The sequence below is a fragment of the Copidosoma floridanum genome, unplaced genomic scaffold (genome assembly GCF_036245765.1).
Source record: "Copidosoma floridanum isolate Cflo_tuat_1 unplaced genomic scaffold, Cflo_Japanese_pri ptg000006l, whole genome shotgun sequence".
In the NCBI taxonomy this organism is placed as follows: Eukaryota; Metazoa; Arthropoda; class Insecta; order Hymenoptera; family Encyrtidae; genus Copidosoma; species Copidosoma floridanum.
The window spans coordinates 20105463-20340296 of NW_028321883.1; the positions used below are offsets into that span (position 1 = coordinate 20105463).

Sequence of the window (234834 nt, forward strand, 5' to 3'; positions counted from 1 at the left end):
TTCCATTATGCTTCGCTTTTAACAACATGAAGAGGATTGGAAAAAAAAGGACACATGGAGTCTGGAAAGTATGCCCAAAGCGCCCTTGGTCGAGGGATCCAATAATAACGAGGGTAATGCCATGATATGTTATTTTATATATATAGATTTATTGATGATTCATCGAGTATCTGTTCGAGTAAAGTCGATTATGTACAAAATAATGCTGAAATATAACTATATATTTATAATATGTATAATTTAATGCATTTAGATGTCCTATAGATGTACATGTAATATGTGACGTAACTTGCGCGCACTCCTCTCCATCATCACCATTATTTCCCTCTTGCATAAAAAAAAAAAAAAAAAAAGATATCACACACAATACTTCCTTAATCTTTCATCCTTGAAGAACTCGGTCGCGCCCTCTCATATTTTTATCGGCGCGTCATCTCTCGCGCGCGGTGATGTACACAGTAAGTACAGGCGGAGTGCGATAACGCCACAACAGCGGCACTTCTGCCTTATCTTGTCTGGGCTGTGCGAAGGTGGTTCTCGTACCAAAAGAAGGGAACGAGTAGGTATATTAATTCGAGAATCGCGCGCAAAGGAGGATGCGCCGATAAAGCCCAGAGGCGCGCTATCCATCACACACACACACACACACACACACGCTTTGATCGTCGACGTATATATTTATATGTACACAATTTTAGATTCTTTTTTTTTTGCTTGCTTGCCTATTCTTACGCTTCGTTATCGCGAGTGTGAGGTGTGCATATCTCCTCCTATACAGCCGCACGAAAACGCTGATAACGTTCGCTGGATGACTAAGGGTACACTATGGATGATTCTCGAGACTGATGCCCTGTTTTATCGAAGTCCTGGACATATTATTATGTGCCAGTTGCGATGTATGAAAACAAAAATTGTTTGGCGTAACAAAATAAACAAAGCTTTTTTTTCTGGATATCGTTCAAAACTACTCTTTTCAACTCGTGAATTTATTATTATAAAAACTTCCGAATCGATAAACCAGAGCGACGGTATAGTCTCCAAGCGTTTTCATGATGCAAACAAACTTATCTCCGATGCCTTTTGTCTTATTCCTTTATACACGATACTCGGGCTCGTGGACAATAAATAACTTGAGGGACGATCTCGGCGCGGGCATAATCATAATCAACGGCGAGGATATTATACACATAGATCGTACACATTACAATAGAGGAATGTATTTACAGAGTCGTACTCGTCGCAGTGTAGGTATAGTGGTAGGAGGAGAAAAAATGATAATGGCACGCTATACATTTGCCGCGTCCCGACAGTCCAGGCGTTGTTACATATACACGTATCCCTCGATCTTTCGCATTTCGTTCTAATCCATCGAATCAGCTCCGGACCTAATTTTTCTTCTCTCTTTTCTTCCGCACGAGCGGCATACGTATATAAATTACAATTTTCGGAGATCCGTACATTGGATTCGGTGGCCTTAATTTAACAAAGTACAATTTTGTTTATAAATAATTCAGGCGCAATTACCATCGCTCTCTTAAGTACAATCGAAACGCTGTTTATTTATTTCTTTTCTCTCTCCCTCTCATTCATTCAGTATATTTTATTTATTTATATATATTTATTTATTTGTTAGAAAAAAATACACGTATTTACAATTGTCGTAACTGTACATCGTTACTTTTATTCAATTTATTATTATTTTTTATTTTTTATTTTTTTTTTTTACTTCGAAACGTCAAGTGCGATTATAGACGAGTGTTAAATACAAGTTTGGTGTGGGTGGTACGTAAACAGGTGTATAGATATAATAATGCACGATTCCATTGCTGAGACTTATCGGATGGGACTTTTCGTACTTTTTATTTGTTTAGAGGAAAAAAAAAAAGAAAAATTGTTTTCACATTAATGGCAGTGTTCGTCGTTTGACAAATAGTACACTCGAATCATTGTGCGCGAAAACAACACGATACAACAAATGTAGAGAAAAAAAAAAAGAAAAAAAGTTTATTTACGGTCGTCACGTAAAACCAGACTATTTCCACGCGCAACGAAACAACCCCCTGGCATCTCCGACGGACCAAGCCACTCGATCTATCCATCCAAAGAGGGAAACACACATATACGTATGTGAGGGGGGAGGAGGGAAGAAGACTCGTACGAAGACACAGCGCTCGGAATGACGAATTAAGTCACGAGGAGAGGAAAAAGAATCCACGAGCTAGGCGTGTTCGTGTCGCGTATGTATCGGCATTCTCGAGATAGCTGCGCGAAGAAAGATGCCGGAGGGGAAAAGGACGAACGGCGGTGCCACATATAATGTACACAGAAGGGGCACGTTGTATTGCTTTCTCAATAGGGTTCCTCAAAGTCATTCATCGCCTACTTCAAGGTACACACGAGTGTGTGCATGTACGTGTACACGCTACAAGAAATCGATGTGTACGCAGGGACCTTAATGGCGTTTGATCCTGGAGCAACGATTTCCGGGGCGTGGCAGATGAGACGAAAATCGGCTGGGAAATCGATTTTTCCACCCCACCCCTCGGGCTATGAGACCCATCAATCGGCCCGCTCGCTCTGCTTGTCTCTCGTCTCTAACACTTACTGCTTTTTTTTTTTTTTTTTTTACGTTACCCATACCGTTTCCCCTCAACTTTCGCCGAGGCCGATTTTTTACGTATTCTCCAAAGTGGGGATTATTGTCGTGCGCGCTGCATGCACTTGATGGATTTCCAGCGAGGCAAAAGCAAGAAAGGAGAGGGCAGTCGGAAATTCGCGATTGCTCGGCTCCGATTGCTTTGTTTCGCCCCCGCCCTTTTTCGCTCGGTTTCTCCAAATCCCCTCGCTCGGAGGCGATTTCGCATACACGGCCGTCAAAGGGCCCGAAGTGATTGTGCGTTCGGATTAGCTTCATCAGCGCATCGGGGGCTTCTACTATAGCTCAAGTGCCGTCTTATGTGCGAGTATTTGATTTTACGAGCCACGGCAGCGGAAAGTGGGTTGTTCGAGTGGAAAAAGTTACCGATCGAAAAGTATATTTATTTTGTGCGAATTTGACGGAGCGGGCAACTTGTTTCATTGGATCCGCGCATGAAAATTGTACGTACGCAAATCGGAGTCCCGTGAAAAATTTTAAGGGGGGAAAAAAAGAACTGTTCCAGCTCACGAATCTTCTTTTCGAATGCGAAATCGCGCTTATCCCATCCTCCGCGACTGTGCCTATACACATGCTTACCGACACCCGTGGAAACTCTCGAGCGGGGGGGGGGGGGAGAAAGACGATTCCGCACGCGCGCGCGAGAAAAACTCGGCGGACTATAGCTCGCGTGAAACATTTATTAGCACGATTCTCCCGTGTACGCGGAAATCGATCCCATATATACCTCGGCAAAGGGGCAGAGGAATCACTCGATTCAAATGAGCCGCCAGCCAGCCAGCTGGAAGTTGCAGGAAACTTTTTTTTTTCTTCCCCGCTCGCTCGCTTGCTACTTCGGCACACGTACGCCTTCTGTAGCCTGCACACTTCTATCTTGTACGACGTAACGACGATCGGGCCGAACGTGCCGGGTATGCGAGAACGGCTGCTTGTGTACTCACACCAGCTCCCACGCTCTTGGCCAAGTTTTTTATTTCTTTCCTTCTTTTTTTTTCTTTTTTTTTTTTTTTTTTTTTCACTCCGCTGCTCCTTTCGCACTTTGGGAGAGGAAGAGTTCGGTCGAGAGACTTTGGATTTGGATAATCGGCTCGGCCGATCGAGGGTATCGCCGTACGCGAGATCGGGTGGTTTCTTTTTTCTTTTTTTTTTCCCAGTGGCTGCGAGAAATCGCGCGCGCTTCGAGAGTCTCCTTAATTGAGTGCATTCGACTGCTCCGGGGACCTTCTTTCTTTCCTTCCCCCCTGGCAGGTTCGAAACGAGATCGGCATTAATTGAAAATCGATCGCCCTCTTAATGAATTTCATTTACGTCTCGGGCGCGCGTGTGACGTACCCCCTTTTTGTCCTCGGTTGATACACTTTTCCTTTTTTTTTTTTTCCTTTCGATCCCAGCAGCAGCGCTATCTCATTGACGTCCGGCGAAATTAAATCGTACTTCAACTAGCTGCAACGGCTGATGAGAATCGTGTCAACGCTAACGATTTTCACCGATCCAACAGTACAACCTATCTATCCCATCCCGCTCTGTAACTACTGATATTTTACTACTTTACTAGTACTATACTACTACTCTTTGGAATTTTCAGTACAAACTGTACAAGCTCGTGCGCTCGATTGACTCGCCGAGCATTTGGCAGTGTGTGCGCGCGCCCTCTCGGTTCGTTGGGCTCATTGAAAAAGGAGCTAGTGTACTGGCAGTGGTGGCAAAAGGGAGCCAACGCTGCGGGTCAAGTGCGCGGACTCGAGCGCTGATTTTTCGCTTCCCGGCTTTTGTTGCCCCGTAACAACAGATTTCCGAGCATATACATACGTACGTATGGATTGGTGTGGGAACTCTACCTAGTGGGGCCGGTGACTATGGAGAGTTTGTAAGGGGAAAACGAGATGGAAAATCAGAGTTATTTAAAAAAAAAAAAAAAAAACACGTACGAAGCGCTCAGTAACCGAATCAAGTTCAATGGAGTAAATGAAAAAAAAAAATCAATCATCTATGATCACTTGAAAGACAAAACAAAAACTACTACAATTTTGGAGGGACGAAAATGTATCAAAACCTATACGAAGCCCACAAAGCCGTACGGTACGCTAACAATCTTCTGCGATACGCGTGTATACACGGGGTGCACAAAGAGGTGGATGGCGAGTGCCCGATCCTTAAACACGGGAGAGCCCGGAGGCGCCTGTACGTGTGTATATTATATACACGTACAGGGGAGTGCAAAATCTTCCTCTGGTGGACCAAAGGCGATGCTTTCCTCCCCCTGAGAACAAAGACCGAGCTCGTTACGCCTGGGATGAATTTTCGATCCGAGGCTGGGCTCGCGCGTGTGTGTGTGTGCGAACTAGCTTACAAACTCCCTTTGATGGACGGACGGACGGGCGGCGGCTCGCGACGATCGACGGCTCCCCCGTAAATTGCTCGGAACCGCTCTTGGGGACTACTCGGATTCTAGGACGCGCGCGTGAGTGTGCGGGGGAATTGCCTTGATTCGCTCCTCTTTGTGATGAATATCAAGTTTCTCAGGGCACGTTGCTTGAGTGGACCGGTTTTTCTTCAAACAATTCTTTTTTTCGGAAACATCTCTTTATTTTCGCGATTAGGTAACCAAAGTACCTCATCGCCTATACGTCGACCCGTACGTGGTTAATCTACCTGTTTACGTGTGACTCGAAACAATATACTTAAGAAAGTTGTATTTTCATCAACCAAAACAAATAATACAGTGCTTTTCTTGCAAAATCATCAAAAAAATTACGTTTTTCCTTGAGGAATCTAAAACAGATCATATAGTGGGTCTGAAATGTATCCGCGAACCGCCCGAAAGATTCCCTGCAAAGGTAAAAGACACTATTTCTCATTCACCCGCGCGTAAATTCGAAAACACAAGCGAAACGCGATAAATTTCCAACCAAAGGCTAACCATCAGCGACCAATATCCAGCGTCTCGGCTCCAGACCGCATACAACGTTCCTACCAACAAATGCATACACACTGGCCTCGCTCCTTTTTAAACTCCCTTATCGCGATAGCGCATGTATACGCGAACGCGATCAACGAGCGAGCACTGTCCGTATATTAAAAGAAAAAGGGTCGCGAAAGAAAAGTGACGTAACGACTTGGCACTCGTGCGAGCCGTGAAATACTGGAGGTACGGTACACGCGACCCCCTCGACTGCACTTGTGGGATACATTAAAGCTCTTTTTCGCCTGTCGTGTACCATTCGGCACGCGTGTTTCTCTTCTCCCTCCCTCGCCCCTCGATGTAGGATGAGTATCCATTTTTCCTCCCTTTTTCTTGGCCACTTTGAAAAGCGATTTTTCCGCTTTCGTAGCTCTATCGAGAAACAACGGCATTATTTCTTTTTTCACTTCGTCATCCATACCGAGGACTCGAGGTGGTGTTGTTCTAGCTCCAGAGTGTATATATACGCTGGGGATGGAAACGAGATTTTCGAGCCTCGCAGAATAGGGAGATGATGAAAGCGTAATGAGGTTAAGCGAAGCGCGAGAGCTGCTACTGCTGCTAATGGTAAAGATGGCGTTTAATTTATTAGATTCGCCTTCTGTGTGTATATATATAACTTTATTTTTTTTTTTCTCCTTTCCCTACGGCAATGAGGGGAAAAGAGAACCGAGACGAGAAGGACGACGTGAAAAATGTACGGGAGATTGCTTTTTTGTTTCGCTGATAAAGGACGACTAGACGACGGCGACAAGCTTCGTTTCTTTTCGTCGTCGCTGGCTCGTCTTCCTTTTTTTTCTTTCCTTATTCATTCCCGGCAGTTTAATATTGCAAAAGGCGCATAACGAGAGAGTAGGACTCGTGTATATATACTTTGGCGAGGAAACTAATTCTTTTCTTTTTTTTTTTTTTTTTTTTTTTTCTTACTCCCGGCAGTTTTGATTCTCCACCCACTGGTCTAATATACTCGGAGGGTTAGCGGAGAGCCCCAAGGGACGCTCGCATAAAAATTCATCGAAACGACGAGCAAGCGGTTCGTCGTCCTTTTTGCCACGACCCAAGGACCGATGGCTCTCTCCTCGCGCGTGTGGGAAAGTTGGGCGCGCCAGGATGCCGATATTGCCCTTGAGCGAGACGTAATGAAAGTCGAACTGAATTTAATAATGAAAATTTCGGGCTGCGCGCGCGCGAGTGCGTCCGGATTATTGAAAAAATTGATCTTCCATCGGAAATTCAAAGCGATCGCTCCGGTTTCGCAGATGACGATCGAGATTACAAACACTTTGAGCGAAAAAACAAATGGCCACGCTTGCAAATTTTGTACGTACGTATATATACACACGCGCGGGTTCGTCAAGTTAATTAATCCGCGATCGAAGCCCGCGGTAGTCTATCTCCGCTCTTTCTCCCGTAGATGCAGTGATACCCTTTTCACAGTCTTTCTTTTTGGTCCTCTTTGGGGGACCAATTAAGGGACCTTTTGCTCGAGCGTGGGTCCGATCAGGGCCGCAGATTGTGGGGCCTTCGTTAACGGAAACGGAAAAGGGAATCAGGGGCGAGCATTTTTTTTGCATTTCTCCCTTTCTTTTTCTATTGGTAACCTTTTTTTTTGTTGTTGTTGTTGTCATCGTTTAACTCTGTGGAAAAATAATTCAAACGCTCTCACCGCACTCGTTGATGATGTACAGAAACCCTGTAAACCCGATTAAAATCATCTTAATACACGCGAGGCGCACGCGAGCCAATAAGAAAAAGCAAACTCGTTTTCCGCTCCCCGGCTTCTCTCTTTAATTCTGCGTGGCGGTGCTGTATGTATTTTTTCGACCCTCTGCTGAGATATATACGCAGACAACACATACACACACACGCGCGCGCGGGCTGTCTCCCTTAATGAGAGACGCACGTCAACGAACGAGACGCACGCACGTATACACATACGTGCAGATAGACGATGAGAAGGACTGAAATTTATAGTTGGGAGGAAAAAAGGGCGGAGAGAATTATACACTCGTCTGTACGGCGTAGCGTTGCCGCATACTCGCCATGTATACATAGGTACGCTGGGAAGAAAAAGAAGCCCGTAATAAGTAGTACGTGTGTGTGGATGGTTTTTTTTTTTTTTTCCATTTCTCCCCTCGTTTCGAATATATGTACCTGCTTCCTAGCGTCCGTTTTAATTAAGGTCGTACGCCACGCCCTCAGCGTATGCACGGTCACAGTCCTCGTTTAATTTAATGATAATGGGATCCATCGAGGCTTCAACGTATAGACCGTTTTCTAGAAATCGAACTTGGTACTGCTCTGCACCGTACAGCCTATCATATTTTACACGAGTTTTATCCTAGCAACGTACCGGTCGTCTATTACCTCATTCATAGATTACATGAGATTGCTTATATATTTTTTTTTCTTTTTTTTTTTCGTATTTTTTGTTTGTTCTGTTTGCGTTCGCTCGACAAGACTCGTAGTAGATGCGCAAGAATCGCTTATCGATTCTTTGTACTGAACGACGTACACGAATAATTATTTACCTATACACTCGCTCGCTCGATCATTCGCACTGTACTATTATGTAATTAATCCCTCTTGGCAATCCGAGGCTCGACTCGCACGCAGATTCTTGTCCTGGCGACTAGTCAAATTTTCATATACATATAGATACAATTGTGATTTTGTAATAAATCTATTCACGTCTTTCGCACAATCAAGTTAGCAACGAAGGCAACCAAGTGAATCGTTTTCGCGAGGACAAAAACAAATGAACCGTACAAACGAAAACGATTCAATTGATTCGTCGGCGCTCATACACATACACATATACACACTACCGGACAATCATCGGAGCTCGGATTGCCAATGATAATATTTAAATTAAACGTAAGAAAGAAGCATCTCAAGTGACACAACACTGGTCGGTTCAATAAATACGCCGCACAACTGTATAAGCTTAATCATACGACACGTATAATTTTTTTTTTTTTTTTCTTTTTTTTTTTTTTCCCACAACGATATACGATATAATAAATATTTAAATCCCGGTATCGCCGACACACGCTCACCGATAATCGCCATAATCCACACACACACACACATACACGCACATCTTTCTGAATTGCTTTTCGTTTCACATCACGGGCACGGAATCAAAAGTAACCGACTGCAACCGTCGGCGTGTCTCTGTGTCTGTCGCCCACAACCGCGACAACTCACAGCTCCATAGTCTTTCGAACATATTATACTTGTGCTACGGCGAAGAAAAAAAGGTCCATGCAAAGCGCACCCTCTCTCATCTTCTTCATCGTGTTCACCCGCTAGTGGCGAATGGGATGATTTACGCGTGGTAGCCGGCCATGTCGCGCCGAGCCAGACTGCCCCGGTGCACAACCTCGAGCTCCTCCTGGCGTTGCTGGTGCGACGAGGCCGAGAGCTGTTCCATGCGCCTGCCGGACTCCCGGTGCTTGTCGCGCCGCTGCTCCCTGGCCGACGACGACAGCGTGCCAGCGCTGCCGGGCTCCCGGTGCTGTTGCTCTTTGGACTGCTGTTGTTGTTGGCGATTGTGGTGGCAGACGCTGCCGTTGTTCATGGGCAGGGTCGGGTACTGGGCAGGATACCTGGGGGGCGGTGGGGGCGGGGGCGAGGGCGAGCTCTTCGGGCTGCGGGCCGTCGAGACCGCGCGGCCCCCGTTGCGCCGTAGCGAGGTGAAGTTCAGGTCGCTGTAGGTGTGCTGGACCGCCGAGCCGTTGGCCAGGTCACCGTTGGTGCAGTTCGGGCTCGTGCAGAGCCGCAGGCTCGCCGAGCCACCGGGCAGCGCTCCCAGGGGACTGCGGCGCAGCTTGTGCGCCGTCTCCCCGTCTATGTAGGTGAAGCCCTCGGCGGGCGTCGTGCCACCATGGGGCAGGAACCAGACGCCTCCTCCCCCGCCGTGGTGGACACCACTACTGTTTGGGCTCGCCGCCCGGAGCTCTAGCTACAGCTCCGTCACCGGTATTGGCTTCACACCGGAGGTGATGTGGTGCTGCTGCTGCTGCTGCTGCTGCTGGTGCAAGTGGAGCGACGAGTGCGGGTTGTTCAGGTGGTTGTTCAGGTGGCTGTTGTTGTTGTGCTGCTGGTGGTGATGGTGGTGATGGTGGTGCCCGGCAGCCGCTGCCGCGTGAGCCGCCCTAACCACGTACTCGTCCTCGGAGAAGGTCTTCTGGTACTCGTGCTCCTTCCGCGATATCGTGCGGTTCTTCCACTCGTAGTCCTTGAAGGCGTCCCGCACCCGGCGCTTGCACCGATAATACAGCACAAAGACGGCGCCCACGAAGAAGGCCACACCAGCGGCGCACAGCGTCGCCAGGAGGGCTTGCTTCCTGGGATCGGAGAACGCGCAGCCCAGCTCGTCCGGGCGCATGCCCCGCAACGGCTTGCCTTGCAGCTCCTTCGGCTCGGCGCAAATGACGGGGCTCGAGTTGCGGGGCGCCAACACGTCCGCCAGCCACATGACGCCGCAGTCGCAGAACACGGGGTTCTCGCTGAGGTCGAGCCGCCTGAGCTCGTTCCAAGCGACCAGCGACTCGCTGAAGCTGGCAAAGTCGTTGTCGCGCAGCATGAGGTGGCGTAGGTTCGGCAGACCCGCCAGGGCCCCGTCCTCCAGGACCGAGAGCCGCTTGTTGTTGCTCAGGACGAGGGTCTCGAGGTTCCCGTTGTCCGAGAAGGCGCCCCGCTTGATCGTCCCGAGGAGGGTGGCGCCCGATATCTCGAGCTTCTTAAGGTTGGCCAGGCCCCGGAACGCCCCCGACCTCACGGACGTGAAAAAGTTCTGGCCGAGGGTGAGCTCCTCGAGCCGGGTGAGGGCCGACAGCTGCCGGGTGGGCACCTCGCGCAGCTTGTTGGCGTTGAGCTTGAGGCTCTTGAGGGCGCCGAGGCCGCGGAAGGCGTCGTCGCTGACGTTGTCCAGGCCAGCGGCCGTTATGTCGAGGACGGCAAGTCGCTCGAGGCCCTTGAACGCGTCGTCGGGCAGGGAGGAGAAGGCGTTCAGGCCAACGTGGAGCTCGGCGAGGGCGTTGAGGGGCGCCAGGGCCGCGGAGGGTATGCTCTGCAGTTGGTTGTCGTCGAGGTAGAGGACGCGCAGGGAGCCGAGCTTTTGGAAGGCGCCGGGCTCTACGTTGGATATCCGGTTGCGGCCGAGGTCGAGTTCCTCGAGCTTCTCGAGCGAGGCGAACAGCCCGTTGGTGAGGGTCTCGAGGTAGTTGCTGCGCAAGTTGAGGACCGTGAGGGACTGGAGGCCAAAGAAGGTCTTGTCTGTGACGGCCGAGATTTTGTTTTGCTTGAGGTGCAGCTCGACCAGCTGCTTCTGGGCGTCAAAGCTGCGGTCGGGTATGGTCACGAGGTGGTTGAACGAGAGGTCGACGTTGCGCAAGTCGCCGTAGAACTGGAAGGCCGCGTCGACAATTTTGATTTGGTTCTCGCGCAGGACGATGCGCTGGATGCTCGGGTTCAGGGCGATGGGGATCACGTCGAGTTTCGCGTTGATGCACGACACCACGAGGGTCTCGTCGTCGCAGTCACACCCGTTCGGGCAGAAGGCCGCCTCGCTTCCCGCCAGCACGCCCGCCGCTAGGATCAGCACGAGCAGGAGCGTCGTCAACGGCATCCTACGGTGCATCTGCAACAAAACCAAGGAAAAATACATTAATTTTCTTTTTCTTTTTTTTTTTTTTATATCTAATAGAGAGCAATAATTAGCTCCGAGAGCTTTCGGGTGGCAATATCTTGCCCCCCTCCCTATAAGGGGCACCTTTATTAATTCACAGCGTAATGCATTCGCTAAGTGAGCCGTTAAAAAAGACGTACCCCCTGCACTGCTGGCTCTTCTACTGTTGCAAAGTAATAATAAAAGAAAGATTGCCCCTGTATACATGTACAGATATAATTTGCGTAACAGTATTTCTCGCAAGGCAAGTCGGGCAAAATAAAAGCAAAAGCACTCAGGAAGAAGAAGAAGCAGTGCATAGTGGAGGAGGAAAAAAGAAGCGAGGGGGGGGGCAAGGGGTGGCAGTAGCTTTCAAGCGCCTTAATGGGGACATCAAAGATCCTGCTCTCCTCCGAGAGCAGCTTCGAGTCGATCTTTCCCTCCTGGGCTGCGCGTTAGCTTCTTCTTTTTTTTTTTTTATGGCCATTAGGCGCACGTATGCGCATTGCAGGGGGGGGGGGGCACAGTGTGTGCGCAGGGGTTGAATTAAAGTACCATACGCAGACTCTTGGTTAAGGAAAAAAAACAGGTTCGCGCTCTTTCGGCGTTTGATTCCAGCCCGCGGAAGGGACCGGGAAAGCCTCCCTCGACTACCTTTTTTTTTTTTTTTTTTTTTTCGCTTTCCATTCCTAGCGCCGACGGATTATCCGCTTCTTCCTTTCCTTTTGTGCATGTATGTACGTGTACGTGCGCTACGGGTGATTATGCAGTAGAGGCGCGCGAGCGTCAGCGTGTATACGCATATTACCGCTTTGGAGAGACGGAAAAGGGGGAGCGAGAGCGCCGCGTCATTAGAGCCCCGGATTATGTGTGTCGCCGAACTTCGTCTGCCTGACGCCCTGACCTCGTTCCCCATTATAATGCTCGCTCTCCTCCCCCCCCCCTCGCAAACATATATACAACACAATCTCCGCATACCGAGTGACACGCTTGTGCTGTGGGTATACAACGGTCGGTCGATCCTATACCGCGGAGTTGATGCACGACAGCTGAGCAAGGAGAAAAGGTGGCGTATTGTTTTCCGGAGTGTAACACGTATAGGTATATCGGTGACGATTGAATTTCGCGCTGCGCTTTTAATCGCGACGACGCGGCGCGGGTAATACACCTGTACGCTTGTTTTTTAATCGAAAAAGCTCCCCCTCCCGCGACACGTCAGCTGCATGTAAATTATCGTTTTCACGCCTCCAACCGCGTAATAAACTTTTTTCCCTCTGTACCCACGCGTGTATGTCGTTTCGTGCACTGTACGTGCCTCGATAGCTGATGGGGATTTGCGTTTTTCCTTCTCTTCGAGCGAGCACGTGAATGAGTTGTATTTATTGTTCATTGCGAACTTTTCCATACACGCGTTTCGGTAAAAAAACAAAAAAAAAAAACAAAAAAAAATGCGATTCAATCAAGGATCTGCTCGATCAGCTTTTATTTCTCGATGTATATCTATTGTGGGTTTTGAATGGTCGTCCCTTTGAACAACTCGCGTGCGCGTTCGGCCGTAGAAATACGTGGAGATTTTTTAATTGAATGTTTTTATCGATGCGATCGCCTCTCCATTTGTATGTATGTATAACACGTGTATGAGTAATGAAAAAAAAGACGATTGGTATACTAACGAGCATTCCATCAAACTGGTGATGAAGCGTTCACTCGATACTCTCGAAAATTTTAATGAAATTTCCAATAGCCAGCTCATCAATTTAATGCACCGGAATCGAATATTTCCCACTTTGATCGCGAACCAATCAGTGATCCAATAAGATTTTGACAGAAGAGCCACACGATGCAACACATTGACACTTTTTGTTCCCTTCGATAGAAAAAAAAAAAAAAAGAAAAAAACTCTCGCATGTATAAAAGGTATATACGTGTCACGTTTCCAACCATCATTCATCACCTGCAACACGCGACCTTGAAAGCTCCACCAAAGTTCACCTCGTAAAATTGACAGGTTATAATCAAAGTGTGTATGGTAGAACCACACAAGAACCCACTCCCTCGCTACAGAGGCATCAATCATGCATCATATAACATAGGGTTGGTGAACCTTCCCTCGCTCGAGCGTTGTATATTTTATAAGGAGCTCCTTGGGCGTAAGGAGGCTCAACTCTGCTGTCTTTGACGAAATTTAAGAGGTACTATGAAACTTGTCGCTTTGAAAAATTGGATCATAGGTGTGAACACTGTGAACCCATGCTACGTACCATCGATGGGGTGTTGATGTCGAGTGTCGGCTTTTCCCGATATACGGCAACATATGTATATACGGTTACACGAACGTATCTGCAGAGCTTTCGCGGACACAGAGGGTGGAGGAGAGTTTCAGAAGCTCACGGGTGGGCGTATGTATCGACATCGTCATATACATATATTGTATATACGTGGACCGATCGCGCGCGAGTTCCTCTCGATCGGTCGTCGAAACTTGACTGCCTTTTCGACGATTCCCTCCCTGGCAGTTTATCAGGCTTATCGAAGTGGTGTCAGTTGTGCCGGTTGAAACTGCCCGCTCCTGCGTACATACGTATCTTTGATAGTACACGCGCGTGGATGAGAGAAAGCGGAGAGAGCCCAGTGTTGTTTAGATGGGTGGTACAAAGATAATGCATACATATATACATACGCTCCGCTCGTCCGCGCTGAGCTTGGGACAACTCCTGTGTTATATCGGGCTCCGTTGCTTCGCAAATTGTTTTTGATCGCCGAAATTTCGTAGTTTCCGTTTCGCCGGAGTTTATCTCCCCAGCCCTGCCTGTTGCAGCTATTTGTTTACTCCTTTCTATAAATAAAGGATGCAAGAGCGACATAGCCTATCACGAGTACAATCTTTTTTTTTTAAGATAAAGTAGTTGTTTCAAATTAATTGGAAAGTCTACAATTTTTTTGTACAATGAAGTTTTTTTTTTTTTAATTAAAAATGCAATGGATTGTTTGAGCTAAAGAGTTTTTTTTTTTTCTCATCACTACTTACGTGAAAGATAGAGCTTAAGGAAATTTGTTTCCAGCAAAAACAATGCAACGACAATTTGAATAAAATAAAAAAAATTAAATATTATTTTTTCTCGGATGATTTACAGTAAAGTTTGATATCCAAGATGTATTGTGAATGGTGATGTATAAAAAACCCCTTTCCGACGAAAAAATGCACTTTATTCGGAAAGAAATGAAAAAATCCCGCCCAATTTCATCCAAGCGTTAGTTTGAACAAACAATTTAGCCGAACTCTCCCTCGAAATAATTCAAATTGCGAAACGATGAAACGGCACGCGCGTGTTTTCCTCCAAATACACGGAGATTTCTCAATTTCCTCCAACTCGCGTGATCCACAGTTCTCGTTTATCTTTCGGCTCATCAATAAAAGCGGCCGACGACAACAAGGCGAACCAAGGAGAAAGCCGTCAATTTGTCTGGAAACTTACCGCCTATCTCTTTCTCTCTCTCTGTACTCTCGGCACTAACACACACTCCGACTCGGTTGTCTTTTCGCCAAACGAGTGGATACACGTACAATCGAAAGGCCAGGGAAAAAAAAAAAAAAAAAAAAAAAAAAAAAGAGACAGATAGCAAAAGAGGACACATCGCGCGATGAGTGGTGTATAGAGGCACGAAGAAAAACGATGCCAGCTGTAATACAAGAGTGATACGGTATATTCGTAAGGAAAAGTCAAAGGACCGGGAGAGGGTGAAGGATGAGGCTCACGCACGCGAGAAAAGGGACGGAGCTTCGTCTCGAGGCCTCGTTTTTGCCTCGTATCGTCCAATTCCTCCCCCCCTCCCTTCGGCGATGTCTGTTTTTCTCAGCAACGACGAGGCAGCGGTGTGCCCTGAGAGGACGAGGGCGTCGGATTCGACAAAAGAAGAGCAGTCGGAAAAAAAGAGGGATTACCCTCCCTCACTCTCTTAATTTTTTTTTTCCTCTTTCTTTCATTCCGCTCTCTTTTTCTCCTCGAGTATGTGCGACAGGAGAGCCAAAGGCCGGCGGGGAGGGGCTTTTGCACCAGGGGACAGAGAGAAAGAAACGAAGAGGAGGTGGCAGGGGGTGGGTGATCGATGGTACTGGCTAATCCCCGCCTGAAAAAGCGACTCGCCGCCGTCGGTCTCCTATCAGCGGTTGGGTCGGAAAGGTCAGAAATTGGAATTTTCGTGGTATATACATATACACTATATAGATCGTAACGAGAGGAAGGTCCGAGTCGTCTTGGACGAAAATTAAATCTCGGCCTCAGACTGGTTCTTTGCGCTTCCACCCCAAAAGGGTAGGGCTCTATCCAAGCGAAGGAAGCTCAGGATATTGTCGAGAGGATATGGTATATACATATGTGCGCTCGGAGAGCAAAAGGATTGACATGATTTTGCGTTGGATTATCGGGGACCGAGCTGCTGGAGTCTTATGAAATTCGAAAGATCCCATATACTGAACGAGTAAGGAGATCTCGACGGGGTATTGAAGCTCTACGACGGCGAATTTCGAGATATTGCGCACGTAGGTTCGCGTTTCAGATGTGATTCGCTTTTCCCTTCTTGATTTCTCTCCCCCTATTTTTTCATTAAAAAATTCGCGTTTGAATGCTCAACACATAAAAGAATTAAATATACGTAATAAGGCGATTGATCAGCCATCGTCGAGTGAACAAAGAGGGGGTTGGAAGGGGAGAAGAAAACCAGGTACTCGAAACTTGCGCCGCAGCGATAAATTCGCCTTCGTTTTCTCCCTCCCTTTGCCCCTCGAGAGCTCGATGTCTTGAAAACTTATCAAACACAAACCGTGCCAAGTGGCTCTCCCTCTCTCTTGAAAAAATATCCATCTCAATGACACTCGAGGTATAAAAATCTTCGAAAATCCTAATTTCTCATCCCCCCCCGACGTAATACATGGATTACCGCCTCTCGAGCGCGGTGGTATGTCTACATCGAACCGATGTATCTCGGTCAGGAAATTCTTGCGTATATAGGTAAAAGAGAGGAAGAGAGTTCACTTTACCCGGTCAAACTACCTATATACGTTGGTATACCAGGTACACTCGAGCGTGCGTATACATGTATGCGTGAAAAAGGATCCGTCCACGTGTAAACGAGCTCCAAAGCCGTGCCGAGTCCATAACGTATATATATACCTCAACAGGTATATGTACGCGTATGTACAAAAGCCTCGTCGGCTTTGCAAGAAAAGAGAGGCACTCGGATGCGGCAGTACACAGCAAGCGAGGAATGGACGGGGCAGGGTGATGCAGCTGGCGTGTATATGCGTTAAAAGGCCAGAATTCCTGGCTACCCTGGCTCTGCTCTTCATTGGCTATCTGCAGAAAATCCCGTGCGAAACTGGCCGTAGGCCAAAGGCATTACTCGACGCGCACGGATAGTAGCGTACAGCCTCGATCGTTCGAGGAAATAGCTCGGCCGAGAGATTCGGAGCTTGTGTGTCCTCTCCCCCATCTGTAGTTTCCTTTTTTTTTTTTTTTTTTTTTTTTTTCACGGATTTTTTCGGCCGAAAGCAAAATTTCGAGGTCGGAGCGATCAGGCTTGACCGATCGATTTGTACGGCTCTGGTAAAACTCTCTCTCTCTCTCTCTTTGCTTCTTTTTTTTCCACGGGATATCGGGCACTTGCGTGTTTTACGGCGATCGAAAAAGCTATTACTACGGATTTTCCGAACTTTTCCTCCCGAACGAGGGGAAAAAAAAAAGAAAGGCCCCCGCAGATGGTATGGTAATATAAATTAGTAGCGCGTCATAGTGGAGATGAGAGGGAGTCCGGGAGGAAGAGAATTCCATTTGCGGTGGGAATAAAATTACAAGCGACAAAGAAAATGCACATTATTACGAGGAAAAGAAAGGAGGGGGGGGGATAAAAAAAGTAGAGAGAAGAAACGAGGAAAATGAAGTTGAAGCCGAGCCGAGAGTGAGATGGAGAGAAAAGAAGCACGAGGATGAAAGTGGAAGGAGAGCGAAGATCGCGGATTCCACAAAAGGGAGAGGAGATAATGGGAAGACCGAGGAAGTAGGCGGGGGAGGAGGAATTCTCGGTGGTAGTGGCTAGAGAGGGCAAATGAATATTTAATTTCTGCATATCTCGGCTCCTCTAGTCGGCCGAAGGGATTCTTCCCCGAGAATGGCTCTTTTTGCCCCCCGCTACTTGCAGGAGGAAAAAAGAAATGCAAGAGAAAAAGGCTCTCTGCGCCTAATTCTCTCTCTCTCTCTCTCCACCCTCTGTAATACCCTGCCGCGAATAAGTTGAGTGATAATAATGCAAAACAATCCGACTCGCCACTTTTCTCCCTGTATATATATACATGGCCGATTTCATACTATATGCATAAAGTACAAGCCGAACGAAATGGCTCTTAAAAAATTCGATTCGACACTGATTGCACGCGGCTCTTTTTTTTATTATTATTACTGTAGGCTGCGCAGACGTTGGTGTGTACGATATATGTATAGCGGGGGAGGATCGTAAAATAATCCGATACCGAAGCCGTACTATTGGTTGTAACGATTATGCGGCTGGTCTTTTTCAAGGAATGTGCACTTTCCGATACGCGTTTGTGCATGTTTATTGTGGGTATACGATTGGAAGGTACCGAGATAAAAAAAAAAAAAGACAAGTTTGCGAAATGCATAATGTAATCGATACATTAGCAAATTTTTACGAACCCTATGGCTCTCATCAGAAGGAAGGATCGATGTTACAAGGTTCATTAAAATGTTGCAGGACGGCGAAACTCGTTCTATCGTTAATTTTACTTTTTGCCATCTCCTTACTTTTGCGAGCATCAAAAGTTTTAATTAACATTACTTCTCGATTTGATTATACATCCATTTGTACGTACAGCTGTTTCTCACGAGTACAGGTATACTCTATGTGTTTTTACAAGAGCGCAAAAAGCGTGAGGCATACCCTTTTTTTTCCAGCACCGAGTCTTGTGGAACTTTGATTATTTTTTAAATTAGTTTTTCTCATTAAACTTTTAAGAATAACATTTCAGGCCAACGTTTGATTGAGCACAAAATTAAGTATCAATCGTTGCTTGAAAAAATTTTTCTTTTCGATTCTACAAGAGTAGCCAAGTAGAGAGATTTTAATTTCCACAAGTTCTGTATCTAGTACAAATTGTTATAAAGTATCGAATGTGATGCTGTAAAGTGGTCTTTTACACAATTTGAAACAGTTTTTGTAGTTTTAAGTGTTGGGATAACTTACGGAATGTATTTTAATGAGATTTAAAATTTTCTCCCGACATGTAACTGTGACGTACTTGTGTAACATTTTGATTCCCAGAGTTGTAGTGAAAAAACAGGTAGGTAATTATTAGTTCCTTAGATCTCAGTACTTGGTAGAATAGCTGTGAATAACTTTCCTCTCCTATTACAAATAATAAAGTTGTAGTATAAAGTTCTAGTACACCGAATCGGAGGAAAATTACTCGAGATAGTTTGAACACTTGGTTAAGTACACGCAGAGTTGATTACTAACACGATGTTGTAAAGACTACACTCATGTTACAGATCCAATTCATAATCATATTGAAGAATACATATAATCTATTTCTTCTAGTGAAAATATGAGGTACTTTTGTGAAGCAGCAAAATCTATAATAGACATAGAAATGAAAAAAAAGGTTACCTCCCCATCCAGCCAACTTTCATTACACAATAATCAGCGAACACGTGATTTCGTGACGTAAATGGTTAATCCGCGGTCTCTATAAGTAGCCCCATGCACGTGCACACACATCCCCCGGTTTTGGCCGTCTCCGCCGTATCCCCGTCACTCTCCGTCTCCGTACACTTTTCTTGCCAGTCTCCCGCGCGATTAAATACAAAATGCAAAGGTCCCAAAGTCTCAGCAGGCATTCATGATTCACAACTCCCTGTGTACGTAAACGTATACGTATGTATACCCCAGCGACGCGTACCTATGAATATGACATGCACCAAGATAAAGAGAAGGAGAGAGATTACGATGAATTATTGCCGATACATTGTTAAATGTACAATGAGGACCTCTGTAATTTAACATCGTTTTAACGTTTTTGAACAAATTAACTGTATTTTGAAAGATAGGTGTGCAATATAATGATAGGCTTTTAGTAGCAAAATACTTTTCTCGAACGAGCTCAAGTGAACAGAGTAGAATGAAGCTTCGCTTGCAAGAATTTCTTTTTTTTTTTTTTCATCACATTTATATTAAACGCTTAGCGTGCAGTATCCCCGAATATGATTAGGAAAAAAGTAATGCACGCGCACGTATGTATATTACAGCAAGCAAGCCGGTGAGAAATCTCCATTGGCCGCGACAGAGTCCACGGGTCTCGTAAAAGTCGCTCGCCCGCGGAATCAAAATGTCTCGAATTTCCCTCGAGTAATAGGCAGCGACGGCCGCGCCCCGCACTTGGCATAAAAACCCCCGGTGCTGCAACTCCTCCCCCTTTTTTCCTCGACGAGGACGATCGACGAGAGCGAGACGTCTTTTTCTTTTTCTCCCTCCCTCCCGGCTCTCGGTGAAATTGGAATCTTAAATCGCCCACCGCCAACCCTCGAGACGCAGCTGCAATCTCCGCGATTTTCGCTCCTCCTCCACATACACACACACACTCGATCTCCCATTTTTCCCACGAGCGTATTTACGCGCGCGTTACGAGGGCACACGCGTGTATGCGCTTTGAAAGCGCGCGATAAAAAATTGTTTCCCACTCCTTTCCTCCCTCTGGTTTTCGAGAGCGCGTTTCACGATGATTGACTCGACTGCGAGACGTGGGCTTGTGGGCGCGCGGCTTTTGTTGTCTGTTTTCGAGGAGAGAGATTGGGAAAAAGTTTTCTGAAAAGAAAAGCCTCGCGATCGAAACGTGACCCAAAAATCCACATACCCCTTGTTCCACCTGGAAAAAAAGGAAAAAAAAGAGCATATTATCACGGATGACGCGCAATCGGTTAACGCTTCCATGTAACCCAGCAGGCAGTGGTCTTGCGTGAAAAAAAAAAAAAAAAAAAAAGAGAGAATGGCCAGACCTTCCGCGCGAGCAAGCTGTGCAGGCGGGGGTAGGGATCGTTTTTTCACCCTCAGCTGGCCATCGGCACGCGACGACGACACCTTTTTCTCACGCGCAGAACAATAGCGAACACGGAAGACGAAGGGCGCGTGTGCCGATCGGATGACGCAAGGTGGCACGCGTGAGTCCCCTCGCGCCTCTCGAGCAAAAAGGAGGACGGGTGCACCGGCTGAGGGATACGCTCTCTCCCTGTGTTACGCCACGCGTCCGTGCACGGGAGTGGGAACCCGAGCCCAGGGAAGCCTACCGATCGAGCTCCCTCTTTACGCAAAATGGATCCTCCCCCTGTTCAAGTGTTCGAGTCCACCTCGGTGCATGCACTGGACCGCTTGGACTTTGAGGGGGGAAATGGTCGTACGGAGGTACACATGCAGGAACGAGGGAATTTTTTTTTTCTTCCCTTGGTTGACGCTTTTTCGTTCCGTTTACGGGCGAGCGAGCATTTGGACCGATTTTCGGGGACGCAAAGTTTACGATGGAAAAACGAGGACATCCCGGGAAATTGATTCTTCTATACGTAGCACGGCTCCCTTTTTTTATTTTTTTTTATTTTCAAAGTTGGACACGGTTTATGATCCGTAGTAAGATTGCCGGGCCGAGCGGCTATTGAACTTTTCTGCGCACACACGAGCGCGAGCGCTTCCGATCGGTAAAGGTCCAATAAAGTTTATCGAAAGTTCCGCGCCGATAAGTATATACACACACGCACACCCCGCGTCCGGATATTTTTCCCCGGGAGCTCTTTGTTTCATCCCGGGCTTTTGTAATTTAATCTCTCGCGCGCTCCTTGAAATAATAATAAAGTTTGCCGCGTTAAAGCTGAGCCCACACAAGCGCGGATGGGCTCGCTAGAGAGTAATTTATTTGAAATCACGTACATTCGTTTCGAGGAGAAGAAGAAGAAGAAGAAGAGGAGGATGAGGAAGAAAGAGGGAAGGCTGTGACGCTAAGACCACTCACTCTCCTCTTTGCCCATAAAACGCAAATCCCTCTTCACTTATCACAAACAAAAGCTCCTCGACTCGAAAAGCCCCTCTAACTCTCTAGTCGGCACGCTTTGGCCGGATGATGGAGGCACAGCGGGTATATGTATATATAATGTGTGTGTATATATCTACACACGCGCGCGAGCGAGCAATCGATAAAATTGCACAAAATTACCCCTCCCCTCCTCCTTTTCCACGGCACATACTCTTGGTCTCTCGGAGTAAGTAATAAGTTTAAAGGAGGAAAAGCATCTCGAGAAGCTTTGGGTATACGTACACGTGGGCCGGGGTGGCTCGGGTCAAGACGAAATTTCAAATTTCTCGGGCAAACTAGGACGCGACTCCTTTCCTCGTGTGTGCAGTTGAGCTCCGTGTGTCTGGCGTGTTGACCAATTGCAAACGGATCATACATTATACACCGGGAAATGCAAGTCGGGGATATTGCGGGCCTCTTTTTTCCCTCGAGCTGCAGAACACGAGTATTCTATACGGTAGCTCGGGATGGTAGAAAAAAGCTTATGAAAATCGATTTTCGACTTAGGTATGATGTATATAAATATCCAGGGGGGACGCATCGCAGTCGAGAGATGAGACAATAACGAGCTTACGCGCCCTCCACGATGCATATCACGCGCGGGATCCTTTGAAACTCACGGGGAAGTTTCGGCTCGGGGGAGTTGCGACATGTATTGCGTTAATATCGGGAGTTTTGAGAAGAAAATAATGGAATCAGGAGTAACGAAACGAGAAAGCGCTGTTTTCGCCGTGTACGGCGAGAAAAGTTGGTCGTTTGAAAAATTTATTACACGGAGGATGGGGGCAACAGTGGATGTTACGCGAGAGAGTTTTCAAGGAAGGAGGAGATGGGTGGGGGGGGGTAAGAAAAAGTTTTCATCTCTGCTCTACAAGTGGAATCTTTGCTCCCGATGTTTTTAAGCCTCTTAGGAGCGGCAATATTGAGCTATTACACGATCGAAAGTAAATGCTAGGGGCATTTCTGAAGGACATAACTATACCTATACGTACTTTTGTTTGTAAACCCCCGAGTGTGTACCTAAAGGTACAAACGATTCCTTCGAGGTTTTGTTGTAAGACTCACAGATCCGTAAATGCGCAATCATTTGTATGAAAAAAGTTCCACTTCTCTCAATTTACTATTCGTTCAAAGGGTGAGTGCAACGTTGTCCAAAGCGCATCGACATCCCCGACTTTGAATAGAACGTGCACCATACTCTCGTTACCCTGCAGGTAAATCCACCCTCCTCCTCTTGCTCCTTCTATATATAGGTATAGGTGCTTCTTCAGTCGTTGATAGCCTCTCGTTTCTCCTTCGTGCTCGGGCGCGCTAATGGAAAACAGGGATCTGTCTTGGCGTAGTGACCACAGGAAGAAGAGGCGGCGAAGGAGGAGGAGAAGGAGGGAAATCCTCTGGGGGGAGCACGAAAGAGGATTACTCCGTTGCTCCCGGATTTTTCGTGACCCATTTGCGAAACAAATTACCCACGAGTCAAAGCTCGCCTCCTTGTTGGTGGTATGTACATGCATCTGTATGTATACACGTGAGGGGGTTTTGTATACAGTTTTAAAGCACATGTGGGGCGAAAGAAGCCGAGAGGCGATCGCAATACCTATACTGGTACATTATGCATACGAGCGAACGGGGTGTATTACCTCGCCACTCCTGTTGGCCATTTGTGTGTCACCCTTTACTTTTATGCCGCCCGATGCTCTTTTATATCCTGTGGCTGACACTTTCGTTACCTCCCCCTCTTTTTATCCGCACTATCTGGATTACAATGAGTACACACACCAGCAAATGGAATTGCTCGTGGGTATGTATCGCTCCACTGTTGCACACTACGAATAATTCATAAGGAAGTATCTGCAGATGGAGCGGGATGGGCGGGAGCAGAAGCACTAGTGCTTGCGGTAATTATTATTTATCTGTAACAAACATTACCCAAAGTCTTATCGTATACAACAACGCAATTCTACCCAACCACAATGGCAGCAATGTAATTGAAATATGTATACGTGTGCTACTATTACCTCTATACCTCTAAGGATTTGCACGAATTAGCAATCGTCAACAAACTGGACAAACAATGGTATAGCAGATGCAAAGGAAAAAAAAAGAATTTAACACGATTATGCTTATCCAGCCATCATAGGCCAAAAGAGCCAAATTAAGCCAGAGCCAAAACCACTCAGCGGCAGCAGTGCACGTTGGTAAAGCACAGGCGTAGGATGCCTTATTAATCCGCTAATTCGAGACAGAGAGCAGCCATCGGTACAGGCAGCCGTCACTTTGACCAGCCCTGCAGAACCAAGCGACAAAGCTTTGACACGTATTACAAGTCCCCTAGGCCCCCCGTGTTCCCCATACGTATACATACATACTAATCCAATTCAACGCGAGCATCTGTCCATTTTTCCCGCCCCTGAATATGTATATATACATACCCAGGCACAAGGGGGTGCTCTCGTACGTATTGGTGTACACACCCTTAATCGTGCCGCGTGGTCGTATAGTCATCAGCATCCAGACATCCGCGGTGTCAGCGACGACCGACCCTCGGTTTATACAATAACGTCAACGGCATGAGCCTCGCCACCAGTGGCGGCGCATCTCTGCATTATTAAGTGCGCGCCGAGGAGTGGTTTCCATCCCGCGCCTCTGTGCGTCAGACAACGTTTCTCCATATATTTCTCGTGTGTGTGTGCGTATGATGCGCGTACGGTTATGTGTACCGCGTGTGTTTTAGCCACCGACCAAGAGCAGAGAGGACGTAAGTTCGTTAGAGCCCACCACCGTGCTGAGTTGGTTGTACGGATGCATTAGACGTAATGTACGGCGGTATATCCTTTGAGCGGCTTTTTTGATTAGCGGTGAATGACGATGTCGAAATTATTGTCAAAGTGCCCGCGTATACGGAGACAATTTAACTCAAAGGTGATGTTCTAAAGTTCGAAGCGTCTGCTCTGCACACGTTGAACCACAGTATGGATGAAGCCGGCCCCGTTGTGCGTTTACAAGATGAAATACTTCTCTCCCGCGAGCAACAAAGGAGACGGGGGTTGCCAAACATTTTTCAAAAGAGCACAAAAATGCGGTCCTGCTTTTTATTATACACCGCGGGAAGGGGGGGGGGATGCAATAATTCAAGGGGGTGCTTTTTGCGACTCAGCCGAGCGATATTAAATATTGAAACGAAAACAACGCAACGTGCACATGTGCGGAAATTGAGTCGGGTAAAAGCTTTTTGCGCTCGCGATTTTTGTCCCCGTCTATTTTCTCGAGTTTATTTATTCACCGCTCCCCCCCCCTTTTTTTCCCTCCCTCTCGGAAAATATGAATGCGCGTATGCGTATACAAACGAGCGAAAAACAGACGAATATGATCCTGGAGAATCGCGTGTATCGTCCTTTACCTGTAGATAATAATAACACAGAGCCAAGCGGTGCTCGGCTGATTATTAATGAGCACAGGGAAGTGCGTGCGATACGTGCTTCCGTCTACAAGCTCTACGTGTCGGCCCATCCTCTATGAGGGGCTCCGTACGCGGGTGTACGCACAAGGGGGTAAAAATGGGCCGCACGCGTTGTGGATTAAATAATGAGATCGGGGATGACGAAGGATCGTGAGTTGCTTTCGCAATAAAGCTCACGCCAAACGATAAGGGTAATCGTTATCTCTGGTTCCTTTGATCGAATGTTGCAGGATTATTCGCGTTATGTGGGTCAGCCGATCTTGTACCTTATACCCGTATGTCTTTTTATTTCTATACTTTAACAAGCCGTCATCATGAGCTACTCTGGGGGGCAAGTAAATGAGGCGATTCATTAGTATTGAAAATCCAGCGTGGACTGTACTACCACATGTGTTACTTAACGTGCATGTGTGTGTGAACTCGGAGAGTCGGAAGTATCGATCGACGGGAAAGCTTCCCGATTCCCTCTTGACTGACAAAGTGTGTGCGTGCGTACGAGCTCAAAGGCGAGCTTTTCGAGAAGTGGGACTTTTCGCTCTCGACTGGCGACGGTGGTGCTGGTGGAGTTGTGCCCGAGTTTCCTCATCCAAGTGTGTGTGTATGCACATATTGTGTACGATATCTGGTGAAGTTTGGCGATGGGCACTAGAGAATTTGAATTTTTCTTCTAAACACGCGGTGTACAAGACTATTCTGTATATATTTTGACTATATTGAAGAGGGAGAGGGAATTGTGACTCTTTGTTTACGACGACAAAGGGTCTGTTTTTTTGTTTTTTTTATCGCTAGACAGGAGTCGGATGTGGAAGGAAATTGCTGCGGAAAGACTTGGTTACGTTTAAAGAGGTGATGCTGATAAAATCAAGCTGATTGAGCTTCGTCGGCGGAAAGAAGTAACGATGATAAACTACGCCCACTTGAGAAAGATCTAGAGAAATAATTTAATACACGCACAATTAATTGGACGGATGCACGAGTTTGTATTTTTTTTTGGTTGCCCTAATGACACTTGCAATTTAATTTCAAGGGATATTCAAAATCCACAACATTCGTATTTCTTCTTTTTTGTAGTTTCAAGAGTTTTCTAAGACTTCTACAATAATGGCTCTGCAATTACTTACTTGGCTTCAAGCATAAAGTCAATACCTATTGATTTTTACTGTTTATCGTGGTTAATGACGAGAAGAAGAACCACCGGGAAATTGGCCACATCCGCGAGTAAAAGGAGGGCGACGAGTAGGGAGTATATAATATATATGGAGAGCTCCGAATTCGCATAATTGTCGAAAACACGATTACTCCATTATTCACGGTGCATCGGTGGACCGCAGCTGATGGCGGCGGGTAATCAAGGAACGATTTTCTCGCAGTTCTCGCCCCCGGAAGCACACACGCAGTGTTTCGCTCAAAAGAGGAGAGTATACACTTATGTAGTTTAGCTGTACATTTAAAGGTTGCCTGGTCTCATCGCTATACTGTTGCATCGCACTTTAAAGAGCCCACGCACGCTTGGCTGCTCGAAAGTTGGGTGTGTCGGATATACGACGAGCTATATAAGTTTCGGGGGTTGCAAAATTAGACAACAACAGCCAACGAGCTGCTCTGCTACGAGCGAGTGCAAAAATACCCATACACCCGCACGTGAAAATGCGAAAACCGCCGGAGAGTAATAATCAAGACTCGCTCGCGTATGTATATATATATACAATGATAATACCATACGCGTATGAACTACCTTTTCTGGCTCTGTCGTGTTTGCTCCTTCAATTTTCACGCGTATACAAAACATCAAAATTAGTCCAGCAGCAGCTGTATACCCATACGCGTATTATTGTTATTGTCTTTACAAATGAATCTACATGTTGCTGCTGCTTAGTGTACACCTATAGATTTTAATGGAACTCCAAAACACACGTGGGCGAGCGAGTAGTCCACGTTATGCATATGTACGTGTTTGTGGGAGGACACGGAGCTCCGTGAGCTAGTGTGCAATGCAGCGCGCAAGAGCCGTCGGTCTTATGGGAAATTACACTATGAGCTTGCGGGGAGATTACGCAAGCCCGCAAGCTCCCTCTCTCGTCCAAGAGAGGGAGAGAGGCAGGTCCCTCCCCATCTTGGGGCTCCTCTTAACGTCGCCGCGATTGCGCCCGGGGGTGCTACGGCCGGCTCTGTATAAGACACTCATCGGTGTATTTCACTGCACGCGAAGCCTCGTCTCACCGGCCACATACTATGTGTATACAGGTATATAGATACGTAGGAGGGGAGAGCCATGTAACAACAGTGGCAGCGTTAAATCGCAGCGGGCCGCGGTATAGCCGCTTGGAAAGGAGAGCAAAGGGAGGCTGCAGGGAGCAAAAAGGTCAAGCGGGAGTCGGAGCTAAAGGCTAAGCCCTTTAAACCCGCTTATTTGGGATCTCCGGGGGAAGGGGGATGGCGGAAAGGTAACTGAGCGCGCATCGGGGCTACTCTGTTGTTACGTGTACGTGTGGCGCACACGCGCGAACGCGAATTTCACACAAACACGTGCCGGGGGAGAGGAAGGAGGTGTGGCCGAGGGTATCTAAAGTTCGCGAATTTACCGAGGCTGACGGAAACGAGCTGGATCGTAGAACAACCCCCGAATTCCCTCCCTTGGCCTCTGTATAGCTTCACTCTCGGATTCTCCTTCACACACACACATACACACACGCCCACGGAGTAAGGAACAGAGCGAGGGAACTGCTCCGCCCTAGCGACCAAAATCTCGCTTGGGATTGAGGATATCGGACTTGAGAATTCCTCCCTCGACTAACCCTGGCTCCGCGTGTGTACATATATATATATATATATACACGTACATACAACCCTATACAGCCACGAGAAAGAGAGAGAACCCCGGCACCTCGTTACTATATACCATCTGCAAAAGAAACAGAAGAAAAAGTAGAAGAAGAGGCAGCTCTCCCCGGATTCACTCGGACGTGGACGTATATCGATGCACACACATCTCCAACCCCCCTCCGCCCTCTCTCGCGTAAAGATACCTCTTTACTTACCGCGATCCCTTTACTTTTTTTTCCCCCAGTCCTGTCTTTATTTTTCTTCCCCTCGTGCTGATACTTCTTCGAGACGACGCTATCTTATTCTCGTGTGTAGAGGGGTGGTATGGAGATGCACGTGAAACAGGAAGGGCAATGGATGTGCGTGCGTGGACAGGTTCGATGGGGCGGAGAAACACGGCGGTACGTGAATTTTTTCACGGGTTCTTGATCTTTGTCGATTTTTGGGGGAAAAACCCGAGCTGTTCGTGATTCCCTTCGAGCGGAAAAGTATGTGTTTTTCAAGGTGAAAGTTTGCGTGTTACATTAGTGAGGAGGAAAAGAAAAATTTTAACATTTCAATGACGAATTATCATCTCGGGATACGTACACCCAAGTTGGTGGGTCTCGTACGATTAACTGTCGTGGGATCCAGAAGCTATAATTTTTGAGCTAAACGCCTCTGATTAGATCGGGAACACACCGAGTATATCTATTTTCGTTCACTTCCATGATTGATTGATCGATCGATCGATGTGAACTGAAAAGCCGATTTTTCATCCACGCGACGAATCAGGTGTACATACCGCTGTCCGGCAAAAGAAGCCTATCCGTTGTTGAATGATGGATGACCCGGTTGGACCGGCACTATAAACGCAGTCGGGACTCCGATGTACCCAATACGATTAACAATAATCACAGTTAATTCGGGTTAATACCCACTGATTCCTACATCGACGATTTTACTCCGGCGCGATATTATTGGGCACGCGTGTTTTGTTACACTGTTAATGATCCATGACGCAATAAAAGAAACGTTCATGAATACCCACCGAGACGGAGGAAAAACTGCAAAAGCAAGGTGGCTTCTGAATTATTCACCCTCGATTAACTTGACGCGCGAGCCAAGAGTGTAATCCCTGAGGAAAAAGAAAGAACTGTATATAGTTTTTCAAAATAAAAACCGTTGACGCGTCCCCCGAATGAAAGCATACATGTATGTAAATTAAAAAGAAGATACCATAAGGGGGGAAACGGACACCTGTCCCCGCAAAAGGCCTTTCATGTGGAAAAATTCCTCGCGCGCCATCTACGAACTGCCGGAAGATTAAAGCTCACCTTCCCAAAAACCCTTGTTGTAAGGAAAAAAAAAAAAAAAAAAAGGTTCCGATAGTCAACGGAACAAATGCAGCTCGGAGCAAAGTGAGAAAGAAATCGGAAGAGTATTTTGTCTGTACGAAAAAACGAACGGAAAGAAAAGGGAAACAGAGCGCGCATCCGATCGCTTTTTTTCTTTATTTCGCGTTTCATTTCAAAAACGCATCCTTCGCTCCCCGTGTTCTCTTTGGGGTGGAACACGGGCTCTCTCCCCCGGTTCCCCCGAGGGGACGAAACTGTACGCTAACATGTCTGGAACGAGCGCGATGCTGCACGAAAGAGAGAAAGAGATAAAGGGGGGGGAGGGGCGTGGGAGGAGTCGGGGCGAAATTGGAGCTCGATATTTATTCAGCGTATCGTTTCGCGAGTTGTGGAAAGAGGAGCAAGGGAGAGTGCACTGCTGCCTGGTAGTAACATTGTGCCGATAAAAAGACGCGTGCAGTGCACGAAACGAGGGACCATCTGTCGGCACCACCGCTACTATACTGATTGCTCCTCGGCGGTCAAAGACCACATATTTTTTTCGAGCTCCACTCTCTCTCTCTCTGACTACACTACATTGTAGTCTATACAGCGAAGCGTATACTTATGTCGTTACAACGCGAATGAAATTATGGTACTAATGAGCTAACGCTCGTCTATACGGGGTCGCATGGGTATTTCGGGGGGGGACACTCGCTTGCTGTGCGTAACGCCGTAACCGACAGCGTCGACTCTGTTGCTATGCATTTACAATTTCAGGCGGGGAGTAACGAACCGCGACAAGTATTCGGGGTATAAGGGAGCGAGCGTCGATGGTTGTTTGTCGTAGGAAGGCACTTTGGAGAGTTGAACGAACCCCAGGGTGCGAGGATGGGTTTTCGAAAAAGTTTTTACTCGCTGGGGAGGAAAGTTTGACGGGTGGGATCGGGATTTTTGATCGTTCCCTTTGACAGTTATCCGAAAAAAAAAAAGTTTTCTACTCCAATTCTGGGCTCCTCATGACCAAGACTTTGCCATTGCTCTCGACAGTACTTACGCACTTTCCAACGGACAACGATCGCGCTCTCGTCAACGTACCTGCAACAGAAAAGAAAAGGAAAAAATTACGGTTAATCCAAGACGCATCGAAAATCATAATGTATTATTATAACTCTCGACCGAGGTCAACAACTCCACCGACGGAGTGTGAAATTTTTTATCACCAGCGTCGTCTCCCTCCCCATCCGCCCCGAGCCGCAATTCCCAAACTAATCCAACTTTGTCTAAACTTCGCAGCCACCCCATAGGGCTCATTAAATTCTTATATAGCTTCGCAAGGAGGGGGGAGGGCGCAAGTAAATTTCGGCTCTTTCGCCCATTAACGACGCATTCCGATACTCGATGCTCGCGCGGGGAACAAAAGTGAGCTTGCGATCCAAGCCCCCCTTAAACTCAGCTGGTGCTTTCTCTCTCACGTGCGTATACCTATACGGGGGCACGCGCGGCAACCACTGATTTATGCGCGCTCGAGAGAAAGAAAGCCCCGGCTTAATTTGCCAAAGTGATTTGTAATGGATTTATATATGTTGTACACGCCCCGGTGTACTCCCGTGGCTCTTTTGTGGTGGCTCCATTCTTTACATAGGCAGCCCAGAGGGGGTCGTAATTAAGACAACCCGCGTGTACACGACAGGGCACCCTTTTTACGATCGGGCCACGGGAACGAGCGTATACGAATAACTTTTCGGCATTGTATCGATTCACCCCAAAACACCCGTTGTCGTATTACGATGTACAGGAAACAATTTTCAATCAGCATAAGTGAACCGCTACGGGTGTCGTAAGCAACGATCATAACGACGGCAGTATCGTTGTATGGCGCGCGTCGGCGTCACGTTACTAATCCGCGAGCTCCACACCTCGTACGTACAATGCGTATATACACGTACGCCGGAGGAGGCAATCGAGAGGATTACACGTGTGTCATCCACTCTCTCTCTTTGCGTCGGGCTGTAACGTTAACGGGCTCGTGTGGTGGCTGTGCTCGTATACGGCGCTGTCTCCTGAAACGAGGAGGAGGAAGTTTCTTCGTCCACGCAATGCACTCGGGCGCAGCGGAGCTCGTAAACTCGGCCATCAGAGCTATACCATACAGGAAGGAACATTCAGGTATATTTAATTTCACCATCGACGACGCCATACAACCCTCGGGCGTCCTCGTAAACACGAATTCTTACGTCGAAGTACAGGCTCACAAGTGCGTTTACACACATAGCACGCAATTTAGTAAATAGCGCGCACGAGGTTTGAGTACTTATCCATATATATTTTTTTTTTTTTTTTATATTATAGTGTTTGGACCCCGTAAGAGGTATTAACACTTACTTTATTGAAAATATAATTTTTTCATTTTTTGTTACAAATTTAGAAGTACATTACAGAGTAATTGTGATTTAATTGATATGGTGATTATACTACGAGATCGCATTTCTTAAAAAAATTACAAATACTTAAACACGCTGGAATATTTGGAGACGCAATTAAACTTTCGACATTGAAAGGTGGATACATATTTATTTTTTGAAGATCATTATATAGGTTTCCTCGTTGTACATTATATAGATCGCAATTCCATAAAACGTGATTGAGGCTCTCTTCCTCATATCCGCATTTACATTTTGGATCAATTATTAAGTTTTTTCGATAGAGAGATTCCGCTAAGCTGTGGTGATTTGAGCGCATTCTGTTTATCGTGACTATGACCGAGCGTGTCAGACTCTTGTTGTGAAACCATGGGATTTTTTTATCATTATTGTATAGTAAGAAATAAATTTTGCCTTTGTGAGCGCTATCAATTTTCGTCTGTAAAAAAGAGTTATTATAAGAATCAGATTTAAATTTTTCGAATAGATCAGGAAATAAGATTTGGGGCTCAGAGGGAGCAGTCGATAAAGTAGCAGTTTTTGCAATAGAGTCGACATATTCATTTCCCTGTAATCCCATGTGGGATGGAATCCAAGTTAATTTTATATGGTTGTTGGGGTTATTATGTATGTATTGTAAATATTTACTTTTAATATCGAGAATAAATTTATTTATTGAGATGTTTGTTTTGATAGAGTTCAAGCTTTTTATAGCACTGAGAGAGTTACTAAAAATTATATAATTATTGTTTTTATGAACCAGTATGTAGTCTAGGGCTTGATTTATTGCAGCGCACTCTGCTGAAAAGATGGAAGACATTTTGTTTAGACATTGAGCGTTTTGAAATTTTGTAAGTGGGCAGTAGCAAGCAGAGCCGACACTAGGAGCGTCTTTTACTTTGCTGCCATCGGTGAAGAGAGCTATACTGTTGTTTGCGTTAATATAATTTAGTAGTGTTTCGTCGGGGGATGATGATGATTTTAATATCGTGCCAAAGTCAGTATCTATTGGAAGAGTTGAGAAAACTGTAGTGAAGTCATAGCAGTAGGTGTTGAAGTTATGATTAGAGTAAAGTGCCATGTTAGAGCTTAGAAGAGAATTAATGCATTCGAAAGATAGCCTATTTATTTTAGAATTGTTTTTATGAATATTGTAAAATTGTGAAATTATAGTGGAAGATTCAGAGTTAAAATTGCTGAAGGTTTTGGCAAGAAAACAAAGACATAAGAATTTGGTTCGCTCTTCAATTGATACTGACTTGGACTCAGCGAGAAGTATATTTGTTGGAGTGCTATTCCGAAATCCTAAGGCGTATCTGATTGCAGCATATTGTTATCCATATATATGTAAGGGATGAGAGAAATGTAATGCACTAGCCGGCATGGCAGTGTATGGAGCGTTATAATAACACAATAGGCGTAACGGGGGACGAAAGCCTCCTCAGCTGCTGCACGTGGACCATATATGTACGTGTATGGCACCATGGATCTTTCGAGAAGCAGGAGCGCGAGCGTTTTAATGATGCGCGAACGAATTATGAAGTGGCAGCCAGCCAGCTGGCCGATATAGGTATGGAGTCGAGCTGCTATGTGCACAGACAGTGTCGGCGCGTAGAGAGATGAACGGATGACCCCGAGCGGTGATGGAAGACTCGTTGGTGCTCAGCGAGATGGATAACGACCCGCGCAGCTGGAGAATAACCGAAAGGAATGGAAGACGGTACGCGGCTCTATACCATACGTGTTTCGCTTACCAGAGCTATGACGTGATTATTTATTTCACGTGTGTGGCTGGTATAGGTGCGAGGAGGTGTACACTACACGTATAGGCATAATTTTTTTTTTTCTTTTTTTCACCCTCTAACGAGGATGCGAGGGGATGAAAGAGATGAAAGAGAAAGATACGAGGGAGGGGGGTGGTTCGTGGGGAGCCTGGGGGTAGGTCTACGGAAATAAAGTACACAGCGAACGGCGAAATGAGCGAACAAACGAGACGGAGGGAGGCAGCTTTCTCTCTAGCCCCATATCCCAGCTTGAAATCAGTTAGCTCGTTACACGGGAGTGCAAAAGGATATAGATGGACTGTAGCTTCTCTCTCTCTCTTTCACTACACATTTTTATCGTACACGAACGAAATACTTATCCCGAAGAGGAGGGTTCTTGGCAGTCCAACCAAGAATCACCCACCGGCAATCCCCTCCCATTGTGTCCGAGATTCCAGCAAAGTCCGCGAGCCTTGCACTCTTTTGTTTAGCCGTTTTCTTGGCTCCGAAATCGAAGCGACTCTGCATCCACCCCCTCTGTCTGCATCAACGTGCACTCTAACCAGAATCAATATTTACTCTTTCAACCTCTTCCATTAATCTCCCTCCCCCCCCCTGCCTTTTCATGAGTTGCATTTTGCCGGGTTGTTTCGTTGTTCGTACACGCGATCGAACGTCGGGCTTATCTATGCGCTGCGCGTGTGTGGGGTGTGCGCGCCCGAGGGAGCCGAGGATTCTCGTTCGGTAGCGGAAATGACTATTTTCGCCTGGTTAAGTTCTCCCCGTGCACGGGTACCTCCCTACCTCCATCCATCTCCCTTTTTCGTGTGTGTATGACTTGCAATTATTGCCCAACAGTTTGCGCTGTGGAATTGAAAGATGATTGAAACTCAAATTTCATGCTCGTCCGGAGCCATGTGTATATATATACACGCGTACCTGTGCGCAATATATATATATACAGTACTCGGCGTGACGTCTCCGAATTATAATGGTCCTTTGCTACGTGAAGTGCGCGTCGGCCTTTGCCTCGGAGTGGCTTGACATTTTTCCTCCTCGACGACGTCTGCGTTGAATTTCCACAGACGTGCGCGTACTTTGGATTATTGCCTCGAGACTCTTTCTAATATTTCATCCCGCCCTGCCTCTTCTCGCTACCGCGTCGCTGTTCTCAAAAGTGCAATAATGCCACATCCACGCGAACGGGGTATCAAGAACCATAAATCATATTCTCTGCTTCCGTCTTCGCTCAACCCTGCCCCTGGGCCCCGTCGGACCTCGACGGCTCCATTAACATGAATTAAAAAATTTCCGCGATCCCGCGCGGGAGATTAAGACTTTCTCTTCGCGTGACAAATACGGGATTTCTCTTGGCGATTAATCATCCCGCGGGTACCTGCAGTATATACATCACGAGCACGCGGGAGATCAGTTTGGTTTTTCACGTGAGACGTCGCATCCAAGTGATCGAGGATTACCGACTAACGCGCCCTCGAGGCTTACACCATGCATGTATGGTGCACAATCACTTTTAATCGATCGAAACCTCCTCCCTTGGCGCGGTCGTTGCAATTAAGTTGTTAAAAAGACGTTTGCCAACAAAATGTATCAACATTAGCACTCCATTTGCGCTGTTTGCCCCGTGATTCAAGCCAACGTGATCCGAAGTGTCCATCATCATCAGCGCGATCAAACACACGAGCGGGTGGAAAAGCAATGTTCAACTCAAACAACAGCCATCACGACAAGTACCTACACACGCAAGCCCATCTAATGTGGAAATAAACGAGAATAAATATAGGCAGAGAGAGAGAGAGAGAGAGAGCGTATCTCTGTCCATCAGTGCCAACATGACGGCGCATTCCAGCAAATCAATCACCCCTTATCCCCCCACCCTCACACGACTTTTATCCCCCTACGACATCTGTTTACCCAAGCGGAGCCCCATATACCACACTCCTCTTCGCCAACCCTAAACGCGCATAGGGTAGGTGTGTCCCCGCATCTACCTATACATGCAGCTGTATAGCCGGGATTCTGAAATCGTCGATCGAGGCAGCGCTATAACTCCACGTCCGCGATTACGTCTAGCGTTGCTCTCGCGTGTCAAAGCGACCACGGGGGCGCGCGTGCGAACCCGACCGCCAGTCACCGCACGGTACACGTATACCTTATCTTCTGGCAGCCCTTCCGTATGACCGATGACGATGCCGAGGACGCGATAGTAATGCGACAGGACCCGTTGTAATTAGCTGCCGTGCCTATACCTCCACGTGTATATATATATATACTATACCTCGTACGCGTGCACGCGAGCCTCTCGTGGATCATTTGTAAGCGACTGGGCGATACACTGGTAGATATATATTATCGGGTGTACCCGCATACGTTGGGGTGTATGAGGCACGTATAGGTCAGTCGGACGAAATTTCAGCGATCGCTCCCCCAACCTGCACGTGGTGCGTGCATATACATCGGAGACACAGTCTGCAGCTCTTGCTCGCTCCGTTAGTATTCGTGTGAACTTTGGTCGCACAACGGCGAAGAGGTGGGAGAATATCTCTATTTCCCTGATATACCCGGCTGGCCAATTCTTCATTCGCCACACGAGGGTGGAATATATATATGTATTTGTTTCCCTCCGACTCTTTGATCGGTTGGTACGTGATGGGCTAGCTGTGATTGTTTCGAATTAATCATCCTTGCCCGGCGAAGTACACTACAGATTCATTTGTTGACCTTGAATTCCGCTACGGTATCCATGGTACCATCATTTTTAAGAACACAAATGAATATCCAAACTGTATGTTTCTTCGTCCATGGTTTGTCACCTTTCATAAGTATATTTTCATTTACGTTAGACGTTGTAGTACCACATACAAGACAGTGATCCAAATTTATGGTTAAAGATTGAAAAATTACGTGGTGATCTGTTATGTCCACCACACATTATGTAAAACCATTTCTTGATTCTTTGACGATAATTGCGTTTAATATCAAGGAATTGGAGGATTATATATAGGTTTTAAAACTTCTACTTTCTTTCAAATTAAATTAAATGCTTTCCAAAGAGTCTATAATATACATCATCACGAACTATCCGATTCAGTGAGTAGCTCATTTGTCCGACCACATCATCCTTCGACATCGATCGTCGAACCGAAGATCAATCGCTCGTCGCAATAAACGCGTGTTTACCAAAAGCAAACTTCACCATAGAGCGCCGGTATATGTATACTTGGATTACTCGGCCGATGGGCACACATGCGCGCCCTCCGCACAACAATACAAAACAATATTCCCCGGTGCTCGACGCAATGCTCCATTTATCAGTATCGACAGTTCTGGCAAACGCATCCGGCCGTAAGTGAGCTGCGCTGGCTGTATACACGCACTCACACGTATATATGTATCTCTGCTTCCCATTGAGACAACTACGACGACGACAACAGAACAGGGACGGAGGAGGACGATTGTGGCTCTCGAGGTCCTCTAATAACGCTCGAGTAATTGATCCTCGAGCTCGGAAAGAGCCATACACGTACATTCATCCGCTTCTGCTTTATACGGCATCGGCCCTCCTTCCACACACCTATACATGCGGAGATACGCGCGGTATAATAGCGTCAGGATCCCACATATATAGAGCAAGGAGCGAGGCATTTCCTGGGGTCCGGAAGCACCCGGACCCTCCTGCTGCTGTCCTCGTCTCGCACACGCCCAATATCTGGCCCTGCAGGCTTGCCACCCGTCGTACCCGCAGTTCTGCTGAAGCCTATTGTTGATGCGCCGGCCCGGGACAATGGGAGGTGCCGCTGAAATTGCCATCACCCCCCCGCCCCCGAGGTACACGCGGCTGCGTCTTCCCTTCCCATATTCGAAAACAGTCCATTCTTACCTTGAGATCACGCGTATCTGACTATGTGTTTATTACACAAAAAAAAAGCGTTTCATGCCTCCCGCGTACAATAGCTACACGAAGTAATGAGCCGTTCACATGTGGAAGATTGTAGTGCTCTTCGCGGCTAAATGAAGGTAGGACGGAAAGTTGAAGGATTAAGACAATTTGTCTACACTTAAACAGAAAAGGATGGGTGGGAAGGGGGGGGGGAGAGGAGAAAAAAATTAGAGCACACGGGAGTGCGGCAAGCCTCTGATGTTAATTACAGATAATGTACCTTGCATGACTAATCGTACTGATCGCAAGGAGGGGCTAGCGCGGGTTTGATTAATATTTAAAACGCACGGGTGTATAAATATTATACTGTGTAATGAACGGAGGGTATATTAGTGTAACGCAGCTTAGTTTCATTATCTCGTGTGTACATCCGATTGCGGAATAAATACGAAAGCGTATATGTACGTGCCGATCGTGGTTAGCCGAAACAAATTTCCCCTCCGTGATATAATACATACTCGCCCGCGTGTATGTAGGTATGCTTGTACATTGTACGCCTAATCTATTATTTTCCCGTGCCGGGTGTACTAATCGTTCTCCATCGACGCGCGTGCTCGCGCATACGTATACACGCCCCATGTACATCGGTAATCGAGCTCCTGTATACGGAGCATCGGAGAAAACTCTAAATTTTCGAAAGCCCGTGCGATTTATATCAACGAGATTTATCTCACACTACGTGGCTGCCGAGCCCAATATTTTCCGCATTCCGAGCGACTTAATAATTCAATAATACTCGTGCCTCGCGTTTCAAGGGTTTATTTACCGCAGTTGTGGTAATAGAGTAGTAATCGTAGTGGTTTAGGCCTACATATTACGCGCGGCAGGGACTTTTGTGAAATATCGTTGTTTTTCCCCCCCTCGAGTATACATATATGTATATACATGATGTAAGGCAGGGACGAAATCGCAACTTATACGAGATACTTAAAAAGTACCCACGTGTCAAAGATACGCAATTGTAAATCCCCTCAGTGCGGCGCACGAATTTACGATCTCTCCATGTATACCAAACGGAATGGACGCCTTGCGCAATGAGTGTTCCCTCGTAAGCCGCGTACTCGCGCTCGCTCGCAGGAACGTGGATCAGATTTTTCCGTGAAACTTTTAAAAAAAAAAGGCCCGGACGTGGAAGAAACTCGGCATTTTTCCATTCGACACTCGAAACGTGTGTTATTACTACACGCGGATGTTTTTGCACAGCCTCTCCTGAAAGAAGGAAAATTCGTCAGGTGGGGGGATGGGTATAAACGATTGTTGTTGTTGTTGTTGTTGTAGCCGTGCCGTTATCCGCGCAATGGCAGAAAGTCGTTTCCCCTATCTGTTTTCGTGGCTGTGCGCAGGCAAAGTTTTCCCATTGTGAGCCGCGTGGTGCCCGAGGCCCGTGTGTCTCCGGCATGAGACACGACAAAAAGTAAAATCAAGCAGGAAGAAGAAGAAGAAGGAGGAGGAGGAGAAATACTGGCCATTAATCAAAGCGCCGTGCATGCGTTTTTTCGCGCGGCGGTGGCGGTGACTTCAGACACGTGTTTCTCTTCTTCTCTCACGAACGAGACAAACTTACGCTCGGCTGCACCTGTGTTCTGCCCATACCTATACACACACACACACATACCAATATACCAGATGTAATGGCTGGGCCGGAATAGTTCCTTATGCCTAGCAAAAGCAACATCAGCAGGTGCTTCTCACGACCTTGCAGTCTGGTGCTACTGCCGGGATGACGGAACGTATCCGGGAAGACGGTGCCACTGCGCACGTAGCTGCGTTTAGTTTGAATGTCGCGTTAAAGCCCTCGTTTCCATTGTTGGCGAGAGAGCGAGAGGGAGTTGAATTACGCGCGACAAGCGCTCGTGATTATACCGGGGCTTCGTTAGATTCAATGAGACGAGTTGCACTGCGAGCTTTCCTCTCGAGATGACGATGATGATGGCGATAAAAATCGTCGTGGGGATGCGCTTGCTGTTGTTAACTGATGATGGTGTCGAGGCTGCATTGTGCGTCCTTATATATACAACGAGCCGACTACCATGTCGTGCGACCAATTGAGGAGTACAATCTTTTTCTTTTTTTTTTCATACTTGGTGTTTGCTTTGCTTTCCCTTAATGAGGGCCAAGTGGCAGATAAAATGTACGAGGGTTAATTAATTTTTGTTAAAAAATGCGACAGGAGATTGAATTGTCGCCTCCGGTGACTCATTAGGGGTGTATAAAACCCGTGTATCCGATCGGGAACTTGAGAGTCGACGCGCTGTATTAATCACGCCGTATCTCGATCATCTATCACTGTCGCCGGGCCAAGGTTCCTCGCGCGCCAAAAAAAATCACCACGAGCGCATAATCAGAGCCATCAAAGAAAAAAAAAAAAAAAAAAAAGCTCCATCACCTTGCACCGGAATCTCATCTCGTCGAGAGAAGCTCATATCGCGCATCGAACCAGTTGCCTCCCGAAAACCAGGGCCGTCAGAAGCACTCAACATCATCGCGGAATCTCTCGCCTGTCGCGCGCCTATACGGGTACACCCGACGCCTCGGAACTTTCTCGCTCGGCGCTCGACTTATTCGCGCCTGCACGAACCGCTGACGAATATTCGCCGGGACGTGCGTGCTTGCCTAATACAAAGAGGCTGTATTATGCGGTGACTCCAGCCACGGCGTATATATAATGCGCTCCGCCACCAATGGACGATGACATTGTCGCGTCGAATTTTTGCGGGGAGTATAACGTGGAGGGGGGGGGGAAATATTTTTGTACTTCTCGTGCTCCGATGAGATTTTAGAGGTGTTTTTTTTTTCCTTTGCGGTTTCGTGCGACGCGAACGGACGAAAAGCAGGAGGCAATATTTCAAAAGATTTCGGAAGACAAAAAAAAAAAAAAAGATTCAGGTATGCTCTTGAGTACACGAGAAAAAGCATAAGAAGCCTCGACTGCAGACGGAGCAAGAAATTCCAAATCATCGTGGGAGAGCTTGTCTGCGGGTAGGCTTCCGAGGTCGGCTGATGTTACCTACACGAGGCATGGAACACAGGGGGGTAGGGCATGCGTTGAAAATTTAGCGAGTGCAGACTCCAGAGATAAAAAGAAAAAAATCGGGAAAGCCCAAGAAGCTCCGGATGTCGATATAAGTTTCTCATCTCTTCCATAGGCGCGGCGCGAGGCATTCGAAATGTAATCTCGGGGGTTTTCGGTGGAGTACGGGAGAGAAAACACGCACGCGGAGGTGAAATTTACCGAGAGCCGGTGCCTATGCTTCTTACCCTTCACCTCATATCGCATCCAGGGCTTCTTCTTTTCGTCTTGGGGAAAAAATACCTCTGCAGCTATACCCCCTTTTTTTCTAATCAACATCCGTGTCTCTCGTACTTGTTCTCATTTTTATTTCTTCTTCTTCTATTTGAAAACTCTTCCCTATTCTATAGTTTGGATGCACTTTTATCCTTGTCGAAAGCAAAGGAAAGTGTTCTTCTACAGCCGTATCAAAGTCACGTTTCCCGCGTCATTCGAGAAGAACTGAAATTCGCTTTTGATGCCTTGGGAATGTGCGAGAGCGCAGATACGCGCGACAGTAGAGGAACGAGGGGTTGTGTAGAGTTTAATGTGACATTTGAGCGGAGCCTAGAATTAAACGCCACGTTTTACGAGATGGCTGCTGCCTATGCTTTGAGGTACATAAAAATTTTTCGCTATACATAGCTCGCAGTGCTCGCTAGGAAATTTAAATTTGATCATTTTTGAGATGTTTAAAATTGAAAATAGTTAGCCGATCCTGCAAGCTCTAATGAAAATTTATCACTCAGAGGGTGTGATCCCCGTGTAATCTAATTAAAAGGGGGGCCGGCAGCGTTACAAGTGTTCATTAATTACACGAGCGGCGTCACGCGAAATGTGCACTCCCTGCGCTAAAATCCGATATCTTCCGTGCCCCGCGTGTATAGTGTATACTGGCATCTCAATCTCGCTCGGACAAAAGGGGGCAGGGGCACGCGACGACAGCAACTTGAATTTCGCCCCCCGCGTTTCTCCGCGTGTAGGTGTATACGTGACCTCTTGGCTGCTTACGGCTGGCTGTTACGCGACATCCCCTTTTCGATCGCGTTTGGTCTCTTGGCGATTTTTACGACCAAGCACGTCGAGTACATCTGCAGCCGTCGACACACGCACACGGTTGTTTCCGAAAAGCTCGTATACGTCCACCTTTGCTGTGTACTTTACCTACACTGCCATAAAAGGTATATTACCAGTCGAGTTGTAAGGAAGTTTGTTGGGGACGTAATAATATACCCGCGTGTGATCGACTCGAGGATTTTTTTAGAGGATTGGTGCACGTAAAGTGCGTGCCATTAAAATTGATAATAACACGCAGTTATAGCTGCAGAGTGAGTTCCTGTGGTTCAGTACGTACATATACCAGCGATCAAGACTGCACTTGAATGTATGAAAAGAGTCGTAAAGCTTTTCCAGCTCTGTTTGGATAGTTAAGTTATTAATTTTACTCATGGAGAAACAAATAAAATTTTCCCGTATGGTGTTACAATATGTTTATATGGTTAAATAAAATGAAATGGGTGTCGCAAGTGGCTCGGGCCTTAAGACTCTCTGGACTGAGAAACCCGAAAGTTGGTCCCTGTGAGAAAAAAAAGTGCATGAAAAACCAAGGAGTGAAAGAAAGGGATCAGCCACACCGTCGAACCAGAGTGGCACTCGCGCCCAAGTTGCAGAAGAAAAAAAGAGAACAAGCAAAAAAAAGGGGGGGGGGGCGACAAATCGAGTGGCGCGACGCGGCCCATTTTAATCAATCAATCAAAGGAACAGCTGAGGCCATGCACTCGCTCGAATATTCCCAGCTGGTCGCGCACTCGCGGATTTACTGCGGCTCGCCGGTGAAATTATTGCCGAACCGGCCATAAGTAGAGGAAGGGGGGAACGAGAGACTTGCCGCGGCGCACGATCATAAAAATCCGAGCCATAAATCTGGCTGCTCGTACACACAAACATACATACATATATATACGTAAGGGCCTCGCCTTTAGTTTTTCCCTCATAACCTTCGTCCTTCCTGTTTCTCTCTTCCTTTTCTTCCACTAGACTTATATATATACCAGGAGCTTACATTATAGTCTTGGCGTGTTTCCGGCCCCACGCACACCAGGGGAGGGGGCGAGTCGCTAATTTCGGATCGCACGTGCGATATGTACCAACTAGATATCCTCCCCCCCCTCGCCCCATGGTTGATCCAAGTTTTTGCGAGGCTTGAATTTCAAGAGGGACCTCTTTTCGTCAGAGTGTACCCTGGGAGTTTTTTTTCCGTCAAAATAAAAGCTCCTAATCAATACAGGGCGAGCGAAACGAGTAGGACGCATGGGGTAAACCTCCCTCCCTGCCTCCCCCCCCTCGCCTCATCATTCGGAGCGGCTCATAATTCAGAACGCAATTAAGCTCTCCAAATATACGGCCCCACCAAAAGTTGCACCGCATCCTCTCCATTTGAATAATCCGAATCTCTCTCTCTCTCCCTCTTCGAACATCATATCATCCTAGAGCCTCATCCGTACTCTTTTGCGCGAGTTTCAAACGCACTCAAGGATTCATGCGCAATCTATATGGCCTATCGGATACGTACGACTGTAATATAGAAAGCTGCGGGTTTTAATTACTTCCTCTCCCCCCCCCTCGCGTTTCAATTCCCACCCCCTACCTCCTCGTGTGTAATATATACATGTCGGCTTTGAGACGTATAAGTGCCTGGATGTCGCACATACACATAGAGTACTTGTACGATACTGTAAAATCGAGGAAAAAAAGGGTCTCGCGCGTCGATGCGCGACAAACAAGCCACTCGTCTGTGGCTTTTTGAAACTGCTTGCTTATCTCGAGTCGACCATCTATGCTGATTTTCCTTAACTCCCTCCCGCCACGTGCTCCATTACCAACTCGCGCTGTTCTACTTTTTTTTTTTCTCCACCGTCGCAAAAAGGTGGAGGGTGGAAGGAAAAAATAAATCACTCGCGTAAGCGCCGCGTCTCGAGATTTTTGTCACGTAAATGCGACTCGCGACCACGATAATAAAAGCCCAACTTTGACGCGCCCGGGGCTCGCGTGTTAAAAGTTTTTCCAGAAGCCGTATACAATAACCATGTACATATAATCCGCGCTTCGATGCGTATCGGGGGGTAATTACGCAAAGTACGAACAGATAAGAGGTCGTGCTATTACACGCGCACAGGGGAGAAATGGAGAGCCATGTGGCTTTACGACGGTGATTTTCCATACGATCGTCTTCTCCATTGCGAGCTCGACTTGACGAGATCGGCTCTGTTGATACGCAAGTATCGTCGGGAAGAAAAAAGGTCGATCGATTTCATTATGGAAGGAGTCGAACGAGCAACGAGGGGAGACAAAAAGTATCTCTGAAAGCAAAGAGGGAAGAAACTTGCGAGCCAACGCGAAAGAGAAGACGGGAGAGCTTGAACTCTGGCGCGTTTCAATTATTGTGCCGGGAGTAAGTAAAAGGCTCGTTCAAAATGCGCGGAAAGGCGAGTGGAAAGGTAATCGAAACGATCCTCTGTGTAATACCTCGTCGAGGAAACACCACTTCCTATTTTCCCTGTCCGTGCAGCGCTGTGTACGTATATGTATGTACATATAAGCAAAGAGGAAGGGAGTCCGCGGTCGGGTGGCGGAAATTGGCCCTGTAGAGCTGAAAATTATGAGGAGAGGAAAGGACCACCAGCAGCCGGTGTTACCATAATCAGGCTGCTCGCGCGTCTACTGCACTCGCGTGCCGAGTTGCCGGCTCTCTCTGTGTTATTATTGTATATTGTATACGCAAAGTTTTAGCTGCAACTGCGTGAACGCTGTGGGTGCAGTGTGAGCATATATATTGCGTGCAACAGCAGCAGTTTAGAGTTTCGGACGCGTGTGTGTGCGCGCCAAAGGAAGGAAGTAGCTTTGGCGTTGTCGAAAAGTTGCTCCACGTATACATACACCCAATATGCGGTAGGGTATTGTTTGCCTCCCGCGTGCGAATCTTCGAGCTTGGCGTTTGTTGATTTTTATTTTCATCCCCGCTTCGGAGAGAAATGCGCTTTGAATTTACTTTGGGTCGCGTATACGCATCAGCGGGAAGCAGAACGGATGCACGCGTGCGTGTTCCGCTACGGACTTTGTTTCTACATTGTATGTATAGTTACTACTTGTTTGAGAAGCGGCCGTACAAGGCTGGTGTATATCAAACGGTAGTTTACAATGCGTTTGCGAAAGTCACGCCGACGTAAGTATCAGATGCCACGTGGGGAGTTTTCTCGTTTTCTCGAAAGTGAAACCCTAACGAGCTTGCAAGCTCCGGGCGTGAAACTGTAGGGGGGCAAAAAAAAAGAAACTCGAGAGTCTCACGCGGGGTGTAACTGTATTCCAATTACAGTTTAACCGCGAGTTCAAGGGGAAACGCGCAATAATCGAGGGCCCCGTCAAAGGGACGCGCAACGAGCTTTCGCGCAAACGAGTCGGCCTTCGCGGAACAAAGAAAGGCGAGTGTTGGAATAGCTGCACTTTTGCGCGGTACTCCCGGTGTATACATAACGAAGAAGCACCCCCTGGTTGGGAAACAGTTGTCTTCGCTCGCAATAAACGAGTTGGTTAAAAAAGTTTCGAGAGCTTTTTCGGTGCTGCTTACGCGCGTCCAACCTCTTTTTCCCGACTTTAATTTTCAGCGGCGCGCCTCTGCGAAAACAACGCCCGCGCGTATATAAGTAATAATATCCAAATAGAGACTTTCAACTTTTATACGCACGCGGTGGACTTTTCCACTTTTCGAGGAGGCAGAGCTTGCGAAGGAAAAGCTCAGCTGCACTGCCCGAGTTTCGCCAGGGAGGGGAGTAAACATAAATATTTACGCCAAAGTATCGGGGCACGGCAAGGAGATACTAGTTTTTTTTTTTCGCGCAGCTGTTGCGAGCGTTAATTAACGCTGATGCTCTCGATAACTTTCGGCTGCGATTCTGGAAATTGTTTGCACGCGCGTGCGCGCATATAAATAATACGCTCGGAAAATACAGTATTTTCACTGTACGGGTGTGTGCGCTTGGGAAATATCGCGCGAGTGGTTGGACGTATTTTCTCAGCAAATGAAGGAGAAACGCCTCGCGCTATCAACCATCCATATACCACTGTTTGACGTTCAAGTATTGATATTGAGTTGTATTTTTTTTTCAAAGCTTGGTTAATTGGCTTGGTTGGGGGTGCAAGCGCTTTCGTTTGAACATTTTCATGCAAAATAAAAACTAATGCCATAAACGGAGCACACGGAGGTCTGTGACTCGAGGATCTCCTCGCACACCGCATTCACCAGTCGTAAAAAAAGCACGGCAATGAAAAAAACACGCCCTGGAGAGAGAAAACTAGCCACGAGCCACATAAAACCGCGCTGCTCGGGTGAGAGGGCGTACAAACAGGGCTATAAATCAGAGTCGCGTGTGGCCACGTGAGCGCGTGAAAAGACCGGAAGCCGGGCAAGATTTTGAGTAACCCCGTGCGCGACAACAAGCCAGTCGTGACGCCAGAAGGAGAAGAAGGGACGTATAGAGAAAACGACGATTTCCTCTAGCGTAACGAATGGCTGCCGGTCGAACTCGCGGCTCTCGGGAAAAATTCACGCGTCTACTCTCCCTGTATTACGTTTCCCGCATTTTGCATGTGTATATACATGTACTTCCCCCTTCCCGCGCTTCGAAATATTTATGGGTACATATCCCTGGCTCTTTTCTTTCAACTGCTGGACGTATATTTCTTACCACTTGTGTGCACCGAATGAATAGTTTCCCTGACCCTTTTTTCCTCCACCCGCGTGTTATGAACTGCTCTCCCGGCTGCTGGTAAACAGACGATCATTGTAATGCGCTTGAAAACTACATGGGCACTGTACCCCCCCTCGTTCCGGATGATTTAGCGGTGTATTTTTGATCTGAATTCGCGAGGGTGACGAACTTTTGTTGGGTTGCATTGCAAAATCCGTCGCTGGATCGTCAATTGAGGATTTTTGATTTCGCGAGAATGACCGCCGACCGCGACGTATAGGACACAATATTGGCTCATTGCGCTCGATTGCCAATCGGCATTTTCCCGCATCACCGAGCACCCGGAAATTTCCATCCGTCCGTCCGTCCGTCCAGCTATACATCACCCACCGATTCTTCTTTTCTCGTCCCATTGTCGCGACTACTTTTTCTTCTTGCCCCGTTTTTTTTTTTTTTTTTGTTTTACAGTAAATCATCGATTCTCCGTACACGCGATGCAAATCGGAGATGAATCCCTCCCCCTCGGGGGGTCCACCCGCTTTTTCCACGTCGTACGGAGGTGAGGCCTTTTATCGGCGCCCCCTTGTTTTTACGTCTTTCCACCAGCCGATAATTCCACCCAGGCGTGATTCCAGTTCCGTAATTACGTTCCGCAGCCAGGGAGGGGGCTCCGTTATTTCCGCCTCTCGAAAATCGAATAATGAAGCGCTCGCGCGATTATTGTCCGGTCGGGGCTCGAGGGGGGAAAAGCTGATTTGCCAGAGGGACCCTCGTTTTTGTTCTTGTTTCTGGACGGCGAGCCTCCTCCGATGGAGGTTTGATTAACTTATTTTTTTTACGCGTCCCTGCACTTATAGTCGGTCAATAAGGTGTGGCTTAGCGTGTGCGTTTTGTGAATAGTTGTATTAATTTTTGGTTTCCACTCACGAGTACAGTTTCGGCGAAACCCACCGGGGAACAAGTTGAAACTCACCTGAAACAGAAATAAAATGTGCAAATTAGTCGCGTAGCGTCGCGTTGCACTTAAAATTATATCCCACCCTAAATTAACATCAAGCTAGCTTGGGGGTTATTCTCGAAATGCATTTCAACACTCGGGAATTTGCAAACTTGAGGATAAAAATTTCGTATTCGTTCCCTGTGAAAATTACAGGCGACATTAGCCGGGAAAAAGTCACAGACGCAACTAGAGACAGAAAAAAAAAAAGGAAACGGACTTATATATATATATACACACGAGCGAAGGTAAGAAAAGACGCGGGAGCGGAAGAATTGCCAGAGCGATTGTCCCCCCCGACCGGCTCAATCAACTTACAGAGCGTCTCTCGCTCTCCCCCTATTTTCGCACTGTTCTGTAATTGCCGGGGTAATTACGTAATTGGGTGTACAGGGTACAAGAGACACTATATGTATAACCTTATACACATACTTATATACGGGCGCTGAAAGCTCTCACTCGGCTTTTTCTCACACATCCGTACTCGCGTACAACCGAGCCCTCGAGGACTCTGCTCCGTCCCTCTTTCTTTCAGAGCAGACCCCTCGCTGATCGTAAGACGTCGTCACGCGAGTGTACATAAAGTCGTAATAACCGTGTGCTTTGGTTTCACGCTTGTTTGGTCGCACGAGCGACGCTTGTATTAGCGTCGTCTGATTACCGACTTTACCGCTCGCGCTATTGTGCCGTTGCACGCGCTGGATCCTCACTGCGTGCACGTGAGACCGATTTCTCGGAACACTATGGCGTACGCGTCTTTGGTCCCGCCCCATCACCTGCCTCCGTCACTCCGGCTTCCCTTATTTGTTTTCTCTCCCAAAACGCCGTTATTGTGCTTGTAAAAAAAAAAAGAGGGCCAGTGCTTATCGAGTTGTAACGCGACGACCGGCAGGAGGGCCGTGGCATTGTGCGCTGAGGTTTATTTAAAGAGCTCTCTTTCCTTTTTTTTTCTCCTCTTCCTCAATAATGCAGTCGTCAATTTTTCCCGCTGTTGTTTTCGCTCCTTTGTTTTTCGGTTGTTTAAGAATCGTTTCTCGAGTCGCTGGTTTTGTTCGAGCCTCTGCGATTGTGTGCTTGTAATTACGCGCACGACGAGCTATTCAGCACCAAGCTTTTTACAAATATGTAGGGGACATCGAACAAAAGTCCTGTTCCGTCGACGTCAAAGGTGCATGTTTTTTGTGCCCCAACAGTTTCCGATACGCCACTGCAGTCGATGAAACGACTCTGTCACAGCCCAGACTTCTAGCTCCTCTGCCTGTTGTAAAATGGATAACAATAAAAGGACGACACATCTCCATTACGAGGATACCCTGCACGCGAGTCTTTAGATCAAAAAGGGTAAAAGAGAGAGGCGCAGTGGCTCCATGGGGTATATCCACGGCTGCTGTTGTGTTGTGTCTATAGTGTGCCGTAGGGAGGAAGGGAGGTTTGCTACAGTTGTTGTTGTTGATTTTTTTCTCTTCGTCTCTTTTTAAATCAATTCCTCCGGAACGAGCTCGTGACCCGCGTTTGGTACATCGAGTGGAGTGTGCATATGCATGGAATATCGCGACGGGAAAATTGTGCGGCCAGCGAGCCGAAGAAGGATTGGGAATGTCGACAACGTGTGTTTGCGGGGGACGAACATCGGCGTGGAAGAGTTATTTTTCGATAATTGATTTTTCTTTTTTTTTTCGATTTTCTATATGGGCGATAAATGCTACTGTGCACCGGATGATGGACCCGAAAGGGAGGATAGTTCAACAGTAGGACTGGAAAATTGGTTTTGCAGAGCAATAATTTGCTTTCAAATATATTCTTGGCGCATACGACCTCTTTGTTTGGCCGATACAAAAATACCTCGAAACGCGATAATTAAATTTTAACGAAACGTCTAAATACTCGGTATATGAAAATTGAATCAGACACCGCAGCGGAGCACACGACAATTGCGCTCCGACGAGTAATTATCATCATTAACGCGACGTTTCATCAGTGCACCGAGTGCGCAGGTGCACGTATCTGTAATCACACGTGCATACATGTATGTGCACATAGAGACACGTAAAGGAGCATTCAGCAATGCGCTTGATTGTTACAGTTCGAGCAATTAAACGCGTCACGTACACCACAAATTTTGCAGGCCTCCCCCCCCTTCCAACTCTTACTATCGACATCGGGTGCCAAGGTATACACAAGAGCCTGTACTCGCGTGGCTCTCATGAAAGTAGAAAAAAGGGGGAGGGAAAGAAAGGAAAAGAAAAAAATGAGGAAGAAGCAAAGAAAAGCTGCCGCTGGCTTTTTGCCCGGTTTATTATCACGCCGGCAGAAGCAGCAGCCGAGGCATGGCATTAAGGACTTCATTAGCTTTTGATGAAAGGGCTCCCTCTCTATCCTGGTGGTTATTTCGCGTCGTTGTCGACGGAGTTTTGAAGTGGGCTCGTTTTTTTTTTTTCGCGCCTCGGTCGATGCAAATACCGGAGGTCTTATTATGTACACGTATCCCGCCGGCGCGTTTTTTCTCTCGCGCGTATATATATACACACGCGGAAGCTCACTCGCTCGTTAGGGAACGGAAACTCCGGCGAGTTTCGCTGTCGACCTTCCTTTTCTTCATCTTGGTTCACGTTTCTTTTTTTTTTTCGGGGGTGAGAGGGTTGATTTTTCGAGATGCGACGGTAATGGCCTTTCGAACTATATTTTTATGTGCTTCTTATCTGCAAGCTCGAGTGTAGGGCAGAAACTTTTTTCCTCCCATCACTTGAGTGGGTCCTTTATTATTACTCCGTCAATATGGAAAAATTGGGTTTGCTTTTTACGAGCACAAAGGAATTCAACGCAACCCGTTGCAGCGGTGACGCTAAAAAAATTTTCATCACGTACATTCTTGCGGAGAACAAAAGTTTATGCATCATTCATGGGGACCTTTGCGGCTCGTTGAAAACTAGCTGGAGAACAAAAGGCAACAATGGCCTCTCTCCCGTGCATGTCTTGAAAAACTCGGGCGAGTCGAAATTTTCGCCCCTGTACAGCGTGCGCGGCCAGGTCTCTTAATTAGCATCCCTCTCTCTGGTACGAATATCGCACTGCGGTTGCGACGCGTAACTAGCGCGAGTTAATAAATTACCGCTTGTCCGTTTGAAATTTTGATAAACGATCAAAGTTCGGGTCGTCGCGGTGACAGAAATACGGCGGAAAGTTCGTAAATATACTGCGCCAGCCGAGCTCGGGTGAGGGTCGCCGCTTGTGGAGACGGATCGGAAAAAGAGCGGGGAACGGTCGCCCACTCCTGAAAATACGGTAATTTACGCCATAACTATGTGTGGATTATTACTCGCACGACAAAAAAAAACGAGGATGCTTTGCCCAAAAACCATCTCTTGAATCGAAGACAGTGAGCCCACATGGGTCTAGTTCTCTTTATTATTGATTTTCGATCGTTTACTTTTTTATTCGAAAATTATTAAGCTATTTAATCAACAAATGAGGAAAAAAGAGTAAAAATTGCCTTCAACGTCAGAATAAAAAAATAAGTAACAGCCGACTCGTGGGCGTATCTGTGTCTGTGAAAGTATGGCACCAATCGTCAGTCAGCACGTAGCCCTGAAACCAAAGTACCTACTTCCCATCGAGACAAAAAAATCTATTTATACATCCAACGAGAGCCTCGAACGCTTGGCGCAAAAAGTCACGGAATAACAGCCAAGGAGCGCCGTCCGCTAAAAAGGCTCTCTGTTCCCGGTGTTATTCCAACGTGGACGGTACAGGCGCCTCATCATCTCGCGTCACGGTGCAGCAGAGCGTTCGCCTCTTTTTCCCCGCCGTTGTACTCCACTCGCCGCGACATTTATTTTATTTACTCACGAGCCTGCCAGGGAGGAGGAGAAAAAAAATTCTCAGCGCGACAAAAGCTCGAGCTTTTCCACCCTCGTCATTGTCGCGTCAACGAAAACACAACGACGACAGGCATGATGGAAAAAAAAACGAGAGAGCGAAAGGGAACCCGTGAAAACGGTGGCGCTTCCACGAGCCAAAACACACGCTACGCGCACACTCGTTTCGTTTGTTCTCGTGCTGTTTTTTTTTTTTTTTTTTTTTTCATTTTTTTTTAATGCCCCCCAGAGACAGAGAGCAGAGAGGAGAAGCGGGTAAATAAATGAATAAATGGAAAAAAGCACGCGCGAAATAAATTTTAAAAGCCCGTGATGAGTGAAAAGAACAATAGGTACCTGTACGGAAAGGGGGGCGGGGGAGGTTGGGGGTGAGCGAAACTGTGTGTGTGTGTCTTTTGTGTCGTCGCTCTTTCGCGTTTAATAACGCGACCACACAGCACCGCGGCAACGAGTTGAATTATTATGCATGAAAATTTATCGAACACGCGATGCCGTCCTCTATGGTACAATACATTGCGCAGATTCAAAACAGAGAGAATATATTATGTACGCGCGCGTGTGTGTGTGTGTTTGGCCGTGGTGGTCATGCTCGAATAACAGGAATAATGGCAATGATAATAGTCGCGGTGATCGTTCTCTTATTAATATGATAATATATTGTGAATGACATTGTTGTTATTATTATTATAATTTATATTGAACAACATTTACGCGTTGTATTCGAAGGTATAATACACATTGGACGATAAAGATGATATGTTTTTCATACATACCCATTCCTATACTATTCACCAGAGCGATGGGTTTAAATTTAAAAATTTTCGAAATTTCAATCGACCATCAGAGTGAAAAGTTAGCCAAACAAACTCAGCACGTCCGAGCGCTTAGAGTATTACTGAAAAAAAAAGTTTTCGCTCCCCTTGACTTTGGAAACCTCTATAGCGAGTTTTTAATAAAAATACGTATTTGCGTGAGCCAACTCACTTTGTTGGAAAATTAAAAAAAAAAAATGAAGCGTATGAGCCTCGCTTGCGAATAAGTTACTTTGACGCTAAAAGGGCTGGTAACCAGTTTTCCTCTGCGTTGGCCGAATGCACGTTTCATTTTGATTGTAACAATAATCATGCGGTAATTATGACTTGCCTGAAAATCGCAGGTAAAAATTTCCACACTCGAAATTAGTAGCTCACACCTACATGCGAACTCGATGGACCAACTGTGCTAATTACTCGCAGGTAATGTGTGTATCTTTTAAATTTACAATTTGCAGCCATGTCATACCTTGCGCGAATGAAAATTATTTCTCCAATTAGAGCACGAGAAAACATTTGATTAAGTCATATTTCAAAATTTCATTACACACCACACCTAATTATTTATACTACTGCTTTTCCGCGTTATATACACGTGGAAACAAATGACATTTCGTTCGAGTAGATACATTACCACGGCGTATATAGCAATGAAATTTAATAACCCACACAGATGATAATTTTACGCCAGCAAGAGTAAGTGGTAAAATAAAACCAAACGGCAGAAGGTGCTTGAAAAAAATTGTTGAAAAATCTGGGGTACAAACTTTTAATTAATATACCAGCAAAAACTGACAGAGAAGCGCGAGAGAGGTGGTTAATTACTGGTCTACCAATTGTTCCTCCGACCAACCCCGTATCGCTTTTACGTGACACTCTCTCCCTCTCTCTCTCTCTCTCTTTCCTTCGCATCGAAATAACAAACAGGTTATATGTCTATACATATTTTGCATTGGTGTACCAGACGCGGCCACTCCCCTTTGCGCTGCTCTTTATTTTTTTCCCCCTCCCACGACGTCTGACTGCGTCCGCGCATAAATTTAATAGCTCTACCGGAAAAGCCGGCAGAAAGGAGACGCTAAAGCGCGGAGCAGTAGAGCCGAATTCCCTGCTCTGTTTTTCATCTCCCGAGAATTTCCCCGAGGAAAGGATGCCGGGGAGGACGAGGCTGAGGCGCGAAATTTGAGGGCCGCTGACACTTTTGCCGCTACTTGCCGGAGTCGGTGCACGTAACTTTGCACGCGAGGGTGTACGACGGAGGCAAAAGGGGTGTGAGACGTATGTATACACATATTTCTCTCTTTCTCTTTCACTTTGGTTGGTGACACCCGTCTACTTTGGTGGTTATAAAATGCAGAAGAGGGAGAGGGGTCGCCGACGGGGTGGTAGTGTTTTCAGAAAGGCTCAGACGAATTTGGATCAAGCAGGGGCTTACACGGGAGCTCGTCGGTAATTTTTCCCTCGTCCTCCGTTCTGTTATTCCACAACTTTTTTTTTTGTTTCCCCTTTGAGTTTTTGAGGCTTGTGCAAATTTAACGAGACACCTTGAAACACGCAAGCATGAAATTTCGCTCCCACGTACCTATCTCGTGTCACGTAAATCTAAACAATTAAGAGTATATATGTATACGTCAAAAGCGATTTACCAACAGTTGGCAGTAGAAATTAACAAACGAAATATCAAATCCCAGCGCGTTAAAGAGCAAGGAACGAAATCCTCATTAAACTCGAAATTACCGGCGATTCCGAGGGCAAAACTGAATATCCGACGACAATCTTCCCAAGACAATGGGACCTCCCAAATTCGGTGTGAAACGAAAGCAGGGCCGAATGCGCGCGTTGCAGCCAGTAAATTTTGCACAGTGCAAAGGTATATACATATACGTATACACGGCGTAAGCAGAGCATCAGAGAGAGGTATCTCGGGAAGCCTCTTATCTCCCTGGGAGCAGCAGCGGCATATTTAGAGACGCCCGAGTGCGCCTGATAAAACGCCCGCAGCCAGCGTCATCTTCTCGTGGAGGCCCCTTCCTTGCACCCTCCCTGGCTCTGCTGTACGGTATATTGTACGTGTGTATAGGGGAGGATCTCTACAGCGTTAAAGCGCAAGCTGGCGTGAAGCGCGAAGCTGGTGCAAACTCTTTGTGTCGATGCCGGCCCGCTGCTGCAGGCCAGCTTCTGTACTTTCTTCTTCTTCTTGCGACTTTTGATTTCACGTCCGATATCTTCCAGGCTGCTTCTGCTCGTCTCGTCCTTTTCTCTCGTTTTTATTTTGTTATTCAACCTCCTTCCTACCCCCCAAGCACCCCTTGGCCCGCTTGTCTCGACTGTATAACATCTCGTTACGCGAGAGCTTTTTGCCTCGCTAATTTCTTTCTGCTTTTTTTTTTTTTTTTTTTTTCTATCCGAGCAAAAGAAGAATTACGAGCGGGCGAGCTGCCATGTTCTAGATTAATTATTTCTTGAAAAGATTATAAATAGCTCGAGTATAGAGAGTGGATGAGCGGACGGTTTTGCACGGGTTGGAGGAAAGAAATCATGTGAAAGGTTCGAGAAGGTTGTGTATGACTGTTAGGCTGCAAGTCACACAAAGCGCTATAGAGCTTGCGTGATAGAATTTTGACACTATAAATATTTTGGCTCAAATATTTTAACTCGATTCGAACACAGAGGAATTTCGTAAAATCCATAATAGGAATTGAATATTTAACTAATATCCACTTAAAAAATTTGTACTTTTTGTTTATTCAACCTTTTTTTATGGTATGCTGATTGATCAATGCTTACTATAATATTTTTACACGCAAGATTTTGCACACACACTCTCACGTATAACATATTCTCGTGCGAAATACTTTTCAAGTTAAAATAACATTTTTTTTTCTTTCAGTTCGTTTGTGCTTGATAACAAGTGTTAGGATTTAAAAGTGCTTCCTACAACCCCAGCCGGAGTATCATGTACGTTCCATCGATTAGTTTCGATTGCCCGGAAGCTTCGGGAGGCTCGACGTATCGATGAAAAAAATAAAACACTGGAAAAAACAAGAAGGAGGCAAAAAACCACGCAAGCAACGTATATAGGGAGCATACGACTCTGCACCTTTGCGATGAGCTGACGCAGGGCGACAATGGCCCGATGTATTCGCCATTTACGGCTTCCCGAGCGACGCGCCTTTTACGAGGGCGAGCAAGCGATAAGAAGGAACAGACGCTCTATCCCCCTAATAATAAAATACACCAGTAACATTCTGGAAAAATCGTGGCCCAGCAATCGTCGATTTTACTACAGCCTAATTTCCAGGTCTGGTGTGTGCGGCTGTAAAAGCTGATGGTAGACACCGTTGGCACGATTTGCGGCTGACGTTTCCGATCGCGGGCTTTTGATAACTGGTGCTCTTTTGTTCTCTGTTTTAATGGATTCGCGCAATTGGGATTTTTTAAAAATGTCCTCCTCACCCCTACAAAGATTGTCGGAGCCTATTTTTGAGCAAAGTGAAAATTTGTCTGAAAAGGCACTCAAACGAGAGTATTTTAATTAATCCCAGCGTTACAGCGGCCCGCAGGACAGTAGCCCAAGCCGTAGTTTGCGCGCGCGAGAGAAAAGGAAAAACCAAATCAACTTAAATTTCCCCGGCGCTTCAGCTCCTCCGAGCTGTCCTTTTCTATTCCCGTTACCCATAGACCCTTTTTCTTCCTTCTCCTCTCAGATCGGACTAGATTATGGGAGGAAGAACACGTCTCGGCTCCTCTTTTATGTACCGCGTGAAAGTCGTGAGCCTTTCGTATTCTTCTTCTTCTTCTCTCTCTACGAACGTAGCCCTGATTCTTATCGACGCGCATTTGAATAATTGCCGTCGCGAGGGGATCAAAGTGTGTGTATAGACTCTTTCCTAAGTACATATATATGTTGTGTGATCACGAGAAATGTATTGAAGGAACGGCGGATTAGAGTTTCCCGTGAAAAGAAGTGAAAGGACAATAAAAAAAGGGCAAGTTGAAGGAAATATAAAAATATATATCCTTCGGATTTTTCCCGTGTGAAATAAAAGCGTCAAATATTTCCGATGGAGCTCGACAGCAGTTGCAGACAGACCAAACTACCGGTGCAAAACGCGAGAAAATTCTACGATGGCAGCTGTCGGTAGGATAATTCTCACGTCGGGCGGACAGGCGGGAGTGTGGAGGAAAAAAAAAAAAAAAATAAAATAAAAAACAAGGGAAATTAGAGAAACGCCAACATCAATCCTTTGACGCGTTAGTTGCGCAAACTCACTTGACCCGCTTTCTGAGACCTCTTGCATCATCAGAAGCGCCGCGCGTTGCAGCAGAGTTTGCGTTGGCCGATGGTGCTAAGTTTTAGCGGAAGAAAGAAGAGCAAAGAGTCCAGGAAAGAGACTACACACTCGTGTTTGCTGAGACGACAAGCGGCGCCTCGGGCGGACCCAGCCAAACGATGTGTGCTGTACCTATATCATGGTGTATATAACACACCTATACTTCCAAGTCAGCCGGCTTTGAGCTTAATTAGGTTCTTTGGGTTTGAGTGTTTCCAGCGAACAACGCTCGCTTGCTCGGACACTTTTACACTGGTGTACCTACGATGTTAAAAGCTTGGGACGTCGTGGCGAGATCGAGATAAGCGTGTATACAGATACTTTCGGGGCGTGGTCCGAGAACTACCAGGATATCGCATACATACGAGCTCGTAATTATGCACGTACATTGAGAGCCATGAAAATGATGAAATATCACTTACGTGCCGAATAAAATAACACACGAGGGCACACTGAGAAATTTTTTACAATTTTCTCGCGTGAGTATCGAGTCGGTAGGAACGACCGGCTTTGTAGAACCTGTTCCGAGATGAAAGTCGGAAAAATTTATGTTGACTCGTATACGCTGGAAATAAAATGAAAACTCGACAATTCTATTATCAGTAAATGATTCATTTAATAAAAATTGAGCCGCCGATGTAAATACATCACCTATACTCACTAACTAAAGCAAAACAACCACAGAGAGCTCCTGGATGGCCCGCATCACGCGCATAGATACCCTTGATTTAATCACGAGAAGGAAAAATCTTCATTCGCTGAAGTAGAAGTAGAAAAAAAAAAAAAAAATGAAATCTTCCAAGTGAGCTCTCGCAGCAGCGAAAAGGCATCGAATCTCATGGAAACAGTAATGCACCGAAGAGAGGCGGGAGTTGGACTGCAGCGGAGTTAAGCAGGATTTGCTGGGAAAAAGACGGGGAAAGGGTATATGGCACCGAGCGAAATAGGAAATTGATCCAAAGCAGACCTTCCCTTCCTTTTTTTTTTTTTTTTTTTTTTGCACGACCGCAGCGCAAAGCCTATACGCGCTTTCATCCCTGTCCCGTACTCTTCTTTCATCGCACGCGACTCCGTACCTACATATATACACATATATATAGCCAGCGGCAGCGATAAATCCCCGGGATTTTTCATCGGATTTCCTCCTCAGTTTCTCCATCTCTCGTTTTCCGAGCCACGACGCTCGCTGCGTACGCACGCTGCATCGGATGAAAGCAGCCAGAGCCCCGGCGTTAAAGAGGATCCCGTGCACCCGCCTCTTTGCTCCCCTTATACATATATACTTCTTCGTAGGTATCACACACACACACACAGCCCGGCAAGTTCGCGGATTAACGAGCCGTATATAAATCAAGGGAGGGCACCCGTCTGTTGTGTACACCGGACCTAGCACCCCCGCGTCCGATGCTCATACCCATACATGTATACGCGTTGTACAGCGTATACGTGCAGGTGCTGGAAACTTGGAGCCGCGGGTACAATACACCGCGTTCCTTCCTTGATACCGGATTATCGCCGTGTTTATAGCCAGGCGTAGCTGTGCGGAGGAGCTTCTGCACGCCGCGGGCGAGAAAAGGCGAAATTCCCCGGACGGCGACGACAATGCCGTGCTCGGGAAAGGGGAGAGGAGCTTGCAAGCGCGGGTGTTATCGACAACGCGACGCCCCGAGCTGTTCGCTTCCTCCTGCATTCTCCTCTCTCTCTCTCTCTCTATACACATCTTCGCTGTTGGTCTTTTGGATTTGTAACAATGCACCCACGGACGAGCATTGTTTTCTCCTTACGTGTTGCACTGCGCCGTGTAACAGGAGGGAGGGGTGGAGTTTTTTGCACGCGGTGAGCCAATGCTTGCTTTTCAGTGATTTTTTTTTTCTCTTTCGTGGCTCTTCCGAGATTCTGCGAGTGTACTTGTGGAAGAGGTCGAGCGGGGGCAGAAATGTTTTTCACTTCGACCTACTTTTCCCAGTTGCGGGTGTTTCTCCTTTTAATTCAGGTGCTCTGCGTTTGACGTTTCTGTCGCGGCCAGTGGTGTATGCAGTATACAGCGCCAGGAGTCGTGCTTGTTTTTCGACCTGCTTTTCCGGAAAGCGTAATGAAACTCGATAGGTAAAAGCTCTTTCGTTTAATTTCAAGGGTATCGGAAGGAAACGGCGAAAAGCAAGGGGGTGCGGGGCGAGGAAAGGGGAACTTATAATCAATATGCACTGTAATTGGAGCTGCTAAAAGCCCAGAGGAGGGTGTGTTTGGCTGCTGATGGGTTTTGAAAAGGGCGCAAAGTTTAAATTACTTTCAACGCGTCCACCCTCTTCCCTGTACCTGCAAGAGTTCGAGAGAGCTGAGTGAGTGTGTGTGTATATAGAGGCGAGGCCTCAGTGTGGGTTGTTGCAAAAACGTCAAAGTTGCTTAACGCAATTATGAAGGGGTAATTTGTTAAGATTATCGCCCGACGTCCGTTTTGCGGTGTAATTTATGTGCATTGACGTTTTCGAGTGAGTTATGAACTCGTAGTAACGATGGTTATGGGGGAGACGATAATTGTCGGGGTGAAATATCACTTTGAGCATACGTTGAGCGCAATCAATTACATCGATGATCGTAGGTTCTCTATTTCCTTAAAAATAGTACGTATAAACAACAAAACAGGGGACTTTAAGATCGGATGCATGTTTTTATTACGAGTCATAAAAATTCTCGGTCCCTCGTAAAATTTTCACCCTCGTGTTTGGAATCACGCTGTCCGTGGGAATAAAATACTACTTGCTCGCGTGAATTTCGTAATAATGGTCCGTTCGTACGGGGCTTACCGTTGAAGCCTCTTTGTCCCCCGGCGATAACTTTCATGCCGATATCTCGGAAATTTTACGGGACCCTCAGCTCTTGTTTGCTTTACGATGATAAAAATGTTATCTTCCCTTTCAGCGTTGTCTATTACATCGGTTTTAACACCCTATACTGGTTATACCCTCCGTTTTTTTTTTGCAAAGTGCTGCAGTAGCATTTTTACAAAATCGTAACTTCCGCGTTACTTGAAAGGAGAAGCGACTCGCAACTACAGGAGCACATACGGGTGTGCATTTTCGGTTTCATTCAAAACATGGGGAATGGTAAAAAAATTTCTAACACTATGGCTTTACATAACAAAAAAGCAACGTACCTTTAACTGCGTGTGTTCCGTGCGCGAACTCATGTTGCCGTCGTCAAAGCAGCGATCATCCACCTGTAACAGGAGAAATATTTAAAAAATTAAATCCCGAAGCACTTTGTTTGACGGGTGTCGATTTTCCGAGAGATTATTGCGTATATCATCGGATACGCGATCGCTCGTTATAATATACGATACGGTTAATCAAACGCGTCGGCTTCGATTTCCCTCGCCCGTGAGCGGCTATTAAATTCTCGCCGTGTGTATCCCCAGTAGTTTAATCAAATGAGATGGCTCTACACGCTGTGTGTGACGATGCTTTTTTTTGTTCATACAATGATACAACAGATTTTTCCTGAAAATTCCAAAAAAAAGAGAGTTAGGGTCTTGCTAGCCGTACACGGAAAAGTGTATTAACGAAAATTTCTGAAAGAGGAGCGAGAGAGGCAGTAATCGCTTAATAAAAGTCACTTTAGCGCGAAACAATTCCGCAGCGGGGAAATTAATTCCTCCGGAGGTGAAGCGGGAGGGAAGAGCACGACAGGAATTACCATAGAGACGATGACGGGGAGTGGAGGAGAGGCATAAAAAAAAAAAAAAAAAAAAAAAAGCGGAGGAGGTGTACACCCGAGCGATAGAAGTAGTACGGCGCAGACATGGGTATATGTATAAAGCTCGCGGAGGAGGAGGAGGTGTTCCCAACTCGGCTGGCGCGTGCATTAGCACGGTAAATCATGTTAATGTCGGTGCGTTTATTATTTAATTTCGAGAATCAAAGGGGGAGAGCAAAAAGCCCTCACTTTTCCACTCTCCTTCGTCTTAATCTTTTCCAAATTGTTCGAGATCGCTTTTCGAAGGGGTCGACTGTTTCCCCGAACTTCCCGCCTGGTGATTGTATTACGTGCTCTTTGATGCTTTTGAATTCGCAATTTCATTGAATTTTCTCGGCTTGATCGATGTACGGTAGTTTCAATACATTTCGTCGATTTTCTCTTTAGTCAAGGATCAAAGTGCTCAATTCATCCCAACGTTTTATCAAAATTTATTCACGTATTTTACACATAAATAATATTGCTGAGCGTATTTACTTCCAACAAATATGATGAAACAATAAATTTTACACTTTTACCTCAAGATTTTTTTTTTATAGTGGGAAAAGAGGGAGTATGTGAGATTGTGACAAATAATCGATAGCTGAACTCAAGGGAAGAATTTGGTGAAACCCACAAGTGATCGTAGATTTCTCTTACGATGGAATAGTCTAAAAATTCAGGAAAATGTCATCAGCGAACTGAGGACCACCACGTAAGGACCAACGTAATGTAGGAAAGTGTAGACACTACGTTTAATAATATTATAACGTATTATACTAATAGACTGGGCTCGCAAAATTGCAGATTTAGTGGGTGGAGACAATAAGCGCACTCCTAGTGACATCAGACATATGTTATGAAACTTTTTTTTTTTTTTTCGAATAATATAACGTTGCCCGTCGAGTCGAACAGCCGCATTATGTTCAGGCTAAGCCAATGCGGGCGCGAAGACCAAACGAAACCGTCCTCTTAATCCACAGAGTATCATCCGGTCGTACATAACGACCATCGAAAACGCAGAGGTCCCCCTCCCCTCCCCCGCATGTCGGTAATGGTCCCTTTTCGGTCAATACTCCTCGACAGCTCTATAAATATAAATACCAATTACTTCACCACTGCTGCTGCTGACCGTCTCTCCAAATATAGCCGTGGTTGGACGAAAGCTCTCTCTCGCTCATTGAAACGTATTAGCCAGCCGACGTCTCTCTAAGCTCGTTGAAAACGAAAAATACAAAACGACTCTCGTGCACGCTGATACAAAAAATAAAAAGGGGGGGGGGCAAAAAAGGCCCTCGTGACCAGCAGTCGTATATCTCCGTTACTTTCCTTCGCTGACTCATTCTCCTTTCCTGTACGCGACGTCGACGAGAGAGAAAAAAAAAAAAAAGAGTACGAAAGGATCTACGTCCCACGTGCGCGTACACACACACGCGCGAGGCGAACCAATTTTTCTCAATTTCCCAGTCATGGCTGTCTTTTTCCTCTACCCACAGTCCACTTCAGTCGTCCTCCATAAATAGAGAGGCCGGCAGACAGGCGGGCATTACGCTCTCGCGCGGAAACCGTAAATTATTTCCCCGAGGCTTAATGAGGGCCCCATTGGGACCGAGGGCTGTATAGTATGGTGTACTTATATACGACGGGGCGCACGCATAGGTGCAGAGAGCCACAGCTGCTGTTTCCCGTAACAACAGCGACCCCCTCCAGCACTCGTCGATCGACAGCAAAACACGCACCCGTGGATTTTCGGGCGGCCCGCGGAAACAATTAAACGTCCGATAACTCAGCCTTTACGCACATGTGTCTATATATATGTATATGCTCTAAGCGCTATCTCGTTTGCGGGTAATTTATTTGCCGGACGCCGTGTGCAGGGGAGGCGGAAAAAACTGCGGCGATCGAGTAATTGCGCTTGTACGCGATTCGTTCGAGGGGGGGGTGTAAAAAAGCGCTAAAATCTCGGGAGGATTCGCACCGGCGTTGTCGCCCGTGGTTTTTTTTTTTTCTATTTTTTACACAAATAAAAGCGTGAGTTCGCGTGCATGGGTATGTTGGTTTTGAAACTCCAACCGACTGTGAGCAAAAGTTCTTTTTTTTTTATTCGATACTTTTTTGCTCGTTATTGAATCGACGGCAATGATCGAAGACTGGATTATTCACTGGGGACGCTATTCCCAATCTCACCGATGCAACCACGGCTACGTTCAATTGAAATTTTTTTTAATACAATATATACACTTGAAAATTGAAAAAGCGAAAACGGAAGGGGATTTTCAATTTATTTTACAATCCGCAGTCTCGCGAAGCCATTGATTCCAACGAGGTACGGTAGAAAACGAAGGAAAAAAGGACAAATTTTACGATTCGATCTAACGATAATTTTCCCCTTTATCTTCAACACCAACGACTCGGTCCGTCCATCTTTATGGCCCCTCTTTTCTTTTCCTGATATTTTGAACGAAGAAAGTAAAAAATCCACACGCGCGCGCCAAAGACCCTCCTCCCTTCTGGAGAGACAAGTTCAATACGCGCATCATTATTGTCGATAAACTGCCGAAGGTAACGCGATAACGCTCCGTTCATACTAATAAGCTCTGATCGCGTTTTACCAGCTAGAAGCCGATGAATTTATAACCGAATGAGCCCATCAAACATTAAAGCCACATCACGAGAGCGATCCAAGAAGGAGGAGAAAACCCTTGAACTTCGATTACTATATACGGACGCTCATATCTGCCCGATATGTAGGTATTTTCGTACTTTGAGTGGCGGGGAGCTCCCGTGAACTTGACCATTCACCTGTAATCCGAGACTCTTGGCACACTTGGCACTTTAACTCAGTGCATGGATATAAAAAAAATTGGAGAAACCAGAGTAGTAGACAATCCTATAGTGAGTCGGGAAGTGGAGAAGCCGCGAAGTAGCGGTTTAATTCACCGCGAGTGTAAATATTTACCCACGCCACTGCTGCCCCGCGCTACGTGCGTATATGTATACACCAAAGGCTATACTCATCTCCCTTTACCAAAACCCGCTGCAGCTGTTCTCGGCAAATATTAATAGAGGCGCGTGCGATGACGGGCCCGCGCGCGGATACAGGAAAACCCATGCACAGAGAGGAGGAGCACTGAATCCCTCCCGGAGCCGCGCGGAAGCAATCGAGGGTCTTTATACGCAAGCGCGGATCGTAATTAAGCCATTCCGGTGCCGCGGCTTCGAATACCTTCAAACTCTGAGCGTCGGTATCTGTGAAACGCGGGGGTGCACGCCCTTCCATACATTATTATATGCCACGGGGCTGCTCTTTGATGTGCTGAATTTGATTAGAAAAATTTGTTGGGTTTTTTTTTCCATTACAATTCTACACTTACACAAGGTAGTATTGAATTTACATTTCCATTGATCTCCCCCCTACAAACAAATTCTCAAAAACGAGCCTTCAAACGCTGACTTGTAAATGAAATGTCGGTCCTACCCTCTTTTTTTCTTGAAAAAAAAAAAAAAAAAAAAAAATACGGTGAAACATAAGAGAAGGTCCTCAAAAAAACAGAAAGAACCCCTCGAGCCGATCGTCAACTCACAGCTGTAACGAAATCAAAAAGACTTTTATGAATAAAAATACACTCTTCAACCGAACACACGTTCACGGAGAGCAACTCCTGCCAAAATGGAAAATGGAAAAAAAATTTCACAACTCCCCGTACACAAGTACAGCTTCCATCGTAAGCTGAAATAAATAAACCGATGGGGGAGAAAAAAAAAAAAAAAAAAAGAAAATACGCGCATTATACCAAATTCCATTATCCGCAGCGATAAAGCGAGCGAACGAAAAAAGACAGCCCCCCCGAAAAAAATGACGTCCAGCATTAAAAGCATCCGGAGAGCGATAACGCGAGAGACCGCGTCGCGAACTCCCGTCCCACCTCCCTCTTCGGCTCGCAATTCGGAGGCGATAACCCGAGCTCTAAATCGAATTGTCGGCAGTGGCAGCGAAGGGGAGGAAGAAGAAGTTGCCCAAGTCCCAAGAGATAGACGAGACGATAGTCGGAGCGAGAAAGAAAGGGCGGGGCGGGACGGGCAATTACTTTTGGCAAAGGATGCGGGCCCCGGGGAAGATAAAGAGAGCCTCGGGGGCTGCGAGGGATAGAGAGAGAAGCGCGTCCATCCTTTCTCTTTAAGGTTTTCGAAAACGAAAAATTTACATCCGTGAAAGAAGTAACGCGTATACTTTGAACCCTACATATCGACGCTCTAACGAGGTGTACTTACGACTACTATTAAAAAAAATTCGACCAATTGAGGGTTAATTTCCGGGGTAACTGACTTAACCAACTGACAGCAACTGCTCGAATTTCTCTCGGGGAAACTAGAGACTCCGCTGGAGTGGATAAACTATTATCGTCCCGGGTCCTTTCCGTTTACCGTGTATATGTGCGAGTCCTCCGTAGCTATTACAACTGCTTGCACCTTCCCGGGTCGTCACAATTAAGTTCAACAACTCTACCCTCCATGCAAATTGCCACCCCAAACTTCAGGGGAGGGTGAGCACCTCGTGCTTTTTATTACACCCTGAGCTAAACTAAAAAGGTAAAAAAAAACCTGAATCTCGATCCGGTAAATCACTGGGCTACATTAATACGAATGGCCGACAGCTGCGGCAGTAAGCAAGTGCAGGCTGTTCGCACTTTAGCTGGCTGCTGCAGCGGCGGGTGCAGAGGAGTGATTTTTCTCCTCGCGAGAGGCCGATAAATAAAAAAGTCGGGTGTGTAAGGTCGGAGAGGCATTGTGTTGATGTATAATATTGCCGCGGACCCCCGGCACAGCGGGAGAGGGACCTCGAGAGGGACAAAAGCAGAGGACTGCACGCGTTGGATTATTTTTTGCTCTCATCGTACGGCCATTATCATTCAAATTTTATTTCAACAAGGTGACCTTTTCTTTCTTTTTTTTTTTAAATATATATATACCTTTTATGAAATTACAAAGTGTATGGGTACGAAAATACGGTCGTTGCGCCCCAAAGTTCCGGGAAAGGCGCGATGTATCATTTTAAAAGCGCGATGCTTCACCAAGTGTGCGTTGCAAAATTTCTCACGCCAAAGGACTCTCCCAAACGTGCGAGTAAATTTCAAAAGGTAATGCATTTATAAACAGTAGCGTAGCCGCGCGTGTAATATAAAGTTGAGTAACGCGCCAAAATAAACCGGGGGGGGGGGGGGGGAAATCGATGCCACCCTTGCCAGTGTAGTTTATTCAGCGAACCATCCCCATTGTTTCTCATTCGTCACACCCTCGGTGTGAAAAAAAAATACCGTTCCTAACGGACCATCCCCGTTGCACCACGAATCACGATAACTTCGGCAAAACCCCAAACCCCATGGATATGGCTAAAAACAAAATATCCCCGTACCACCCTCTCCTCCTCTTCATCCTCATTTTCCAAGCACTGCCAGACGAGATGTCCTCTCGTGCGCCCTCCGGTATTCCCAAGCGCGCCAATGAATAGCAAATATACACACGCCTCGGTGCACATTTTCATACACACCATCCCTTTCCCGAAAATTTACTTTACAACCCAACACTTTTACATACAGGCATACACGTGTATACATATATGGACACGGGTGGAGCAAAGGTAAACCTCTGCGTATGTACACACACCCACAGTGGGTGCGAAGAAAAGTCAAGAGAGAGGGCAGAGCTATGATATCGATAAGTCTCGGGTAGTTTTGGTTTGGGAAAACTTGTTTTTCCCCTCCGTGCGCACCACCTGCGGTGAAGGAAGAGGGAGAACAGGAAGTTAGCGCCACCCCCGGGGAGAGAATCGCGTATTTACGTCGCACCCCTTTTTTTTACCTCCGCCGCGTGTTTTTCAACGCGGACGATCACTCCTCCACCTCCCACCTCCTGTTTTTCTTTCCCTAACTCTTCTTCCAGGTACACGTATAGTATCTCAACGGCGTAGGGATGGGTGTAATGAAAATGCACGCGCAAGGAGGCTGCAATGATTAAGCGATGCTTTTTACGCGCGTGAATAATAAGTCGTTTCTTTTTTACTACGCAAGTTTTCGGAAGGTGAGTCAAGCGCGACATCACCTGTCGTATAACTTGTAAAATTGATATGTACATCCAAACGCGCGAGTCGATGTATACATACATACAGACAAAAGAGCTCTCTGTGTACTCATTTGCATCTGTGTGCATTGGATTCGGGGGGATCAAAGTTGCCGGCGTTCGCGATGACGTATATATCCCTCTATTCGCGCCCTCGGTATACTCCGGGGAATTAATGAAGTTCCTTTGGGCGCGCTTTAATTAAGAACTTCATTAGGGTGAATGTATTTGGGTGTACACGGTTTTCTTTTTTTTTTCTCTCCGTGAAAAAAGGTCTGGAAATTGGATTCCCATGGAGACGAAGTCGAGTATAACCTCGCAGGCGAGGCTTTTGTCGCGGTGTACAAGCGAGAACCAGAAAAAGAAAGAGCTCATATTACGTACGTATAGGTGTGCAAGGACGAGACAAATCCCCGATGGTTGCGCGATATCGGTACGTAAGTACATGTATATACTATGGGCTTGTAGGTCCCACAAGAGAAAAAGGGTATGCAGCCTGCACGTGTATATGCACGAGAAGGGGTTTCCTTTGAAAGTGCATCGGCAGTCGACGACGAAAGTGCGTCCGCTCCCTTTCCCGCGGTAAGTGCGTCTCTCGACTGTGAGGACAAAAAATATAAATGGAAAGAGGAGACCGCGTGCATGCATTTGTACCCTCTCTCTCTCTCCCGTGTGCAAAGAGAAGAGGGGGAAAAAAAATAGTCCTCTCGTGCCTATACATACTCATCTCTACTTTTAGCGCGAGCCCTTTTACACTTGAGGTACATGCCTCCTCCTCTCGACTCTTCCTTTTCCCCTTTACTCTCAGCGTGTGACATTGCCCGGATAGTCGCCTGAGGGATTTTCACCCCCCCCCACCCCACCCGCCCATAGCCTGCTCTATACAATGCAGTAAATATACTGGCGCTGCTTTGAATGCGGTGTGCGAAAGGGATTCACTTTTTCACCTTTGCTAGTGTGTATAATATACGTTTCATTTTTATTTTTGTTTTTGTCTATTTTTACTGGAAGTCGCGCGACACCGAGCTTCTCTTGCTGCGTTGTGTTTTTCTCCTCAAGGGGATGGATTTTCAGCGGGAAACAGCCTTATGGATTCTAAAGCGCGGTGCGGAGGATTCGCGGGATTTCTCGCTTTCCCTGATGGCTCGACGTTGTTGAAAAAAAAAAAAAACCAAAGTGGGAGTAAATCGTTGGTTTTTTTTTTATTTTATACTGAAAAGTTACTTGACCTCTATCATCTATTGGCGTTGATATTTATGTATATAGAGACCCTCAAAATCAGCTTCACTCGAATGATCAAGGGTAACCTGATTTTTCAAAGCTCAAAGAGCAGCATCTGCAGGCACACAGTTGAAAGTATGGCCAAGCGTGCACGAAATGTAAATTCATCTTCTTACGAATCACGGGAGCACGGGCACACGCATCAAAAGGATCCGATTCGCGGCTGCTTTTCTCTATACACGCTGGAGCACCCCACCACAAGAGAGGTAGAGGCAACTCTATTTTCAATAAACACAGGTTTATATATATATATATATATATATAGGATCCCCTGCGGCGAAAGCGATCCGCAACGTGTACACGGGCGAAATTCGCGAATTCCAGAGCAGTGGGAGTGTGCAGCGGAGACCGCGGCGGTGGCGTCCCGATTTTTCCGCTCAACCGGCAAAGTTTCATTTGCAAATACTACCGCTTCCATCCGCGAGGCGAATTTCATTGAAAATCCCCGGCATTCCCTTATTTCTCAACGTCTAGATCTCCTCGGCCGCGCATACCATCCATTTCTTCGCTCCCCCCCAACCCGCACCGCCCATACACTTTCGCGTCTTTTATTTCCCTCCCGCCCCCCCGTGCGGTGTTTACGGCGTACCAAAAATACGTACCAACCACAGAAAAAAAACTTGTCACTATACTGAAATGTTTTCGGATTTTTTACAGCGCTGAGGAAAAAAAAGGGATGAAAATGATGACTCTTTTATAATGTAGTTTCAAAAATGAGATGGTACTAAAAGTTTCGCATCTTCGGCGAGTGAAAAATTAATTCCTTCTTCACCTTCTTGGCCAATCAACGGTATGTCCAAACTTTTTTGCTTTCCCGTAAAAGGAAACCCATCCTCGGCAAATCGAATGAGCTCCGACTCTCCTTTCGAAGTATGCGCGATCGTTCTTCGAAAGTAGGGTAAGCGCGGTAATTTGATTTTACAACGTCCCGTATAGCGTGTGGTTTTCGAAAAGTTGCCCTTACTCCAGAGCACAATCTTATCAATCACATGCTTACATCACATGGGAAGAAAAAGCGCGAGCAAGGATTACGTCAGCCAGACTCGTGTACGTATACGTATAGGCAGCGAGACAGAGTGAGAGAAAAAAAAGTTATATATACCTGCACTTTCACACCCCGTGAGACGCGCAATAAAAGCTATTGTACAGAGAGAGAGAGAGACCCGTTCTGCTCAGCAGTGGTGGCGAAAACTCACTCGCCGGACCGAGGAGTAAAAAAAGAAAATGCCCCCCTTGCGTTCCGCCTATTGGTCCTCGGCGTAGCGCATTCCACCCGGAGCTCCTTTCGTTCGACGACACGTGTTCCCCAGCTCTCTCGCTTGCCTCGGTTATTTATACCCCATAGCTCTCTCTCCTCCTCTGGACTTTTTGCATATCCATACTCGTTACATGTGCATGTGTATATATATATGACCACGAGAGGCCGTATACTTTGCACGAATACTGTTTAGGCTTCCACGCGTCGAAGGGGCCCCCCGAGAAACAGGTTCTTGCACCCACCAGTGCTGGAGTTTCGCGCATACTTTCGCGAATATAATCCCGCGGATGGATAAAAATCCCGACACGTGTTGTGCATTAGCCGGCCTCCGGGATTTATCGCCCGTACCTTTTTTTTTTTTTTTTTTTTTTTTTTTCGTCTCTTCTCGCTTCGCTGTGAAAATCATATTATTTCGATCGGAACGCGCGTACATAGAGGCATCGATTGTGGATGCGCTCTCTTTTTTTTTTTTTTTTTGTCTTTTCTCAACGGGAGATCATAAATTCGACCTCCGTATCTTCCGCGGTTGTTTGTATAATTTCCATCCTTCGGGTATCCGTCGCTCTCCATTGTCCCGCGCATTATTCCCCGAGGTGTGATAAATCCGCGCGCCCGTCCCACGACGCGAGACTCTGATTTTGCATTAGCGTGAATTATCATCGGCAGAACTTGCCTTTCATCCCTCCGACCAGGACAGCCTACACCCGAAGCGCAAAAATACAACAATGATAACCGCAGTTGCAGCACGTTTGCGGAATAATTGAAGCGCAGGAGCTAATAAAATTTAATTGAAAATATAGTGGTGCGAGCTCCGGCTTATACGTATTTACCCCCTTTTTTTTCCAAGGTTGAAAAGAGCAACAAAAAACATGAACCTATATGTACCAGAAGTTATATATACGTGCGGCAGCTGGTTGAGCTTCAAATAAATGGAGTGCATCGCGAAATTTACAAGCACGACCGTGACTGATGCGTCCGCTGCTTCGAGAGTTGCATGTATAAAAAGAAAAGAAGGGGTGTATCCAACACCGGACACTGAGAAGATAAGCGCAACTATAACGGATAGTAGAGATATACACCAACGAATGCGCCGACGGGGATTAATAAAGAGCGCGTGGAAGAATGTATTCATAAAACCCCGGATTTTTCGTGCCTGTATTAATTTACGTTAGATAATTTTTCCAGTTTCGCAGATCGCGCGGTACCGTAATGCCGTTATTTAAATGCATTGGTGTATCGCTTCGCGTGTGCTTCGGCTCTTACGCGTGTGTATACCGGTACTCCCTCTCGCTTCTCAATTACCACGGTTACAGCATATTTATTACACACAACTGCAGAGGCGCGGAGTTATCTTAATTAGCATTTTACGAAACTGTGCTGTTGGGCTATCCCTTTCCTTTGCTTATAGGTACGCACGTGTGTTTGTCCGCACAATATATATAAACACACACACAGATGTATTAAACGTATGCCTATACGTGGACGAACATTCAATTTGAGGTGGCTTAAGTTTTTATTCATCCCTACATGTAAGCCATCGAGTTTAGATACGCAGTGTTGTACACCGTATAACCGACAAGGGCGGAGGTAAATTTTGAAAAAAAGCTCATTCCTTGACGTTCCGTCAACTTTACTTAAAGCGCAAGTATACAGATGTATGAATTCGTCTCAGTTCCATCAAACGCTACGTAGGCGAGCAAATTAGTTCGGCCGACATGGTCGTCGTCTCGGTTTGACGCGAAATTTCAAAAGCGTCAGCCAGCATGCAGGCGACACGAAGTGAGTGATACAAACTCGACAGCTAAAACCAACATCAGAAAGAGAGACGCGAGAGAGATAGATAGTCAAAGGGTCGAGTAGGGCAGAGTTGCTATCGGGTGCAGAGACTCACTGCAGCGCCCATATATATGTAAGTGTACACGTACACACACTACGAGAAAGCAAGGGTGCAAATGTTTGCGATTCGACTGACACTGCTGGTAGGTATCACCGCTGCTCCCGGCGAGGATCTAACGAGCGCGTATAAGGTGCGCAAGAGCTTCAAATACGGGCACGTCAGACGTATAAACAAGGGAACTCTCTATATTTATTATTGTACATGTATATATACGCAAAAGGGTACAGAAAGGAGATAAGAGCACCTTTCTCCCTCTCCCATCTCCCCGGTGGCCCTTTAATTTCCGATGCCTATCGAGGAAACTGCGTCTACGGTGTGTAATAACGCGCCGAGAGCCGGGGGGCGGGTAATTGCACGATTGTCCTAATGGATTTTCGTAACGGCGCCGTTTGCTCGTTTATGTATATACCTACGTTGTCTGATAAGTTTCGCCTTTTGGTATAAGGCTATATACACTTGCACGGGGGTGCCCATGTAAATTAATTTTCCTACGACCATACGAGTTGATTAGGCAAACCGATCGGCCGATAAGCTTGTGGAGTATACAACTGTGTCGGGTAAGATTATTTCTGCTCGCACGCGGTCAAGGGCACGTAGCTTCATATCGCTCAATAATGACGGGGGGGATGTAAACAGACCCGACACACGCGCTTTAACAGCGGTACAATGAACTCTGGTGCGAAGAGAAGATAAATCAATCAATCATCGTTTGTCCGTTGTTCATCCCCTTCGAAATCTCAACAGGTCGAGGAGAGGGCCAAAGTGGCTGGAATATATCTGCGAGACAACGCCGGGCCAGGACCCGAGAAAAGAAGAGCCCAATCCGATCCGCCTCGGCGCGTCCCGAACTTCTCGTCTCGCCTCGGTAGGCCGCTCTAATCCCATCGCCTCCCCCCCCCTGCACATCCACCACCTACAACAATAACTCCCGTACCCTGCAGTATTATCCGATCAGCACCGGATCGTCTAGTATATATTATATACGCCTCTCACCCCCTTCTATTACATCAGAAAACTGATAGAGCACCACATCCAGTAGTCCGTACAGCGTGCAAATATATAACAATCCCTCGGCTCTCGGGTTACCATCATGCATGATACGGCCCAGGCCGGTACTTGGGGCGCTCATTCCGTGCAAAAAAAAAAAAAAAAAAAAAAAAAAAGTAGAGAGCAAGCACGATCGAGGATGAATTCCCCGCTCCTCCGTTAAATTGCATCCTGGAGAGAGCCTGCGTAACCGAGAGGATCAATGGGGAAGCTCGCGGAGGGCCGGCCATTAAAAGACCGGGGGAAGGTACACACACAGAGGAGGAGGAAGAGAGACGGCACAGTGTGTGGTGTATATGTATATAGCACGGGCGCGCACAAAGCTTATTAGATATCGGAAGAGCATAGCTCCTGCGCCGTTCCTGCGGCTCGCTGTAATTGCCTCCTCTCCCGGACTTGCAAAATTTCGGACGGTCGTACGTTGCCGCCGCTAGCAGTTCGTCGTGTACGTGTGCGCCACCCAATCGGCGTCTTTCCGAGGCAATTTCTACGAGGGAGCTTATAATCGCCCTGGTCGTGGTTTCGCTGATATCGTACGAGCGTATGTATATACATAAGTTTAAGTTACGGGTATGAGAAATTCACCCCTCCCCCCTTCCACCCTGTTTGATGTATAAAGGGTAGTTCGGTGGCGTTTTTTTTTCTTTCTTCAAATTAATCGCGCGATCTCTCGTGTGTGTGTGTATGTAATCGGTGGCGCCTGTCTGACAGCCTTCTGTTGCTCTTTCCCTCACATTGCGTGTGCTGTGTGTCTACATGTGTATATATATGGGTGTGCTCCGCGTGAATCACAATTGAATACATTGGATCCGTTGCCCCTTTGGCGTTATCTCGCTTTTTCACTCGCGCTTCGTCTTTGCCGATCGTGACTCATGCACCGCTTTTGTACAACGTTGTGTATACATAGGCGCTCTGTTAACAAGACTACAATTGGGCCTTTTATCGCGTGGATGTTCGCACAATGCAAAAAAAAAAAACGACAACACATGGACACATGGTCCCGGTGTATCTATACAAATAATATTACGTTCAATTTTATTTTATTTTATTTTTTCTTTTACGTTTGATGATTCGAGATTAATTCTTGTGAAAAGTATAAATTTTATCTGTACCCTTTGGGTTACTTGAAAATTGCAGAGAACACGCTTGTTGGGCCAAAAATTGCACGAAACTTTGCTCACTAGTATCCATACATCCCTAGATTATACTGTACTCGTACAAAATTAATCAGAGCGAAATAACAAAAGCTCCGGGAGAAGAATAAATCATAAACCATATACAACCTAATGGAATAACTCTTTGCCGATGAGATACACTGCACTTTAATTCATACTCTCTTGATTAAAACTGTCCCACCTCTCTCTCGTGGGCGTTTTTTTTTCTGGCTGCAATACCCCGACGGACGTTTCATAATTTAATAAACTCGTCGCGCGCGCTTGCTTTTATTTTTCAAGAGCGTTTTCACGAGATGAAACTGCCACCACTTGCGCGTGCTTTTGCGAGCTTTATTCACATAGTTTTCGATACAAAAAATCACCTAAAACAACAAAACTCAACTGTACACCCATTCTTCCCACAAGCGTTGACGAGGAGCTTCTCGTTTAATTCGATAAATGCAAAATATAATATACTTATTAGCTTGATTGCACGTAACCCGATCTCGAGTGCTCACACTACATGCACTTTTTTTTTTTTTTTTTTTTGGCCGATGGAGAACTCTCGTGCGAGTGAAATCAGAAAATATATGGAGCACACGAGCTATACACACATACATTATAAATATGTGCGCAGAGAGAAAGGGCTGCCAATACAGCTTTTTGGCTCGATACGCGCTTCTCGGCAAACACGGCTCTTTTGGCCTGCGCACGAAAAATCCCATCAAACTAATTGATACGTTTTACACACGGTCCGCGTCCTCCGGGCAAATGCACTCGAGCGCCCACTACTTGTGTGCCCCGCTTCGATTCCTTTGCATCATCAATCGGAGTAAAATTCTTGTTCCCCGAGTAAGAACCTTGTTGTCCTCCTATTGTTGTTTGTCGGTCTCTCCCTCGTGTGGCTACATGTTTTTTTTTTTTTTTTTTTTTGGTCCTTTCAACGTACACAAACAGGTCAACGAGTTTCCGTGGCGCTCGATCGACCGACCGGGGGTCAATTAATTAGACGTCGCTGGGTGTTTCGAAATATAGTACTCCGGATTCAATATATTACGTATATATTATATACTCGACCCAACTACAGGCAAAAAGAGTCAAAACAACGCCTCGTCCGTTTATGTGTAGATATACCTATATAACTAACGCAAATCATTGAGCGTAAACAGCACATCGTTGACGACAATGGGTACTAGTGTATATATACACAGAGGAGACTGGAGGGCACAATGTATATAAGGACTACACGAACGACGAGCACAGTCCTTGATCGAACAATTAAACAAACGTATATAAATACGGCTCGATCGTCTATCCCCGTTTCCCTCCGTTCGCCCCAGTCCTCTCGTTATGCACATATATATATACACACATGATTCATTTAGCCTCTGCAGAAGGAGAGAGTGTACCAGGATGTGCAGTGCGTGTGTGTGTGTATAGAGCCAGTCCATTTATTCCTGTCCCCTGCACTCAGTATACACACGCTGGATGTATAAAAGGGAGTAGGTACGTGCCACACCGGAGGCTCCCTCTCGATGTTCCCATATGATAAAAGTGAAATTGCAGGATCTCGTTGCACCAGCCCGAAATTGCCATTGATGCGCTCGGGTGGAGGGAGGTCGGGGGATGGCAGGATGAGGGCGTATCAGTTGTGTGCAGGGGGTCGAGAGAGAGAGAGAGAGGGAAGCGCAATTTCGTACGGCAGACAACGACGGCTCTTTTCCTTTTCCCCTTTCGGGCGTGAAATCGAGGCTTTTGTGCCGAAATCGAGAGCGGGGCAGAGATGAATTTTCGCAAAGGTATTATATGAAGTACCCGGTGGGTGATGGGTGTGCGCACCGGAAGGACCTTCGTGAGCAGTTTTCTCGGGCTCCCCTTTGAGCAGGACACGCTTGGTAATTTCCGGGTGCCGTTACGACTCGCGTGCGGGTATTTTTTCTACTCCCCTCCCCCACTCTCTGTGTACAGCACGTATCGAGGCATAAAAGGGGAGGAGAGGAAACAGCTTCTCTATCAACGCTAATAGAGAAAAACAACGATTCCATTTTCTCATCCGTGCAACGCGAGTTGTACACGTGTGTATAGAAAAGAGGGCCAGGGTGTACACAGCCATACATTATTTTCCCGTAATTCCGTTTTCCTCGGACGCCTGGCTCTTCTTGCACTATCTCTTGCGATATCGCATCTCGAATTGATCCAGCACACCTCAACACTCGGTTTACCGTTCGCGTGGGTGTGTACGATATCGATGGTATAGCCCCTTCACCATCGTAATACTTAACCGTAATGACGCTTCATTTTTTTTTCCCCCCTCCACCCTTCCACGCGATGCTATATACATTCCTCCTGTTCTTCCAAGTAATAAGATTAATCTAGACGATAATGTAGTCTATACATAATTCATGAAGGATAACGTTACCAAAGTACGTAAGCGTCCAAGTCGAACTGACAAGCTGTCGGATGAATTTTGTTTTTTTTCTCCTTCTGTCACAAAACTTCGGCAATGCAGAGTCCAACATTTTTACCCTGTGCCCTTATGCTATTACACCTGTACCCCGTACCAAAGGTTTATGAGTTCGTTCATGTACAGGCGCGCCAATTCCCGCGACGTATAAATATATGACTGCGGTCGTGCGCCCGTGTATACTATGTACGTGTATATGATCGCGGCATTGTGTGAAACAGAGAGTCGCATCCATCAGATAGCTCTCGCAGCGGGTGCTCGCGTCATCAATCCAGCCGCGAGTCGCGCTTCCGCGAACGATCTGATACGCTCGTATGGGGTATATGTATACATATGTACGTATGAATTTTTCGAGTCACGCGTGCAGCGAGAAATGATGGAAAATTTATGCGGATGTACACGCGCGCGTCGGAGCCTTTCATTCGAGGCAAGGGATGAAATGTCACCGGCCGGCTCGTTGGCTCGTAATCGCATCGTGGGCGGTACGGCAATGCGGAGCGGGTGTTGTTTCAGGGCTGACGTGCTGCGCATCATCCCACGTCATCAATCGGACAGGTTCATGCACTGCAAAATTTTAGAATCACGGTGACGACCGCGACAAGAGTATTAATTAAATTGCGCGAGAGAGGGGGTGGATGAAAATTATTATTGTCTGTATCGATGGGGGTGTCGAAAAGTCGTACTCGCGCGTGTTGTCCAATGAAACACACCAAAGCACGAAAGAGTACGTAACGAAGGAGATGAGGGCAATTTCAGAGCGAACGAGCTCACGTGGATGGAGGGACATGTATCTCCCTTGTCCCCGTTTTAAAAAGGGTTATCACGGTACATAAAATATACATACACGGAAGAAAAGCACGTGACGAGGGATCGGGCTTAATCGCGCGCAGTTTACGCCGAGAGTTTAGGATAATAACGCCAGGGGGATGCGGGACCCTTTTGTGTTTGGTCGTTTTCCTCTGCTCTTCGTCGTCGTCTCCCTGCGGCTGGACGTTGTAAATGCCGGGGCCATTTGCGCTGATTGCAATTTGCGCGAAAATGGAAATTCGCAAAGTCCCGCGGAACGGAAGGGGGAGAGGATTTCATTTAGCCGGGACTTTCGGGCGTACACCCAGGGAGCCGATGAGCCGGAGACCGCAGCCTGCTGCGGGGGGTTTTCGAGTATCAATCGGGAGAGGGAACGAGCCGACACCAAAAGTCGTAATGAAATCCTTGGGAAAAGCGGGGGGTAGGCGGTGGGGGGGGATACGCGTGGTTCTCTCGGGGGGATAGGGAGGCGGCACCGGTGGTTACGCGCTGCGATACCTTTTCGCGCGATGGTATTTGACAGACTGGGCCTGTTGCCGTGCGCCACAGAGAGAGAAGAAATTTGGATTTTCGACAGAGGGAGGAAGATTGCCGGATTTCATTTGGATGTTCGGTTCGTTCGCTGCGAGAGAAGGGGTTTAATCGATCGGAGCGGGGTCGCGGATTTGCATCGTTGCAATGGTTTTATTCGATTCCTCTGCGCGCTTATTGGGATGTAAATCGCAAATCTTTGCGGATTATTGTACATAGGCTTTTTTTTCATCTCCAATTCCATAGAGCAAACTAGAGATGTGTAGTTGCTCGAAGCTGATGTTCTTTTAAGTGGGTTCTCGTGGATTTTAAAGACGAGAGTTCCTGAGATCCACAATTGGGATGTCCGAGAAATTACCCCTTGAACACTGTGTATTGTACGTACGAATCGGATGATTTTGAGGTTGTTAATCACTTGCGCCAAATAAGTATTTTTTTTTTAAATGATATGAACGTACACCTAAGCCACTGCCTTAAGCATATTTTTGGGTTGTAAAGATTGTTTGTCAAAAGATTTTGGGCTCAAATTTAAAATACTCGGCAAACCAGGAATCACGCGCTCGTGCGAGTCATGTATACCTACATCGTTTGGCGCATTCAATATCTCAAAACTCTGCCAGCTGGCACGGATCAAATCGGCAAAGCGTATATTATCACCTCGGGGCTGAATGTCATTTTCGAGCCTAATACTTGTAAAAAAAATTGCGTTTTACGAAGAGCGGCGGGATATATATCTCCATTGATATGATTAAAACAAAATTTCAAAGTTGGATATCGTGTACCTCGTAACATTCGACCCAGAATCTCGTCAGAGTCCTCACCAGCAGCCTTATGGGGAGAGCCCCTCTTACTTCTAATTAAAAAAGCAAATCCGGCAGGCACGCACGCTTATCCCTCGGAGGGTCGCGTCGTCGTCCCTTACATCCCTCTGTATGCTACGGGTAAGAAACGCATGTATATATACCCATATCGCGCGAGTACGCGGGTAAGCCGAGTCAAAAAGATAGAGTGGGAAAAAACACGCTAGACAGCCCTCGACTTCCGCCTCTCGCACGCTTTGCTGCGCTCACCAACCACTCGTTTGTACGTACATATGTATATGTAAGTGTACACAAAAGAAGCGAGACTACGACGGGGCCCGCACTCGTGCCTATTTACGACACTTGTCTCGACTCACGCACCCTAGACACACACAACAATGATGCGCTTCTGGCGGTATCTTGCACACGCAGTACATATACAGCATGATATGTAACGGTGGCATTTCCCGAGAACCGCGTGTAGAGCGATTTTTTCTGACGCGAACCCCGTTGGAATTAATTTTTTAGGGCAAATAGCTTTTAAATGGGAGCCGATTGAAAATACGTTCCAAACTACCCCTAAATGGGGTTGGAAAGCTATAGCGCGCCCGCATAAACTCGCGACGTTGCCACATTGTTATTGGAGCTTAGTCGGTAAGCAGTGAGAACTATATCCATGTGCGCACGCAAGAGCGTCAGCTACTGCTGGTAACTTGAAGGTTGAATGTAAAAATTTTTACCTTAAGGTAAATATTGTCTGCTCCTTATGTTGTCAGTTGTTTATCCATCACGCGCTTACTGTCTTTCTCACTCTCATGTTGGACAAAAGCATCTTTAAATTTTATACTTAAGTAATGTTACCTCGAATGAAAGTAAAATACCATATCAGTAGGGATTTGTCCACTCTACACGATAGTATTTTTGCAAAAATAGTCGAGCTCTTTGTCAAAAATATTGTTGTTAGGTATGTCTTGCTTACGTTCCCGGGTATGTCGTCTGTACACGATTTAGAACGAGTCCATTCATAAATTGCAATAATCAAGTACCCGGAAAGTACCCGGCAAGTGCCCGACGAAGTGCCCGCCAAGTCCCCGCCAAGTACCCGGGAAGTACCCGCCAAGTGCCCGGGAAGTACCCGCCAAGTGCCCCGGAAGTCCCCGCCTAGTACAATACAGTCGGGTACTTCCCGGGTACTTGGCGGGCACTTCCTCGGGTACTTCCCGGGCACTTCCTCGGGTACTTCCCGTGCTCTTCCCGGGCATTTGGTGGGTACTTCCTCGGGCACTTGGCGGGTACTTCCTCGGGTACTTCCCGGGTACTTGGCGGGTACTTCTCGGGCACTTGGCGGGTACTTCCTCGGGTACATCCCGGGCACTTGGCGGGTACTTCCCGGGCACTTCCCGGGTACTTCCCGGGCACTTGGCGGGTACTTCCTCGGGTACTTCCGAGGCACTTGGCGGGTACTTCCCGGGTACTTCACGGGCACTTGGCGGGTACTTCCCGGGCACTTCCCGGGCACTTGGCGGGTACTTCCCGGGTACTTGGCGGGCACTTGGCGGGTACTTCCTCGGGTACTTCCCGGGTACTTCCCGGGCACTTGGCGGGGACTTGGCGGGCACTTCGTCGGGCACTTGCCGGGTACTTCCCAGGTACTTGATTATTGCAATTTATGAATGGACTCGTTCTAAATCGTGTACAGACGACATACCCGGGAACGTAAGCAAGACATACCTAACAACAATATTTTTGACAAAGAGCTCGACTATTTTTGCAAAAATACTATCGTGTAGAGTGGACAAATCCCTACTGATATGGTATTTTACTTTCATTCGAGGTAACATTACTTAAGTATAAAATTTAAAGATGCTTTTGTCCAACATGAGAGTGAGAAAGACAGTAAGCGCGTGATGGATAAACAACTGACAACATAAGGAGCAGACAATATTTACCTTAAGGTAAAAATTTTTACATTCAACCTTCAAGTTACCAGCAGTAGCTGACGCTCTTGCGTGCGCACATGGATATAGTTCTCACTGCTTACCGACTAAGCTCCAATAACAATGTGGCAACGTCGCGAGTTTATGCGGGCGCGCTATAGCTTTCCAACCCCATTTAGGGGTAGTTTGGAACGTATTTTCAATCGGCTCCCATTTAAAAGCTATTTGCCCTAAAAAATTAATTCCAACGGGGTTCGCGTCAGAAAAAATCGCTCTACACGCGGTTCTCGGGAAATGCCACCGTTACATATCATGCTGTATATACAGAGACTGCAGGAGCCAAAGACAAAAAAAAAAAAACAACGAAAAAAGGAGAAGTAGGAGGTGAATGAGAAATTTGAATTCGTCGCGCGTGCCCTCGCGTTTTTTCATCCCTATATGTGTATATATTCCTCGGGAGGTTGGTACGTATGAAATACTTACTCGTGCGCGCGGTGGTGGCACACGGGGGAGCAGTACACACGCGAGAGCTCTCTGGAGAGATATCCAGCTCGACGACCTCCCTTTTCTTTTCTTTACTTCCTTTTTTTTCCCCTTCACTCCATAGTCTCTCTCGCCCCGTTTCCTTCGACTTTTCCCCTTTTGCGAGAAATCGAGATGAGCACGGGGGACGCAAAGCGTTACGATTCACGCGTGACTTGCGCGAGAGTACCTATGTATACCGAACAGTGGCTCCGAGGGCGCAAATTTTCAGAGAGCTGTACCCGTTTCGCGCGAACGCTGGCTTTTAGTTTGCTTTCGATAGAGTCGAGCATTGTGTTTTTTCGCGTACCATACTCCCGGTACCTATGCACGCTGGCTGGATTTTTTTTCTGTTTTCGGCTGATAAAACCGCGAGTGGAGGAAACAGAAAAAAAAAAAAAAAAAAAAAAATAGGTCGGCCACCGTGACAATGCCCGTTTTCGCTTTTGGCTCACATAGACGTACAGACGAGAGGTCACAGAGAATTGCCACACTCCGGGGAAGGTTGCTGTGATTTCCAATGCGCCATCGGTAGAATGGCTTTTGCGACTCACCTGCAACAAAATAAGAAAAGAGAAAAAAAAATTTATTTTTCAGTTTGGACGGATGAACCACTGTTATTTTTTTTTTTCCTCATTAGTTGAATTTGTTTCCTAAATAATATGTAGGGTACAATCGCTCGGCATCGTGAGGCCGATTCCATAAAGTGCGGTTCATTAAAAGCATAAAAAAACAATAAGTGTATACACTCCCTGGGTTTGCCGTCAATTCCAGGTGCCGCGTAATAAAGAGCAAACGAACACGAGAGCGATATTTATTCATGAGGGCAGGAGCATGCAGTTGGAGCAGATACACACCTCCTCCTAATAACCACCCTCTCTCGCAATTACCGATACTCCGGCGCGCAAATTCTCCTGCGTTCCCCTTGGAAAAAAAAAATAAAAATAAAAAATACAAGGCACCGCGCCAATCTTCTATACTATCTCGTGTCCAACAACAAATTGCAGTGCCGACGCATAGCCGTGCATGCGACGACGTTGCCGTTCTCTTTCTCGATCGGTATACGGACGATTCCGCAAATAAATCGGCAGTCTTCGCTTGGACCATCGTATCACGATATCGCAGATCTGGATACTTTGCCATTCATTTCGAAAAAAATCGACTTTCTCGGTGACCATCCATCCATCACGTGACAAGCCAAACACCAACTTTGGTAACCCAAGCACCCAACGCAAAATTCTTCCCTGGAACTGCCCATATACGTCCCTCCTCTCATTCCCCCAAAGAGAATTCTGCTCTCTCGCCCAGCCGTATAGGTACAGCTGCAAATCGCGTAACATCCTCCGTGTAATATATACCCACACCGAGCTACATAAGCTCTCTTTTGCTGGGCGCTCTCCTCGCTTTGACCATATTATACACACGGCGGGCCGCAGAGAGCGAGAACTCGGAAGGAGCCGGGCGATAACGATCTCGCGAGCTCACGTTAATTACCGCCACCGACGCCGAACGGAGGCCTCTACTCCGACATTCGCACGTACGTGCGCCACCTACATAAATACATAGTATACATATACCCCGGGCGATGGGCATAGGCCAACCATTGGCAGACGTATACCGCTACAGCGCTATATTTACGCCAATGGATACCGATCGAATCGGCCGTATGTATATATACATATACACCAGAGCTGTTCTGCCTCTCTCAACGGCTATCTTTCTACCCTTACCTAAATACATATATACACACGAGAGTGAGAGGCACACGCGCGTGCAGTGGGTGCTGCACGATTAAGTAAAAGCAGAGCGCGGCCGAACGTGACCCCGTCCGTATCAGCTATACTTAGCTCTCTCTCTCTCTGGCTATCTATGCTCAACCCCAAGCCATGTGTATACTTTATATACCAGAGAGAGGTATATATATACGCGCGCGCGAGAGGCATGCGTAATGCGGAGGTGCACCATCACACGGCCTGCTCCGGCTTGAATTTAAGAATTATTTATTGGAGAGCCGTGTCGACCCTCTTCTCTTTTCTTCTAGATCTAATTGCCGCGCGGTTCACGCTTGAATTTAGGAGCCAGGCAGGTATTACGGTCAGAAGTGAGAGACATTGCAGCGTTTTGTACAATGAGCGTGTAATGATATGTGGCTGTTTGATGTAGGAGTCGTAATAAGCGCGGAGGAGAGAAAGGAAGATGCGTATCGGGGGGGAAAGAGTTTTCACGTCGCGTTGGGGATCGGGGAAAATAATTGGGGAGAAAAATTGCGAGAGAGCCAAGCGAGTGGTTTACGTTACGCCATCAGCGCTCAGTTTATACATATATATATACATCTCGATGGATGTGCTCGATGGAATGATACTCGTACCAATTTTCCGTATACCCAGCGCGTATGTATGTATATGTATGTACATCGCGTCGCTATCTCCACTCTTTCCTTGTCCAACGTGTGTGCATGTAACGCTATCTGACCTATAAGAAGGCTGCGCTAGCGCGAAGGAGAAAGAGAGCGCCGATGATGGGGGCGAGCGATAACTTCGCTGCAGCTTTCTATGTACTTTCCTTCGTTGGATGCTGCTGCACGCCGGCACGTACGGAGAAGAGAAGGGATGGAAAAAAAAGGAGAAGCGCATCGGAGCGAGGAACCAACTCCAGGTGGAATAGAGGGAGGAAGGATATAGGACAGTCCACTTGCGACTACGATGGCTGGTATACGTACTACGTATACGGAGGGAGGGTATAAAAGAAATGAGAGGAGGGCAGAGACAAAAGTCGGAAAGTTTCACTACTGGCTCCCGCGAGTCTGCCTTTGTCTTCCTTCTCGCTTCTATCCAGTTCTATGATACTGTACGGTAGGCGATGGTACTTCCTGGGCTCCGATGATATGTACGTGCCTGACACTTAATACCAGAGCTTGGAGAACGAGTTGAACTGGCGACGACAGAAAGAGCTCTTTTTGCCTTTCCTCTTTCTCTTTGTTATTTTCGAAGGAAATGAGCAATAAAGAACGCTAGCTGCTTTTTTTTCTCCCTCTTTCACCGTTCACCCCTGGGGAGTTATTTTCTCCTCGTGGTGATAAGATTTTTTCGATCAAACTAGCATTTCTCCCTCGCCGATTGGATGGGGTCTTTAATTTTAAGGATTTCGAATTTCTCTTCTCTCAATGAGATACGAAAGTAAAGTGGAATATCTTAGCTTTTACGGGGACTTTCAAACTGCTCTGCGTATCCCTCGAGTTATCAAGACATATCCTCTGAGAATTCGAGGAGCGTCAAGTCAACTTCCAGATCCATCATTCATTTACTAATGTTCCATACGAAACGACAGGGTATTATCCATATGAATGTCCAAAGAAGTCAAACACCACACGCTGATTAAATTAATCCGACTGATGCAGCGAACGACCAGGTAAGATAACTGTCCTCGTAAATTTCACGACAAACACACTCCAATTGGTGCACCCACCTTGGCCGTAGCACCGCCGACTTTCTCCAACTTTGAATCTCGCCAAATTTAAATACCGCCCGTCTGTTTGACTTGGCTCGATCTAATTTCATTATCCGGCACATAAATCCTCGCAGTTGCTGCATACTCAAACTGTATAATATATGTATGCTCCACAGTTTTGCGGCACAGCTAATCCATTTTTCGAGCTTGTCGCATTTGAATTCAGCCAAACGTCCAACAACAATCGCACGGCAAACGTTACGGACAGTCGGGTAGCGCTTGTGTATATATAATACCACTACCTAATGGAGATTAAAGCCAGAAGAGAGAGTCCACTGCTCCCCGGCCTCAACCAAGTCGTCCAGCAGCATACTAACGAGACAATTAGGCAGTTCCCACACAGACTACGGGAACACTGGCAGTGCACAAGCGATTTCATCAGCGAGCTGCCGTGTAAACAAGATTTTTCACCAAATACCGAGAAGACGCTACCTTTAAAGTCCCCTTCGTATTTTCCCTAAAAAAAGGGGGGAGAGGGGAAAACGACCAACCAAAAAAAAAGAACCGGTCACCGAAAAAGTCCCCCAGCCACTGCGTCCGTTTTATCATCAAACAACCTCGCATCATCCCTATACCCAAGATGTGCCCAACGCGATATAAAAGAGATGATATCGAGAAAGCCAACTACCGACCTGTCGGCTCGAAAAATTAAGTTGATTTACACCCCAGCAACGGTAGTGGTCGTTCGGTAAAAGCCAGCGTCGTATCCCTCGAGATGATAAGGATCGCTCGCACAGCTACACGTCCATACCCCTACATGTACACAACCACGGAGTTTGGGGGAAGTACGAAAAACCGCTCTGCGGTGGAGAAACCCATCACCCTGCTCGCAATATCGGCTACCTCCTTCAGCATGAGTCCGCGATCTAATGTAGATTATACGGCTCCTCCTCGGTCTTTCTTGCTCTCTGAGCTTTCGGTGCGTGATGCGACCAGCCGTACATACAGTCGTGAGGTTAGCCCTGGTGCGGCTTTGAATTGGGATGTGCTCGAGCGTGATGACTCTCGCCCAGGATCAGGAGGAGATGGGGACGCTCGACGAGATTCCCTATTGTGTACGCGGTCGGTGTTACGGTGAACCGCGGTAAATCTGATTATAGGTATATCATTTGGATTATTTTCGGTTCGACAGCTGCATAATTACTCAACCCACGAAGAAGCAAGGCAAAAAATAAGGGACATTATCGAGGGAATTCTGGATAACAAAGCAAGACTGGCCTGTGGAAGCAGCTGTTTTGATTGTCTGGTAACTCAATCAGGCGGACGGGCAGGCACGAGGATCCTCGACGACTCGATCGATATTCCGAGAGTCCCACCGCCCACCCGGCGATCGCCGCCTCATGGCCGGGCGAAATTCCCAGCGGCACGCGGGACCGGAATCTTTGTTTTGACTAGACAAACACGAATCAGCGGCAATCCTGTATGTAACCCCCCGCTTCTGGCGTGCATTCGCGCGTTAGTCGGGAACGTCGTTTACATACCGCCGTATAATCAGCCGATCGGCCGACCGGCGGACAAACACACCAACCCACCCGCGCTCGCGCGTGCATGTGGCGCGGCTAAGTTGATTGCCCCAATTTCCGGGTAACTTTGACGGGCAGCTCCGAGCATGTCGCGTTAAAAATCACCAAGGCCTCCGATCACGACTATAAGTACACCCACATCGGTGCTTATAGCAACGGCAATACACTAAACACGATTCGGCATAAACAGGAGGAAGGATGGTCGAACCATTTGTTCGGTATTAGCGCTCCTTCGCATCTCTCGTGCCCCTGGAAGTTTGGTGGTTGCTACAAAATCTACTCCCCCGGACGTGTCTAGAGCTGCCTGTTTATGTGTATACCCCGCACCGTCAAAACCGGATGTGACGTCATCGGTCACGCTCACGCGCAAGCTGTTGGCGTTTAATGTACCTCCCGTACGAGGAGTGTATAACGGCCCTTTTGCAACACATACATTACTTACCCACGCACACGTGCGCGCGTACGTTGTGCTGCACGTGTTGTGTTGTACGACGCTGCAATATCGAACGGCAACGATACCGATCAACCGGATTCTCCGCTCGCAGCCGGCCCTTTTTTTTGCTCGCATTAGGTCTATACGGTATAGTGTATACGTGGCTCCCACACGCGTCCCTTGGACGACGGCGAACCTCCTGCACGTGTGTACGTGCCTCTCCCATTCGCCGTGGGGGCTCGGACCGCGCCCAACAGCAGCACCTTGCACTAGTGGACTTTTTTTTTGTCCCTTTCTCTCTTTGACTCTAGTTGTGGAGTGAAAATAATGTATCCTCGAGATATACTATATGCTTGTGTGTCGGTAGGTACGTGCGGATATTAGCTTGTGCTGCAGCGAATTCAAGCGCGAGCTGTTACAACAGCAGCGAGAAATTCGTGTACACGGCCATATGTTGCAGCTGCAGATCTTGTGCGAGTTTTTTTTTTTTTTTTTTTTTTTTCGTAAGCTGGAGCTTGAACTAGCTGCTGCTGTTGCTGGAACGTGTGTGTTTTCTTGGCTGCGGAAAATATATAGTGGCTAATGCTGTTGGTACAGGAAATATTGCAAGATGTAGCTCGAATATGCTTGTCAAAACGCGAGGTTGGATAACATTTTTATGACGTTTTTGTTGATGGTTTGGTTACTTGGGGTTATTATTGCCTTTTCATAACGGGGGCAAATCTCAAAAAAATTTCAAAATAAGAATTACTTTGTTGAGCAACTAATAAGATTTTTAGAAACAAAATTTGTATGAAATGATGTATTGATTTTTTTTTTGTCAAGATTCTTTTGCCGTGGGAGTCCAACACAAAAAATAAATAAACAAATACACAATCACTAGAAAAAAAAAAATTTACATCAAATGAAAGAAATATCCCATGAATAAACAATCAGTGAGCAAACGAGTTTGCCGTGATAAAATCGTCAATTTCAAAAGCTTATACGCGAGAGTCAAAGTATTATTGACATTCCATTATGAACTTTATTTACACTCGCGCTACGATGACGTCGTAGTCATTATTTCGTGCCTCCTTAATAAGTGTACACACTATAAACTACCTTAGCCGAAGACTTTATGAAAATTCAGTTTATCGCACGTCGCTGCCACCGTCTGTCGCTATACTACCGAGGCTGAGAGCATTTTCTTTTATGCATTTCTGATCACGTAAAACATACTTTGCATAAATCCACGGTGGGTATATAGTAGATAGCGTGTACTTTGCTGACACCGCTGGATCGCGGGAGTCGATGACGCAAAATTACCTCGATCGAGAAACATGTTTTTTCTCTCCGCTACAGCTACATAGGAGCACTCACCGTGTTAACCTACTTTTTTCCAATGAGTCAGCGATAAATTTAATTAAGGGTCGCTGCGCGACTTTTTCATACCCCCTCCCCCCCTTTTTTTTTATTTCTCTGCTTCGACGTAGACTGCAAATTGAAAAATCAGCGTTTCGTCTAAAGTGAGAACATTATATGACTCTGCTCGCACGTAAATTACATAATTTTTTTCTTTATCTGCGATTTCAGTGCACGTTGGAATATCGAGCCGCATTGAGAAATTCAACCTGGTTTTTAAAAAACATTTAATTAACATTCTTTAGAAAACTGAACTATTTATAAAACACATTGAAACGACTGCAACTTTCGTACCACGTTCGATTGATCAATTTCAATTTTTACGGGCTTTCATGAAAATTATATCCGTTAATTCCATATAAAAAGAAAAAAAGAAAAAAAAACTGGCGTGGCTTCAATGCACCTCAGGCAAACCGCCAACGCGTCAGTTTGATTCAATTTTTTTTTATTAATATGATTAAACACGTGCTCATATTCATGAAAAATACCAACGCAGTTTACTCGTCATGAATTCACGCGAGTGCACATTTTTAATTTAAACGAATAAATTTCATGTTGCACGAGTCCCCATGTACCTCGTGATACGTAAATTTTCAGACCACATATAATTTACGATTAAAATAGTAATAAAACTATTTTCAGTAATAACAATGAAATTCAATCAGCAACGCATCGAGGCCTGCAGTTGATCGTATTCTCCCTTTGTTCTTTAACACGCACACAAGTACACCAATACCAGTGCACGCGCGTATACCTCTCAAGAATTAATTTTCCCCGAAAATAGAAAAAAAAGTTGGCTACACACAGAGTACCACCATACCGTTATATTTTCTAGCAGCATCTGCTTTTTGTCGGTGCGCCCTGTACCACCAGCACCGTCTGCCCCGGTCGATTCAATATCCTCAATAAGACCCAAACAAAAGCTGGAATCGATATCCCCCAGCGCTCGCTCGTACAATACGTACGCGCCAACTGTTCCCTTCCACTGTGAATGAAACCCCAAACATAAAAGGCAAACACCAGAAATAAGAAGGTAAAACAAATAATGAAAAAAAAGAAAATAATAATAAAAGGAGGCCTATGAGGCTAGCCGCGAAATCCGCGTGGCTCGACGTCTTTCATTATACACCGATCGAGCAGCAATACCTGCCGGCTGACTGAAGTTTTTATTTTCCTCCCAGTGCCCAGCCGTGTATCGTTCATTAAAACGATAATTCGCTGAGCAAATGCACGCGGGAGTACTGAAAGTGGAGCACGTATTTTAAACGCTCGACTGGCTCCTCGTTGTCGCGGCGCTTTTTCGATAAATCTCTTCTTTCTCATTGGATTTCAATTAAACGACTCGCCCGTTGAATTATGTCCCTTTGGGAGATAAACAAAATAAAAAGGGATGACTTTTCGAGGGAAGCCTGGGAAGAGTCGATGATGTTTCACGCGGATTTTTCAGGACAGCCCCATCAGCGAAGAGGAGGACGATGATCGCGCGCGACAATGCGATTAAATAGTCATGGGATTTCCGGATCCCGTCGCGTGTACACGCCCTCTCGTTCATCGTTGGGTATTGGGTTTCTAAATAGTATATTACGTACCTAGGCCAGAAAGTGGGGCTATTACTGACCGCGCTATATTATCGGCCGAGCCGAAGGCGAGGCCGGTAATGCGCGGTCAGATGTAGCCCCACTTTTTGGCCGTGGTACGTATACTTTTTTTCCTTACACCTCCGCCGAAAGTTCGTCACCACGGTTTTAGTTTTGTTAAAAATGATGGTTTAAAGATCCAGTCAAAGATTTAGTGCATTATGCATTATTATTGATCGATCGGTCGCTCGAACAATACCACTTAAATGCACGTAGATGAGTGTACATGTGTGTAGGTATATCTATATAAATATATACGCTCGCCGAGACTGTAGTATATTATATAGAATCAGATTGGGCCGAGGATTTGTGCAGGTTGGTCGTGCTGGCAAAATGAGAGGAAGAGAAATCCGTTTAAATTCGAATCATGGATCCTATAAAGATCATTTTAAAAATCCTAATGTTTATATCCGTAAGTGCAAAATAAATTAGGTTATTATCAATAACTATTATAATTGTGATAAGCATATTTCGATTAAATAAAAGATTTCATAGTTTATTTTTGTAATATGACATGTATATACTACATTTATATACTAAATAAATCATTAAAGTGAAAGTAACTGATCAAAAAACATTAATTTGGTAGTTTTAATTTTGTGTTGTGTACTCTGTTCATGTGAAATTAATAAATTTATATATACATGTAAATTGTGCAAAAAAAAAATATATATATACATCCAATAATTTATGTAAATAAATATCCAATGATTTTCTGTGTTGTATAAACTATAAAGGTTATAACTCCGTTAACCGTATCTATATATATGTATTGTATAACTACTGCTGCTTCTCGGTGCTGAATATATAACTATATATATCTGCGCACTTCGTTCTGCGCATATATGGCAGGACTGATATGAGGCTTTTTCTAGCTCAAAATCGGGTCAGATGGAACGAACTTTCGGCGGAGGTGTAAGGAAAATATATATCCAGAGCCGCTGGAGCGTGCATTTCGTACATCACATACCTACGCGAGGGCGCGCGAAATACGCGAATTTAAAATTCTGATAATACACACACGCGCGCGCGATTGCAAATCAACGTGAATTTTGCATGAGAAAGTGTAATATTGTGTGTGTGTGCTCCCGTGAAAATTTACATGGAAAGTGTATCTCTGCACCCCGGAGCTGAAATATGAAGTGAAACTTCGTTACGTGAATCTTGCGCGCATAAGCAACGAGGTCCAATGGCTGTCAGGTATTTTTCGAGTGAGCCAAATGCCGAGGTAATTATACATCTAATCAAACGTTCGTCGGGTGAGCTTCCGGCTTCGAGGAATCCAGGGCAAACTTTAATTACCAATCTGAAATCGCATCAGTGAAAATCAATTTGACGCCCAACTACTGCGGAATATCCAATCGCTATTACGGCAGTGCAAAAAAAGGACAAGCCGTTCCGTTGCCTGTAGCGTAAACTCGAGAGCTCTCGAAAAACAAACAAAAAAGTACCTCCACTCGCAGAGAACAAACGAGACCCTCGACCCGACTCGTATACGGCGGGCCGATGAATTTTTCACCCGCGGCGTATCCCTCCCGTGTACCGATATATTCTAATGGAGCGAAATTTATACAGCGGGCCTTTCTGCGCGTGTTAAGCGGCGGCCGAGCACGAAAATGCACGCCTCCAAAGTCGAGGCATGAATTTTCACGCTAGGCGCGAACACGACTCCGGGGTGGATGTTGAATAAAAAAAACGGCAAGACACGCCGCAACGGAGCATTGTTTGCAAATGCTATCGGTAAAAATCGGCTGATTAAATTTCCAGGTACACGCGCGCGCTTGCCGATACAAAAGGGGATCAGTTGAGGAAGGGAAGGGAAAAGGGAGCGAGTACAGGGCGTCAATCTTGCCGGACAAAAACGATTATCGGAATGTCGGTGGCGCGGAGCGTTAACGCGCGACGATCGAATGAGCGAGCGCCACCGGGAGACAGGATAAAGTCCTTGGAGAACGAAACGTCACTCCAAACTCGCGCATGTGTGTGGGTCTCTTCTTTTTTTCCGAACGACACGCCATCGACTATTCGGATTTTCCGAAACCCATTTTTTTTTCCTCCCCCCCGCGTACACTTTACAACGGCGCTTTGGATCGGTATCCCGGGCGCTTTTTGTCTCGATTTAGTCGCGCGAGAACGGCGATGTTTCGAGCTATTTTGCATCACCGGGCGGTTACGTGCCGGATTGAATTTTTCCATTAGAAATTTCCTCCGTCAGCTCGAAACGAAATCCAACGTCGACCGATCGGAGGGACTAGAAAAACAAAATCGAAAAACAAAACGTGGATTTCTAAATATTTATTCAACGATGTGTCCCCACTCGCGTTGTTAAGTTAAATTTTGCCCGTCCGAACGGCGATTGCCGCTGAAAATAAATAGTTGTTTCTCTCGCCAGGAAAAATTCATCAGTCACCCCTATCCGAAACTATCGATAAAATTCAAGCGAGAAATTCCTACCGATCCCCTGGTTTCTCCCATCGTTCATTAGTCATCGCATATCTCTTCGCACGCGACATCGGACAATCGAATCCCCGTGTATACGACTAATTCGCGTGTATCACGAACTGCATCCCTTCGATACGGGGTCGCTCTGTCGCCTCCGCCCAGATCATCCGTGACGATAAATTCGTCTCGTCGGGAATTCGGGATACGCGAACGCGCGGCTATCCATCCGTCACGACCACACTGTAGTCGCCGGCTTTTGTCCGTGGCTACGTCACCGCATTATGGTCCTTTGAGCTCTCGGTTTCGCGCGTCCGACCGGGAACAGACGTACAGTAACGCAATGAGGGAGAATCGCTGGCCATGTACAATTGGTCGCGGCTTTTCCGATATACGAGCGATCGAGAGATGGTTTTTTTCTTTTCTGATGTTAGATGTACTGTTTCGGAGGACGTGTTTTTGGCGGATACCGAGCTAGGATTTCTTCCCCATTTTCGAGTCCCAGGGAGGGGTGGGGGATATTGTGCCCCTCGAAAAGGACACTCGGCTAGGGATTTTTATCGCTCACACGCGCGAGTTTCGGCCTCTGGTTGCCGAAGATAAGAGTCGTGGAGATAGTGATGAGTCCTATGGCGAAAAGATTACTCCGTTGCACCGAGGAAGATCCAAGGGGAATTAATTGCCGCCACAGTTTGTCGGGCATCGAAAAATGAAAGCCACGCCGGGGGATGTGTATAATAGCTCTTGGCCGAAGCGGTACGTGGGACAAAACGCTTACACGACTCGCGATCGCTCGTACTGCTGACCACAGGGGGGAAGGAACGAGCAGCGAAAGAAATAATAGCACGAGCAAAGACATCGCTTACTCCCCCGCGCAATAAAGCGAATTTATCGCCCCCTCCTTCGTCGCTCCACGCAAGAGAGCAAACAAAACCTTGTTGCAATAACGCGCCGCTTGGAGGGGAGCAAAAAAAAAATAAAGTGCAACAGTGTTGTGCTCTAATCGAATAAGTAAATCTAACGCGGAGCACCTGCAGTACAGCCCCCCCCCCCCCCGTAACGGTCCCGCTAAAAGTCGATAGTTGCGGGACAAATTGGGTCGCTACCTATTGTACGTCCCTTCGTTTCTCACTCCTCTGTTCAACTGCCGTGTAATTTATTACTTGGGTACTTTACACGCGAAACGCGATATGCGAGATCTTTATTTCTCTAGTGCAGCTGTATTGCGTCACCGTGGGGATGTATAGAAAAGGAAAAAGGAAAGAAAGAGTCAAGGGGATTGCAAAACAGAAATGCGCGGCTGTTCCCTTTGTGTTGGCGTTTTTTCATATACGTCTGAAGCCTCTTGATCTCTTGTATTTGCGTGGACCTACGCTCCACGTGCTCTAGATTTTCATGTGCGGGCGTATCACGGTGTACGTTTTTCAAAGTGAAATTTTAATTTCAGAGCACTTTCCCCACCCGTTGTACTATAAGTATTCGTATGTTCTCTCCCTTTATTTCCTTTTCGTATAATATATATTCGCGTGCAGCGCTTATACGTGGATAAAAGCACCTCGCAACTACAATACACACACATATTACCCACTCCGGCGTAGATTAGGAGTTGTTGGATAATGCCCCGTTTCTTCTTCGGTTCTTTTGCCCCCTTGTATATAGAATCACAGAGAAGGGTGTAGTTGCAGTGGTTGTTGTACCAGAAGTTATTTCCGGCCGAGGTGTCTCATTCAAGAGGAACACGGGGAGGTGCACGGATGATGAGGACCCCGGCGCTCTCGTGTAGTTGGAAAACTTTTTATCTTCTCCAATGAAGTTAAATGAAAGTTTGCATGCGTGTTTCCTCCCCCCTCCCCCGACCACATTTGTTCGAGTAAACTAAGTGTGTATGTATCTAGTTTCAACTGCAGCAATATGTACGGGGGAGAAAAAGGGATAAAAAGTAGGAAAAAAAAGGTGGAGAGAGGAAAGAGCAATCGGAAATTTTATTATTTACGAGCGCGCCGTCCGCGATTTTTTTATTTTTTTATTTTTTCGCGCGTCGAATCAATGAAACACGCGATGTGTACATGATAAACTGCCCGAGGGTGAGTTCGAGTTTTTATGATTTTAACGGTAAATACCGATTTTTCTTTCAACCGTTTCGATGCAAGCTTCATCAAATCAACTTACGTTATTTACCTTGGATGTGTGTGTGCAGCTGTTAGCAGACCTATATATATGGCTCAACTCACCTGAAACAGACAGAAAATAAAAATCGTCAGTAATTACGTACATTGTGTACATGGTAACTTTTTCTAAAGCTTTTAATTTGATGATTCCACGATTCTTGAATCAAACGAGAAACTCACAGGGACTAACTTTAAATGACCGACGCATACATCGTCGCACTGACGAGCAACATACTCAACAAGTAAAACACCGAAAATTTGCACCGAAAAGCATCCCCCGACAAAACTTGCGCGCCTACGGCATGGATTTACCCTTGTAACGCACAACCCAGACCCTTTCCTTATCGGGGTGTGGGACGTTGTTCCTTTAATAAAGAGCGAAGCGCGGAAAACAAGATTCTGAGGGGAAAAAAGGGTGGGGGGGGGAGTACAGAGTGCGGAGTGAAATCCATCGAGGCGCGAACTATGCGACGACTCCTCCGACAGCGGCGAACTCCTCCGACAATTTATCGTATTCCCGTGGTTTTCCGCAACGCCGGAGCGAGAGAGAGAGAGACATCTATAAGGTCTTTTCGCGGTGCAGCGGCAGCCAACTCGTTAAGCCGCGCGAAACTGCAGCGTTGCGAGGGAAAGCTGCGGTGGCATTGGTACCCCTTATATTTCTCTCTGCTGCTGAGCAAGAGCAGAGAATGAAAGACGGCAACGTGTATATAATAAACGCGCGCGCGTGCAAACTTTCGGAAAAGTAGGCGACGACGACGCTCGCATTGCGCTCGAGAGCACGGAAACTCTGGATTTCAAATCGCCGGCGGGGGAGGAGGCAAACACGAGGATTTTTCACCCAAGGCGCGCGCGTGCCCCCATCGACAATTATTAAAGAGTATTTTCCCTCCTAGCTCCGAGCGTGTAATACGCACGTACATGCCGGAGCTTGTATTTCGCGATTTTTGACCTGCTTTTCTCCGGAGAACTTTTCTTTTTCAACTTCCCGCTTCTACTGTACTTTGCTCCAGCACTCTGGGTTTCAGGGAAAAAAAAGGAGGACACGGCCCATGTGTGTTGTAACAAAGTTTTTTCGAGATCGGGAACCAAGAGAGAAAAGTTCGATACAATGCTGTACGTATACTCGCCCAACGCATCGTTTCTCCGGACTAACGGTAATATGTACGCACGTACAGTGTACATGTAAAGCGCGTGCCAGGGGAGTTTGGGAAGGAAGAAAAAAAAATGGTAAGCCCAAGTTGAAATGCGGATACCTTTGCAGCTACGAGAAAAAAATGGGGCTGCTATGATGTGATGAATCGTCGGAGGAGGCAGGTGCGAAGATGGATGTGTGGGGAAGGGGAGAGCAAGGGGTGCGTTTGAAAACGCGTGTGGCGTGTTTTTTTTTTTTTTTTTAGAAAGGGGAGGAGGTCGGTGAGTTATATACATGAAAATCGCTCTCTCCCCTTTGCCCGAAAAACGGCCCGGACGCACGCGATTACGCCGAATTTCTCACTCTGCCTTCAAAAGGGAAGATTGTTTGTTCCTCGCACCTGTGCGCGATGCGCTAGATTGAGATTTCGAGGCTTGGGGGTGAAAAAGAAGCTGCTCCTTTGTCTTGGTCAAGGATCTCCCGTTTTTTCCCCCTCACAGCGATAAATAAGAATATGCACGGTCCTTACGTAATAACCAGACCTGTACGAAAGGAAGGAATCATCGCAAATGATCCATGTTGAGGATGATGGTACGAAATAAAATAGAAGTAACGTCAGACGAAGGAGGCGAGCACAACAAAATTTGGTTGCGGTCGGAGACGCTGCGGCAAAGGGCATCGAGTGCACGCACTACTAAAAATCATCGATGAGGTATCTCGCAAAGATGCAGAAAGTGATCTCTTGGTATTGCCAAAAGTTGATGAAATACGGTAATTTATAATAATTACGATAATACGAAAATAAGGAAAATCACGTGCCAAACGACGAAAGGTCGGTGTCCCGGTGTTGCTGCTGTGGCTTCGGTGACAAAGACGGCACGCGAGCAAATAATCAGAAGGAAGCGGGAGAGAGGGAGTGTGAGGGATGGGCGTCCCTACGTAACATATATATATATGCATGTATATTTCAGGGATAAGAGAGGAGAGAGGCCATGCAGGAGTCGCAAGTTTCGTCGAGAGCTTCCATAACCGCGACCTAAATAACTTCCCTATAGTTGCGCGAGCCCGCCACCGCAGAACCTCCCTCCTCCTCCACCGGTGTACTTTTGCCCCAGCATCACTTTCGGAATTCGCCGAGCTTCTCTGTATTAACCCATTCTTCCCTCGTGCCAATACATCCTTCTCTTCGTACACTTCGATTTTCAAGAGAGAATTTAATTGAATTGAATTTTTATTTAAAGAGGCTAAGGACTCAGCGAGACATACTCGAGTTCCTGTGTAGCCTAAGCAAAGTACAAAAGGTTACAATGTGATTGTTTACATAAGTAATATTTGGGGCTAAAGCGGTGCCCAAATTATAGTAGCGCATCATATAATGAGGAAAAAAAGAGAGATAGAGAGAGAGAGAGAGTTATGTATATAGTACATATTGATATTGATATTAATATTGATAGAACTTTGTTGAGGCCTTGTGGCTGTGACATGTCTGGCCCACAGATAAAAATACACAAAAAAAGTCTTAACAATAGGTATATATAGTGTAAAAATAAAATCAAGGTACAAATATTAAAAGTACAATGAGTATTTGCAATAAATTTTGTCGTATATAAAAATGGCGCATAAACTGTATAATTAACGACTTAGAAACAAAAGAATAAATAAATGAAGTAGTTAACTGTATACGGGTAGTGTGAAAATAAGTTAGGAAAAATGGTAGAGAATAGAAAATGTAAGTAGTAGATTAGTCAAATTGAATGCAAGTAGAGTGTAGCGAGCTGTTGAATCAGTATTGTTATTGTTAGTGTAGATCAATGTAACGTTACCGACTTTAATGTACAAGGGGTCGAGCAGAGAGCAGTCTCTGTAGTCACGAGACAAAAATAAATTGAGCGAAGGGGAAAAGTTGTAATTAAAATAACTTTTAATTTATAAGTGCAGTTTAGTTAAATATCTTTGAGAGTCTGTAGCACTGTGTCATCAAGCTAAGGCGGCGTTGGTCTGCTCACTGGTAATGAGGGATTTCCAGAGCATTTCTTTGTATTTGGCGACTAGTGCATGGTCGAAGACAGGAAGGCCGCTTCGATTTAGCAGGTAAGTTGCCTGGATCAGAAAAAATTGTCGAAACGACTCGATTACATAGTATATACATAGGCATACGCGGGGTAACATGCGCGATTGTGTCCCGGGATTGTATTATTGAATGAAATTGTTTTCGAGGTTTCGCTTGAATTTTAACACTCATCGTCATCCCTTCGAAAAAAAAAGAATTTGTCGAATAAAAGTGAATTTCAACTATTGTTGAAATAATAATGAAAACAACAACTAAGGAGCTCCTCTATATTTCAGCTTTACTTACTACCGTCAATCAATAAGCAGCAGTAGGTAATCACTACTATAATTGGCCGCAAAGCTCACAAAGCAAATCGCACAAGCGCACAAAGGGGGAAGAGGAGAAGAGAGGAGGGGGTAAGTGAGCCGGTCAAAAATGCAATCCGCTCGCTGATGTATATACTGCGGGTGCAGGTATATATATAAGGGGAAGCCCCAGAGCCGAAAGTCGATATTCCATTTACCTCGCACTTAATGCCCGGAATTCTGGCGAGCTTTAGACCCGCCGCGGGCGTGGGAGAGAAGTATATGTACGTCGAGCTTTTCGTTTACTCTAAAATGTTGAATCAAGTGCGCTAGACGTATACAGATCACGCAGACGATATAAGTTATATCGCGCAAACGATGATGATAAAAGCCCCATCGCGTATATGTATACATTGCGTGTGGCACAAACGCAGAGATAGAGAGAGAGAGAGAGAGAGGCTTTTCGATTATTATATGCGTGTGGGTGTATAATATATATAATATAATTGCACGCGCATACACGGCCGAGAGGACCCGCCTTTCAAGTTTCATATATATATATATGTACGGATGCACACAACAGGGGGATATTTCATCCCCGGGGATATTGAGCGTCCGGCGCGTTTGATGTGCATCCTCTGTGCGGCGCATACCCTCTCCGATGCGAGGAATTTTACGAGGACTCTGCGTCAATTTTGCGGAGCTTAAAGCGCTTTATTGAAACGGCACGTGCGCGCGGCTGAGTGTGTGTTTATTGCGCGATATTAGATTTCGGATTGTCGTTTTGGATTGAAATAACTTTACTTTGAAACATCAAGTTACTCGAAACAAGGGTTGTTTTTTTTTCATCCAATTGAACGTGCACACGTAACACCTTTCGAGCTATGGCAAACGGAGCTTTTTCCATACACTCAAAGCGTTTCGAAAGCTCGGGTATCCCGAAAAACGCGAGCACTGCATTTACCCTTCGTCTGGGGTGTGTGAAAAAAAAAATAAATGGTAGACACGACTCCTCCGACATCTCGCTTTCGAAACAGGCGAGACGAGAGGGAGCTTTAAAAGGGGCATACATGCATGTACGCGTATGGGGGGGGGGCATATCGAATTTCGATATTTCCCATTTATCGGGGCGCAGGATCGGGAAAAAGCTTCCGGATAAAAGTGTCGCGGGGCGTAAGTCGCGTAACGAGCTATACGCTCGCATACACACATGCGCGTCATCTCTCTGGGATCTTTTATAGAAGGCAAACAGCACTGCTGCCTTGAGCGCATGTAAACATATTCGGGGGGTAGGAGGTAGACGCTTGCCCCGAAAGAATAGGTTGCGTATATAAAAGAGAAGCCTTATACCCCCTGGCCAGAGTGAAATCCGACTGAGCGATGAAGTGTATGTATGTATATATGTACACGCACGCCCGTGAGCTTTCATGAATAAATCTCGCGAATCGCGGTTCCCGCTTCTGGTGCGTGGCGCGTGGTTTACTCGACGCACTGATTTCTGGCCTTTTTTTCTTCCTCCTCGTCTCTTTGACTCTGACTTTTGTTCGTCTCGTCTATACATTCGGTGAAAAATGTGCTTTTTCCCGAAAAGCAAGGGATCCGAGAGCTTTTGCGATTTTCACTCGCGCACGGAAACACAAATTCAGCAGTAGTACATGTATGGTAGTTGGATCGTGTCGTTGGTTAGTTTAGCAATTGGATTCTTTGAGCAACGCATAGAAGGGATTTGTTTTTTAATATATCTCTGCTTCTCCACTCCGAAGCGTCTTTTCTCGATAACTCGTTGCGAAGAAGGTAAATATTCGAAGCGAGAGTTTTTATTAAAAAAAATATTTGTATCGAAATGGATTTTCACCGTGAACCATCGATATTTTTCTTTTCACACAGACACACCTTTTTACGACCTTCACGGCACTTCATATCTTTTGGAGGAAAAAAAAATGAAATAAAAAATGTATTCACCCGCGAGAACCGCTCAAAATGCCATTTGGCCCTTTCGCTCGAGCGCGCCTCTTCATAAATTCTGCCTCACCGAGACGTTTACCACCACCACCTATATTTCCCATTCCTCTTTTGCACGAAAGATTTAATTCAAAAGCGTGACGGATAGCCCCGGCGATAGTGACACGCCAAGGGTCCACAGTTTATTTATCAAAAAGAGACGTACAAGTTATCACACCAATTCAAAGAAATATCCATGTCGGTGACAAAGTTAATACCGTACCAACACAGCTGCGCTACTCTTCTCGTCACCTTCGTCGTGTTTGTCGTAAGCACAGCTGAATAATCCAGGCGACAATTTCCTACACCTCCACCTACACTACACCCACACACAAGCATGTATCGCAAACAGCAAGACGTGTAAGACGAGTAAGTCATCGGCAATATCGAGTTGCGCGAATCGATAAGCTTATCAGGCAAGTATATACACAGTGGTAGGCATCAGCGGAAGATGAGGAGGAGGAGGAGGAGGAGGGAGCAGATGTGTGTCAACCAGAGAGTATCAAAGCGTCGAGCCGCGCCAAGACAGCCGAGAGAGAGAGAGGAGGAACCAACACAAGGAGGGAGGAAACAGCTTCTCGGTAGAGCGAGGATTGAGCTTTGTCGTTGTCGTTGACGCTCGTGATGTTTATTGGCGCGTGGCTTTGCTCCGAAGCTCCTCCGCCAGCCTACGCGCATAATACCCTGATCGGAATATTATACGCTGTTTTGTTATTATTTTTTTTTTCTTCCCCCTTTTTCTCCTTTTTTTCACTTTTACCACGTCAGCTTCGTATGTACGTACGTGACATTACACCCGATACAAGCGCGTATAGCACTTGGTTTTACACGCGGGCTCCGCTTACAGTATCCTCCGTTATCTCCTGCTAATATACGTTTTCGAGAACGCGCAACAGGAGATTGTAGAAACGCACGGCTGCAGCTTCTGGCAATCGCATGCACCGAGTTCTCAATAATATATTTCGCGAGCCCTGTATGTTATACATCACGCGACAGACAATAGCTGACGCGACGAGAGTAATATATATATATACACACATAAGAAATAACACAGATTAGGTGGGCGTGTGCAGCTTACAGCCAAACTTTACTCGTACCGGCTATGTCAACGTCCCGTGAACTTTACTGATACTTGTTAAAATAATTAAGATGAAAGTTGGCAGGCGCTCTCTCGGCTGCTTTAAACATCACGTTGTGGGAGGACACCACCCCATTAACGAACTGATTATAAAGAGAGAGAGAAAGTTTTCCTGTTAGTAGCTCTCGAATGGTGTTATACGAAAAAAGGGGAGGAGGGGCTGTAAAATGTCTTTCTTTACCCCTACCTTTCCTGCGAGCAAGCCCACCGGATAACTGAAACTATAACATTTGCCAAGCAGAGCTGTGTACAAGTCACACACACACACTGCCTATCGATTTCGGCTCAAAGCCGATCTGCGCCCTGTACTTTGACACAGGAGGTAAAAGAGGGACAATAATCAGCGCCATGTATCAGTTCAAGCAACAGCGGACCAAAGAAGAAGAATACGCGAGAGGAGCCAAGTAACAGCACTGCCGCGACCTCATTAACACCCGTCCTCGAATTTTTTGCTAAAGGGATGGCTTGATTGAAATTCATTCCTCCTTTAACTCCGACCGCCTTTGGGTCCCATGGAAAAATGTTCGCTCTGGCCGTTACTACAGAGGTAAAAAGTACGGAGGCGTGAAAACTACACCCCTTCGCGCAACACGGACTAGCTCAATATCATCCGTGTAATTAACCATCTAACTTTGAAAGCCGCAAAACTCAGCAACGACGCGAGATGATATGAGAAGAAGCTTTTATAAATATACATGTAGCCCATTCCCATGTATATAGTGTATGTGTTGGTGGTGGTGCAAGCGCAAGTTTCGAGCGTATGCATCGCATTAGACGACCCCGGCGGCTCCTCGACAACTAATCCAATAATTTCGCCCTAATGAACCATTATGAATGATAATTTCGGGGAGGAGTGCAAGGCCCTCTCGTCAACTGTACACATTATATTCAGTGCAGCGAGAGAGAGGGTGGGAAGGGGGGTCAAATATACACACGCGAGCGCGCAAAAGTGAATTAGAGCCGCGTGTGAACAAGAGCCGGGTAATGAGGACCCGAGGATTTCGGGATCCGAGCACTGGGGGTTGTGTATACCACACACGGCGGAGCAAATCAAGGTACCTACATGTGGGGTTCGAGAGGTTCTGGTTGGAGTGTGTCGGATACAAACACGGGGAACGCAAAAATAAAGGGACAAGAAGGAGAAGAAGCCGGGGGAAGGGGGGGGTTAGCGTGGAAACAGCAATTTCGGTGATTAATCTCTGTCGGGTGAGAATAAGAGCCAGGGCCAGGGGGAGTTTTTCTAAATAGGACTTGGACTGTATAGGTACTTTTTGTCTACACGCGATATATTGGATTTCAGGGGAATATCGTTTTGTACACGTGAGCACAGGGAGCGAAGTGTTGTGACACCCAAGATGAGAAAGATGGTACATATATATATATATATACACGTGTATGTGCAGGCACTGGTCATCCATTGTTTAATTAATTGACGGGAGGAAACAAAGCGAGTCCAAGCTCCAAGTATAGTCTTTATTCGATGAATCGAATAATTTCATTTCCCACACGGGGATTAGCTGTACACCCCCGATACACGAGATTAATAAAGCTTTTTCTGGAAATTAATCACACGTGTTTTCTCCCGAATCACCTGACCTAACGAGCGAATGGAGAATGAAAGTGCGAAGGAAGGGGGGAATGAAAAAAAAGCTCACCATTCCGCTGAAGCAGCGCTTCTATATACATCAGCTACATAGCAAAGGTAGATACAGATGAGAGAGAGAGTGAGAGAGACAACGGACACGTATAAGTATGTACAGGCGGTAGGCCAGAGGCGAAATGATTGCCAGAGTTGAAAGGAAGAGAGTCGTCGGATAATGAGGATGGAGGCTGGGGTTGTTCAACTTAGGGGAGAGGGAGCGCACGCGTGCGACAAAAACCGCTAAACAAGGCTGTATAGCGTGCATGTATAGCAACAAAGAGAGTGAGAGAGAGAGACGACATGGATGCACACGACAGCAGTGGCGTCGACATAGTATATACGCCAGCCATTGTTGCGCCTCTGTTATTTGTCACTAATCGAAATGACTGAAGCAGCTACGGGGGCTCATCCTGGAGGTAACTCTGTGCATGTACACGCTGTACACGCTGTGATGCACTCGAGTGCGTGTATATAAATATATATATGGCACATCGCGAACAGACGACTTTTCACGTGCACATGTTACGTAGCGTAAAATAACCCGTGTCGCCTCGAGGAGAGAAAGAGTAACTTTTGATAATTGAATCTGTCCCTTTCCTCCTCGTCTCTCTTTTGTTCAACTATACACAGTCGCGCTTTTTATCAATTTTCACACGCACCCCCGAGCTTCTGTCCAACGCAGAAGCGCGACTAAAAGTATTCACTTGTGCATGTGCAACCTATACGCTTTAATCTGTCGTGCCTGTAGAGCCCGCGATTGCACATACATTCGATCGTCTCGCCAATCTCGTGTATATGAAAAGTGTGTCATGTGCGTGTGCCGTCTTTGACGTACACAAGCTCGAGAAAACATACATCAGAGAGCTAATGACGCGTTATTAGCGGAAAAGGATCTCCGTGCACGCACCCTCGGCTCGAGAGATTTACATGAGTTGCGGAAAGCGCGAGGGAGAAAGGAAGGAGGAGGAGGGGGAGGAAAGGAACGGATAAACACTCGGCTCGCTCTTCTGCGTGGCAGGGCAACTCCCCCAAAAAGGCCGTATCTACCCCACAGCTTTCTCCGGAGAGAAAGGAAGGAACGAAGGAGGAAAATAAATAAAAAGAAGAAGGAGCCAGGGGGGGGAGCTACGGTGTATATACTGTATGTTCACACCCACGCACTGATTGCGAAATCCTCGGCAGCGGCGAAGACGGAGGGCTTTTCAGAGACGCGTCCGCTTCTTCTTTTCGGCCGAGTAGTCTTCGGGGGGGGGGAGGAAGCGATGTATATCCTTCGCGGTACCACGCCCACGTCTGAGTTAGTTTGGCCTATACGAGCTTGCACCCCCGCGTCTAACCACTACGTGTATAACCCCCCCCCCACCCTAGTAACCTCAGAGCTAGGGAGTATTTTTCAACGTCGCGCAAACCCATAGTTTCTGCATCACTCATTCGGACGTGCACGGGAACCGAGGGAGGAGAAGTACCTACCTATACCTACCCTATGTATACACGTAGCAAAGGGGATATCGCTCCGTCGACTTTTGCGAGTGACTTGCTAGGGTGGCTCGCTGGGCTGCGCACTAGGAGGGGCGCGGGTTAAGGGGCTCCGCCGGCTGAGGTGAAACTACGGGGAGATAAATCGTTAGAGTTTCAGGGGAGCAAAGGCGAAGGAAGGGGTATTGGGGAGGGTTGGGACACATTGTTAGAGATGACGTGTACTTAGTCACAATTTTCTAATAGGCAAAGTTTATCGGCGACGTTTGCTCTCTTCCTTCCCCGAGCGCACATCACCGCGAAGCATCGGTCATATATATATATATACACCATCGTTTTCCTCCTGGCCACCACAGCTAGGTCCGAGCGCGCATGTGTTTTCTTTTTTCGGCTCCCATTCGAGATCGCGGCCAGGCGATACTCATCGTGAGCGATGTACTTGCAGAAAGTACGGTTACAGAGGAGGACTCGCGTCAGAGCACGCGGAGGATAATATCACGACCCACCGCGTGACGGGCTAATTAGTAATGTTCGCATTACCGATGTCCTCCCCCTCCCCCCCCCCTGCTCCATCCACTCTCGCGCGAGATAACGGTAATTAATGAGTATTACGTTTCGCGGACCCTCCGTTGCATCAATCTTGTGATATTAATTGCCAACCACCACCTTCTCTTCCTCTCTCTGCGTATAGGACCCTCATCCCTAATAGATTGTACCCTGTACCGTACAGACCAGCGGTCTACAATATTTGTCCACCCCCTACCTCTGACATTCCGTGTATATATACACACACGTTTCACGAATGCAGCATCAGTGTATATCGATAACTCATCGGCAAATTTACTGTAAATTTTGTACCCTGTATTTCAAGTCACCCGCACCCCGAGGAGGAGGTGGTGGATTCACGTATACCGTGCGTTATATACAACAGCACTGCAGAGCAGAGGGAGAGAGATTCGCCGACGAGGATGAGCACGGGGGCTCCGTTCGCTTGATCAACGAATCCGGTCAACCTTGAATCGGCCGTACACAGTAGCCCCGGGGCCGCGGCACACACCGGACTCTCTCTCTAACTGGGATGGATAATGTACATGCGCGCCGGGGTATGGCTTATTGCTGCTGGGAGCCCCCGGGTCACCCTCGCGGGATCCTTGGACTATTTGCATTGGATAATTAGCTATTAACTCCAGGGTGGGTGGGTGTATACACATATATAAGAGCGAGGCTGACGATGCCGGGGAGAATAAATCCCCCTTTCGTCGTCGTCGTGGCTCATTGGCTATAGGGACGTTTATTGATGACGGCGCTTTTTAAAGCACCCTGTCGCCTGAATATTTCCCTCCCCCTGCCACTTTGCAGCTTCGTTTTGATAGATAGCTGCGGCTAGATAATACATACCAACGCGACGGGGTGGTCTGCTTGTTTTTTTTCCCTTCTTTCTTTTTCCGCGCTAGTGTATACACACTGCTTTTTTTTTTTTCTCTCTTTGTACTTTTTATCGTCCGAAAAGCAGTACGTGCAGTATTAATCAAACGACTTCCACGTCACTATGACAGGTGCAGCTACGTACAACCACCCAACCTAGTGGAGGATGGGGTCCAGAGCAGGAGTAAATACAGCAGGAGGTCACGTGCGCGCGCGTACAGGGTATTTGCGCCTGAATTTTGGATGCCTGCGATTGACTCTGTCAATCAGGCCATCGACCGATATAGCCCCTTCTGCGACGTGTACGTTGTACCATACATGTGTGTATGATCCGTAACAAATGTTATATATGTATGTATGGAAGCGGTGAAAGGTTGGTGTTTTTCTTCCCTTCGGCCCCTCAATGTACGCACGTTTCATTAGCCCCGTTTGGCCGTGTAAATGTATGTATATATGGTAACGAGACAGCCAGAGCGCGTCGATTTATCAGCGATTTCAGCCGTCGCGTGCTTCCCTACCCCATACATATATATATATACACACACCTACCCTTAGTCCCCAATCTTCCAGAATCATTGCCAAATTTCTGGCAAATCGATCCGGAATATTCATCAGCGCCTGCTTGCATATTCCAGCAGATGTTGATTTTCACCCGGGATCCTGTCACGCGTGCAATGCGCATCATGTATAATATACACGTGTATTCCGGTATAGTTCAACCACGACACGCGATTACTCGTGTAATGGAGAAAAAAAAATTCAATAGCCGTACACACGCCATAAAGCCCTCGAAACTCGTAATTTCCTTAATAGACATGCAGGAGAATGAAAAAAAAAAAAAAAAAAAAAAAAAACTGCCAAGCCAATCTAATTATTACAAGCGAACAGTAGACACAGGGACGAAATGAGAAGCGAAAACGAGCTTATTGTACCCTCTGAAATCGAATCAGCGAGAGCAGCCTCCCCCCCGGGCACGCACACCACTCGTTGCGTGCCAAGGACCAGGGCGGGGGGGAGGGTTAAAAGCGCAACTCGAGGAGCAAAAAATCAGCAGCCAACGCGAGCGAGGGTGATGCAAAATCGAGGAGGGGTCTCGAGAGCCCACTATCACATACAACGAAAGAGGTGAAAGATTCTAGTAGGGGATGGTTGTACGGTGTGGCTCTCGATATCGATACTCAAACGCTTTTCGCACCCCTACGAGAGGTGCGCCCATCGGCTCCTCCCGTACAGGGTGTACTCTAATGGAACGTTACTAAATGGAAGTGCCTATCAATATGGATTCGTCGTCGTTTTAAGGAGAGGGCCAACGTCGTCGCCCGAGCGTCTCCGTCTATCACTCACCCACACACCCTGCAGTTTACACAGCCTCGTCCTCGAAGGGCGTCTACTATACATGTGTATACTCCTTCTGGGGGTCCCCCGTATAGTACTCGAAAGCGGGTAATTACTTTGCGCCCCAGCAGCAGCAAGAGTGTGCGTGTGGGTGTGTGCGTACTGGGATGCAGTCGTTGCTCCCTCCTTTCGACACATTCTCCCGTTACCAACACTATGAAATACCGGAGAGGGATGAAGAGCTGGAGGAGGAGGACGTTACTCACACGAAGCGATCCAAGTCAAGTAAGTGAGGGCGGAGTTTGGCGCGCGGCGAGATCGATAGCTTAGACGTGCTTTCGGCGGTGGGGGGGAGGGCACAGGCAGCATCAGCAGCACCGGCATCGATTAATATTGAACTATGTGTATATTGTGCAAGTATGAGTGCATATACACGTACATGTACATGTTGCGCCCCTCGCAGTGCTCACCGATGATGCAGCCGAGGGTACGTTGTATATAGGTACCCGGTAATACCTTGACTAGACTAGAGCCACTCTATATACGTGTGTGTGTGCGTGTGTGCGTGTGTGTAAGAGCGTCTCTTGTCCCTGTTTGGATACTTCCCTCCGTTGCTCGGCTATGCCAGTAATTAGTCATGCCACCGGTTAGTCGCGCTTCTCGATCCCCCACCCCGACTCCTCTGCATCGCTGGAGCTGCAGGCGTCACCACTGCGATACATCCCCCGTTAACTCTCCTCTCCGAGTGAAGGATTTCGCGGATTTTCGCTCGTCGAAACGTAGTAGCAGATACTATTTCATACATCAGGTGGATCTGAACATTCCATTTTCCCCAAAGGTGGGGGGGGGGGGGCAGAGCACAGTAAGGCGCAAATGTGAGAAATTGCAGGATTAAGCTGCAGAAGCGCGACTCTACGTGAGCATGTGTGTATAGATGTATATATGTTGCGGGGAGCTGATCTTGTTATAATTAAAGGGATTAAGTGTTTTCGGGGAAACTTTGGAGGCCATGGGGGGAGAAGGGGGCATATCGAGCGAGAGTTCTGTCGAAATATTATCTATATTCGCGGAGTTTGGAGAGGTCTTTGCTTAAGCATCTAGTGTGCTTCTGAGCGAATTTACGTGCGGTAGGTGTATACATATCTTGTGTAGTGTAGTAGCAATCTGTGATTTTTTTTTTTTTTTTTTTTTACATCCACCATGTATGTTGTATTATAATTACACATTTTATCAGCGCCATATGAACGCGTGTACATTGTACCTTATACATTTTTTTACTCCAAAAATATTACTACCGCGTTAATTGCCAACTCGAAAAGGAGAAAAAAAAAAATATAACTTCATGCCCATGGAATCGAAAATTCATCACTCCAGCCAGACTATTCACGTAATTTAATTTGAAACGAACGTCAAGCGCGCGCGGGATCATGCGCGTGACACATCCCGCGTGAAATTAAAAATGCGCGCGTGCTCGAAAAAGTGGAAAAATAATTGTGCACGCCACGTTAACTACGCGCGTTTGATATTCGCAATTAAATAATCGAGCACGTGTCCGTCTTTTCGTTTCCCAAAACGCGAGCACATATATAGATATTACATATACATGTAGGTACGCAAAAGTTGCATTAAATTAAAATTCTCGCGTACACGGTGAGGCGCACTGTTATATTTTGCAACATTAATTGTACTGGTGTTTCACAAGAAAACTTTTTTTTTTTTTTTACGTTTTACAATGTTATACCGCTGCTAATAATTAATTTTAAATCCAACGTAGGGACAGAACTGGCCCTGTAGTAATTCATTAAGTTTCTGCGTGCGGCGTAACGAGCCAGCGAATACAGCTCGAAAGAGCTAGTGTAACGTTGGCGAGTATAATGGCTTTCAAAAACCCTTTGGACCATCGCTCTCTTTTTCTCCGTTCCGTATGGAGGTAAAAAAAAAAAAAGAATAAAATAAAGTATTTCACTGGTGCGAAAAAAAAATCCGTGCTGCCGTATATCAAAGGCGACCTTCTAAAATCCTTTGATTGTACGAAAACCGCGAGAGTATAATACCACCCTGTCGCCATTCACCGCAGCCCGTGCACATGTGAGGCTTCAAAGCGCTCGAGAAAAAAAAAAAAAAAAAAAAAAAAGAAGGAGCGAAAGAGAAATTCCCGCGGATACACCGCAGTTGCGCAAAATTCCTCCATCTTTTATAAAATACCTTTACCACCGTGGGCACCAACGATGTAATTATTATTCTCCCTCGCGCAAACAATTGAATAAAAGGGAGACGAGGTCTCCTGCAAAAACACGCTCGTGTGTGTGTAGGAGAGAAAAGAATTCCGCGAGAGAAGTGAGAAAAGAATCTCTCGGAGAGAAAAAAACAGAGAAACTAGAGAAGTAGCGCGCAAACTAAGGTAAAGAGGATTACGTTTCGCGGCGATCTCCCCCTGATGTATCGCCAGCGGTGCTGTGCGAGTAGCATTTTTTTTTTTTTTCCTTTCTTTTCTTTCAACTCGTGGATATCAAATATTTGATCCCCTGCGACGACGACGAAACCCGTCTCTCGACTAATTTGACTCCCTCGAGAACGCACTCCAGCGACGGACGTTTATTTCATTGTTATTTCCCCGTGGCGATTTTTTTCCGTCCCCCTCTTTCTCTCCTTCGTTCGTTATTCATTCCTCCTTTTGCTAATATTGGCATTTTCATTCGAGTCGTAGCGGTAAAGATTATACTTGTACCGTTGAGAATTTTCAATTTCTCCTTTTTCATTTATCTTTATTATTCCCATTGTTTACACGATTTCAACAGCGTTGCCCACAGTTAACATTTTTTTAGTTTAAATAAAGGTTGATGTTCGCTTCTTGGTAAGAAACGAAAAAAAAATCGGCCACGTCCAACGTGTGTTAATCATATTATTTACAAATAAAGGGAGTCGAGGAAAAAGATTCTCGTTTCGTCGACGCGGTACAAAAGTCGTGGGGCTTTATCAATGAAATAATAATAATAATAATGTATAAGGTACATAACGCAAGAGAAGAAACGAGTACGGGCATTGAGTCATCGGCTTCTTCGAAACTGCGGAGCGCATCTATAATAAAAAAAAAGATAATAACGTTTCTCTTTGACAAACAAAAATCGAGATCATCGTCGGGAAGCGCAATTTGAATTATTTCTTCGGCAAAGACGAAACACTACTTCATTTTTACCGAGCACAGTATCGTCCCACTTGTGTATGTGAATAAACTGCTCTTTTCACGCGTGCGATCTGGTAAATAATACGCGTTGCAAGAAACTCCGCTTTGACTTTCAAAAAAAAAAGGTCCATCGAGTGAAATATGTGTTGAAGTAGGTTTCATTATTCCATCGGAATTTTGAAAAGAAGAAAAAAAACGCTCGACTGTGGCACAGCTCAGCAGCTCCGTTATAACTGTTAAATCGGTAAAAACTCGAGTTAGCCACGACTAGAGATAGCCGATTGGATCCGCCAGCGGCAGCATCTCTAAGCGACCGAATCACTGAAAAGACACGGTATTTTTTTTCCATTGAAAGAAAAAAAGAAAAGGCAGAAAGAAACGATACCGATCCACTAGGCCGATTTTCAGATATTTTGGGCACCTCCCGACAAAACACTGAGGGGAAAAACGGAACATCACAATGTACACACACGCACAAATCGGTGGTGAAAAAACTCACCCGTCAACTTTTTCAGGAACTGCCGACGGACCCAGCGACGCGATGTAGATAAACCACACAGCTCTACTCCATGAGCGAAATCACTGATTTCCTTTTTTTCCACCCCTAAATAAAACGGGCGAAACTACAGGGGCACGACGGCACGCCGCGAGGACGCAGTGCCGCGTCTATTTCCGCCGCAGAAACGAAGAATCCAGCCTCGGTGCTCGATGCATCGCCTTCCCCTCACTCACCAGTCACACTGTACAACAGAGATCGGCAACACCACATCATCATCATTCACCCTTTTTCTTTTGAATGAACCAAACAAACAAACTCGCGCAAAAATATTCACTTTGGTGTAAAAATAAAAAAAAAAAAGCCTGCAGGTTCGCTCCGAAACGAGGCAGCGAAAAACCAAAAAAAATTACGACACAGCACTCGTGAGAAATGAAAAAAAGGGGGAACGAGCGAGCGAACAACTCTCGCAGGAGCGCGGGCACGACTGATGGCGCAGGCAAGAGAGAGAGAAGCCAAGGCAGGCCAGCCGGTCGCGGAGTACGTATTAGGCCTATGTGCTCTCAGCAGTCTCTCTCTCTCTCTCTCTCTTTCTCCCGTGTCGTCGCCGCCGGCACTTATACTTCCACGCGCGCACCACACACTCTGATGGGCATGATATAATGTGCCCCTGCACTAGCACACACTCACGGGGTATAACTGCGCTCATACATTCACCAATACAAGGACACGACCCGAGCCAGCCAGCAGGAGCCATCTGTCGACGCTTTGGAAATCGCTCCTTGCTCTCGTGCGTTCGTACGTATATATATACGTGTCCTGGTGGAGGAGAGAAAAAAGGCGAGAACTGGCCAGGTAAGAAACAGCAGCAGCGGGTCTTTGAACGCGAGGATAGAGAGGTCTCTCTCTCTCCTCCCCATTGCCTTCTTCTCCATCTTTCTCCGGCAAACGCATAAGCCAGATATACACGAGCGTTATAATACAGTGGAAGTTCACGAGACTGTTGCTCCTTCTTTATCCGACGTTGTATTATTACACCGCGTGTTGCCCGCCATGATTTTGCGCTTTTTTTTTTTTTTTTTTTTTTTTTCACGCGCCCAACACGCGAGAACCTCGTGGGGAAGGAATATTTTTTTTTCCTCCCTCGCCAGCGACGAAAGAAAAATAGTGTTTTTCTCGATGAGCGTGTATTGTCGGGCGATTTTCTTCAAGCGAGTCATCGTCCTCCCGAGAAGATTGACTCGGGAGAAGAATTTCTCGGGGAAGGAGCGACTGTTTTTTTCCTCCTCGCGCGTCGTGGGGCATCGGACGAATCGTGACCTTTTTCTTTCCCTCATAGTTGGGATGATTGATTTTTGCCGAAGGAAGCTTGGAAGGAGACGATAATTGTATACGCGCAAAGTTTGGCGAAACGAGTAAACTAAAGATCCACTGAAAATTTGTTTGAAAAACGTCGAAAATCAGTACAACCCAACAACACAAGCAATTAGCCGTCCACGGAAATAAAAAGGGCCACTGAATTTCCTCGACAATGGAGAGACCCCCCCGAGTTCGTCCTTAAGTCCAGCGATGTATGTAAGTGCACGGAAAATGAAAGGAGGGACCACAACTGCCGGAAAGGAGAGAAAAAAAAGGGAGGAGAACAAAAGAGACGAGAGGAAAAGAAGAGGGAGCCCCTGAACGAGACGCGTTGTTTTATTGCTCCACAATTGCGTTAGGGGTACGCCAATGGCAGCTTTGGAGGAGGCTGTTTGCAAATGTGCGGGCGATTTCTCTCGGACGGTTGCAAAGCCGGGAAGGAGAAAATGAGTGGAGGAGGGGTACGATGGGCCGACAGAAGGCGCGAAGGAGGTAATACAACCATGGGAAAAAGGTGGAAGGAAGAAAAGGTGTATACGTGTATTTACGAAAGAGGGGCACTGAGGATCATAAAAGGGTACCTGCGCGTTGACGAGCACCCCCCGTCGCTCACCAGAGCTTCCCTGGGCCCATTACGTCGCATAACCTTGGCCTTGTTGTCTTTGGCAGACTGCTTTTTTCAGTTGCCCTTTTCTGCGAGCTGTGTTATATACGTATATACACTGCGGAGTGCAACGCCGAGTTCGAGTTAAACTGCAGACTACAGCGTTTCCATTTATTTCACGAATGACACTGCGAATCTGCAGATGCGTTTTTCTGCTGCCGGTTGTATATTAACCCGAGGAGGAGTAAATTGTACACTATGGCGAAAGTTTGGCAATGCTTTTTCACTCTAGCCTTTGTGACGCGAATTTACGAGGTGCAGCCGTGCACGAGGGGGTTGTTGTAAATTACATGGTATATCCGCTCATCTCTGGATTTGGCGAATTTTTTTTCCCCCTTTTTTTCGACTTGTGTATTTTTGACGCCTGATCTCATCGAGCTGGAATGCAATTTAATTTTTCGCAGAAGGAAAAATAAAATTTAATAATGAATCGATTTTTACACCCTCGATGACGGATCACGTTAGAATCACTGAAAAGAGCCACCCAGTACAAATATTTTTCCAAAAATGGCCAGCATTAAAATTCGCGTGCACTGCACTGTCGCAACCAACCCGTAAAACGGAGCTTTCCCCTCTCACTCGAGTAAGGAACAAATAAGGAGAAGGCCACTATTTTTTATTTTCAGAGCAACCCCCTTTGAAAAAAACAATTCTCCGTTGTACTGAAAATCAATTATTTCCCCCGCTCGTATTCCATCAAGGGAACAAGCAAAAAGCAAGCTTATATTAAATATCTCGAAAATATATATACTCTCTTCCGTGTGTCTCGAGAAAAAAAAAAAAAAAAAAAAAAAAATTGAGCGCACGCTCTCGCTTCCGGCCGATAATTTTTTTCTTTCCCTCATTTGCAGCAGAAGCAGCAGTGGTGGCGGCGCTCGTAAAAGGACACACAGAGCACGAGGGAGAGACTGACTAATGAGAGAGCCAGCGAGGGTGGTATACGAAGGCATGTGGCGTCGTTCAAGTGGAGGAGAACAAGATGCGTCGTCGGGGCGTGCACTTTTTGGATTTCCTTGCGAGGGTGACGTCGTCGGCTGCTATACGCCGCGGCTGCTGCCACTGTTACAGTCGCGTGCCACTAAAATTATCAAGATGCACACGAGGAGACGTGCCACCGTGTCGTCCGGCATGTATATATGAGGGCACTGACTCTCCTTACGTGTACCTATGTATACTTGCACGTGCGCCTGATGCGTATGTGCAGGCACTCTCCTTACTTAAGATATGGATCCTCCAGATTTTTTTACGTGTGTAGGGGTGAGGGGAGTTTTTAATAAGGGGTTTTAAAATGCAAAAGAAATTGTACCCCGATAACGTTATTTACGCCATCAGTAGCTTCAATCTCTGTAAGCTCGTGCCTCTATAACTAACACTACATACTCAACTTATATTTTTCACTTAATTTCATACCTTACCAAAACTTACAGTTAACCGTAAGAATTTTTTCAAAAGCTTTCAACCTTAAATACAAAATTTGTAATCAATGAAACCTGTAAATTACCTTGTAATTAACATGCAGCGCAGCCAATGTATAAAAATTGGCGGCATCGCGTGCACGGGCTCATACGTATACGCCGGAGCGTGTAACGACGATATTGTAATTACGCAAATTTTTCCCAATAAGCCCCCGCAACCGGGCGAAAGACAGGATCGATGATGCGCACTGAGCTGCTCAAATTCCCCGGGCTTTTAAACGTATACAGGTGATGAATGGCTGTGGGTTTAAAGACCGTCTTACCTTTTCAATCAACGCTAATCCACGAACTTTGAAAGTACAGCGATGCGCGTTTTTTCAAGCGAAGCACATGATGTAGTTATACCCTGCTCGATGTACCTCTCGCGTAGAAAGTTACGAGAGGCAAAATCAATGTGCCCTTGAATATTTTAGCCATCCAGGAAACGAGAAAAAAAAGGTGCGACCAGGCAGGTAGAAGAGTAACAAAAAGGTGTAAGTTGAACGGGAAAACAATTGCGAAGGATGGATAAGGGCGAACGGGAAGATAAAAGCAGAGGAAAAACAAGGGGATGATATAGGAGGGACGAAAAGAAGAAAAAAAGATTTTGGCGTTTTTATATACCCTTTGGTGCACACGTGAAGAGCGAAGAGGTGGGTAATTAGTGTAGCGGAGGGAATCATCGCGAAAAAAAAAAAAAGGTTGAACGACCGTGATGAGATGAAAAATGTATAACGACGAGTGGTGCACAGGTACACAGGTATGTATGATATCTCCTCTCGCGAAATGGATGGGTATAATTGCGATGAGCCTCGGGGAGCGCGAGAAGAGGGAAGGAGAATACATATATAGATATCTTATTCCACGCGTGCATTGTTAATTGAATAGAAGGAATTTATGAATGCGCACCGCTAAATATACGTATATATGTAAATGGGCGTGTTTTCCAAGGTATAAGAGAGGTACGTGCATATATATACAGGTGTGCTCTTTCACTCGTTGCGATGCGCGTAATTATCCCGTTAATTCCGCAGCCAGCGCCTCTATATCGTATACTCGTAATGCTGGTGCTTGTTTGCTGCCAGTATATCGCGCTGTGTGTTTGTTCCCCCGACGGCGTTTGAACGCCACCGACGCTGCCTAAATTAATTGATGGAATCTACGGATTTTTTTTTTTTTTTTTTTTCTATACCTACAATGCAATGTTTTTCAGCGGTAAACAACGAAGCCCGAGCCTTTGAAGATTTTTGCTTTTACGGCTGTGTGTGAAATCAACATGACCTACATTCCGCGTGCACCTAACCACCTATCTCGCTGTTGTATTTATTCGAGCTGCGATGATCGGAAATTAACATTGGATTTGGAAAATCCATTATGGAAACTTTGGAAATTAACTTTGGAAATTCCGTATTCCTCGTTAGAGGCTTTTGTTTTTTAACCGTACGCTTTTCAAGATACATGACAAAAAAAAAAAGGAAAAAAACTGCACCTGACGCTCAAAGGGCTCTAAGCTCCAAGTGGGAGTAGCCAGTGTACGTACATGCATATATATGAGCGAGAAGAACAACCTGCGCCCGGGAATTCCTACCAAAACGCTAACAAGCCCCTAAAACATAGCCCGGAGAGAAATGCGCTGTGGAGTATAACGGCAACCGAGAGAAAGAGAGCTAAGGTGCAACAACAACAACGAGGCTTTCGGGAATGGAGGCGGAGCAGCGTATGTACGAGAGAGAGGCAGTGTAATAATGTGAAATATGCGCCGACGTGCCGCGACAGCTGCGCTGCCCCGAAAGGCAGTTGGTGCACCGTAGCGCGTGCACTCGGCTACCGGTTGTGTGTATGTATATATATACATACTTGCACGTGCACACAGCGTCGAAATGCAAAGCGCCGGCTTCTCTCGCTCCCTTTCTCGCGGACAATGGAACGGGACAATTTTTTTCTCCCCCTCCCACCCTTTATTCTCTTTGATTATCATCTCCGCGGGACGTAATGGACGCTCAAGTGCGAATCGCTTAGTGCCTGTGCACTGCAGCTTACGTCACGTTGCACGGCCTACAGGGGATACATTATTATACGTACACGTGAGTCGTGCGGTACGCATTTAAATGACGCGATGTTTTTTTTTTTTTCGAGCTCCCGTGCGATGAGGGCTCAGTTTTTTCTTTTGTTCGGAGAGTGGGGCCAAGGGGGTGATTGAAATTTCGCGGTAGATCGACTTTTTTATTTTTTATTTCACGGGCGTACGCACAAGTGTATATTTATACGGTATAGGTATAAGTACGGTTTTTGATGGTGATTGGGTTATTCTTATTTTTGGTTTTTCGCTGGCTTGGTAGGTTTGAGGCACCATAATGGGTGCACTCAGGAAATTGGCCCCGTGAATTATTTTGATTAAAAGTTTATTAAAGCGAAGCAAAAGGAGCGTGTAATCCCATTTGCTGAAAGTGGAATATAAATTATTTTTCTTTTTCCCTTCATGCCAGCCGATTAAAGTATATCGTTGATTAATTCAGTCCACGTGAAGCTTTCCACGAGCTCGAGGGTGTTGGGTAAAAAAGTCGAGATCAGATGGTTCGCTTTGTTTTTTATACCCCATTTCCTTCCCAAGACGAAAAATACAAAATTTCAACGCAAGTTGGGTGTACGCCGAAACGTCGTTTTACGATTCGCAATGATCGGAACTCTCGAACCGTAAACCGTCTGCTTGGGGGTGCGACATTAAACCTGACGATACCACCCACGGGCTCCGCAAACTTTTTTTTCCTCCCTTGAAAAAAAAAAAAAAAAAAAAAAAAAAAAAAAAATCCATAAACACGAGAGCACGCGCTTGCTAAAAACACAGGCAAAGGTATAATAAATAACCGGCAAGTCACAACTTTCTCCTCCTTTCAAACTATTATGTATACGTATGCCTGATTCACTCGAGCGTTTCGAAAACGTAATCGTCGCATTAGGACCCCTCCGCAAGCAGTTCTGAAACACCAATATACCCCGTAGGTATTGTGCGCACGGTTATAAAACCCCGTCACCGCTTGTCCTCCCCTTGGCGTTTCCTATTTTTACGAGCCCCTTCACGTGCAGTGTATATTTATACACACACGCATACACAGGGCCCGCATAGACTGACGTTAACTAATAATCAGGCGCTCCCCGAGTGCAAGATATCTCGAAGAAAAAAAAAGCTTAATACACGCAAGCACATCAGAGGTTCGTCCTTCGAGAAAATATCTGCGTCGTCGCGCTAACTCGTTGCGCGTCGCACTCGCGTCCAGAGGGACGTACGGCGGTATATATGTACACGAGATACGAGAAGAAAAGTGTACGTCAGAGTGGCTCATAAATCTTGGTCCCCGGACCCCCATCATCCCCTTCCACCCTCTCTCGCACTTACTCGCTTCAAAGAAGAAAAAAAAAAAAAAAGAGAGAAAGAGAAGACGGAGAAAACGAGGGGGTCGAGGGCGTCAAAGCATCCCCTTCCGTCTATCGCGTGTATGTATGTATGTATATACTGGCGCGCAAGGGAAATTAAAGGGAAAAAATTGCTAGGCCACTCCTCGAAAATCCCATTTTCTCTCTCTCTCCCCCCCCCCGTCGTGGTGCAGTACGAGAGAGTATCCCAATTTCCTTCTCATGCATACAGTGTACAGGGCGCAGGGAGGATATCTCCGTGGAGACGATCTTTCGATATCTCAGCAGCGCGAGCTGTCTGCAGGTAAATTTGACGCGATGTCGGGCTCGTCACCCGACAACTTCCACCGACGACACCAGCTCGGGCACACACACCTTATGGATTACGCGACGTCTCTCTCGTAGCAGTATATAGGGAAGAAGGAAAATAAGCTCCACATCGATGTCTCCACTTTTCTCGTTATCTCGGCCACCGTTCCCTTAACTTTGCGACTCGACGTTCGCCCCCTCGAGGCATATTCTAATCTCCATACCGATTCCCGAGCCACATCTGTATATACATATATTACTATTATTCTCCTAATGTAAGCAAACCGAGCTCTTCCACTGTCGAAGGGTATATATATGGCATCTTTATCGGAGCAAGAAAGAAGCTCCACCCTTCGTTCGTCTAGGAACCGGGAACGGCCCGAGTGAAAATTCAGAACCAATTTCCCGTCTAATCTCTTTGCTGTTCAACCTCGAGGGCACTGGAGATCGCGCATCGGCGACCATTGAGCACTAGAGAGAAACAATGGACAGCCCAAGGGCCGTTGTACTAAGAAAACGGGGGCAATGGACGGAGCGATAATTGTTTTCCTAACATGTATATGTACGTACTTTGCGTCCACTGGCTCACTTTCCTCATTTCCTCCCGTCATATTTATACATTTTTGCTGGTGGTACGGTTGATGAACTATGTACTCTTACTATCCTCCAATAGGGAGAGTCCGCGTCTCCCCACACCCCGCCTCTTTGCCGATCTTCCGGAGCTCGTAGTTCGACTAATTTAGCCTTCGCAGTGTGTACAGTTAGCGGAAGGTGGGGATGGTGGTCGACAGACAGTGGCAGCGGCGCTCGCGGGAGTCGGGCATTAATGCAATTCCGATTCCGGGGAGAGTGGGGCCGCTCTCTGAATTAATAAAGGCTATACATTGAGGGACCGGGTAAAGCTCCTGCGGCTCTTTGAAGCTCTAATGCTTCGGCACGGCACCGTATACAGGTATATAATATACCTGCACTACTGTACACTGTGAGTATAGCGTCGTTCGGCTGCTAGCTACTGTGCAGTAAACTTGAACGATTGTTTTGTCGTTCTCGAGACACAGGAAGCAACCGACGACGGGTGCCCCCGGATCTTAGCTCCGTTTCTCTCCTCTTGTATTATGTAAGAGGAGAAGGAAGAAAGGATGAATGCTGTGTTTGAAATTGAAAAGGTCGAATTTCGAGAGGGAAATGCGTGTTTACTTACGTTGCTACGATATTACGACTGATGTCGATGAGGAAGTGGGGCTGTTGATTGTTTTCAATGCTCCTCTCGAAAACGTACCTGAAACAGAAAAAAAAAAAAAAAAAAAAAATGAATACGGTGTACATGACCCACGTGATGGTTATTGGGTAAATGTTAATTAAACTGCATAGGTAATTCAAGGGAATAAAATAGAAAATTCGTTGGAGCAAAGGATAATTAATGGAGATTGAAATTTTCGTAATTAAAAGTGAAACGTTGTTTCAGTGGAAAATATCCGGCTCATCGTAATTATCAATTTGATTGAGAAAACATCGGCCGAGCGGTGCAAGTTTTTTCTCTCTCGTCGTCAAGGGGGGAAAGGAAAAATGCAATTAGAGCTCGCTCCGTCATCTTGGACCAGTGGTAATTAAACACCAACCGAAAAAATACTCGAAAAAATTACTTCGTTCCCCCCTGCCCCTCTAATATATTATGTATGATAAACGTGTGGGGGAAGAGGACACTTGCGTCGATTCTTTTATCAAAGTAACACGTACACACGCGCTAGTCGGCGGGGAGTAAACTTTTGATTCGATCAACTCGGAAAGTGGCATTACACGTGGAACTTGGAGAAACCGTCGACTCTGAATAAACTTCATTAGGGGAGATAATCGAAACTCTTCGCGGCTGCGGCAGCGAAAGAGGTTCGCGAGAGAAGGATGAGGAGGGGGGGAGCCCAGATGCGAATTAAACTTTGTAAAGAGCCCCGAGTGCAGGGCAAAGGGGAAGATAGCACGGGGGACCGCATGTAAATCAAAAAATAATAAAAACAATTTCCCAGCACTCGGTCGGATTTCTTCAACCTCCCCCCGTTCATTTGGATGCACTGGAAAAGCAGGCCACGGGATTTTAACGGTGCGGCTGACCCGCTTTCCCTGAAATATGCACAACGCGGGTTTGCGCCTAGCTTGGGATGGAATTTTCATTTTTCCAGCTATTTAATTGTACATTTCTCGCGCGATGGTCTTGGATCATGGGGTCAGTTGGTTTTGTTCGTTCGGCTGAAATGCATAAAAGCAATTACAGCGAGAAAGGTTTAATGTAAAAGATGTTTTGGTCTGTGATGCGTTTGATCTGACGGCTCCGAGGTGCGGATGCCTTTGAAAGATCATCTAGTGGCTACTGTGGCGTAGAAGTATCATAGCCAGAAAAAATTCATTCTAAAATGCATATATTTCCACATTTTGGTAAAACTCGGGCGTTACAGTTTCACCAAAAATTGAAATAAAAATAGTGCCAATAGAAACCATACAAATCTATGATTTCGACAGAAGCGAGACATCGCCAAATTCATACTGACCTTTGAGAAATTACTTTTGGTGCGATAAGGGAAATAACACAACGTACACGCGGCTCAAGACCCTTAGTAACCTTCGAAAAATCGGCTCGACGCGAACGTGGTTACAAAAACCAAGATCTCCGTTAAACAATACTCATGGTCGCAACGTCACGTGCAGCCCTGGAAATATTTATGAAAGGGGGTAAAAAATAAACCAAAAAATTTCAATGCGATTCGAATGGCCTCTGCCATCCAGCGCAACAACGTAGACGTAGTAATGTAGGGTCAGCCTCGCCGCACGGTACAAGGGAGCAAAAAAGACCGATGCCAATAAAAAGGGAGCGACGAGGGAGCAATCGGACGGAAATCCAGCCCGTCGCGGTCGCGGTGACGGGCTTCGTAAACCGATTTTCCAATCCAAGCGGAAAAACGCGCGTTTGCCCCCACACGTGTGCATACACACGTGCATATATACATATTCTGCGGATCAAACGCGGGCGTGTACGTGTGTTCCCATTTGTACACCGTCTTACGAATCATATACACGATATGGAGGCACAGGGGAGCAGCGAACGGAAGAAAAGAAGGCGCGGAGTCGCAGGGCAGGGAAGAGGGTCGGTCAGTTGGGTGCAGCTGCCACGGTCGGGAAGTCAACGTCATAGGAGAGGTAACAATAAAAATCAACCCTGAGCCCGTGTACACGCGAACGAGCCCCCTATACACGACCGTCTGTTTGCAAAGGTGTCTCCGTATTATACGGTCTCTCTTTCACCTGCGCCTCTCTTGCGCGCCCAGTATATACAATATTATTTCTTCGTGTATACACTCGCTTGACTCGCGTTTTCCTTTTGACTTTCTTCCTCCGCACGAGACGAGGGCGTTTTATTTTTTTTTTTTCTTTTTCCCTGATGTGCTCCTCCGAGCCCGATGCACGCGTCTGCAATAATACGGTGCCATTGTCGAAGCGATGAATATTATTTTCCTCTGCGGTGAGATTTTCACGTGGATTGGGCCTTCTTTTTCCGATCGTCATCCGAGCAGCTGCGGCTCTGATTTATTGGTTAATTGGAAAACGAAGCCCATACAGCCGTGTTCCTTGTGTCCCCGCAAGTTCTCCCGAGTCTTGGTGACAAATGGCCCACGGAGTTGATTTTAAATTTTTTTCATGCCTTCACGCGGTTAGATGGCTTTTTTTTGAAGATCGAATGAGAATCCAATGTGCAATGGAGAAAGGAACTACTTTCTGGGGCATGAATGTACTTGTCGGTCTTTTTTCTCCAATTAAAAATACATTTCCTATATTATTACACAAACCGTGTCTTATTGCGGGATTATTGTTTAAATGTACCAAATTAAATTATAAAAAAGAAAAAGAGGGATGGAGGTTTATTTCATTCCGAAGAGGGACGGGGAATAACAGAGCGCTAAAAAATTCAGTCCCACCCCGTAATACCGGTTACACAGCCTCGGCAGAGACCTAATGTACCTCCCTTCAAACTGTATACTCGGAGTGTATATATACGGGCACAGGGTATACCTGGTAACGAGACGGCGATTTTTTACGGAAACGCGTGCGAATTTTTCACCTCCCTTGGACACTATATACGCTTTCTCTTTTCCTCCAGCCACGTGTATATAAATTCAACGTCCTCTCCCTGCGTCTCGGCTCGAATGTACATTTTATATACCTGACGCGGGGGAGAAAAAGGGGGTAAACGCTCCGTTTTTCCAGGTCGCTAGATCCACGTCTGTGTCCAAGGCGAACACGGAATTTCAAATCCTCCCCCCTTTGGCTGCTCTCTTATTCTCACTCTTGCCTCCTCGCGCAGGGACGGCGCTTTCCTTCCGCGTGCTGATTTTTCTTTTTTCCCCTCCTTCCTCTCTCTCCTTGTCCATTTCCTTCCTTGTTTTTGTTTCCGGAATAGTAAGCTCGACCCTGCCCTGTAAAGCGGGTAAAAAGGAAGAAATCGTGCGCGTATAGCCACATTGAGAACGAAGCGATGATGAGAGTTTTTGCAATTACCTTGGGGGTGCATCGGTGCGATTTGGTGCACATAGGGTTGTTTTGTACACTGGCACCCGAGAATGAGGTAACTTTTTTCGAAAAATGCACCCGCGGTCGTTGGTGTAAATATTCATATCAGGCAGTTCAAGGCGTCTGAGCTGTGTACATAATATATATATATATATACGTATGACTGCGCCATAAAAAGTGATAAAGCCAAGTACGCGCGTTTTATATGTATACGCATACGGTATTACGGGGCAGAGGGTGGAGAGGACCATGAGATATGGCAATTTTCTGTATACGTATTACGTAGATGGCACACACGTAGTGGTGGCCCTGTTTTTATTTATCTTCATCCTTTTTTTTCCAACAACAACAATGCAAATGTAACATTATTGCGCAATAAAAGTCCCACTTGGCGATTATTTACGTCCTCGGGTACATACAAATATATATGTACACCGCGCCTTTCGTTTTTCCTCCCCTTTATTTCCATCTACTTACTCTTCTTACGCTCTTCTACTTTTCCTTCTCTCTTTTATCGCGTATAAACACGCAGGTCTATATATGCGCGTAGAGTTGAGCCGTTGTGTATTTCAACGACCTCTCCTCTCGTGCGCTTTTTCCCTCCTCCTGTCGTTTTCCATTTTCCTCCAGGTGCACATCATGTATGTACATTGTATCATATACACATGTTGGGTACACAACTTTGCTGTGTACTTTACATTGATGGTATGTTTGTCCCGAGCCGGATTATCTTTTTTTTTTTCCATCCGCGCGAAAAATACACGGGAGAGAGAGAGAGAGAGAGCGCCGGTAGTCGAAGGATGGAGGGAAAAGATAAATAGCCGGCGTACACGGTAGGGGAGGAAGCTGAAAACTCGAAAATCCATCCGAGGGGTGGGGGATGTGTCGGTTCGTGGAAGCGGTCCATCGGAGAGGAGAGTCTCTCGAGGTGAATGCGGATGCCGCTTTTCGGGGACTGATTTTTCAGCAAAACAGCCAACACAGGCGGTTTCGAGGCGTGACCGTCGCCTGCACCTTTTCTTCCTTCGATCGTGCACCTATATATGTATGGTAAAGTGTGTATGGATGGACGGTGTCTCTCTCTCTTATTCTGCTCCCTTTACCGCCCCTTCCTTCTTCTTTTCTTTTTTTTTCCATAGACACACTATGCAGAAACTGACGCCCGATACCATCGGTTTTGAGGAGAGTGCCAATGGGCCCTTTTCGTTGCACTGACAAATGACGACGTCTGTTTTTTTTTTTTTTTTTTTTCCTTTCCCCGACCAGACAATCATGGCCTTTTAAGGATCCGATGTTTTTCCCTCGTCTGTTGGAGAAACACATTATTTTATTTTTCCTACACTTAATATACAAAACGCTAAGCGCGCGTGTTTTCTGTGACGCTCGTCTTTGTTGTAATGACCGACCACCCAAATCGACCGTGCCACCGTCAATTAGACCTGCTTATTTCTTCTCGCAACGATAGATTATCTACCCAAAAGGGAGAATTTATCAATTTCATATTTTCTCCCGTCAAGCTCTCCGGAAATATATTTATTTCCACGTACGTGCGAGCGTACGTGCGCTTTTATCGCGGATGAAATAACGGAATGGAGGTAAAGGTGGGCGTGCGCGTGGCAGCTTTGAAAAGCCAAGCCAAGAGCCCCCCCCCCTATATATTATATACTTGGATTCCCCGTACTTTTTTTTATCGCAGACGCGTTTTAATTCCACAAACCAAAGCAATGACAAAAAAAAGTCGCCACGCGTGATTCCTCCAAAGGGAAGGAACCCGAGCAAGTCGCTCGGAAGAAAAAGGGGAGGGCACATGCAAAGAGCGAAAAATCAACGCAACCAACTCCCCAGTACAACATATACGGTGCTCACGTCCGCCTTTTACCCTCTTACGGTCCATCACTCGATATGCATTTGCGGCTGTTACCTCCTCCTACTCTTCGCTCTTTTATATGTATAAAATACCGTGGAGCGTAAAAGCAGGCATTTGCGATGGGAGTCTCTTCCTTTCGCTCCAATAGAAGGGGAAGAAAGGATCCTTTTTCCAGCGCAGACTGCAAAGAGGGGGGGTGCGGCGAGACGGCGCGATATCGAAGAGTCGTTGGCCGAGGCCGAGACGGATGCGGTGCCGCGTGTCGGAGGAAGATTAAATTGTTTTTTGGGAGAGACAAGTTGGATCCGCCCCCCATTGTAATTTTATTTATTTACCCGGATATATCGAGGAAAGGAGTAAGCGCAGTTGTTGTTGTTGTTGTTTGCGTCTTTGGGAAGCATTTTGGAATTAAAAGTGAGTGCTCCTTTTGTACCCGCGGACCGGGAGTGACGTCCAAAAGGGAGTATAACGGTGCTTTTAAGAAAATTGCTATGGTTTCGGGGTCGGAAAAAAGTATTAATGAGCGCGGAATGGCGATGCTTCCTTCCTCGATTTCCATCGACCGCGAGGTGTTTATTTCCCCGCGAGTTCAATAAATTCCCCCGGGTCCCAATACAAGAGTGAGTATAATTTCTTCCCACGTAATTCCAACAGAGTCCGCGAAAACCACCAAAGAGAGGGGGGGGGGCGGATGCCCGAAATAAATTCGAGCGGAGCCGAGCAAATAAGCGCTTTTAAATGAAGATTGATGATAATAAAATCTAATGCGGGCCGACGGGGTATATTTTAAAAGCCTCCACCAAAGTGCTACTGTGGACCGCCGAAAAGTAAGATTGAGCGGCTGGGGGAAGAGGAAAAGTAAGAGAGAGGGAGAGATGCGTTTGGACGATTTGTCGCGCAGTGTACCAGGCAGCCGGAGTCTTTAACAAAGACTTCCCTTGATGCACATTTTTTCCGCTCGCCTGTACCTTTTGGGCTCAAAAGTCAGAAGATTAGCGCCGTAAAAAGAGGAAAAAGAAAGGGAGGTGTGCGTGTTTGTTCCGGAAAGGAAGGCTACTTTATTTGTCAAGCGGCGACTTCGATTTTTAATGCCCCTGCGACCGGTACCACATATAATCGAGGCGTGAAGTCTGCTGCCATATATATGTATACACATGGGGCCTCCGTGTTAATGGTTTTCGTGTTCGGGTTTTCCGTGGAAGTCGCTCTTTTGTCGCTCGCCTAGACGAGAGTGGGACGGCGCGTTTACGTGGGAGGAAGTTTATTGTCGGGACGAGGGGGGAGACGAAAAAAGTGTGAAATCATTTTGGGGAAAGGCGTCGCGTGGATTTTTCGATGGATCTGTCAATTTTTTTTCTCCTTTCTTTCCTTACGCGCTGCGTCACTCTGTAAACGAGCGTTTGAAAACGTTACGCGCACACCAGGAACTGCTGCAAGTTGCGAAACGATCCCGAAGACAATGCTCGTATACCTTTTTTTTTTTTTTTTTTCACGAGTAGCATGATGCTACGCTTTTTTTTATCGTTCCATATGTTATGATTTCATTTTTGACGCTTGGTTTCAACAAAAGAGTTTGAAAATATCCCAGCCGAAGTACCGATGCGTAAATTTACTGTACGTGATCTCGAGTCAAGCGACTTGGGCATCAAATTATTTTGTAACAACAATAAATCGATCGAAACATATTTACTTGTGTACACGAGCTTTTAAAAAACACTCTCAGCTCTCCCGTTAGGCTACGTATGGATATGTATGCTAGAAACAATAGTAATTTTACTTTGGGTAAACTAACGCAAAACATTCGGAAACGAGTGCCCGTGTGAGGAAAAAAAAGGTGTGAAAAGAAAACTTGAGCGGAAGAAAAATGATCTCCTAAACGAAAATCGCTTCGCCAAGTAATTTACCCGTATACATAACAATCCCCCCAAGACCGCACGCGATTTTTTTTCCCCCCAGTCTCTCGCTAAGCGGCTCTCTTCCGGAGGGCAACGGGAGGGAAGGCGTTAAAGAGGTTCTACTGTAATCCCAGCTCCTCCTCATCGTCTCTTTTTTATCTCGTCCACCTCCACTCCGTCGTCGTCGTCCAGACTCTTTTTTTTTTATCTCGCCTCCTCTCGCTCGGGGATGCCCTCCCGCCCACCTTTTGTTTTATCTACCGGCTTCTCTCCGAGGAGCGCGTCTTTTTCTCATTTTCTCCCACCTCTCGATAAGTCGATCGCAGCGGCGGCTTCTTGAAAAGGTTTTGCGGCTATGCAACTCTCCCACGGCCCGTTTGATTTACCCGCTTAATTTTTGACTCCCATTGGAGAATCCCTCCTACACCAAATCTCACGGATTCGCGTTTTTTTACCCTCCCCTTCTTGGTAACAAGTTTTTTTTTTTTTACATAGAAGGGGGTAGATCGGACTTTCTCCCTCGAGAGGGGGTGCTGTGTTTTTTCCCTCGCGGGGAGGAGACTTTTAAAAATGAAACTGACTTAGAGTGCACCGGTGACCTAAGCGCCCGCTGTGAACTCCCTCGTCTACTTTTTTATCTTCTTAGTTTTTCCTTTAGTACGAGACAAGAGTTTTCATCACACAAATGTCGGCTTTTTGTTCCAAAGTTTGTTCAATTGTACGCGACATTTCTTTCCTTTATTTCATTATTATTATTATTATTATTATTATTATTCTTATTATTATTATTAATCAGGGGAGGATAGTAAAGGTTAAAAATAAAAAGAACATCCGATAATTCAATGCACGTCTGTACATGGGAGTGTAAAAATATCGAGCGGGGTGGCTTTTAAAAGTTTTTCGCGATCGGCAAATAAATTGGATTAGCCGCGATGCTTCGCGTCCCCCGAACGGCAGATATTTCACTGAAAAATAGCCAACGCCAATAAACCCTGAGAGCCTTCCAGCTCTTTAATGCAGTATAATTCACATTAGAGCGACGCCGGTGCTTTCGTTCATCGCCCGCTGTACACTCTCGTCCCCCCTCATTTTTACCGTCTTCTTATTTGCACATCGGAGAAAACTACATGAAGTACAACTTAACGTTTATTTCACGTGACGCAACACTATGTACACGAGCCGGAATCAAAAGCAGCTCCGAGTTTGGTGCAATTGCGCTGACAAACAGCGCCTCGGGCGAATAGAGGCAAAACACACCGTTTCACGGCAGTTGTACCAAACCACAAACGCAAACGCAAAAAGCAATGACGCATCACGAGCGAACTTGTGTGTGTACGAGTCGAATTTTCAACGCAAAGGTAACCAAAACTCCTAACGACAAATCATCCCCGTTTTCGCCAGCAGCAGGAGGCCCCCTCGCAAGAGGACGGACGAAGGAAAAAGAAGAAAAAACGAGACCAAAGGCAGCAGCAGTTAGTGGCGGGTGGTGAGGACAATTGTACCGCAACACACACACACACGTGTGCTAGTAGCCCTGACTCGACTTTTTCTTTTCAGAGGTCGGCGAAGAGAGAGAGAGAGAAAAAAAAGTGAGAGAAAACGAAACTAGGTAAAGAAGAAGAAGAAGAAGAAGAATAAGGGCACTGCACAAAGGGTGTGTCAGCCAGCCAGTCGGCAGTTATATCTATATAGGCATACAGGGGAGGAGGAGGAGGAGGAGGAGGAAAAAAAAGTTGGTACGTATGTGAGCAATGAGTGTTTACGAGCTGGTAGCTCTCCAGGCTATACCCTAATTGCGAGGATTCCTGGCAGCTCTGACCCTCCCTGCCCTCACTCGACTCCCTTACCTGTTAATTGCTCCTCTTTTTCCAAGTTATTTGATTGTTCCGAATGCAGGACTCGTTTGCGCGCAAGGTCGAGTGACTTTCCTCACCCAAGTTTCTTCTTTTTTCCTCTTTCATTTGATTGTATATTTTATTTTATTTTTTGCCAAGCACGAGGGGCTCCGTTTTGCATAGATGGTAATTTTAAGGAGCTCCCTCTGCAGCAGAGTAATAACGACGCGTGGCCATGCTGTTGCATAAATGCCCGTCGAGGCGAGGGGTAAAAAATCGACGCTCCACCACCACCAACACACACACACACACACACACACAGAGAGAGAGACGAAATGGCCACATAAAGCGGGGGCGAGAGAAAATTAAAGAGATATGCACCGAGCGGGGCGTGCGGGAAGTAAACCCACCTACACGCCCCGTGCCGTTAGGGTCCGCAGCTTTAGTTTAAAGATGATGGAGCGCGCAGCTGCCTTCGGCTAGATAAATGACTCTCGTATTGCGCCCCTCTTCTTATTTCTGCTGTATGGGCTCGGGGGCCTCATGCACGTGTATGCATTACGTGCAGAGTGACATTTTTCCACTTAAGTTTTAGTGAGGATAAACGAGCCTCCTAGAGCCGATGCTATACGTAGCTGCTGTTACGAAGAACTTAATAAGTACATGGACCACAACTGAGAAAAACGAGGGCTTGGATCGATGCGTGGTTATTTTTGATCATTTTAGGGTGCACTTGAGGGAGCACGGATTCGAAGGACAAAGGACAAAGTTCTCTCATTAAAAAGTTTAACGGTTATCCCTCCATTGGATTATATGAAGGTATGCGTGTAGTCTGTGGAGGTGCTGGGGACGACACACAAGTGTATATATAACGCATGTGTACAAGCGGACGCAAAAACGTTAATTAAAACGGAGCAGCGAGTTTCATTTAAAACTTAAAATAACCTTTATACTCTGAGACCAGGTGTTTTTTTTTTTTTTTGTTTTTTTTTTCCATGGAAAGGGAGGGAATATTTTTGCTTAAATTACCACGGCGTCGCGTTTAAATGACCGATCTTTTGTAATTTTCGTTTTCAAACAAATGGAAAGAAAATTTCCCAAGCCGGGGCTCGGATGATTACGTTGAGGAGCTGTTTCGGCTGAAATATCGACGATGCATAAATTCTCAAAGCTATCAAGGGAGAGACGAAGGCGATCAATGTAGTGATAAACGTATATATATTTATAAATCTCCGGATGTAAATAAATGTGTATTTTTTTTTTTTCTCCAAACGAAAATAAATGTTAAAACATGAATAATGAAACAAACTCACCTATCAATCAAGCGGTAAAAAAACACCCATCCTTCAAAAGCGAGAAAACATCACGCAAACATCCCCAAAGTAGGTACCCACACACACGGCCAAAGGAGGTGTCAACGCACGGCAGTAGTGGCGCGTGCACGTGCCTAGACATCGGGGCGTCACAAACACCACCACCTCCACTCCCTCTTAGGAGGGGGGAAAGTATTTTTCAAAGGAATATCCCGCTCGCTCGCGTCACGACCTCTTATCTCCTTCGAGACATTTCAAATTCATCTCGAGTAGGTGTAGCGTATAGCGCCCCAGCCCCATGCAACCGAAGCCCCTGCCTCCTCAAACATCTACACACACGCACACTTGTAAATTATCCCCCTTCACGCTCGCTCATCTCTGTACTTCGAGCCCCTGTATGTATGTAACGTACATCGAGTCTTGTTACGCCAGAAGGCGGAGGAGGACGGACCGATGTACGTCTTTGATGAAGATTTGCACAGTCGGATTAGCCACTGCGGCGTGTATGCATGCATATATACACATATACACAACGACGCGCGAACGGTGTCCGTTCCCTCCCTTCCATCCCCTAAAGTTCGCTTTGCTCTCGGTCGAGGCAGCGTCGAATAGAGCGCTGGACGCGCGAAAGCTATGCCGAGGATGGCTTCAAAGCTTGTAGGGGCGTGTATACGTAGGTGTGGGCAGCTTAACGTTGGCACGCCGCGCGTCGTGTCAAAGATGAATTTTATTTGTTTTCCGGGTGCGCTGGACCCGCACTCCTTTGAGGTTATTTGGATGTTATTTTTTTTCCAACCCCCTTTTTTTGGAAAGCAGTACGGGGGATGGAGGTGTTGGTTTGAGATATTTTGATTTGGTACTTCCCCCGTCGCGTATAGGATCGTGTTATTTTTGCGATACGGAAAAATTCCACGTCCACTTTTAAACTGTGAGTTGACAAAAAAAAGGGGGGAGGAAATTATTGTTTATCAAAGTAATAAAATTGTTTTGAAAATAAACCTTCTCCTTTGCGAGTCACTGCTACTCCTACCCGTCAAATTTAGTATGGTTTGAGCTACTTCAATAGAGCCCATATCTTTGTCTCGTCTATAGATTACCGTGTGAAAACTATAGAGTACTGCTGACATGTATCACAAGACGAAGCGTATATGAGCTTGGAGCCCATTTTCCCTCAGTTTTCTCTCATTCCAAGTGTTAAAATGACCAGGTCTCGGTGAACCGAACTACAAACCCCATCCTCTTCCATCTGATTTTTTTTATTACCGAAATATTGTCAATTAGCTTTCCTCAAAACTTATTGTCAATTGGCAATATCTTGAAAAGTTACGCAAAATATGAGACCATGGTTTGTCGATCTTCCTCAAGTGCACATGTTATACGCCAAATGGACACGTATGTGGGCGAAGTGAAAGAGTACCCACCGTCTATCATGGTTTTGCACTCCACGGGCACCCTTTCCGGTCCATCCACTTCCAGGGGAGTCCCCGTACTTCCTCCACCATACACTCATCCAGCAGCAAGGCTCTCACGGCGATCCGCAGCATCGGAGCCGAGTGAATTTCAGTTTAATTTCCTTCCAGCCAACTACTTTCGGACAGCGGCATCTATACATATGGTCGTTATACACAGCCTCGATAAGTACACGCCGTCGGCGCTAAATTAAACTCGAATTTGCCTCAGCCGCTGAGAAGGGAGGGGGGAGATAAATCGAGTTACAATTTTCGGATGCTTCCTTCCGCCGAGGAGAAGAAAGGGAGGAGAGGGTAACCGACTTTTAAGAGCCGCGACGACGGAGCTGCGATGCGATGCGGAAAGTTGGTCGCCGCGACGCGTCCCGTGGATTATGTAGATGGGCGCTGGGAAGGGGGCCCGTGTAAAAAGTTGCTGGCTTCTGTTGATGTCGGAGATGGGGGCGGGATACTTTACTCGAAATGCCTTATACCTTATACTTTGTGTCCGAGTGGAAAAGTGCATGATGGAGTGACGAAAAAATGTAGAAACCTCGGTACAAATTCTCTCTCTGGAGAGTAATTCGAGGGACAAGGTATATAGGTGAATAAGTCGTTTCGTCGATGACAATCTCATTTTTGGGGTCTTTGATTGATGAACGTCATTTATAATCAATCGTTTGGACAACCAAAAACTCGATTACACATTCAATTGAAAACTATTAATTCTTTGATTTTATCTTGTAATAATATAGGTAAAAATTTATTGAAAGTTTTTACTACTCGTAAGGTGAAAAAAAAAAACGACCCTGAAAGTAAACGGGTTGTCAACGCAGCTTCACACCCTTTGCCAACTCGATCATCCTGTAAATGTCCACATCGCATTTGCACATACATCCTTGCTATAGTAACAGTTGCATCAAACTGAATTCCCCGCGAAAAAAATTTAAAAAAAGCTAACGCAGCACAAAAAAGACGATGATAGTACTCGGAGAACACGATTAACCTCACCAAGATGAAAAAAAAAAAAAAAAAAAAAAACCATTCCTCCCGTCTCTCACGAAACCTCAGAGCTGTCGGGAAGTCATCTCCGTGTATGTGCGCGCACGTAGTGTAATTCCAAAAGCCGCAATTAACGCGTTGGCCGTAAACGACGGGTCAGCTGCACGTATCCGCCGGCCGACAGGAGCGTCGAGTGCACGCAAGCACTGCGTTTTCATCTCGGTGTCATCGAAGCTTGCATGGATATATACATACAAGCATATATACAAATGGTGATGACCGTGTCGTGCCGTTAACTCTCTCGTGTAGTGGTGTTGGAGTCGAGTAGGGTGGGTAATGCTCGTAGTGTATTTATATTATTGCGCTCGTGCGTGCCCTGTTGTTGGAATCGTATTGTGGCTTCGGCCGGTCGTTTTGGTTATTGAAATGCTTTTTTACGACTCCTCGGCATAATTTGATAAGTTTCGTGGGGCCGTACCTTTTTTTTTACGATACTTATACTCTGTGGTGTATACGTAAAAGTTATTACAGGCAGGGTGATAAAACAATGTATAAATTGAAAGTTGGTGAAGTCGCAGAGGAGCACGGGTGCACGACACGCGATGGCGATATAACTGATGGTGTATTAGGGCCGGCAAAGTATCGTCAATGATAATAAAATTGGATGTGCGAAGTTGAAACGTCATAAAATAAGTTACCTAATTTATGAAAAAGACGATACTTTTTCTCACGCGATGCTCTCGTGCGTCTACATCACGAGAGCAAACACTTTATTACTAACATTAATAATATTCTGAACAAACAAAGAAATATGTTTCTATAGATGCAACGAAGCAGAATAGATATTTCTTTGTATTATAACCACAAAAGTAGCTTGTTACTTTTCAACTCCTTGTGAGGCCCAAAAACGTACTATTATTTTTTCTAAATTAGATCACACAAAGAAAAAATTTAGCAACAAATTTGAGCTCAGTAGAACATTTCTTACACTTTTCACTCCAACGACGAACATAAAAATCATTCGTACGGAGCAACCGCGAAAAGAAAAAAAAATCTGTGATGAAAAAAAGTAAAATCGAACAGTGCAAGATTGCTCTGGAAGTTCAAAAAAATATTTCCGAGTAAAAAACTTTTGGAGAACATTGAGTGTCGCGCGATCCATTAAATATCGCACTGTCCCCCTCGGTATGTAACGGAGTAAGTGCAGCATCGACGTGCTCCAGTTTCCTATAATTCACGAATGGAAGAATCGAGCTTATCCTAGATTCCAAGATGTACCAGCTCCCTGCTCTCAAAAAGTAACTCTGACTCGAATTCCATTTCAGCCAGACATGCACGAGGAACTTGAGAGTTGAATTCTTTTAAAGAAAATGAAGAAAAAAAAAAAAATATATCACGACGACAATATTCCGACAGCTAAGTCTGACAATTTAGCAAAAAATCCGGCCAAGAGTTTTCTCGTTCAAGACAGGCGCGCTTCCCAAGTCAATCAAACTTTGGCTTCGAAATCTTACGCTATTCCGATCGAAGCTCGGAGAACCGCACATGATTGCATTGAACCACATAGATATACCTCATCATTATATTGGCTCTTGGTTCTCTCAATTATATCTCCATCATCAGAAAAAGAGCCTTTCGCAAGCTATGCTCGCTCATCTCTATACTTTTACATATAACTTCACCGTGGCAGCCGTCGACTGCACTACACAACACGAAAAAAAAAAAAATAATAATAATAATAAAAAAGCGTGTCCGACACGTTTTTTTTTTTTTTTTTTTTTTTTTTTCGCAAAAACCAACCCGAACCAGCCGTCCATCCATTCTCGAGCTTGTTTTCGTCCCTCGTCAGCATCACAGCGCTCCGCTGACGCGATTCCATGGTAATCCAAGCCAGCGAGGAGCGCGACATCGATGTTAACACCACACGCGTATGCGCGCAAACGACAACAATCCGGACGAAAGTAGTACGGTATACAGCAGGAGCAGCAAGTTACGACCAGCCAAGCCATAAATATCCTCGGGGTGCGGTGTAAAAGGGGGGGGGGGGCGAAAATTGGAGGTATCGAGGGGCCGCCCTCCACCGTGTACCCCCTCTTGGCGCGCTTTTCATTTGGAGTTGTCGCTCCTGCTTTGCGCGATTGTAAGCGCGTGAGTAATCGATACCAGGGTTAAATGCATTTTTTTTGTTTTTTTACACGCATACATACGTATACATATATTATATAAGGGTAGTTGTTGCACCGGGACACGAAATTGTAGCTTTTTCGCGCGAGAGGGAATCCTCTCGGAGATTGATCGGAGGGACACGCGATGGGAGCGAGTTTTGCGATAACTGTTTGTTTTTGCCGGATCAGGTGATGGTGATGCTTTTCCCAGTGCGAGTGTGCGCGCGTGACTAAAATACCGTTGGATCCGATTTTCGCGAAAATCTGATGACAAAATGACCAACTGCGAAAATAAACTACGCAGTGGAATGTTTGGATACTAGAAATAAAAACAATGTATTTTTTTATTTTTTTTTTTTTTCCAACTACGATACGTATCTGTGTCGAAGCACCCCCTGAGCCAAAAGGACGGGATTTTTTTTCTCCTATTTTACGCGCTAGCATAATCTTTAAAAAAAACACCGTAAATCCTACGTACAGCGCGTTCAAAGACCCAAGGGCTGGACGGTGCATACCATCCGTCCACCCATGGCACAAATGTACACGTATACGCCAAAAAAGATGTAGGGGCGGGGAGGGGAGGAGGAAAGAAGGGATAACAGAAGCCAATATATACCCCATCTGTACAAATGTGCGCTGCATAACGGTGTAAGCCGCGTGTCGGACTGCGAGTGGCGTTTCGCGAGAGGGCGTTAATTCGAAAAGCGGTCTGCTGGACGCGGTACCGCTCCAGAGTCTCTCGCTCATCGTTCTCGCTCGATCGCTAATCGGCTTACATCGACTGCCGCTGCAGCCGGTGCACGTACGTGTATCTCCAGAATGTACGTATACATATATATATATATACACACATATCCGTACAGTACACTCTCGTCATGTATGCGCCACTTTTGGGGAGTGCGGGTTATATATATACGTATGCGTGTACGGATGGATGAAGCATGCACCTGCTATATATCGACGATGATGAAATTTCCGCTCTCTCTCTGCAAGAGGGGGTATGGGTATTGCTATACCTCTGTAATAGATGCAGATGGGCCGGCGGTCGATGATCTTTGGAGTCGAAATTTCTGGTAATCGAATTGCCACACGGGTCTATTGAGGGTTACTCCGACGGGAGGCAATTTACGGTTTAGAGAACTTCAATGGAGTCTTTTAGTATTCGGCTTGTACCAATAGCCAAGGGTGTACGTATCCAAGTACCGGGAAGGTGAATGAAGTTAAAATTAGCTGATGCATTCAATATTGTATCGATTAAACACTGTGCTATTGGAAAAAATATGCATCCAATTTAACGCTGATACTCGCTAATTCTCAAGGATTCTTTCGAGGAGCATTATTTAATTTATAAATCCCAACGAGAATCACTGCTGAGAGGCAATTCAAACAAAGTTGTTATAGTGATGTGTAATTTTTTAAAGTTTTTCCTTTAATATTTTATTGGTTTGAAGACTATTGTAGAATGCCGTGCGAGCTTCAGCTGCATAAAAATAGGAAAAAACAATCGAATCTTTCATACGCATTTCACATACGCAACAAGTGGAATTGTACACGTTACCCGTGCAGTGCATAAACAAATCTCCACGCGTCACGTCGTAGGTACAATTCAAGGCACATAAATATAAACTCGCACGTAATAATTCCTGCGTGACGCTTTACTGGTATACACATTTTACTCTTGTTGCCGAGGGAAAAATACAAAAATAAGTAACGAAAGAAGAAAAAAAAACGACACCGCGGACCATTCCGCATAAATCCAACGCGGCATGTTAAACTTTATCTCGTAAGTGCACGTCACACACGCACATGTATTTCATATCAGTTGTTACATCTGGAAATATCGACGCGCGTACAACCTCAAGTATCATGTGTACCATGCATACTATACTCGCGGTGCAGACCAACTCTCTCTTCGTTTTGCAAACGCGACGGACCAAGAAGGCAGTGACTTCGTTATGATTCATGCCTTTTTTTCATGACCAGTAGCCCTTTCCATAAGCCCAGCCTCGTCTCCCCCTCTTTATCGACGAAACCAGAAGAAGGTAACGAGATTTTATCGTACGACTTCCTTCAACGGCCAATAAAACGCCCGACGATCGTCTAATATTTTATTCACCCCTCGATCTCCGTCGCCCTGCGCTACCGTGTAAACATGCGTATTTACATATCCCGGCTTTTACTACCGATATTTACTTGCGTACGCGTATAAATGCGAGCTGTGCATCCTCGGACACTACATCATGTCGGATAAACGGGTGTGCGTCTTGTCAAAAACAAAAAAAAAGTGTGCCCTACCCCGGCTTTTTTCGTAGCCAAGGGCTCACCTAATCTCTATTCGGAGCGAGTTCTGCCCTTTGGCACACACGTACGACTTCTACCTTGAAACACCGAATAAAAAAATAATACCGATACCTTCCGAGGACCTCGGAATATTCTAATGACTATGGGGTTTACTTTCCTTTTTTTAGGAATGAGTGTAAACACCGGATCACTGCGTGATATTTTTTTTTCGTCCAATTTTCAAAAATGGATCTCTACGCGCGCCACATTGCTTTGCATCTCAAGGGAGAGTTTGAAGAGGATTTCCGAACGGATTGAGTGAACACGTAGAGCCGATAATGGTGACTCATGCAAATCTGGGGCTTTTTCATTACGATTAAACGCATCGCGACGTACTAGTAAGTACCCAATTTCTTTGCCACTCTTGTGACGAGCCTTGATTAAAAAAGCACGCGGAGAAAATCTCCAACTCGCGTGACGATACTAATCGCGGCTTTAATCATTCCGATTGGATTCCGACATTCGTACCTTTTTTTTCCATGAAAAAAATCCATCAAAAAAAATGATACAGCCGCATTAGTAAATGAAAAAAAAAAAAAGAACTCGTATCCACTTTTACGAACACTTACCTCGGGAAAAATGTCAAAAGAGACTGAGAGCAGCGAACGATATCCGGCGGTATAACTTTTCATTTCAACAAGTTTTACGGGAGGGAAAGAGAGTCGGGCCCGAAGTCATCAAAGAGAACATTTTTCCCGGATGAAGCGAGTGTACGTATACATGCGTACTCGTCACAAACATCGCTCGTACTTTCATACATACACGAAACTGTTGCCAAGTGCAAGAGAGGCGGGGGTTGAAAGTCCGCGCCAACCGTTAAAATCGAACTTTTTTAAAACTACCCTCTCTAGCTCTCTCGCAGAGAGCCGTGTATCGCCCCCCCCCCCACTGACAACTGGAAAACTAGGCGGTGGTGATGTATATAAATAAAAAAAAAAAAGATTTCCCGTCAAACTCTTAAAAACTGTTGACGCGCCGTGAAAGAGGAAAAATAAAAAAGGAAATTCCGAAACACCCCCAGCCTCTCGGCAAAGTGCTTCGACTCCAATCCCAACTTTTCTTTCTTGGTCATACTTACCTTTGATTCGAAGCTCGAGATGCTTTTCTCGCGATGATTAATCGAGTTTCCCATGCTATGTGCCCCAGCAAAATATCACAGCCCCTGAAAGGATGCGGTCTTTTGATGATTTTCAGGAGGGCAAAGTTATCGACCATCGGACCCAAACTTCTATACCCTCGCCTCTGATTGTCGAAATCACGGAAGAGCAGAAGACCCAACGAAACCGCGAAAAATTAAGACACACTCCGCCTGCAATTAACTCTTTATTCAAACGGAAAAAGGTCGGGCAAACGGAAAAGCCATAAGCGAGTTGAGTGAAGTAAGAGCCGCCACTGCGAAATGAACGGCTGCCGAAAAAACTGTTCAAGCGGCCGAAGGCTCGTTACTCCGCGCGAGTCGATCATACCATTAGCCGGGACGTGCTAACGCTTTCCGCGATGCGGCGATCAACGCGGGAGCCAGGGCGATAAATTTTTCGCACGCCCGCGCGCCGCAAATTGGATTTCGCGCGCTTACGTCGGTGTCTGGGCTGCCTCCTCTTTTGTATGGGCGATGCGCGGAGGGGTCGGTGTGCACTTCTTTCTCCCGTGCGTTGTGTTAGCTCTGTAATTGAATACCTAAGAATCGAGGTGTAAAAGTTTGCGCTGCCCGAGAAGGAGGAGCGCGCGTTTCGACGTCAAAAAGTTGAAATTGCAGAAAAACTTTGGGGCGTTAACGCGATCTTTTTTTTTTTTTTTTTCAACACTTCTCTCTCTTTGCTTTTCTTGCAACGCATCCGAGTAGAGCTTCACCGGCTGCTTTCCTCGTAACTCCGCGGGATTAAATGATTAGAGTGTCGGCGATAGAATTACGATGAAGACGTTTTTCATTTTTTTCACGTCGTCAACTCTTATAGGCACGACATCACACGAATTTACAAGAAGCAAACGTGCGGTGAGCAGATACCGAAACTGGTTCTTGAAACTCTTGGTGACGGTACACCTGTCTTTTTTTTTTTTTTTTTAATAAATTAGTGAAATCCAAGCACGACAATCGATTCGACATAGTCGCGGCATCTTGAACAGTAAATTAAAATTAGAGCTCTGCGTTGTACACGTAGAGCAACGAATCATTTGTGGAAAAAAAAAAAAAAAACAGCTGCAACAACCCGGCGTGCGTGCTCGATTCCAAGGTGCGCTTAGCTGAACAAACAGCGTAATGTAAAAAGCCGATGGCTCAATCGACATGTTTTTCCAAAATGATACGCTGCATAAATGTACACACACACCCATTGCATGCACGGCTGCATATTTTAATATATGCGATGCCTCGATAAATCAGCCGCGGTGTATAAATATTAATTCACATGTATCTACATACGTACGCTCGATGATTCTATTAGACTAAATTAAATATTGTGTATACCACAGCGTGCACGCACGCGCGTGTGTCGAAGCGTAATAACTCAACCGAGGGAGGAATGCGGCGGTGTACGCGAGGCGATATGAAAATAAAAAGCAATAATAATAATTGAGAAACAAAAAAACACATCGACGAGCAAAAAACGAAGAAGCAAAAGGCGAGCTGAAGGAAGAAGAAGAAGATCGACGCGGTGTATGGCGTGAGGCAGCAACAGCCGACGACGCTGAAAGGAATCCCTCGGCGATCAGATAAAAAAGATGATTTAGAGCTTCCTCGCAACCAGAGTGGGAGGGAGAGAGAGAGAGAGAGAAAGAGGAGGCAAATGGTAATAACAATAATAACAGACGCCGGGGCCATTGTTCTTCTTCTTCCTCCTCGTAGTGTACATGCCTCGTTAAGCGCGTCCGCGTACGTGCTGTATATAGTCGTCGTCGAAACCGTCGCGCGAGTAATAAACTCTCGTGGGGAAGGAGGAAAAAAAAGGGCGAAGGAATATCGGTAGGGCAGGAGGAGGAGAAGGACTAGTATGGTTTTCTGGGGGGATAATTTGCGTGCGAAAGCGGTTATGAGAGAGAGAGAGAGAGAGAGAGATGCACACGGGCGCAGGTGCGTATATCTCTGGGGATCGAAGCGTGCTTCCCCACCCCCCTGCACTCGTCCTTTTGTTATTTCGCAGTGCGTTGTGATGTACAGTGCAAGCGATCGACGGGTTTTTAGGGATTTTGCCGTGGGAGTTTCGTATAATTATTCTCCAGAGCGCGTTGAATAGTTTCTACCTCGGGAATTTGATTGAAATATTTACTTGTACAACGATTCGCCATGGTTTCGCAATTTTGTTAGGATTGTATACTATACAGGTTATTTTTGTATAAAAAAATGTGTGACAAGGACGAGCTCGTTATTTTATAAAAAAAAAAAAAAACAAAAAAAAAACGAATCGATATTTTGCATTTTATCCAAGAGGTTAGTGCCCTTTGAAGTCTCAATGAAAATTCCTAATTTCTTTTTCACAAGTCTTAAAAAAATAAATTCCTCCTATGACCCACGACCAGAGACACAATCTGCAAGACAAATTGAATTTTAAATCACGTTGACTATAGTCCTCGTGATGTTTAAATGAAGGTGGGCGCAATCCTTTCCTCAAAAGGTAACAAGATTCGACGCTCCGCTGTTGTATAAAAAAGGAAGCCAAATAAGAAGCTTGGATAAGTGAGTCCTCTCTCCGTGAAAATCAAACAGATATCTCAAGCCTTTCAAGCCCCCCCTTTCCACCTCTCTCTCTCTCTCTCTCTGGGCATGCTAAATTACTTCGAAACCCACAGCTCAGCAGCAGTGGCAGCAATGCTCGGTTAGCTGGAATCAAAACGAAAACGTGCAAAAAAGAAAAATCCTCGGCCGCAAAGAGAAAGTCGTTAGTAGAGACAAAAATATATACATGCATACTTTACCCCGGTGGTCCCAAAGGCTCGAGTCGTCGCTCGTTCACGCGCAAGTGCACCCAGGCGGCCGATTTGCCCGACATTAGCGACCGAGGAGAGCTTGCCTGCGTAATTGCGCGGGGAACGACTCGGGGAAAAACATCGCGGATACCGAGGGAAAGAGCCCTTCCCTCCTCTGTATACCTATACCCAACCCTCTCTCTTTCTCTCCGCGAAAGCAAAGCCGGCTTTTCATTAAATTTATTAACAGACCGAGCGATGGACCGCGGTGGCTTTGCCGGCTAGATTGGTCGGAGCTCCACTGCTGCACTGCGCTCTTGTGTATATATACACACGCCTGCGGTTGGCAAAGCTTTATTTCGTCGCTTAGCTGTAATTGCGCGTGCCATTGAGCGCTGAATTTTCCAAGGAAATCGAAGGATATATCCAGTAGGGCTCAATGTTTACGATGGGACGAGGGAGGACATTTTTTTTTTTTATTTACCTGAGAGCCGAATTTTTTTGTTACATTCCGGTAGAAACTTGATATTTTTGCGATTGCACAACGCACGTATCGAAATTTCATTGAAACATTTGAGCTTTTTTCGAGTGTTTGGTTATGAAGGATATTTTTCTTTTTTTTTTTATTACAGCGCTCGAAGTCCGTTCTCGTAACTTCCACTTTGGGATATTCGTGCCGGGGAATTTAAATTGGAGGAAGTGAAATTTATGGCGAAAAGTATAATTAATTGATACGAATGGTCGCGTCGAGCTGTGTAATTTCCTTCCACTTGTACACTCAGGGCGTCACTTTTACATTGAATTACACCCGTGTTGTTTCGCCATCGTCGTTATTATCGTATCACCGATGAAATAAAGGATAAAATAATTCAATACATCGGCGATGTCTTTGATGATAGGTCGTGCCAAAGTGACATAATTATCAATAAAAAAAATACATTGTCCGCGACGTGCCATCAGCCACGGCTGTCACCGTCGACGTTTCGACGCGTCAAGTTGTTATTTTTACTCTTCAAAGTCACTTTTGCCCCGCTGGCCATTTCGATAAGTTTCACCTCCAAAAGTACAACGTGCGCGATACTATGATCTCCATTGTTCCTGACAATTTCGTTATAACTTTACATCAGCGCTGAACAAAGCGGTCCCTATCTACTCTGATTTGCAAATTATCGTTTGTACGTATCAATAATGTTTTTCCTTGCCTCACAAACAGCCCCAAAACTTGTTTAGCAATGCAAAATGGATCCGTTAAAATTTATCACCTCTTCCCCCCCTGTCGCGAAGCCCTCCAGCTGTCCAAAACGACCCCCTGCCACGGGCTCCTTTATTTACACCCGAAAGATGGAAAGAGGCAACCTCGTGTGTATTTATATTTATTTTCACAGCGAGCCGCCTCTACCTGTGTTATATTATATTATGGATTTTCCGAAGCACACTCGTCACGTGATAATCGGCCATCACCGCGCTAACGAGAAAACAACGCGCACCAAAGGCGTGCCGGCTTTTTTCCCGAAAAAAAAATCCTCGAAAATCGAGAGAACAAAAAAAAAGGCACACAAGCCGCAGACGTCTCAATCGCTCGGTAGAGGGAAAAAAAAAACCAGATATAGGGGCGCTCCGGTGCAACTCGCCTACCTCGGACTCCTCAGAAGTCAAGCCGCACCCATGCAGGAGAGAAAGTCGAACGCACGCGTGCACGAGAAAGGTACGTGTATACCTGCGGAAGAGGAGAGAGAGAGAGAGAGAAAAGGTAGTGGTCCGAAAAAAGGAGCGGTAAAAATTACCTACACGTCACGTCGATTGGGGTAGACCAACCCCCGCGGAGAGACTCGGTTCGGCCTCTCCTATTCTGCTTTTCCATGCAAATTGGCCCGCAGTACCCTTATACCGAGGAACGAAGGTATAAGAGATGATTTATTGCCGGCCGATCGGCTTCTCCCTCTTTTTTAAGGTCGACCGCGGAACTCGATCACCAACTCGTCTTCTCTTCCCTTCAAAATCCGTCCTGTCAGCCTCGTTACGACGGTGTTGCGTAAGCGAAACCTTTTTTTCTTGTTTTTTTTTTTTGTTTCTTTTTTTTCTTTTTCTTTTCCTCGACAAGTTTTGTCTCTTCGCGTTTAAAACAGCGAGACACGGGTTTGGAACCTGATCGAGAGTAGTTGCGACGCTGGTTTCACGAGTTGTCACGAGAAAAACGAAAAGATTCGTTATCGGCGTGCGACGCGATTCGTGGATCTGTCAACAAATTGATAGATCAGCCAAGGATAGGGGAAAAAAAAGAAGCGAGCTGCACGTTCTACTTAGTCATGGAAGTTTATGTCTACGTATACCGAGACCTGCTGTGGGTCGACTTGTAAATTTTAACCACGTAAAGAGCGATCCTACGCTCGTTTTTTTCCTTTTACCTTGTGAAAAATGGGAAAGGGCAAGATTTTTTTTTTTTTTTTTTTTTTAATATACAGCAAAGAGTAGTAGTTATCAATAAGTAAATTTATGTTTAGTCTCCAGCGACGTGTAGCGTGAATGACACATTTTTGTTGTACAATACATCCCGTCGGTAAATTGAAGTTGTGCCTTGGACCGCGGAAAGTTCCGGGTTAATTTCCACGGTAAAGGATGCAAATTATCGCCTACAGCAGTTGTAACCGGAAAAACACGACGAAGAACAGTATCTCGGTGTAGCTCGAAAATAACTGGCAATTTCCAAACGGAACCGCGAGCGTTTGGTCATTATCTACCTGCACCGCTCTGCAGCGCTAAATTATTTTGAAAAAAAGAGAGACGAATCTGGGTCAGAGTCACCTGATATGCAATTTCCCCGGAAACTGGTAAATTTGAAAAATGCTGCTGAAAGGCCTTCCGACATGGTTTTGAATAATTTAATGCCCACCCGAGCAAAAGCTGATAAAAATTCAATTCCATACCCACCGGCTGCTTACGAGCTTTTCCAAAAACTTTGGCGGTTCGTGAAAATTTTACTATCAAGCTCCAAAACACCAAAGACGACATTAATTATTTTTTCGATAAAATTAAAGCCTCATTTTCTCAAAATCCTTTTCAGAAAAAAAAAAAAAAAAAAAAAAAAAAAAAAAAAAAAAGAAAAAAACACAAATAAATAAAGAATGTCCATTCCGACTTTGCAACGTGACAAGGGCAAAAGTGAAACAGCCCCCTAATACCTTCATTTAAAATGCGAAAGTGACCAACCTCAACTCGAAAACTGCATGCAGTTAAATACTTGGCGTATATACCACGCCCGCAGCAAGATCCAGCGAATTCCGCTCTCTATTTTCACTTGTGTCTCTCTGCAGTAGGGCGCACACGGGCTATTGTCCCTCTTCATACACGTACACACATATGTATATATATATATATATGCCCACAAGCAGAGCTGACAACGGGATCTCCCTCTTCTATCCACGAAAGCGTGGCTTCGTTAAATTCTCCGTTTCACGTGCGCAATTCTCCTCTCTCTCATCTCGGCCGTCCTCGAGTACAGAGTATGCGCTCGTACATACAGAAAACGAGGTGGTACACCCCCGTGTGCATGTGCGTGTGTGTGTGTGTGTACACGCACGTGGAAAACTTAAGCTCTGTGCATACAAAAGCGCGTGGTCCATCCGCTCGTTTCCCTCTCTTCGTGTGTGTACCCTCTCGTGTTTGTTCAAGGCCAGTCCTCGGTGCGTATTGCGTCTTTACCGCTCGACTTATATACAGGTAGGTACCACGTACGTATATATATATATATATATATATATATATATATATATATATATTCTGCTGTTGTGAACTAATTTTCAGCCTGCATTGATAAATATACGAGTAATGTCGTTATTGGGTTATTGTATACACTTTCGTCAATACAACTACAATATAGGGAGATATACACTACTTCCTTTTTGCTCGCGTGTGTTTGTGTTACTCTGGCGAATTGCGTAATTTTCGAGCGCACGCGGCCAAAGTGGAAATTCGAGAAGACGAACAAGGCGGACGTGCACCACTGTCCTCGGTCGAGTCGTGAAAGTTTGACCAAGAGTCCGATTTAACGAGGAGGAGCGGACGCGCTTTTGTGATGACGGCTCGTACACGTATACACAATATTGATTCTCCACCTCTCTCGCGAAACTTAGCTGAAAGGAATTTTGGGGAGGGGAGCTCGTTACGCCCGAGTGGGCCTGCGCTGCCGATGGTCGGTCCTCTTTGGTACCTGGGATGCGAGGACATGGGTTGCGAAATGATGATGGGAACCGATTTTCGACCATTTGCCATGTACATATAGCTATTACGTTCGACAATCGTCGTCGAGTTATCACCACGGACATCTGCGTAACACTGACCTCAAGAATCTTCTATACGACCAAACCACCGTCCGTTCGTTACTATGTTGAAGCTCTTTGGTATCACGGTAACACAAAAACGCATACACGGGTAACATCACGGCGTTACGTGAGCATCATCGATCGTATCGGTACATATTTGTAGATCGTTGTCTGTCCATCTGAGTATACATCTTACGTATGAGTGTACGTCTAAGGTGAGATTGACGACGAGCAAAAAGAGCCCAAGGTTTAGAGGCGCAAAAATTAAAAGCCTATTGCGCCAAGAACAATTCCAACTTGTATACATGTATATAAGTCGAGTTTGTACCATATGTGTATTGTGAATTTCAAGGTTGTGCGAGCGAAACAATTATACGCCTATAAATAACTCGAGCTGCAACTAGTGAGTGTTTTCCAGTACCCGGGAGACAGACGTTAACGGGGGAGGAAGGGCATCCCTTAAATTAGTCATTAGTCTGGACGGGCGCTGCAGCTGTGAGTCTGTAATCCAAGAATACATGCGAGAGAGGGACGAGAAAAACCAAACAAGCCCCGCGTGTAACGAGGCTCGAGGACTCGCGTGCGTATATAGATACCTGCACTTTTTGCTCGCGAGAGGATCCGCCTGATTGCGTCTCGCCGGGGAGAGAGCCATACGGGCAAAAAGCGAAGACACAGCCAGAAGAAAGAGGGAGGATGACGAGCGGAGAGGGCCGCGCGGATAAATAAATGTATGCAATTAAGAAGTGCCGCACCGACGCACTTTATGCAACTGCAGCGCGAGGCAAGGACAATGCACGCGCGGAGAGAGCGAGAGAGATTGTTTCGCAACCGCGAGCGGAATGACTATTAGACGAGGCTGCGCAGCGTCGTTTGTCGGGCTGGCATTTTTTTCCCCCTCCCTCCCTCTTTTTATTTTTTTATTTTTACGCAACCGAGTCCGCGTACGGCTACGCGTGTATATATTTATACACACCAGAGATCGGTGCTTTATAAATAAAATATGAATTACGCGGTAAACGCTTTTTTCCAATGCGTATATGTGTACGCACGCGCGTACGGTTTCTTCCCCTCGGCCGTTGCCGTTTTTCTCTATACCTTCAGCTTTTTTTTCTTGGTCCCGAGTCGTTGTATTTATGTACGAGGAAGCCTCGCAAGAAGAGAGACGTCCCTCGCTTTTTCCCTCCGCGTTGTACCGCAGGGCCCTTTTTCGTCCTTCTCCTCCTTGTGTACCCCCACCACGGATTCTTTATTTTCCGAGGAATGCGAGGATTGAAAATCATCGATGGGAAGAGCTTGTTACCGAGTCGAGAAACTGGAGGGGAACGAGAGATGAAAAAAAAGGGCCCACTGCCTCTGGCGCGTTTTATTAATTCATTCCGCGTAACAGTACAACAAAAATATGATAGTTAAAAATAAGGTCGGGCGCGTGTCTTGCAGCTGAGACCCCCAACAGCGAGCCGCTGCACTTACACAATTGGTATTCGTATATACATTAACAGCCGTCCAGTTACGGAAAAGCTCCGAGAGTATACCATTGGGACCGTATAGTAATCCATACCTGATATGCTCCAGGGGCATCCATCAGCAATTACACGTCTTATATATACTGCGAGATAACGACAAAGACGCGCAGTGGATCATCACTATGGACCGACTCTCTATAAATATAAAGCTGGAAGCGGGTACCGTCATAGTTTCTATATACGTACCATGCAAGCGAATGCGTCCCGCTTGTGGACGCACTAAAGAACAAACGAATGGACGTGGACAATGGCAGGCTGGTTTTATGGGCCGTAAATACGAGCTGCCTGCTGGTAGTGCGCGTGCCAGCAATATACGACCAGTTCTCTCTACAGTAGAACGCATATATATAGCTATGATGTGTAAGAGAGAGATGATGGCAACGCGATGATACGTTCGAGCGCGGGCGCAAATTAGAGAGCACATCTACCTGTACCGAAACGCCGCTGCGGCCTCTGTGCTGCGGTTGTTTTCATTTGTTCCCTCGGTCATTGGAACACTTTGGAAGTGGGGGAAGCTGGTGTAATTCACTTTTTTTTTCCCCCACGAGGGCAATGAGATTTGCAGTAATCGTTGTTGTTGTTGTTTTTGGATTACAGTTAACGAGGATGATGATGATTTTAACAGCGCCTATCGGTGTTAATCCGGGCTCCCTTGTGTGTACGTCTGGGTTTTAAGAGGCTTGGGGTACGATAATGCGTCATTGACGCATACGATATGAACAAACAAATTGAGCTGGTTCGAAGAAAATAAGAAATTTAAACTATTTGTTATACCTGTACTTGAAGACGTCTAGGCGTTCAATTAAGTTCGACTAACCGGATCCATTAGTTCAACTCGTGGAAAAATAAATAAAAAGCCTGTGTATATCCATTGTGTCATCCTTTGTATTTATAAACATTCGTTCACTTAATTTCATTCTGAACCGCGTCCAAATGTTTTTTTTATTGTCTATGTCAACTTAGGTATACCCATTCTAGCTTATTCGAAAAAATCAATGAAATTTTTTTAAATATGGATGTTTGCTTTAAACGAGAAAAAACAATGGCGATCAACTCTCACTGATTTAAACAATTGACAGTAAAGCTATTTTGATGGATGACTACTACAGTGACGAAATAAAAATAGTTACGACTGTATAATTTATATACATATTTTTTTTTTATAGAATTACGTCATTCATAATTGACGTCAAAGTACAATTCATCGTTTCCATCTAAAAATATTCCGAAAAATTACTTTTCACACTAAAATACTTGAAAATGAAGATCCAATTAAAGCCGTCATTGGGAAAAAAATATCAATCCCCAAGTGCAAAAGATATCACATCCACACAAAGTCGGAATGACACAAACGAAATTTCCAATAATAATTACCGTCACAATTGCAATAAACTGGTAAAATTTTAAAAAAAGGCCTCTATAAACCTTCAGCTTTAATTATCCGGAAAATTTCTGAAATACCTTTACCACATCGCGACATCAATAGTTGCAAAAGCCGTAAACCTCGTTTCAAAGGCCGCGCTTATTAAACCCGGCATCTCCGGCACAAATGCAGTGGCGGATATCGCAATTAATTGCGCTTTATCCTCTTGGTCATTGGATATATCATGAATAAACTGACCTCTTCCGAGCTGTAAGCGCAAAAGTCTTAATCTCCTTTGTTAAATGCCTATAAGCCTTTTCTTGTTACCGGCCAAAACTCCCTCCCTCGGATGTTTTAAGCGCGAGACACGAGTCGCCAAAGGTAATATTATTACGACAAGCTAATCTGCAAACTTGACTTATATGTATATGTGTTGGCGGTGCGACGGTATAAACAGACGTCGTAGTAATCTACTGCTCTAGTTTGGAACTCCGAGTTGCACCCCCCCCCACTTATCTAGTCTCAATGGTTTAAGTCAACGCCACATGACGAAGATTACTATACGACGAGCTTTTTTTTACAACGGTGCCAGTAAAATTAAAATCACAATTCAATGAGATAGTACAAGAGTCGCAAATCACGTTCATGACTCACCCCATTTCTACAAAAGACAATAAACTTATCCGTCGCATGTTATACTTTTCTCGCGCGCGAGATAATCGCAAAGCGCCAATTCAAGGGGCACTTGGCACCCAACACATTATACACGGATCATAATTACGGCATTCAAAGGCTGCGACGACAACTCCATTGAAACGTGTCGCAATCCTGCATCGTCATTTTGCACGTTACGTACCGCCATCCGTAGCAGCAGACCACGGGGTCCCCTCCCCCCCAGAGTCATATAGCCGAGCTATTAGTTCCATCTGCAGCGGTATACCTACCCCGGTAATGACACGTGTCGCCAATAAACATATCCGACCCTCTGCAGCCGAAATAACCATCATTGGACTGCTTCGCACAAACATACAGAGGCACACCCAATCAAACCCATATTCCGTACGTGTACATGCGAAGCCATGTAGGTGTAAACTACCGCGTTTCCACGCACGAGCGGGCAATACGCTCAACGTGTAATTACACAGTTCGGTTCTCCTCCTCCTCCTCCTCCTCGTGCACGCGAAGAGCTTAATTAAAGAAAACGTTATCGAGTCTCTCCTCCTCCTCTTCCTCCTCCTCCTCGGGCGGAAGTTAACGAAGGCCCCTACTCCCTGGGAATGTTAAGTGATGGTCCAGCGGAGGGCAGATGTAGGTACATTCTAGCTCTGGCGCGCGCGTCTTCCCCTTCATTTCTTTTTATTACACGTATAAAATACCAAGAGCGCGAGGGCGCGCGAAACGAGATCGCATTTTTTCCGACCGCGGCTTAATGGCCATCTGCTTCTATCCTTTTTCTTTTCATCTCGAGAGAGGGACCCCCGCTCTCCGGCTCGTTAAAGACGCCGGCCGAGGAATTTTCCGATCCGGAGGAACTTGTACTATTCCGCGAATAGGAAGGACATCTACTCCGGCGAGAGCGTGGAATTGACGGGAGGGAAGGAAAAAAAAAAAGGTCATTTTTGTACCCTTCAATATTTTTTCGCCATGACGGTGATGCGACGGCTTTTTTGCCGAGATTAAAATCGTCGGGATGGCTGCGTCGATGCGTGAGATTAGGCCTAAGGACGGAGTCGCACGCACTCGAGCCGAGCTGTCGATCGCGGCTATCTGATGGTTCAAAAACTTGGAGAAAAAAGTGTTGATTCGAAAAAATAACTGCAGGGCGTGAATCAAAGGGACGAAGGGAGTTATACGTACGCGTGTATATACTACGTAGGCGAACACGAACTGGGACGGGGCAGTAAATCGCACCGAATTTATCGAAACGCTCGCTCGCGCGTAGTTTCGTACGAGAATTTTTGCGTGAGAGCACGTCCATGCGGTAAAAAGAGAGGAAACCAAACTTTTTTCTCTTGAAAGAGCGTTACGTTGTGATTTCGTTACGTAATCAAAGTACCTAGCGAAACGGGGGCACTGCTAATGAATTAATAAGCATCGAAAGCTTTCTCGTACAAATTATTCGTTTTCGCTCTCGCTTTGATTGGGGCTCTGTCCGCAGTTGACCCAATTGCGCGTTCGGTACGGAGTGATTAATTTTTCTCGCGAATCGATGAACTTTTTTCTGAAAATTTCATTTTTCAAAAGATGAAGTCCTTCATCAACCGAAGCGGACACGCGATTTAACTTTAAAGTGACTTGAAAAAAAAAAAAAAAGAGAGGGTGGGATTATCAAAAGAAAGCGTATGGCAAAGGAAAAATTGAGGTCTTGAAGAAATTAAAAAAAAAAAAAATTAACAGGAAAGTATACGACGTTATTAATCTCAGAGCTTGTATTGGTATAGATGGATCGATCGGTGGCACTGCTTTTTTCCAATTTATTGATCAGGGAAAGGATATTGAAATTGTGTCAAGTGCTTCTTGTGTACGTAAAGTTAATCAATTAATGGCAAAAAGGTCATGATAATATTTGCATAAATTCGCGATTTTAGTCACCAACACTTGATGAAATTATTGAAAAAGTTGGCAAGGCAAACACAAAAGTGTGTACAAAGAAAAGGAAACTTTTCTCGTCCATTGATAGCGCAAATCTCATCGTAACGGTATATAACCAACGAAATCACGGAAGAGTAACTTCATCAACGCTCACTTTCCCAATTACTTTTCTCCACCCTCCCCGCAGCGCCCACTCGCCCGAAAAGAGAAAGAGAAATGGATAAGAGATAAAAAAGCCCGCAGAAAGGCAAGGAGCAGCCGAAACTTTCCTCTCTAAATCATACAAAAGAGCGGAGCTCGCGCTTCGAACAGAATCAACGAATCGAAAAGAAAGAAACGAGCTAGCTCGGGAAAAATATGAGAAAAGTGCCAAGGAGAGAGAGAGAAAGGCGTAAACGCTAGCCAGCCGTCGCGATGCTACTATTGTACGAAAAAAAAGAGGGAGGTCTGCTTCTTGCGTATAACTTCCACTCGCGAAAAACTTACGCCCCCCCCCCATCCCTACCAACACCTCGTCTCTTTTTTTTTCAGGGCGTAGTAAAAGTTTTTCCCGAAACAATGGCCATCGGGACTATCGATCGTCACGCACCCCCTGGCCATTCGAATTATTGAAACAGACCGAGGTGCGGTTGCTTCGGATAATGGAAGGCGGACCGCAGCTATATGCGGAGCTTTTTGTGGGGAAATGAAAGCTTTGAGCCCATAGAAAGTCGAGCTTTTAGGGATTTTTCCATCTTTTGTTTCTTTTTTGCCAATTTTCGCGGCAAACATATAATGTTGGATTACACCCGGACAATGAAATGTCCGCGGTTTCGGCGAAAGAAGCCTCATCAACTCCCGCGATCGCGTAAACTCGTTTGACCACCGAAAAGCGGTCCATGCCCCGCAGAACGACACTAAAAGCAGAAGCTTTCAAGCCCATGCAAGCTCTCGATTCTCTGCATATTAGTGGAAAAGCCTTCCTCCTCCACCACACGTAACTATAGAGGCTTCCTTCCGCCCTTAAATTTCCCGTTTCTCTCTCGTTACACCTACTCTTCGGCCCGTTAAGCGCGTACATGACGAAATTATTTTATCGCCCCGGCTTAATTAGCGCCTCAACCTATGCACGGCACATTGTATCCGCGTGGCCTTTTCCTATTCTCTCCTCTCGACTTTTACGAGACCGCGGATCGTAAAAAAATCTCGGCGCGCGCCCGCTTCATCGCGAGGGTCGATTCGCTCGCCACCGCCGGCTGCTCTTTCATTTTCGCAATCACTCTACCGCATGCTGGGAGCGAAAGTGCCTCGAGTGTGTATATATATATATGCGCCTGCGGGAGAGAGGTGCGAAAGGGAGAACTGGTTCGAGCGGTGGAGAGGATTTTTTTTTCCTGCCCCCCTCGTTCTGGTTGTGAATATGACTGATTGCGCGGCGGATTAAGGTTTTTTTTTTTTTTTTTTTTTTTTCCACGGAGGAAAAGGTTTTTTTCCCCGTTCGGGTGATTGCTCGTAACTGGATGTGTGTACTGGCCGGTGAGATGTTTTTACGTGAATGACGTAATTGGTTTGCCGTACAAGTGGGGAGTAAGTGCAAATAAATATTGATGTAGTGACTCACGTTTGCGGAAGGTCCGATTGGTCAGACAACTCACCTGTAACAAAAAAAAAAAAAAAAAGAAATTATATTTACTTTCTAAATATGTATACAAATGTGTTGGGTGTGGGATTTATCACGCTTTCTTTTAGAAAATATGAATACACCATTTATAAATTATTGGGTGCGTATACGAAAAGGCCTTGGAGATAAATGAAGCCTAAGAAAAAAAAGGAAAAAAAATGTAATCCCGTTTTAATTCAATCTCGAGAGTCACAAGAGAGGTCCGTTTCATCGAAGCGTATTGTTTCCGCTTGGCGAGGTAGCGCAAAAGGGCTGCGAAAAATTTACCAACGAGGGAGAGTGCACAGAGAGCCGGGACACGACTGAATACAAATTTCAATTGGGCATTCGTTAAACGCACGTGCGAATATACGCTACTATTCATCTGGGCGAAATGAAATTAAAACTCGCTCTCTCACTCTGTACCACGCGTGCACAAGGGAAAAAAAAAAAAAAAAAAAAAAGACTTTGACATCGCCGTTCTTCATAGCGAGGGAAATTTCTTCGATTGTTTAGGTGAGCGCATATATACGCGGATTTGAGGGTAAACGAGGTCCTCTTTTGTTATTATTATTATTATGACGCGGTACAAGGGAACAACATAAACATAATTCTACGGTTGGCTGATGTGTCATTTTTCTTGTCTTTCATAGAAACGCAGAGGCGAAGAGACAAATATTTATGGGAATAATAAATGGGAGTCGCCGTGACGTCGAGGAGATTTGGTCCAACGTTGGTATAAATGGCTTGTCACGACGTGATTTTCAGAACTGCACTTTCATTTTTCAAAAACTTCAGCGCTGTTTTTGCAATTCAAAATCCAACCAACGCGACACGTAAATTCTGACTTGAAAATCGTGACAAAAGACCGAAACCTTATAAAAAAATAAACATATAAATTTGCCATCAAGCCGAATTCACTAAAATTGAAAAAAAAAAAAAAAAAACCTCGCGTCTAATTGGCTAAATTAATACTGTACACGGCACCTCACACTCTCCGTGTTCAACGAAACCCCACTCGGCCGTATACACAACAGCCCCGATCGTCAAAACACGTATACCCCGTCAAACTTTCGCTCCCCTCGTTTGCCAAATTACCCACGATTCATACGCAATCGTTTGCCCCCTTTTCCGTAGACTATATACAGTAGATAAAACTCCCATCCCAGAGTGGGTAACTCGGTTACACCCCGTACATATATACTCCCAGACGAGGAAATTTTTCATTGAGATCCCGAGTACGAGAGGAGGAGGAGGAGGGAGAACGAGAGGGACTACGGTACACGTGCCGACCCGCGCCCTCCGATTGTACAAAGTTAATTAAGAAAACTGCGCCTTTATCCATTATGAAGCCAAGCGAGGGAGCAGGTATAGAGAGATCCCCCCGCAGCCCTCCCGGGGAAACGAAACTTTTCTTTCACCTCCCTGCAGGGTAAGTCTAGCGATAAAGGATATCACCTCCAGACCCACCCCCCTTCAACCTTTTATTAGCGTATACCCATGCCATACAGCAGAAATGCATAAGTTCATTGAGCACCGCGGGGGCAAGGGATAGGTTGTAAGAAATGCTAATTCCGAGATCAAATTAAAAATAATGAAACGTGTGGGGGGAGTGGGGTAAAGATTACCCAATTAAATCTAAGCTCGTCCTAACTCCCTCACCCTCCCCCAACCCCCATTCGTTTTCCCGCACCATCTGTGCCCCGAACGGTGGGAGTTCCGATGGGGAAAGAATCTCGGAAAGAAAGGCTTTTTTTCTCGCGATATTCAGATCTCCTCCCTCCCATTGTTCTCCATCGGGACTAATCCCCGCGGATCCACCTCTTGCATACCGATGAATTTTAATTTGCTCCCGATCTGATCTCCCTTCTTTTATCGGCTTACCAACGCGGGTCCAAGCGTGTTAAAGATCGTCACTTCGCAATCCTGTCGGGCAAATCCCCGGTTACAAGAGAGTCCCCCTCTGTAACTCGAGGATCCGCAATCCAACCTCGCGGTTGTACGTGTGTGTATACACACTCGACATCTCTCTTGGGCTCGATGAAAAGCGCGTGACGTAGTCCCTTTCATCAAACTCTCCGGCCTGTTCTCTCTGCAGTTTCCCGAAAACACACGCACCAATTTCACGGAGCGAAGAGCAAAAGCCCCTTATACTCCCTCGTAGCGAACGGAAAAAAATAAAAGGCCGCGCAAATAAAAGGGCCCGGGAGGGGGAGGGGCAATTTTTGGACTTCCTTCCTGGCGCACCCGAAAAATGTATCCCCCGCCGATTGCGGGACGGATTCACGTACACCTACTTTGTCCCGGAAGACTGAAATCTGCGAGGGAGTAGACACCAGGGGGTGTTCTAAAAAACGAGCTCACCCATGGGGTGTGGGGGGGGGATGTTCAAGCGTTGACAAGGGCCGTTTCGTTTTCGGACGGTACTTTCAATCAAAATCAAAGCTGCTTCTCCCTCTCCCTATATATCATGCGCTTTTCGACGCAAGTATAGATGCGTACATCTGTATGGGAGTAGTGGACGCGTTTATACACTACACACGGAGAAGGAGAGTCACTTGAGCGCTTGGATATACGGCTTTTCAACTATCCTGGTAGTTCTGACGCCGACCGGGGTATATAGGTATGGGAGAGGAAGGGAGCCATTATACGCTTATCGGAGCCGGCGTCCCACTTATCACAGCGAAATCGCGGACCGCAGGGACAATGGAACTCTCTCTCGCTCCTTTTAACCTTCGATCGATAAATCTGCGAACTTTACGTTTTCCAGTAGCTCCGGCTCGCGCGTGCGAGCCATTGGATTTCTGTCGAGCGCAGCACCAACGCTCAGTATACCTTATAAACGTACTGGCTGGTACGGGGCTGGGTCGGTGAGACTCGTTTTCTCTAACTGATATCGCGGCAGAAATAAATGAACAAAGGGGCAGAGTCCCTGGGGTGTGGGTCTGTATACGTATATATTATGTACGAAGGAACAGATGAGCGGGAGATACACAGAGGGCGAGAAGGAGGACCCTTCTTGTAACCCTCTGCACCTACCCTTTTACTTTTTTGCTTCTGGAACCCAGGGATTTTTTCGTTTAATTTTTTTTCGTATAAACGATGGAATATATATCGAAGCTAAAGGGGGAAGGAGAAAAAACGAGATTCGCGCGGAGAATCGTAAATCCCGCGAGCACTTGGAGATGCGAGAAACGGATGAGTGTGTGTGTGCGAGTGGGCTCTTGTGTTTGTACGGAATTTCACGTGAGCGCACTGTAATTGACCGCTGGAATAAATCGTTGTTCCGAGGGAAAAAGAGTTTGAGCGAATTTTACGGGCAGCTTTTGATGCTCCTCCTCTTCCTTTTTTCGCTCTCTCTCTCTCTCTCTCTCTTTTTTTTTTCTTTTTTTCTTTTTTAATAGGCTACCTCTCTGGCACGATTGTTAAGGACGCGGGGTTTCGCGAATTGATTGTTTTTGGCTCGGTTTCCATCACGGTTTTTTTTCTTTGTCCTTTCCTTTTTTTTTTTTTTTTTTTTTTTTTGCCAGCGAGCTTGATAAATTCCCGATGCAAATGCTATTTTGCAGTTCAGTGGTTGAAAATTCACGCGAGCCGACATTCAGCGAACCTATCGCGCTCGCGGAACGACAACTCATTACCCTCGTTTTCATTAAATCGGTGTGCCGTGAATATCATCTATAAGTTGAAATATGTCGCGAATCTATTTTTAAAAAATCGATCGATATACAACATCAAAAACTTTGGGGCTATCGTTTAACGCCATAAAATGGGGGGGGGGGAAGTAGCAACTTATCCAAGATCTGTAATGGCAACAACTTCCGTCAGCCGAGAGACGAAATCGATTCGAAAATTAAGCGTGTCCGCGTGCAGTACGCGCACAAAAGAGCGATAAGAAAAACGCACGGGCCGTGCATTGCAGCTATACGTGCACGTGCAGGTCGCGTGGACTGTACGACGAAGAAAGGAAAATTTCACACGTGCACGCGAGATATAGGCTCACTGCGGTATGGATGTAAGAAGAAAGAAAAACTGTGGAGTACCTATACAGAGTGTGAAGAAAAAGGACAAAGCGAAGAATGAAACGAGGCGATTGTTGAGGTGCAAAGAAGAGAGAGAGAAAAAAAAAGGATCATCACCGGGAAGATGCGTTTTGGACAATCCCGACTTTTCTTTACATCTGTTCCGAATCAAATTATGCGCTTGCTAGTGTTGGCCCTCTCGCCTCGCCAACGGTGGTTTATTACCTTGACAATGAGATGTGTATATACTATCGAGCACTACGTACATATGTATATATGTATATACCTACCTCAGCTTTTCTTTCTTCGAATGCCAGGCTATGAAAGGAGCACGAGCGAGAGAATGACCACAAGAGACCGACAATGTCTGGGTTTTCAATGGAACTTTGGTCCCGAGTCCTTGAATGGGCCGTGAAATTTCAGGGATTGATTTCTATTAATTCACGAACCGCATTGATTACTTATCGGGTCTCCCTTTCTCTCGACTTCGATAAATCAATCTCCCCCGCCCCGGCGTTCAGGGGACTGCAGCTGACTCTTCGTCTTTGTGTGTACGAGTCTGTCACCTACACCTCCTCGGGGTCTCTATACGTATTAATATGATTATAATGCTCGGCGAGCCTGGCTTCGGTCCTAATATGCTTGTGGTTACTTTTTTTTTTTTTTTTTTTATGGAGAGCCCAGCAGGCATTTCACGAAGTGGATAAATGCAAAGGGACAGAGAATTGAAAAAAAAAAAAGCGCTGGGGCGAGCCAGCGGATTCGGTGAATTATTGCGGCAAGGCCGTGTATAGAGAGAATCGTTCGGAAAACCATTGGAAATCGATGAACGGGAAAAATTGAAAGAAGATGGTGCAGTTGCTTTGAATCATCCGCCTATGAGTCTATTCATATGGTTGGAAAGTTACATTATCGTGTGATATACCAAAGGACTCGATTGAAAAGTCACAACATTTATTACTCCTTCGGACCTAACAACGGTGTAATGAACTTGGGGCGCGGGGAGCACGGAAATCTATCACTGCATTGTATGCGTTGGGCATTCCAATAAAAGTGTATATACATATATTGTTTGAGCATGCCTTAGTGTAGCAATAACGAAAAAGTTTAATTCACCCATCAAAATGTGACTCATGTATGTTATCTTTGCACTTGGAAAAAAATAGCCGCATTCCTTCGCGAGAGCATAACAAACCAATATCAGCAGCAGTAGTATATATGTAGAGTATAAGCAACGCTCGCGTGTGTGTACACGTATGGGTCATTGATTTTTAATCGATTCGTAAAAAGAAATTCCAAAGGAATCGCGTCTTGGAATAAAATAAACAGAAGCCCCTCCGTATATAACGTCTCAACGAAAAAGACAACGTCAAGAAACAAGTACAGAAGGAAAAAAAAAATTGGTAGTAGCCAACGGTAGCGTATATGTAATACAGAAAAAAAAATGAACGCGAGCAAGGTGCACGGACGAATGAATAAAGCAAGAGCCCGGAGACTGGGCTGCACCTGCCAGAGTCGGCTTCCGGATGCTGCTCCCTTGAAATTTCAATTTTCAAGAAAACCACGCGCCAGTCGTTGGTTGAGCCTGTGCGGATACACTATACACACCCTTATCGGAAAATACAGCTGTTTTCCCCCGAAGTGGCGTAAAGTGTTACCTCTATGTCGGTGGTCGCAACTTTTACATACACATTTCTATACGACACCGATGCACTGGCAAATGAAGAAGGATGAAGAAAAAAAGGAGGGTCGATGGAGAAAGAAAGAGATGAGGAAAAATCCGAGCAAAGGAAGAGACGATGTTTTACCAGTGCGTCAGAGAGAGAATGGTTGTTACACCGTATTCTGGAACACGACACGACCGATACTCACCGCGTAAGTGCATCCTCCTACTTCATATTCTGTGTTTATATATACCCCCAAGACGCTTTGTATTGTACACGTTTCTCGATTACACGCACTAATCACTTTGGGGAACTCCAATCATCGTATACGGTCGAGCTCACTCGCTGGGCAGGCACAAGCCAATTGGACGTCAAACCCGGAGCAAAGTTATAAATTGCAAATTTACAACGAAACCTGCCGCTACGGAGGGGCAGAAGGAGGAGGATACAGCCATGAGACCGAACGAAGGAAGGAAGGTAGATACAACCGGAGTATTGTACTCCAGAGAACACCGCATCCTCCTCCTTTTCCTTGGGTGTATATATATATACACACACTTATACATATGTATGGAAGGATCCCTTTCCGTCCAAGAGTTCGACGACGACAACGACCTCTGACCCTCCCCCCCCGTCTTCGTACATACCCTATCGGTACACGGACGTAGTTTCACAGAGGACCGCTCTTTAGCTGCGCTGCATCTGTCACCCACGTTATGTGCAGTCCTGTGTACCTTGTCCCCCTCTTGGTGCTGTGTTTTCTTTTTTGCTTCGTCGCAGGACATGTCCGTGAATTTTATTTATTTATTTATTTATTTTTTTTTTTAATCGAAGGGTAAAGGAGTACGTGCATGGGATGCGGACGACTCGAGGTACACTGCATTTTTATTGGTCATGTGGTGCATTTATCATAGAAGGCTACGGGGATATTATGGCAAAGATCGTCTTGACGGAAGGAAAACATCGGGCACGGAAAAGTTCGCTTTTTAACATGATTCCTTTACAATGTCACGGTATGTAAAGGATTCTTTGGGAAACATATTTTGCCGCTGAATCGTTATTCAGCCGATCGTTTCGAGATTTGCGAGGAAACATTTCGATCGAACAATTCGCCGAGTTTTATTTATTCGTGCGTGTTAATTTTATTTGCGGAGTGCGGATTTCATGACGAAAAGGATATACGTGTTTTTAAAAATTCGTGATTTCACAACGAGGGAGTTTCGTGCGGATTAATTTTGGGGAGAAACGTACAGTCGAAAAATGGAAAAAAAAAAACGATCGACGGCTTTCAGTTGGATTCGCGAGGATTTTCACGACCGATAATTACGAATCTGATGGCAATCGGAGCGTACGGTGTGCGGAAAGTGGACATTTAAAAATTCATGCGCGACAGGATTATCGAGATACTATTTCTCGGGCTTTGGGGAGGGGGGTGTTATAATAATACACTACCTAAAACGAAAATTAATATTCGGGTCAAATGTTGAATTAGTGGTGCTGACGGCTCGTTGTATTTCGAATTTAACGAAGAAAAATTATTATATCCATAAAAATTGTACATTTTTGCATTTTTATGCTTGCATTGATTATACCATCAGGAGTGATGTCATTCTTTTCGTTATTTTACAAAGTAAAATAAAAGCCTACACCTTTTTCGGGTTTACCAGTCGTAATATACTGATGTTTGTATTAAATAAATTTGCTGAGTCAAGAAAACTGCCATACACTTCTAGAATCAAACCTTTCCACACTAATAGAGTATTTGTTTCATCTTGACTTTGCTGTGCAAATCTGTAGTAAAGTGATGAAAATATACAACATACCATAACATGACTCAGTTCATATACATTTATTATCTCAATAATACTCAAATAGATAACGTAAGGCCACTGTTGATACGCCAAAAACTTTTTCATTCCAACCCGCATCAAAGCCACAATTTTTCAATTCCCTGCATTAGGCGGCATCAGTAGCCGTAGATCACCGAGCCAACTCTGCAGGAGCCAAAACAAGTGGCCTCACAATCGAAGGAGCGGAAAGAAAAACGAGCAGAGAAGAAAAGAAATGAAAAAAAGAGGGAAACGGAGAAAATCTCGCACGCAAGAGAAGACACGGCAAAAGGGGCTAATAATAAGAAATATGAAAAGTGTATCCGCTTTTTCCTCCCAAGCCCTCCCACCACCGACTCTACCTCAACAATAACCCGGTCTGCTTAACGGGCCGAGAGTAAGAGCATAAGAGGAGTATATTCATATTCCCACTTTTTCTTCTTCTTCCGCTGCGATTCCGCGCGCCTCTCTTATCTTTCTGGTATTTTCACGGGGCTCGGAGACATTCGAGGAGACATTGGTACAAGAAGGCACTTGATATCGGCTGTTGTCTCTCCCACAAAAGAGAGCCAAGGACGCACGTACACGTAACAGCTGTACATATATACACAAGACTCTTTATCTCACTGGCTCATTTACCTCTTTCGCGTACACGTGGTAATGTAATGTACATGAAGTAGGAGAAAACTTTTGCGGGCTCTTTGTTTCTCTACACCATTCAACTCGACGACGGTACTTTCCGGTATATATACTATATATAACGAACCCCTTGATTACGTCCATCTTCTTTTCCTCCTCCTTACCAGGTAATTCATAATACATCCTTCTCCCTTTTTTCGCTGTCGCCTCTTCTCCCCTCATTTTCTCCGGTGCACTCCTTCAGAAGATCCGCCGCCCCTCTTCGTATATATGTATGAGCTCAACCGCACCACGAGATCCTTATCTTTTTCACCGCCATCCCCCCCTCACTCGCATTCGCAATTCCGATTCCACACTTCTTCCTTCTGGTCACGCTTTTTTTGCCCCTCCTCGCTGCACATATCGACGGTTCCGCGGTCGTGGTGGTGATGGCTCCCCTTTGTATTTTTAATCCTCCGCCCTCCTCCCGTTCATTTTTTTCCTTCTTTTTCTGCAAAGAGCCATGGAAGCAGAGTGTTAAAAAAAAAAAAAAGAAAAAAAAAGAAAAACCCATTCGGTTGGTACAGCGTCTGGGGCCTCGCTCCCTGACCACGGAGCGCATTTTACGGCTGGTCCGTGAGGAGCTGCAAAAGCATCGACTGGCTCTCTCGGCCGTATAGGTGTCCGCAGTATATATATCGCTGCGGTCGAGCTGACGGGGAAAATTTGATTACCCAATAAAACGCGTCCGTAATTCGACGACAGCTACGGCAGGGGTCGCGCTGTCGAAAAGTTAAATAAGCCCGCACGGCCGGCCTTTACCAACTAACTTGAATTTTTTTTTTTTTTTTCTTTTTTCTTCACCTCGAGTTCGACTTTTTGTTTCATTTCAGGCTGACTAAAAGGCTTTGAGAGACGGTCGCTTCGGTCACTGATCTAAAAGCGTGGAAACTGCGTATACCCATAGGAGAGGAGGTTGTACCGATGCGCGGAAAATCTCGAATGAGTGAGTATTGGAATATAATTTTGGGAGCTATTTTTTTTTTTCATGTACTGTGCAACAAAAGGGGATGAAAACAAAACTTTTTTGTGTAAAACGAAATTGCTTGAAGTAACGTTAACGAAAAATAATTTTTAAAAAAGAGTTCAACGTGCTCCATCAGAGCCATCGGCCTCTAAAAATCGCGAGCCAAGAGGGTACAATTATAATTACCGCAGTGTATTAATTACACGAGAAAAGAAAATTCTTCTTTTGAAACTCGCGAAACTCATTAATCATAAGGACGCGCGCTCTTTCCCCCTCGGATTCCGAAATTATCCTCCTTAATCTCCATTGCCCGGTCTTTGTTTTCCCGAAGCCGGGGTGAGTGCGCGCGCGCGTGTGCTTTTCAGGCCGGAAGCGCGCACGGAGAGGAAACCCCGAGTCAAAGAGGAAGAAGAAGAAAAGGAGGACTGAATAAATGAGGAAGAATGTACAAAGTTTCGCCCAGCCCCTCCCGTGCTGGCTGACTCGAGCGAAAAAATCCGAGGACGCTGTGAAGTCGCGCTCGCACACGCTGCAGAGACACCTGGTCCTTTGGGTGTATGTACCGAAGGAAAAAAGGAGGAGGGGTGGGGGTGGCAAAGACGCGGAAGAAAGAGAGCAAAAAGAGCGAGTGAGTGTAGCAAAGGAGGACACGCCGCTGGGTTTACTGTGCTCACCTATACCCCCGAGGAGGACGAGACGAGGTGAGAGAGAAAAGGAGCAAGAGATAAGACGACGGATGAAAGAGCAAAGTGGGCTCCTCTGTTTTTCTTTTCTTCTCTGTTGCTGTTGCCAGGTGACTCCTTTTAAATATTCCGAGCTCACAGAGTTTCTTCCTCCCCCCACGCCTGTGTGTAATATGTGTGTGTGTTGCAACTTGGGCTTGATAAATAAACAAAGGGAAAGAAAAGTAAAAAAAAGATCAGACGTTTGAGTGCTTGCCCAACGAAAGGGTATATAAAAAAAAGGGGAGGGGGCAGAAGAAAGTGAAGCAAAGAGGAGTATGGGGGGTACAGCGGGTCACGATTCCCCCGTAGGTCTGGAATTATGCCACGGCCGGAGGCTTAATTAGGCCGCCAGAGTCCGAGAAATCCCCTCTCGATCGGAACGACCGGCCAAGTGTCCTTAAAGTCACACGGAAGCGAGTTTGCTTATTTATTTTATTTTTCCTACTCCACAAGCTCCAATGGGCAGGTCTCTAAAAGTTGCACATGCACGCGACACACGAGAGTCGCCGATTGTCTTTCCAGTCGAGCAAGAGCGGGTTTACCCCCTCCCCCCAGTGGTTACCGCGCGCGATTTGTTCGGACGCCTGTTTTCGACGGCGACAAGGAAGGAGATATACATCTCGCAGCCAAACTCTGCGCTTCGCGTCTACCGCAGGCGCCGCTCCCGGTTGTTAGCGACGTTTGTTTTTCTTTTCTTCGCCGAGTTTTCACAGGTATACACCAGCTTGACAGTTCCATTACCAAAAAGTGCGATTATTCATTAGGCTCGTTATAACGTAGCTTCCCTATAAAATCTACGCCCCTCGACTCGCTGTACTGCGTGCAAGTCACCGTGTGTGTAATTTCCATTCGACGCGGTGACATGCTTCCCCCAACCCCCCGCGTAATCGGATCAAATCACAGCTTACTATCGCCCTAGGTATCGCGCGTAAATCAGGTGGAAAATTGCTACTTTGAATCGAATCTGACGCTAGATTTGCTACTCCATCTTGACGGTAAAGCCCTCCCCTTTTTTTCCTCAAGGACTTTGAAGTATACAGATCTGCAACCGATGGAAAAGCTGTCTTTGGTCGTCTTTTGCCAAAAGGATTACCTGGTAGTCGCAAGCACAACATCTCTCTCGTATACTTGTGCGACAATGCAAACATCGAGCTCCAAAGTTTGAAGTCCGCAACCCTTGCCACGCCAACCCCTCTGCGCGCAACTTCGCCTCCATTCATCTCCTTCGCCCCCTTGGGACGTACATCCTTTTCTTCGTTCATACCCAAGGGTCAGCACAATATGATGTGTATATATGTATGTACACCTTCACTCATCTCCGAAATAATTCAACCGGGACATCGCAGCCTTCCGCGTATACGCAGTGTGCGCAGCTTGTCGTCCCCTGAAATATTCAGGCTCTTTTACTTAGCAAGCGTGCCAGTGTGACACATCGGGCCCGTCTCCCCTTGTTTTCCGCGCAGGGGCCGAGCACCCATCTTCCCCCCACCGGCGTCTTATCCTGAATGTTTAAACGCAATATTACCGCAAGAACACCTCACCCCCTTTTTGCTCTCCTCACGATGTCAGCCGAACTTGCGAGGGTGTACATACACATGTATACGCTTTCACTTGCATGCACTCAATGCTCGATCTCTCCTCTCGCGCATCCGCGTCGAGCTTCCTGTCCCGAAGAGCTATTCCACGCGTGGCACTGTTAAACAGGTCACCCCTCCCCACCCCCCGGAACCGCTTTTGTTTTCCGGATAAATCTTTCGATGCATTCCACGCCATGCACTTATACCCTGCACAACCGCGTTAATCGACGTAATGTGTACCAGGCCCCCTGCCAGAAAATTCAAGGCTGGAGCTAAAAATTTCAGCGCACGCCGAAGAAGTTGGATCGAGTTTATTCACCCTCGCAACATTAATAAGCTGCAACGGCAGCATCCGGCCGAGACGTGTATATATATGTACACCCGAAAGACGTTTCTCTGCGCTCACTCACACATATACACGATGGAACGACGGAACTACTGTGAGAAATAGGAAGCTGCTTTCCACCCTCGACGCCACCGCGTGTATACGTATATATATGTATACTCTTTCTCTCGTGCGGAGAACGTGGCTTGCTTAGAAACTTTTTGCCACTGGCTCCTCCGTATACGTGCAGCAGCAACCAGACCGTGTGTACACCTCGTTATCGGCATATCGCCGAGCGCTGCTCTCTCACCGTACTCTACACACATATAGATAAATCTATAGAAAAAGGAAGGAAGGAAGGAAGAGAAAGATGGACTTTTTGTTGGCGTCTGAGCAAAACGCGGAAAACTACTGTACGTGGGAAGGGGGCTAACGGTCTTAATAATTGTGTAACTGACTTGCCATACTGCAGGGAGGATGGATTCTCTCTCTGTTGGCGCGCGAAAAATATATGTTTAAAGGGAAAGGCAAACAAAGGTATCTTCGTTATCGCTGTTTGCAGTGTGCAGTGTAACTGTAGTTTTTGGTGTGTTCAATTCGTACTTACACAGTGTTTTGGTAGAGTTAAAGATGGGTGCCTTTTTAACGATGTGTATGGACACGGTGTAATGGTACCATCGTTATTATACTGCAAATCGAGTGGAAAGTTGATTTTTTTGTTGTTGTTTTTTTTTTTTTTTTTTTTTTTTATCTCTGGAACGATTTTATAAAAAGTGTGCGCGCAAAGGACACAACGGAGTTTTTGAGTGTGGAAAAAAATGAAAGTCTTGAGGCGAGAAGTCAGAGGGAGACTAAAAGAGGCTGTTTTTGTTGTCGTCGTCACGAGACGAAAATTGTCACACACAGAGAGAAGGAGAGTAAAACAAAAAAGAGGAAGAAAAGGGAATAGCAGATGAAAAGCAAAGAGTAAGACACACGGTGGGGGAGGACACAGGCTCGTGCAACATGCATTATATCCATTGTCCTCGCATATGTACACACATCCCTTTGGCTCCTTCCAAACCCGCGCGCCGTACCATCGTCCTCCCTCCTGCTGATGCTTCTTGCATTTTTTACCGGGAGTCGCAAACTCGTTAAGTGCCCGTAGAGAGAGTACAGAGACGCAGCTACACTCGCTCTTCTTATGTACGTGTATCTCGCGTTTCCCTTTGTCACTTCCGCTCGAACCGTGTCCTTTTATTTTCCTCAATGTTATTTCGACATTTCGTTCCGGCTTCTCTTTCGTTAATGTACTTTAACCAGCAGAGTAAGGGGTTATAGCGGGAGAGGACGTTCAATCAGCTCCTCTCGATTAAGGCTTACTTATCGCGGGGATTTCTTTCACTACAGATCCCCTGGATTATTCTTGGATGCACTTGGGACTTATTTATGGGCACTAGTGGTCACCACGGGCTTGAGTGGATCTGCTCCTATTTGTTTTATCCCCCTCCATGTCTCCCCTTCCTCGTGATGGTTCGGCAAAAATGCGTGATTATTCCGTTTGACGGCGGAAAAGCATTTTGTTTTAACAGCACGAACCGATGGATTCCAATTACTTTGAATTGCCGTGGAATCGAAAAATTCCAACGGGGCGTTGAATCAAAGTTCAATCGTCGCCTTTGCGCGGATTTTCGATGAAAAAAATCGTGTAATTACGAAATACTGGGGGGAAAGAAAAATCACAAAGCTCAATCGTTTGGCACACTTTTTTTTTGGATCAGAGTAAAAAAATAAAATGAAATAAAATAAAATGCCCTTTGATTCATGACCACTTTCATTCGAAACACATTCAAAGTATCGAGCTTGGGATACAGACACGTCAAAGAGGTGATTGACCGATCGAACGACAGCAGTAGCAGAGCACCAATGGCGTCAGCAGTGCGACAAGTAGGACACATGACTTCGGAAATGGGTCGATCAGCGCCGGGTGAGAACAAACTTTTTCTACGAGCTCTTTCCTGACGCGACAACTCGTGCGTATCGAATGGATTTCGTTTTTTTCGTTTGTGGTTTTTTAGGCCCGACTGCTCCACAGGGGTGCCTTACTTGTTTTTTTTTTTTTTTTTTTTTTTTTTTTTAGAAAAATACATTTAAATTTTGGTGGAAAAATAAATGGTGATTCTAAAACGATAGCTTTGCCTTTGTGCTACAACTTATTTGCTCTTATTCGATGTAACTTAGTAAATCGTTATCATTTAATACAACTGCATTGCGGTCAAAAGTCACGAATTTCATAGGAATCTTCCACTTTTGTTTGATCGCACAAGTCATGAAAAATAGTAAAAAAAGAATCGGTTGATCTTCGGTAATCGTCTAAGAACGAACGCAAATGTCGATTTCTGAATAAATTCCGCCCTCTTTGTTTCATACACTTGATAAATAATAAAAATTAGTGCCCTTTTCCAGCTCACGAGCAGACTTTCCACTGACATATTTACCGAGGAAAAAACCTTGTGTAAAAATCCCCGTGCCCAAAGGTAAACACGAAAGCAAAAACACACACCAGAGCAAGGCACACGCTAGCAGAATGTAATCTTCCACTTTACCAGGAGACAAAGTCATAAATACCAGCCACTAGTCCTCGATTGGCCCCCCTTATGGTGTCGATTTCACCCTCGGCTCCAACAAAGGACCCAAAGCACTCCAAGTCCTCAGCTCATAACGCACAAGCGTCTCCCAATTTCTCACAGAGCTGCAGTCCTTTACAGCATTATCGCGGAGAACACTCGGCACTCCCGTACGTACAATACACACACACACGCGCGCCAAGCTAGAAGCGAGGAAGCGGTGAAAAAGTAGCTATATATAGCACGCAGCGACAGTATATATATTAGACACACGTACGTACGTAGGTATACATATAGAGATCAGCAGTGCAGTGGGGTGTAATAAAAGCAGAAGGAGGAATACTCGCTTTTACTGCCTGGGGGGGAGGGGATTCGTGCGCGCCAGTTCGCACACGTCCAGTACGTCCCTTCGTTCTTCTTTAACACACACCCTCGCTCGCGCGTTCGCGAAATACAGCCAGAGATAAAGTCGTCGAGCGATAACGGGTAAAGGGCTCCTCCACGCATATACACTATACCACTGGAGTAAAGACGGGGGTTGGTATGTATGTACGTATGGAGGTACAGCCACGGGTATTAAAAGGGGGGGAAGGACGAACGAAAGTGGCCGGCCGCGAGGGCTTCTAGTTTGGAAATGTAAGTACTTACTTCCAGAGCGGACGATTGCCGGGCGTGCAGACGAGAGCCGGGTTTCCCCGTAATGATGAATTTTCTGAGTTCGGCGAGCCGTGCGGTTATCATACGGTGTACTTGCAACGAGGTTGGCTCGGCTGCTTTTACGATCCCGCACGGCCAGGGGGGGGGGGGGCGTGTTGCTGAATTTCGGCTATAGCGCGCCGGGAAAATTTAAATACGCTCTTGGTCGGAGGGCTTGTTAAGGGGGTTGGCCGAGTACGGGGCCTTTTTTTACGACTTTTGTTGCGCTCGGGGTGGTAAAACTGTTGGTGAATGTGTGCTTTGCTCGGTAAGGGAGGAACTTTGTCGAGTCGTAACAAAAGTAAAATTATCGGGTCACTGGACTAATGAGCCCCCGCCAATGCTTTACCAATTATTTTTCGACGAAAAAAAAAAAAAAAAAAAAAAAAAATACCCTGAAACGAGCGAGTCGCTGTCCGATCAAATGAGCCGATTGCTATTTGTTAGCCGAAAAGTCAGCCGTCCGAGGCACTGGTCGCTTGATTAATTTTCAATTTGTCCAGTCTCGCTTCTCTACGTCTGGTGGAAAAAAATTGCCCCATCTAGCCCTCTTCTCCAGACATTTATTATTGGCCGTCGAAATTATTTATCCGGAATTTCATCAAACTCCCTCTTGGGACGATCGACAAATCTTTTCGCCGATGTAGCTCGAGATCTTTGGCCAGGGAAGTGCCGTTAATCTTGCTCAGTCACCTGTCCCTCGTCACCCTAATGAGATCTGGCTAACTTTTCGAGCGAAAAAAAATGAGCCTTCCTCGGCCCGTCCAGCAACCATCGAGACAATTGTTTTCAAATTAAGCTCCTGTATACAACCAACACAGCAAGAAGATTCGCTCGGAGGGAAATTCATCGCGACGTTTAAATCCAATTTCCTCCATTCGGCTTTGCTACAGCGGATGAGTAAAATGAAAGGAGAGATGGAGAGAGTATAGGGCACAGTGGCTACTGCGCCATCGTGTACAATATCAATTAAGCGACCGCTCTCTCGTGTAAGGAGTTGATTTAGAGCCAGCGATAACAGGGTGAGCTCATCCCTACGGCGTTTATATGATCGCCGTGGGTTGTTTTTTTTTTTTTTTTTTTTCTCTATTTTTTAGACCCGAGTCTCTCTCTCTCTCATAACTCACTCTTAATCCTCTTTCATCTTTTTTTTTCGTCCGCGCGGAGGATTCTTGCTTTTCAGTCGATTTTGCGCTCTCGCACGGAAGAGATGATAAATCCTGGCTGGCGCGCGAGCTCCGAACGCCAATTATTAAAGAACGTAAATCATTCGTGAATATTGTTACGCGGAAAAGAGAGACAATGAGGTGACCCCCCTGTACCACCTATCGAGTTGCACATGTATTTTTTGTGCCCCTCCCTTTTGTATTCTGGTTAAATTAGATTAGGCACTTAAGGTGGAAATCACCTAATCACTGAACACGACGGGAAGTTGAAGAAAATAGTATTACGGGCAATCTTTAAGAGTACCAGTGATGCCAGTAGCTGCAGCAAAGCTACATTGGAAAAATACTGTACAAAAAAGATTGTTGCAAGCAGGGAAAAAAATAGAGTCAGTTAACGCCAAACCGTTACACTACTTTTCCTATTGTTTTCCAAATTAAAATCGAACGTTGCTGTGTCCTTTACTTCACACACAAGTTAGTGATTCGATCCAAACTACGCAGCAACATGTACAAAGCCTTTGTAAAGCCACAACTCTCTACCAGCGGAGCTTTATGCCATCTGGCAAATGTTTGATCCGAGCGATAATTAGAGTCAATATTAATAAAAACCGACTCAGCGGGAGGGAGACAGCTATTGCACAGAGTCACTTGAGAAGTGAAAGTAAAAAAATGCAAACAAAAAAAAAAAGGATTGGCAATCAGGACTTAATTGAGTAGATACAAAGTAAATCCATCGCTGATGCCTGCTCTTCGTGCCCTGCCCTGCAAAAAATCCCATTGGAAAGGGGAGGGAGGAAAAAAAAGAGTACAAACCAGCCAATTCCCAGGACCTTCGATCAAAATTAAAATTGAAAGGCGTGCGCGCGAACGAGGGGAGAGGGACGATCGCGCGCTAATCCCCGCCGGCTGCGGCCGGAAGCCTTTCTCTCCCCGTCACTCCGAGCTCCCCCGCATTATTAATCAGTCACAGCGAGTGCTACTGCTCGCACCCGCGCGCGCGTACATAATAACACAAGCGTACGCGAATAAGTAACTGGTGGTGGCGGTGGTGGTTCGTATCGGGGGCGTCGGCGAGTAATTTTATCCGCTCCTCAATACCCGACCGCGTGTAACTCGAGGAGCGGAGACCCCCCCCCCCTTCTCGCACCTATATATTGTGTACACCAACTAGCCTCCATTGACCAACAATCATGGGCTATTTGCATCCGAGCGATCAGCTTTTGTGTACCAATATACGTGTGTATATACGTAGACCTTTTCTTACTGCCAGGTATACAGTTTCAGTCTACATTTCACCTCTTTCCGCACAATGTCTTTGCTCTTTCTTTTTTTTCCTTCGTCGTTCGTTCCCTCTCGTGATCATTTACCTTTCTTTTTCTTTCTTTCTTACTCTTGCCCAGTTGGCTCATTGAGCAGATGCTTTGTGCTGCCAAGAGCTTAATTACCCTTTGATTTTTTTTTGCCCCGTCTTTTTCGAGGTCCATACTCTTTTTCTCTTTCGGGCCACTGGAAGGTTTTTGGTCTTCCATTCGTTGTGGCTGGCTGTCGAAAACCACCCGAGACCTTTTTCTGGCTAATCGGCGACTTTTTAATCATGAATGAACACCTTTTCACCCTCGAGTAACCATCGGTGGGAATGGACATTGTTTGAATATAATATGCGTTTCACAACGAACGAGCAATGGTTTTACTCTTGTGAATATGTTGGTCGTTTTTCGACGGATGAAAAAATCGGAGTGTTTTTAATTTGGGTCAGGTAGGTGTGCACGGATGTTTCAGCTGAGACGGCTTACACAGAATTAAAACTTGCACCGACTGAATGCAATCGTGTTAAAAATAATTTTCCAACCAAAAATTCCGTAAATCCACGCAAGTGGAGGTTTTACATACGAGAGAGTTTTCAAATTATTTTATTAAAATGCCAATTTCCGTGCACGAGATTTAATGAAAAAACAAGCCCACCTCGCGGGATGAAAATCATCCATATGAAAAAACGGACCGCATTATACGCGCGAATTTTCAAATTGACCGAAATGGTCCTCCAGCTGACGAAAATTAGCAAAAATTTGCATCCCCCGTACAAGTGAGCGAAATTACACTCGAAAGAATTTCTCGTGGACGCGAGTTTTTCAGTCGGATATGCAAATGTAACCTACGGTGCGTCTATCGGTGACGGACTGCGTTTTTTTTTCGCACATCGCACTTCAAAGAATTCATACACGCGAGCAGGTGGTCCTGTTTTTTTAAACATGCAAATACGTCCTTGCCAGCCTGAGCCTCTCTCCGTTTTTGATTCCCCCCCCCCTCTGTGCACGCATTTTCGCGAAATCAATACGCCAACTCGGGAGCGTAATTTATCTGTCTTTCCTCCCCTTCGCGAAAGCTTTATGCACTTTATGCGCGGAATTATTTATTTCTCGACTCACGCACACGTGTGCACCCGCCTACGAAAAGTTATGGAGGGAGAGGTATATTTGTTGAAGGTACAAGTTACGATCAATAAATGTCAGGCGTCGCCTAGCGATTTTACGATATCGCGTATCTGAAAAGCTCCCCCCCCCCCTTGATCAAAGCACTTGTCTACGTATCCTCTGTATGTTTTAAACACACTATTTATGGGGGAGGGAGGGGGACAAAAGGTCACAGAGCTTTTAATCGCGGCTCGTGTAAATTAAGAGTTTTTAACGCGATGTGTTTTGATCAGCCATTCACGGGGCGAAAAGTTCTGTATACGGGGAAACTTTTTGCGCGGTTATGTACTTAACTTTTCCAATGAAATTAAAAAAGGCCGGGTTGAAAGCCTTTTGAGGAGCAAAGTTTGAGCGCGGAAATACTCCCCTCGTATAACGTCAGCACGCAACGGAATATTTGCCTTTGTGGGTGTGCGTGTATATATTTGTCGAGCGAAGGAAAAATCTTTAATCCGCTGACGGAATTAAAGTGATGTCGGTCCGTGGAAAATATAATTTAATCCAGAGATAGCTTAAATACAATGTTAGTTGAGTTACGTTTGATGGCTGATTGTTTTTAAGGAATTTTAAAAAACTTGTGGTATAAAAAAGAGGTCGAAACTGAGAAATCGTGGTAACAATAGCTATACTGTTCTTGATAACATTAGTAAATTTTAACGTACGTACATTCTACAAGAATGAATATAAGCAAAAGAACTATTTTGGGATAATAACACCCTAATACCTAAGCTGTTTTTTAGGAAGCGTCCGTTGGATAAATAATTAATCAATTCTGTGCCGTCGAATCGATAAAAACTACCAATAAATAGAGAAACTAAAGATTTGGAACAAAAAAAACTTAGTTCTGTACGATATCATAATCAAACTTTGCGGGTGATTTTGATATACTTTACTACTACTTCTTAAGTGACGAATGAAAAAAAAGTGATTTAGCCAGGGTTACTGTCCCTACTTAATTGATACCGATCAAAGAAATCTACTTATGATTAGAGATGTCAATGTTTTGGCAAAAAAAAAAAATTAGTTTTAAGCTGCGCCACCAAAACTCTATGGGGGTAATGGCTTTCAAAGTCTCCACTGCTTTTTTAACCAAACAATGAATAACAACTTGTCTCAAAGGCTAACAGTCCCTATTTTGCTGATAACGATTTTTTTTGTGATCAAAAACCTGAAAAAAAAATTTAAAGAGAAAAAACTGGATACCCAAGTCTAAAATCATCATACATAAAGAAAAAAAACCAACTCACGCGATTCGATACAACTTCCGCATCTGGCCTGACTGACATAGCTGAAAACTAACGACGACACAGAGATACGCGGCGGGAAAATATTGCGAATTCCTGTATCATTTCACGCCGAAAAAGCCACTCTCGAACAACGCGCTCGCCCATCACCCGTTGGAAATTCCATCGCTCGCCGACGACTCCGTCAACATTCGCTCGAATCCCATCATCATCCCTTCGCTCCCATACCCACACACGCATCATACCATAGCACATAGTCGTGATTTTCGAACCGAAGCCTCGACTTTCTAACTCACCCTCTCGGTAATGTATATTTTCTTTTTTCTCTGTAGAGTCTCGGATGAGTGTAGTAATAAAAAGAAAGAAATACAAAAAAAAAAAAAAAAAAACACGAGAACGAGGAAGGGGCGGAAAAAGACAAAACGAGCGAGAAAGTTCAATTCCTCGGGAAATCGCACGAGCTTGCAGCCGATCAAAGGCCCTCCGACGCGAGGCCCGTGTTTCGAATAGCTACTGCGGAGTGGCTCTACCCGCACACAGCATATAGATATACAGGTGACGGAGGAACGGGCCAAAGTCCTCGGCGCAAGTGTGTATAGATCGAAGGAGTCGAAAGAGAATCCCAATAAGAAGACGAGTGGTGGAGCGGAAGAAGAAGGTGAATAGCACACGATAATACCGAAAGGGGAGAAAAGAGGCTACAGAGTTGGAGAGTGGGGGTGGGTGGGAGTTTTCATTACGATGCAGTCAAAGGGAGCAGGAAGAGGATGGAAGGAGTCGGAGAATCGGTGGTGCGAGGTTTGAAAGATCGAGAGGAGAATTGGGAGCCGTGTGTACACACTCGGCTAGATACCCTACGTATGGAGCTTTTCTTTCTCCACTCGTGAAATATATATTGTATATGGTTGTGGGATGAGTTTGTCAAGTAAGGGCATTTTTTTGTTGTTGTTTCGGGAGTGATTTTCAAAATCGATTATCTTCTCTCTGCTGGAGATTACTGGGCGTAACTGCGAAGTGAAATTGTAAAAAAAAAAATCGGGAGGGGGAGGAAAAAATCAATTTGTTTCTGTGGTTATCATTCGCTTTTCTCCCACGTGTGTGTCTGTGCAATGGGAGTACTTTTGATTGTTGCGGCGCAGTTTCAGCAAAACAATTCGATGCTATTTGTTTTCGACGTCCGAGAGTCAAAACAAAAAAAAAAAAAAACTTTGTTCCGTACAGTAGTTATGTAGGTTGACAAAAATAGATACATTTTTTACGAAAGGTAAAAATAAAAACAAAAAAACGAGACTCAAGTTGGAAAACGAGTGCAAGCTGCATCACGATAACTGCTCGACTGCTCGTCAAAGTATTTTCATTACGAGGATCTCTGTCTTTTAACTCGCGAGATCCAACAACCGATTCATTCACTCGACAAGACTCACCATCACTGTACTTACGCGACTCGTGGGTTTATCTTACACTTTACGCTCAAGTGTATATACGAGTAAAGGGGATATAGCAATCGCCAAGTAGTGCGCTGAAATCATCAAGTGTATTCTTTGTGTACTCTTTTTGATAAATACATATATACACACGTAGATAGTTGTAATATCGGCTTCGCGAAACTAAAGTGCAATTCCACCCGAGGAAAAGAATTCGGGGTGAACGTAGCGTCGCGCCCAAGGGCAAAGTGAATCGAAGGAATAAAACTCCTTGGGTGGTACGAAGATACAAGAAGGGAGTCTCGCAAAAAACGGGAGCCTCTTAGAGTCAAAACAAAGAAGGTACACCCAACACATTCTAAATCCAGTCGAATGGCGAGGTAAGGGTTGGAAAACGCGTACGGAAATAATCGTTTATTCCTCGCAATGGATGAACCGTGGGGTGAGCAAACAAAAACTACGCTCTCACGCACGGCGGACAAAAGAGAGGAGAGTGAGCAAAGAAAAGTCGAGAGAAAAGTATGCATGCGATACCCATACACAATGTATACCATCGTGCAAGGTATACGGTTGCCGAAAAAATCGACGCGGACTCACGCATGCGCGCCCTGAATCGTTGCTATACATTATTCACCTATACGCCGTATACAGCCAAGAGCCATTAACGGCACGGATGGGGGGGGGGCGGAAGGCCTTCGTGCCGAGGATTTATTATCGGCATCCAAAGAGGGAGAGAAAGAGCTTAATCGACTAATTTTGCCGTGTTTTTCTTTTTCATTTTTCACGAGCGATTTCCGGCGATGCTCGCCTCGTTGTTCCTACTCCGCGCTCCAAATAGCCGGATTTTTCCCCGCTGACTACCCATACCATAGCTCTCTTTTTTTGTTTTGTCTTTCGATTCGCTCTGCTAATGCGATTATAATCCAAGACTCGGGAGGGGAAGAACGTCTTTTCAAAAGCGCAGAGCATGAAAAAACCGTCCGAGTCACCGGGTATCGTTTGTTCGTTTTGGGTATATATACTTACTCGGTTTTACAATAGATGCAGTGGATTGTTATGGTTTTCGGTGGTTCACAAACAATGCAAGCTCTTACCTGAAACAAACAAAAAAAAACACTCATCAATGTTATTTTTATTATAAACAGAGGGAGAGAGGAAGAGTAGCACATCTATAAATTTTAATTTAAAAACTTCAAAAGACCGATGCCCGGAAAAAAAAGTGCAGCGCAAGGAAGCGGCAATAATCGATGCCAGGGTGAGAATTTAATTCCTCTGGAGTCCTCGCTCTCTCGTGTACGTAAATATGTTTCTCAATAAAAAAAAAAAAAATACAGCGTCTACGTTATTTACCGTCTTTGCGTCTCTCTGGATCGACGAGCGATTTTGCAACTGGCGCACACGAGAGAACCGAGTTCTCCGCATATGTGCGCGTGTGTGCGCATGATATAATAAATCTCCGTGAGAAAAATTATAAGCCTCCAAAGCAAGATATTTCTCGCCGATATGGTTCCAAGGAAAGAGTTTCTTTTTTTTTTTTTTTTTTTGTTCCAGCGCTCGATCTCCATTTCGAGTGGCATAATCGCGCGCGAAAGAAATCAAACACGCGCTCGCAGTTACAACATCGGGCCTTTTTATTTTTTATCACCTCCACTTTCGATTTTTAGGCCTAGCCACCCCTTACGCCTCTGGCTTCTTTAAAACGATGCTAAATGCGCAATCTGTCCGGTGTCTGAATGGAGATCAGTAATTTAGCTCATGGACTGAGTACATTCATACCGAGAGATCGAAATTGTACACGAGTCGATTCAATTTGCGATGAGCTAAATTATAAAAGTACGATAGAGAAAGATTCCACATTCGTACGAAAAAGTAGGTAACAAAGGATAACAAAGTTTGTATGGAGAGATCAGTCAATTATTAAATTTACCAAGTCACGGTGTAAGAGCGTCTAATTGCGGGAAATAGGGCAGGGTTTAAGTTAAACGATATCGAGACAATGTTATTATTCACGAATGTGTGTTTGAGAAAAAAAAAAAAAAAAAAAGAAAAGAAATCTCAAAGTCAAGATCCAAATCTCGCACGTATGTTTCGACTACAGTAATGCTCCATCGCGATTTCACGCTCATTTTACCCGTAACAGCATCTCGCGTTTATGCAACAGTATAGACACGTAGCGTTGATACTTTCACTAAGGCGCGCAAATCCAACGAGCGTATAAGGCACGTAACGTTTGGGGGAGAAAACGCGACGGAGAGAAAGGGGGGAGGGGGTCGCGGTAAAAGAGAATAAGTTGGGGCCACCGTAAGGGAAAGCCAAACAAATTCGAGCCACTCGAAAATCCGCTGCTCCTTAATGGCCCAATCCACAGGAGCGAGGCTCCATACCCCCCCCCCTCCACCTCCTCGTCTTCCCTCGAGTATAAAGGCGTCCCCGAAATCTGAGCGACACGGCGCATTATCCGGCGATTTCGCGCGATCGCCTTCGGATGGGGAGCTGCTACTGCGGTACAGAGGGGTGGTTTATGTATATGTATGCAAGAGAAGAGATTCGGGACGAGGGGAGGAACTTAATACGTTTTGGAAAGCCCGGGGTGTATGGGCTAATCCTCACTCTCTCTCTCTCTCGAGCTTTACTGTGAGTAATAACGGAATACTGTCGATCGGCCTCGTTAATTTGGCCCATCAGCCTCTCTTTTCTTTTCTCCCTTCTTTCAAATGCTCACTTTAGAAAGTGTTTCAAGCTGACTTACAGTTCGGTGGCAGTGGCGTGTACAAAAGAACAATCTCTTTCTTTTTTAACGATGCAACGTCTATTCGAGCAAAAAAATATGTATAGTGGCGATGTTGGCGAGTATTAAAGAGAACGAGACATTCCGTGGTGGAAAAACCAAAACCTCGTCAAAATTACAACAGCAGTCGTTACCAGCGTTCAACGTCAACGGAGATAGAAACAAACTCCCTGGAGAGGAAAACTTGAAATGTGCTCCGCGCAAAAAAAAAGGGGACAGTAGAGAGTGTCAAAATAAAAAAATAAAAAAATAAAATGAATGAAAAAACAGGACATACCGCGACATTTACACCCATGCAGACAAAGCGTACGTATATATGTGCACACTGGTGCGTTAGTAGCAGATCTCTTTTTTTCCTCGCCTTTTTATACTGGACCCACGCAAGCGCGCGCGAGGCTGTAATGTATACAGTACTCATATGGGGCAAAAGGCTCTTGCCATCGCCGTCATTGCAAGTGTGCGAATAAGAAGAGGAGGAGGAGGAAAAAAGCCTTGAGTGTATGTACAGGGAGAAGGCGGTGGCCGGTCCACGGAGATGTGCGTACAAGCATCAGGAGCTTTTTGGGCGAAATTTCGAGCGCTCTTTTTTGTTCCCTCTCCCTCTTCTGCCCTTTGATTTGATCTTTCGAGCCAAGTTGCCTCGGCTGCGAACAGGAACTGGGACCTCGTTTTTTTGCAAGCGACCCGGCACTGCTGCTGCTGCTGTCTTTGTTCTTCCAAGAGGTTTTAACAAGAACTACTTGGAGAATCCTCTCTTTGTCTCTTCCACGTGTGTTCTGATTGATTAATCATCACTCGAGCTAGATTGTCACACAGAGTTATTAGGGAAAAAAGCACCGGAATGCCAGGGTTTTAGAATACTCTGTGTAATTTTGTTGTTAAGCGTCACTATTTATTAAATGTATCTTTAAGAATGAAATTGTGATTTTCTAATGATTAATTCAGTTAGTATTGATTTTTCTAAAATGTTTTTTTTTTTTTTTTATAGCAATATTTGATACCATGGAATGTTACCAATGAAAAAGATCCCTTGCAGTTAATACTTTGTGGATGTTTAAACTAATTTAATAACACAAGTAATTTTCTTTATCAGAGTACACGTAATTCATATTTTTACCCAAACAAAAATAAGCTTCCCACAATCCAAGCAAAATCCCTCCTCGTCTCTAATGTTTTATCCATCAATATTCCCGAAGGGGGGAAAAAAAAACACGAATACCATCGGCGTCTGGGGCAGTGAAATCACCTGCGATGCGCTACCTCGGAGCGTTAAAAAAGGTACCCAACGATCCAAGCTCGATCACGGGGGCGCGGGAGCACGATAATACATAATATACCTCGATAACTTCCAGAAAAACACCAACCGAGTATATCATTTTCTCATGCTCGGGCGTACACTGGTACCCATGATGGACCTTTTTTTTTTTTTTTTTTATGTACTCCTTCCCAACGTAATAAAAGTTGACAGGTATACAGGTACACACGTAGTCACGGCCGCACGCATCCATTATAATGCGCAATATAATGAAATAATAATAAACGATAATAACGACCGATGGCATTACGAGATTGGCTTCCTATAACTCGCTACTCGAAAAGTAATCACCCGAGAGGGGCGTAAGATGCGCGCAGCTCGTGAATTTGTGTGTGTGTGTGTGCGTGCGTGTGCGCGCATAAAACCCCTCGGAGGCTCAGCGAAGGCGCGCATTATGCATTATATTATTCCGCAACCTCAGTGTAAATAATTTAAAAGAGCAGGGAGAAGCATAGGAAAAGAGAGAAATAAAGAGCGGTGAGTGCAATGCAAAAGTTTGCTATGAGAAAGAAAATGCATAGGCGAAAACTAAAGGGGAAGAAAGAGAGTATCCACGCACGTATTATAGGCGCGTAGCGTGTAGTAGCAACCTAGAGGTGCATAGTGGGGACGAAACCGGTCCGACGCGTAATTTAGCGCGAGGAGCAGGTATACACACACATGCACGCGCGAGCCCTAGAAGCCGGGCCTTTGTTTATCGTCGTCAAACTGTACGCGGCAGGGAAGAAGCTTTGCAAGTGTGGTTTCGCGGCGCTACAGGGAAAACTTCGAACTTTACGGGGCGAGAAAAATATGACGGAATAAAACTTTTCGTCCCCAATCCTTCCGCGCGATAAAATACAAGAGGGTTGTTTTTTTTTCACTGTATAATGGCTGGGCGTGAATTTTTCTCGAGCTTCCCCGGCTTTGTTTCTCGAGAGTGGATTCCTTCCTACGGTACATACACAGTTGTTGTTTGCTTCGCGTGGTGTACAAGTTTGTCGACTCTTTGAGATTTTTACGGCTCTCGTGGCTTTTTTTTCGCGAGCGAGAGAGAAAGGGCAGGGCCTCGCGTGCGCGATTTTCCCGAATAATTATAATGCACACGCGCGTCGAGGGAAATAATTTTTTTCCTTCTTTTTTTCAAGATATCTCGAGAAAATCCCCCTCCCGTCTACAACCTGTCGCCCGTTCGCGCTGAATGGGTCACGTAGTTGATTTATTGCCGCCGCCCGAGACGCCATCGAGTGGGCGTGGGCGCGTTATAATATATGCATGAAATAATCGTTACGGCCCCGCAGCTGTAGACGTATGTATGCTACCGCCGCTATGTAACTTGCCGTTCTGTGCTTTCGCAATTATTTTCCTAATTTTCCGTACACACGAGTAGTCAGGACTTTTTTCTTTCCCTCTTTTTCGCCTTTCCCGGAGCCTTCTTCGTGCCTCGTAATTAATCTTGGGCAAATGCCTTTGAGTAACTCCTTTTGGATTCGTTTCAAAGGAAATTAAGCAAGAATGTAGGTTGGTGTGATTTTATTAATTTTTCAAAGCAAAGTTTTAAAAGTCACGTGAAAAAGGGGGGAAAAAACTGAGTGACCAACCTTCTTATTATTACTAGAGGCATAAGACCTACAATTACGTGACGTACATGATTTCCCTCATTTTCCGACCACCAACCATTAGCAACGAAATTTTGTCCGTAGTGCACCGAAAAAAAAAAAAAAAAAAAAAAAAAAGGGCTTAACTACCCATTAGAGGCGGTAACTCTCGTTTCTAAAAGGCCCCTTTGATATCCTAAATTTACATTAAAAATTTTCTCGTTTTTCATAGCAGAAAAAAAGGGAAAAAATCCATTACCTCCGCTCTTGGAGAGCGTAATTTAAAAACTCAAAATTTACCATTATCATATTTCATGCTCTCGTAAAAAGTGATTTACATCGCGTTTTAAGAAGTACATACTTCTCTTGAGGGGAATGAGGAGAAAAAGGGATCGCACGAAGTTTTTAAATAAAATCACCTGTTTAAAACATCAAAACACAAAGTTTATACACGTATGAAGCGCGACCAACACAAACACGCGTAGCTCAAACTACTTAACGTTAATGAACTCCGCATGTACATACCATGCGACAAAGGCACTCCCTTCCCAACTTTTTAAAATAAACCCTTCACGGTGCACCAGCAAAAATGATATCGTTGACTACTTCGTGTTTACACTTACAAAAAAAAGGAACACTCAACTCGTATGCTGAATTGCTCGGACAATTAAAATTACCCAAACTTCTCTTCCGTGTTGTGGACAGAAAATTCCATGCAAAAACTCGGAGTAAACAACCACGCGCGCGTGCACTGTTTTTCCTCTCTTCTACCCCTTTGACTGATTTTTCGTAAAAAAAAAAAAAAAAAAAAAAAATAATTGAATTTGAAATTGAAATTTTCAAATGAGAATCATAGTTTTTAAATTTCACAAAAATGTTGCATCTATTCATTAATTCTCGTATCACCTGCACTAGTTGCAGTCCATACAGCGTATAGACCCTCCTGAGATTTCATTTCCACAAACTTAGCTGCCAAACCACACGATAACACAACGACAACGCAGTTCCACGATAAACGTAGAATAATTGAAGCAAAGCAGTAGTACCCACGAATAAAGGAGAAATAAATCAAAATATCCGAGCGCGAGCATAATGTAACGATGGCAAGAACCCCGGAGTTTGTACGAGTTTTCGTGCTTGCGGCGTAAAGGAAACGAGTCCCAAAGCAAATGTAAGAATAATTACGTGCAAATTGCAGATACATACGAAGTAGCGTACGAATATACATGCAGGTATATACACCACCGTCGTCGTCGTCGTCTTCTCATTCAATTCGCTCTCGGCTGTGTTTAGAAATCGCTACTGAACTTGTTAACGTCCTTATCTACCAAGTTTGCACCTCCTCCTCCTCCTCCAAAGTCTTGCTCTGTGTGATGCAAATTCAATTGGCGACTCCCCGTGCTCATCGCCCCGACGAGAGAGGGAGAAAGATGCTCTTTTCCGATTGAGTAAACGCTGCGTTTTATTGCAAAACTTTCGACACTCGTCACTCCGTAAATGTTGTACGTAGGCACACCACCGATGTGTTTTTTGGTGTCACGAAAATTCATTATCGTCCCAACCGTGACAAATCCACGTCCGACCTTCCTAATGGACCACCAAAAAAAAAAGAAAAAAAACAACGCACGTGACCACACCGGCAAAGTAAAAAAGAGCTCTCGCGCTGAGAAAAGAAGGAAAAAAAGGCGTTCTCTGTATTCCCCGAGCGTGTCTCGTCCTTTACAACGAACCCTGCCGAGTATAGCAAACAGAGAGCCGCCCGACGAGCAGCCTCAAATCCAATAATAACGGCCCCGAGGTGGCTCGCGACGTGAGCGCCAGGGGGTTGACTTTTCTTCGATCCATCGTGCAAACAAACAACAAACATCGTCGAGGCGCAGGAAAAAGCACCCGAACCGCGTCTGAAACTCCGCGAGTCGCTTCTACATGTATACACGTACCTCTGCATTAATTGGGTACACCCAGCACTATTGTTATGTATAAGGAGAAGGGAAGAATCTCTTGCTCCTGATGAGCAAGGCCCGGGCTTTGTTTTACTGCGCAAGTGTGTGGGTGTGTGAACGCTTATGTACACAAAATATATACATGTAGTGACATAACCAGCCCCTCGTCGAGGTCTCTTCTTTTCAGGGGGGGTAAAGAGGGAGAGTCCGTGGAAATAAAAGAAAGAGAACGGAGCAAATGTACTGTATTTTAAACAGCCAGAGTTTGAGCGCGAAGATTAGGTCCTTTTCCCTCTTTTATTTCGCTACGGCGGCGGCGTTTGTTTTTCGCTCTGGCTGCACGGGAGAGAAAAGAAGTTGCTGCGTCTTACACGTATATATAGCTACGTGGAAGCTCGGGCTTGATTATTCTAAGCACGGAGTGTTTTCCGGCTTAATGAAGCCGCGCGTCTCTCTTGGGCTTATGATACTAACTTGTTCCTTTTTTTTGTTTGCCCGCCGGAGCTAAAGTGTATATACACCGTGTTGTCTAAATACACAAAGAAGCAGGGACGAGATTATACCTACGAGATGAAATTCATCGCGGGGAGAAAAAAAGATGTGGTGGGCGTTGGTTTTTTTTTTTTGCGATTTAATTAGGAGCGTACGGTCATTTGCATCTGGGCTCCTTTTATTTCCGCTTGATGCGTATACATCTCAAGATAACGGGGGTTTTTCTTTATCATCAGATGGCTTGTCTAATGTCCTATGTTTATTTTTTTTATTCTCTTTGTTTTTATTGTTTGCAAGAGTCCACATAGTGCAAATATTGTATGTGCTTGAGCACTCGAGGATCAAGTGATTTTGGGTGCGCCAAAGATGATTTATAACCATCGTATGCGTTGCAAATCGTTTTTTTTTTTTTTTTTCTCAACAAGCTTCTGATGGAAAATTGTTCACTGGATACAAGAAAATTTCCGGATGAGAGATTTTTACAAAGTAATAAGTATGAATGACGTGATTCACAAGACGCGGTGAACAGAGCGAGTCGGGCAGCGAAATGGATGACGCGTGTCAAACGAGAATAAATGTTACGTTGAAGAAGGGATACTTATACTGTGTCCGTGAGAAATAATTAATATAAAATCGGGTGTGTTCCCTCGTTACAAGATCTACAGTAGTTTCGTCCAACGGAGATAGATAGAGAGAGAAATCACCACGGGGCATGTATATGTACAATGCAAGGTCCCACAGGTCCCTATATATACAGGACCACCAAACAGCAACCGTGTAACGACAATACGTGGCCCCTCGTTCAATATTCATGCGCTGAGATTTTTGCGCGCCCCGGCAAATCGCATCTAGAAACAGACAGGCGTATACCGTACTCGCGCGGTGATCAATTTGAACGCGGGGGCGCTACCACGTATATGAATACGTGTACGTATAGGCGCGTTTCCCCGGGAGTATAATCAATCCCAATTACGCGGAAACGTCCGCCAGAGAGAGAAATGAGAGATAGTAACGCGGTATGTGTGTGTGTATTCGTACATATACATATGCGGACGACGAATGCAGTACACGTATATACGTAACTGAGATACGCGTACGGAGGCGCATGCATATTACATGCGGGGCGGCTATGCTCTGAGTGAAAAAAAAAAAAACGTGATAATTCGCGCCATGCCTTTGGGGTTGGTTGGAGAGTATATATTATATGTGTGAAAGAAAAACGAGACCAGTTTGCTATTGCATCGGATTCTCCCTCTGATTGATTGATTTTCCTTTTTTTCTTTGTTTCTTCTCTCAATCTATGAACATGGTTTTTGTGCCAGATGCTTTGGTGGGATTAACAGCTAGCACCTAAGAACTCGATTCGTAAACATCGCGCTATCGAAGAGAGGAGGCAAATTTTGGAAAAATCGCACTCGTCGAAAAATTTGTTCCCACACGGACGGAACGAGAAATAGTGAGAGTCTACGGGACGAAAGAGAGAAAGAGTGGGGGAAGACAGCCACGGACTGCAGAGCAAAAGAACGAAGGCTGGAGATGAATTGCGAACGAGCACCAGAGCCATATTCCCATGCAAATGAGGCCCGCGCACCCTCGCGCATTCGAAACTTACGCGCCGATCGCTATCTCGTTCCGTTCTGGCACGCTCAGATTTTTCCTACTGCCCCCCCTCACCCCCACCCACTAGCTCAATTTACACACGCGCGTGCGATTTTTCCTCGGATCCTCCGTACACGCAACGCCCGAACGTATACACACCCCCCGTTTATTGTCTTCCGATATTGTTTCGCCGTTAGCGCGTTGTTAGCTCGCTAAATTTTATGCAGAGCGAGCGAGCTGCCTTGGATTTTTCTCTCCCTTCCGCATACTATAAACCCTGTGACGTGTACGTACAGTATATGCATGGGTATAACGTTATGTGGTATACTTAATTAAACGAGTTGTGGGCTTGATTGAATTCTTTTTTTTTTTTTTTTTTTTTTTTTCCACCTCATCCTCTGTTTGACAGAAGTGCGTTGCGTAAGGCAGTTAAGGGATGTGTTTTCTGGGTGGTACTGGAAATTCAAATGAATTGAGTTGGTGTAGAGTAAACGTGTCACACGAGTAGTGCTCGAATAACGTCATTAGTTTTGAAATGCCACTGATGCACCTGTGGAAATGGCCATTTCGTTGCCATTTGACGGAAAATTTTGAAAAATCAAAATACATGCCCCCCACCGCTCCCAAAGAGTGCCATTTCAAAGGAAACGCGTGTACGTTTGTGTAGCTCCAAGAAATGCAAGTTTTTTAACGAGTCGTCGAGAATATTTTCGCAAACATCACGTAGGTATAGAGCGCGTGGGGAAAAAAAGCAAAACTCAGCGATACGAAACTTGTCGACGGCGAATTTTAAAAAGTTGGCTCGAAAAAGGGAACTGAAAGTAAAAGGGAGGGGAAATAATGACAAAAAATGACGACAAAACGCGTGTCCCACTTTGAAATAAGTATCGAGAAATCCGGAAGGCTTGCACATTGCACGAGAAAAGAATATGCAGGTCCCTTTGCTCCTTTAAAACTTGCAAAAAAAAAAAAAAAACAAAAAAAAAACTCTTTCGCGCTCGCCCAAAGTATCATTTCTGCCTTTCGCTTTACCCGGTGAAATTTTTTCCATCCCCCGTAACTTTCGGGAAGAAAATTCTCTCGTCGAACTCGCGAAACTTGCACCCGGCAAAGTTTATGATCGACCCCTCCTTCCATCCTGGAGTTCTATTAACGTCGCTCAAAACGAACTTTGGAAGTGACACTCGGCACCCTGTACACGCGGAGGGACAAACAGAGACGTATACGCAATCAAAGTGCCAAATTAATTGTACCCTTGACGCAAACATTTGCATACGCATTTACACGTGTAATATTGTGCACGCAAATACAACAGTGCCTAAAAAATGAAAAAAGAAAAACTATAGATAGAGAAACGTCACGCTACGCAGACAAGCCAATTACTTGCTACCGCGTCTACAAGCAAATTTCCTCATTTCCCTTCCACTTCCCATAATGATTTATTTCATTATACAACCAGGTGTGGTGCAGTATATATACTCCTACGGGCGCGTCGCGAATATTAATTCCAGCTGCTCCTTTCGAGTAGGTGTCGATTTATGTGAAATCACGTAGCGCATCCTCCTCCCCTTGGAGTTTGAGCCAAGGAGTACACCATCCCCTCCTTGCCTCGGTCAGCCACGAAAATTCCCGTTGCCATCAATCCTTGGCGCGCCAATTATAGGTAAACAAATTCCCTACCAAGCGAGAGTTTATCAATACCACCCCCCCCCCCCGGGAATCCAGAGTATTCCCGGTGGATTCTCGGCCCGAGCTGCAGTTGGTGGGATTCCGTGGCCACTTTGGCCCCGTCCGTCCGTCCGTATCGACAGGAGGAAAAGTAATATTTTCCTCGGCAAGCTCGACCATTCCAATTTGTCGAAGGGAGGATTATTACGATAATTCCACGCGTCAGAAGAGCCGAACTTCCTGACACGTCGCGATCCCCTTCTTCCCTCGGAGGAATTTCCCGACTGACGTACAATTTCCCCCGCTCCCGCGCGAAAAATGTAAAAAAAAAAAAAAAGCGGGGAGTTGAAAATCGCGCGGGACGAGAAATCCGATTTTTCGCGGGAATAATTAACATTTTCCGCCGAACCGACCGCGACGGCGTTGGCAAACCAACGCGCGAAATTCCATCAGCCACCGCAAAACCCAAAATCGCGTACTCCCCACGGCACCTTTACACCGTATATGCGCGAGCCTTGGTCGTACATTTTTTTTACCCATGCACGGCGACTAGTCAGCGCTCGCGTTGTATACCCATCAAAACCCCTGACACTCGTGCTATGCACGATACACATAGATTAAAGGATCATACCAAAACACACACGGGCGAGCATTAAAAGCCATCCAAACAGACCGCGAGGCTCGGACAATCAGTTTAGCGGCTAGCCATGTTTCTAAAAGCCCAACGAAGTATCATACGCGTGTGCACACACCAGGCGGGGGCAATTTAAGCGCTAAAACACACATACATCACACCCGTGTATGCAGCAAATCTCCATAAATTTTGCCATAGCGTATTGACACGAGCTCAGGTGGGCGAGCGCGTAGACGTCACACCGATGGCTAATCGTCGCCTCTTTGCAGTCGAATATTTCTTTTTTCACCCTCGGTTGTCCTCCCCCCACGTTGTTGGTCCGATTAATAATCCAACCCTCCTGGGGAGCGTTTGAAAGTCCACCCACCCCCTACTCTCTCTACTCGTCACATTATATCCACCCTGCCCAATCTCTTTGTGTATATGTATATATGTATGTACGTAATGCATAAAGCGTCGCGATAATACGCCTAGAGGGTTACAAAAGCTGGGGCTTCTCTCCTCGCGTTTGTGCAGCGCACATCCATCCGTCAAGCTAGCGCGAGTAGAGGCTGTGTGTGCCCATTGTGCGTGCCCTCGGCACCGTATCCTTCTGTCCTCGCGGCGCGAAAACGCTATGATTGCACAATACCCACTATACCATCCAACACATGGAGCCGTCCCTTTCTCTCGTGCATCAGCCGCTGGGATGTGCGCCCTGGCTTCTCATCTCCGTTTCTAAAGTTGCGTGTGGGTGGGCGTTGTGCGTATACGTTTTCGGGGAGCGTACGGGCGCGGTGGAGAGCCCTATGGGCTTTCCTTCTTTTTTTTTTTTTCATCAGACTGGCTCTGACAACCTCGTAGCGTCGTTGAACAATAACGAAAGGGGTGGGTGCTGCTCGAGATGACAACAGTGGGAAGAAGAGGATCAGTCGGGGGCGGCGCTCTTCTGTTTATGACTTGGCGCGATTTTTTTAGATTAAGGGAGAGAGAGACGATGGGTGTGTTTAAGAGAAGGGATTTGGCTATAGTCTGGCTGCTGTAAACCAAACAGCTGCTTTTGATGGCGATTGATGGTAAACGAGTGCAGTTTGGATCCGAGGGTGGTGTCAATGGCGTTTTCGTTGACGCTTCGCGTGAAGGGAGTTGACCGCATTGTGTTCTCGATTCAAATGAGCGTAAAATGCAATGGCTATGAGCTGCACACAACGTTCATGTATTGAAGCACTCTGATTTTTAGTAAAAAAAAAGAAAAAAAAAAAGATAGTTTTTACAAACTAACTAAGAAGGAGAGTAACCAGGTTGTATACAGAGACCGAGTTTTTTCATTCGTCCGTCAGTTTGGCTAGGATAGCAGAGAGAAGAACTAAAAATCTCAATGTCGGAGGACTTTTGTATAGTATGATTGACGTGAAAAATAGTTACTACTCACGTTATCCATCCATCACTTTCTTTTAACCCACGAAAAAAAAACATGTAAAAATATTCTAAAAGTAGAAAATTTCCCTACAAAAGAACTTAAATTTTTAACGTCAACAAAAATCCCCGTATCTAACTGTTTCCACACACGTAGGCCCGAAAATAATATTATCATTCCCAATTGTCATTCATCCGTGCAAAGAACAAACTTTGTGCACAAAAGACACATTCCTGCACAACACATTCCGCGGGGACATAATAACCCGGCGGCATTGCAGGGAAAAAACAAAAGAACAAAAATTAAAAAAAAAACAATAATAATAATAATCACAAACAAAAAAACGAACAAGCCAACACCATGCACAGCGTAAAAAACAGGCTCACTGCCGCACGCAAGCCTCGGTGCACAAATAATCCACGCTCTCGCGACTCTGTCTGCATAATACCTATATACTTATATACTACCACCACGACGCCCCGTTTACGCATTCACCAAAAATTCGCTCTTTACGTATGTATATATATATATATATATATATATATATATATATATATATATATATATATATATATATGTAAAATATAGGTATGCACATTCCCATGGTCCAAAAATTAATAACGCCCCAGTAATTCCAGAAAGCGTCAACCCTGCAGCCGTACAATATTTCCGTAGCCACGGGCGCGGGTGGGAGGACCCCACCGTGCTCTCTTAATGCAACGATGCTCCGTTTAAGAGTCCTCGTCGCTCCACGAATTAATAATTTCCATGGGCTATACAATACACGGCTAATGGGCAACCAAGCAGAGCCGCATATATCCCCGAGATCCGCGCTTCGTTTCGTTTGCCCCGCCGAGTGCAAAATTTTCCGAGGGCAAGGGGGACTCGTTGTTTTTGCCGTTTCGCGCACGCGTTACATATACAGTATTGTACATGCACTCTCTCTCTCTCTCTGCGCGCGAAGGACGGGCAATTACGAATTCCGGGGGAGAAGAGCGACTGCACGAAACAAAGAGTCAACCATGCGTGATGGCAGCGATGCTCGCGAAGAGGGGGGAGGGGGGTGGCACGGGGAATTCTCAATTCCAAATTAATGCACACGCTCTTTTGAGGAACATTACAGGTACATATACATACAAACGCACAACAGCGTACCGCTCTGCGGGCAATTTTGCGAATTTTCTCTTGTACGCGTCAAAAGCTTTCGACACTAATATATAATATAATTATATCCCTGTACATGACGCGTGGGCGCGAAGAGGAGTATATGGCGAAGAGGTGATGTGCGGGGGCTGATATTTCGAGGACCCCTTTTTTTCGTTGGGGAACAAAGAGCAAGCCTCCGTGCACACTCTCTGCTTTTCTTTTGACGCCGTGCATAATTACCGCGTGTGACACTCTGATGAAGTTTGGCTGTCGCTACTGCGGGGAAAATTTTGCTTGTGCGCCACTCGCGCGCACCAAGGATAATTACACCACGTGGACTTGATTTTTGCGGGGAAAACATAGGCAGTGCCCCTGGCTGTGTGACGTTGAGTGGTAGGAAAATATTGTTTGGAGGGGGGAGCAGGATTGCATGCGGAGCAAAAGGAATGCAGGAAGAGGTACAGTATATGCCTACTTACATATACTTGCCGTTTATTTGAACGGGGAAGGATTTCGAGTTTAGGGCAAATATTAAACGACGGGGGGATTTTATATGTATCGCCACGCGAGTGCAGTCGCCGAGGCCGCGAACAAAAACCGGAAGCTCGCCGTATAATACGCGCTTACGCGCCACCACACCCGTCCACTGTTGGTTTCCGCTGTGCCAACTTTAATCCAAACAAAGACCCATTCAGCGTTTAATTCAAAAGTTTAGCGCTGCAAGGTGGAAAAATAAAAGTAGAGAGCGCACAGATAAACGGGAACAAACGAGCTCACCTCCGTTGGGGGAAAAAAAAAAAAAAAATTGCGCGTTAATCAGTCCGGCGTGGGGCGCATTACAGACCTACATTTTTCACGGGAACAACGCACACGCGGAATAAAATGACACGCGGGACAAAACCACGTAGACCGCAAATATTTCCCCGAGAGCGCACGCGTGGGGCATGCATCAGCCGAGTATACACGTCGCGTGGCACGAAAAGGTAAAGAAAAGAAAAAGGGTGGGGCGCATAATTACCGCCGGTAGCCGCGTGTGGCCCATTGCAGAGGGGGGAGAAAAATGGGGTGCTCGCGACGCGAAAAAAACACATGCATGCAGGGGGTGCGTGATGTATTTTGGCCCCCGCGAGCGGGAGGAATGAAAAAGCGCTCGCGCGCGCTGGAAGATGTTTGCGGCGCCGAAGGAGCTGGCTGTCGTGGAACACAAAGGGAAGGAAAACAAACGGAAGAGTGGGGAAAAAAAGGGGGGGAGGAGGCAGATGGGTAATATCTGCGACGAGCGTGTTTCGTCGAGTGGGCGGACGAGAGGAGGAAGAGATGTATTTTTTTTTTCTTCTTCTCTTGTAAAGGCTCACTTGGGTGTTATATGGAGCTGTAAATTGTCGCGACTTCCCGGCACGCGTTGGTTTTTCGGGATTCGACGAGCATAAAATACATGTACGAGCATGATGGGGAAACTTAAGTATTATACGTACAATGTATGTGTACGCCACGGGAGGGCTCGAGTATGGAAAGAAGAAGCTGCTATTGTTGTTGATTGACTGCGTACTTCGAAGATGTTTTTCTTGTCGACGGGAACGGGTTTTTCACGTTTGGTTTGCCGTTTGGGTGTATAGGCAATTACCCACGCATCTGTCTCACACGCCCATGTAATTTGGGTATGTACTTAAAGTCATTTTTTTTTCTACAGTATACCCAATGCATAATAATTTTCTCTCAATCATTGAGCACAATTAAAAGGTTGATATTCTGTAACATTGTATAAATTTGATGAAAATTATGTTTATTGACAATCCGCAAAACATATACGCGTCGTTAGTCACCCTCTCTCACGAGCATCTCTGCGGATCGACAATCAAATTCCCAGCTCTTTCGAATTCACCTCAATTTTCGTCTCTCCGCCATTGGCTTTCATTCCGCTTTTCTAGCTGCAACTTCCTAACTTGTTAATGAAGCAATTACACAAACGAAAGGATAGGAGAAGAGAGGAAAGCACGACAAACTGCGCTCTGTGTATACATATTGGAGCCGATGCTTGTGCACAGGTACCTATACATAGAAACTGTGCAAGTACACCCGAGAAGCGAGCCACTTTTCCAATAATATTGATTAAGTGTACGTATATAGGATATGCTCTGTTATTGCTGCTATGTCTTTGTTATTTCACGCCTGATTATCTCTGCCATCATCACTATACTCACCGCTGCTTTTCCGCATTTCGATTAATTAAAACTAGATGATGCGCGAGTATTGCTTTATTTTTCATTTTTGCTTTCGGAAATACAACGATTTGTTTCTTCAACTGCATCGACTAAATTGCATTTTATTGGTAAGATCAATCCATTGCACATCAGTCATTTGGAATACGCTTTTTTAACTTTACGTTTATTGTCATGTTATTATTACCAAGATTTTTTTTTTTTTTTTTTTTTTTTACAATGTACTCTTTTACATATGCATTCAATAATAGTTTCAATAAAAGAAATGTACATCTCTTTGTAAGTAAAATAATTGAGGAACAATGGAGGGATAAATTTAACGCGACTCGACAGAAACATTTGAATTTTCTCCTTATACGAAGATTCCAAAAATATACATAACAAGACACCCATGAGCGCGAGGAGATAGTATATTATAGTGATAATAGTCCTGATTCCTGCTGCGGCACGAATTTAATTACAATCACTCAAACGGGCCGGATAAATCTTCAAATCGAATTTCCCAATTAGCTGCCCATCAGCGTCGGATTAGATTACCTCGCGGTGGGGAAAAATTATTTCGTGGTTTTTATTGCTTCCAGCGTGAAAACAAGTCGCAGGAAAAAAATGGACACACATACACACAACCGATAAACCTTGAGGATGCAGAGGAAAGGAAACGACGACAGAGGCGTTGGCATAATCAATACAGGCGCATAATTCACTTATAGCGAGAGAGTTTCTTGTTTCCCTTTTTTTTTCTCTCTCTTCTCGGTGGGCCCGCGCGCCTGAATAGATTTCGTATGTTAATGCAACTCGACTCGCTCGTTCATTTTCGTCCTTCTTCCTTTTATTTTACTTTTTTTTTTTACCTCTCGAATTCTCGTTTTTTCTCTCTCTCTCTCTTTGCTTTTCACAACGGCGATGACGACAAGGCAGTGGAGGATCCACCTTTGGAGATAAGCCTTTTTTGCTCGCGAGCAGGTTTTCATTTTTGGTCTCTTTATTCACGGTTAACTGTAAATTTTTTTTTTTTTTGCGACAAAAAGATACTCGACTCCCTTACCCGTCGCATATACAATCCCCAGCACGTGTCTTGAATTTTATTTTGAGATTAGCTCTCTGTGGACGCGTATTTGATTTTTTTTCTTCGGGGTTTTTGCTCCAAGTGAGCAGCAAGAAGAAATATTTTTATGCGAAATTTTGTTTCGTCTTTTTTTTCCTTCGAGGTTTGATTCGCTATGATTGATACATGTTTCAAGATAATTATTTTGCTTCTGAAATAATTTATGAAATGTTTCACCTGTTGAGCAAGTAAAAATTTTTTACCAAACTTTTTCTGGTTGTCAAGAATTGATTAATTTTTGTTTTTTAATTTAAATCGTTACTGCCGATTTTTCATTTTGTATTGAGTTCATGCCACGACCACGTAAGTAGTTTTCTTAATTGTAGAAAATACGGGAAGTATCATTTGTTATGTTTAAAAATAATACTTCAAAAAAGAGTTCGACATCAAGTCTTCAATTGACTTGATAGGTCTTATAATTAAAAACAAAATGTATCGGTACTTGAAAAAATAAGTATTAATTTTGGTTGAAAAATAATTCAGCAAAAAATAAAAAAAAAAACCTCAAGTTGGCCAATTAACCTTGAATTTAATCAACGCAAAAAACTGCAGACTAATTCAATTCTCGGATTTCAACTCAAAGATTATCTCCATACGGATCTGCCTTCGAAATCAATCAACACAAAAATCGCGACTCATTTGACCACACGACTCCACGTATGAAAGGAGAAAACAAAAAATAACCCACACCGAAAAATCAAATCAAAGCAATCAACGAAGACCGAAAGAACTACTTACCATTTTTTTTTTTTCTATTCTCTTCCGCTCGATTTCGTAGGACGTCCCGTAATTAATCGAACAATTATGATAGCTCATTCAGCCACGGAGTAGTCCACGTCACTCTCACTCCTTTTTTTTTTTTTCTGGACAGGCCGCAATTATTTTAAAACATTTCCCGTGTACACGGCCAGGAGAACTATTTTTTATTTTCTCTTTCTTTCTTTCTTTCTGTTTTTTCAACTCAACGAAACTACCATCTCACGATTTTATATCGCTGCCAGGACACGGAGATGACGGACGCTTCAGCGACAAGTGCCGCCAGTTTTATCATCTACCTGCTCGTCTACCTGTATAGAAGGAACTCATTGCACTGGTGGGGTGTACAATAAGCTGAAAGTTCAAAGTTGGTAATCCATGGGAATCGTAATTAGGTACTTTGTTTTTCAATTACTACATTGGAGCTCAATGATTCTGCGATTATTTCAATTTTTCAACTTGGAAAACTTGGTTGTTTGCGTGCACTCGTTTACACGTACATTTATCACAAAATCGCTGCGAAAAAAATTTTGTTCTCTCGCCACTTCCCCGGGGGCAGGTTTTCTCTCCAGAAAAGTCGTTGTTTGGTAAATTGAATTGCGCGCGATTCTTGTTTTTTTTTTTTCACGCGGGCGTAGCCGGGAAATGAAATTTCGAGGTCAGCCCGGACGCCACTTGACTCTTTGAGGGAATCGGAACTCCATTCTACGAGCTGCAATCGAAATAAAGAGGATTCGATGAAAATAAAAGTAAAAAAATCCTTCTCTACTGCGCTCTCGGGAAACCTTCTCACGTGGGGAGGGGGGAATTAATCTCCAAGTGGCATGGCATATACAGTCGATCAACAAAATAAGAAAATACTACCAAAGTGGCCCGAGGAGGGAGCAAGGATTTCGCCGAGGACTTAATACTCCCGGCTGTCGTCTGTATCGATTACTCGGAGGCTACTTTTGGGACTCTCAAGTGCTGTGCAGCATCGCTTGCCCAACTTTTTTTTTTTTCAAGCACAAAAGCTAAAAAAGTTAATCGAACCGAGTTTCGTTTACTCTTTGGGAGTGAAAGAGGAGCGAGGGAGAAAAAAGCGCCGGATCGAGCGTTACGCCATTAATTTCCCGAGTTGTTGATGTTGTTGCCCGAGTAGTGCCGAACAGCGCAAACTCTGATGTGTACTTTCTGGCTTAATTGAAATGTTAAGTGCAGGGCGGGGGAGAGAAAAGGGCACTCGCTTCCGACTTTGGGAGTGGTTTTTTTTTTTTTTTTTTTTTTCACACCCTGGAAAAGGCAAAAATGTAGGGTCAATTTTCTTTTCACGTGTAGGTGCACCCAGATTTTTCCCTCCCTCTCTGACGTACAGAGCTCGAGTCTCTACGAATCTTTCAGCAGCCAGTCGTGTGTAACCTACTTCGCCACTACGAAATTTTGCGTCCTTGTAAGTTAAGTACTTACTCGTTGTTTCACGGTAGGGAACTTTCTGCGAAACGCGTGGATCGACTTTGACGAAGAGAATAAAATTTTTATTCTAAAACGTGTAGCGTTGAAAAATTTTCTTTTCCCAGTCATATATTATTCTTTTGGTACTTTACATTGGGAAATCATAACGGGCGAGGGAAAAAGAAAATGTAGTTCACGAAACTTACGTTACGTGAATGTAGCACCTTTCGGCTTCCTCTGCATCAAAAAAAAGGGGGAAACGGTTCATTATTCGAGTAAAATAAACAATGGAGCATTTAATAAGATTCAACATTTGGAGTATAGAAGGGAACCGAAGGAAAAAAATATTGTCAGAAGCAGCGAGTGAAAAAAAAAATGAGACGAAGGATAGTCGGGATTCCATCACGCGCAGCGGCGCGAGACAACGCCTAATTACGCCGGTTATACGCACCGGAGCAAATAAAACCTGTTTGGGTTGAAAAAAAAGTAGAGCAAAAGACAGAGAGGAGGAGGTCCCCCGTCTTATCCCACCGGAGCGTGAACCGCACTTTACTTACGCGATTTTTATTTATCAAGGATCGACGGCCGCACACGACGAGGACGATGGCGACAGATGAAAAAGAGAAGACGCCGGCAAAAAATAAGTCCAAGTAAGCAAGTCTCGTGAGCAAGTGACTAAACCCACAAACGAGTCTATTTGGTGGGTTAAGGGGAAAATATCCCAAAGACGTATATAGACGTACCTACGTGCTTGTAATACACGCTGATGTCGAGCTTCCCTCGACAACTCTTTTTTAATGAAAAACTGTAATACACGTAGTCCATAATCCACTATGTAAGTGAGCTGTCTGATGGGTAATTGGATTTTTTTTTTTTTTTTTAAATACATGGAAAAAGGGATTTTTGCGTGCGAGTGGTGGGAAAAAATTGCAAGCCAAGCTGAGGGATTAATCGAAAAGTGAAGCTGTGCATGGGGCTTTTAAAAAGCTTGAATATTTTACGTTTACGCCGGCGAATACTCTGTATGAAAACGCAGTTTTTTTTTTTTTAACAACTACCTTAATATGCGCTTTACAGCATTCAGTTTTCACATGTATGGAAGCTCTATCACTTCTGAAATTGAAAAAAAAAAAATTTGCTCACAAAATGGCAATCCCTCTTTTCTGGTTATTCGTCCTCTCCTACAAAAGTGCAGAGGTACGTAAAAAAGAAAAAAAAAAGATTCGTTTGATGACTCAACCCCTACGCTTTTTTTACATAAAAACCAATCCCATATACATAAACATTTTCGCATTTTTCAGATTCGATGGGCCACGAGAGAGGTGCAGCGCGCGCGTGTAACTCTCCACTCGGTGCTGCTGAAATACATGTTTATTCAAGCTGCCATGAAAATGCATGAGGGCCACTGACTAGTGGCGCACTACCGGTTGGTATAATATATACGCATGCTCTGCTCCGTTGGATTGCGTTGTATATAACGCCGTATATGCACATACATCGGAAGATATGTGTATACGCGCTCGTGGCACATTTCGGCAGATTTCGGATTGAGGCAGACGCGCAACGTTAATCGCTCTGCGCCGCTATGCCGCCACGATTGATTTTTTTTTTTTTCCGATATCGCGCTTTTGTCCCCCTTTCTTTGTGCATTTCGTTAATTAAAAAGGCTGCTCAATATGCACGCCGCGATATCATTTTTGTTTCTGGCGCGATTGAATAGCTTTACCCGTAGACTACTTTTTTCATTCAAACTATCAAAATCACTTGATATAGTAGTTCCTCTTTGAAAGAGAAAAGGCGAGGCTACAAAGAGCACGGACAAGGGAGCCCGTGAATCATGTAAATGCCACATGTATACCCTTCCACACACATCCACACATACGCTTAAGGTCAGTCCCATTAAAACCCATGACCCGCGCATTCTCTCGCTCCCTAACGATCGGAGGAGAAGAAAAAGAAAAGAAGAGAAACATTTTCATACACGATATAATTTCGTCCATTCACGTGAGCGTCGCTTCCACGAAGGAATCAACGTCGCTGCAGCCTCTCGTCCACCCTTTCCTCTTCGCAGCACGAAATGAGAAGACGAAGAAAAAAAAAATTAAAAACATATAATTCGGACGACGCACCGAAAAAACGAGAAAAGGAGCGGACACGCGCGGAGGAAAGAAAGAGGGTCCGTCTGTATATATATGTTTGTAAGAAAAAGAGAGAAACGCATCACCACCACCACCGACACAGGTGTATATATTATATGGAGATGAAGGAGGAGAAGAAGACGAGAGGAAGAGGCTCTCGTACAGCGACAGGTTTATGGGATGACGGGGTCCCAGCAGTCTCCGCTTGTTCTCCTTCCCTCCTCCTCGCCAACCTCACCTGTCTGAGCTGCATTTTTCAAACGCGGCGCAGGTATGCGCGACGGATAACCCGAGAGCCGCCTCACTGCACGGAAAATTAAGAGTTTGCGATGAATTTATGGGTTTCTTGATTAATTGGGAATTTTTTTTTTTTTTTTTTTTCTGAGGCGAAATATTTTTATATTTTTATAATTTTTCGCGTGTATGTTTACATGTTATTTTAATCGAGATCAATCATGCGCATGCATATAGGTTTTTTTTTCTAACTGTTTTGGGAACGACTACAAAAAACACTCTGAAATTCGATTATTTTTCGAGCGATGAATACATATATTTTCACGAAAATATAAAGCAATCGACTTCAAATATTCATGTTACCTGTTGAGGGAGTCGGAAACTCGATTGAATTTTTCCACGGCAAGGGTTGATTAAAATTGTTTTGCTCCCACTTTATATTTGAACTAACGAGCGTGAATGGCCAAAATTACTTCAAAATTCCTTTTTTTTTCACTACAAATTTATAAGTCTCCGATTCGAGTAATCGATCAATTTCGTGTTATGCGTATGCACTTTTTGATGAAAAAAAGAGCAGGTTGTCTGTTAGGGAAAAAAAAATTGTCATTCACTTGTGTTTGAAAGAGGAACCCTGTTGCGATGCACGATAAAGAGTAACGGGCGATAGAGGAGTGCATCGAGATAAAAATCAGACGGGGCCGAAGCGCTTGAAATGACTGATCGATCGATCGGTAGGGAGCTTTTTTGTTTCCGCGAGTTGACTCACTCTTGTGGGATTAATTCGACCAAGTAACCGTAGCCCGTAAAGTTCTTTAAGAAAGAGAATGAGAATGGTCAAAAAGAAAAAAGCTGCACCGGATGAAAATGAAAATACGAGTAGTAATGCAGAGTTCGGGAAACTCGTTATGTTAAGAAGATTTTTATGGATGGGCCCCAGAGCAAGAGCGGCTGTACCTTCCAAGCTCCGAGCGCATTATATTCTCTTTGCGTCGTATACTTTTGGAAATAACCAAGGAACTTTTGTGCTCCCCGGCTTTTCCCGATTGTTTTATAAGCGCGTTTTGCATCGAGATTCATAAACCATCGAGATTCCCGAGTATAGCCACTTACGAATTGCAGAGCACGACTGAAAGAGAAAAAATTTCGGTGATGGGACTCGACCACAGGTCCCGTTTCCTTTGATTGACGATAAAAAATCCGGTACAAGTTTCAACCTAAAATCATAAATTTTTTTACTACCACCGATGGTTGACCGACTCTTTTTACCGCGACTACAAAAATGCTCGAAGCTATGTATTGGCCAGGTGCAAGTGATAGAAGGGGATAGATGAGTCGACGCCAGCGTGCGTAGTGGCGAAAACAGGAAGCCTGGGGTACCAAATGACTGTTATTTTTGCTTAATTAAGGAAAAAATAACAGTATTTCGTCAAATTTACAGATGTTATCATCACATATGCATAAATAGTATCAATATTATGAAATTGCAGTTACACTAATGTAAAAAAATGAGCTATGTGGTGCCAAGAACGGTTGTAAAATGTTTGAATGTAACAACATACTTATTAATGAAGCCTCGTTAGTTTTCGATCCAGAGCACACTCTCAGAAGCAGACGGCAAATAGAGAGATAAATACGCGAAATAAGACATGATCATTGTGATTTCTGTTATTTAAACGTTTATGAAATGTGGGTGTAAGAAAGTGCTGTGTCGTTCAGTGTAACAGTAGGGCAAATACAAATGGAGTAAAATTACATAAATTTCAATGATTATCCAACTGTAAATAAAAGTAATATTCATGTTCATTGCAACTTAGACAATTTTCAAAATAATCTAAATAAAACGTACATGCAGGTGGTTAACTTTGTAGGGAGCTGAAGTTACCGATCGAGGTCTGCCTTATTACGACGGCACTTGTCAAATTGCTAACTTCATCACTATGAAATTCTGTAACATCGCACACATGACTATACTTTCAACCAACTGTTTACCTTTTTTTAAGGCTTCAGAGTTAAAACAAATCGAGTGCGTGATATTCCTAAAGCCTGCTTTTATGATAACATCCATTATCAGATGAATAAATACACTAATTTTTTGCTAGTTAATTAATTATTACTAAAAGTGTGCATCGGTGCATGTTGTTGACGTGTAATGTGGGTGCCCGCAGTTGCATGATTTTGACACCAAGGGTGGCGCTGCATGACATGCACCTGGCCAATAGTGCGTTCGGCTCATAAGAAGAAAGACTATACGTTTCCACGTTTGCCTGTTAATTGTTTTAGGAAATTTATGATCCAAGGCGTAGCTGCGCGAGTCCCTTTTATTTATATCGTACACTCGATCACGAGAGAACGGGGTATCGGCACGTGCGTGATTGTCCTGTTGGGTATTTTTCTCTCCGCTTAGCATTTTTCGTGCGTAAATTCTGAAATCGAAATTTAACGAAATGGAGAAAAAAAGAGAGAGAGAGGGGCCGAAACGTGAAGTTTATATTGCGTTTCGGGCGATTGTGAGCATCATTTCCTCTCCTCCTCCATCCCCATTACCGCCTGTCCCGTTTCTCAATTAATTTAAAATCGATAAATTTGCCTCCCATATACCACGATCCTTTCCCTCCCCAGCTGTGTACTACAAAAGCCGCACACACGATCCATTGGAATTCACCAAGGTGGGAGTAACCCTCTTGATTACGTGCACGTTATAGCGTGTAATTATTTAAATTAACAGGTGCGGGGCTCGCAGTGGCCGAAGAAACGCGTACAAACACTCGTAAATTCTTTGAAACTCTGCTCGATTTGCATACCACACGTTATTTTACCCGATATCCTTTTACGTTTCCAGCACACATGGAGGGGGGTAAAAAAAAAAAAAAAAACTCGTGCATAGAGTTAGCGAAACAGCCGTTCTCACGTTAATTAATGCGATTGTATAACGACGAGTCTTGTCGTTGAAAAAAAAAAAAAATAAACAAAATAATACAAGTCATTCAGCCTTCCCGACACGTCTCGCCAAATACCCACATAATCTCTCCTCTCTTCCAAACGAAAAAAGACCCAGGAATCAACCATGTACGACGATCGAGAAGAATCTTGATCCAAAAATTAGCTCGTGCCCCGAAAAAAAAGAGTACGCCAATTTATCAACCTCCACCGCTCAACGCTATCAGAATCGCTTCAAAAGGATGCCCCGCCGCGGTATACTCTTTCTTTTTTTTGCAATTTGGACCACAGGATTCCTCGTCTCGGAATGGCGCACTCATCGCGCATAGTTTGGCTCGAAATAGCAAACGTCGATGAAATCATCCGAGTGATTCCGAGCAGACGAACAAAAAAAAATTTGGGTGTGTATTTTATGTAACACGAGACACGAGGAGCGGGAGTGTAGGTAGGCTCCATTGTCTTGCTTTAATTGAGAAACTTTTTGTCGAGACACACACGGCCCGAAAGGAGAGATTCCATTGTGCACGTCTTCCTTTTTGTTTCCCAGTAAGTGCGTGTTGCGAGATGGCAAAAAAAAAAAAAAAAAAAAAAAAAAAAGATTTGTCATGGCATGGGTCCTCATTGACGCGGCGAGGATCTCACTTTACGCAATAATGTGTATTCAAACGCACCGACGATGACGAGCGGTGTGTTGAAATTACATGTATGGTCCTTGAAATCGACGATTGATGCGAAGCGACAGAAAGAAAGAAAGAAATAAAAAAATAGAGAAATTCATTAGCGAAAAACGAGAAACGAATCGAGGGACAAATATAATAAAAACCAGACGATCATATCCGCAGACCAGCGCTTTTTTTCCGCCCCTCTGGTGACAAGTACGCAAGTAAGTAGGTACCAAGGCAAGAAAGCACACGCCATGAGCTCATGAATAAACAAAAGCCTCTTCTCTCTCTGCTCTTACACTTCAAAGTAACGAAAGACAACCCCTTCCCTCTTGGAAGGAAGACATGGGTGTGAAACCTACAACAACAACATGGAAGCAACACAAACAGAGAGATTGAGAAGAGGGACTCTATATATATATGGCCCTCTAATCCCGGGAAGGAGAGGAGTTGAAGCATCATCTCTCCCGCCGCATATAGGTACTCCCTTTCCTCGTTAGGCCGCATCGGTCGCGTTAGCGCATAACATGCCGAGCAATAAGGCTGCACACACGCGCACCCAACGTCGAGGAGAGATGAGCGTCTCCCTCTCCGTAGGTGTATATATATTGTAGTCGTCGACGCCTGCGGCGATTACACGCACGGCCCTCGTGAGCGTGTGTATTTATACGTGCACGGGCTGCTCGCCGATTACACGCCACTCGACCCTCCTCTCCCCCGGGGTCCGGCCTGCCTTGGACACGTCGTTGCTGTTGCTCGCGCGCTCGGTCAGCTGGGGTTTAGGCCGGGGAGAGGAGCCGACCGCTGGATTTGACGGGGAGGAAGATCGAGCTCCCAAGGGAGGACCGTCCTCTGATATCGGGGCGTTGATATCGCCCACCATTGATAACCCCGTGGTTGACACCGACTGTCAACGGCCAGCGGGAGGGTGCGAATTGGAAATTTAGTGCCAACCTTATTGTCCCTATTGGGTGTGCTTTTTTTCCATCGAGGGGAACGCTAAATGGTTGGGTCGACAAAAGAAAACCAAAAGTGTCAAACTTACTTTTGTTTAGCGCCTCGATGAACGAAAATAAAGAATCTACTTGCAACCCCTTATGCGATTCGACCAACTACCAGCTCACACACACGAGTATAGATACGCAATCTCGTAGCGTATACAATTTTTTGCGAGAGCTGAAAAGAAAGAGAGTCTCCGGATCTCGGTGTGCATCCATCACGGGCATTAAAAGAGCGTTACGCTCTCGCGTCGTCCTTACATTATACCCTGCATCCATTACCTCCTCTCTTTCAGAGCAGCAGTATACATATGGCTACCATACAAAAGAGAACGGGAGATGCAAGGAGAGAAAGATCATACAGCAACAACAACAACCTGCAGAGGTGAGCCATATACGCAGCAGTAGCCGGAGCAACAATGCTGGAGCATCAGGAAACGGAGAGTGCATGCATTATATAGGTATACATACATATAGGGAGAAGATCACCCGGAGGCTGCGCGTGCAGTCGCTCTCTGGAGCGTACATATATTTATAGATGGGAAATGGAAAATAGAAGCTCCGATACGGCTGTGCTCCTGCGAATATGTGTAACGAGCGAGTCTATTATGCGCATGTATATACATATAGACATATACGGGAGACGGAGAAAGAAGAGCAGGCAGGTACAGGCCCCCGCGGCTGCAACAACATTTGGCGAAAGGGAGCACACAGCAGAGAAAGAAAGATTATATATTGTATACATACGTACACAGCCAACCCACAGATGCGAGCCGGAGATTATTCGATTTGCACACGCGATATATATACGTATACGGGCGCGTGCACGAGTTGTGTAGTACTGCAGGTACTGTTAGAGCCCACATACATACATACATGAGAGAGCACACGGTATAAGAGAAAGAACGAAAGAAGAGATGAGAGAGATACGGTACAGAGAGCGTATACATCCCGTTCGCTCCTCGTTTGGCTTTTGCCCCCTTGGCTCGCATATATATATATATATACGTCAGAGTGCTAATGGCCCAAGGTCCAGGAGTACATGCAGGGGGGTGGCCACTTATAGGCAAATTTATTGGCCCACGCGCTCCATTGTAATGCTGCCTACTTGGCCGTACCGCTGCTGCATCGGAGAAACGCGCGATTTACCTCGTTGTGTGTATTAAATGCAGGCGATTGCGTGTGTGTGCGGCAAGTGACGGCGATCGAGCTGCACGTATAGTATCCTGCACCTTGTATATACGCTTATCAGCGGAGTTCGCGCAAAGTCTCCGGACCCTCTCGTATAATTTCGCAAGACTCGTGAACACCGATTACGTACCAACACCATGTCCCGTGTATAATATTTTTTGTGATACCGGAGTCTCCTCCCCCATCCTTTTTTTTTCCATCCCCCGAAACAATGGTTTTTCGGCATGCATGGAGTCCAAAAATGGTGCAGCAGTCGTATATAAAAAGGACAACCTTCCGGGGTGATTATTGCGCAAAATAAAATTGCTCGGGCGCTAATCGTTGCAAAGAGAGGGCCAAAAAGTTCGGATTTGAAATTCGTTGGGGAGCTCACGAGGGACCAAAAGAGAGAGAGAGAACAATGAATCCCCAGCCAGTCTAGCCCTTTGAGCAATTTTACCACCGCCATCATCGCGCCATCACCGACCGACACCCTTTGCACTCGAGGGTAGTAACGCACAGCCGAAATGAAGGAACAAAAAACGGGGGTGGAGGGTGTAGCAATATATACGCCATAAGGACGACCCCTCCCTCTTCTTCTCGCGCACTCGTGCACCCGATCCCCGGTAATAAATGCGTATAGTGTTTCTTCCCGTCGTTAGCCATTCGTAAGGTACATTTTCGCACTGCCTGATGGGGGAGAAGGGGGGGGATGAGAGAAGGAGAGCGATCACGAGAAGTAGTAAAGCCCATATTATATCTATCGTACGTTGTGTGTGGATGGCCTTTTGGGCAATACAACCCGGTTATTTATGAATTGACTTTGGCGCGAAGTGGCCATATTTTGGGGATCGTTAATACCTTCATGCGCATATTATGCGTCGTGCATACACCCTCTTTCCCACCCCCTGCCTTCCTCGATCTATTGTACTCAGTAGAGACAATGCAACGTGGAAGGGATTAGTGGGTCCGAAAAGCCATTTTGAGGACTTTAGTCTTTCATTAACAACGGAGGATGCATTATACAAAGGGAGAGGTTTGGGAGTGTGGGGGGGTAAACACCGTTGGCGTTTTCAATTTGTTAGTGTCAAATTTTATTCGCTCGTAGGGCTTAACTTTCATACTCGCGTTTGGGACGATTGTGTTGTATCACATGGTATCACCAACTTTTCATGGAGATGGTCTAAGTGACGTTGGCTTTTTGGTGACGAAAAAAAAAAAAAAGTAAAATAAGAGAGATCGTCGAGCGCGGCTATGTAACCACCTACATTTGGGGAGAGGCTCGGTTTATGAAAATTCCAAGCCGAGCACGTGGTAAACCTGTGATAAATCGTTCTCTTGATACACCTACGCCTGCTGCAATTCCTTTTTCGCTGTTGTTAAAATATACAATCTGAATTTCAAATCTCAGGTACGTGTATTTGCCGGAAAAGTCGAGAAAAGTTAAATTTCTCTCTGCCCTTGCATACCTACATGTAATAACACTCAGACATTCAACAGCGCGGATTTTTAGTTTTGGACTACGAGTGGAGGATACAATTTTACAATTTAGTCTTGATACTTAATGATCATTAATTTGGGATTTTATAAATGCAGGGACGCTGTGCGCTGATAAACAACATGAGACATATACGAGGGAAATGATTCAGCATACGTACACGTAGGTAATAGTAAACTGCGCCTCCACAGCCCCACAGTTGTAATGTATTCCGTAATAGAGGTGTACAGCTGGGCGCACGTGGCATGTAAAATCGGAGCGTGATCGTTCGGTCGAAGGGGGAAAAAATATGTACGCGAATACCAATAGGTCAAATGCGCATTACCGCGTCACGTTTCTGGAATAGACACTTCTTCCTCTTCCGACACATGTACAGGTAAACCCCCCTTTTTTTGTCATTTGAGACTCTCCCGCTATTATGGACACAGGAGTTTTCAATGTCTTTGTAAATTCGATAAAAAGGTATTGCATTTTTAAAAAATCGTTAAAGAATAACCAAAACAAAAAAAAGGAAAGTAAAGTAAAGCTCTTCGTACACCCCGCGTGTGAGACCTTTATTTTCCAGCGGCAACAAGCAAGCATCTTTGAAACAAAACTACATGCAAGCCCTCGGCGGTGGCTCTATATCCACAATCGCCCGAGTAGTACCCTATACGCGGAAGAACAACAATTGGGTATAGTTGTACATATATATGCACACACCTTGTAACCAGCCATTGGCGAGGGGTTTAGAAACGACAACGACGTCCCGGGCATTTTTACCCATGGCAAACTCGCTCTTTCGCCTCCTCCTACTTCTCGGCTGGAATCAAATTTCGCACACCATCTATACGTATACGTGCCCTGTCTGTTTTCCACTTTCCCCTCGACCCGCCAAAAAACGGATTACCATTAAGGTATATACACAAAGGCTCCGGGAAGTGGCGTTCCCCCCCCCCCTTGTCCCTATCAGCATCTACGTTGTTTCATTTTATTTTTTTAAACTGCACAGGAGTGAGGAGATTGCATAACTTTGACGCCAAGCGCTTTCGGGATAAGGAAAAACGAAGAGCAAGCCGGGAAAATAGAAAGTGGCTGTGTGTATGTAGGAAGCAATTTATAGGGTTTTGGTTTTTCGCCGAGTACGAAGATGTAGATTATTGAGTGTTTATCTGTAGTACCCTGGATTTAATTGATGTAAGAGGAGCCCCCAATCTAATCTATGTCACGGGTATCTCTTGTCAAAATTTTTCGAGACTTTTAATTACACTTGAAATTTGGAAAATACCTAGAATTCAAGGGAGAATATCCTTTGTTTTTCCAGCTTGAAAAGGTTTCGCTCACCAGCGTTGGGAAGAAAAGAAAAACCTCGTAAAATGATAAAGCTAAAAGCCCAAAGATAGTTTCGCAACTCTAGAGAATACTACGCCGCAACCCAGTGAATAAAAAAAAAAAAAAAAAAAAAAAAAAGACCGCGTGTGCAGAGCTACCTCCGGAGCTCCCCGTATCCGCGTATTCTCGTAATCCCGTCCAGAATGGAAAAGTGAAAAATGACTCTCGTAAAAAATCCCTGCGCTTAAAAAACTCATTTACTTCTTTTAATTATTCTTAACGCGTTTTCGGGAAATGTTATTCCGCTAATCTCTTTTTTACTCGCGTACACCGACCATGTACTACCCTCTTTAGCTCTTCTTCTTCTTTTTTTTGTGCAAAAAGGATAACAATCACTTTAAACAATTAAATTCATCAACCAAGTGTCCACAATCTCGGTGCAAAAGCATTAGAATAAAAAAATCCAATTACATCCAAACGAACGCATGTTGTTTGATGCCCAAAAAAAATGTATAAACCATATACAGCAAAGCAAATAATTGAATCGCAAGCTGATTTAGTGCGATGGGTGCGTCGAAATTTAAACAAATAGCTTTTAATTCACTGCTGCAGTCGAGAGCTTAATGACCTACATCGAATGTATGCATATGTAGTACGCGTACCAATATAATTATATACACGACAAGACAGCGTTGGGGAGGGGGGGGGGCATAAATCAAAATTATTGTATTTACATTTCACCGGTTGCATTTGCCAAGGGAATCACTGGAGCGTGCAAAGTCAACATAAATAACGCTCTGATTTACAATCCTCTTTCCGTTTGTTCCCGACGGAATTCACCATTGCAATCATTCCCACTAATGGAAATTAAAAAAAAAATGAACGACACTACACTGCAAGCTGTTAGCTCTAATAGCTCGAAAACAGTATGTTTTAAGTAACTATGGTAGAAAAAATGACGGGATAAATCTTTCTTTTTTTATTTTGGTCGCGCATTTTATTTCATTTCAATAGGGTACAAGTAGGTTGTGCACGTCATCGGTGCATGCGAGCTTTTCCGTGAATATATGGTGAGCGAGAGCTTGGGATGGAAAAATCAGAGCCAATCTTTATTAATGCCGAACCCGTTGGTGCTTCTTGCGAAAGCTACAGAGCAGACATTTGACGGCTCTCCCGAGGATTTTGTTGCTCCAGACTTGGAGAAAAGTGCTTTTTCCGCTATTTTGGCAAGTAATGTTACGAGAGCAATAACTCTTCGGACAAGTCGTTTTTTCAAAGGTAAAAACAATTTTCATTCCGCAGAAACCTGTTGCATCAATAATTCAAACAAAAACACGTATCATAGAGGGATGACGAAAAAATATACTCATCCACAGTCAACATCAAATCAATATTATAAGCGAATAAAAAAAAAACTTTCCACTGCATTCGCACTAATAGACTAGAATCACCATTGCGCGAAAATTAAACAATAAAAATTAGAGCTCTCCCTCTCTCTATCGTACACTGTGAAACTGCTGGACCCACCTCTTTGAAAAATAAAATGTACAGCTCTCACACGTACGCGGAAAAAGCCTCGAATATGGGTCAGTCGTTCCAATTTCGAGGCTTACGTAAAAAAAAAAACGTGGAGAGGTAAATAAACACAATTGGACATCCTATGAAAAAAAATACACACGTTAGCGTTTTCTTCTCCCGAACTCAATTAACGCGGACATCATTTTCGCACCGCTGGAGAGACAGAGCGAGAGAGTTGTGTTATACCCGCGAATAAAACGCATGCCCTCCCCCGCACACGTGCGAAGAATATGGAATCACGTAGCAGTCATAAAAAAAAAAAAAAAAAAAAAATCATAAAAAATATAGAGAGAGAGACGCGTGATAAACTGCTTCGCGTCGTACTGCATTTATATCCAGTTGCGAGGAGGGATTAACGCCAACTGCATACAAGAAAAGTCTTTATTCGCATCACGAGCGCATAGAGCGAGTTACAATTGCGGGGAGAAGCTTCTTTTCTTTCGCAATGCACCTCATTGTCCTCATCCTCGGCATCAGTGGAAACCTCATTTTCGCGACAGTCTAGTACACTCCCAGAGGGCCTTCCCCAAGGGTCCACTCTAAGATCCACGACGACGTAGTGTAGCCAAAATAAACGACGAAATTTGGTCCACCAAGCGAAAGGGAAGGCGATACAAGCAAAACCGTCGACGATCGCTCTCTAGTCTTTTTTCCGGAGTGACACACATCTCTGTCGGCACCAGTTACCTCGCATAACAAAGTGGTAAGTACATATACGATTAGCCTCTCGAAGTTCTTGCGCGCTCCACTCGACAACTCAAGGCCGTCTTCCATATGAATAGCATCACCGCGAGAGAGGCTTCGTTATCATCATAATTATATTCATTGTAAAAACGTACACACATGTGTGCCATCGTATTATTGAATCAAAGGGCACGAGATGACGCAACGGGCCATTATAAAACAGTCGACAAGCAGGTACAACATAACAGACGAATGATCGGATACGAGGGTCATATGCGCAAAAAATCATCATCGTCATTATGACATAACAACAACGAGTATATAATTATAATGCATACGGGACGGAAAAGAAAAAACCAGTCCCATTAACCGCAAACTCGCTCGCGCGCCAGTGCAATAACGCGAAAAACGATCGAGATCCTAGATAAAGTGTACGTGAGTGTATACGAAGAGGGAGAAAAAGGCCGAGCACCTCCTCTCGCGCCATAAATATATATACGCGTGTATGGATGTATAACCACAGTTGGTACACATATATATGTATAATATACACGAGGTATTCGCTTACGCGTTTCCGGGATCCGATCTTCGTATTACCGGTGTAATGTATACCCTCTCGCGCTCCTCAACAGCTATAAAGTAAAAGAGGAAGGGACAAAAAAAAAGGTAAATATCGGAAATATGATCGAATCGATGATAGAGCGAGAGAGAAAGAAAGAAAATGCGTGTACAATTGATGGATCGATCGAGCGAGGCACTTATTTAACGCACGAGATTTGCATCGGTTGCGCAACTTACTCTCGGATACTTGAAGCGGTAAAGTACAAGCAGGCGAATATTATAATATACACTCTTACTTTCAAGAGCGACAATAACGCGAATTGATTTTTTTGTTTCGCGCTTGCATCACTCGGGTTTTGAGGATGCGATATAAGGATTATTCCGTATACTATATATTATACGTTGGTTTTAATAATGGAAGTGTAGGTTGTAACCTAGGAGAGTCGCTTTGCAATTAGTTTCGGCCGAGCGCCTCCGTGCAGCATCTGTCTGCCGATTTTCGCAAAAAATAAACAATTTCGGGCACACGCGAGCTACGACCATACACTAGAAGAAGAAAAAAAAGGAAAAAAAGGAATGGGGGAGCCAACAAAACGCGCCCATTTATTTATATCCCGCTGCACAAAAGGGCCGGTCTCGCCTCGTTAAAGGGTTTATATAATACACGGTCGTCGAGACGGTCTCTGCGAGTAAACGTTGTAGGGAAAAATCATGAGAAAAGGAATCAAAGCGAGCAAGAGTACCTGTAATCCAAAGGCGCGCTGCCAAAGTGACGGGGAGGAAAAAAAAAAAAAAAAAAAAAAAGCGCCAAGAGTGGCAAAGCGTGTAAAAGGGCTAAAAGGTGGCTGCACGTGTGTGAAATCCACGCGGTCGAACGGAGGAAATCTTAGAAGCGAGCGAAGAAGGGGCGCGGGCCTATAAATATTTACGCTGTAGCCTATATGTGGCCCCATGGTCTGGATCCAATGGAAGATGTATAACTGGACCACCACCGCGACGACCGTGAATGCGAGAGATGAAAGGGCGCGGTATGAGCGAAAAATCCATATAGCCAGCGGAGACGGGGGGTCACGCGTGGAGGAAGAGTTTCGCTCTACAGTGTCTAAAAAGACGAGAGTAAAAAAAAAAAAAAAAAAAAAAAAGGTTGGAAGAACGAGAGAATATCATATTCAGCGTATTTTGTTGTGCGGCGGGACGTCAGCAAGGTGAAGGTCGATACGGGGCAATGTAATAAGAATGTAAGATCCAGGCGAGAGGAAATAAGAGAATAATAACAGACCACGTGCATAGATACGATAAATCCTGCTCTCATCCACCCTCTTTTATCATTCGTTCTCTCTCTCTCTCTCATGGTGTTGTGTACAACTAATACATAAGTACATACGTGTGCGAGAGTGCGCGTGTGCGTGACTCTTATTGCCGAGAGCGCGATGATGTATGTACGAGCTCGTTTACGCAAAAATGGCGCATAAATTCCTCAGCCAACTGTATATAGTACGTGCGTACACGTGGATACACAATCTATATGTAGTTTAGTCGCGCGTATATGTATACATAAGAGATAGCGTGCGAAACGACTGCGCGGCACACTGGCTGTAAATCATTTTTTTTCCGCCCTCATGTATATATACGTAGCTATAGCGTGTGGTATCTGTAACGTGCTTTGCCGAGAACTTTGCTGGGGCCCATTGCTGCTGCCGCCGATAAGACGCAATGGCGTTGTATAAGAGGGGGGTAGATTAGATTGATCGATAAGCGCGGGAAAACGAGCGAGTGTTTTTTAAAGAGCATTGGGAGGGAAGGGAGGAACGAAGGAGTTAGATTGATGGGAGCTCTCCGCGAAAGTGTAACGATGATGTCGTTCGAAGTAATTATATACATATATGTATTATTTTTCGCGGTTGATTCTTATCACTCGTATGTTTATTTTTTTTTCCCCTGTGCGGAAAATATTGTGATTTGGTTAATTGATAATACCTTGTTGTTGTTTATACACTTAATTAGGGGTTAATTAGTGGGTATATAATTAAGTACCGCATACACGATGTTGCAGTGCGAGAGATTTCATCGAGTTATCATTTTCTTTTACTCTCGTCATTGCCTTGATGATTTATAAGTGGATAAAATATTAAAATATTGTTATTACGCGCATATCGCACTCGTGCACTGGTTTTGATGAAACGAAATTGTCGACCGATCGGCAAGTTTTGCTTGTGCATGTACAGTAATTAACGCCACTGCCATCGTGACACTTGAATAATATATACTGTCACCATCGGCATCATAAGATAATTGCATATTGATTCGTTCGATACCAGATCCATTGGTTAAACTGATGAGCAATGAAATATTGCATAATATTATTACGGTTAATAGTTCAAATGTAAACATGTATGTGGTCTTCCAAAGAATTACTTTGAGATTGTATTTTTTTTTTTATACCTTTCCGAGACGAGACTTAAAAAAAATTGATACTTCGAGACACGAGACGATTCTCCCAAGCAAAAGAAATTTTTGCGTATTTATATATACCTGCAACTACCAGCAGCACTACTGGATGCATTATTAATGTCGGATAAGCGCACGTTTTGTTATCTCTCCCTCCTCCTCCTCCGCCTCTGTGGCCAAAAAAAAAGAAAAGCTCAGAGTAGAGGGGCAGGCTCTAACGGTAAGTACCCCATACCCCAACTAAGCGTGCTCTCACGTACAAAATACACCGAAACGTGTACACTGCTACACGTGCATATTACAACTATTTATAGCCTCTCTCTCTCTCTCTCTTGTTATATTCGCGAGTACACGTGTGTACCGAGAGCATTGAGCAGAGAGACGCTATAAATTTCCGTGTATCCGGCAGTTCGATCTCTCTCGCATGATTTCTCGCTCCTCTCCTTCATCTTCTCTCAGTAGATAGCATGGACGGACATGCGTATATACGCACTTGACCAACTCATGTAGATATGTTATACGCAAGAGTGACGCGCGATGGAAAAACGGAGATTCCTCCCTTGAGTGCTTGTACCTAAGGTACCGACTTCCTTTAATCCCGCCACGATTTCTTTTCCACGATGAAGATGCAGCGCGCGGAGATGTGTGTCGTTTGTACCTAAGTACTATTCTGCCGGCATAGTGCGTTTTGGTCCTTAATGAGCTCGGGAGACGTCCCTCCCCCTCTCTAACGTACAATCTGCGTGGCTCTCTTTGACGACTCGCGCGTCTCTACTCGACTCTCTCTCTCTCTCTCTCTCTCTCCTGTTTTTTGTTCATGCATTTTTTTCTGCCCAAGAACTCGTCGGCGAAACAACTCTGCGTAGCTAGATCTGCATGATTCCCCCCTCGCTCTCTCTATCTTGGCCTGTTTCTTTTCATCTCCAAGACTCGCTTGGATGCGCTTTCAGAGGCAAAAGGTCCTTATGCTTTACCGTGAGACGCGAATTAAAACATTTTTTGTAGACACGCTTGCCTTTTTTTCCTCCCTCCCAACTGTATATGTACTCCGAAATTCACATGGGGCGGTGTGGAACTAATTCCGTGTATAGGTACGTGTTACTTGACGTGCAGTTCTTTTATGTATGAAAATTGCAATTTTTTTTTAAAGCTAAAGTGTCCCATTAGTGATTTTTTAACGACGACGTGTACAATCAAACGGCCACTTTGCCATTAATCAAGCTAATTTTCAACTACAGCGTACTGCTCTTTATGAAAATTTCGGGCCGCAATGATACACGGGCCATTAAATCGGAGCGAGCTTTAGGGTACCTTTTGAAACGAGGCGAGGAGGTGTGTATATGAAAATTGAAGTGCGGGAAGATGCGCCCGTGTATATAATGCAGTGGACGAAAGAGCACAGCTGCCTCGTCATAATAGAGTATATAGTAGGGCGACGAGGCGGATGGAGACTCCTTTTGCGCGGACGGGCCATTAAAAACTCCCGAGCGCTCCTCGCAGTGGGATTCTTTTCATCGTATATTATTTCCACTGCTTCTTCTTTTGCTCGTAACTTTTTTCCTTCTTCTTTTTTTTTTTTTTTTTTTTTTTTTCCATTCTCACCGTCATTATCCGCTCTCGGGCCATTATTACATTTATCTCCAGCCGGCCGCCACCGCGACTCTCTGTTTTACTCCGAATTGTTGCAATTTGCCCCCGAAACTTTTTTGTTCCTCGTCTTTTTGACTCGACTGCCCTCCCTTGTCTTATCCTTCTTCTTTCCCCATTTTTCCCTCAAATTCAACTAACTCGCCGGCTCAGGATTTATTTAATTACACTCTCGCGGCGTCTCCTTGGTCTCTGGCTTAATTAACGAGTGGCCATTTTCGCGGTGTATTTTTTAATTATTCCACCGAACACCCGCGGTCGGGAGGAACCGAGTTCCGGTATCCCCCGGTATGATATAATTAAAGTTTCGAGCGAGCCGATCGGAGATCGCATCGTTAACGATCTTGCAATTAATTTTCCATCGTAATTATCGACGCGCTACGCAACAAATTGTCCGTAGAGTGGACAGAAAAAAAACGCGCACACATGCTGCATGATCGATCGGATGGACGTGCAACGGACATGACCCTGTACGAAGTATATTAGCACTTCTTTGAGCTACGTATATCGAAGGGATGATGCATAAAAAAGTGACAAGCCTTTGAGACTGGAATGATTGTAATATTGTAGGTAATTATAGACACACTTTCGCGGAGGAAAAAGAAAAATAGAGCCTTGGTGGTGCAAATAGATCCCCAAGGCTCGCGTATCCTAGTGACAACGGAATAAGCCACAGAGAGAGGATCAGGAGAAAAATCAATATTCCCGACTGTGGTGGAGGAGACCGAGATTATTTAAGGAATCTAGTTCTCCTGTTATCGGCGGTGATGGCCGATACAACTCGAGCCTATGGGATTCCCCAAAAGGGAAGAAGAAAAAGAATCAACGTAGGAGACAATCGAGCCCCACTTTGGACGCAACTTTTGGAAGAAAAAAAAAAAAAAAGGTCCGAGGCGTCGGTGCGTGCGCCGGATTTACTCGAGCTTAGCTACGGGTCATGACTTCCCGAGTCGAAAACTTATACGCACCTCGTCGGTATATATACTACGTGCACACGCATAGGAAAGAGGGAGCCCGAGATTTCTAAATCCCCTGTCGCATCTCACGCACCGAATAGGTGGAAAAAAAAAGTACGCCCATAAGCCCGCGTAATCCGCGAGGTCGTGTACACAGAAGAAAACTTCGATACACGAGGATACAAAAGGGGGTGGGGACGAAGTATATAGAGGCAAGTCAAACATTATTAAAGCGCGATCGGAGGGCCGTCGCTCGGACGTTGAAAAAGTAAAATGAAAAACAGAGGAGAGGCTTGTTTGCTCGCGTTTAAGGATCCATTCGGGCGTCCTCGAAAAAGTTTGTCCGTACTATACATATATGTACACGATGGACCTATTCCCCCGCCCCACAACCCTGAAAACACAGGGTGGCACGAGAAAGGGAGTACATGCAGGAAACAGGAAGGAGACGCGTGTCGTCGTCTGGGGACTAGTCGCGGCAGCAGTACACACAGTGACACACACCCCTGCACCCATTCTCTCTTTTTTTTTTTTCCTTCTCCTCCACGCGTATACGTACATACGTGTGGGTGCGCTTGGAAAGAATAGCATGCAAGACGATGGCGCGGACACGTATAACACAGAACTGTATATGCTATAGCATCACGAAATTGAATGTACACTCGTGTGTGTCCACGGCTCGTGTAATCGAACGACGGAGCTCCGCGGCGAGCGATACAAAAGCTCGCCGAGGGACCAAAGCACTTACGAGAGGCTCGTCCCTTCCTTTCGTTTTGTTTAAAAAGTGTATATATACACTACGCGCGAAGGGAGAGACGGAAAGAGAAAAATAGTGGGTATACAGTAGGCTGGGGGGAGGAGGAGGTTGCGATTGTTGAAACAAGAAAAGGGGAGAGATTGGATTTTGCGGCCGCGCTCGTCCCTGCCTTGGGCAAATAAAATTAGTAAGAGAGGGCACCTTTTTTTTTTCCTTCCCTTCTGCCAAACTTTCATACCTCCCCGAAAAAAGGGGGCGCAGAACCTACACACGCGATATTAATAGAGAGCGGTTGCAGATACGCGGGACGGAAGAGTTTACGATTTTCCCTTTCGGGGCCAAGTTTCGCGCAAGTAGTGCGTACACGAAAATAAAACAACGGCGCGCAACTCAAGTTTCATAAATTTTCGCGCGAGCGCATGTATGCAAACAACAACAGCGCGTCCCGGGATTTTCGCGAGTGAGAAATTGATGGGCCTTACAAAAGCCGACTCGCCCGCGGGTGCCCCCTTTCGTGCATTAACAACGAGTATTTGCTGCATAAATTGAGGCTCTCTTTCTGCCCAACTTTCCGAGAGTTATTTGAATAAAGTTTGCCGCTACTGCTACAAGAGTAGGAGGAGCTTCGTTTGTTTTTACTTTTCTCGCAAACATCCTGCTGCTGCCGCGCGAAAGTGTGTACATGTATATACACGTGAAAGCCGCTGCATGTAGACTGCAGTTGCCACCAACTTGGGGATGAAGAGTGGATAACGTGACAACGAGTGACACTCGTGGCTGTACCATTTTCTTGCTGCAATTTTGTTTTTTTAAGAGACAGGAAACAAAAAAAATATTATTTGATCATCTACAGTTGTTGTGTACAAATTACACGTATCTATACTGCAGAGGAAAAAAAAATCAGAGCATCAAATTCCAATTACATAGTTTTGTGCATCTAAAAATGGATGAGTGACAAAACATCATTCAACTCACTCGACAAAAACATTGCGAATACAGAGAGGAAAAAATACAATGTAGAGTTTGAATGACAAAAAATAAAATAACAATAATAGGACGAGGAAGCGGGAAAAAAAACGTGATTACAGCGAGGCGTCGAGCTGTAGGTTTTAGTGAAAGTTCCTACCGTGTACAGCCAACACAAGCAGCAACAGTGCGAGCGCAAATGTATACATTATTAGCAAAGAGAGGCGAGAATGAACCGAGTTTCGGATGTAATGATTACCGTGAAGTTTCGCGCGCAGATGCAATTAATTAAAGTGTTGAAACAACTTTGCCGAAATGACACGTATTGTATACGTGTATCTCTGGGTGTATAGGTATATATACAACTCGAACTTTCTCCGTTGCAGCACCTTATCGTTTTACTTGCTTTCCTGTACACGATTTTTTTTTTCTCTTTTTTTTTTATTTCCTACAACACAAAGCGTGAAAAGCAACGCCTTCCGTTTCTCATTCGCCGAGAAAACCGTGCATGTACATATACGTGGTAAAAAAGAGAAAAAAAAAAAAAAAAAAAAAAAAGATGATCTCACGCGCGTGCAAAATAAAGTGGTTGCATTAGACCGATCCCCATAACATATATCTGCATTTCCATACACCCATCGCCTCTTCATCAATAGCATGGCGTAATTCAAAGAGTCGGTTCAGATCTTTGCTCTCCTCCTTTTCTTGCGCGCATCAAGGAAGTGTTTGTGAAAAGAGAGGATATTGGAGTTTCGCGGTCAACGAAAGAAAGGACAAGGAGAATCTATACGATTCCGAGGGAGAGAGGAAGCTCCCGTCGCTTTATGATGTCGGAACATCCCGGAGAACGCCCCTTCCTGTAGCTTCTTCTTCGTCTTCTTTTCGCCCCAGAGTCGGGCTTTTAGGGACACTATATGTATATAAGGTACGCCGGCAGGTAAGCCTTGCAGAGGATGAAAGAGAAACCGGAATCCGCGTGCATAGCTGCGGAGAGGAGGAGAAGAGGGCCCACAGGTATGTGTCAATGTGCGTGTATATATATATGTATAAGCGCAGGGTGTATGGGTGGATCATGTATAAAAGACGAGAGGAAACCTTGTGATATTGCGCGCTTGTATATGTATCTCGTGGATGGACATCGGCGGCAGAATAGAATCGACGGACGTTTTTTTTTTTAGTCTTGTTGCTTTCCTTTCTTTGTATGTTATAAACGCATCTAGGAGCTATTCCGCAAAAAAATCTCTTTTTTTTTTCTTCCACTGGTCGGTAGAATTTTACTTTGACTTTCTTGCTCCTTGGGGCTTTGAATATGGTGCAACGAATATAAAAGAAATTCCTTTCGCCATATCCGGTTGATGGCGAATGAAATAAAGTACGGGTAAAATAGCCTTCAAACGGTACGCTTTGGGTTGAAAATATATATAAAAAAAAAAATTCAGATCATAAGTTGAATGTGATTGAAGCATCGCTGATTGAATCGAAATATCGGGAGAGGCTGTGCTTGACATAAATCATACTTTTCTTCCATCATTCACCTCGGATTATTGAAATTCAAAGAAAAATGCCTCCACTGTCGATGGTAGAACTTTCAGAAAGTGGTAAGATAAATCCATACAACGCAAATATGTGTATCATGTGTCAACACATATTGAAAATGAATTATGAAACAAAAGGTTGTCTATCAGAAGTCAACGGAATTTTGATAATTTTGCTCCTTTTGTTCAACGCAAAGTAAGCCACCGGGTAAATAAACAATTTTTTTTTTTTTTTTTTTTTTTTCGACGCAGACAAAGGATATTATTTTTCTGCGGAATCGTTTGTATCTCATCCCTCTTTGGTTTATTTATATATAAAAAAGAAAAAGGAAAAAAAAGAGAGAAAAAGAAAAAGCGGATGCTCGCACCTACGTAGCACTCCCTTTAGGAAATGATACATGGGATGCTAGAAAATCTCCTCTTTCTCTCTCCCCATACCCACGCCTTCCTATGCACGCTCTCTGTTTCTGTTTACTTCTTTTACGAAAAATGTAGAAAATAAAATAAAGAGAGGAGGGGGAGGGCAAGTCAGTCGTCGAAAGGTATAAAAACATGAGATACACTTCCACTACTTTGATCCTTCCTTCTTCTAAAAAAAAAAAAAAGAAAGAAAGATATCGTTTCTGGAATCATTGCACAGTTCGACGTTTCCGCGTGTGTTTGGTATTTGCGTGCGCTCTCTGGGAGGGATCGTTATAACCACGACCTGCACCTCCTCGCTCTCGTCTACACACCGCGTGTCTCGTAGCCTGATATTATATTTCCCGACGCTCTGCAGACCGAGCTGCAGACACGATAGCTCAACTGCTGCTCGATGATTATACCCGGGGTCCCCTATTTTTTTTTAATTCCAAAATATTTCTCGGTGCTCCGGTCCGTGTGCCGATTTACGGAGCCCATGTTGTTTGCGTTCGGCGAAATTTTTGGTTTTCAGGAAGACAATGCAGGGGAGAGCCTAGAAAAAATAGCCATCATCGACGCGAAATACGTAATTGCCCCACGTGTATCCCAACACGCCCCCGCGTCCCTGAATTTTAGTTTCGCATTCGGATGCAGATTTTTTTAATGCGGCAATAGGGTCATTATTTCGATATGATTCGGGTGGGACGAGGAAGACAAAAAAAAAAAGAGAGTAAAATAAATTACCGTAATAACGCGGAACAAAGGGAGACGTTGGGGAACTGGAATTCACTTCGCAGCAGGTTCCCCGTGTTTAAATAGGTGTCTCTCGATCTTATTGAGTATCAGCTTCGGTGCAAGGTCATTTTTTTCAAAATTTACATCGCAGCGGTGGTCGTAAATGATATACTTCACAGGCAAGGAAACAAATTATCACCAAGCACGTCGATTATTACCAATACAGAGAACCAAAAAAAAAAAAAAAACAAATCTTCATCTTTCGAGAGATAAACCTCGCACTCTCTGTAAAAGGAAAAGCTTGCCCAAATAACCGTATCGCGCGAGTCGTCACGTATATGTATTTACGTATAAATAATCGTTAAAGCCCCTCCCCAGTACTCTCGGCCTCCCTGTTTACAAGATATAAATCCTCCCACGCAACACACCTCTCAAGTTTTTAACGCGATGTATATACGTGCGTAATACATACAGGGGGGTCCTCTTTATCCTTGTTTGCGTTCGCACGTCGAGCGCGCATTTTTTTCCCCTCCACCTCTCTCGAATTTCCCGCCCATGGCAAATAGAGAGGAATGGCCATACGTATGTTCACCGGCGCCTAATTTAGTGCGTCCCGAAATATGACAAATGTCGGCTCCACTGTGCATAAATCGCGGAGGCTTTGACGCGCGTGGCTGAATGGAGGTACTTTTTTTTCACGTTATTCGGCGTGGCGTAGGTAATCACGCGCGCGTTCATTAGTGTGTAGAGCCTTGCCCGCGTGGCATTGCTGAAATGTTTGCGTCGCTTCTACAGTGCATGCGGTCGACGTTGCATTTCCGGCTGTTGGGTGGTGAGCGCAATTTTTTCGCGGTACCGCGTTTTTGTATCAGCCACGGATGGGTTATTTGCGCGCGCGAGAGTCCTTTCGTTTTGGGTATACACGCGGACGGGCAAATATGATGTTTCGACTGATGATGTGCCTCTGACTCTTTTTTTTTTTTTTTTTTTTGCGGCTAAAAAATTGTTGACGCGTTTGACTTTCCCGATGCTCTATATTATTTACTTGTGTCACAATTTACGTGGTCCAGCGTTGGTGCAAACACGCGATGATAAATCGTGCGACGAATTTTTTTGTTTCTGGTCGAATAAATACCGCGAAAACGTTTTAATCTAATACTGGTAGAAATTAAAAAAATGTCATAAAAATCACTGTGCTAATCTGGTATTTTTGCATGGTCCAGGGACTTTTTAATTTTGGCAGTCTAATATTTTTACATCATTCGATTGTTGGACAGGGATTTATACTGTGCCAACAGTTTAACATAAAAATTACTTTTTTGAGCCGTAAAAGGTCTCCGGATTACTTTTTTTTTTTTTTTTTTTTTTTTTTTTTTTTTTTTTCCCAGTGTAATTTAGCGAGCCATAAAAATCGTGGGTGCAAATTATCTTGTATCTGCGTACAGCAAGCTCAAAGAGTTCGATTTATTAAATCGCTTGTGTTTATTAAATATTAAGTATGTGGTGGTGGTGACAACGTTCGAATACCATACGTGAAACACTTTGCACGAAAGAGAGATTTTACAAAAAAAGCCTCAGTTAGTAGAGTATACAGTTGATAAATCGTGAAACCTTTTTTCATTTTAAAAACGCAATGTTTGGAAAATTTTAACAAATTATAACAGCCCGAAATTAGAAGGAGAAAAACTTCGTCTGCCAACCGAAGTTTATTCGTGGAACTGGTCGTACGAGTCCCAAAAAGTTGAATCAGCTAAAGTGTCCATTCAATCAGTGCACGTGTTCGTTGATTGCAACCCAGAAACTGCATCAATTAAAACCCCGAGTGAAGAGAAACGCAGAGAGAGAAATAGCGATGGAAAATACGCAACATTTGCGTTGTGAAAACGCTGCGGAATCAACAACAGCGTTCGTGTGTATTCCTGTGATCAACGACATGCAGCAACAGTTACACAAAACCCTCGCACAATATGGAATTAAAACTCGAGAGAGAGAGAGAGAGAGAGAGAGAGAGAGAGACAGAGAGAGCAAAATAATTAGACCTTCGAACTTTGTCGACAGCAAAGTGTATTATATTTCTGGATAAAAATTATAGACCAAAGTTTGGATGGATAATAACAGGTGGGAAAGTGTAAAACCAAACGTCGAATTAAAAATTCATCCCGAGTCGAGTTCTTACTCCAACTTTATATGGTAATCACAAAAGCGCGAAAAGTTTTATTAAATAACCAAAACTTCTCGGTTACCTATACCATTGATTTTGTTCTTTCACTGACACAAACAACAACCATGACTTTATCAGCACGTATACGCGAGAATATTCAATAATAAATGAAAAAAAAGAGCAGACGCGTTGAACAAAAAAATCAATGGGTGTATATAAACAAACAAACAAACGGACAAAAGGCAGAGAAAGGCGCGAACGGTTGAATCAATAACAAACTCGCAGGTCGGTCGGCCAGGCGTTAACTAAATTTTCCCGTGTACGCTCCAAAAAAAAAAATCTCTTCCACGTACGTAACGCGCGAAAAAAAAGGGGGGGGGATACAGCAAAATATACAACGTCGTGCTCGACAATTTGATAAAAGCCACCCAAACAACGGGACGAATTAAAAAATCATTTCAGCCAACAGTAGCTGCTTTCTATATCCAAATGTATATACATGAAACAGCTGTAACCAACCCCTTTCCTCGTAAAGCACGAGCAGACAAGAGGCCGCATTGCATCGGAAATAGGAAGCAGCGGAGGAGGTAAGACTATATTTATATATACGTGTAATATAGATAAGGTAAGCCGACTCCGCGCCTTGAACAAAGGAATTATCGCGTCTTTGTCAAGTGCCTTAATTGCATCCGCGCATCACCGTTCGCTGTACATTAACCAACCTGTGAAGAGTGTGTATCTATCTGGATGATGCGCGCATGTACATGCTCCTCGCAAAACTCGCAATTACACCGATGAGAAGCAACTTTGAGAAGAAAAAAAAAAAAAAAAAAAAAAGAAAGAAGGACATGCTATCTAACTAGCTGCTGAATGGCGTGCATGTATATATACTGTATAATGAAACGGAGTCGTGGATTATTAGCGTTTGTCGAGTGAAACGGATCTTGGAAGAGATTTTCCCGCGTTTTTGTCTGGAAATTTACGCGTCCTTTTGTGTCTCGCTCCACTCAAGGAGATGGAATATTATATACCCTCCTCTCGTCGCTCCCGTACCTATGTTGTATAGATGTATCACGTTGTCCGCAAAAGCTCGAGCTACGGAAATTTCTCGAGTTCCGGTGCTGCTTACACTTGTTTCGTTTTCATTGCGAGACGGTGATTCAAGTTGCATTTTGTTATTGTTTTTGGTCGAACGAAACGCGTTTCTTTCCGATATACGTTATTCAAATGTGCGTATACGCGTGTACAATATTTTCTTCACCCACCCCCCATATCTTTCCACAGTTGGGCAGGGTTGTTCTTTTTCTCTCTTCCCTTCGAGGAAATTTATGCGACCGACCAACAAAAACACGCGCTCCTCGTCATTTAATAAGAGCACAGTGTACGGTATGGAAAAAATAAGGGGAGAGAAATGAAAACGTAGACAAGTAAACGTGAGCAGGTAAGTGCGTGTGGTATATAAATTTTCCGTCCCCAGGAGTTCCATCAACTGCGCGAGACAAGATGATTGGGTGTATAGGCGTAGTTTGTATGAAAATTGTCGCTATGCAGCAGCGGAAAGAGCCAATCGGGCAGCTTATTACCATCGCTGCTTGGCGCAACGAGCCAAACAAGCAAACGACGCACGCGAGACTCAAGCGTCCAGGATATATGTACACCTACATCACATAACATGTATATACGTGATATAGAAAGTAGGTATGCAACGTGTACGCGAGTGACTATGTTCCAGATTCGCTTCAGATTACGTGTACCACATCTATGCACACACGAATTTTTCCACATCGCAACTCACCGCGAGCAATTTACCAGGATGCATGCTCAAAGAGACAACGACGACGGTGTATAGGATCTAGTTGTAATATTATGATACGGAGAGTGGAGAGATTCAAGCGTCCAGGATACCTTGTATATTAACAATTTAAAATTCGATCAACACCAGCCGACAGGCACATTTTAACTCGCTCTATAAATATGCTATTGATGATGATGTGACGCCTGCCATCGGCAAGACGCCAACGAGCTGTTTCGCAAACAAGTTTCCAGGAGAAAAGACAGAGAGAGAGAGAAAGAGAGTAAAGTTCCTCTTTCCGTGGTGGCGACGGCAAACCTCGAACTCGCCCGGGAAAGACAAGAAAGAGAGCTGTGTGCACATCGGCCACTGCACTGTTAACCCTCGTTTCGAAACTTTGCTGCTCTCCCCGATGACACGCTCCACGCGGGCATACACTATACTCCCGGTGCAGCGCTCGAAAAGTCTCGGGGGGGGAATCGAATTAGAGCCGTGCACCCGATTGACCCACCCCACGAGTGTCGGACACCGGACGAGGGAAGTGGACACGACACCTATTACGGACCCACGAGCCGATAGTTCTCTACACCTTTTCCATCCGTTTTATTCGATTCTGCAAGATATTAACAATAACAATGTGTTTGGGCATGCTCTTGAACTCTGCAGAGTGTTTTTTTATACGCGCACTGTATCGTGTATAGACTGTATCCAACGATAAAATTCATTGTTCAATGATGGACGCTTACGAGGCCTCGATTAAATATTGGTCACAGATGAAAGATAAAATCCAAACATGCCCCCCCCCTATCTTGATACCCACCCCTCGTACATAAATCCCGGAATGGAAAACAAAAGCGCACGCACACGCAACAGATTCGACAGCGAGGAAAGGGAGGGGAAAAAAAGTCAACACTATAAAGAAAGAAAGGAAGGAAAGAAGGAAAAAGCGATCGCTGAAATTAATCGCCGCGCGTTTCTCTGGAAATAATTCACCGCTCGTTTGTCAGCTTCCCTGCGACCTACATTCCTCCTCTCTTTTCCGTCCCCTATATATATTATCGAGATTTAATCAACCCCGGGCACGCGCGCAAAACTTTCTTCATAATGGAGCGACGGACAAAACGCTCGATGATCGGCTCTCGCTGGGAAAAAAAAAAAAAAAAAATACGACGAAATCAAACGCACGCACCACCGAAAGATTAACAAAAGGGACAATAAAGCCGCGCGTCCGAAAAACCGTGGCCAGCCGTTTTTCCGCGCCGTTCAATCGTACGATACGGCTCTTTGTATGTATATACGTACACCTACGGGGGGAATTCAAACATAATAACACGTCGACCCCCTCGCGCTGCCACAGAGAGAGAAAGAGAGAGAGAGAGAGAGAGCTCATTTTAATCAAGAATAGAAAGAATGCACAGAGAGAAGGTAAATTGGCGGTGCGCGCGCGTGTGTGTATATATATATGTGCCCCTCCCTCGATCATTGGCCTTTTAATACCCCGCGCAATTTCCGGCAGGTGCACAGTGCCGGCGTCAGCCGCCAAACTCATTCATCGAATGCCGCGATGCGATCAGAGCCTGCGCGAGAATATGTATATGTGTGTATGGTGTGCGCGCGTGTGTGTGTGTGCTATTGCCAAAATGGTTAAACGCCCGACCATACGTAGCCTTTGACTGGGTGATGTAATGAAAATCGCGCCGTGTGATGCTTTTGAGAAAACCGAGGGAAGCTAACTCGATATTCCCCGGGGCAAATAATTGATCCCTTCGTGCTGCCGAGGCGCAAAAATAGGAGAGGGGGAGTGGAAAATTTCATTAGCCGGGCGAAAGACGTGGCGCGGGCCAAGTGTCAAAACGGCGGAAATGTCCTTAAGGAGACGCGAAGTGCGCCGTGAAAATTAATCGCGCCGAATATACCCTCACGCGTCCGGGGATTGGTACCTATGTGAAAATCTCCCGTATACATATGTAAACGGGTTGCTTCGGCCAAGACGCCGGTTTCTCTCTCCCTTCTAAAGACAAAAGTGTCAAGTCAATACGTTTCTCATCCCTATGAGGTAATTAACAGAACTATTTAAACCAATTGCCGGGTCATCGGAACATTGAACCCCGCATGTCAACTGTATATTAAACGACTTTGGTGAATCGAGCAATAGGCTGCCCTCTCGCAAGGGGTGAAAACTCTCGGTATACAGTTAGTGTTGTATCGCAACGTTTGTGAGTGGAGGTATCGCCTGCGGTTTTCGACTACATCCCTCGGCGATTGTCCGAGTCTGTCGTGTCGATCCAATGACAGGAAAAACACGGCGTATACTGTACTCTTTCTTTTTTGTTTTGTTTTTTTGACTAAAAATGCGGTACACATGCACCTCTTCTAAATATTTATCGTATACAAAAATGGCTGTGTAAGTGTGAGCTTTACTGAAACATTTAGTGCTTTTTTTCCTGTTTATTTTTTTTTTCTTTCTTCAAGCGTCAAGATAGTACAATCATATCTTGAAGAGTGTCTATACGTACTTGTTGTCACTGACATATATTTTACATCGATAAATACAAAATAAAAAAACCATTAAAAAAAACTACGTTCTAGTACTCTTTTTTTCAACCATCGCAAGGTAATATTATATTGTAATAAAACATAGGTACGTATATAAATAGCGCTCCACAGTTAAATAAGTATACGACAGATAAATAAACACGGGAGAGTATACCTAAGGTCCTTCCGTCCCTTGGGAAAGGAGAGGGAGAAATTCAATTAGGACAACAGAAAAGCCAAAGGTATGGGTTTTTGAGTTTAATTAGAATGTTTAATGAAGTGTGCACGATAACGTTTATTTTCATTTGTATTGGAGCTATGGCTCTGCCCCTTTTGAAATGAAAATTTAAAATAAACTCTCTGGAAATGGGGGGAAGATGAGAAGGAAAATGGGAAAACAGAAGAGCTTCAGCGAAGAGCAATAGGTTAGTGGTGCGCTAGTGCGTACCTATATTATGAACGATACGAAGAAAAAACACGTAGGTACTGTTTCATATCCGTATCCTCACTGTTTCCCGAGTGTCATTTCTGTTTTTTAATTATAATAGCTTCGGGTCTGAAGCAAGTGAGTTTCGTTCGTAGAGTTTTTTCTTTTTTTTGACGTGTCAAGACTGATAGAACGTGATACTGGCGGAAACACAGGAAATTGTTACTTTGAAAGTGACTATGTGTAATGTATACACAAATCATACAAATACATCTTGTCACGGCTACGTAGAGTGAAATAACGCTTGTGTCACGTGTATACTTATCGGATGTTGTTGCAAATAATGATAATCACTTGCAAGGAAAAATAAACCTGAAATCAATACATGATGATTTGTGTGTTAATGTTTACACATGAAGTTGGTGTTGATGATCGCTGCATTTTTCGGAATGAAGACCTAAAGATAGACTTGATACGTACAATTTTGTACCGTGATCTCTTGAGCGAATTTTTTACGATATAGTTCGACAGTATAGTATTATTTACGACCCCGATAAAATGTATCGTTGCAATCGGATCGTGAACTTGGCTTGTTTTTTTTTCCTTTTGTTAAAGAAGTTTCGTTACTTCAATATTTACGAGGAGCTAGCAACTTTGACCTCATATCCTTACAGTTCCAAACATCGTCTGATAAAGCATACTAAAACAACTCTTATTTACATGTGCCGAAATTTTTTACAATACACACACAATACTGATAAACGATCTTTATTCGCAAAAAATTTGTTGAGATAAAAAGAAAAGGATTGTACAAAACTCGATGAAAATATAAAACGTGTATGGTAGCAAAAAAAGAGGAAGCAGAAAGAGAAAATTTTATTATTTTCATGCATCGTATTATTGTGACCTGAATCGTATTTTCATACATTTTTATTTGTTGTACTCAACATTTACTTTTCCGACAATTCAAATGTTTTACTCTTGCGTAAATAACACGGTTATTCTCTTTTTTTCCCCTACAGACACAAGCTCGTACAATTTGAGTAAGAAATGGAAATTTCCTTGAAATCAAGCATGGGACAAAGCATAACAAAAACGTCACATTTCTTTTGCCATTACATACAACATTGCAAACCCGTTGAGCTTTAACTTTTGCCGGTTATGAAAGAAAATTATATACTTTTGGTGTACTTTCATTTTACTATTCACTCCCTTGTTCTAGCTATAAAAAAAAAAAAAAAAAAAACAATTACACTTTCAATCTGTTCGATCGATAAATCGAATGCACATTGCACGTTAATGACCATAGCATTGTTACGGCTTGTAAAAAAAATGAAAGAAATAGAAAACAGATCTCATGATCGGGACCTGTACGGCAATCATATATACATATTGCACACAACTCAAGAGAATAGAGCGCGTATATATTATACACGTATACGCGTAATCGATCAGATTCCCGATAAGTCGTATCACACACAGACGCGCTCTCGCGCACGGTTTGCGCAATGCACGGCAAACATACATGGAAATCTCGAAGGTTGAGCATCGCACTCTTGCTTATAGCGGCCTCTTTTTTTTCTCACGAAGCCGCAAGTATAGAATGGCCGAGTCCCGTAATTTTCAAACTCATGCCTTCATTGTCTCGTCGCATTCCGATCTCTCGTTTCTGTTTCAGTGAACCAACATGTAGCGATATCCACGTTATGTTATAACCAGCGTTGTTATGCATTATGCATTTGTATATTACGTATGTACGCGGCGGTGCATTGCTGGTGGATCTCGCGCGTCTACACGGAGAGACACACATGTTGGGAAATCGATTGATTTGAATACGTCGAGCTGGTGATTTATGCGTTTTTTTTTTTTTTTTTTTTTTTTTTTTTTGGATGAGCGATTTCACGTCGTTGTGCTCTTGTTATGTTTTTCGCCATCGAAGAGTGGATCGTGTGTAGAGCAAATAATTGTATGAAGAGTGGAAAAAAGTGATGTAAGATCTCTACCATTATTTTTTGCCAATTGTTCAAAAACACTGCACGAATGCAAAGTCTTTTCAAAGTTTCGCTGTGAATTGAATTTTTTCGAGTTCCAAGAGAGATTGGAGTACAGTTGCACGTGTTATTACAATGGACGTGCAAGTGTGCGTTTTCACGTGAATTATTATGGATCAAAGGCTCCTTTGTTTAAGTTAGATATCTGGGATACGAATCTCTGTTTTTTAATGATCACGAAATTCCAGGCTATTATCCGCCGTACAGGTTCTTTTACGCGCGCACGGGTACATGTACTTCCTTATCAACGTAATACTTGCATAATAAGCATGAAACTAGCGCCTTAGCATAGATCAATTTAAAAATAATAATAATAATAACCATTCGATGAAAAACATTTTGTGAAAACGGTACAAGAAAGTTTTTTTTCTCATTCGTGCCAATTAAAGCTGGGAGTGTTAGCTACATTTCATCATACTACTAAGATTACGGATGAGTAAAAAATATAACGAGCTACCATAGAAGTTCTGAAGAGGCCAAATCAAAGCATAATTAAGTGCTCCGGCGTCTGTGCTACCATAATTTCACTTGATCCTCAAAGATATACATTTCAAACAAGCTTTCGACGAGCGAGACGATAAGAGATGGAGAACCACCAGTTATTTTACCGCTTAACAGTGTCTATACAAAGCAAGTGAAAGATCGTTATTTTCCTACGATCTCGAATGAATAATACGCATGCACATGTTTACCAAATTAAAGTGTCTCAAACATAATTTTCGTATAAATTACTCAATATACGCGCACTACGTTCGCAATAGGTATATTATTTCATCGCTCGTCGGCAAAGCCAAGAGTTCGAATGGACCCCGGAATTTGCATATTCGATGCTTCCCGAGCTAATGCTATCTGCGTGAACAATATGAAAATGCTTTGAATTCTCGAGCCAAGGTTCATCAATGAGACTGCATGAATGTGAATAGGGAAAAAACCGTCTTTATTACCTACTGTTGTGGTGGATGCAGTAATGTAGCTCTGGTTAATCAACCATACCAAAGTGTACGAACTGTGAGATCTTTTTTTCTTAAAGTCATAATCAAAACAATGATTTGTTTATACTATTTATGAAAGACACTCGTGACAGTGAGTAGTAAGCTTCTTATTTATTAAAAAAAAAAAAATAAATAAAATTTGTTGCGACACCTAAAACAATAAATACATACTGTACATTTCTCCGGCTATATGCTCAAGTACAATTTGGTTGCTCTCCTCTTTTTGAGATTGTACAGTAATTTATTAATTACTTGTATTATACAACAGTATTAAAATATTAATTTTGATCAAAGTTCCGAAGACACAGTCCCCAAACACCAAACCAAAGTTGCATCTCACTTGGAGCGAGCGCGCGTGCTCCGAAACCAAACAAACGGTGTGTATAACAATAACAAGTACAGATATATATAGGTAGTGCTTCCACTAACCTTAGAAATATCGTGCCTGTCGCTCTCCACAGCCCCCGACGCTGACGTCTCGACCTCATCCTGACAGCAGCTGTCGTCGCACGTCATCTCGACCGACAAAGATGTGACTCCGCTATATTTACTCCACGTGTTGTTGCTTATCGATTGGAAGTACGATAGACGAAATCGGCACTGCAGCGATCGAGTCCTAGCAAAGCGTCACCATTATATCTGCCTAAAGAGATGCACACATGACAGTTAAATAGCTGCAAATGAGAGGAAAGACGAACGGTCCAGTCGCGATGATCCACTCTCATCCGGAGTCGCGCACAAGCATCTTCTTTTCTCTCGCCTCAATGTCACGAGTTACAAAATATATATTTTGCTCGCAACAACAATCAAATGACACAACGATTCTCCGATATTTCTCGTTAACAATTTAAGGTACCAACAGCTGCAACGATAACAAGAACGAGGTCACGACTTGATTTTTTTTTTTCAAACTTTTTGCAACAAAACGAAATGAAAATCCGATACCGATTTTATCGCAAGATGTAAATCTGTAAAACGCAACGTGATACGGACAACAACGGTGGTGTATCAATGCGTATTCCACGACGCCCGTGGCTGAACTGTCGCGCCGGAGCAGTAACCGACCGCTTCTCTGTGCGCCTCCCCCGACTCCCGACACCCCCCGACGATATCAGTGCATATACGCGCATGTCGCGAGCTAAAGTGGGATGGAGGAGAGGTGGACTACGGCTACAACATCGTGCGCCGTCGCCGATCTCTCTTCGCTGTCTCCTTCTTCTCTCCTCCCGACTCCGGAGTGGCAATTTTGTTTTTTGACGAAATGTAAGTAGCAATCTTTTTTAGCACCGTTTGATAACCGACAATTAGTTTCAAATGCAACAGGTGATCTTTTGTTTGTTTTTTTTTTCTCATGCAAATAAGGATGGAAATATATTCCCTCCTAATGAATCGTCAATATATTGTGTAATCTATACGTTAATCCCGTCAAGTTGTTTTAGCACTTGCACTTCGGCTAATGCAATTAACAAGTTCGCGTCGTCAAAGTTTGCTAGCTAGGATGTTAAATATGAAACATTAATTTTATACAAGATTTCATTGCCATACAAGAGAGAAGAAAAAGGTTTTTTTCTTGACTCGAAATATCGAATAATTTAATTTAAAAATGGACGAGAGCAAAGTATGAATTTCATCCAGATTATTGTGAATCATCGGCTGTATATATTTAATATACCATAAATTAAATTTCAACAAAACGAAACTATTGTGTACACCCGTGCATCGGTATCACAGGGCCAATAATCTGGCGTCAAATCTAAATCATTGTTGAAATTAGTAAAGCAAATTTATGCCATGTATTATTTACCCACGCACGGGTTAGTCCTCGATCCGCACTTTGTAATCATTTCAATTACGATTTAATCCAATTTTCGTCGTCTGCGTTAATTAGAACGCAGGTAAAGTCCTGTGTGGGCTGCACATCGCACAGTGGCTAACTGATGCAACGACATTAATTTGTCATCGAACGGTTGTACACGTACTGTAGCATTAAAATTCCGCGTGAATGTGTACACGTATTAGTACGTTTAGTTGGGTAACTGTCAATAGTTTGTCTTCGCTTTCATTAAAATAAATCACCGAACACTCTGATTGAGTGCAACTACATCGCGTGAATATACCTATGATTTTCAAGAATTTTATGCAATCTTTTAATTGTTGTTCGTCATAGAAAAATTTACGTAATTTACAACTGACAGGAATTGCAATTTTATTTAAAACGTTTAAACCACTAAGTACTTTCATTATGCAAATAGGCTCGAGGTTAAAGCTTGAGAAACTTTTCAATAGCGAACGAAAGTGTAAGTGACGGTATCGTGTATCTTGTGGAAAACGATATATCCGAATACAAGCTCAAGAGCGCGTCCACAGACATGGGCTTCTGTGTAAAACGACACGCAATTCCGAAGCCATTATGCACATCCCGGGATATTATGCTAATACCTTATTATAAGGTTCAAATAAGAATTTGCTTTTCAAACATTATACCTGGGTAATATCCGGAAAGATTCCTGGAATGTATTCAATACTTGTTTCCGGCATTGCCAAGCATTGGATATCAAAATATCTGAAAAGTAGAAGCTACAATTGCACTTGGTGATGTACATCTATTTAAAAATACTTCTTTTTTAAAATACTCTTAAAAATATCATAACAAGTACTTTTAATTACTGCTGCATCTCACTTAATGACTTTTATTATTTCCAAAATGTAATAAATTTGTTTTTAACTTTTGAATAGACTTGAAAGAAAATATTTTCAAAATACTCACTCTTAGCACAACAAAAACTATGCAGTTATTGAACTGTGGCTCCATTATCATGGTCAAGAGTGGCCATCCACATAGGGTTGTAATTGATTAAATTATTGTATTTTTAAGTATTTGCTGAAAATAAAAAACAATGACTTTTAAGTAAACAAATAAGCAGAAAAGTATCAACTGTAAGTTTTAATAAACATAATACTCTGCAATTTTTGTACTTTTGTTTAGGAAGGAAAACTTTATGAATCAATTTTATGGAAAATGCATAGTTCAAATATTTTCTATTGGAAGAAAGCTTAAAGCTTGTAATTTGGATTTACAATCCAAGAACGCAAATCATCCCTATTTTAAGAACAAGTGGCTCAAAAAATGAACTCACCAAAATGTTTCATCAGTCCATAGAACATGTATATGGAACCTATACTAATTCTCTTGTAACTTCATATCCACAAGAGTCATAACTTCTATGGATTACCACAAAATAGAAGATTGACTCCAATCTTGGTATGACTATTCATTTGTACATCTATTAACATATATGAACGTTAGATTACTTCGTTCATAAATGTGGGAGCTACATTTTGTATAACTATGTACATTGTACACCTTTACATACACAAAATAAAAATTTGGAGCGCTCCAACACTCATGAATGATTAAGCTAATTACTGAAAATCTATTGTTACATCAAATAAACACTGGGCGCTTTTACTAATGACTAATAATGCTGGATTTAAAGTTAAAGATATGTACGGAGTCTGTTATTTGATGAAAAACGAGTGTTCTTTCAATAAATTCATCTGAGTCTAACGACTGTGACTCGTAACTAATGTCAACACTCGAAACTCCAAGGGACTTGTGAACTTAAAGATCAGGGTGTAAGGTATACATGTATAGGTATACCTAATACGGGTTTGGAGTGTTTGGACGTCGATCGGTCAATCGTTGGCGAAAGCTTATAAGCTCACAATTGTGATATCATGTCAGGTTGCGTTGCAGGCGGCCGGCCGGCCGTTAAATACACACTCATAAGTGATCATAACTCTGTTTTTCGTTCATTACATCACATTCTGCGGAGTCTGTAAAGTCATTGAAGACACTTAACTTTTTCATCCGTTTAACCTACAATGTAAGTAGGTACTTTCTACCACGGGCAACTCTTCCTAACTCGTATTTACTTACTTTATCAATGTACGTATGCTACCATATGCTTTTCGTGTACGAACAGGCTACTTACAATTGTTAAAACGGAAGAAAATGACAAAAAGGGGCCTGCGGTCCGGAATTCGATGCCGACCGCGGCCATATTGGATTTCAGCGAGAGAGGGGGAAGCGGGGAAGCGGGAGAGAAAATTCTCTCGGACTTGCGCAGTAGACTGCGCAGGAACGCTCAAAAGTTTGAATTGTGCATATTTACTTATCAATTGTTGCAAAAATAAGTACAATATCACGCTTGAGAAGCACCTTATATTTTTATCTATTGCGGAATCATGTCAACCGTTACATGAATATACACGCATGTGAGACCTCTCGTGCAAATATATAGCATGAAAACTTGCCGGAAAAAGAGATGTATGAATAACTTATGTTGCACGAGAAGTTGCGTAATAAAAAAAGAATAGAGCAAGGACGGGCATGTAAACCAGAGAGACTTATGTATAAGTACTTATAACTTTTTTTCTGTATATAAGGTTGTGACTCTGACCTCGTGCGAGGTATGAACAAATGTGTATATATTTACATTTAGGTACAAGTTACAAGTACATTGTCGTTTATTATATAGATATATGAATACTTCTGAGGCCATACCTCTTGTTCTCGTAATATCATCTTCAGCGCAGTGCGTGTGGAATGGTTAGATATAGGTATGTAACATAATAGGCGAGTGTATTGAGTAATGTAAGCAAGCGGTAACAAGGACTCACTACCATCATACACAAATCCACCGGAGGTGTACAAGTACAACGTATACCTATAATGTCTCCTCCAACATAACTATTATACTTACAAGCCTTACAACTACGGTTTTGTCGTCCTAATACAAAAGTTTTAAGTATACATACTTAAATTATCATTATGCAAACAATGCGGACAAAAAATCAAAGGCTGGCAGCGTTCAACTAATTCGAAATTTCCTGCTGTGCAACAACTCCAAAGGTAAGTAAGTTCAACAGCTCCATGGATAAGTCCCACAGCAAGATAAAGTAGGCACCGTGCATTCTTTTCAGCGCCATCTAGCGAGCCTGATTCTGAACTAAAAAGTACTAAAAGTACTATAAAAGAAATTTTGGAATACATTCCCTATAGCCTAGTAACTTTTCTAGTGAAATTTCTTTCCAAAGAAATATGGTACTTTTTTAGTTCGGAATCAGGCTCGCTAGATGGCGATGTACCGTTATCGTTTATGGGCAATGGGCTAAGCAGAAAACGATATCCAGTGAATGGTGAATCCTGGCCGTGAATCCCGTCAGTGGCCGCACCGTGCACGGTGGGATCCACGTCTGCAATAACCTTTCACCTACTTTCTCCAACATTGTAAGTTTTGTACACGTAATATGTAAACACTCTTAAAAATACACTTTAATACCATCCCTTGAAAAAAAAAAAAAGAAGAAGAAGCAAGTAAATCTCTTTTGCCTTATACACGTTAGAATACGCATTACAGGCACATTGCACTTCAAGTTTTGCGTCGGAGCAGCAATAAATAAACAAAAAAAACGAACAATACGAAAGATGCGGTATTTCGGGCTTCTGTTACTGATGCTGCTGCTCGCCCTAACCTCCTCGTATGTCCTGGGAGGCCTTGGCCCCAACCGACAGCAGAAGGATGGCCCAGCCGCTGGTCCTGGCAAGTTCCTCGTGCGCGGAGTGCCAGCCTCCAAGGCTGCCCTTTACGATCCTACGAAGCCAACGTTCGAGTGCCTCTATAACAACGATTCCATCGACTTCAAAATGGTCAATGATGATTTCTGTGATTGCGAGGACGGCAGCGACGAGCCCGGCACCTCTGCGTGTCCTAACGGGTACTTTTACTGTCGCAACAATGGTGATTATTAGCTTTATTTGTTTCATTTATACTTACGTGTGTAATTGAATATTAAACCTAAATTGTAGATTTTTACTTGGTCTACTTCTGTTTTTTAGTTGAGCAAATAATTGTTAAGTTTTGGGGGATACAGTTTTTTTTTTTTTTATTATGAGTCCGGTTATTTTGATGGTTCACTTAGTTTAATATGGTAATCTGTTATAGATAACGCTATTTTTGAAAAATTGGCTTTAAGAATGTCAGCCTATTAAATTTTTATTTGTATTGCAACTGGTTGTTTATTTTTTGTCATTGATCGTTATCTTATACTTAACGTAATGACCCGTTGAAAAAGATTAAGCGTAATCACGTTATCTTTTTTTCTATTAAACATAACATAACTCTAGTTTTTATCTAAGATTTCATGTCAACAGCGTAGATAAGCGTCAGCAAAATGACAATGTATAATTAGGTGGAAACGTGTAGAACTTAGTTGTGGAAACTGTAGTTTTGCAAATTTATCTACAAATGAAATCGCTGTTTATTGATATAAATGAGGCTTTTGTTTTTATTTCTACCAGTGTTTCGAAAATGTTAGTCTCACAATACAAAATGTTAAATAATATAACTTTCTACAGGATACAAAGGATATTTTGTTCCCTCTGGATGGGTGAACGACGCAGTCTGTGATTGCTGTGATGGTAGTGACGAGTATATGTCTGATTCCATCACTTGTAGGGATAACTGTAAAGAATTAGCTGACATAGAGCTCAAAGAGACAGAAAAAAACGCTATGCTGTTCCAAGAAGGTGGAAAAATCCGTGACGATCTGATAGAAAAAGGCAAAAATGTGAAGGTTGAGGCACAGGAGATGATAAACAAATTAAAAGCTGATATTTTGGAAGCTGAACGTGTAAAAAAAGAGATGGAAACTATGAAAGTGTGGGCCGAAAACAACGAAAAAGATGCTTTGAAAAAGTACGAAAAGGTGCCAATACATGAAGAGAAAAAGCTTGAACCTGCATTAAATGAAGAAATTCTGGAAACTGCTGAGCACAATCCCGAGGATTACTTCAATCGCTTGGATTTAGACCAAAATGGTGTTTTGACAATATCTGAGTTGCAGGAAGACCATATATTCGATAAGAATAATGATGCTGAAGTCAGCAGAGAAGAAGTTATGTATTTCCTAAACAACAAGGAAGAAGTAAATTTGGAAGAATTTACTTCTGTTGTCTGGCTCTACATTAAGCCTCTCATTATGAAAGAAGAAGGTAATAGTTGACTTTTTTTTCTGAACAAATGCATATTGTTTTACTATGTTGAATACTGACCGTCAACTCTTGTGAATAATGAATGCACTTGAATTTTAAAGTAAAGTTAATGAACGTGTTTCATTTGACCTGACCTCGAAAAAAGTGAATGTTTGCTACTGAATTAATGATAACAATATTCAACATTCTCTACTCCATAAATTACTGCAGAAAAAGTTTTTCACCAGAACTATGTACATTTAAAGCATATCACACTAGTGCATGCAATCAATACATCAATGATATTTAAAAAAAATTTTGTTTACAAAATTTTATCACCTTTGTAGGTCTTTTCAAGCCTCCAATGACAGATGAAGTAATCCCAGAGAAGAGAGATGAACCTTTTACAGTGGAGCATGAACATCCCAATGAAGAGCAGCAACATCCTGAAGAGGAGCAGGAACTCCCTGAAGAGGAGCACGAACACCCAGAAGAGGAGCAGGAAGGTCTTGAAGAGGAGCATGAAAATCTTGAAGAGGAAAGTGAACACCGTGAAGAAGAAAATGAACACCACGAAGAGGGTACACATAAAGAGGAGGAAAAAGAAAGCGTTCAATATGATCCAGAGACTGAAGCAATTATAAATCAAGCCAAAAAAGCCAGAGAAGACTACCAACGGGCAGAGCGTGCTGTGCTTGATCTTCACAATGAAATTCGTCAACATGGCAAGTTTAAAGTTACGTAATATTAAAAAAAAAAATCTATGATTAACTAAAATAAATTGCAATTTCACAGAGGAACGTGTCCAGCGGGACTATGGACCTAACAACGAGTTTGCGCCGCTTGATGGCCAGTGTTTTGATTATGATACATCTGAGTACACCTACAGCTTGTGCTTGTTTGGCAAAATAACACAGCGCTCGAAATCTGGTGGTTCTGAAGTCAACTTGGGACAGTGGAATTCGTGGATTGGTGGTGAAGGAGATCACAAGTATACCAAGGTGAAATTCGACCGGGGCCTGACATGCTGGAACGGACCGGCTCGTTCGACCATTGTCACCTTGTCATGTAGCACTGAACACATGATTACTTCAGTGAGCGAGCCTAACAGATGTGAATACGCCATGGAATTCGCAACGCCAGCTGCTTGCAACATGAACCTGATAGAAAAAAAATACGATTTCCACGACAGTTCAACCTGGCGAGATACTCACGAAGAGCTGTGATTCAGTTCATTGCCGCATTTTATTCTGCTTCTCCTCGTTGTTCACGGTCCTCATTCCAATGTTATGCCGCACACCAAAGGAGTTTCTTCACTGCTGATAGATATGAGTGCAGCCATTAGATGGGCTTGAATCTTGTGGTTTGATATGTTAGGGACTTCTTTTTGTTCCTAATGAAAGTTGTACATATAATAGAGTTTTTGGGTAATGTGATTTTAACGTGTAGTCATCTCCACAGAAAACTAAACTTTGGCCTCCAAGTGATTCTATTGTTGATATCATAGGTCGTATAATTGTTTGAAATGATTCAAGTGATAATATTGTATATTTTTTTCTAATGAGCATTTACACTTGCATTGATTTTAACTGCTTTTTTTTTTTAACTGATTGATTTTTGTACCAAGTACGCCTCATTGTTTGTTAAATTTTTCTGTTTTCCCCAGCACCATAAACATTCAAACATGTACGTACCTTAATAATTAGTCTTTGCATTTTAGCATTTGTTCCATCCATATGTATTATATTTATGAATACAGTACATAGAAGCAGATGTTTAATTTTTATTTTTATTTTTATTTTTTTTTAAAGCACCACTCTGCTGTACATAAAGCATTTTACCTGTTCAAGTATTTTTTAGCAATATATACAGCTTATAAATATTATTGAAAAGTGCTGAATTTGAAAGTTGAATCATATCACCAATTATTGTTTAAAAATGTAAAGACTATTGAGAGGATGAGATATTTTTAACTACCGCAAACTACAGTTTTGATTATTTGTACATAAAGAAATTATGTAAGCCAAGTTTAAATTGTAAATTACCTTTTCAATAAACATGTTTGTAATTATGTTTTTGTTAAAGATTACATTTGGAATGCGTGAGTTTACGAGGAGTATTCTTGAAAGAATTTTTCTGTATTGACTGATACGTAATTGTTGACGAAAAACCCAGTGCATAAAAAAGTTTTATAAACTAGTTGATGAACAAAATGTAATGTTTCTATTTTCGACTTGATTAAATATTTCAAAGCATTTCGAATTAAGATTGACTGATTCTTTTGTAATGAATCACGATTGAAGTATTGTGATTTTCCGCACGTTGAGAAAAACTATTTTAATTACTTTAATCATGAAAGCGCATTGATGGGTCATGCATTTCTGTTTATAAAAATATATTATGTCTTAAAAGACACTAGAACAGAGTTTTCATGCAAACAAAGTGTACTTTGAATGCATTATACATTCCCATTTTTACACAAAAAAAAAACTAAATAATTTAAGAATACAAAAAATATCCTGTGATTAAAATCACCTGATACCTGCATTTATTCCCAATCTCTTTGATTGCATGTGAAAAATCTTTGTTAGGTGTTTGGTGAGGTTTCCAATTTTTTCGTGACTTTATTGTGATGTGAGAAGTACTCTATTTGTGATGTAGTATTTGATTTTGATGTAAAATTTATTAATACCACGTTTTTCTTTAATATCTGAGGTATGTGCACGTTTGCAAGATTTTTTGTACAATACTGTACTTTAAATGACCATGTGTGTGGATTATGGAAAAGAATAAATAATGTTCAAACTGTTATTTACACATTTTTTAAATTGGCAAAATCTTATTTACTGAACATTTTTACAATTCAACTTCTAAGTTTCTAAAATTGTTACATCTTCATTTCGGCTATTTTTAAACTCAAGACTCATTTGATTTTTTAACACATTTAACATGGAATCGTTTGTCCATTTTTATTTTTTTATTTTTTTTTTCATAATTTCGTCAAGTGATCGATCGAGCTCACGTGTAAGGCACTTAAGGCTAAAAAAAAAAAAAAAAAGATTTCGCCAAAACTCGTTTATACATAATATTTCTTTTCCGTATTTTTGTAAAATCTATTTTGATAGTAGCCCAAAAATAGGGTGATATACTTTACAACCGCCAAAACACGAAGATAAAGAGCACTCTACACTTAATTATTTATTTACAAAAAAGAAAAAAGGAAAAATCGTTACGTTTGAGAGAGAAAAAAAAACATTAAGTAGATGCTGCAAGCACATACATTATTAGGCAATACTGCTCCATTGCCACGCGTATAAATACAAATGATCTTTTTCTTGCCGAATAAAAAAAAAAAAAGTAATAATAACGAGTACTTAAGGGATGCAGGCGTCGAGTG

The 234834-nt window shown here is 44.7% G+C and overlaps 2 protein-coding genes across 3 annotated transcripts; one reads left to right on the plus strand and one right to left on the minus strand.

The window, feature by feature from the left end:
- Nucleotides 1-9504: 9504 nt before the first annotated feature.
- Nucleotides 9505-225395, minus strand: LOC106639451 (uncharacterized). 2 transcript variants are annotated; one of them, XM_014353075.2, is made up of 3 exons: nucleotides 224831-225395; nucleotides 59121-59183; nucleotides 9505-11265 (listed from the first exon to the last, which is right to left on the minus strand). In XM_014353075.2, exons 1-3 carry the CDS (start codon nucleotides 224915-224917, stop codon nucleotides 9586-9588), a joined length of 1830 nt encoding a protein of 609 aa, XP_014208561.2. In that variant the 5' UTR covers nucleotides 224918-225395; the 3' UTR covers nucleotides 9505-9585. The 2 variants fall into 2 exon arrangements, with proteins under 2 accessions (XP_014208561.2, XP_089455012.1); XM_089598886.1 differs by lacking the exon at nucleotides 224831-225395 and adding an exon at nucleotides 108812-108838.
- Nucleotides 225396-229610: 4215 nt separating this feature from the next.
- On the plus strand, nucleotides 229611-234246 carry GCS2beta (glucosidase 2 subunit beta). Its single transcript, XM_014353125.3, has 5 exons — nucleotides 229611-229694; nucleotides 229825-230205; nucleotides 230823-231458; nucleotides 231785-232162; nucleotides 232233-234246. The coding sequence occupies exons 2-5, from the start codon at nucleotides 229893-229895 to the stop codon at nucleotides 232661-232663; spliced, it is 1758 nt and encodes a 585-aa protein (XP_014208611.2). The 5' UTR covers nucleotides 229611-229694; nucleotides 229825-229892; the 3' UTR covers nucleotides 232664-234246.
- The last annotated feature ends 588 nt before the right edge of the window (nucleotides 234247-234834 follow it).

What these genes read in the sequence shown, in the direction of transcription:
- LOC106639451 (XM_014353075.2), bottom strand. Translation starts at nt 224,917, where the DNA reads ATGACGTGCGACGACAGCTGCTGTCAGGATGAGGTCGAGACGTCAGCG. An exon ending in ACAGGCACGATATTTCTAAG is followed by an intron (nt 59,184 to 224,830) that starts GTTAGTGGAAGC and finishes CTCCTGTTACAG; the next exon opens with GTGGATGATCGCTGCTTTGA. An exon ending in CGGAACACACGCAGTTAAAG is followed by an intron (nt 11,266 to 59,120) that starts GTACGTTGCTTT and finishes GTTTTGTTGCAG; the next exon opens with ATGCACCGTAGGATGCCGTT.
- GCS2beta (XM_014353125.3), top strand. Translation starts at nt 229,893, where the DNA reads ATGCGGTATTTCGGGCTTCTGTTACTGATGCTGCTGCTCGCCCTAACC. An exon ending in CTTTTACTGTCGCAACAATG is followed by an intron (nt 230,206 to 230,822) that starts GTGATTATTAGC and finishes AACTTTCTACAG; the next exon opens with GATACAAAGGATATTTTGTT. An exon ending in TCTCATTATGAAAGAAGAAG is followed by an intron (nt 231,459 to 231,784) that starts GTAATAGTTGAC and finishes TCACCTTTGTAG; the next exon opens with GTCTTTTCAAGCCTCCAATG.